Genomic DNA, 253,428 nt, shown 5'->3' with positions numbered 1-253,428 from the left:
TCTAACTCCTGAGCTCAGGTGATCCTCCCACCTCAGCTTCCCAAAGTGCTGGGACTGACTGAATGCAGTCGCTTATGCTTGTAATCTCAGCACTTTGGGAGGCCAAGGCAGAAGGATCGCTTGAGCCCAGGAGTTCAAGACCAGACTGGGCAATATAACACAATAGTAAACTTCAACAGTAAAGAGCATCTGTAAAATTGAATATAGATCTTCTGAAATTATCCAACCAGAGGACAAAAATAAAATAATAAAAAAGAGAAAAGAAGACCGGGCGTGGTGGCTCACGCCTGTAATCCCAGCACTTTGGTAGGCCAAGGCAGGCAGATCACAAGGTCAGGAGTTCAAGACCAGCTGGCCAACGTAGTGAAACCCCATCTCTATTAAAAATACAAAAAGTAGCTGGGTGTGGTGGCACACACCTGTAGTCCCAGCTACTTGGGAGGCTGAGGCAGGAGAATCACTTGAACCCAGGAGGCAGAGGTTGCAGTGAGCCAAGACTATACCAATACACTCCAGCCTGGGCAGCAGAGAGAGACTCCATCTCAAAAAAGAGACAGAGAGAGAGAGAGAGAGAGAGAGAAAAGAAAGCCAATGAGACACGATTAGGCAAACCACTGTCAGGTTATGGGAGTTTGACAAAGAAAGTAGAGAAAGGAAAAGAAAGCTTATTTAAAGAAAGAATGGCTAAAAACTGCCTAAATCATGGGAAAGATTTAGACAACCAAATACATGAAGCCTAAAGATTCCTAAAGAGGTTCAAACCAAATAGATACTCACAAAGTCACAATATAATCAAATAGTCAAAAGTCAAAGATTTTTTAAAATGTTGAAGAGGCAAGAGAAAAGTGGCATGACACAGACAAGAGAATCTTCATTAGACTATCAGCAGATTTCTCAGAAGAAACTTTGCAGGTCAAGAGAGAATCAAATAATACATTCAAAGTGCTGAAAGAAGAAAACTGCCAGCAACTAATACTATGTCTGACAAAGCTATCCTTCAGAAAGAAAGAAGAAATAACATGTTTCCTCGACAAACAAAGCTGAGGGAATTCAGGACCACTAGGTCTACCTTAAAAAAATGCTTAAGGGAGTTTTTCAAGTAAAAATCAAAGAATGAAGTTGTACGCAGTGGTTCATGCCTGTAATCCCATTTTGGGAGGCCGAGGTAGGTGGATCACCTGAGGTCAGGAGGTCAAGACCAGCCTGGCCAACATGGCAAAACCCCATCACTACTAAAAATACAAAAAATTAGCCAGGTGTGGTGGTGGCCGCTGAGATTGTGCCACTGCACTCCAGCCTGGGTGACAGGAGCCAAACTGCATCTCAAAAAAAAAAAAAAAAAAAAAAACTTGAGGCCTGGCCTCCTACTCTCCTCCCACCCCCCTTCTCTGGGCCCAAGCCACCTTGGCTGAGGAGGGGGCTGAGGAGGTGTGAGCCCCTGCCAGGAACCCCCTGCCCAGACCATGCACTCAGCCCACAGGCCCCTGATGCTTGCATCCAGCAAGGCCTCCCGTGGCCTTGGCTCATTTGTGTAGAGGAACGTGGAACCTCGCTCTGTGGCTGTGTTCCCCTGGTACTCTGTCCCCTTCCTGACCCCTCCCTGCAGTCATATGAGGCCCACCACCTGCCAGCCACTCAGTGACCTCCAACCAGACAAAAGAATCTGCCAAGTTGGCAGCTGTTGCTCATGAGCATCCACCAGGTGGGACAGAGAGTGCTGACCCTGGGCGGCCCCCTAGAGCCACCTGCCCTGAAAGCCCAGGGCTTGGACCGCCATACACTTTGTGGGTGGTGGAACCTGGAAAGGGCCCACCTCCCACCACAGACGAGGAGCCCTGGGCCCCTCAGGGGAGCCCCTGCTAGACAGTGAGACAGAGACTGACCATGATGATGCTTTCTTCTCTGTCATGTCTTCTGACACCCAGTTGCCTCTACCACCCAGAGGTGTCAGGCCCAGTCCCTCAGTGCCCTGCCCAAGGAACAGGACTCATCTGAGAAGGATGGATGCAGCCCCAACAAATGGGACAAGGACCACATCCAGTGGCCCATGAGTGGCAGTCATGATCTTCAGCAAGTGGCACCAGGCCCTGGTGGGGCCCACCAGTGTCACCCCAACCAGGACAACTGGACCATCAGCCAGATCCTGGGTGAGTGGTGGAACACCCTGGGGCCCAATGAGATGCAGAAGTACCATGACCTGACCTCCCAGGTGAAGGTGGCCCACTTGCAACAAGGACCGAACGAAGTCCAGCTCGGAGGCCAAGCCCACAAGCCAGGGGCTAGCAGGAGGGTACAAGGGCTTGCAGGAGTGGAGCATGTCAGAGACGGGCATTGCCACTGCCCCTGGGGTGTCCTCTGGCAGTTGTATCCCAGACATTCCTGAGCTGGGATACCAAGGAGCAGCTTCTATGGGGCAGAACGGCTGCACACAGGGAACCTGGCTCAGCTAGGCCTCAAGCCTTCTCCCACAGTGGGGTACGCAGCCTGGACGGCGGGGAAGTGACCATCAGGCACTACAGGAACTGATGCAGGTGGTGTCTGGCGCTGCATCGGACTCTGGCCCAAAGCCTTCTACCCAGTATGGAGCTCCAGGCCCCTTGGCAGCCCCTGGTGAGGGAGGTGCCTTGGTGGCCAGTGGGCAGCCCCGCTGCTGCCCACCTGAGCTTCTCATTCCCAGCATGTGGCCAGTGAGGACACAGCAAGTGACAAGGAGCACATGGTCATCCGTGAGGAGGAAGGGGTGATGATGTCATTGCTGACGATGGCTTCAGCACCACTGACATTGATCTCAAGTACAAGGAGCAGGTGACTGACAGTGAGAGTGCATACAGCTCTGGGGAGGACCCAGAGAGCAACAAGGGCTTTGGTGGAAAGGTGTTTGCACCTGTCATCTGTTCCTCCTTTATCCCCTGCCACCCCTTGCTGGACCCTGAGCCCCCAGGTCCCCCGATCCACCTGCATCCTTGGCAAAGGCTATGGTCCCACCCTGTCCTCCTCCTCCATGTACTCGGATGCTTCCTCCTCAACTCGGCAGCCACCTCCTTCTCACTGGGCCCAGGAACGTTCAAGGCCCAGGAGTATGGTCAGGGCAGCAGAATGGGCCCCCTACGGCCCTCACCCCTTGGGTAGAGAAACCGTACAGGTAGAGAAACCAAGGACTGGCTCAGGGAGCCGGAGTCTGAGAAGGTGCGGTCCTCCTCACTGCAGGCGCTGGACCAGTGCGGGCCCTGGTCATGCAGCTCTTCCAGGACCACAGCTTCTTCCCATCCCCTAGGCCACAGCCACCCTCCAGGCCTGCTATGCATACATCTTTCCCTCCAAGGTTTGTGTGCAGAACATCCTGCCCACGCGGCCCCAGCAGCTTCAGGCTACACCTGCCCCAGCACCAGCCTCTGGGACCCAGGCAGTGGCTCCTAGCGGCCCCGCACCCACCACCAGCATCCGTTTCACCTGCAGTTGAAGATCCGTGAGGTGCCCAGAAGATCATGCAGTGGCCACTCCCACGGAGAAGCCCCCAGGGCTGAGGCTACCCCCCCGGACCTCCCCCGACTGGCACCATAGCTGCCTCTACCCAGACTCCCAGCCCCACGGGGGTCCTGACCCCACCTCACCCAGCTTGGATTCTGGCTCCGCCCAGGCCGCCCCACCACTGCTTCTGCCCCAGACAGCCTGGACAGCCTGGCTGAAAGGGGACTCCCCCACAGGTAGGTGGGGGACCCCGGAGAAGATCCCAGGACTCATAGTACCCTCTGAGGACACAGACAGTATGTGGGGGTAGCATAGGATGGTTATCTCCTCCCGGGTAAAGCCATTTCATCCTTTCCAGTTTAGGACGGAATGAAGCCTGCTCCTCTTTTATATATCCCCTACCCCTGCAGCTCCCTCCTGGTGCCGGAGGCAGCTGGGGGCCGCAGGGGCAGTCTCCCTTCTCTGAGCCCCTGTACATAACCTAGAGTGTGTGACCTTCAGAGCTTTTCACTTAATGCAACATAGCTCCTGCCAGGGCTGCAAGCTGGAGTGTGGTGCAGGCCTTAGGCCACAGAAAGTACCTGTGGAATAGGGGTAGTTCATGCACCCCTTTTTTCCCCAGAGGGGCTGGACTCAGGTTAGTTTGGGGGTGGGGGCTCCTGCACTTTGCCACAGGCACCAGGAGGGTTTTCTCCCCACCCCTTCCTGCCCTTCCAACTTGGGTTGTACTTTCTAAGAAGGTGATTCCCCCTGCTCTTGCCCCTTCCCCAGAACATGTTGATCATGTGCAGTATTTATTACTGTGCCAAGAAGCCACGATGACCAAGATTAAAGCTGTTTAACACCAAATAATAATAATAATAAAATAAAAACTTGACTTCACATTGGTTTGGCCTGATCTGTTGGGGCCTGGTGCGGAAACTCACCCCGAAACAATTACCACCCACAGTTTTTATATAATGGTGGCCACAATTTCAAAATTCCATACTTTTGTAATTGATACACAAAATACAAAGAAAAAATTAGAGGCCAGGACCAGAGGCTCATGCCTGTAATCCCAGCACTTTGGGAGGCCGGGGCGGTGGATCACCTGAGGTCAGAAGTTGAAGACTAGCGTGGCCAACATGGTGAAATCCCGTCTCTACTAAAAATACAAAAAGTAGCCGGGAATGATGTCGGGTGCCTGTAATCCCAGCTCTTCAGGAGGCTGAGGCAGGAGAATACTTTGAACTGGGGAGGTGGAGGTTGCAGGGAGCTGAGACTTCACCACTGCACTCCAGCCTGGGCAATAGAACAAGACTCGATCTCAAAAAATAAAAAAAAATTAGCCGGGCGTGGCAGCGCATGCCTGTAATCTCAGCTCTTTGGGAGGCTGAAGCAGGAGAATTGCTTGAACCAGGGAAGTGGAGGCTGCAGTGAGCCGAGATTGCACCATTGCACGCCAGTCTGGGCAAAAGAGCAAAACTCCATCTCAAAAAAAAAAAAAAAAATCAAAGCCTACCACTACAAAAACACCAACAAATCACAAAGGAAGACAGAAAGAGAGAAACAAAGGAACCACAAAACAGTCAGAAAACAATTAATAAAATGATAATAGTAAGTCCTTACCTATAAAAATTACTTTAAAAGTAAATAGATTAAACCCACTAATCACAAGACACAAAGTAGCAGAATGAATAAAAAAACAATTCTCAATAATATGTGGCTTACAAGAGACTCACTTTTGCCTTAAAGACACACTTAGACTAAAAGTGAACGAATAGAAAAAGATGGCTGGGCGTGGTGGCTCCTGCCTGTAATCCCAGCACTTTGGGAGGCCAAGGCAAACGGATCACTTGAGGTCAGGAGTTCAAGACCAGTCTGGCCAACACAGTGAAACCTCATCTCTACTAAAAATACAAAAAAAAAAAAAAAAATTAGCCATGCATGGTGGTGGGCACATTTAATCCCAGCTACTCAGGAGGCTGAGGCAGGAGAATCTCTTGAGTCAGGAGTTCAAGACCAGTCTGGCCAACACAGTGAAACCTCATCTCTACTAAAAATACAAAAAAAAAAAAAAAATTAGCCATGCATGGTGGTGGGCACGTTTAATCCTAGCTATTCAGGAGGCTGAGGCAGGAGAATCTCTTGAATCCAGGAGGTGGAGGTTGCAATGAGCCGAGATCGCGCCACTGTACTCCAGCCTAGGTGATAGAGCGAGACTCTGTCTCAAAAAAAAAAAAAAAAGAAAAAGATATTCCACCCAAATTATAGGCAAAAGAGGACAGGGCAGGTATACTCATTGCAGACAATTAGACTTTTGGTCAAATTTTGTCATAAGAGACAAGATCACTATATAACAATAGATCAATTTATAAAGAGGTGTAACAATCGTCAAATACATGACAACATTGGAGCACCTAATATATAAAGCAAATATTAACAGAAATTAAGGAAGAAACTTACAGAAATATAAGAACAGTAGGGGACTACTGTATCCCACTTTCAGCACCAGATAATCCATCCAAACAGAAAGTAAGTAGGGAAACAGTAGATGTGAGTAACTATAGACCCAATAGACTGAAGAGGCATAGATAGATTATTTTGCCAAACAGTAGAAGAATACATTCTTCTCAAGGGCACAGGAACATTCTCCAACATAGATCATATATTGGGCCGCAAAATGACTCTTAACAAATTTTAAAAGTTTGAAATCATATTATGTATCTTTTTATCACAATAGTATAATATTAGAAATCAATAACAGAAAGATTTTATATTGAAGCACTATTCATAATAGCCAAAATTTGGAAGCAACCTAACTGTCCACCAACAGATGACTGGATGAAAACAAATGTCACACATACACAGTGGACTACCATTCAGCCATAAAAAAGAATGAGATCCTGTCACTTGCAACAACATGGATGGAACTGGAGGACCTTACATTAAGAGAAATCAGCCAGGGACAGAAAGATAAACTTCACATGTTCTCACTTACTTGTGGGAGCTAAAAATTAAAATAATTGAACTCATTCGGGTGCAGTAGCTCACGCCTGTAATCCCAGCATTTCAGGAGGCTGAGGCAGATGGATTACCTGAGGTCAGGAGTTCGATACCAGCCTGGCCAACATTGTAAAACTCCATCTCTACTAAAAATACAAAAATTAGCTGCGTGTGGTGGCGCATGCCTGTGATCCCAACCACTTGGGAAGTTGAGGCAGGAGAATCACTTGAACCCAGGAGGCAGATGCTGCAGTGAGCTGAGATCCCACAGCCGCACACCAGCCTGGGTGACAGAGCAAGACTTCATCTCAAAAAAAAAAATTAAACTCATGGAGATAGAGAATGAAATGATGATTACCAGAGGCTGGGAATGGTGGTAGGGGTGGGGAGAAGTGAGGACATTTATTGGTATAAAAATATAGTTAGAAAGAATAAATAAGACCCAGTACTTGATAGTACAACAGGGTGACCATATGCAATAATAATTAATTGTACCTTTTAAAATAACTGAGTATCATTGGATTTCTTGTAACACAAAGGACAAATGCTTGAAGTGATAGGTATCCCATTTACCCTGATATGATTATTACACATTGTATGCGTGTATCAAAATATCTAATGTACCCCATAAATATGTATACCTACTATGTACCCACATAAATTAAAAATTAAAAAATATACATATCTTGACACAAATGAAGATAAAAAGCAACATATCAACAGTTACAGGATACAGCAAAAGCAGTTTTAAGAGTGAAGTTTATTGCAATAAATGCCTATATTAAGAAAAAAGAAATAGATCAAAGAATGTAATTTCACACCTCAAGAGAAAAAGAAAAACAAACCAAATGCAAAGTCAGTAAAAGCAAGAAAACAGTAAAGATCACAGCAGAAATAAATAAGATATAGACTAGAGAAACAATAGAAAAAAATCAATGAACTAAGTCTGTTTTTTTAAAAGATAAATAAATGAACAACCCTTAGAAAAACTAAGAAAAAAAGAGAGAAAACTCAAACAAATAAAATCAGAAATGAAAGGTGACACATTACCACTGATACCAAAGAAACACAAATGATCATGAGACTACTATGAAAAATTATAAGCCAATAAAATTTGATAACCTAAAAAAGAAATTGGATAACCTTGGTTATAGGAATAAATTCCTATAACCACACAATCTACCAAGATTGGATCATGAAGAAACTGAAAATCTGAAAAGACTACTAATAGGTAAGGAGATTTAATCAGTAACAAAAGATGCTACCAAAGAAAAGGCAGTACTAGATGACTTTACTGGGGAAGGCTACAGAACATTTAAAATGGAAATAATAGGCCAGGTGCAGTGGCTCATGCCTGTAATCCCAGCAGTTTAGGAGGCTGAGGCAGGCAGATCACTTGAGCTCAGGAGTTCGAGACCAGCCTGGGCAACATAGTGAGACCCCATCTCTACTAAAAGTACAAAAAAATAGCCAGGCATGGTGCTACATACCTGCAGTCCTAGCTATTGGAGAAGCTGAGGTGGGAGGATCACTTGAGCCTGGGAGGTGGAAGTTGCAATGAGCTGAGGTCGCGCCACTTCACTCCAGCCTTGGTGACACAGCAAGATCTTGTCTTAAATAGATAAATAAAATGGAAATAATACAAAAAAGTCTTCCCAAAAGAATGGAAGAGGAGAGTATGCTTCTTTTTTTTTTTTGAGACAGAGTCTCGCTCTGTCTCCAAGGCTGAAGTGCAGTGCAGTGGTGTGATCTCGGCTCACTACAACCTCCACCTCCTAGGTTCAAGCAATTCTCCTGCCTCAGCCTCCTGAGTAGCTAGGATTACAGGCGCACACCACCACGCCTGGCTAATTTTTGTATTTTCAGTAGAGACAGGGTTTCACCACGTTGTCCAGGCTGGTCTTGAACTCCTGACCTGAGGTGATCTGCCTGCCTCGGCCTCCCAAAGTGCTGGGATTACAGGCATGAGCCACCTCGCCTGGCCAGGAGAATACACTTCTAAATGCATTTGAAGAAGACATTATTACTCTGATACTAGAGTCAGAAGAGGACACTATGAGGAAAAAAAAAAAATTACAGGCCAATATTTGTGATGAGCCAACTAGCAAATCCTCAACAAAATACTAGCAAACTGAATTAGATCACACATTAAATACCAGATGGCCAACTGGAATTTATTCTTAGAATGCAAGGATGATTCAAATACACAAATCAAAAAATGTGACCACATGCAGAAAAACAAAATTAGATCTTATCTCAAACCATATGCAAATCTCAACTCAAAATGGATGAAAGACTTAACTGTTGTAAGGTCTAAAGCTGTACAACTACTTTAAATAATTAGGGATAAGTTCCTTAACTTGGGTCTGAATAATGATTTTTGGGATACAAACTCCAAAGCATAGACAACATAGGCAAAAATGGACAAATAAAATTATTTCAAACTAAAAAGCTCCTGCACAGCCAAAAAAACAATCGACAGAGTAAAGACTCAAACTATGAAATGTGAGAAAATATTTGCAAACTGTACATCTGATAAGGGGTTATCAGATATACAATAACCCCCAAATATACAATAGCCCCAAATATACAATAACTCAAACAATTCAATAGTATGAAAACAACCTCATTCCAAAAATGGGCAATGAACTTGAATTTTTTTTTTTTTTTTTTTTTTTTTTTTTTTGAGATGGAGTCTCACTCTGTTGCCCAGGCTAGAGTGCAGTGACGTGATCTGGGCTCACTGTAACCTCCATCTCCTGGATCCAAGTGATTCTCCTGCCTCAGCCTCCTGATTAGCTGGGACTACAGGCGTATGCCACCACATCTGGCTAATTTTTGTATTTTTAATAGAGACAGGGTTTCACCATGTTGGTTAGGCTGGTCTTGAACTCCTGACCTCAAATGATCCGCCCACTTCCACCTCCCAAAGCGCTGGGACTACAGGCATAAGCCACTGCGCTTGGCTGAACCTGAACATTTTTTAAAGGAAGACATAAAAGGCAAATAGGGATACGAAAAAATACTCAATCTCATTAATCATCAGAGAAATGCCAATTTAAACCACAATTAGATGGCACTTCATATCTGTTAGATAAACAGAAAGATAAGTGTTTATAAGAATGATTTTATAGAAAGAAAGATGTTTACAAGAATTTTATAAAACGCTGATAAAAAGGTAAATCAGTACAACTATTATGAAAAATATGGGTATTCATTAAACAATTGAAAATAGAATAATCTTATGGTTCAGCAACCCCACTAATAGTTACATACTCAAAGGAAAGAAAATCAGTATGTCAAAGAGATATCTACACTTTCATGTTTATTGCAGCATTAATTGACAATAATCAAGATATATAATCAACCCTAAGAGAACACATAGTTGAGATATGGAAAATAAATTAATCTCCAGAAAGAAAGTAAAAAGAAGCAGACGTACAGGAATGAGGTTCATAACTAGGGGCAGTGAAGTCGGAGAGAAAGAGAAAATTTAAATGGTTGCTTTTGGTTTCTGGTCACTTCCTAGTTTCAGTTTAAGTCTTCATGAGATCCAGCTATGTCTCTTGTCCTTGGATACCATGACATACCCTTGTACACATCCAAACTTTTTCCTTTATGCCTAAGCTAATGGTTTTTTTGCTTTGTTTTGTTTTGTTTTGTTTTGTTTTGTTTGAGACAGAGTCTCACTCTATCGCCCAGGCTGGAGTGCAGCAGCGTGATCTCAGCTCACTGCAACCTCCGCCTACTGGGTTCAAGTGATTCTCCTGCCTCAGCCTCCCGAGTAGCTGGAATTACAGGCATGCACCACCATGCCTGGCTAATTTTTATATTTTTAGTTGAGACGGGGTTTCACTGCATTGGCCAGGCTGGTCTCGAACTGCTGACCTTACAGGATGCACCCACCTTCATCTCCCAAAGTGCTGGGATTATAGGTGTGAGCCACCACACCCGGCGGAATTTTTATTACTTACAATTCAACTGTCTTTGAGTGAGACATCTGGCCTCTAGTACCTAATTACCATTTTGCTCTTATGAAAAAGGAAGTTCTTGTTCCAATTTACCTAATTAAACTAAATGTTCTTAAACTAAAGCCACCTACACTTGAGAGAAAGAAATTATGGTTTCAAAAATATGCCTTTACCAAAAACGTATTTGTGGCAAATAATTAAAACTATATTAATAGCCTTTTTTCCATTTTATTAGAAATGGCATGGAATAACATAAATAAATAATTTACATAATTTACCAACTTAAAATTTCCTCATTAATCAAGGCCAGCACTAGTCAACGTTTGCTTATTTATAAAAGTGAAGACAATTTTCTAGTGTATTAATAGCATTAGACAGTATAAGACTCTTCTTAGAGTAAATAGCTTGGGTTTGTCACAAATTAAACTTTATGCATGAAAATTTAAATTATAAACAAAATAAATAATTTTTATAAAATTATCTTAAGGGTTATTTAAATAGAAAATTATCTAAATTTTCTAGAAAAAAAAACTACAGACTATAATTTCGTAAAGGCCATATTCAAATCTACATGGTAAAAAGCTACTTTTTGAAAAATAGCAAGTATCCTCCAAAAACATCAACTAAACTCCTGAGATTAAAACCTCCAAATTAATAGGGCACCTAAAAATTAATGCAAATTATATCAAACTGTCAGTACTGACCTCTTTTTCAGCTTCTTTAAATGTTGCTTCTTTCTCCTTGACTCGCTGCATAAATCTCTGTTTCAACTCTTCTTCTTCCCTCTGACATTGATCATAGAACTCTTGTCTTTTGGCTTCAAAGATTTCTTGAAAACTAAAGAGAAATATTTTCTTAGTCTTATAAAATGAGGTAGGAGAATCACTTGAACCCAAGAGGCGGAGGTTGCAGTGAATCAAAATCGTGCCACTGCACTCCAGCCAGGGAGACAGAGTAAGACTCCATCATTAAAAAAATAAAAATAAAAAATAAAAAATGCTAGTATAAACATGTAAAAAATATATATTGTATGTTACATCCTATATAAGGAAATTTACCAACATTCTCTCACGTTTAGCAGCACAAAATGGAAATTTCCATATCATAAGATGTAAAAACCAAGGCACAATACTTAAGATCAGAGTATATAGAGAGTATATGTAAAGAATACTAGAATTTTCCACTTATATAAGTAAATTCTTATCCCCACCACTTTCCAGCATATCATACTTCTTCACATCTTTTGACAACAAAATTCAGGGAAACCTCTAATGTATGAGACGATTTTCAAAAATCCTCTAAAACAAAACAAAAAGTCTTTCAAAATATCATTATCATTCATTTAAGATAGTTAAATTTTGGGTGTCTACAAAGACCAATGAATGATATAACTGGATTATATACATCACAGTGCCATACTTTTGCAGCACAAGTCCTATTCTTCCTTTTTTTTTTTTTTTTTTTTTTTTGAGACAGAGTCTTGCTTTATCGCCCAGGCTGGAGTGCAGTGGCACGCTCTCAGCTCACTGCAACCTCCGCTGCCCAGGTTCAAGCGATTCTCCTGCCTCAGGCTCCCAAGTAGCTGGGATTATGGGTACCCACCAACACACCTGGCTAATTTTTTTTGTATTTTTAGTAGGGACGGGGATTTACCATGTTGGCCAGGCTGATCTTAAACTCCTGACGTCAGGTAATCCGCCTGTCTCGGTTTCCCAAAGTGCGGGAATTACAGGCGGGAGCCACCACACCCGGCTCTGTTCTTCTTCAAGTTAGAGCAATACACCTGCTCTCAAACTTTTCTCATTTAACTTCCAGGACACTGCACTACTGCTTTTCAGCTGGTTCCTCCATCAAACTCTTCTTGATATCTTTTGTCAAAATTTGCTAATATTTTTCCATTTTTTTCTATTCTTTTTTTTTTTTTTTTTTTTTTAGATGGAGTCTTGCTCAGTTGGCCAGGCTGGAGTGCAGTGAGGTGATCTCGACTCACTGCAACCTCTGCCTCCAGGGTTCAAGCAATTCTCCTGCCTCAGCTTCCCAAGTAGCTGGGATACAGGCGTGCGCCACTACGCCCGGATACGTTTTGTATTTTTCGTAGAGATGCGGTTTCACCATGTTGGCCAGGCTGCTCTCAAATTCCTGCTCAGATGATCCACCCACCTCAGCCTCCCAAAGTGCTGGGATTACAGGCGTGAGCCACCATGCCTGGCCTATCCTTTCTTTCATATAATATAGATACATTTCATATAAATACAAAAAAATACAACAAAATACTGGGTTTTTTCTTCAATACACATTTCAGCATATACACATACTGAATACACATATTTCAACATAAAAATGAGATCTCACATTATATTGTTCCTACTAACTATATCTTCATCAAAAGATGATAAAAACACCTAACATTCAGGATGTTTTCTTTAGGATGGTTCAAGATGGGAGAAGTATAATTATTCTTATACCCAAATTATTGTACCTTGTGTTTGTAGGGGACTCCTACATTATTCATCTGGTTGTGCTAGCAATATTTTTACTCACCTAACTGGCTGGTTGTCTGGGCCCACATCTGTAAAGCCCATTTTCTGCAGTGTTTGGTACCTATAACACTCATAGTGCTGAGTGTGGGTTTTTTCTTTTAGATTTTCCATATTGGTACAAAGAAGCATATCTCGGAGCTTCACGAAGTCACAGTGATTTTCATTTTCCACTAGTAAAAAAAAAAAAAAAATGAATCAACAACATTCAGCATCAATCCCTGACAATCAGTAAATGTTCATGAATGAATACATGAATATAAAACACATTTAAAATAACATACAACTGAACAATTTGATTAATAGCTATAATTCTTATAACCATGTAAGTGTAGTTGTACTATACATACCAGTCATAGGCAGAGGTTATTTATAGGTTAGCAAATTTGCTTTAAATTTATTACCTGAAGAATAAGCAGGAAATAGTGAAATAATATTTTATATGCATATATGCTATAGGTTTTTATTAACAATTATGTTAGTCATAAACTACCTCTGGGTATTTTGGAGTGCTAACAGAATATGTAATATAACATCACTAGTGTAAATAATTTTATCAGAGTAAATTCTGCTAGCAAAAAGGCCTTACAATTGTAAATACTTTTGTTATAAAATTACATTTGTATATCATATTTAGGAGACACTGTTAGTCAATATTCAAAACCAATCAACAAATTCACATAGCTGTTCTAATGATACATACAGACTGACAATGAAGACATGGAAAGATATTCCATGCAATTAGAAACTAAAAGAGGGAGCACAGAGAGCAATACTCCTATCACAGAAAACAGACTTGAAGTCAAAAACTGTAAAATGATATAAAGAAGGTCATCATATCATGAGGAAGAGGTCAGTTCATTTAAAAAATAACAATTGTAAATATATATGCACCCAATATCACAGCTTTTAAATATATAAGGCAAATATTAGTAGACCTGAGGGGGAGATAGACTGTATTACAATAATAGTAAGGGACTTACATACCCTACTTTCAGCAATGGACAGATTATCCAGACAGAATATCAGTAAGAAAATGTCAGATTTAAACTACAGTTTAGACCAAATAGGCCTAATGGACCTATGTGGAATATTTCATCCAACAGCAAAGTAATACACATTTTTCTCAAACAAACACAAGACATTCTTCAGGATAAATTATATGTTAGGCCACAAAGTAAGTCTTAATATATTTTGAAAAATTGAAATAAAAATGTGAGTGCAGATGTCTTTTGACAGATCAATTTCATTCTACTAGGGTACATACCCAGAAGTGGTACTGCTGGATCATATGGTAATACTATTTTTAGATTTTGAGGAACCCTCATATTGTTTCCCAAAATGGCTGTACCAACTTAAATTCCCACCAATGATGTTTAAGAATTCCCTTTTCTCAGCTGGGCACGGTGGCTCACGCCTGTAATGCCAGCACTTTGGGAGGCCGAGGTGGGCAGATCACAAGGTCAGGAGATCAAGACCATCCTGGCTAACATGGTGAAACCCCATCTCTACTAAAAATGCAAAAAGTTAGCTGGGCGAGGTGGCAGGCGCCTGTAGTCCCAGCTACTCGGGAGGCTGAGGCAGGAGAATGGCGTGATCCCGGGAGGCAGAGCTCTCAGTGAGCCGAGATCAGGCCACTGCACTCTGGCCTGGGCTACAGAGCGAGACTCCATCTCAAAAAAAAAAAAAAAAAAAAAAAAAGAATTCCCTTTTCTCTTGGGAACATATATACACTGTTGGTGGGAATATAAATTAGTTCAGCCATTGTGAAAAGTAGTTTGATAATTTCTTTTTTTCTTTTTTATTTTTATTTTTGAGACAGAGTTTTGCTCCTCACCCAGGCTGGAGTGCAGCAGTGCGATCTCGGCTCACTGCAACCTCCACCTCCTGGGTTCAAGTGATTCTCTGGCCTCAGCCTCTCTAGTAGCTGGGATTACAGACATCCACCACCACGCCGAGCTAATTTTTGTATTTTTAGTAGAGACGGAGTTTCACCATGTTGACCAGGATGGTTTCAAACTCCTGACCTCAGGTGATCCACCCTCCTCAGCCTCCCAAAGTGCTGGGATTACAGGCATGAGCCACCGCGCCCGGCCTGACAATTTCTTAAAGAAGTTAAAACAGAACTACCATTTGACCTAGCGATCCCAGTACAGGTTTATACCCAAAGGAATATATATTGTTCTATCATAAAGACCCAGGCACGTGTATGTTCATCGCAGCACTATTCACAATAACAAAGACACAGAATCAATCTAAATGCCCATCAGTGGTAGACTGGATAGAAAACAATGTACATATACACTATAGAATACTGCACAGCCTTAAAAAAAAAGAACAAGATTGGGTCCTTTGCAGAAACATGAATGGAGCTGAAGCCATTATCCTAAGTGATGTAAGGCAGGAACAGAAAACCAAATACCACACACAATCTCATTTGTAAGTAGGAGATAAATATTGAGAACACATGGACACAAAGAGGGAACAACAGACGCTGGGGCCTCCTTGAGGGTGGAGGATGGGAGGAGAGCAAGGACAGAAAAGCTACTATGGTTACTTTTTCTTTTTCTTTTTTCTTTCTTTTTTTTTTTTGTTAGTATATGTGCTGCTGAAAAAAACGAGTACTTTTTTTTTTGAGATGGAGTCTTGCTCTGCTGCTGAGGCTGGAGTGCAATGGCGCAGTCTCGGCTCACTGCAGCCTCCGCCTCCTGGGTTCAAGTGATTTCCTGCTTCAGCCTCTCAACTAGCTGGGATTACAGGAGCGTGCCACCAAAGCCGGCACATTTTTGTTATTTTTTAGTAGAGATAGGGTTTCGCCATGTTGGTCGGGCTAGTCTTGAACTCCTGACCTCAGGTGATCCACTCGCCTCAGCCTGCCAAAGTGCTGGAATTACAGACTCGAGCCACTGTGTCCGGCCAGTACTATGCTTACTATCTGTGTGATGAAATAATCTGTACACCAAACCCCCATGACATGCAATTTACCTACATGACAAATTTGCACACATACCCCTGAACCTAGAATAAAAATTTTTTCAAAAAAGAATTCTCTCTTCTCCATATGCTTGCCAGCACTGGTGATGGTTTGTCTTTTTGATGATAGTCATTCTAACAGGCATGAGGTGATACTTTATCACGTGTTTAATTCGCGTTTTCCTGATGATTAGAGATGCTATTTTTTTTTTTTTTCAAGTTTCTTTTGGCCATTTGTATTTCTTCTTTTGAGAAGAGCCTGTTCAGATCCTTTGCCCATTTTCCCTTGTGTTATTTATTTTCTTGCTATTGATCTGTTAGAGTAATAGCAACAATATTATATATTTGGGACATTAGCCGCTTATCAGATGTATAAGTTGAATGTATTTTTTCCAATCTCCAGGTTGTATCTTCCTGCTATTGTTTCTTTTGGTTTTGTTGCTGGTGTTTTTGAAGTTTTTTGTTTTTTGAGGCGGAGTCTTACTCTGTCACCCAGGCTGGAGTTCAATGGCGTGATCTTGGCTCACTGCAACCTCCGCCTCCCGGGTTCAAGCGATTCTCTTGCCTCAGCCTCCCTCCTGAGTAGCTGGGATTACTGGCACCCACCACCATGCCCAGCTAATTTTTGTATTTTTAGTAGAGACGGGGTTTCACCATGTTGGTCAGGCTGGTCTGAAACTCTTGACCTCAGGTGATTCACCCGTCTCAGCCTCCCAAAGTGCTGGGATTACAGGTGTGAGTCACTGCACCTGAGCAGCTTTTGTTGTAAATCCACTCTCCTGTGGCAGAAGTGCACAGGCCAGGGATCATGAAGACCCTCGAGTCAAACCTGGGTATCAGGCTTCGAGTTGGTTTTACTATGGACACATTCAATCAGCCCAAAGCTGTGGTAACAGTGATAGCACAGCTTGACCTTTCCCTTCTGCCTTTTTCTTGTACAGACTGAGTTCTCTTCTTGGATGGAGGACACCTTTTGACTCTTGCAGTTTGAAGATTCTTATGTTTATTTTCTTCTTCTTCCTCTTCCACTATCATTACATCTATCATTGTATCACCTTTCATGTTTTAGCAGATTTCAGGGGCGTTTGAATAGCTTCCGTGGTTAGTTTGTTTATTTCAGTGATATCCAGGTCAGCTGTTGCTGCCTCTTCCAAGCCCTGTTTGTTTCCTCCAAGGGAGAAGTAGTCGAGCCATTCATCTTTGCGCAGTGCCTTGGGGAACCGCAGGATCTGGATGTTGTAGAGTTTATCCACCTCCTTGAAGAGGTTCTGCCTGTCTGACTCAATTGGCTTGATTCGTATTTCCACTTCACGGTCGAAGTCTTTAAGAAAGGAGGCGAGCTTCCACCTCCTTAAGGAATTGTTCTTGGTCACACAACTGCTGCCCTCCTAGGAGCCATGGTGCTTGGTGGAGGCTGCAGGGAGTGACGGAGATGGGGCAGGAAGGCAAACTCTCCTCCAATTTTAAATCAAGTTTTACAGTTCTTTGTTTTTTTCCTTTTCTTTTTTTTTGAGACGGAGTCTTGCTCTGTTGCCCAGGCTGGAGTGCAGTGGTGTGATCTCGGCTCACTGCAACCTCCGCCTCCCAGCTTCAAGTGATTCTCCTGCCTCAGTGTCCCAGGTAGCTGGGATTACAGGCACGCACCACCACGCCTGGCTAATTTTTCTATTTTTTTAGTAGAGAAGGGGTTTCGCCATGTTGTCTAGGCTGGTCTTGAACTCCTGACTTCAGGTGATCTGCCCACCTCAGCCTCCTAATGTGCTGGGATTACAGGTGTGAGCCACTGCACCCAGCATTTTTTTTTTTTTTTTTTTTTTGAGACGGAGTCTCTCTCTGTCGCCCAGGCTGGAGTGCAGTGGTGTGATCTCGGCTGACTGCAACATCCGCCTACCAGGTTCAAGTGATTCTGCTGCCTCACCCTCCTGAGTAGCTGGGATTACAGGCGCCCACCACCACACATGGCTAAGTTTTTGTATTTTTAGTAGAGATGGAGTTTTGCCACATGGGCCAGGCTGGTCTCAAGCTCCTGGCCTCAAGGGATCCACCCGCCTCAGCCTCCCAAAGTGCTGGGATTACAGGCATGAGCCACCACGCCTGGCCAAGTTTTACAGTTCTTAGTGTGCAGATATTTTACTTCCTTGGTTAGATTTATTCCTAAGCATTTTATATTTCAGCCTTATTCACAATAGCCAAGATATGGCAGCAATCTAATCTAAATGCCCACCAACAAGGTATACGATAAAATACTAAAGATTTTTAAAATATTTTTAAAAACTCACGATTTTAAAAAGAATGAAATCCTGTCATGTGTAAAACATGAATGAAACTGTAGGACATTATGCTAAGAGAAATAAACCAGGCACAGAAGGACAAATATTGTGTAGTCTCACTTATATGTGGTAACTAAAAATATCAATCTCACAGAAATAGAGAGTAGACAGGTGGTGAGTGGAGGAAAGTTGGGAGGCTGAGGGATGGGGAAATGAAAAATATTGATCAAACGGTACAAAGTTGTAGTTAGACTGGAGGAATAAGCTTCAGTGATCTATGGCACTGCATAGGCAGGCTGGTGGCCGTGGCTCCTGGTGACAGCGGCCCCGCATTTGTGGACGAGGAGAGGAACATCACCAGGCGCCCAGCGACTTCCCTGGCCCCACCTGAGGGACCGGGAGACTCATCAGAGGTGTATTTGCAGTAAAGACTGCCCTTTCTTGTATTACTTTGGCTCATGTTTGGTGCTTGGCTCTAATTGAGTTACATTAAATTCGTCAGAAACAGTTACTGCCAGGTGAATTTTAAATTCTCGGAAACAGTTGGTGCAGAGGCAGGCCTGGGTTTCCCATGCCGACATCCTAGGTCGGGCCTCTCTGGCAGGGGCGAGCTCAACCAGCCCGGCCTGGCACCGACGGTATTCCCGGCTTTCCACTGGTGCAGCTCGAGGTTTCCTTCTTGGGTGGTGCCATGGCAAATGCTCCGTCCGTTCCATTGTCAGCAGCCTGGAGTGATGCATAGCGGGCGTGGCCGCCTAACAGGCGCGGTAGAACCTTCAGCTCGGGCGTCGTGGCAGAGTTCCTCAATTCTCAGATTCCAAGTGAAACCGGGGCCGGTCAGGCGGGCTGTGGTCAATTCCGACTCTGGTGGATTTAAACAATAGGAACCTCTCACAATCAAAATCCCTAAGACACCCCCTTAGAATTGTCTCACTCCGCTTGGTATTTATTGTCTTTAAAATGGCGGCTAATTTTTCCTTTCCACTGCTTAGCGCTAGCCTAGTATAAATTAACCAATCTCAATGGCGCATGACCTATAACATTCTAATAGATCTTTCTAGTTTCGCCCGAGCTTGGAAAGTAGTCAGGGTTATCTGCATCCGGGCTGGGACTTGCGCTCGCCCAGACCTGTAAGCCCAGTGTTCAATGGCCCAGATTAACTGTTGGTCAAAGGCCAGCCCTCGGCTCACCACAAGCAGAGGAAAGATTCTACTTCCATCTCAGAAGATGGGGCGTGAGGGCACCTGCAAACCCCCTCCTATATACTCCTGTGCCTCCTCAGCCACTCCTCTTACCTCTCCCATTTCCGCCCACACCAGCCAGACCCAGCAGTAAGCAGCCACTAAGGTGGCCCTCTGCACCAGTCAGCCCTGCCCCAACCCCTCCTGGGTCATTGCTCGGCTTCCCACGACTAGTCCCAGTCTGTTTCCGGCCTCCTGTTGGTTTTGTTGGCCCCCCTCCAAAGTGGGTAGGTGAAGTCATGTGCTGCTTGACGGGCCTTTCAAGATTGACTGACTCGGCGGTTCTCTTCTTACCTGTTCCAAAGGGTTTAATTTTCATGTCAGGGCAGGTCTGTGCGGCATGACTTGGGGTGTTTTGTCCTCCTTAACCAGGAAAGGCGTGCCCGCGGCCGCCCAGGCAACATGCGGATCAATGGCACAACTGGCGCCCGCTGTCCCGTTAGGAGAGGATGGCTCATCCGTCCATGAGAACCGGGTGGGACTGCAACCCACAGCAGCCTAGCAGCCATGGGAGAGACATTTGGTTCAATGTCTCTTAGCCCGTGTCTGGGCGGCCTCAGCCAGGTAATTCGTTTTGATAAACTAAAGGGGAGGCCTCCCAGCACTCCCAGATGAGAATCAGGCACTTCCCTACATCCAGCACAGAGGCACTAAGCTGGTTCTCAGCTAGATCCCACCTCTCCCAGCTGGGAGCAGCTGTCGCCTCTATCTTTATCTCCCAGTCAGCTCAGATGAAAAAGCTGAAAAGGTTGAAGATGGGCCTCAGAGGCCCCAGGACTTAAATGGGAGTGAGAAGCACTTTGGGTTTGCTCCAGAGCATTTGGGGCGCGGGGCTGAGACAAAGGGAGAAGGGGCTGTGGCTGGTACTTAAGCTCTAGTGGCTGCCTCAGCGGTGCCCCTCTGCAGGGAAGACCACAGACAGGGTACCGGGGCTCCTGCTGTCATCAGGCCAGGACTGGGCAAACCAGTGTCCCACGGCCAGCGGCCGCTCAAAAGTCTCATCCATACCTTAAGTGGCTGGCTGGCTGGGCATTAGGCAGCACAGTGATGTCAAATCCTCGCCCTACTGGCCTGCGGCAGGGAAGGGCCGACTGAGTGGTTGCTGGCGGGGCGGGCGTTAGCTCAGCGTGGTGCCTCCTCAAGGCGGAAACCAGCTGTCCCCGCTGGGGCTGGCGGCCCGGCGTTGCGCCCAGGACCCCTGTACTCATGGGGCCTGGGGCAACTCTACTAGTGTGGGTGGCCAGCTGCTTTTCTTATCAATACACGAGGCTGCACTGTTGCAACGTAAACCTATGGAGGTTCTGGCCAGCCATCCACTATCACAGTAATTAGGGTAGGCAGTAAAGCCGTGCTCCTTCAGACAATGCCTAAGTTACTGCCCTGGACTATGCATGCTTTTAACCCTCCACCCTCCCCCTCCTTCCTTCCATCCATTTCCTTCCATTCTTCATTCCCTTCCATCCCTTTCCTTCCCTTATCCACTGTGTTCCTTTCCTGTAATTCCTTCCTTCATTTCCCCCTTCCTTCATTCTTCATGGTTCCTCTAATTCCCCTAGACCCTCCCTACTAATCTCTTGTGATTCTAGTCTGAACAACCAGATACACTCTCAAAATTAAGCCTGGGGCTTTCAAGGGTGTCTCCAACCCAGTTTGCTCCTCCTGCCCTACATCAAGTGTGGTTTCGTGCAAGGTGGGATGAGACAGATGGGAGGAGGCTGTAGCAGAAAGGAAATTAGAAGCTGGGACCTCTAGGGCCTCTAAGATGGTTCCTGTTGGTCAGGTGGGAGAAATGGGAGGTGGGGAGTTAGTGAGGGAGCAGCGCTAAGTGAGCGGAGGTGCAGAGATGGGAGGGACGGGGATGGAGAGGGAACAGAGAGACAGGTGGAGAGACAAAGACAGGAGGTGGAGAGGGCAGGAGCAGGGGTGGGAGGGCAGAGATGAAAGAGAGACAGAGTGAGAACTGGGGTTTCCTTTTTATACTCTAAGCTACATCTTGGCAGTGTAATTGCACATAAGCTTATGGGACCAGACGGCTGTTTGGGCTACTTTTGGTGTAACCAAACTCTATCTAAAACTCTTAACCATACCTCCATCACACGAGTCCCTTTGCGTTCGTTATCTTTAGTGCCTAAGCAACCCTATATAGCAAAGGAGAATTTATTGAACTGGCACAGCTCAAGCTCCAGCAATAACATCCAAAAGCTGTTTTCTTCCCATAATTATCAGGGGTTTCTAAGCTTCAACAATTTAATGCCATGGCTTCAGACCACCAGTATAGCTACTGCCTTGCCATTTTGTAAGATGCTTCCATTCCTAATTTCGCCTAATCCCTCTACCTTATGTTATATCTTACTCCCATTCTGTCAAGGTACTTCCAGGCCAAGGTCAAAGTCACGGAGTCTCAACCAACTTCAAATGCTCCTGCATCCCTCTTGCACCGGCCTCAGCAAAGACCCTAACTTCCTGCCCTTAACTGGCAAGGCTTAGCCAGACAGGCCACAGCCTGTTCTTGCCAAATCAATAAGAGGTTGGACTATTTGGGTGAAAGGAGAAAAAAGAACAAAGATGGAGGAGGGTTTGACAGAAGGGCATAATCCAGCATGTTGCTCCGGGTTCTTCCTCCTGCCAACTTTCCAGCGCGCGGGAGATGCAGATCAACCGAGCAGCGCTCCGGGTGATGCATCGATAGAGATCAAACTTACCCGGCCGCTGGAATGCCCTATGCGCCATGTCACGCGCTGCCTCCCCTTCCGGTACCGTGCATAAAAAGTCTAGCGAACTTCTTCGGCCATTTATTGGACCGGAGAACATCTACCCGAGGCGCCGAAGCGACTTCCCTGGCCCCTACACGCAGGGCCAGAGACCTGCGTCCGAGGTGTATGCATGTTACGGCAAAAGTGCCGCGCCTTCTTAAAAGCCAGCCAGCCGTAGCCATGGCTGCCTTGGCTTTCAAAATTGCTAAAATGGGGAGTGGGGTGGAGCAAGGTAGCTGAATAGAACCCCTCATCAATCATCCCCCTACATAAACACCAAATTGAACAATTATCCATGCAAGAAAGCACCTTCATAAGAATGAAAAATCAGGTGAGCAATCACAGCATCTGCTTTTAACATTATATCAAGAAAAGAGGCACTGAAGATTGCAGTAAAGAGAGTCTTGCATAGCCTATACCATCTGACATTCATCCCCCAGCAGCACCATACTGAACAGAGAGAGAATCTGTGTGCTTTGGGGAGGGAGAGTGAAGTGATTATGGGACTTTGCATTGGAACTCAGTGACTGCCCTGTCACAGTGGAACACAACACAGGGCAGAATTCTGCTAGTGCCCACAAAGGGAGCTCTTTTTTTTTTTTTTTTTTTTTTAGATGAAGTCTTGCTCTTTCAACCAGGCTGGAGTGCAGTGGCATGATCTCGGCTCACTGCACCCTCCACTTCCCAGATTCAAGTGATTCTCCTGACTCAGTCTCCCGAGTAGCTGGGACTACAGCTGCACACCACCATGCCCAGCTAATTTTTGTATTTTTAGTTGAGACAGGGTTTCACCATATTGGTCAGGCTGGTCTTGAACTTCTGACCTCAGGTGATCCATTCACCTCGGCCTCCCAAAGTGCTGGGACTACAGGTGTGAGCCACCACTCCCGGCCAAAGGGAGCATGTAACCTAGCTCCCACTAAAGAGGAATCTCCCATGCCAGAGACAGATAGGAACTTCAGTTCCAGCTGCCTCCACCACTAGTTAATTAAAGTGCCCTGGGGTCCTGAATAAATTTGAAAGGCAGTCAGACCACAAGGTCTGCAGTCCTTAGGCAAATCCAGGTACTGAGCTTGCTCAGAGCCAGTAGAATGGGAATGCGCGTGACCCAGCGAGACACCAGTTTTGGTGGCCAAGAAGTGCTTGTATCACACCTCCCCCAACTCCAGGCAGTGCAGCTCAAAGAGAGACTCCTTCCACTTGTGGGAAAGAGAAGGAAGATTAGAAGAGAAGTGTGTCTTACAACTGGAGTAGCAGCTCAGCCACAGGAAAACACACCACTAAACTGATTCCTGAAGCCCCCAATTCCAGGTCCTACTTCCTGGACATTTCTAGACCCACTCTGGGACAGAAGGGAACTTGCTGCACTGAAGAGACGGACCCAGCCCGGCAGGACTCACCATCTGCTGACTAAAGAGCCCTTGGGCCTTAAACATCAGTAGTAGCAAGGCAGTAGTTGCCATGGGCCTTGGACAGGACCCAGTAATTTGCTGGCTTCATATGTGACCCAGCACAGTCCCAGCTGTGGTGGCCACAGAAGTGACTATGTCACCCTTCCCTCAACTCCAAGCAATCTAGCATAGAGAGACTCCTTCAGTTTGGGAGAAAGTGAGAAAAGAGTTTGAGAGATTCTGCCTAATAATCCAGGGAATTCTCCCGGATATTATCCAAGACCACTGTGGCAGTATGAGTCTGCTAGAGTCACAGTGTTACTGGGCTTAGGGTACTCCCTAGTAAATTCCCTTTGAATACTTACAAAACCTTCTCAAGAAGAATAGAGCACAATTGAGCCCAGACTGCAAAGATTACAATAAATACCTAACTCTTCAATGCCCAGACATAGATGAACATTGACAAGCATCAAGACCATCCTAGAAAACATGACCTCACCAAATGAACCAAATAAGGCACTAATGACCAATCCCAATCACATATCTCAGGACAGAGATATGTAACCTTTCAGAGAACTCAAAATAGCTGTTTTAAAAGAGCTCAATGAAATTCAAGACAACACAGAGAAGAAATTCAGAATTCTATTAGCATTATTATATGCCAAGAGTGAACAATCTGAAAAAGAAATAAAAACTAATCCAATTTATGATAGCTATAAAATACCTAGAAATAAACATAACCAAAGAAATGAAAAATCTCTACAATGAAAACTATAAAATAATGATGCAAGAAATTGAAAAGGACACAAAACAATGGAAACATAGTTCATGTTCATGGATTGGAAGAATCAATAATAATGTTAAAATGTTCATACTACCCAAAAAAGTCTACAGATTCAATGCAATCCCTATCAAAACACCAATGACATTCTTCATAGAAAAAGAAAAAACAATTCTAAGATGTATATGAAACAAAAAAAATACTTAAAGCAATTCTGGGCAAAAATAACAACACTGGAGGAATCACATTACCCGACTTCAAAATATACTACAAAGCTATAATAAGTGAAACTGCATGGAATCTGTGTAAAAACAGACACATAAACCAATGGAACAGAACACAGAACCTAGAAATAAATCCACACAGCCACAGAGAACTCATTTTCAACCAAGGTGCCAAGCACATACACTGAGGAAAGGATAAGCGCTTCAATAAATGGTGTTAGGAAAACTGGATATCCATTTGCAGAAGAAAGAAACTAGACTTTTATCTCTCACCACATATAAAAAATCAAATCAAAATGGATTAAAGACTTAAACCTAAGACCTCAAACTATGAAATTACTGCAAAAAACATTGGGGAAACTCTTTAAGACATTTAGTGAGTAATACCTCACAAGCACAGGCAATCAAAGCAAAAATAGAAAAATGGGATCACCTCAAGTTAAAAAGCTTCTGCAAAACAAAGGAAACCATCAACAAAGTGAAGAGACCACCTACACAATGAGAAAATATTTGCAAACTATTTATCTAACAAGAGATTAATAACCAGAATATACTTAAGAAGCTCAAACAACTCAATAGGAAAAAAATCTAATAATTTAATTTAAAATGGGCAAAAGATCTGAATATACATTTCTCCAAAGAAGACATACATATATCTTTTGTCTTATTGATAATAACTGTTTTAACATGTGTGAAGTAACTGCTCATTGTGGGGTTTTTTTAAATGCCAAATTAGCAAATGAAAAGGTTTTCAGCATCAATGATTACCAGAGAAAGGCAAATAAAAACTACAATGAGATATCATCTCACTCCAGTTAAAAAAGCTTTTATTCAAAAGACAGGCAGTAACAAATGCTGGTGAGGATGTGGAGAAAAAGGAATCCTTGTACACTGTTGGTAGGAAAGTCAATCAATACAGTATCTGTGGAAAACAGTATGGAGTTTCCTCAAAAAACTAAAAATAGAACTATCATATGATCCAGCAATCCCACTAGTAGGTGTATACCCAGAAGAAAGGAAAGTAGTATATCAAAGAGATAGCTCCACTCCAATGTTTCTTACAGCACTAGTCACAATGGCCAAGATTTGGAAGCAACCTAAGTATCTATCATGAGATGAATGAATAAAGTAAATGTGGTACATATACATGATGGAGTACTATTCAGTCATAAAAAATAATGAGATCCTGTCATTTGCAACAACATGGATGGAACCGAGGACATTGTGTTAAATGAAATAAGCAAGACACAGGAAGGCAAACTTCACATGTTTTCACTCATTTGTGAAGCTAAAAATTAAAACAATTGAACCCCTGAGGGTAAAGAGTGGAATATTGATTACCAGGAAAGGATTGGGGAGGGAGAGAAGTGGGGATGGTTGATGAGTACAAATATATAAATAGAATGAATAAGATCTAGTATTTGACAGCATGAAAGGGTGACTACAGTCAACAATAATTTACTGTACATTTTAGAATAACTAAAAGAGTATAACTGGATTGTTCGTGACACAAAGAAAGGATAAATGCTTGAGTTGATGGGTACTCTATTTACCCTGATGTGATTACTGCACATTGAATGCCAGTATCAAATATCTCATGCACCCTATAAATACATACACCTACTAGGTCTCCATAAAAATTAAAAATTAAAAAACACAGGCCTGGTACAGTGGCTCATGCCTGTAATCCTAGCATTTTGGGAGGCTGCAGCGGGCAGATCACCTGAGGTCAGGAGCAAGAGACTAGCCTGACCAACAAGTCAAAACCCTGTCTCTACTAAAAATAAAAAGAAAAATTACCCAGGCATGGTGGTGTGTGCCTGTAATCCCAGCTACTTGGGAGGCTGAGGAAGGAGAATTGCTTGAATCCAGGAGGCAGAGGTTGTAGTGAGCTGAGATCACACTATTGCACTCCAGCCTGGGCAACAAGAGCTAAACTCCATCTCAAAAAAAAAAAAAAAATTAAAAACACAATAAGCTTTTACTTCCCCCATGCTAAAATGGCTATTATCAATAAGACAAACAAGTGCTGGTGAGGACATGGAAAAAAGAGAACCCTTGTATACTGTTCGTGGCAATGTAAATTAGGATAGCCATTATGAAAAACAGTATGGAGTTTCTTCAAAAAATTAAAAATAAAACAACTACCATATGACCCAGCCATCTCACTACTGGATATATTACCTCCCAAAAATGAAGTTGGTATGTCAGAGAGATACCATTACCATTATGCACAAGAGCCAAGATATGGAAGCAATCTAAGTGTCCATGAATAGATGAATGAAGAAAATAAGTGTGGCATACATTTGCAATGGAATACTATTCAGCCTTAAAAATCAGGAAATCCTATCATTTGCAGCAACATGGATGGAACTGGAGGACTTTACACTAAGTGAGTATGCCAAGCACAGAAAGACAAATAGTAAATGATCTCACTATTAGTAAAAGTTAAACTTGTAGAAACAGAGAGTAGAATGGTGCTTACTTGAGTTAGGTAGAGGGTATGGTAGGAGAGATGTTGGTCAAAGGATACAAAATTTTAGTTAGATAAGAAAAAGTTAAAGAGATCTATTGTACAACATAGTGACTATGTTAATAACAATATTTTATATTCTTGAAAATTACTAAGATAGATGTTAAGTTTTCATCGCAAAAATAATTGAGATAACACATGTTAATTATATCAATTTAGCCATTCCACAATGTATATGTATTTCAAAACATCACGTTGTACATAAGTACATACAATTTTATTTGTCAATTAAGATTAATTAATTAATGAAAAATAATTTGTATGGGTCTCCTGTGTTTATCAAGTCCAGAAGATTGACCACAATATATGTTTTATTGTGATTAATACTGTGACCAAATTTTACACATCAACATATAGTATAGATATATACTTCATAACATATACTAGTATGTAATACAACATAATATAATAAATATTAAAACATTAAGTTTTAAGTATGTTTAACAAATTTTAAAATTTCTAATATGTCAATTTTAAAAAAACATCATTTGGGGCTGGGCATGCCTGTAATCCCGGCACTTTGGGAGGCCAAGGCAGGTGGATCACCTGAGATCAGGAGTTCGAGATCAGCCTGGCTAATATGGTGAAACCCCGTCTCTGCTAAAAATACAAAATTCAGCTGGGTGTGGTGGTGGCGCATGTAATTCTAGCTACTTGGAAGGCAGAGGCAGGAGACTAGCTGGAACCCAGGAGGCGGAGGTTGCAGTGAGCCAAGATCATGCCACCGCACTCCAGCATGGGCAACAAGAGTGAAACTCTGTCTTAAAAAACAAACAAACAAACAAACAAACAAACAAAAAACATCATTTGGAAACCAGCACAAGTAGAAATCTTCCATTCCCCAATAATTAGTACCACAAGTATATGAACAAGACAATAAATTACTGCTTACTACACTATTCTAACTTAGTATGATGCTAAATAACAATATAAATGTCAAAGGTATAATCTTTAGCAAAAGGTAAATTGTACTTTCTTGTTTTAAAAGGCTTATCACTCTTTTTTCTAGTGACCAGTTTAAAATGGTTTCTACATTAGGTAGTAGTGAGTTTATGTAACATGTCTACACACCAGTATTTTTGCTTCCATTTTGTTTAAAGTGCTTTCCAGCATTCTCAATGTCATGACTGATACAGAGACAGATAATATGTACATTGCACATTGGGAGCACTGGGATAAACAAAGAGGTTCTTCCCAGACTCTGTAGATTTTGGCTTAAAGCAGCGTTCAGCAAACTTCTATGAGAATGAATCACGGTCAAAGTAAGCATTAGTTTAAATAAAACAGAGTTTGTGTTCCTCATTAGTAACCGCTAACTTACAGATTACAAGAGTTACCAACATTAACTCAAGTTAAAATGTTATTTTGAGACTACGAGTGATACACATATATTTAACTTAATCATTCCAAAGCCTGCCCTCTTTTATATTTACCTTGCAAAACTCCCCAAGGGTAGTGACGGCCTCTGACCATCCTTTTTCCAACTTTCACTTCATCCATACTCCCCACCACAGCAAAGGGTAACAGTGCCTAGAGAACAAGAATGACATGAATTGAATTCTCTGGCACCAATAGAGTTTTACTCTATTACTCTCACTCCTGTTATAAAAATGACAGGTCGGGCGTAGTGGCTCACGCCTGTAATCCCAGCACTTTGGGAGGCCAAGACCTGATCACGAGGTCAGAAGATCAAGACCATCCTGGCTAACACAGTGAAACCCCGTCTCTACTAAAAATACAAAAAATTAGCCAGGTGTGGTGGTGGGTGCTATAGTCCCAGCTACTCGGGAGGCTGAGGCAGGAGAATGGTGTGAACCCGGGAGGTGGAGCTTGCAGTGAGCTGAGGTCACACCACTGCACTCCAGCCTGGGCAACAGAGCAAGACTTCATCTCAAAAAAAAAAAAAAAAAATACAGAGATGAAGATATTGTAATACATTTAATTAGACAGGGATCTACCTTGCATCTCATTTTAAGACTTGGCATCTCATTTTAAGACGGTTACTAATGAGGACAGTATGCACAAATCGGTTTCTGTCAGCATCAGTCTCAGGCTGTGCACACAATTGGAAACTGTCTACTGAGCAGAGCCTAAAGCAAAGTATCCTGCTATGGGAAACACAGAGAAAAAAGATTTTTAGTAGACATCATTTTTCTCACATTTTGGGAGGCCAAGGTGGGCAGATCACCTGAGGTCAGGAGTTTGAGACCAGCCTTGCCAACATGGTGAAACCCTGTCTCTACTAAAAATACAGAAATTAGCTGGGCGTGGTGGCAGGCACATGTAATCCCAGCTACTTGGGAGGCTGAGGCAGGAGAATTGCTTGAATCCAGAGGCGGAAGTTGCAGTGAATTGAGACTGTGCCATTGCACTTCGGCCTGAGCAACAAGAGTGAGACTCCATCTTAAAAAAAAAAAAGAAAGTTATCATCTTTCAAATGTAAGCTAATATTTCAGGTATTTACTAGCATAAAATATTTACACAAATAGAGTTTAGTCATCTTTACTACTGCCCTCCAAAACCGGAGACAATACAGCATTCCACATCCAACCCCCATCTACCTGTTTTTGAGGCTAAGTCCTTGGCAAGTTCATTTGAGAGTTGGAGGCTCCCTTTTACCACTCAAGACCTACTTGTGAAATAGGGGCCCTGCCTTGGATGCAGCAAACAGAGAAGATGCGGGCCCTGACCATCCTTGCCTAGTTCATGAGGCAGTGGTTCATTGTGTGGGGAAGTAATCCAAAGAACCTCAGACTGCTGCTCCTCCTCAGTGAGCTCTCAGTTACCAGTGGGTGCCTGAAACTTCAGGGGAGGGGGTAATATGCCATTGTTTCCACCCACAATTCCAGAACCTGCCTCAGAGATTTTGCCTTGGAGGAGAAACAGGCCATGAAACAGAGAAAACCCATCCAAAAATTTATATGCAATCCCAAGGGACCTGAATAGCCAAAAAAATATTGAAAAGAAAGACCAAAGTTAGAGGTCTCACACTTCTAGAATTCAGAACGTATTATAAAACTATAGTAATCAAAATAGTTTGGAAGTAGCATAAAGACAGACATGTAGACCAATGGAATCAAATACAGAGTACAGAGTTAATACTTCCTAACCTATTCTTCTGTTGATGGACATTTGGGTTGCTTCCATCTCTCAGCTACTGTGGATAATAATGCAATTTATATGGCTTTACAAATATCTAAGTAAGACTCTGCTTTCAAAACTTTGAGATATATACCCAGAAAGAGGATTGTTAGATCATATGGTAATTTTATTTTCAATTTTGGACAAACCACCTCTATTAGTCTGTTCTCATGCTACTGATAAAGATATACCTGAGACTGGGAAGAAAAAGAGGTTTAATTGGACTTACAGTTCCACATGGCTGGAGAGGCCTTAGAAGCATGGTGGGAGGTGAAAGGCATTTCTTACATGGCAGCAGCAAGAGAAAATTAGGAAGAAGCAAAAGCAGAAACCCTTGATAAACGCATCAGATCTTGTGAGACTTATTCACTATCACAAGAATAGCATGAGAAAGACCAGCCCCCATAATTCAATTACCTTCCCCTCGGTCCCTCCCAAATCTTGTGGGAATTCTGGGAGATATAATTCAAGCTGAGATTTGGGTGGAGACACAGCCAAACCATATCACCACCATACTGTTTTTCATAGGGGTTCTAGATGAGAAAAATGACAAAACTCTATTGAAAAAATCAGGGACTAGCTAAATAAATGGAGAGACATTCCAGGTACATGGGTAGAAAGACTGAATATTGTCAAGATGTCAATTTTCCATAACTTAACTTATGGATTCACCACAATCCCAATCAAAATTTCACCAAATTATTTTGTGAATAATAACAAACTAACTCCAAAATTTATATGAAAAAGCAAAAAAAAAAAAACCCCAAAAAACAAAAAAAAACCTAGAATAGCCAACACAATATTGAGGAAGAACAAAGTTGGAAGACATACTATTCAACCTCAGGATTTACTACAAAGCCATAGCAATCAAAACAGCATGGCATGGGCAAAATAATAGATAAACAGATCAATAGAACAGAGTAGAGAGCCCAGAAATATGCCTACACAAATATAGTTAACTGATATTTGATAAAGAAGCAATGGGAATTCAATGTGGACAAGCTAATTCTTTTCAACAAATGGTGCCGGAACTGAATACTCACATGCAAAAATGAGAATCTATAAACAGACCTTAAGCATAAAATGATAAAATTCCTAGAAGATAACGTAGAGTCCTAATTAGGGAAGGGCAGTCAGGCTGGTGGGAGCAGGGGAAACCAAAAAAAAAAAAAAAAAAAAAAAAGAAGAAGAAGCAGATAAGCTACAAGTCTGCCTTTCTTCATAATCCAGAACACACAGCCTTCCTGCACAAATAACTCACAATCTTCCTGTGCCTAGCTACCAGCAGACCCTCGGCTGATACAAAATATTGCAAGTTAGCTCACTGCCACTGATAGCGGCAGGAGGCAGACAAATGCCTAGGCAGATAGGGGCAAGTCCCCAGGGAAACCCCACCTCCAAGCCAAGGACAGTTTAAAGCCTGAAAGCCAGGCTACAAGTCAAATCCACAGACTGGACTAAGAAGCTGTCATCCTGCTTGGTGCTCTTTCCTCTGACTGATCCCTACCCTTCACCTGGTTTACATACACCTACACTTCCTAATTGTTGTTGTTTTGTTTTTGTTTTTGTTTTTTTGAGACTGAGTCTTGCTCAGTTGCCCAGGCTGGAGTGCAGTGGCCCGATCTCGCTCACTGCAAGCTCTGCCTTCCGGGTTCACACCATTCTCCTGCCTCAGCCTCCCAAGTAGCTGGGACTACAGGCACCAGCCGCCATGCCCGGCTAATTTTTTGCATTTTTAGTAGACACGGGGTTTCACCGTGTTAGCCAGGATGGTCTTGATCTCCTGACCTCGTGATCCACCCACCTCGGCCTCCCAAAGTGCTGGGATTACAGGTGTGAGCCACCGCGTCCCGCCAATTGTTTTTTTTTTTTTACATTGTTGTGCCTGCCTTTGAGTCATGCCTTTGTTTTAACCTTTCCGCATATTCACAAACCAATCAGCAAGCACTCCCCTATTCTGAGCCCATATAAGCCCTGGGCTTAGCCACACGAGGAGAGAAACCACCCCCAGCTCCCCTCTCCACTGAGAGCTGTTCCATCACTCAATAAAATTTTTCTCTGCCTTCCTCATCCTTCAATTGTTAGGGTATCCTCATTCTTCTTGGATGTGGGAAAAGAGCTCGTGAACCCCCGATCTCAGGTAGAAGCTATAACACAGGCAGGCTGGGGCATGCTGCTCCAGCCGTAGGCCCAGCCACTGTGCAAGTCAGACTGGGCCAAGTGTATTGGAAGCCGCCTGTGTGGCAGGTAGCGTGCCCAAGCAAGGCCTAGGTGGGGGTGTCACTGGCTGGAGGTCTCTGGCTGGCAAGATGACTGAGAAGAATCCTGCTTCACAACCTTGGCATTATCAGCACTAAACAAAGCCCTCATCAGCCTCTACAGTCTAAGAACTAGCCTATAAAATCTCGAGCAATCCTTTGTTTGTAGTCAGCTTCTTTCTTGCAAGCTGCCTTTTGCCCCCCTAGCAATGTATTTTCCTACTTTCTTTAATAAATCTACCTTCCCTACCTACAACAAGGTAAATTCTTTTTTTTTTTTTTTTTTTTTGAGAGTTTCACTCTGTCACCCAGGCTGGAGTGCAGGGGTGCAATCCTGGCTCACTGCAACTTCTGCCTGAACAAGGTAAATTCTTTTATGCCTGTGCCACCAGTCCAAATAGTCATCACTCCCTTACAACAGATAACATAAAAGGAAATGCAAGTGACTTTGGGTTTAGCAATGACTTCATCGATATAACACTGAAAACATCATCAATGAATGGAAAGAATCAATGAGTTGAACTTCATTAAAACTAAAACTTTTGCTAGCAAGAGATACTGCTACAGATAACAAGATAAGCCACTGACTGAGAGAAAATCTTTGCAAAACACACACTTGATAAAGGACTGATGTTCAAAATATGCAAAGAACTCTTAAAACCCAACCACAAGAAAATGAACAACTCAACCAAAAATGAGCACAAGATCCAAATAGCCACGTCAACAAAAAAGATATTCAGTTAAGAAATTAGCATGTAAAAAAGAAGATCAACATCATACATCCTCAAGGAATTGCAAATTAGAAGAAAAACACATGATACTACACAATTACTAAATTTCCACCCACTGAATCTAAAATAAAAGTTAGAAATTTTTTTTAGGCCGAGCACAGTGGCTCACATCTGTAATCCCAACACTTTGGAAGGCTGAGGTGGTTGGATCACCTGAGGTCAGGAGTTCAAGACCAGCCTGGCCAACATGGTGAAATCCCATCTCTACTAAAAATACAAAAAAAATTAGCCAGGCATGGTGGTGTGCACCTGTAATCCCAGATACCTGGGAGGCTGAGGCAGGAGAATTGCTTGAACCCGGCAGGTGGAAGTTGCAGTGAGCCAAGATCACGCCACTGCACTACAGCCTGGGTAACAAGAATGAGACTCCATTTCAAAAAAAAAAATTAAATTTCCAAAATCCAAAAACTGACAACACCAAATCCTGGGAAAGATACAGAGCAGCAGGAACTATCACTCATTGCCTGTGGGAATGCAAAATGGCATAGCCACATTGTAAGATTGTTGGGCAGTTTCTTTCAAAATTAAATGTACTTTTACCATATGATCCAGAAGTGCACTCATCAGTATTTATCCAAATAAGTTGAAAACTTGCATCTGTACAAAAGCCCGCACACAAATGTTTATAGCAACTTTGTTCATAATTGCTAAACTTGAAAGCATCCAAGATGTCCTTCAATCGGTGAGTGGATAAACAATCTGTGGCGTACCTAAACATGAAATATTATTCAATGATAACAAGAAATCAGCTATCAAGCCACAAAAAAAGACACAGAGAAAACTCAAATACATATTTCTAAGTGGATGAAGCCAATCTGAAAGTTCTACACGAACTATGATTCCAATTATATGATATTCCCAAAATAAAAAATTATGGAGAGTAAAAAGATCAATAGTTGCCAAGGATAAAGGGAAGAGGAGGAGACAGAAATGAATAGGTCAAGTACAGGTGATATTTAGGGCAGTGAAACTATGGTGAATGTTACTGTAGTATGGGATAGAGGTCACTAGACATTTGTTCAAACCCATACAATGTTCAACACAAACAGTGAAGACTTGTCAGATATTAACTTTAGCTTACAACTTACCAGTATTGCCTCAGCAAGTGTAACAAATGTACCACACTTAAGGCAGGATGTTAATAACAGAAGAAAATCAAGGAAGGGCCTTAAGATCTCTGTTCTTTCCACTCAATTTTTCTACAAATGTAAAACTACTCAAAAAACAAATAAAAGTATTTTACATTTAAAAAGAAGGACGGGGCCAGTCGTGTGGCTCACACCTGTAATCCCAGCACTTTAGGAGGCCAAGGCGGGTGGATCATTTGAGGTCAGGAGTTTAAGACCAGCTTGGCCAATGTGGTGAGACCCCATCTCTACTAAAAATACAAAAATTAGCCAGGGATGGTGGTGGGTGCCTGTAATTCCAGCTATTCAGGAAGGTGAGGCAGGAGAATTGCCTGAACCCTGGAGGCAGAGGTTGCAGTGAGCCGAGATCATGCCACTGCACTCCAGCCTGGGCGAGAAAGTAAGACTCCATCTCACAAAAAAAAAAAAAAAAAAAAAAAGAAGGATGGAAGTTGGGATGAAATAAAATTATAAGGAGATTCCAATAAAGGCTAAATTGTAGTCCAACTAGTTTGCAAGACAGAAACAAACAATAAGAAAGCTGGGAGGAGGCATCCTGGGGTTGCAACAAATGTCAAACACTGACTTCAGAAATCATTCCTTAAAAGGAGACAATTTGATAGAATTCATTTAGAGAACAATATCTTTAACAGGGCAGTGCTGCAAACAATTGAACAATCAGCTGGCAATTAGTGGAGCTTATCAGCTGGGTATGATCATGTGAAAAGAGAGAGGGCAACCAAAACCACTTCATTCAGTGCGGCTATGGGCCTGCCTAAAACTGCACCTTAACGAGGAGCAACATCAGAGGCTTAACATTGTAGGAGGAGAAACAGACTTTACTCAAACAATTCTGCCAGTTACTGAACAAATACATAACAATAACAAGCTTTAGGGGAGGAGATAGAACTCCTATCCCAAGTTGTTACAATGCATTATCTAAAATACCCCATTTGTAACAAAACGTTACACAGAATGTATAAAATAAAATATACCCCTAAAAAAGAAAGAAAGAAAGAGGTCAACAGAAACTGGCTGTGAGACTGCTCAGATGTTGGATTTACTAAAAAAATATTTTATTTCCAATAGTCATTATAATTTAGGTCCACAGATCTAAGAGAAACCAAGATTAAAGAATTAAAGGAGAGTGACACCTGCAAGATAAGAGACTAGGAGATCCCAGTTCTTATCCCCTGAGAAAATGCTAACTTGGCAAGCATCTATGGACAAAAGTGCCATTGCGGGAGCTTTGGGATCCAGATAGGAGATTATGATATTCTAGTACATCTGAAGACCAAGGAAAGCCCCTTTAAGAAGGCAGGCTCACACCTTAGTAGCAAATACAGTAAGTGCAGACTCAGCAGACCTATAAGCATCCACATTTCTCTGTGGACTTGGCTCCAACCCCACATGCCCAAAGCACTGAAGCTCCTTGTCCAAATCCTTCCATGAGCTTCACCCACATACAGACTGACTGCAGAACCCACAGAAGACCAGGACCCAATGCATCCCACATGACCATGCTCCCTAAGGTAGTTACGCCAGTTGGGAGCCTAACATGAGAGTGTCTTTACCTAATAAAACCAGTGTGTAAAGACAAGAAGACAAGACTGCTCCTTTAAATAAGCAAAGATCAATGCAAGACTATGAAGATTACAAAGAATCAAACATGACCCCACAAAAAAAAGAGAAAAAAATATCTCTAATATAGAGCCATTAACTGGCCCTAAAATAATGAAGATCCATGTGCTACTTGAAAAAAAATCAAAATAATTGTGCTTGCTTGCTTTGACAGACAGAGTCTCGCTCTGTCGCCCAGGCTGAAGTACAGTGGTGTGATCTCAGCTCACTGCAACCTTCACTTCCCAGGTTCAAGTGATTCTCCTGCCTCAGCCTTCAAGTAGCTGGGATTACAGGCGTGCACCACCACACCCAGCTAGTTTTTGTATTTTTAGTAAAGACAGGGCTTCACCATGTTGGCCAGGCTAGCCTCAAACTCCTGACCTCAGGTGATCCACCCACTTCGGCCTCCCAAAGTGCTGGGATTACAAGCGTGAGCCACCGCACCCAGCAAAAATTCAAAATAATTGTCTAAAAAAAAAGCTAAATAAGCTTCAAGCAAACACAGATAAACGACAAAATGAAATCAGGAAAACAATACATGAACAAAATTAGAAGTTCAAAAAAGAAATGAAAAACACACAAATATTCTGACTGTAAAATAATTACACTGAGAATTTTAGTGGACAGCTTCAACACAAGACTCAATCAAGCAGAAGAAAGAATGAGTGAACTCTAAAACAAATTATTTGAAATTGTCATTAGATGAACAAAAACAAAAAGAATGGAAAAAGTGAAGAGAGCCTACGGAACATACAGCAAATCATCAAGCAAACCAATGTATGCATTATAGAAATCACAGAAGAAAAGAGAGAAAGAAACAGAAATAGTATTTAGAGAAACAATGTCTGAAAACTTTTCACATCTAGGTAGAGAAATTAACATCTACATTCATGAAGCCCAAATATTCAAAACCCAAATAGGTAAACACCAAGACAAATTATAATTAAATTGTCAAATGTCAAAGACAGAATTTGGGGATTTGGAGGGTTTTTTTTTAACGATTCTCTCTCCTTTAAGTATTCACATCCCTCTGTGAATGAGTAATAAATACGTATTTGAGAAATAAAATTGTATATATTTCAGGTGTACAGCTTGTTTTAATATGTATATACATTGTGAAAAAATTGCCACAATTGAGTTATTTATCATATTTATTACCTCAAATAATTATTATTTTCTTCACTTTTTTGGGGGATGAGAACATGTAGATCTACTCTTTTACCAAATTTCAAGTATACAATGTTGTATTGTTAACTATATTCACACTGCCGTACATTAGATTTTCAGAACTTATTCATTTTGAAAACTGAATCTTTGTATACCCTGACCTATATCACAAAGAGAATTTTGAAAGCAGCAAGAGAAAAACATCTTGTCCCATATAAGGGAAGCTGTATAAGACTATCAATGGATTTCTCAACAGAAGTCTTGCGGGTCAAGAAACAGTGGGACGACTCAATGTACTAGAAGAGAAAGACCAAAAGGAATACTTTACCCCCAGAAAGCTGTCCTTTAAGAATAAAGGATGGGCTGGGCACGGTGGATCACGCCTGTAATCCCAGCACTCTGGGAGGCTGAGAAAGGCAGATCACCTGAGGTCAGGAGTTCAAGACCAGCCTGGCCAACATGGCAAAACCCCATCTCTACTAAAAATACAAAAATTAGCCAATGTGATGGAGGGTGCCTGTAATCCCAGCTACTCAGGAGGCTGAGGCAGGAGAATTGCTCGAACCCAGGAGGTAGAGGTTGCAGTGAACCGAGGCCATGCCATTGCACTCCAACCCGGACGACAGGAGCAAAACGCTGTCTCAAAAAAAGAAAAAAAAAAAAAAAGAATAAAGAAGAGTGCTCCCATCTGATCATTTCAGCTGTGGCCTGGCACTCTTCTGAGAGGCCAGCCCCCAGGTACTTGCAATCAGCCCTGACACTACTGTCGCTTTAGCATTCTGCAGTTGCCTGAGCATTCTTCCTGCCCCTGCCTAAGTTTTCTGCCAGTTGTGTGGGGGCCAGCCTGCCCCTCTCTATCACAGCCAGCATCTGAACCCTGGGTACCTGAGGACACATATGCCAGCCTGTTTCTGATCCAGTCCCTCCAGTACTTATGCATACCATCCAGAACACCATTTGGGATCTGAGAATCAAGAAAATGGCTAGCCCAGTGCACCATTGGCAGCTGATCACTCCCTCTGGAGACTAAGGCTGTGCTAACCCAGCCGGCCGACACTACAACAGCTGAAACCCACCCTCCTGTGCTGAAAGGTGAAGCTGCTTCCCCTATGTACACAAAGTAGCAGCGTTCCTGCATGAGAGAACAGGCAAGCCACAGGGCTGTCTGTATTGGGCTGAGGGAAGAGGTCCTACCCTGAGGTTGCTCCTGTGAAGAGTCACCAGACAGGCATTTTCAATGGCTCTTGGCTGCATTATGACCTGGAGGTAGATGACAGTGTCTGTCTGAACTAACAGTCATGAGCTCTGGGACAGGGGTAGGATAGGGAAACAGATCATGTTCCTACCTACATCGGAGGCAGAGCTGGTACAGCTCCTCCCTCCCTACAGAGACCTGTGAGCATTTCAACAGGAGCTACCCCAGCCACCCCTGTAAAGGCTACTGTTCACGTTCATCTTGAGATGTTGGTGGGTAAGCTTTGTGGTCCAGCTCTGCCCAGCTTTGTCTTCCCCTCTGGGCTGAACAGGCAACTCAGAGTCTAGGCATTACATAGACCAGCCTATCACCTGAAACAACAGAGACGAAATCACAGTAAACAAAGATCAAACACACACCATCTGCTTCTGCCATAGCTGGCTCTTACTCATAAGTGCCACTTACTGGCATGGAGGTTAAATGGCACAAAACAATAAAAAGTTTACTGACAGAAGGGCACAGGGCTGAAAAAACAAAGCCAGGCCAGGCGCGGTAGCTCACGCCTGTAATCCCAGCACTTTGGGACGCCGAGGCGGGTGGATCACGAGGTCAGGAGATCGAGACCATTCTGGCTAACACGGTGAAACCCCATCTCTACTAAAAAAAAATACAAAAAATTAGCCGGGCGTGGTGGTGGGTGCCTGTAGTCCCAGCTACTTGGGAGGCTGAGGCAGGAGAATGGCGTGAACCCAGGGGGGGGGGCTGCAGGAAACCCAGAAGGGACCACCTCCCCCCCGGCTGAGCAAAAAAGGGAAAACTCTGTCTAAAAAAAAAAAAAAAGAAAAAGAAACAAAGCCAAAGCCCCCTACCCAATAGACACTATAGTTATACCCACAAGGGGGAAAAGCCCCATCTAAATTAAAGTAAATTCAAAAATAAGAAGTGACAGTTTTCCCAGATGAGAAGAAACCATCATAAGAACTTTGGCATCATGAAGAAAAAAAAAAGGTAGAATGTTTTGACACTACCAAAGGACGCACTAGCTCTCTAGCAATGGATCCTAACCAACCAAAATGAAAATTCTGAAATGAAAGATAATGAATTCAAAATATGAATTATAAAGAAACTCAATGAGATCCAAGAGAAAGTGGAAAATCAACACAAAGATACCAGAACAATGCAGAATGTGAATGAAGTACAGATATCTTTAAATAAAAACAATGGAATTTCTGGAAATGAAAAACACACTGAAGGGTTGGGTTACAGATGAAGGCTTTAACAATAGGCTAGACTAAGCAGACAGAGAATAGGATCCCAGTGCCTTCTGGTGTGTAAACGTTCTTCTGAGAAGTCTGCTGTTAGTCTAATGTGATTTCCTTTATAGGTAATTTGAAAATTCTCTCCTGCTTCTTTCAGAGTATTTTCCTTCAAGTTGACTTTGGATAGTCTGGTAAAGTTCATCTTGCAAAATATTTCCAGGTATTCTTTGAGCTTGTTGCATCTGGATATGTACCCCTCTAGCAAGGCCAAGAGAATTTTCCTGATTATTCCCTCAAATATGTTTCCAATCTTTTTACCTTTTCCTCTTCTCTCTCAGGAATGCCTACAACTCATAAGTTGGGTTGCTTTACATAATTTCCTATTTCTTGAACTCTTATTTAAATTTTCTTTTTTTTTGTCTGTGTTAGTTCAAAAAACCTGTCTTGTTTTTTGAAAAGAGAAGAAAATTAATATAGTGCTAGGCCAGGCACGGTGGCTGATGCCTGTAATCCTAGCACTTTCAGAGGCCAAGACAGTTGGACTGCCTGAGCTCAGGAGTTCGAGACCAGCCTGGGCAAGATGGTGAAACCCTGTCTCTACTAAAATACAAAAAAACCCCGTCTCTACTAAAATACATGCTGTGCATGGTGGCAGGTGCCTGTAATCTCAGCTACTCAGGAGGCCGAGGCCTGAGAATTGCTTGAACCTGGGAGGCAGAGGTTGCAGTGAGCCAGGATCATGACACTGCACCCCAGCCTGGACAACAAAGCAAAACTCTGTCAAAAAAAAAAAAAAGAAAAGAAAAAGAAAGAAAGAAAAGAAAAGAAGGAAAAAGAAAAGAAAAGAAAGAGAAAATTGATATGGTGCTAGCTAGATTAACCAAGAAAAAAGAAGATTCAAGTAAGCACAAGAATAATCAAAAGTGATAAAAGTGACATTACAACTGATACCACAGAAAACAAAAGATCATCAGAGACTAATAGGAACATCTCTATGTATACAAACTAGAAAACCTAGATAAAATGGTTAAATTCGTCCCTCCCTGCTCAGATGTGGCTCAAGCTGGAGGCGCAGAGAGCCAAAGATGCTGCAGACCTTCAACCTGGAGCAGCTTGGAGGCAGTGAATAATAGCTCTTCAAGTCTGCAATAAAAAATGGCCTCTTCCAGAGAACTGTTTGAACCCGGGAGGAGGAGGTTACAGTGAGCCGAGATAACGCCACTGCGCTCCAGTTTGGCCGACAGAACAGGACTCCATCTCAAAAAAAAAAAAAAAAAAAAAAGAAAAAAAAAAGGCCTCTTCATAGCTTAAATTACAAAAGTAAACTAAAAGACGTACACGTTTTTGGCCAGGCGTGGTGGCTCACGTCTGTAATCCCAGCACTTTGGGAGGCCGAGGCAGGTGGATCACAAGGACAGGAGATCGTGACCATCCTGGCTAACACGGTGAAACCCTGTCTCTACTGAAAATACAAAAAATTAGCTGGGCCCATGGTGGCGGCGCCTGTAGTCCCAGCTACTGGGGAGGCTGAGGCAGGAGAATAGCATGAACCTGGGAGGCGGAGCTTGCAGTGAGCCGAGATCGTGCCACTGCACTCCAGCCTGGGCTACAGAGTGAGACTCCGTCTCAGAAGAAGAAAAATAAAAAAAGACTTACATGTTTTTTAATTACCCTACTCATTCCTTACATGTAGGCTCAATCTTTTCAGTATTTGCTTTACTGGTTCAGCAAAAGCCAGGAAAAACAACTTTGTGGTAATCAGAATGTTACCCAGCTGTATATTGTTTTTTGTTTTTTTGTGTGTGTTTGTGTGTGTGTGTGTGTGTTTTGTTTTGTTTTTGAGACGGTGTCTTGCTCTGTCACCCAGGCTGGAGTGCAGTGGCACGATCCCGGCTCACTGCAAGCTCCCTCTCCGGGGTTCACACTATTCTTCTGCCTCAGCCTCAGGAATCGCTGGGACTGGAGGCGCCCGCTACCATGCCTGGCTAATTTTTTGTATTTTTAGTAGAGACGGGGTTTCACCATGTTGGCCAGGATGGTTTCGACCTCCTGACCTTGTGATCCACCTGCCTCGGCCTCCCAAAGTGCTGGGATTACAGGTGTCAGCAACCATGCCTGGCCCCAACTGTATATTGTTTACCTTATTGTAAATACTGGTGAACTGTGGTCAATAATAGTTTTACATTCCTTTAAAAAAAAAAAAAGAAAGAAAGAAAGAAAAGAAAATGGGTAAATTCCTGGAAACATACAACCTCCTAAGACTAAACCAGGAAAAAATAGATCTCCTAAATATACCAGTAACAAGTAATGAAACTGACTCAGTAATAAAATAATTTCAAACAAAGAAAAACAAGAACAGATAGGTTTACAGCCAAATTTTGCCAGAAGTACAACAAAGAGCTTGTACCAATCTTACTGAAACTATTCCAAAAATTTATGGAATTTTTGGATTGGAAGAATCAATATCATTACAAAGACCACACTAACTAAAGCAATCTACAGATTCAACACAATTCCTATCAAATTACCAATATCATTTTTTCACAGAATTAGAAAAAACGATCCTAAATATCATATGGAACCAAAAAAGCATCCAAATAGCCAAAGTACTTGTAAGCAAAAAGAACTAAGCCTGAGGCATCATGTGTTTGATTTCAAATTATACTATGATGCTATACTCAATAAAACGCATAGCATTGGTACAAAAACAGACAGATAGATTAATGGAATGGAATAGAGGGTCCATTGCTAGGAATGATACAGCTAAAAAAGGGAGAAAAATAATTGTGAAAGAAAAGAGAATAAAGAACCAGTAATAAAACCACATGCCTACAACAAAGTGATCTTCAACAAAGTTGGCAAAAATAAACAATGAGGAAAGGGCATTCTATTCAATAAATGATGCTGGGAAAATTGACTACCCATTGGCAAAAGAATGAAACTGAATTCCCACCTCTCATCACATACAAACTTTAACTCAAGATGCATTAATGACTTAAATGAAAAACCAGAAGAAGCTATAAAAATTCTAGAAGAAAATTTAGGAAAATCTCTTCTAGATATTGGCCTAGGCAAATAATTCATAACTTAGACCTGAAAAGCAAATGCAGCAAAACAAAATATACACAAATGGGACTTAAACAGCACAGCAAAAGAAATAATCAACAGAGTAAACAGACAACCTACACAATAGGAACAAAATATTTGCAAACTTTGCATCTGACAAAGGACTAATATACAGAATCTACAAAGAACACAAACAACTCAACAACAGCAAAGAATAAACAACCCCATTAAAAAGACCGCAAAGGATATGAACAGACATTTCTCAAAAGAAGACATACAAGTGGCCACCAAACATATGAAAAATTGCTCAACATCACCAGTCATCAGAGAAATGCAAATTAAAACCACAATAAAGGCCAGGGGCAGTGGCTTACACCTGTAATCCCAGCACTTTGGGAGGCCAAGGTGGGTGGATCACCTGAGGTAAGGAGTTTGAGACCAGCTTGACCAATATGGTTAAACCCCATCTCTACTAAAAATGCAAAAATTAGCTGGGCATGGTGGCAGGCACCTGCAATCCCAGCTACTCAGGAAGCTGAGGCAGGAGAATCTCTTGAACCCAGGAGGCAGAGGTTGCAGTGAGCCAAGATCACGCCACTGAACTCCAACCTGAGTGACAGAGCGAGACTCCATCTCAAAAAAACACAATCACACACACACACAATAAGATTATCATCTTACGGCCGGGCGTGCTGGGTCACACCTGTAATCCTAGCACTTTGGGAGGCTGAGGTGGGTGGATCACCTGAGGTCGGGAGTTTGAGACCAGACTGACCTACATGGAGAAACCCCATCTCTACTAAAAATACAAAATTAGCTGGGCTTGGTGGCGCATACCTGTAATCCCAGCTACTTGGGAAGCTGAGGCAGGAGAATTGCTTGAATCTAGGAGGCGGAGGTTGCGGTGAGCCGAGATCCCGCCATTGCACTCCAGCCTGGGCAACAAGAGCAAAACTCCGTCTCAAAAAAAAAAAAAAGATATCGTCTTACATAGAATGGCTCTTACTACAAACACAACAGATGTTGGTGTGGATGCAGGGAATAATGAATACTTATACACTGTTGGTGGGACCGTAACAACCTCTATGAAAAACAATATAGAGATTTCTCAAAGCACTAAAAATAGTGCTACCATTCAACTCAGTGATTATACTACTGGGCATCTACCTGAAAGAAAAGAAATAATTATATTAAAAAGTCACTTTCACTCAATGTGTATTATATTCCTACTCATAATAGTAAAGTCATGGAATTAACCTAAATGTCCATTAACAGGGGACTGGATTTTTTTTAATGTGGTATATATACACCCTGGAATACTATGAAGCCAAAAAAAATGAAATCTTGCTCTGTGCAGTAACATGGATGGAGCTGGGGGCTGTTATTCTAAGTGAAATCACTCAGAAATAGAAAATCAAATACCACATGTTCTCATAAGCAGGAGCTAAACAATAAGTACACAAGGACATAAAGATGGAAACAACAGACAGTGGGACTCCAAAAGGTAGAGATTGGGAAGAGGCTGATGGTCAAAAATTATCTACTGGTAGTGAGATGTGATCACGCCACTGCACACTAGCCGGGGCAACAGAGCAAGACCATGTTTCAAAAACAAAATGATCTGTTGGGTACAATGTTTACTATTTCAGGATAGGTACACTAGAAGCCAAACCTCACCATTATGCAATATATCTATTCGACAAATATGCACTTATACCCTCTGAATCTAAAATAAAACAATGAAGGAAGTTTATAGTAGTAAACACCTATATCTTTTTTAAAAAAAGATCTCGCCTTTGTGGTGGCTCACACCTGTAATCCCAGCACTTTGGGAGGCCGAGGCAGGCAGATTGCCCAAGGTCAGGATTTTGAGACCAGCCTGGCTAACATGGTGAAACCCCATCTCTACTAAAAATACAAAAAATTAGCCGGGTGTGGTGGCACACGCCTGTAGTCCCAGCTAGTCGGGAGGCTGAGGGAGGAGAATCACTTGAACCTGGTAGGTGGAGGTTGCAGTGAACTGAGATTGCGCCACTGCACTCCAGCCTGAGCGACAGAGGGAGACTCTGTCTCAAAAAAAAAAAAAAAAAAGATTTCAAATAAACAACCTAACTTTACACCCCTCCAAAAAAAAAAAAAATTAGCAGAAGGAAAGAAATAACAAAGATTAGAGCATAAATAAATGAAATAGAGAATAAAAAAAATTTTAAACTTCTCACACTGGATTCTGGATAAACACTCATTTATAGCCTCTTTGTCAGATATTGTTACTGAAACTTACATTAATTGAGGAGTTCGCTTGAGCAGCAGTTTCTTCATCTGCTGGGAGCTGATATATCTGGATGCCATTGCTAATCAATTCACTCATTATCTTACTCTTAAACGTCTGTAAATCATTTTTAGAAATTGTGTCTGCTTTGGCAATCAGTGGTATAATGTTCACCTATTAAAAAAGAAGACGAACAAAATCTCAGCATCAAGGAGCCATTGTTCATCCTATAGTTTTTATAGTAAAGCTTCACAATCCCTGGCAATAAATTGCCTAACTAGATAATCACTGGCTGTCATGCCCTTCTTAAAAATTATTTTCCAAAATTATCAATACTTTTGAAGATTCATCTTTTATCCAAATTCAGGTTGAAAAGTCTCAACCTTGTTTCTCTTCTAAAAATCCCTTACACCTCTACACATATGGAGTTAGTAAAATGTAAATAGTAGGACAATGTAAATTATTTAATTTATTTTCAATTTTATTTCTTATTAAGCTGAGTGATAAAAGACAAATTGAAAGAACTTTCATCAAAATTGTGGAAGGGATTTGTCTTTCTACTTTTTACATCACTTTTTCCATCAATCAATCTTAATTAATGTCCCGTTTTCACACACTCTTGCCCCACCTAGATGTGTTTGCAGATAGATTTGCTTTTGTTTTTCAAAGACCACCTAAAAAGAATATAGATATTTTTGGTTACCATATTCTTTTTTTTTTTTTTTTTTTTTTTGAGATGGAGTCTTGCTCTGTCACCCAGGCTGGAGTGCAATGGTACAATCTAGGCTCACTGCAACCTCCGCCTCCTGGGTTCAATCAAGTCTCCTGCCTCAGCCTCCTGAGTAGTTAGGATTACAGGCGCCCACCATCGCGCCTGACCGATTTTTGTATTTTTAGTAGAGACAGGGTTTCACCATGTTGGCCAGGCTGGTCTCGAACTCCTGACCTCAGGTGATACACTCACCTAAGCCTCCCAAAGTACTGGGATTACAGGTGTGAGCCACCACACCTGGCCTGGTTACCATATTCTAAAGGCCGTGTGTGTGTGTGTGTGTGTGTGTGTGTGTGTATAAGAACACCTTGCAAACAAATATGTTTTTTCTTTTGTAAAAAGATGTTATTTCCACATTGGAAGTTAAATATTTGCATATTTGAGGTTGAATTTTTACCCACAAAGTTTTTTCCTAGTGCTTCAATATGATCATTCCTGTCTTTTGCATTTGCACTTAAATAACTAAACTTTTAGCCGGGCGCGGTGGCTCAAGCCTGTAATCCTAGCACTTTGGGAGGCCGAGACGGGCGGATCACGAGGTCAGGAGATCGAGACCATCCTGGCTAACACGGTGAAACCCCGTCTCTACTAAAAAATATAAAAAAACTAGCCGGGCGAGGTGGCGGGCGCCTGTAGTCCCAGCTACTCGGGAGGCTGAGGCAGGAGAATGGCGTAAACCCGGGAGGCGGAGCTTGCAGTGAGCCGAGATCCGGCCACTGCACTCCAGCCTGGGCCACAGAGCGAGACTCCGTCTCAAAAAAAAAAAAAAATAAAAAAAAAAAAAAATAACTAAACTTTTTACGAAATAACAATATACAAAATTATAAAATGTTTTATCACTTTTAAAATATCTTATTAAATTATAGCTCCATAAAATCAGTATCTGTAATATAGTAGAAATACATAAATATAAATTTTAGGCAGACTGCTTTTGTTTTAGATTGCTCAGAGCACATTTTTTTTAAAAATCCATGGACAGGCTGGGCGTCGTGGCTCACGCCTGTAATCCCAGCACTTTGGGAGGCCAAGGCTAGCAGATCACCTGGGGCCGGGAGTTCAAGACCAAACTGACCAACATGGAGAAACTCCATCTCTACTAAAAATACAAAATTAGCTGGGCATGGTGGCTCATGTCTGTAATCCCAGCTACTCGGGAGGCTGAGGCAGGAGAATCACTTGAACCCAGTAGGCAGAGGTTGCAGTGAGCCAAGATCGCACCATTGCACTCTAGCCTGGGCAACAAGAGCGAAACTCCGTCTCAACAACAACAATAACAAAAGTGTGTATTCCTGACTATTGAATGTACTACTAATTAAAAACTTGAAGCAGCTCTTAATTTAACTAGAAATCTAACTTATTTCAACTACTTAATGACATCTGAGATTAAGTACAAAGTCTCTTTTCAGTTTGAACAATACATAGTAAAAGTTGAGACTCCTCAGATAAAAGGAACCCAACTTAGAACTTTTTCTTTCTTCAACTAAATAAAGTTGAAGACAGCATGTTTTGTTAGGGCTGAGTGCAGAAAAGAATCTGATAATATAACAATTTCTGTTACATGTATATTGGCCTTCTATTTTTAAAAAAGAGGATATACTTTTAACTTTTTTTTTTTTTTTTTTTGCGAGAGAGAAAGGTGCCCTGTCTGCAATGCGGTGGCATGATCACGGCTCACTGTAGCCTCAACCTCCCGGGCTGAAGCAATCCTCCCACCTCAGCCTCCTGAGTAGCTAGAACTACAGGCACATGCTGCCATGCCTGGCTATTTTTTTGTATTTTTTGTAGAGACAGGGTCTCACTATGTTGTTCAAGCTGGTCTTGAACTTCCAGGCTCAGGCAATTCTGCCTCTTCAGCCTCCCAAAGTGCTGAGATTACAGGGGTGAGCCACCATGTCTGGCCCTTCTAAATTTTTTATGAAAAATAATTTTAGATTTATGGAACAGTTGCATGAGTATTACAGAGAAAGAAATTGAGGCATCATAATTTTCCCAAAGCCACACAGTGAGCAAGTAATAGGGTCAGGTTCGTGAAAGCAGGTAGCTTGAACCCACTGTCCATGCTTTTTTTTTTTTTTTTAATTTTGAGATGGAGTTTCACTCTTGTTGCCCAGGTTGGAGTGCAATGGCGCCATCCTGGCTCACTGCAGCCTCTGCCTGCAGGTTCAAGCAGTTATCCTGCCTCAGCCTCCCAAGTAGCTGGGACTACAGGCATGTGTCACCACGCCCAGCTAATTTTGTATTTTTTAGTAGAGACGGGGTTTCACCATGTTGGTCAGGCTGTTCTCAAACTCCTGACCTCAGGTGATCTGTCCGCCTCGGCCTCCCAAAGTGTTGGAATTACAGGCGTGAGGCATGGCTCCTGGTCCACCCCATGCTTTTAATCACAGGAAGCGCTAGACATTTTTTCCAAGGTCACAGACACCTAGCAAGTGACAAAGCAAATATTCAAAAGCTGCTTCCACTGACGAGTCCTGTGAACTTTATATATACAAAAATTAAAATTCCTTCTGTACAAATAAATCTACAACATTGCACACTCTGGGTTTCATAAACATTCAATGGACTGATTTTCTGTATAATAAAACTAAACTACAAAAAACTGCTGAATAATTAGAAAAATTAATTAAATGAACAGAGTCTCATATCGATTTTGAGATTTTGCTGAAGCCATGGGGCTTAAGCAGCCTATTGAAAGAAAGTCCTCGTGTGTCCCAGGTGTTTGCTGGAAAGAATTATGCTTTTCTTAGCTGTTTCTATATAACAAGCAGTAGCTGCCTGCAGGCTCTTGTATTGTGAATCCTCTGATACAATCTGTAACCAGGATCACAAAAGCTTTCTGTTTCACACCGTCGGTGGTACTAGTCAAACATCAGTGGGATTATTTTATAGTATCATATAGTGCATTTTATTTTAAAAATACAGGCATCCCCCATTTTCCACAGTTTCTCTTTCTTCTTTCTTTCCCTTTCCTTCTTCTTTTTTCCTTCCTTCCTTTTCTTCCTTCCCTCCCTCCCTGTCTCCCTTCCTTCCTTCCTCTTCCTTCCTTCCTTCTTTTCTCTCTCTCCTTCTCTCTCTCTCTCTCTCTCTTTTCTTTCAACAGGGACTTGCTCTATTGCCCAGGCTGGAATTGCAGTGACATGATCTTGGCTCACAGCAGCCTCGAACTCCTGGGCTCAAGTGATCCCACAGGTGCAAACCACCATGCCTGGCTAATTTTTGTATTTTTTTGTAGAGACGGGGTCTCACTACATTGCTCAGGCTGGTCTTGAACTCCTGAGCTCAAGTGATCCTCCTGCCTTTGCCTCCCAAAGTGCTGAGATTACAGGCATGAGCCACAGAGCCCAGCCCAGTTGCACTTTCCACAATTTCCCATAATCAACAGCAGTCCAAAAATATTAAATGAAAGATTCTAGAAATACACAATGTACACGTTTTAAATTGCATGCCATTCTAAATACTGTGATGGAAAGTTATGTTGACCCACTCCATCTCACCCTGGATATGAATTATCTCACTGTTCACCTCATTTTATCTCAACGTGTGGGCATTGTATTATCTCACATCGTCATAAGAAGAATGAGCACAGTATAATAAGATATTCTGAGGCCAGGCACGGTGGCTCACACTTGTAATCCCAGCACTCTGGGAGGCCGAGGCAGGTGGATCACCTGAGGTCAGGAGTTTGAGACCAGCCTGGCCAACATGGTGAAACCTCATCTCTACTAAAAGTACAAAAAATTAGCCGGGCGTGGTAGCGGCGCCTGTAATCCCAGCTACTCAGGAGGCTGAGGCAGGAGAATCACTTGAACCCAAGAGGCAAAGGTTGCAGTGAGCTGAGATCGCGCCACTGCACTCCAGTCTGGGCAACAAGAGCAAAACTCTGTCTCTGGGGAAAAAAAAAAAAAGGATATTTTGAGAGACACAGACAACATTCACATAACTTTTAGTACAGTGTATTGTTATAATTGTTCTACTTTATTATTAGTAACTATTGTTAACTCCAGTCTGCATCTAAGAAACTAACAATAGTAACTAATAATAAAAGAGAACTGCATCTCATTTATAAATAAAACTTTACCATAGGTATGTATGCATAGAAAAAAGCATAGTATATATTGGGCTCTGTACCATGCATGCTTTCAGGCATCTACTGGGGATCTTGGAACTTACCCCCAAGGGTGCTACTCTATAGGCAAATGGCCATGATCTGGGAGGTAAGTCAAGGTTGAAATCTGTCGAATGTGAATTGTCTCCCCCAGCAACCAAAAAATTTATATGTTGAAGCCCTAACCCCCAGTACCTCAGAATGTGACCTTAACTGAGATAAAGCCTTCAAAGAGGTGATTAAAAAGTGAGAATGGGTTGGGCATGATGGCTTACTCCTGTAATCCCAGCACTTTGGGAGGTCGAGGTGGGCAGATCACCTGAGATTAGGAGTTCGAGACCATCCTGGCCAACATGGTGAAACCTCGTCTCTACTAAAAATACAAAAATTAGCTGGGTGTGGTGGTACACGCCTGTAATCCCAGCTACTCAGGAGGCTGAGGCAGGAGAATCACTTGAACCTGGGAGATGGAGGTTGCAGCGAGCCAAGATCACGCCATTGCACTCCAGCCTGGGCAAAAAAAAAAAAAAAAAGTGAGACTGTTACAGTGGGCCCAATCCAAACTGACTGGCACCCTTGTAAGAAGATAAAATATGAGGCCAGGCACAGTGGCTCATGCCTGTAATCCCAACACTTTGGGAGGCCGAGGTGGGCAGATCACCTGAGGTCAGGAGTTCAAGACCAGCCTGGCCAACATGGTGAAACCCATCTCTGCTAAAAATACAAAAAATTGACCAGGTGCGGTGGCTCACACCTGTAATCCCACCACTTTGGGAGGCCTAGGCGGGCGGATTTACGAGGTCAGGAGATTGAGACCATCCTGGCTAACGCAGTGAAACCCTGTCTCCACTAAAAATACAAAAAACTAGCCAGGTGTGGTGGCAGGCGCCTGTAGTCCCAGCTACTTGGGAGGCTGAGGCAGGACAATGGCGTGAACCCAGGAGGCAGAGCTTGCAGTGAGCCGAAATGGCACCACTGCACTCCAGCCTGGGTGACAGAGTGAGATTCTGTCTTAAAAAAAAAAAAAATTAACTGGATGTGGTGGCAGGCACCTGTAATTCAACTACTCAGGAGGCTAAGATAGGAGAACTGCTTGAACCCAGGAGGCAGAGGTTATAGTGAGCTGAGATCACGCCACTATACTCCAGCCTGGGCAATAAAAGCTAAACTCCGTCCAAAAAAAAAAAAAGATAAAATGTGTACACCCAGGAGACACCAGGAGAAACACCATGTGAGAACACAGAGATAAGGTGGTCATCTGCCAGACAAGGACAGAGATTTCAGAAGAAAGCACATCTTCTGACACGTTGATCTTGGACTTCTATCCTCCAAGACTGTGGGAAAATACATTTTCATTGTTTAAACCACCCAGTCTATGGCATTTTACTATCCCAGCCCTAACACTCTAATGCAAATGCTTTAAATATTAACAGAAAAAAATAATTATGATATATATATATTATAAAATAACAGGTACAGTCATGGCATTTCAGTAAATGAGGGGCCACATATATGATGGTGATCCCATAATATTATAATACTATACCTTTGCTTTTTGTTGTTGCTGTTGTTATTTATTATTTATTCATTTATTTATACATGTATTTATTTATTTATTTATTTATTTATTTATTTATTTATTTACTGAGTCTTGCTCTGTCACCCAGGCTGGAGTGCAGTGGCTTAATCTCAGCTCACTGCAATCTCTGCCTCCCTGGTTCAAGCGATTCTGCTGCCTCAGCCTCCTGAGTAGCTGGGATTACAGGCCCCTGCTACAACACCCAACTAATTTTTTGTATTTAGTAGAGACAGGGTTTCGTCATGTTGGCCAGGCTGGTCTTGAACTCCGGACCTCAGGTGATCCGCCCACCTCAGCCTCCCAAAGTGCTGGGATTACAGGCGTGAGCCTCTGTGCCCAGCTATTTATAGATCTATTTATTTAATTTCTGGATTCAGGGGATATATATGCAGGTTTGTTACTTAGATATATTGAATATTAGTGAGGTTTTGACCTCTAGTGTGCCCATCACCCAAATAGTGAGCACTGTACCCAATAGGTAATTTTTCAAATCTCAACCTCCTCCCACCCTTCCCCCTTATAAAGGGCCCAGTGTCTATTATTTGTCTAATACTGTACTTTTTTTATGTTTAGATACACAAACAAGACCAGGCATGGTGGTTCGCACTTTGGGTGGCTGAGGCGGGCAGATCACTTGAGGTCAGGAGTTCAAGACCAGCCTGGCCAACATGGCAAGACTCCGTCTCTATTAAAGATACAAAAATTAGGCTGGGCGCAGTGGCTCACGCCTGTAATCCCAGCATTTTGAGAGGCTGAGGTGGGTGGATCACCTGAGGTCGGGAGTTTGAGACCAGCTTGACCAACATGGAGAACCCCATCTCTACTAAAAATGCAAAATTAGCCGGGCATGGTGGCGCATGCCTGTAATTTCAGCTACTTGGGAGGCTGAGGCAGGAGAATCACTTGAACCCAGGAGGTGGAGGTTGCAGTGAGCCCAGATCACACCATTGCACTCCAGCCTGGGTGACAAGAATGAAACTCCATCAAAAAAAAAAATTAGCCGGGTGTGGCGGCACAGGCCTATCAGGCCTGTAGTCCCAGCTACTTGGGAGGCTGAGGCCGGAGAATCACTTGAACTCAGGAGGCGGAGGTTACAGTGAGCCAAGATCATGCCACTGCACTCCAACCTTGGAGAGAGTAAGACTTCGTCTCAAAATAAAATGAAATAAAATAGATACACAGATACTTATCATTGTGTTATAATTCTACAGTATTCCGTACAGTATCATGCTGTCCAGGTTTATAGCCTAGGAGCAGTAAGCCATACCATCAAAGACTATCGTCTAGGTGTGTAGTAGGCTAGATCATCTAGGCATGTGTAGGTACACTCTATGATGTTTGCATAATGATGAAATCACCTAAAGATAGGTAACTACACTTGCATGCACATGCCTTCAAGATGTGTTATTATCTCGAAATTAATATTACATCGTGAAAGGTTGGGACCAAGAACAATGGCTCACATCTGTAATCCCAACACTCTGGGAGGGTGAGGTGGGTAGATCACTTAAGCCAGAAGTTCAAGTTCAGCCTGAGCAACATAGTGAAACCCCATCTCTACAAAAAATACAAAAATTAGCCGATCTTGGTAGCACATTCCTGTAGTCCCAGTTACTCGGATGGCTAAGGTGGGAAGATTGCTTGAGTCCAGGAGGTTGAGGCTGCAGTGAGCTATGATGACACCACTGCACTCTAGCCTGAGTGACAAAGCAAGACCCTGTCTCAAATACAAAAAAAAAAAAAAAGAAAGAAAGAAAAAGAAAAGAAAGCTTGGTGGATTTGCCAAACATACCTTACTGTCAAGGTTCTTCATTGTTAATAGATCAAGAGACTTCAGGGAATGTCCTGTAGGTGAAATGAAGTAAAGACACACGTGGATGCGAGAATCATGGTACTCAAACAAGGAACGTTTAATCTTCAGTTCTTCTTGAAGATAGGCCTCAAATTGGGCATCTATGTAGTCAACTATTGGTTGGTAGCTAAAAAAATAATTTATACATTTAGCATAACAGACTTATAAAATCTAAAGCCTGCTTTTTGACGACTTAATGAACAGTTAACATGTATGTAAGCAGTTTGCTATAGTGATAAAAAAAAAGTTCATAACATGTCCATACAAAGATATTAATTCCAAACCAATAATTAGGTTCATGCTTTACTCTATGATTATGTAAAATGTAAACATAGAGGAAAGCTGGGGGCATCCGACAGGGGACTAGTATCCAGAATATAAAAAGAATGCAAGCAACTAAACAGCAACAACAAGAAGAACAAATAATCCCGTTAAAAAAGTGGGCAAAGGACATGAATAGACATTTTTCAGAACACCAAAATACAAAGTAAAACCACAATGAGATATCATCTTACCTCAGTCAGAATGGCTATTGTTAAAAAGATAAAAAATGGCTGGGCACGGTGGCCCACGCCTATCATCCCAGCACTTTGGGAGGCCGAGGCAGGTGGATCATGAGGTTAGGAGTTCAAGACCATCCCGGCTAACATGGTGAAACCTCATCTCTGCTAAAAATACAAAAATTATCCAGGCCTGGTGGCGGGTGCCTGTAGTCCCAAATACTTGGGAGGCTGAGGCAGGAGAATAGTGAGGACCCAGGAGACTGAGCTTGCAGTGAGCCGAGATTGCGTCACTGCACTCTAGCCTGGGCTACAGAGCAAGACTCTGTCTCAAAGAAAAAAGATAAAAAATAACAGGCCAAGTAGAATGGCTCATGTCTGTAATCCCAGCACTTTGGAAGGCCAAGGTAGGAGGATCACTTGAGGCCAGGAGTTTGACACCAGCCTGGGCAACATAGCAAGACCCCATCTATACAAACAATTTTTGAAATTAACCAGGCATGGTGGCATGTGCTTGTAGTCCCAGTTACTCAAGAGGCTGAGGTGGAAGGACCACTTGAGCCTGGGAGGTCGAAGCTGCAGTGAGCTAAGCTTGTGCCACTGCACTCCAGCCTGGGTGATGGAATGAAAAACTGTCTCAAAAAATAATAATAATAATAAATAAATAATATAATTTGGCAAGGATACAGAGAAATGGGAACCCTTAGACACTGTTGGTGGGAATATAAATTAGTACAACCTCTACAGAAAATTTGTACAAATAAAGTCAAATAAAGAAATAAGGAAATAAGCTAAAACTAATAGAAGCTGTATTTAAAATTTTTTGCTATAACTGGTTCAATAAAAATCTTGTAAGAAAATCAATTATATACAAAAGTATTAATCTTGTAAGAAAAGAACATTACTTAGGAAAATAATAAAATCTGGACGAAAGGGTATTACTTACACAAATTAGTCTATGGCAAAGGAAGTTGAATTCTTTGAAATAAGAAAACCTTTTTTAATTTAAATAAGAAAACACTAACCTGGCTTCTTTGTCTATTTGATCACCATATCCCACTGTCTCCACAACAGTCAATTTCAACTGAACATTGCTTTCCTGAAGCTCATATGTCTGAATTTGAAGTCCAACATTTGAGTAAAAATGTGAGGATTTGTTATCTTTCAAGTTAGTATTAAACAATGTGTCAATCAGTGTTGATTTTCCAATTCCAGTTTCCCCTGTAATAGACATAGATTCATTGTCATAGGGGCATAAAGGGGCTGAGAAGAAGCAACACTTTGAATTCCTACAGTGGTTTTTTAAAATCTTAGAAAGTTGAACTCATAGAAGTAGAGAGTAGAATACCGGTTACCAGAGGCTGGGGGAGCAGGGAGAAAGGAAAGGTGGACTTGTTGGTCAAAGGGTACAAAGTTTCTTTTTTTTTTTTTTAACTTTTATTTTAGGTTTGGGGGTATACGTGCAGGTTTGCTATATAGGTAAGCTCATGTCATGAGGGTTTGTTGTACAGATTATTTCATCACCCTGGTACTAAGCTTGGTACCTCATCGTTATTTTATCTGATCCTCTCCCTCCTCCAAACCTCCACCCTTAAGTAGACACTAGTGTCTATTATTCCCCTTTTTGTGTCCATGTGGTCTCATCATTTCACTCCCACTTATAAGTGAGAACATGGCACATATTCTCAGCCATAAAAAAGAAAGAGATCATGTCCTTTGCAGGAGCATGGATGGAGCTGGAGGCCATCATCCTTAGCACACCAACAGAGCTCATTGCAGCACTATTTGCAGTAGCAAAGACATGGAATCAACCCAAATGCCCATCAATGATAGACTGGATAAAGAAAATATAGTACATATACACCGTGGAATACTACACAGCCATGAAAAAGAATGAGATCATGTCCTTTGCAGGAACATGGATGGAGCTAGAGGCCATCATCTTTAGCAAACTAACAGTTTCAAACAGACAGGAGAAAGAAGTTTTGAGATCTATTGCATAGCAGAGTGACTATAGTCAATGTATTGTATATTTCAAAATAATCAAGGGAGTTAATTTCAAATGTCTCATCACAAAAAAATGATAGGTAAACCGGGTAATAGATATGTTAATTCACTTGATTGAATCATTCCACATTGTAAACATTTATCAAAACCTCACATTGTATCCATACATGTAAATAACTATGATTTTTCAATTAAGAATAACATTAATTTTAAAAATAAATAAAGGGTTTTAAATACTTCAAAGACTGGGATGGCCTTGAAAGTATACATGCTAGCCCTGGTTCTCTCACTCATTAACATAATGGAGAAAGAAAGTATACACTAAGCTACATCAGACTTTTAAAAGCACAAGAATGTTCCAATTTTTAACAATCATTACAGGTCCAGTGTGGTGTTTATGCCTGTAATCCCAGCACTTTGGGAAGCTGAGGTAGGGGATTGCTTGAGCCCAGGCAGCTGAGGCTACAGTGAGCCACAATCACACCACTGCACTCCAGCCTGGGCAACAGAGTGAGAACCTGTCTCAAAAAATAAAAGGATTACATAATATGGCTAAGATGAGAATCACTGTAAACATGAAGATATATTTGAATTAATAGCATCAATGTTACACTGCTTAAGATAAGTTGAAGTGAACACTGGGAAAAATGAAGCAATAGTTCAAATGAGGTGTCTGACACTTACCCACACAGAGAATATTAAAAGTGAATCCTTGTCGGATAGATCTGTTCACCAACTGATTGGGCAAACATTCAAAACCAAAATGTCCAATCGTAGTTAAACAACGAATATTATTTTCTTTTTGCTTAAATAAAACAAAAATTTAGAGTTTTGTGTTAGAATAGAAAATGAAGTCATTTGAAAGGAAAATTATTATAGTACATCAAAGAAGTTAGAATTATCATTTGATTATCATACCTCAGATGCAATATATAATATACATATTAAGTAAATTTGTGAAAATAGAAGTCTGTGTTCAAACACATAGATTTGGCTATTATTTTTATAAATAAAGTGAATCTATCTCTCAGCACACTCAAAGCGGCTCTGTTTCTAAATTTTAAAAGAAATGGGGGACAGCTACAGTGGCTCATGCCTGTAATTCCAGCACTTTGGGGGGCCAAGCCAGGCGGATCACGAGGTCAGGAGTTCAAGACCAGCCTGGCCAACATTGTGAAACCCCATCTCTACTAAAAATACAAAATTAGCCAGGCATGGTGGTAAATGCTTGTAATCCCAGCTACTCGGGAGGCTAAGGCAGGAGAATCACTTGAACCCGAGAGGCGGAGGTTGCAGTGAGGCAAGAGCGCACCACTGCACTCCAGCCTGGGCAAAAGAGTGAAACTCTGTCTCAATAAACAAACAAATAAATAAATATATAAATAAAATAGGGAATTAAGGACATACTACAAGAAACTCTAATATATTACTCTAACATAATAAATTCTTTCTTCCATAAGAAAAAAGAAAAAAACTTTAACATCCTTTCATTCTGCTGCAGCATGTTAATATAGTGAGAAAATCCCACACATGTTAATCCAGATGCTTCTCAACTTATGATGAGGCTATGTCCCAAGAAACCCCTCCTAAATTGAACATATTGTAAGTCAAAACACCATTTAATACACGTAACAAAGCTGAACATTCTAGCTCAGCCTTGTCTGCCTTAAAAACGCTCAGAACACTTACATTAGCCTACAATTGGGCAAAATCAATTAACGCAAAGCTTATGTTATAATAAAGTATTGAATATCTCATGTAATTTATTAAATAAAGTGAAAAACGGCACTATCATAGAGTCAACAATTTAAGTTGAATGATTGTAAGCTGGAGATCCTCTACATACGTGAGGAAACCAAAATCAATTTGAAATTTTTAAAAAATCAAATGATGTATACTTCAAATTTGTTATATACCCTCTGAGGACTCATGTTATATCAAAGAAATCTACTACTAATAACCCCATTCCAGAAAATTTGAAATCCATCAGTATTATACACAAAGTTACCAACTGATCATTTTTAAAAGGTTAAAAGATAATTCATTTTTTATTTCTAAGCACTTTTATTTTTAAAATGGGAATTATACAACCCCCTCCACACCTAAAAACACATTAAATACCACTTTGCAATGACAGCTCAGCATACTTCACAGTTCTTAACACTATTTTATGAGGAATACAAAATGCCTTTTTATCTAAATTAACAAGCTTTAAAATGTTTTAGTATATGTGAGAATAAAGGAATTATAAATCCGTAGGAAAGATGTTAAGGTAGAAGCATCAACAATTAGCTCAGTAGATGTTGTCTACGTTTATTTTGTACCTTTATAAAACAAGAACATGCTAACTGGCCTGGGAGGCAGAGGTTGCAGTAAGCTGAGATCTCGACTCACTGCAACCTCCATTACCCAGTCTCAAGCAATTCTCCAGCCTCCCGAAAAGCTGGGATTATAAGCATGCGCCACCATGACCAGCCAATCTTTGTATTTTTTGTAGAGAAGGGGTTTCACCATGTTGGCCAGGCTGGTCTTGAACTCCTGACCTTAGGTGATCCACCTGCCTGGGCCTTCCAAATTGCTGGGATTACAGGTGTGATCCACTGCACCTGGCTAATTTTTGTATTTTTGGTAGAGACGGGGTCACACCATGTTGCTCAGGTTGGTCTTGAACTCCTGAGCTCAAACAATCCTCCTGCCTTAGCCTCCAAAGGGCTGGGATTACAGGTGTGAGCCACTGTGCCCAATCTACTAACAGAGATTTTAAAACAGCTATTATAAACGTGCAGAGACATAAAGGAAAGTGTGCATACACAATGAGTAAAAAGACAAAAATCCCAGGAGAAAAACAAAAATTATAAAATTAAGATAAAAGCAGAAAGCATGGCCAGGCGCATTGGCTCACGCCTGAAATCCCAGCATTTTGAGAGGCCAAGGCAAGTGGATCACTTGAGGTTAGGAGTTCGAGACCAGCCTGGCCAACAGAGTGAAACCCTGTCTCTACTAAATATACAAAAATGAGCTGGGCATGGTGGTGGGAGCCTGTAATCCCAACTATTCGGGAGGCTGAGGCAGGCGAATCCCTTGAGCCAGAGAGGCAGAGGTTGCAGTGAACTGAAATTAGACCACTGCACTCCAGCCTGGGCGACAGAGGGAGATTACATCTCAAAAATAAATAAATAAAAGCAGAAAGCAAAGAAACAGGAAATAAGTCTTAGAGAAAATTAAATAAGCAAAAATTTGCTGTTTTGAATTAATAAGATTGATAAACACCTAGCTGGACTAATAAAAACACCCAAAACAGCCGGGCACAGTAGCTCATGCCTGATAATCCGAGCACTTTGGGAGGCCAAGGCAGGGAGATCACCTGAGGTCAGGAGTTCGAGACCAGCCTGACCAACATAGAAAAACCCCCCCTCTACTAAAAATACAAAAATTAGCTGGGCATGGTGGCATGCGCCAGTAATACCAGCTATTCGGGAGGCTGAGGTAGGAGAATCGCTTGAACCCAGGAGGCAGAGGTTGCGGTGAGCCAAGATCACACCACTGTACTCCAGTCTGGGCAACAGAGCAAGACTCCATCTCAAAAAAACAAAAATCAAACAAAAAAACACCCAAAACACAAATTGCTCACAGCAGAAATGAAAGAACATTACTACAGACCACACAGATAACAAAATTATAATAGACTACTATAAACACATTTATGAACACATTTTGCCAATAAATTTGAAATAACTCTTTTGCCAACAAACTTGAAAATAAATAAATTTCATTGGAAAAGAACAAATTATAAAAATGACACAATGGGAAATAGGAAATCTGGAGTCATATATCTATTGAAGAAATTATAGTCAAAAACCTTTCCACAAAGAAATCTTCAGGCCCTGGCCGGGCACGGTGGCTCAAGCCTGTAATTCCAGCACTTTGGGAGGCCAAGGCGGGCGGCTCACGAGGTCAGGAGATCGAGACCATCCTGGCTAACATGGCGAAATCCCGTCTCTACTGAAAATACAAAAAAATTAGCCAAGCGTGGTGGTGGGCGCCTGTAGACCCAGCTACTCGGGAGGCTGAGGCAGGAGAATGGCGTGAACCCGGGAGGTGGAGCTTGCAGTGAGCCGAGATCGCACCACTGCACTCCAGCCTGGGTGACAGAGCAAGACTCCGTCTCAAAAAAAAAAAAAAAAAAAAAGAAACTAGGCCCTGCTAGTTTCACTATTGAATTCTATCAACAAGCAGTTAAAGAAAAATTCACACAAACTCTCTACAAAACAGAAGAGGGGCAAATTTTTTCCAATGTATTTTATGAAACCAGATATAATGGCAATATAAACACCTGACAAGCCAGGCGCAGTGGCTCACGCCTGTATCCTAGCACTTTGTGAGGTTGAGGCATGTGGATCACCTGAGGTCAGGAGTTCGAGACCAGCCTGACAAACATGGTGAAACCTCATCTCTACTAAATATAAAAAATTAGCCAGGCATGGTGGCACGTGCCTGTAATCCCGACTACTTTGGAGGCTAAGGCAGGAGAATCCCTTGAACCCAGGAGGCAGAGGTTGCAGTGAGCCGTGATTACACCATGCACTCCAGCCTGGGCGACAGAGTGAGACTCCATCTCAGAAAAACAAACAAACAAAGAAAAAACACCTGGCAAAGATATCACAAAAAGAGAAAATTATACATTAATTTCTGTCATGTGCATAACTGCAAAAATTCTTTTATACTACCATAACTAAATTTAATTTTAATTGTACAACTAGTGAGTGTGCAAATAGATTTTTCTTAACAACTGAAATATTGAAATGAAAGATAATATTCCATTTGACCATTCCCCACATCCTATCTCCTTCCTCTTTTCCCTGTTTTTATGATTTTTATGATTCTAAACATTAAAAAATACTTTTATATACACAAATATAGAGGTATTAAATTTTAAAAACACATACATGGCCGGGTACAGTGGCTCACACCTGTAATCCCAGCAATTTGGGAGGCCGAGGTAGGCAGATCACCAGAGGTCAGGAGTTCAAGACCAGCCTGGCCAGTGTGGTGAAACCTGGTCTCTACTAAAAATACAAAAAAAAAATTAGCCAGGCATGGTGGCAGAGGCCTGTAACCCCAGGTACTTGGGAGGCTAAGACAGGAGAATTGCTTGAATCTGGGAAGCAGAGGTTGCAGTGAGCCGAGATCGCGCCATTGCACGTCAGCCTGGGCTACAAAAGTGAAAGTCTGCAACTTTCTTTTTTCTACTAAAATTCTATATATGTTACTTAGCTAGCTTTATTGAGGAATAATTTATATATAATAAAAGTCACCAACTTTATGTGCACCATTTGATGAATTTTAACGAATGTGTATAGTAATGTAATCACCATCATGATCACCATATAGAACATTTCTGACATCCCTAAAGCTTTCCCTCTTATCCCTATTCAGTCAATTCATAACCCTCATCCCTCAATCCTGGCAACCTCTCATCTGTTTTCAGTTGCTATAATTTTACTTCTAGAATTTCATTTAGAAGAAATCATACTGCACGGAGTTTTTTTTTGTTTAATCTTAAAAAACATTACCAAATCAATTCACTTGTATATAAAAAAGATTATATATTAAAACAATTGACATTTATTCTAGAAACGCAAGGTTAGTTCAGCACTCAAAAATCCATAAATGATAAACTATAAAATATTGATACAAGAAACTGAAGAGGATACAAAAAAATGAAAAGATATTCCATGTTTATGGACTGAAAGAATCAATATCGTTAAAATGTTTGTACCACTGAAAGCGATCTACATATTTAACTCAATGCCTATCAAAATACCAATGACATTCTCCACAGAAATAGAAAAAAATAGGCCGGGAGCAGGGGCTCATGTCTGTAATCCCAGCCTTTGGGAGGCCAAGGCAGGCAGATCACAAGGTTAGGAGATCGAGATCATCCTGGCTAACATGGTGAAACCCCGTCTCTACCAAAAATACAAAAAAATTAGCTGGGCATGGTGGCAGGTGCCTTTAGTCCCAGCTACTTGGGAGGCTGAGGCAGGAGAATGGAGAATGGCGTGAACCTGGGAGACAGAGCCTGCAGTGAGCCGAGATCGTGCCACTGCACTCCAGACTTGGCAACAGAGCGAGACTCTGTCTCAAAAAAAAAAAAAAGAAAGAAATAGAAAAAGTTATCCTAAAATTTACATGTACCCACAAAGGACACAGAATATTCAAAGCAATGCTGAGTATTCTGGGTACACTGAAGGAATCACATTACTTGACTTCAAATTATAATACAGAACTACAGTAACCAAAACAGCATGGTACTGTCATGAAAACAGACATATAGACAAATGGAACAGAATACAGAACCCAGAAATAAATTCAAATATGTACAGTGAACTCACTTTTGACAAAGGTGCCAAGAGCATACAGTGGGGAAAGAAGAATCTCTTCAATAAATGGTTCTGGGAAAATTGGATATCCATATGTAAAATAATGAAAACAGAATCCTATCTCTCATCATATATAAAAATCAAATAAAAATGGATTAAAGAGCCGGGCGCGGTGGCTCAAGCCTGTAATCCCAGCACTTTGGGAGGCCGAGACGGGCGGATCACGAGGTCAGGAGATCGAGACCATTCTGGCTGACACGGTGAAACCCCGTCTCTACTAAAAAATACAAAAAAAAACTAGCCAGGCGAGATGGCGGGCGCCTGTAGTCCCAGCTAAATCGGGAGGCTGAGGCAGGAGAATGGCGTGAACCCGGGAGGCGGAGCTTGCAGTGAGCCAAGATCACGCCACTGCACTCCAGCCTGGGCGGCAGAGCGAGACTCTGTCTCAAAAAAAAAAAAAAAAAAAAAAAAAAAAATGGATTAAAGATATAAATCTAAGTCGTGAAACTATGAACCTACTAAAAGAAAACATTGGGGAAACTCTCCAGGATATTGACCTGGACAAATACTTCTTGGATAATGCCCTACAAGCACAGGAAACCAAAGCAAAAATGGACAAACGGGATCATATCAAATTAAAAAGCTTCTGCACAGCAAAGAAAGTGATTAACAAAGTGAGGAGACAACCCACCGAATGGGAGAAAATATTTGCAAACTATCCACCTGATAGGGGATTAATAACCAGAATATGTAAGAAGCTCAAATAGCTCAATAGGAAAAAATCTAATAATCCAATTTAAAAACTGGCAAGTGATTGGAACAGACATGTCTCAAAAGAAGACATACAAATGGCAAACAGGTATATAAAAAGGTGCTCAACATCATTGACCATCAGAGAAATTCCAATCAAACCTAAAATGATATATCATCTCACCTGAGTTAAAGTGTTTTTTACCCAAAAGACAGGCAATAACAAATGCTGGCAAGAATGTAGAAAAAAGAGAATCCTCTTACACTGTTGATGGGAATGTGAATTAGTATGGAGAACAGTATGGAGGTACCTCAAAAAACTAAACATAGAACTACCGTATGATCCAGCAATCCCACTGCTAGGTATATACCCAAAAGAAAGAAACTAGTACACCGAGGAGATATCTACACTCCCATATTTGTTGCAGCACTATTCACAATAGCGAAGATTCGGAAGCAAGCTAAATGTCCATCAACAGATAAATAGACAAAGAAAATGTGGTACATATACACAATGGAATACTATTCAGCCATCAAAAAGAATGAGATCTTGTCATTTCCAACAATATGGATGGAACCTAACAATATGTTAAGTGAAATAAGCAAGTCACGGAAAGACAAACTTCGCATGTTCTCACTTATTTGTGGGAGCTAAAAATTAAAACAATTGAACTCATGGAGATAGAGAGTGGAAGGATGGTTATCAGAGGCTAAGAAGGGTAGTGAGGGTGGTGAGGGGATGGTTAATGGGTACAAGGATATAGTTAGATAGAATGAATAAGGTCCAGTATTTGATAGCACAACAGGGTGACTATAGTCAACGATAAATTGTACATTTTAGAAGAATGAAGAGTACAATTGAAATGTTTCTAACACAAAGAAATGAAAAATACTTAAGGTAGTGGATACCCCATTTATCCTGATATGATTATTACACATTATGTGCCTATAATAAAATATCTCATGTGCCCCATAAATATATAGACCTGCTATGTACCCATAAAAATTAAAAATTAAGGGCTGAGCATGGTGGCTCATGCCTGTAATCCCAGAACTTCGGGAGGCTGAGGCTGGAAGATTGCTTGAGCTCAGGAATTCGAGACCAGTCTGGGGAACACAGTGAAACCCTGTCTCTACTGAAAATAAAAATTTAAAAAATAGCTGGGTGTGGTAGTACATGCTCGTTGTCCCAGCTACTCCAGAGGCTGAGGCAGGAGGATCACTTAAGCCCAGGAGTTAGAGCTTGTGGTGAGCTATGAGTGTGCCACTGCACGGCAGCCTGGGTAACAGAGTAAAACCCTGTCTCAAAAAAAATTAAAAATTAAAAAAATCAATAAACATATTTCACCATATTAATAGTATAAAGTAAAATCATCATATGACTGACTCAATAAATGAAAAATATTATATTTGATGAATTGAATACCCATTTGTGATTTTTAAAGTCTATTAGTAAAATAGGAATTAAAGAGAACTTCCTCAATCTGATAAAAACTATATTAGAAAAAACTTTAAATCTAACATCATACTTCATAGTAAACATCTGAGTGCTTTCCTCACAAGACTGAAAATAAAGCAGAGATGTCAGCTCTTGTCATTTTTATATATTTTACTGGAGGTTCTTACCAGTCAATAAGGCAAACAAAAAGCATAAATATTCAAAAGAGTTTGTTATTTTATATTGAAAAAAGGTAGAAAATATACAAGAATCTACAGAGCATCTACCAGAATTACTAAGAGAATATATCGAAATTAAAAGCTATAAAGTCAATATACAAAAATCAGTTATATTCATTTCTAGTTTCTGCTCAGAGATGTAGAGAGCAGAAAAAAGACATCACTACTAACACTACAGGAATAAAATAATGGACTAAGGCAAGATCACAACTTTTTTTTTTAACTCATCCTAGTACTGATGTTTCAGGTCAAAAAATGGTTCCAGAATTGAAGGAGAGACAGAAAGCCACAGGAAAAGACAAGATGGGAACATTAACTTTTCTAGGCAAGAAAGACACAGACATGAGAAGAGTTCTAAAGCAAGGACCTAATTGCTAGACCATGCCTTGGCAGACAAGTAAAAACTTTGAGCCATAAACAGGAATCATCTGTAGCTGCTTTTATCTTTCTTTCTTTTGTTCTTTTTCTTTTTTTTTTTTTTTTTTGAGACAGAGTCTCACTCTGTTGCCCAAGCTATAGTGCAGTGGCGCAATCTCGGCTCACTGAAACATCCACCTCCCAGGTTCAAGCGATTCTCCTGACTCAGCCTCCTGAGTAACTGGGATTACAGTCCCGCCACCACGCCTGGCTAATTTTTGTATTTTTAGTAGAGATGGGTTTCACTACGTTGGCCAGGTTGGTCTTGAACTCCTCACCTCGTGATCCTCCGCCTCGGCCTCCCAAAGTGCTGGGATTACAGGTGTGAGCCACTGCACCCAGCCCTGTAGCTGTTTTTTGTTTGTTTGTTTTCTGGTTTGGTTTTTATTTGTCCTTATTTGGAAATCTGTCATTCTAAGTAGAGAATAAAGAGTATATTAATTATATTTTTTAATTTATTAAGGTTTGATTTAATGTATGTATTTAATTTTTATTTGTAATTTCAACTTTTAGATTCAGAGAGTACATGTGCAGGTTTGTTATGCAGGGATATTGAATGTGCTGAGGTTTGAGGGTGTGAATGATCCCATCACCCAGGTACTGAGCATAGTACTCAACAGGTAGATTTTCTGCCCCTACCACCCCCTCAACCCTCTAGTAGTCCTCAGTGTCCATTGTTGCCATCTATGGCATGAGTCTCATACTCGTATGTTTATGAGTACCCAATGTTTACTCCCACTTGTAAATGAGAACATGTGGTATTTGGTTTTCTGTTTCGGTATTAATTTACTTAGGATAATGGCCTCCAGTAGCACCCATGTTGCTGCAAAGGACACATTTCATTTTTTATGGCTGCATAGTATTCCATGGTGTATATGTACCACATTTTTTTTTTTTTTTTGAGACGGAATCTCGCTCTGTCACCCAGGCTGGAGCGCAGTGGTGCGAACTCAGCTCACTGCAATCTCTACCTCCCAAGTTCAAGCAATTCTCCTGCCTCAACCTCCTGAGTAGCTGGGATCACAGTTGCCCACCACCACGCCCAGCTAAGTTTTTGTATTTTTAGTAGAGACAGGGTTTCACCATGTTGGTCAGCCTGCTCTCAAACTCCCGACCTCAGACTATCCATCAGTCTTGGCCTCCCAAAGTGCTGAGATTACAGGTGTGAGCCACCATGCCCAGCCATGTACCACATTTTTAATCCAATCTGCCATTGGTGGATACCTAGGTAGATTCAATGTCTCAGCTAATTGTGAATAGAGCTGAGATGAAAACAAGTACAGGCCAGGTGCGGTGGCTCACACCCCTAATCCTAACACTTTAGGAGGCTGAGGCAGGCAGATCACTTGAGGTCAGGAGTTTGAGACCAGCTTGGCCAACATGGTGAAACCCTGTCTCTAGTAAAAATACAAACATTAGCTGGGCGCAGTGGTGCATGTCTGTCATCTCAGCTACTCAAGAGGCTGGGGTACGAGAATTGGTTGAACCAGGGAGGCGAAGTTTGCAGTAAGCCAAGATTGCGCCACTGCACTCCCGCCTGGGCGACAGAGCGAGACTCTGTCTCAAATTTTTAAAAAAGAAAACAGGACGGGTGTGGTGGCTCACACCTGTTAATCCCAGCACTTTGAGAGACTGAGGCAGGCGGATCACCTGAGGTTGGGAGTTTGAGACCAGCCTGACCAACATAGTGAAACCCTGTCTCTAATAAAAATAAAAATTAGCCAGGTGCAGTGGCACATGCCTGTAATCCCAGCTACTTGGGAGGCTGAGGCAGGAGAATCACTTGAACCCAGGAGGCAGAAGCTGCAGTGAGCTAAGATTGAGCCATTGCACTCCAGCCTGGGCAACAAGAGCAAAAACTCTATCTCAAAAAAGAGAAAAGAGAAGAGAAGAGAAGAGAAGAAGTGTGCATGTGTCTTTTTTGTAGAACAAAAAATAATCTGTAGCTCCTCAAAAACTTTTTCTCCTTGAACCCAACTAGACATTCAGTAAAAGATTGATGGAACTCTGAAAAAAAACAAAATCTCTCTCAAGTTACAGAACTGGGACATGCAACAGCAGCAATGCTGGCAAGAAGCTCCAATCAGAACTTTCTCCTCTACAGAATAAAAAAGCCTTCATCTATGGGTGAAGAGCCAAGAAGCACTCTCTTAGGGTGCGGTGAAAGCACATTGCTTCTGAAAGTAGGGAACACAAAAAAAGCTTGGAGCCCTAGAAGATGTACAGAAATTCACAATGGATTCAGAACCATGTCAGAAGAAGAGAAAGAGAAGGTCATACCCCTGGGGCCCAGAGGCAGAGTGCTTGCCTAAGACTGGCAATCAAATAAAAAAGTATTCTCACGTACCTTCATCACCAGGCTAACTGCTATCAAGATACATATTCTCTGCAAGAGATATTGCAAGAGACATACTCATTCTGAGGCATAGCACCAAAGGAAAACTTAAGGTTGAGGGTGAAATCATCATCAGAAAAACATCCTCTGGCAAACCAACCCCTACCCTCAACACAAGGTATCACCAGAGACATTCAAAGCCCATAGGGTAGACCAGGCGCGGTGGCTCATGCCTGTAATCCCAGCACTTTGGGAGGCCGAGGCGGGCAGATCACCTGAGGTTGAGAGTTTGAGACCAGGCTGATCAACATGGAGAAACCCCGTCTCTACTAAAAATACAAAATTAGCCGAGCATGGTGGTGCATGCCTATAATCCCAGCTACTCAGGAGGCTGAGGCAGGAGAATCGCTTGAACTCAGGAGGCAGAGGTTGAGCCAAGATCGTGCCACTGCACTCTAGCCTGGGCAATAAGAGTGAAACTCCATCCAAAAAAAAAAAGCCCATAGGATAGTAAGAATCACACTATAGCAACAAATCTCAAGCCCAGCTTTACTCAGAGAAACACAAACCTCTGTACTAAAGGCCTAGTAAAAGAAAAGGCATGTCAGCTGCAGACATAAAATCTACTTATCTCAGTTTCTATGGTTCTACATAAGATGTCCAGTTTTCAGCCCCCAGAATTAGCCAGGGGTGGTGGTGGGCTCCTATAATCCTAGCTACTTGGGAGGCTGAGGCAAGAGAATCGCTTGAACCCAGGAGGCGGATGTTGCAGTGAGCAGAGATTGTGCCATTGCACTCTAGCCGGGGCAACAAGAGCGAAACTCCGTCTCAAAAAAAAAAAAAAAATTACTGTCGAGACCAATGTCAAGGACATTTTCCCCTATGTTCTCTCCTCAGAGTTTTATGATTTCAGGTCCTACTTTTAGGTCTTTTATCTATTTTGAGTTGGTTTTTTGGTATAGTGTAAGATAATGGTCCAAATATCATTCTTTTGCCTGTAGAAATTCTGTTTTCCTGGAACCATTTAGTGAAGAGATGATTTTTTCCTCAGTATGTCGTCTTGGTGCCCTTTTCAAAAATTAGCTAACCATGAATGTTTGGATTTATTTCTCGGAGCTCTATTGTGTTTCACTGGTCTATGTTTCTGTTTCTATGATGGTGCCATACTATATTGATTACTATAGCTTTGTAATATAATTTTAAATCAGGATGTGTGATGCTCTGTGTTCATTGCAGCATTATTTACAATAGCTAAGATATGGAAACTTAAGTTCTATTATGATCCTAGTCACTCTTTTTTCAACCACTCCCTTCACTTCTTGTATCCCTCTCTCCCTTCCTCCCTCTCCTTCTCTCATTCTTCGTTTCCAATATAAATGGAACTACCATATGATCCAGCAATCCTACTACTTGGTATATACCCAAAGGAAAAAATATCAGTATATAGAAGAGATCTCTGCATCCCTTTGTTTATTGAACCAGTATTCACCACAGCAAAAATATGGAATCAGCCTAAGTGTCCATCAACAGATATATGGATTTAAAAAGTTGTATATATACACATTTAAATACTATCTGGGGCCGGGTGTGGTGGCTCACACCTGTAGTCTCAGCACTTTGGGAGGCTGAGGCAGGTGGATCACCTGAGGTCAGGAGTTTGAAACCAACCTGGCCAACAGGGTGAAACCCCGTCTCTACTAAAACTACAAAATTATCCAGGCATGGGGTTGCATGCCTGTAATCCCAGCTACTTGGGAGGTCGAGGCAGGAGAATCGATTTAACCTGGGAGGCGGAGGTTGCAGTGAGCTGAGATCATGCCATTGCACTCCAGCCTGGGCAACAAGAGTGAAACTCCATCTCAAAAAAAAACAAAACAAAACAAAATAGAATTTGGCCACATAAAAAAAGGAAATCCTGTCATTTGCATTAACATGGATGGAACTAGAGGTCGTTATGTTAAGTGAAGTAAGTCAGACACAGAAAGACAAATATGTCACTCATATGCGTCAGCTTAAAAGGTTGATCTCATAGAAGTAGGGTAGAATGATAGCTACCAGAGGCTGGGAAGGGTGTGTGAGTAGTGGGGGGATGAACAGAGGTTGGCTGGTGGGTTCAAACATTCAGTTAGGCAGAAAAAATAAGTTCTAATGTTCTATAGCAGAGTAGGGAGACTACAGTTTATAACAATGTATTATATAAACAGCTAAAAGAAGGGACTTGAAATGTTCCCAAAACATAGAAATAATAAATATTCGATGTAATAGATACATGAAGTACCCTGATTTGATGATTATATATTCTATGCATATAACAAAATATTGCCTATACCCCATCAATATGTATTAATATTACATATCATTTAAATGTTTAAAAAAACGGAGCCTTGGAGAGGTGATTAGGTCATACGGCTCCACCCACATGAATAGGACTACTGCATTTATAACAGAAGTTTGAGCGACACTGTTTGCTTCTCCTGCCATGTGAGGACACAGCTAGAAGCCATTTTTGAAGCAGAGAGTAAGCCCTCACCTAACACCAAACCTGCTGGTCCTTTGATCTTGGACTTCCCATCCTCTAAGAACTGTGAGCAATGCATTTCTATTGTTTATAAATTACCAAGTCTAATGTATTTTGTTATAGCTGCCCAAACAGATACTTGCTAAAGGATTTGTTGCTAGTTTTTCTATATCAGATTAATGTTTGACTAATTGGCTTTTGGGATCTCTTCTAATTCTAAAATTTTATGTTTTAGTGTCACGTGAACAAAGGAGTATTAACCATGATTTGATATACAACACAGCCCAAAGATAAAATGGAATGAGCATAGGCCAATGGTTCAGTCTCTGAGAAACTCCTCTCAGAGGATGATTATTTATGAAAAGCAATGACAGGCCGGGTGCAGTGGCCTGTAACCTGTAATCCCAATACTTTGGGAGACTGAGGTGGGTAGATCACCTGAGGTCAGGAGTTCGAGACCAGGCTGGCCAACATGGTGAAACCCTGTCTCTACTAAAAAAATACAAAAGTTAGCCGGGCATGAAGGTGGGTGCCTGTAATCCCAGCTACTTGGGAGGCTGAAGCGGGAGAATCGCTTAAATCCAGAAGGCAGAGGTTGCAGTGAGCTGAGATTGCGCCACTGCACTCCAGCCTAAGCAACAGAGCCAGACTCCATCTAAAAAAAAAAAAACTTGCTCTAACCTCACACTCAGTAAAGCAATCAGCAGGCAGTCATCCAACCATTTGCTAAAATAACTTCATTAAAAAATTATTTATTGTCAGTACATACATTCTGCAAATATATCCATCAAAACAGCACTGTTCTTCTCACTTATTGGGAGATTCAGAAGTTTTACTTTGAATTTCTTTGGTGTTAAATAGAAATAGTCTTTTGCACTGCTAATAAGGTCATCGGACTCAAAAAACATGTATTAATTATCTAAATCACCATTGATATTTAACTCCAATTAGTATAAAAGCTAATTCATGCCCAAACATAACAAACAAGACTTTATCATCTATGCCTACATCAGTTTACCAAGTCAATATTTTTAAGCTATATAATCTTACTGAAGTACAAAATGCAGAGTTATATTTGAAAGATATACTTAACTGTATCTCCATCGGCAGATATTTGTGTGGGCATATGCATTGTTCTTTCTGCCATGCTACACTAAAAGAGCTGGAAATTAAAAAAAAAAAAATTTAATTACTTACAAAAATTACTTACTTAATTTTTAATTACTTAAAAATTTAATCTTATGACATAATTTAGATCAATTAGGGGGCATAATATAGGTATTTTCGCAAGCTTTAGTTTTTAGTTCACACTATTAATCTGTTTTAAACTGTGACTGTCTTGCTAGATGGGCTTGTATATAATGAATAGTATGTAATATTCAACTTATAATGTAGAGTAATACATTTGACCATAAGCACATAAAAAGCACCTTAAAGTTAAATTCCCTTTGGAAATCAAGAGGATAAGAGCACTCTTCTTCTTTAAATGACTCTATGGTCATAAGAAAGGAAAGTAGAAAATTTTGCTTTAAAAAATAGTTAAAAAAAAAAAAAAAAAAAGCAAGACATTCATAAGCACTTAACTTTCCAGAGTAGCATAGCAGAGGAGGCTTGAGCATTTGAATTTACCCATTGAAGGAGAATTGTGAAAGCAGACCTTAAAAACTCTAAACAAGTCCTTTAGACACTGAACTAAAATACTGATAATTCTCATTTATGAAGCATCTATTATGCACCCAGCATTGTGCTAAGGGTTTATGTGCTTTATTTACCTCTGTTAGTCCTCATAGTAGATCTGAGATACATGTATTTTCATTGCCATATGCCAGGTGAAAAAATTCAGACTCAGAAAGATTAAGTAACTTACTTTCCCCGGGATTCAGCTGTGCAGCAGACACAGGTTCGAACTGATTCCAAGCTGGTGTCCTTTCTACTGTCCCCAGTTGTGGACCAAATAAACATTCACTGTATTTGTAACAGTTGGGAACAGGGAGGAGAAGTACAAGAGAGCGTGCTGTGCTCATCTCCAAGCAGAACTGCCTGAGAAGGCCATACTACCCTACTTTCGAACACAGCACAAAGATACTAAGAATATGAGGCATGTTTCAAAAGGAAATAGTATATATTTGTAAAGCAAGTATTTGAAATATTTGAGAAGCAAACAGAATCAAAGAATGGTTCTGTGCCATAATCTCTTCACTGGCTCTATCCTGAGGATTATTGCACTTTAGTATACAAATGTGTATCATTTTCCCTAAAATTAAACAATGTTTTCTGATATGGATAGAGTTCTGTTTTGTGGTATAGTTTAGTCCAGTATGTATGAAGGTTTTTTTTATTTATTTATCAGAAACTTAATGGTGGACATTGTAGTAATTTCCAGCCTTTTTTTTTTTTTTTTTTTTTTTTTTTTTTTTTTTTTTTTTTTTTTTTCTCTGTCGACAGGCTGGAGTGCAGTGGTGCAATCTCGGCTCACTGCAAGCTCTGCCTCCCGGATTCACACCATTCTCCTGCCTCAGCCTCCCTAGTAGCTGTGACTACAGGTGCCTACCACCACACCTGGCTAATTTTTTGTATTTTTCATAGAGACGAGGTTTCACCGTGCTAGCCAGTATAGTCTTGATCTCCTGACCTCGTGATCCACCCACCTCAGCCTCCCAAAGTGCTAGGATTACAGGCATGAGCCACCATGCCTGGCCAGTAATTTCTAGGTTTTAATGGAAATCAGCAACAAACATTGTTGATTTAAGTCAACAATGTTTGGCCAGACACAGTGGCTAACACCTATAATCCCAGCACTTTGGGAGGCCAAGGCAGGAGGATCACTTGAGGCCAAGAGTTTGAGACCAGACTGGCCAACATGTCAAAATCCTGTCTCTACTAAAAATACGAAACTTAGCCGGGCATAGTGGTGCAGGCCTGTAATCCCAGCTACTCAGGAGGCTGAGGCACAAGAATTGCTTGAACCCAGAAGGTGGAGGTTGCAGTGAATCAAGATCCCGCCACTGCATTCCAGCCTGGGTGATAGAACAAGACTCTGACTCAAAAAATAAATAAATAAATAAATAATGTTTATTTAAATCAACAATAAATATTGTTTTTGAAATACTGTGGTAATTTGAAGTAAATTACTACAAATTCAATTAATTTGAAGTAAATTACTACTACATTATACAACGTATCTCTGTATAATGACTGAATTTTTGGCAAATCTGCCAAAAACTATTTGAGAACTAGAGACGCAACTTATCTTGTATTTAAAAGCCTAATTAAGTGTCTTAAACAAATAGGGGTTTATTTCTTTCACATAAGTCTGGAGCAGAAGTTCTCAAAGTATGATCACTGGGCACTGAGGATTCCTGAGACTCTTTGGGGGGACCCATGGGTTCAATTTTTTTCTAATAATACGAGGGTTTTTTGTTTTTGTTTTGGATAGAGCCTCACTCTGTCACCAAGGCTGGAATCCAGTGGCACAGTCGCAACTCACTGCAGCCTCAACCTCCCAAGCTCAAGCGATCCTCCCCACCTCAGCCTCCCAAATAGCTGGGATTACAGGCATCTGCCATCACACCCTGCTAATTTTTGCATTTTTTTTGTAGAGATGGGGTTTTGCCATGTTGCCCAGGCTGATCTCATACTCCTGAACTCAAGTAATTCTTCTGCCTGGCCTCCCAAAGTGCTGGGATTACAGGTGTGAGTAGTATGGCCACTGCACTTAGCCCATACTAGGGTTTAATTTGCCTTTCCACTGTGTTGATATTTACACTGATGGTTCAAAAGCAATGGTGGTTAAAACTACTGCTACCTTCGGCTGGGCACAGTGGCTTACACCTGTAATCCCAACACTTTGGGAGGCCAAGGTGGGTGTATCACCTGAGGTCAGGAGTTCAAGACCAGCCTGGCCAACACGGTGAAACCCCGTCTCTACTAAAAATACAAAAAATGACTGGGTGTGGTGGTGGGCACCTGTAATCTCAGCTATTTGGGAGGCTGAGGCAGGAGAATTGCTTGAGCCCAGGGGGCAGATGTTGCAGTGAGCAGAGATCACGCCACTGCACTCCAGCCTGGGCAACAAGAGCGAAACACCGTCTCAAAACAAAACAAAAAAACCTGCTACCTTCATCAAAAAAAAGGCTCCAAATTGTATTATTAGTTATTGCACTATTCACCTCACATATTCAGAACAACAAAAACCAATGAATACCCATAAAGCATTTATAATGTTTAGAAGTATGATGGTTGTCTTGAGGAAAACAAGTTCTGTGACTGAGTTTTGAGAAATAGGAACTCCTTTTTTCATGGAATATTATTAATTTCAAGTGCAATTGACAAACACTGATGATTTAAGCTTGGGGATTTCTAAGACAGATTCTTGAAAATGAATGAAGCATGGTTTGTAACAGTAAGTAAAATAACTAAGCCAGGCGAGGTGGATTGTGCAATCCCAGCACTTTGGGAGTCTGAAGCAGGAGAACTGCTTGAGCCCAGGAGTCTGAAACTAGCCTGGTCAGCATAGCGAGACCCAGTCTCTACAGAAGAAAAATTTAAAAATTAGTCAGGCATGGTGGTGTGTGCCTGTAGTCCCAGCTACTCGGGAGGCTGAGACAGAAAGATTGCTGGAGCGCCAGAGTTTGAGGCTGCAGTGAGCTATGATTATGCCATTGCACTCCAGCCAGGGCAACAGAGTGAGATCCTGTCTAAAGAAACAAACAAACAAAAAATAATGAATGAAAAGAAAAGATTAGAAAACTAACTGAAAATGTACTTTCTAAATGATAAAATTTACATTTTTGTAAATTTTGTAATAATGAGCTTTACAGCTAAAATTAGAGCTTTTGGAGAAATTCTATCAACCATCATGATCTTGACAGCTTCTCAACATTTAAAAACTTTTCTAAAAACATTGGTGGCGATATTAACAATGCAAACATTTGATTTTTTTTTTTTTTTTTTTTTTGACAGTCTCACTCTGTTGCCCAGACTGGAGTGTAGTGGCACAATCTCGGCTCACTGCAACCTCCGCCTCCCGGGTTCAAGAGATTCTCCTGTCTCAGCCTCCCAAGTAGCTGGAATTACAGGCATGTGCCACCACACCTGGCTAATTTTTGTATTTTTAGTAGAAACAAGGTTTTACCATGTTAACCAGGCTGGTCTTGAACTCCTGACCTCAGGTAATCTGCCCACCTCGGCCTCCCAAAGTGCTGGGATTACAGGTGTGAACCACCACGCCCGGCCAACAGTGCACAATTATTAAGTATATTCACCAACCTGTGCAATAGATCTCAAAAAATCCAAATCTTCCCAAACTAAATCTTTATATCCATAAAACAATAACCACACTTTCTCCCCTATTTCTGGGACTCACAATTGTACTTTCTGTGTCTATGAACTTGACTACTTTAGGTACTTCATACAAATGGGATTCTGTAACATTTGTCCCTTTGTGACTGAATTATTTCACTTAGCATAATGTCTTCAAGGTTCACCTCTGTTGTAACGTGTCAGAATTTCCTTCCTTTTTAGGGCTAAATGATGTTCCATTGTACATACATACCATATATTGCTTATCCATTCATTTATCAGTGGACATTTGGGTTGCTTCCACCTGTTGGCTATTGTGAATAATGCTTCTATGAATATAAATTGTGCAAATATATTTTCTGGACCCTGCTTTCTATTCTTTGGGGCATACACCCTGAGGTGGAATTGTTGAATCGTATGGTAATTCTATGTTTAATGTTGTTGTTGTTGTTGTTTGAGACTAAGCCTCACTCTGTCACCCAGGCTGGAGCGCAATGGTGTGATCTCAGCTCACTGCAACCTCTGCCTCCCAGGTTCAAGCGATTCTCCTGCCTCAGCCTCCAGAGTAGCTGGGATTACAGGCGCACACCACCATGCCTGGCTACATTTTGTATTTTTAGTAGAGATAGGGTTTTGCCATGTTGGTCAGGCTGTTCTCAAACTCCTGATCTCAGGTGATCCACCTGTGTCAGCCTCCCAAAGTGCTCGGATTACAGGCGTGAGCCACTGCGCCCAGCATCTATGTTTAATTTTTAAAGAAAACACAAACACAGCAGTCACACCATGTTACTACATTCCCACCGGTCATGCACAAGGTGCCAACTTCTCCATGCCTTTACCAGCACATGTTACTGTGGTTTTGGATAGCAGTCATCCTAATGGGTATGTGAACCAAAAATATCTGAGACAGGTCTCAATCAATTTAGAAAGTTTAGGCCGGGCACGGTGGCTCATTCCTGTAATCCCAGCACTTTGGGAGGCTGAGGTGGGTGGATTGCCTGAGGTCAGGATTCGAGACCAGCCTAGCTAACATGGTGAAACCCCATCTCTACTAAAAATACAAAAATTAGCTGGGCATGGTGGCAGGTGCCTGTAATCCCAGCTACTCAGAAGGCTGAGGCAGAAGAATTGCTGGAACCCAGGAGGTGGAGGTTGCTGTGAGCCAAGATCACGCCCACTACACTCCAGTCTGGGTGACAGAGCAAGGCTCCATCTCCAAAAAAAAAGAAAGTTTATTTTGCCAAAGTTAAGGACACTCCTGTGATACAGCATCAGGAGGTCCTGATGACATGTGCCCAAAGTGGTCAGGGGTACAGTTTGCTTTTATACACTAGGGAGACATAATATACATCAATCAATATGTGTAAGATTTACATTGGTTTGGCTGAGCGCGGTGGCTCATGCCTGTAATCTCAGCACTTTGGGAAGCCGAGGCGGGTGGATCATGAGGTCAGGAGAACGAGACCATCCTGGCTAACACCGTGAAACCCTGTCTCTACTAAAAATACAATAACAAAAATTAGCTGGGCATGGTGGCGGGTGCCTGTGGTCCCAGCTACTCAGGAGGTTGAGGCAGGAGAATGGCGTGAACCTGGGAGATGGAGCTTGCAGTGAGCTGAGATGGTGCCACTGCACTCCAGCCTGAGCGACAGAGCAAGACTCTGTCTCAAAAGAAAAAAAAGAAAAAAAAAGATTTACGTTGGTTTGATCTGGAAGGGTGAGACAACTTGAAGTGGTGGGGGGAGGGGAGGTTCAAGGTCTTAAGTAGATTTTTAAATGTTCTGATTGGCATTTGGTTGAAAGAGTTGTTATTAATAGAAAGGAATGTCTAGGTTACAATAAAGGGTTCTGGAGACCAAGGTTTTACTGTGCAGATGAAGCCTCGAAAGTAGCAGGCTTCAGAGAGAACAGATTGTAAATGTTTCTTATCAGATTTAAAGTCTGTGTTGATGTTAATGCTGGTCAGTTTTTCCTAAATTCCAAAAGGGAAGAGGGTGTAATGAGGCATGTCTGACCTGAACTAGTTTCTCAGGTTAACCTTGGAATGTCCTTGGCTAAGAGGAGGGGTCTGTTCAGATGGTTGAGGAGACTTAGAATTCTTTTTTTGGTTTACAGGTGTGAAGTCCTATATCACTGTGGTTTTCTTGTTTGTTTGTTTGTTTGTTTTGAGACAGGGTCTCACTCTGTCACCCAGGCTGGAGTGCAGTAGCATGATCTCTACCTCCCAGATTCAAGTGATTGTCCCACCTCAGCCTCCCAGATAGCTGGAACTACAGGCATGAGCCACCACACCCAGCTAATTTTTGTATTTTTATTTTTTATTATTTTATTTATTTTATTTTTTTGTTTTTTTGGATGGAGTCTCACTCTGTCACCCAGGCTGGAGTGCAGTGGTGCAATCTTGGCTCATTGCAACCTCTGCCTCCCAGGTTCAAATGATTCTCCTGCCTCAGGCTCCTAAGTAGCTGGGACTCCAGACATGCACCACCACGCCCAACTAATTGTTGTGTTTTCTTAGTAGAGATGGGGTTTCACCATGTTGGCCAGGGTGGTCTTGAACTCTTGACTTCAGGTGATCCACCCGCCTTGGCCTCCTAAAGTGCTGGGATTACAGGTGTGAGCCACCATGCCCAGCCAATTTTTGTATTTTTAGTAGAGACGGGGTTTCACCATGTTGGCCAGGCTGGTCTTGAGCTCCTGACCTCAGGTGATCGCCCTGAGTGCTAGGATTCCAGGTGTGAGCCACTGCACCTGGCCCCTATAAAAGTTTTGAAAAAAGGAGAAAAGTTTCAGGACCTGGTGCTGGTGAAAAATTCTTAGACTTGATAACAAAGACAAAACATAAAAGAAAAAACTGGTAAATTAAATATCATCAAAATTTAAAAATTAAAATTAAAAAATTAAAAATGCACTGTGAAAATTCTGTGTAAGTGATAAAAAGGCTGCAGACTGGGGGAAAATATTTTCACACCACACATTTAACACTGAATTTGAATCTAGAATATATAAAGACTTTTTTAAAACTCAAAAACAGTCTGAAGTATAGGATACTGTGTGGGCTACAGTGCTGGGGACCTGGCCACACCAATGAGTCCAGCTGGTGTTACATCACTGCAGCCGTCCAGGAGGACATGAGGGGAATGTCAGTGGGGTTCCAGGAATGTGGAGATGCTGGAGCTTTTGGGCCCCAGGGCAGGATGCAGTCCGGCAGGTGCTTGCTCTGAAAATGGTGTCCTTGGAGGTCGGACACAGTGGCCCACGCCTCTAATCCCAGCACTTTGGGATGCCAAGGCGGGTGGATCACTTGAGGTCAGGAGTTCAAGACCAGCCTGTCCAACATGGTGAAACTCTGTTTCTACTGAAAAAAAAAAAAAAAAATTACAAAATTAGCCAGGCATGGTGGCAGAAGCCTGTAATCCCAGCTACTCAAGAGGCTCAGGCAGGAAAATCACTTAAACCAAGTAGGTGGAGATTGCAGTGAGCCGAGATTCTACCACTGCACTTCAGCCTGGGTGACAGAGTGAGACTCTGTCTCAAAAAAAACAAACAAAACACTGTTCAGTAGTTTTGGGTTTTTTGGGGGAGCATTGAGGGGTTTGAGACAAGTCTTACTGGGATTATAGGCACAGGCCACCATGCCCAGCTAATTTTTATATTTTTAGTAGTGACAGGGGGATCTCATCATGTTGGCCAGGCTGGTTTCAAACTCCGGAGCTAAGGAATCCTCCCACCTTGGCCTCCCATAATGCTGAAATTACAGGCATGAGCCACCGCACGTGGCCTCTGTTTAGTACTTTTAGTTAACATGCAGTTACTATATAACCCAGAAATTACATTCCTAGCTATCTATTTAACGTAAACGAAAGCATATGTCTACAAAAACACTTACATAAGAATGTTAATAGCACCTTTATCAAAATAACCTAAAACTATAAACAACATGTCCAACAAGAGGGCAATAAACAATCTGCGGTGTATTTATTCAAAGAAGACTAGATAGCAATGGAGGAGTTTGTTTATATATGAAACAGAGTGGATGAATCTCAAAGTCAAGATACTGAGTAGAAAAAGCCAGACACAAAATTATCTGTACTATTTGATTTCATTCATGTGAAACTTCAGAAAAGGCAAAGCTATTCCAGGGCAAGAGGAATTTGAACAGTGTTTGCCATTAAGATGAGAAGGCTGACTTGAAAGGGGCCTGAAGAAACTTTCTGGATTTAAATGTTGGTAAAAGCTCATTAAAATCCCTGCATTTTCCTGTGTACATTATATGTTGATTTTAAAAATAATGTTACACAAAGATAAAGCATAAGTTGCCTGACACATTACTTCTCAGAAACCCAACAGGGCTTTTTGTAATCTGTTTCTTTTTCTTTTTTTGAGATGGAGTTTCACGCTTTTTGCCCAGACTGGAGTGCAGTGGCATGATCTCGGCTCACTGCAACCTCCACCTCCTGGGTTCAAGCAATTCTCCTGCCTTAACCTCTCAGGTAGCTGGGATTACAGGCATGTGCCACTATGCCCGGCTAATTCTGTATTTTTAGTAGAGATGGGGTTTCACCATGTTGGCCAGGCTGGTCTTGAACTCCTGACCTCAGGTGATCTGCCCACCTCGGCCTCCCAAAGTGCTGGATTACAGGTGTGAGCCACTGCGCCCAGCCTAAGTCTGTTTCTTTTCTTCCCTTTTCTTCCTTTTTTGAGACAGGGTCTCGCTCTGTCACCCAGGCTACAGTGCAATGGCATGAGCATGGCTCACACTGCAGCCTCAACCTCCCAGGCTCAAGCAATCCTCCCAACTTAGCCTCCCAAGTAGCTGGGACTACAGGTGCACACCACCATGCCTGGCTAATTTTTGTATTTTCTATAGAGATGAGGGTCTCACTACATTGCCCAGGCTGGTCTCAAACTCCTGGTCTCAAGCAGTCCTCCCACCTCAGCCTCCCAAAATGCTGGGATGACAGGTTTGAACCACTGCACCTGGCCGGTTTGCCTTTTGAGGAATGGCCACACTGTTTTTCAGAGCAGCCACAACCCCCACCAGCAATGTATGTGTTCCAGTTTCACCACCTTGCCAAAACTTACATTCTGTTTTTGGTTTTTCAGTAGCCATCCTAGTAAGTATAAAGTGGTAACTTTGCATCTTATTTCCCATTTGTATATTTTCTTTGGAAAAATGTCTATTCAAGTCCTTCATCCATTTTAGTTATTTCTCCTTTTTGCTGTTGAGTTGTAGGAGTTATTTATGTATTTTGGATATCATACCTTTATCACATATACAATTTGAAAATATTTTCACCCATTCTGTAAGTTGTCTTTTCACTTTCTTGATATTCTTGATATTGTCCTTCGATATGCCACTGCCACACAGTTTTGATTACTGTAGCTTTGTAGAAAGCTTTGAAACTGGGGAGTGCTGCCAATGCCCCGGTGGAGAAGCTGAGGTCAACATCAGATTTGAAATATTTAAAGTGGATACAAAACTATTTCAGCAATGCAGACAATTAAGTGTGTTGTTGTGGGCGATGGTGCTGTTAGTAAAACATGTCTCCTGATATCCTACACAACAAATAAATTTCCATCAGAATATGTACCAACTGTTTTTGACAATTATGCAGTCAGTTATGATTGGTGGAGAACCATATACTCTTGGGCTTTTTGATACTGCAGAGCAAGAGCATTATGACAGATTACTACTACTGAGTTATCCACAGACAGATGTATTTCTAGTCTGTTTTTCAGTGGTCTCTCCACCTTCATTTGAAAATGTGAAAGAAAAGTGGGTTCCTGAGATAACTCACCACTGTCCAAAACCTCCTTTCTTGCTTGCTGGGACCCAAACTAATCTCAGAGATGACCCCTCTATTATTGAGAAACTTTCCAAGAACAAACAGAAGCCTGTCACTCCAGAGACTGCTGAAAAGCTGGTCCATGACCTGAAGGCTGTAAGGTATGTGGAGTGTTCCGCACTCACACAGAAAGGCCTAAAGAATGTATTTGACGAAGCAATATTGGCTGCCATGGAGCCTCCAGAATTGAAGAAGAGCCGCAGGTGTGTGCTGCTATGAACATCTCTCCAGAGCCCTTTCTGCACAACTAGTGTCGGCATCATACTAAAAGCAGTGTTTAAATCAAACTAAAGATTAAAAATTAAAATTCATTTTTGGAATAATGACAAATGCCCTGCACCTACCCACATGCACTCATGTGAGACAAGGCCCGTAGGCATGGCCCTTCCCCCTCCCAGGACTAGTTAATTTTGAGTTATTGTGTATTGTCAGAAAAGTGATTAGTACTAGTTTTTGTTTTGTTTCAAAAAATTTTTCTGTTGTTGTTTAAAAGCAAGGCATGGGCCAAGCGCAGTGGCTTACGCCTGTAATCCCAGCACTTTGGGAGGCTGAAGTGGGCAGATCATGAGGTCAGGAGGTTGAGACCATCCTGGCTAACACGGTGAAACCTTGTCTCTAGTAAAAATATAAAAAATTAGCTGGGCATGGTGGCACGTGCCTCTAGTCCCAGCTAATTGGGAGGCTGAGGTAGGAGACTCACTTGAACCCGGGAGGGGGAGGTTGCAGTGAGCTGAGGTTGCACCATTGCACTCCAGCCTGGGTGACAGGGCAAGACTCTATTTCACACACACACAAAAAAAGCAAGGCATGCTTGTGGATGACTTTGTAATAAACTAACTGTAGTTGTTGAAGCTGCTCCCTGGTTCCACTCTGGAGAGTAATCTGGGACATCTTAGTGTTGTTTTTTTTCTTCTCTTCTTTGGGGGCAGTGTGTGTGGGGTTTGTTTTTCAGTACTGTTTTTTTAATTCATTAACCAGTGGATAGCTCTTAAAGGGAGGAGGACAGAATGATTCCACATTCCACTTCCTAGATCTAGTTGAGAAACAATGCTCCTCATCCGGTGCTCTTAGGAAGGAGTATAGGAAATGCCTCATTTAGTAACATGCTCCTTTTTGAAAGTTGCCTTTTCTCTCTACCCTCGAGTAGATTCAGTATTTGATGAAACTCATGAAAGTGGGTGGAGCCTGTCTTGCCCCTTCTCTTTTCTAGGATGCACTGTAGGTGACTGTGACTTTCAAGGACATTTGTTTGCCATTTGCTGATTTTTGGGGGAAGTTAATTTCTAACCTCTTTCACTGGTAAATGAAGAAAAGTACTGCACCTTTGAAATACACCAAATGAATCAAATTAATTGAGTTTGTAATGAAAAATTTTTTTCCCTGTCAGTCATTGTCTTATATGCTTGGCATAGATTTGCAACTCAGTAGTATGAGTTGAATGCAGCTGAAGAACTGGTATGTAGAGGAAATAGGAGGGGTGGGTGGTGCTATAAGACAGACATCTGTGGAATGATTCACATCCTCTCAAGTTAGGAGGATGGAGGCCTGCTTCATTAAGAAGCTGGAGGTAGGGTGGGGATGTGGAGAACACTTAACAACATGGGGACCAGTCAGGGGAATCCCCTTATTTCTGTTTTGCATATGAGGAACCCTAAAGCAGCCAGATAAGGCTCTCTAGTTTAATAAAAATCATGGAGACTTTTTTTTTTTTTTTGACATGGAGTCTCACACTATCACACAGGCTGGAGTGCGGTGGCCAAGATCTCGGTTCACTGCAAGCTCCACCTCCTGGGTTCACGCTATTCGCCTGTCTCAGCCTTCCGAGTAGCTGGGACTACAGGTGCCCGCCACCACACCCGGCTAATTTTTTGTATTTTTAGTAGAGAAGCGGTTTCACTGTGTTAACCAGGATGGTCTCGATCTCCTGACCTCGTGATCTGCCCACCTTGGCCTCCCAAAATGCTGGGATTACAGGTGTGAGCCACCAAGCCCGGCCTTTTTTTTTTTTTTTCTTTTTTTTGAGACGGAGTTTCGCTCTTGTTGCCCAGGCTGGAGTGCAATGGCTCTCAGCTCACCGCAACCTCTGCCTCCTGGGTTCAAGCAATTCTCCTGCCTTATCCTCCCGAGTAGCTGGGATTACAGGCATGCGCTACCACGCCCGGTTAATTTTATATTTTTAGTAGAGACGGGGTTTCTCCATGTTGGTCAGGATGGTCTCAAACTCCTAACCTCGGGTGATCCACCCGCATCGGCCTCCCAAAGTGCTGGGATTACAGGCGTGAGCCACCACGCCCAGACGGAAAGAGTCTTATGAAGACTCTCCATAAGTGTTAATAGGGATTTTATTAGTTTATTTTGGTTGCAGTTTCTAATTTTTAAAAACATTGAAGTAATCTTTTCTACCTTCCCAATCCTAATTCTTACAGATTCATTATTGTTGAACTAATGCTTTCTCATGTCTCAATTCTTTGTATATACATTGTTTTCAGATGTATTAAACAAAAACCCTTTAAAAAAGAAAAAAAAAAAGCAAGCTTTGGAATTGGGAAGTGTGATTCCTCTGACTTTGTAATTCTTTACAAGCTTTTAGCTATTTGGAGCCCTTTATAATTATTCCATATGGATGTAAGCATTGTCTTACTTATTTCTGCATAAAAGGCTGTTGGGATATTGACTGGAATTATGTTGAATCTACAGATCACTTTGAGTAATCTTGACATGTTAACAATACTGAGTCTTCCTACCCATGATATGATGTCTTTCTGTTTAGCCCTTCTTTAATTTATTTTAGCCACATTGTGTTCTTTTTAGTGTATAAGCCATTCACCTCAAATTTATCCTATGTATTTTATTTTATTTTATTTTTTATTTTTATTTTTTGAGATGGAGTCTCACTCTGTCTCCCAGGCTGGAGTAAAGTGGCACGATCTTAGCTCACTGCAACCTCTGCCCTCCAGGTTCAGGCGATTCTCCTGCCTCACCCTCTCAAGTAGCTGGGACCACAAGCGCGCGCCACCATCCCCGGCTAATTTTTGTATTTTTAGTGGAGATGGGGTTTCACTATGTTGGCCAGGCTGGTCTTGAACTCCTGACCTCAGGTGATCTGCCTGCTTTGTCCTCGCAAAGTGCTGGGATTACAGGGGTAAGCCACTGCTCCCGGCCTGTATTTTACTTTTTAGATGCTATTGCAAATGGAATTACTTTCTTAACTTTTTTGTTTATTTATTTCAATTGTATGGAAACATAATGGGTTTTTGTGCATATGTTAATCTTGCATCCTGCAACTTTGCTGAATTCATTTATTAGCTCTAGTAGCCTTTTCATGGATTCTTTTGGATTTGCTATATATTTGGGATATGTATTCTCATCTGCAAATAAATATATTTTGACTACTTCCTCTCCAATTTTGATACTTTTCATTTTTTTAATTGTCTAATTGTTCTTGTTGAAACTTCTAGTAGAATATTGAATAGCAGTAGTAAAACAGGGCATTAAAAACCTTCCAACAAAGTTAAGTCCACGAAAAAATGGCTTCACTGGTGAATTCTACCAAACATTTCAAAAAGAATTAACAGCAATCCTTCTCACACTCTTCCAAAAGGGAAAGAGGAAAAAACAATTCCTAACTCATTCTGTGAGGCCAGTATTATCCAAATATTAAAGCCAAATAAAAACATCATAACAGGCTGGGCATGGTGGCTCACACCTGTAATCCCAGCACTTTGAGAGGCTGAGGTGGGAGGATTGCTTGAGCCCAGGAGTTTGACCAGTCTGGGCAACACAGTGAGACTGCATCTCTACAAAAAATAAAAAATTAGCTCAGTGTGGTGATATATGCCTGTAGACCCAGCTACTCAGGAGGCTGAGATGGGAGAATAGCTTGAGCACAGGAGGTTGAAGCTTCAGTTAGCCATGATCGTGCCACTGCGCTCCAGCCTGGGTGACAGAGCAAGACCCTGTCCTCTGCTACCAAAAAAATAGTGTTTTGTTTTTAATTGTTTTAATGTTTTAATTGCATATGTTTGCAAATTTTTCAGTTTTCTTATGCTTATTGATATCTGGCATCACTCCATTGTGATCATAAAAGATACTTTGTATAATTCAATATTTTAAAAATGTATTATGTGTTTTATGACCCAACATATGGTCTATTTTGAAGAATGTCACCCTTTCCCCCAAATGTTTATTTTTGTTTCTTTTTTTGTTTGTTTTTGAGAGACTAAGTCTCACTCTGTCGCCCAGGCTGAAGTGCAGTGGTGCAGTTTCAGCTCACTGCAACCTCTGCCTCCTGGGTTCAAGTGATTCTCCTGCCTCAGCCTCCCAAGTAGCTTGGATTACAGGCGCATGCTGCCACACTAATTTTTGTGTATGTTTTAGTAGAGACAGGGTTTCTCCATGTTGGCCAGGCTGGTCTCGAACTCCTGACCTCGTGATCCACTCGCCTCGGCCTCCAAAAGTGCTGGGATTATAGACGTGAGCCACTGCGTCCAACCTTTTATGTTTTTCAGACAGTCTCACTCTGTTGCCCAGGCTGGAGTGCAGTGGCTCGATCTCGGCTCACTGCAACCTCCCCCTCCCAGGTTCAAGCAATTCTCCTGCCTCAGCCTCTTGAGTAACTGGGACTCCAGGTGCACATCACCACGCCTGGCTATTTTTTGTATTTTTGTAGAGATAAGGGTTTCACTATATGTTGACCAGGCTGGTCTTGAACTCATGACCTCAGGTGATCCGCTCACCTCAGCCTCCCAAAGGGTTGGGATTACAGGTGTGAGCCACTGACCCCAGCTTCAATACCTATTTGGCAGTGGCCAGGCCAGAACCTGTCACTACCAAGCCCAAGAATGCTCACTGACTCTTCCCTGTGCACAGAAGCAAACCCTGGCTCTTGGATATGGTGCTCTGGGCCTGACACCTTAGCTGTCTTGTGATGCCCCTGCTCCCTGTCACTCACCCTCCCAGAATCACCTGCTATGCTCTTTGGTCATTTGCAAGCTCCTATATGATAAGTTTACCTCTCCCTCTATCTCCCAAACAGAACACTCACCTTTGCTTGTTGAAATCCCAGCCAAATAGAGCACAGGCATAGATTGGAGGTCCTTCTTTCCAGGAAAACTTTCCTAACTCCTGTTAATTCATATTTAGTCTTCTTTCTTTTTTTTTTTCTTTTTTTGGAGACAGGGTCTTACTCTGACACCTGGGCTGGAGTGCAATGACGCGATCTCGGCTCACTACACTCTCCGCCTCCCAGGTTCAAGTGATTCTCCCGCCTCAGCCTCCCAAGTAGCTGGGATTACAGGCACGTGCTGCCAGGCCCTACTTTTGTATTTTTAGTAGAGTTGGGGTTTCGCCACATTGGCCAGGCTGGTCTCAACTCCTGACCTCAGGTGATACACCCACCTCGCCCTTCGAAAGTGCTGGGATTACAGGTGTGAGCCACCACACCTGGCCCAGTCTTTCTTCTTCCTGCTGCAATGAAACTTGATTTATGCTGATGCACCACCCTCAAGGCTCACAGAGCTGCACCTGGGTGTGTGTATGCTGCACGATGTGGAAAGGCAGGGGCCCACGAGAGAATGGTCACCCTTTACACACCACATACACATTGACACATAAATGCAAACAGCACACCACTGATGATGCACATTCCCCCAATGCACCACACAACCATACACCCCACACACACATACTCACATGCTTAGTTCACATGCTCCTCTCCACACAGACCATGCACACCATCAGTCACACATCCACCCTGCCACACACACAAACATATGCATGTGCGCATGCACACACTCACCACAGAGGACACTTACCATACAGCTACTCACACCACCCCACGTGCACATGCAAACAGACAAATCACACATCACTGTGGGCATGGGTTGCCTCAATACACTACACAATCACACTCGCCATCCCCCAAATACAGACAGACAGACACACACACGGAGAGCACATGTTTGTCACACACAGACCACTAGTGACACACACAAACACACCCACCCTGCTGAGAGCGGAGGCCCCAACACACTCACACACACACGTACAGAGTGGGCTCTGGGTACTTCCTCAGCCTTGGCCTTCCAAACCCACAAAGGTTGTCTTTGCATCCTATGTCCTCCAACCCAGGTTCTGTCCTGGGCATGGCTCCTCAGGCCACTTTAGCCCGTCTCACCTCCAAACCCCAAATTCTGGCCTAAGCCATGTCCCACTAAGCTCAGGCAACTGGATTGGACTGCACTCACAAAGTCAGTCTAGGAGCTAAATTTCCAGATGGCAGTCTGTTTTGCTGAGTAAGATATTCATGGTTGCCAAAACTAAAACTTTTCCTCACAATAGGTAGTGATGCCCTCCTTCTCTGCCCTCCTTCTCCACCCTCCTCCTTAGCAATGAGCAGCAGCTCATCAAAAGCCACCGGGCATGGTGGCTTATACCTGTAATCCCAGCACTTTAAGAGCCCAAGGCAGGAGGATCACTTAAGGCTAGGAGTTTGAGACCAGCCTGGGCAACATAGCAAGACTCCATCTCTACAAAAAATTTAAAAATTAACCAGGCATGGTGCATGCCTCTAGCTACTCAGGAGGCTGAAGAGGGAAGATTGTTTGAGCCAAGGAAGTCAAGGCGGTAGTGAGCTATGATGACACCACTGCACTTCAGCCTGGGCAACAGAGAGAGATCCTGTCTCAAAAAAAAATAAAAAACAAAAAACAGTCATTTTTTTTCTGGGAGACTGAGCAGTTTCCGGTCACACACCACATGAGTCCTAAGATGAAGTACGAGGGGAGCCAAGAATCTCCTTCCAACATGTCCCACAATGAATCTCCCCCTCCATGTCATTTATCCTGGTGGATTCTTTGGCAAGGAATAAGAACAATGAACTTCAAGTTACTTGAGTGAGCAAAATCCCATGGAAGTTGAAATATAATTCACTTTATCTTTCATTAAAAAGTATCATGTCAGTGTGTGTGTGTGTGTGTGTGTGTGTGTGTGTGTGACTTTTTTGAAGCTGAAGTTTTCTCTCGTTGCCCAGGCTAGAGTGCAGTAGCGCAGTCTCAGCTCACTGTAATATCTGCCTCCCAGGTTCAAGCAACTCTTGTGCCTCAGCCTCCCGAGTAGCTGGGATTACAGGCACCTGCCACCACACCAAGGTAATTTTTGTATTTTTAGTAGAGATGAGGTGTCACCATGTTGGCCAGGCTGGTCTTGAACTCCTGACCTCAGGTGATCTGCCCACCTTGGCCTCCCAAAGTGCTAGGATTACAGGCATGAGCCACCATGCCCAGGTGTATCATGTCAATTTTGCAGGTGGCCTGAAGAAAATTGATTCAGAAAAGGGGCGCAAGGACAGATATAAACAGGCACTTGACATACTCTAGACTAGCTCTGTCCAGTAGAAACATAAGGTGAACCACGCACGTAATTTAAAATTTTCTGATAGCTGCATAAAAAAGTGAGAAGCAGCAGGTGGAATTTATTTTGAAAAGTGTGGGGTAAAGCAACTCCATCTTGGAAACCAATCCACCATATTGGTTTCTGATTATCCCCTGTTCCAGAAAGACCTCTAAGATTTCCAGTTTATCTGTTATTCCTTGTGTAAGAGCAGGTGCTTTCTGTAAGTCCTGCTGTTGGGTCAAACAACCCTGATGCTATCACACTTTAATTGTCCAGCCCAACCCTTCTGAATCACCCTTTCCCTATGGTATACAAAGCCCTGGGTCTTTGTATACCATACAAAGAGGGTGATGATGCTGGGATCCACCATCTTGTCTCACCACTGCCCAAAACACAGACATGGCTTCTGTTCATAAGTCCCTATTAAATGTTTCTTTTTAAGAAATTGGATTTGTCTGCTTTCCTTCCTGCCTTCCTTTCTTCCTTCCTTCCCCTTCCCTCCCTTTTTTCTTGTTCTCTCTCTTTTTCCTGACAGGGTCTCACTCTATCTCCCAGGCTGAGTGCAAGCGCAGTGCACTGCAGCCTCAACCTCCCAAGTTCAAGTAGCTGAGACTACAGGCATGCCCCACCAAGCCTGGCTAATTTTTAAAATTTTTTGTAGAGATGGGATCTTGCTATATTTCCCAGGCTCGTCTCAAACTCCTGGGCTCAAGCGATTCACCCTCCTCGGCCTCCCAAAGTGCTGTCATTATGAGCATGAATCACCATTCCCAGCCAAAATGACTGTTTTGAAAATAGTTTCATGGTTGGGCCCAGGGACACAGTTTAATTATAAGGGTCTTCCAGGTGATTCTATTAATACTTTGACTTCTCCAGTTTGAAGTGAGCCTCAGAGGGTTACTTTGTTTAACCATCCTTTGGAGGTTCTAACCCTTCATGGAAGACCTTTTGGAATATCATCACAGATGGAGACGGGAAACTTCTGGACATTCTTGACTGCTGAGTGTGAACGTGAAAAGAATAGAAATCTTAGAAATTCTCAAATGTTTCTAAAATCATTTTTTGCAAAGATCACATTTAGGAGACCCTTTCTTTCACCAAGGACAGCTGAGTCCCTGGCTGGTCCTTTTCAAAAAGGAACTCTCTTGAAATGTGTTCCTCAAAATGTTCTAGCTGCCACTTTATTTAATGTCCTTCTGTTCTTCCACACTGTGATTTCCTGTGCTCCTGTCTTAACTAACTCAATATGTTACTGCAGCAGCGCAGTCTCGGCTCACTGCAACCTCCGCCTCCCGGGTTCAAGCGATTCTCCTGCCTCAACCTCCAGAGTAGCTGGGACTACAAGCACCCGCCACCACGCCCAGCTAATTTTTGTATTTTTAGTAGAGACGGGGTTTCACCATGTTGACCAGGCTGGTCTCGAACTCCTGACCTCAGGTGATCCGCCCACCTCGGCCTCCCAAAGTGCTGGGATTAGGGGTATGAGCCACCACGCCTGGCAGCAACTCAATCTTTTAAGATTCTCACCATCGCAGCTTCTGTATGCCAGTTAATGATGCCAAATTGTAACTATTTACTAATGAGTTATTCATTCTTGTTTGGGGTTTTTGTTTTTAAAATATTTGGGACACTATATCCTGGACCTTTGTAAGTGCACTTTAAAAAATTCATTTCTGGCCGGGCGCGGTGGCTCACGCCTGTAATCCCAGCACTTTGGGATGCCCAGGTGGGTGGATCACGAGGTCAGGAGTTGGAGACCGAGATGGTGAAACCCCGTCTCTACTAAAAATACAAAAATCAGCCAGGCGCAGTGGCAGGCGCCTGTAATCCCAGTTCCTCCAGAGGCTTAGACAGGAGAATCGCTTGAACCTGGGAGGCGAAGGTTGCAGTGAGCCGAAATCGCACTACTGCACTCTAGCCTGGGCCACAGAGCAAGACTCCGTCTCAAAAATGAAAAAAATTCATTACTTTCACAATCACTCACCAAGACTGATTATACTATTTCCAGTTCTGCAGAGGACATCAATAACAAGGCACAGCCCATGCCTCGAACTTTAAAGGAAGGAAAGAGACTCTAGGTTCAGATTGCAAAGCGAGTTTTAACTCAATTTTACCGCTCCCTACCGCCATCCTGTGGGCACATTTATAATCTTCATAGGTGCTCCATTTATTTTGGCTCCTACCCTGGCATGAGATGTCTGAATCAAAAGGCTAATATCCAGAATCTACAAGGAACTCAAACAAATTAGCAAGAATAACACAAACAATCCCATCAAAAATGAGCTAACGACATGAATAGTCTGTTCGCAAAAGAAGATACGCAAATGGCCAATAAACGTGTGAAAAAATGCTCAATATCACTAATGATCAGGGAAATGCAAATCAAAACCACAATGTGATACCACCTAACTCCTGCAACAATGGTCATAATTAAAAAAAAAAGAAAATAGATGTTGGCATGGATGCAGTGGGCAGGGAACACTTCTACACTGCTGGTGGGAATGTAAACTAGTACAGCTGCTATGGAAAACAGTGCCCAGATTGCTTAAAGAACTAAAAGCAGAACTACCATTTGATCCAGCAATCCCACTACTGGATATCTACCCAGAGGAAATATTTGGGCTGTTTCCATAGTTTTGCAATTGCGAATTGTGCTGCTATAAACATGTGTGTGCAAGTATCTTTTTTGTGTAATGTTTATAGCAGCACGATTCGCAATTGCAAAACTATGGAAACAGTCCAAATATCCATCAATCAATGAGTGGATAAAGAAATTGTGGTGGCTGGGCATGGTGGCTCATACCTGTAATCCCAGTACTTTGGGAGGCTGAGGCGGGCAGATCATCTGAGGTCAGGAATTCGAAACCAGCCTGGCCAACATGGCAAAAACCCATCTCTACTAAAAATACAAAAATTAGCTGGGTGTGGTGGTGTGTGCCTGTACTCCCAGCTACTTGAGAGGCTGAGGCAGGAGAATGTCTTGAACCCAGAAGGCAGAGGTTGCAGACAGCAGAGATTGCACCACTGCACTCCAGCCTGTGTGACAGAGCAAGACTCCTTTTCAAAAAAAAAAAAAAAAGGAATTGTGGTATGTATATACCATGGAATACTATTCAGCCATACAAAGGAAAGAAATAATGGCGTTCAGAGCAACCTGGATGGAATTGGAGACTATTACTCTAAGTGAAGTAACTCAGGAATGGAAAAACCAAACATTGTATATTCTCACTCATAAATGGGAGCTAAGCTATGAGGATGCAAAGGCATAAGAACAATACAGTGGACTTTCGGACTCAAGGGAAAGGGTAGAAGGGGTTGAGGGATAAAAGACTACAAATTGGGTACAGTGTATACTGCTCGGGTGATGGGTGCACCAAAATCTCACTAAAGAACTTACTCATGTAACCAAACACCACCTGTTCCCCAAAATCCTATGGAAATAAAAAATAAAATAAAATAAAATAAAAACTCAATTTACCAAGGCAAAAAAAGGCTGAGTCTACACCTCGTTATTTTTTAAAATCAGGAGTCACCCTGGTGCTTTTAAAAAAAAGACCAAGGCTAGCTCAGTGAGATGCAGCAGAAGTAAGAGAGATTAAGAGCACAGGAAGGACTTGACCGGCTATGGCTAGAGAGGGAGGGGCTCACATGGAAAACAGTCCCAGGAATGTGGGCGGCCTCTAGAGAAATATGGTTTGGATCTGTGTCCCTGCAAAAATCTCATGTCGAATTGTAACCAAAAGTGTTGGAGATGGGTTTGGTGGGAGGTGATTGGCTCATAGAAGTGGTTTCTAATGATTTAGCACCATGTATCTAGTACCATCTTGTGATAGAGTTCTCCTGAGACCGCTTGTTTAAAAGTGTGTCCCAGCAAAAGCTGTGGGGGCCTCACCTGTCCCCCAACCATGCTTAGCAAAAAAAATAAAATAAAAAATAAAAAAATAAGCATCTTACATGCTCCTGCCATGTAAGATGTGCTTGCTTCCCCTTCACCTTCTACCATGATTGTAAGTTTCCTGAGGCCTCCCCAGCCTTGCTTCCTCTATGGCCTGTGCAATTAAGAACCATGAGCCTCTTTTCTTCATAAATTGCCTAGTCTCGGGTAGTTCTTTTTTTTTTATTTTTAATAGAGATGGTGTTTCACCATGTTGGTCAGGCTGGTCTCGAACTCTTGACCTCAAGTGATCCATCTGCCTCGGCCTCCCAAAGTTCTAGGATTACAGGGATGAGTCACCACGCCCAGCCTAAGGTAGTTGTTTATAGTAGTATGAGAACAAACTAATACAAGGAGCAAAGATCAGTTATTGGTGGCAGGCAGCAAGGAAAGACTTTAGTCCTACTATGGCAAGGAACTCAATTCTGTCAACAATCCGAATAAGACTGGAAGTAGTTTCATGCCCAGGGCCTCCAGCATGGAACACTGCCCTGCTGACATTTAATTTGGTCCTTGCAAGACTCGAAACAAAAGACTCAACTGAATTACACCATACCTGAAGTTTTGACTTACGGAACTACTAGAGTGTTAATTGTAACCTGCAAGGAATCTGCCAAACCATCCACTCACTTTAGATCCCACCCACAAGCTGAATGCAGGCCAGAGAGTATCACGATAATTGTGTGAGGGAGCAACAATCAGAAAAATTAGAAAACTTGAAGTGGAATACAGTCGTCCTTCTGTATCCACGGAGGATTGTTTCCAGGACGTCCTTGGATACCAAAATCCTGATATAAAATGGCATCATATTTGCATATAACCTATGCACATCCTCTTATACACCTTAAATCTTCTCTAGATTATAATACCTAACACAATGTAAAAGCCATATAATATATAGCATGTATCCAGTTGGTATACTGCATTGTTTAGGGAATAATCAAAAGAAAAAAAAAGTCTGTAAATGTTCAGTATACATACAACCATCCATTTTCTTCCCAAATATTTTTGCTCTGTGGTTGGTTGAATCCACAGATGCAGAACTCACAAGTACACAGGGCAGACTGGATTTCTTTTTTTTTTTTTTTTTTTTTTTTTTTTTTTTTTTGAGGCGAGGTCTGCGGCTCTCTGTCGCCAGGCTGGGTGGTGGCGGATCTCAGCTCACTGCAAGCTCCATGCCTCCAGATTCCATGCATTCTCCTGCCTCAGCCTCCTGAGTAGCTGGGACTACAAGCCACCATCGCCCAGCTAGTTTTTCTATTTTTTAGTAGAGGCGGGGTTTCACCATGTTATGGGATGGTCTCGATCTCCTGACCTTGTGATCCACCATCTCGGCCTCCCAAAGTGCTGGGATTACAGGCTTGAGCCACCGCGCCCGGCTGGCAGACTGGATTTCTTACACCTGAATTTCCTACAAAGATTAAAACTGAAAACAAGGATCCAACTAAAGTACATTTGTTTGGCTCTTAATGAGTCAACATATGCCACTAATACTGTTCAATTTTTGTTCGTTTATTTAGGAGTCAGTTCAAATTTCAAAGTAACTGAAGAATTTGCTTTTATAAATAGTTCGTGTATAATAGAACAACTTCAGGGAGGAATATTTTTATTTTTTAATTATTTATTTTTTGAGGCAAAGTCTCACTTTGTCACCCAGACTAGAGTCCTGCCTCAGTCCCCCAGGTAGCTGGGTCTACAGGCTCACACCACCATGCCTGGCTAATTTTTGTATTTTTTTGTAGAGATGGGGTTTTGCCATGTTGGCCAGGCTGGTCTTGAACTCCTGAGCTCAAGCAATTTGCCCACCTTAGCCTCCCAAAGTGCTAGGATTACAGGTGTGGGCCACCACACCTGGTCAGGCAAGAATATTTTTAAAGAAGTTAAGAAAACCCTAATGTATTATTAGGTTGGTACAAAAGTAATTGTGGTTTTTGCCATTACTTTTAATGCCAAAAACTACAATTGCTTTTACATCAACCTTATATAACCTTATCTTAGTCAGTTTGCAGAAAACAGACCAAGTAATTTATACAGTAAAGAAGTTCATTTTGGCTCATGGTTGTGGAAACTGGGAAGTCCAAGAGCATGGTGACAGCTTCTGGTGAGGGCTTTTATACTGTATCATAACTTGGCAAAAATGTGAAGGGAAAGTGAGCATGCATGCAGAAGAGACTGCAAGAATAAGCTAAGCTCACTTTTATAACAACCTGCTCTCATAAGAACTACTTCACTCCTAAGAAAACTAACTCCCTCCATAACACCATTAATCCATTAATGAGTGCTTAACCCAGGACCCAATCACCTGTTAAAGGCCCTACCTCCCAACAGTGCAGCATTGGGAATTAAATTTCCAACACGTGAACTTTGGGGGGAACACATTCAAACCACAGCACAACTCAAGTGGAATTTGCTAAGCAGGTACTTTGTGGAAAATATTTGGGTCTGCCATAGGCTATTGAACCAGTAATGCCAACAGAGAGCTTCATTTGCTCTCATTAACTTAGCCATTGTCAGTTTCATGAATTATTGTCAGAAATAGAAGCTAAATATCCTGACTTTCGTACAACACAGCAGTTTGATGCCTTGACAGTGGTAAAGATTTATCAAGATGTTTGTTTTTAGCTCAGGGCTGAGATTAAATTTTTTTCTAAATGAAAAGAACCACCCCCAACCACTTGTAAAACACCAAACGGCTTCAGAAATTAGCTTTTGCTGCAGACTTGATAATATTACTTAATGAATTCAAACTAAAATTACAAGGCTAAAGTAACCTATAACTTATACTATCATAAAGTCATTTCAATGACCACATTGAATCACAAGTAATATCAAGCTGCTTTATATACTTTCAGTGCTGTCTAAAGTTAAAACAGGAAGCAAGATCACCATCCCTACTCAAAATTAGCAGTGGCTGTATTTTCCATGCTCAATCTATACTTCTGGTAGCATTTTTGGACCTCTATGCAAATGCAAAGCACATTTCTATATTTCGATATCCCTGTAACTGTGCAGTTGAGGAGTTCCCACCTAACCTTCAATTGGAAGTGATTAATCTGCCATATAATGACATGCTAAAGTGCAAATTTCAAGTGAAGAATATAACAGAACTCTATAAATGTCTTCCAAGCAATGAATATACTCAAGTTAAATCATATGTTCGTGGATGATCAGTATTTGGCAGTATGTATCTATCTTAAAAACATTTTCAAAGATGAAATATGTAAAATCTCATTATAACTGGTATAAACAGATGTACACAATTTTGATGCTGATGAACACTAACTCTGGGGCCTAGCACAGTGCTCACGACTGTAATCCCAGCACCTTGGGGGGCCTGAGGAGTAAGAATCCCTTGAGCCCAGGAGTTCTAGACCAGCCTGGACAACATAGTGAGATCCCCATCTCTACAAAAATGTTTTAAAAACTAGCGGGGCACAGTGGCTCAGGGTTGCTGTAGTCCTCGCTACCGGGGAGGCTGAGGCGGGAGGATGCTTGAGCCCAGGAGTTCAAGGCTGCAGTGAGCCTTGATGGCACTACTGCCCTCCAGCCTGGGCGACAGAACAGGGCCCTGTCTGAGAAACAAAACAAAACAAAACAAAACTCACTAACTCTGAATTCCAACTAAGCAAAATGTTACGCCTAAAAAAAGAAAAATTCCATTCTTTGCATCAGTAGCATTACTATATAATGATATAATGAGATCATTATCTTTTTTTTTTTGAGATGGAGTCTTATTCTGTTGCCCAGGCTGGAGTGCAATGATGTAAGCTCCGCTGACTGCAACCTCCCCCTCCCAGGTTCAAGCGATTCTTCTGCCTCAGCCTCCCGAATAGCTGGGATTACAGGCGCCCGTCACCACGCCCAGCTAATATTTGTATGTGTATTAGAGACGGGGATTTCACCATATTGGCCAGGCTGGTCTCGAACCTCAAGTTATCCACCAAACTCAGCCTCCTAAAGTGCTGGGATTACACGCGTGAACCACCGCGCCCGGCCAATATCATCATCATTATATTTTGAGTTTTATCAATATGAAATTGATGGGAAGGAGGAGTGGTTCCACGATTGAGAGCAAGGCTTGTGTCGTCACCATGGAGACGGACGGTCCAACGCTTCTGATTGGCAGGGACCAAGGGACCGGTCCTCGGCCCGTCCCCCTCGACCCTCTCGGACCGGAAAGTCCTGGCAAGGCTCGAGGGCGCAGGGTCCGCACAGCCCGGATGAAAAGCAGACCCGGGGAAGCTAGTGGGAGTCAGGACCCCGGGCGATGAGGGCGGTGATGAGGGAAGGAGGCTCCGGGCGCCGCCGGCGCATGCGTATTGGGGATCTGAGGCCAGTGCCTTGCGCCGCCATTGCAGGGAGGCTGTCGTCAGAGCTGTCCTGGCGCGCCGGCTGCTGGACCGGCCCCAGGAGCCCAGTCACCGGGCGTCATTGGCTCAGGCGGTGGGGCCCTCGGCACCTTCTCCTGCCCGGGTCCACCCTGGCGGCGGCGGCGGCGGCGTCAGAGGGCGGAGCCTCCCGGAGCGCCCTTTGTCTGCGGAGGTGAGTGCGCGCCGGGAGGAGGCGGAGGCGGGAGGTGGGAGGCGGCCGCCGGGGGAGGGGCGGCCGCTGTCCCCGCTGTCCCCGTTTCTGTCACCCGCCCCGTGTCCCTTTCGGATTTTTGGTCTTTTATAGGACGGTCTTACCCGTTCCAATATTACAAACACATTGTCCTCTACTATCTGCGAATGACTCTGAGGCTGAAAAAAAATTTGCAATTTATTTTTGGGCAAGCGTCCATAGGTGTCATTTTGGGGGAAAGTTTTTCCTCATCTCAGGATTATGCAAACGTTCGCCTTTATTTTCTTTTAATACGTTTAAAGAATTGAAAAAATATTTTCTTTTTCTCCTTTTTATCTGTATTTCATTGAGTATGATATTTGTGGTAAGGGGTTAGTTAGGGATTTACCTTTTTCTCTCATTGCCTTGCCGTTATCCGTTGAGTCACTTTTCCACGGAATTGCGTGACACTTTTATTACATTTTGCAGGCGTGTGTATACTCAGATGTGTTTCTGTTTATGTTTTTGTTTTGAGACAGGATCTCACTTTATCACCCAGGCTGCAGTGCAGTGACACGATCATGGCACACTGCAGCCTCAAATGCCTGGACTCAAAAGCTCCACCTGCCTCGGCCTCCCCAGTAGCTGGGACCACAGGTGTGCACCACCACGCGCGACTCTTTGTTGTTGTAGTTAGCGACCAGGTCTCACCATGTTTCCCAGGCTGGTCTCGAACTCCTGAGCGCAAGTGATCCTCCCAGCTTGGCCTCTCAAAGTGCTGGGATTCCAGGCGTGAGCCACAGCGTTCGGTCAGATGTTTCTAGATTCTTTCACTGCCCTGACAGTTTCTGCAGTGAATATATATCCATATATACATACATACATACATTTTTTCATTTAAAATGTTTAGGCCGGTTGCGGTGACTCACGCCTGTAATTGCAGCACTTTGGGAGGCAGAGGCAGGAGGATCACTTGAGCTCATGAGTTCGAGACCAGCCTGGGAAATATGTCAAGACCCTGTTGCTACAAAAGGAACTAGAAACATTAACCGGACTTGGTGGTGTGTGCCTGTAGTCCCCAGTTACTCAGGAGGCTGAGGTGGGAAGATGTCTTTGGCCCAGGAGATGAAGGTTGCAGTGAGCCAGCCACTGCACTCCAGCCTGGGCGATAGAACCAGACCTTGTCTCAAAAAATAAATGTTTTAAGCAAATCCCGCTTAATTATGTCCTTTCATGTAATGATTTTTTTTTTTAGACGGAGTTTTGCTCCTGTTGCCCAGGCTGGAGTGCAATGGTGTGATCTCCGCTCACCCCAACCTCTGCCTCCTGCGTTCAAATGATTCTCCTGTCTCAGCTTCCCGATTAGCTGGAATTACAGGCACATGCCACCACACTTAGCTAATTTTTGTATTTTTAGTAGAGACGGACTTTTATCATATTGGTCAGGCTGGTCTCAAACTCCTGACCTCAGGTGATCCGCCCACCTCAGCCTCCAAAGTGCTGGGATTACAGGCTTGAGCCACCATGCCCGGCCTGATCTATTTCTTTTAACTTAAATTGTGAGGCATTTGAAGGATACAGAAAAGTAAAATAATAATAATAATAATTTTTTAAAAGGCAGGTTGTAGCACTTAGTAGGTTGTAGCAATTAGTAGGTTCTAAATAGATAGCTATTCAGTGATGAATGTTGGTTGAAAGTCACTCTGTTGCTGAAAACTTGCGCACGGTTCCCTGCTGCCATCAGGAAAATGTTCCAGTTCCTCAGTGATGCCCTCAAAGCCCTTTATGATCTTGATATTGCATCTGGCTTTGCCTTACACCCTTGCACTTTTTTTCACCCCAAAAAAGCAGTTTAATTTGAGTGCAGATTTGTATGTGAATTTCATTAGAAAAGAGGACTATATAAATCTATATGAGTTACAGTTCTTGTAATATGTTGGTGTCATTTTCATCTGATTGGAAATGTCAACTGTGAAGAGCATGCTTTTAATTTTTACCTTAGAGTATGCATCTTTGGTGACTGTCGTAGCCTGCTCAGTCTGCTATACAATACTGCAGACTGAGTGCCAACACAGAAATGTCGTATCTCACAGTTCTAAAGGTGGTAAGTTCAGAATCAAAGTGCGTGCCCTGTTGGTTTCCAGTGAACCTCTCTTCTTGGCTTGCAGAAGGAGCTGGCTTTTCTGTATGTCCTCTTCTGCTGGCCTTTGCACGGTATGCGTGCACTCTTGGTGTCTCTTCGTCTTCTTATGAGGACACTATTGCTATTGGATTAAGACCCCACCTTTATGACCTTATTTAACTTTAATTACAGGCCCAGCGCAGTGGCTCACGCCTGTAATCCCAGCACTTTGGGAGACCAAGGCAGGTGGATCACCTGAGGTCAGGAGTTTGAGACCAACCTGGCCAACATGGTGAAACCCCATCTCTACTAAAAATACAAAAATTAGCCGGGTGTGCAGCACTTTGGGAGGCCAAGGCAGGCGGATCATAAGGTCAGGAAAAGCAGACCAGACAGAGAAAGTCGCCATACCCCGTCTCTACAAAAAAAAAAAAAAAAAAAATTAGCCGGGTGTGGTGGTGGGTGCCTGTAATCCCAGCAACTTGGGAAGCTGAGGCAGGAGAATTGCTTGAACTCCCGAGGTGGAGGTTGCAGTTAGCTGAGATCATGCCATTGCACTCCAGTCTGGGCAAGAGAACGAGACTGTCTCCAAAAAAAAAATACAACCTTTAAGGCCCTATTTCCAAATAAAGTCACATTGGGGGTTAGGACTTCAACATATTAATTTGGGGGAATATGTTATATGGAATTAATTATATGGAATATAATTTAGTCCATAACAGTTATAATATCAAAATGAGTTGAAAATTCTAATCTTCTGTAAGATTAAAACTGCCTCAAATCATTATTACAAGAAAAAAATGTATCCCTTAAGGGAATTCTGTATAAAGATCTAAGAAGAATTGTCCTGGTATCACAGATACACAGGAGAATCAAATATTAAGGAGAGGCTGGATGTGGTGGCTTATGCCTGTAATCCCAGCTACTTGGGAGGCTGAGGCAGGAAAATCGCTTGAACCTGGGAGGTGGAGGTTGCAGCGAGCAGAGATCGCACCATTGCACTCCAGCCTGGGCAGCAAGAGCGATACTCTGTCTCAAAAACAAAACAAAACAAAAAGAGGTGTTGAAGGGCCCTCACATTTTACTCCATATATTCCCAAGTTTTTTCCCTTGTGAGTTTATATAAAAAATGTGTGGAACTTGAGTTTAAAAAATAATGTGTTTAACTTATATGAGGAATAAAAGAAGAAAACCCTCACGCACACTTAGAACCTCTACAGAGAAGAAAAACAAATTTTACAACACAGACCTTTTACAAATTAACTCCTTTTAGAAAGCAGCAAAAATAAAAGACAAATGGTGGAATGGAGACTATATGTGTATGTGTGTTTGACAAGGGAGTCGTTGGTTACTGTCTGTGTTCTTGGGTCCCCAGTACCACCCTCTGGTTCAGTGATTTGCTAGAACTCCTAGAATTCAGCAAATACTGTGTTGCATTTATGGTAGAGTGTTAGAGTGAAAGGATGCAGATTAAAAGTCAGCAACATGCTGAGCGTGGTGGCTTACGCCTATAATCCCAGCACTTTGGGAGGCCGAAGTGGGTGGATCAGCTGAGGTCAGGAGATCAAGACTAGCGTGGTCAACATTGTGAAACCCCATCTCTACTAAAAATACAAAAATTAGCTGGCCGTGGTGGCAAGTGCCTGTAATCCCAGCTACTTGGGAGGCTGAGGCACGAGAATCGCTTGAACCTGGGAAGTGGAGCTTGCAGTGAGCTGAGATTCTGCTACTGCATTCCAGCCTGGGCAACAGAGTGAGACTCCATCTCAAAAAAGAAAACAGCAACAGAAAAAAGCACATAGAACAAGCTCCAAGGTCCAGGAGAGACCAAGTGCAGGCTTCCCATTGTCCTCTCTCTCTCTGGAATTTAACTGATAACCTTTAAATCTCCCAGGAACAGGCCGGGCGCAGTGACTCATGCCTGTAATCCTGGCACTTTGGGAAGCTGAGGCAGGTGGATCGCCTGAGGTCGGGAGTTCGAGACCAGCCTGACCAACATGGAGAAACCCTTTCTCTACTGAAAATGCAAAATTAGCCGAGCGTGGTGGTGCATGCCTGTAATCCCAGCTACTCGGGAGGCCGAGGCAGGAGAATCACTTGAACCCAGGAGGCATGGGTTGCGGTGAGCTGAGTTCACACCATTGCACTCCAGCCTGGGCAACAAGAGCAAAACTGTGTCTCAAAAAAAAAAAAAAAGGAAAAAAAAGAAAAAATATCCCAGGAACGATGTGTGAGAGATTTGTGTTCATGCCATACAGAACCAGGGAAGCTCACTCTAGCTTGGTGTTCAGGGTTTTAATTGGGGGCTGGTGTAGGGGTGATCCCTTTTCTCCCTATCATAAGGGTCATGACAGAAAACCCTATAACAAAACACAGGTTAACAAGAGAAAAGCATAACAAGTTTATTTGATAATAGTTTTATAACTTCCCCTTTGCCCTCCGAAGGTTTGCTGAAAAGCACTGACATACACACACACACACACACACACACACACACACACACACACACACACACACACACAAAAGCAGAATAGGCTGGGCGCGGTGGCTCACGCCTGTAATCCCAGCACTTTGGGAGGCTGAGGTGAGCGGATCACCTGAGGTTGGGAGTTTGAGACCAGCCTGATCAACGTAGAGAAACCCCATCTCTCCTGAAGATACAAAATTATCCGGGTGTGGTGGCGGGAGCCTATAATCCCAGCTACTCAGAGGCTGAGGCAGTAGAATTACTTGAACCTGGAAGGTGAGGTTGCAGTGAGCCAAGATCACGCCATTGCACGCCATTCCGGGCAACAAGAGTGACACTGTTTTAAAAAAAAAAAAAAAAGAGTAATAGGAGACAAGTCATACAAGTTTATTTGATTGTAGAGTTTTTTTGTTTGTTTGTTTGTTTTTTGAGATGCAGTCTTGCTCTGTCACCCAGGCTGGAGTGCAGTGCCGCGATCTCGGCTCACTACAAGCTCCGCCTCCTGGGTTCACGCCATTCTCCTGCCTCAGCCTTCCTAGTAGCTTAGGCTACAGGTGCCTGCCACCACGCCTGGCTAATTTTTTGTAGTTTTAGTAGAGGCGGGATTTCACTGTGTTAGCCAGGATGGTCTTGATTTCCTGACCTCGTGATCTGCCCGCCTCGGCCTCCCAAAGTGCTGGGATTACAGGTGTGAGCCACTGTGCCCGGACTCTTTGATCATAGTTTTATGTGACATGAGAGCCTTCAGACTGAAGACCCAAAGGTACGGGGAAACATAAACATACAGTTTATGTTTAGGTGTGGACATCTGTGTAGAAATATGATTGGACAAAAAGGGTATGATCTCATGCTATAGGTTGAATGGGGAAATGCAGCCAGGCCTGGCTGTTCAGATTCTCCTTGTTCTCTTTGGGAAGTATTCCTTCCTACCCAGTGTGCGGTAGGACCACTATGGAATGAGGGTCTTATGACCTACAATGAAACAAGGTAGGTCAGATAATTTATTTATAGCCAGTTATGATACAGAAGGCAGGGAATTAGGGTAATATTTTTAGGTTTTATGACTGGCTTTGGAGAAAAAGCGTTCCTGTTTTTTTGTTGTTGTTGTTTTGTTTTGTTTTTTGTTTGTTTGTTTTGAGACTGAGTTTTGCTAGTTGCCAAGGCTGGAGTGCAGTGTCATGATCTTGGCTCACTGCAACCTCCGCCTCCCATGTTCAAGCCATTTTCGTGCCTCAGCCTCCCGAGTAGCTGGATTACAGGCACCTGCCACCACACCTGGCTAATTTTTGTATTTTTAGTAGAGACAGGGTTTCACCATGTTGGCCAGGCTGGTCTCAAACTCCTGACCTCAAATGATCTGCCCACCTTGGCCTCCCAAATTGCTGGGATTACAGGCATGAGCCACCACGCTTGGCCAAGGGTTGTTGTTTCTATGACCTGCCTTGGGGAAGGGGTATTCTAGTTTCTAAGCCTAGTCTTGGGGGAGAATGAGGTGTGAGAGAAAGGAAGGCAGGAGAAGGCCAGAGAGAAATTTGTGCTTTTGAGGCCTTTAATTTGCAGTATCATTTTCTGAGCCCCAATGCTAGTCATATAGGCTTGGCTGACGACCCTTGTGGCTGATCTTCATTCTCCAGCCCTTTCAGAGGAGGAGCTACCACACGGCCTGCAGTTCTCAACATAACAGGGTCCCTTTGTTAGCATTAACATCTGGACATGTCCCATGGCCTCAGGCAAACAAAGACACCCTTAACTGGTAGGATATTCCAGGGCTTTAGAGGTTGTCTCACAAGGAGGCAGGCCAGGGTACCTTTCCTTGAAGTGTTCAGGGTTTGGACCATCCAGTTCTGCTGAGTTAATCCCCTAACTTCATGCTATCTTCTGTCTAAAGACCTCTTGTAAATCAGTAAGAAAAAGACAATAGTGGAAAAATGGACAGATGACACGAAAGGGTAATATATTTAAAAAATAAAGCTAAAAATATAAAAATTTCTGTCTCAGTGTAAATATGTTTATGAATTTCAAAAGAACAAAGCCTGACATGGTTAATGGTCTCATATATCAGTGATGAGTATATAAATTGATATAAGCTTCCTGGACAGTGCTTTGCCTTTTCTTTGACCCTGCAATAACACTTTTCCTAAGGAACTAATCAGGCAAAATCATTCAAAAACTGTATGTCTAACAGTGTTTGCTATTGTCTATAAAAGCAGGCAAGGAAGCAAGAAAACAACCTAAAGGTCTATTAATAATGAAATAAATGTTGGTTATTCCATGCAAAGGAATATATTATGAATCTGTTAAGAAAATGAATGTTTTGACTTTTGTTTTCTGTCATGAAGTGAGATCCACAATATTGTCAATTAAAATGTAGATTTCTAAAAAGAAAATTATACATTTAATAATATATGCATGTGTATCCTTGTATGTGTATACATGGAAAAAGCCTGAAAGGATAAATCCCAAAAATAAGGTAACTGGTTATCTCTAGGTGATATTATAGGTGATTTTCATTTTTTTTTATATTTACTAAAATTTGTGTTTTAATATTTGCCAAAAAGTAAAATGAGGGTATTTCCATGATAGAGAGGGGTGTAGGAAAGATCACTCTGGCTGCAGTATGAAGAAAAGGTTAGACTAAAGTCAAGGAGGCAAGTTAGATGGGAATGGCAGTAATCAAAGTGAGAGATGATGGTGGCTGAACCAACGTACTAGACATGAAGATTAAGACCAGAAACATTCACGAGATACTGAAGGGAATATGTATACCAGAATGTGACATTGATTAGATAGAGAGCCTAAGGAAGAACGAGGGAGCTCAGGATGCCATTCAGGTTTCAGGCTTGGTGTTGCTATTCACTGAGATGGGGAATATGATAGAAGAGTTAGAATTAAGATATATCTCTCTATCTACTGCTTATTATATGGTGTTATATTCTTTTTTTTTTTTCTTTGAGACAGTTTCGCTCTTATTGCCTGGGCTGGAGTGCAATGGCATGGCCTCGGCTCACTGTAACCTCCACCTACTGGGTTCAAGCGATTCTCCTGCCTCAGCCTTCTGAGTAGCTGGGATTACAGGCATGCGCCACCATGCCTGGCTAATTTCGTATTTTTAGTAGAGACGGGTTTCTCCATGTTGGTGAGGCTGGTCTCGAACTCCCGACCTCAGGTGATCCCCCTGCTTTGGTCTCCCAAAGTGCTGGGATTACAGGCATGAGCCATTGCACCTGGCCTGTGCTGTTATATTCTAAATATTTACACATTTTCACTTTTCCTTAATCCTCACAACAAACCCACGGGTAGATACTATTATTCCTAGTTTTATAGATGAGGAAATGGAAGGCTGGAGAGGTTGAGTAATTTACCCAACCAGACTCATACAGCTAAAGTCATGGAGCTGGGAATCAAACCCAATTGGTTTGGTGTGGAGTCACCATTCTGACCTGCCTTACTGCATGGCAAATTAATGGCAAGAGACTTGAGAGAGAATGAGTTTTGGATATGTTAGGCTTGAGAAATATGAGGGACATCTACCTGGGGTTGTCCAGGAGGGTGGTTACATTTGTATGTTTTTCTGTAGCTCAGAAAGGATGAGCAGTGAAGCCAACGCAATGAGAGAAACCACCTGAGAATAAATACAATAAAAAATAGAGGAGACTATTAAACACTAATAAATTGGACCTAACTACATCACAAAGGAAGGATGTAACCACACTGAAAGAGGTGAGGAAGAAAAGAACTAGCCTTAAATAACTTTAGGAAACAGTATCTTAACTGGGTACTGTAAGGCTAAAGATGAAAAGAATTCCACATAAATGCTGTAATCAAGTCAGTAATTGTGTTTCTCACAAGGGTATGAGTTAGCAACTCTATTATAAAACTATGTTATATGTATATCACAATTGAACAAATAAGTAGATAATGAGAGCCACCAATTTTTTACTGTTGAAGAAGGAAGTTACCAGTAAGGAAAAAGGGATAATACCTTGTGGTATTAGATTGGAATCGGATATCAGTATGAACTCATGGTATTTAATATATATATGTGTGTGTATATATATATACACACACACACATAAACATGCACATAATCGATGTGTGTATATACATGGTTAGTATGTGCGTGTGTGTATATATATATATTATATATTTCCTAGCTATGTCTGCTAAGAGGGCCTAGAAGCAATGATACCCCAGTAGCAATAAGCACACCTAGCACCCAAATCTTTGTTTCTAAGTCCTCGTCTCCAGTAAAAGGAACCAGGGCACTTTGGAGAAACGGTTGATTCCAGGGCTGGGCAGGAAAAGTGCAAGAGCCTGAAACATCTTACATTGCCAGGAAATGAGAAAGTGCTTAAGAAAGGAGAAAGCCTGGTTGAAATAACACAGGAGTCTCGTAATGGCCAAAGCTGGAACAATTTGTGCAATAAAATAAATAATAAAAGTATTTGACTTTTAATTAATAGAATATAATAAATATTCATGAGTCTCTATAGATACAAACAAAGAATCTAATAAGCGAATGAATAGGGGATAAGCAGCAGCTCTTCCTTATGGAAAAATTCCAATACTAAATTAGTAAGAGGGAAATAGAAGAACACCATTAGGTAAACACCACATTAATAATTGTTGCAGATGAGATGAGATACACTGATGATGTAATTAATGGGTTTGAGAAGCAAGATATGTACATAATCTTTTTTCTTTTTTTTTTTTTTTTGAGACAGGGTCTCACTCTTTCACCGAGGGTGGAATGCAGTGGCGTGATCATGGCTTGCTGGAGTGCAGTGGCATGATCACAGCTCATTGTAGCCTCCACCTTCCAGGCTCAAGCAACCCTCTCACCTCAGCCTCCCAAATAGCTGGGACTACAGACACTCACCACCAAACCCAGCTATTTTTTTCTTTTTTTTTTCATGGTGAAGGTCTCACTATGTTGCCTAGGCTGGTCTCAAACTCCTAGGCTCAAGCCATCCTCCCACTTCCACCTCCCAAAGTGTTAGGATTACAGGCATGAGCCGTCCGTCCTGTAGGTAGCCTTAAAGTATCTTCCCCCAGGATGTTTATTAGCAACAAAAGGAAAGATAGTAACTTTTACCATAGAGAAACCTAGTAGATACCACCTTGACCAAGTGATAATGGTAAATATTACCGTTAATGAGACATATTGCCATTAATGAGCCATATTACCATTAATGAGACATACTGACATTGTGAACATATTGACATTGTAAACATCGTAGACATATTGACATCGTACAGAGTAGATCTTCATGTCCAGTTCCTACCACAGAGCTCCTAAAACCCTCATCATTTTCTGAGTGATAGGGATGATAGAAGCATCTTTTGCTATTCATAACCAATGAGATGACTGGTGACTCCAAGTTCCTACGTAGCTTCAGGATGGAGGCTAGTGGCTAAAGGAACCTACCTTGTAATTAGAGGGTTGAACTTTAAGTCCCAACCCCAAACCCCACCCCACCTCTGAGGAGAAGAGGGGGGTTGAAAAATAGAGTTAATCACCAATGGACAATCAACTCAAAATGGATTAAGGACTTAAACAGAAGACCTGAAGCTATAAAACTACCAGAGAGGAAAATGCTTCATGACATTTATCTAGACAAAGATTTCTTGCGGGTATGACCACAAATGCAAAAGTAAACAAATAGGGTTGCGTCAACCTAAAAAGCTTTACACAGCAAAGGAAACAATCAATAAATGAAGAGAAAAACCAAAGATTGGGAGAAAATGTTTGCAAATGATACATCTGATATGGGACTGTATTAGTCTGTTCTCACACTGCTAATAAAGAACTACCTGAGACTGAGTAATTTATGAAGAAAAGAGGTTTAATTGACTCACGATTCCACAGGCTGTACAGTAAGCATGACTGGGAGGCCTCAGGAAACTTACAAGCATGGCAGAAGGCCAAGGGGAAGCAAGGACCTTCTTCATGTAGCAGGAGGAGAGAGTGCAAAGTGCCACATGCTTTTAAACCATCAGATCTCGTGAGAATTCACTCATCACGAGAACAGCAAGAGGGAAATCTACCCTGTGATCCAGTCGCCTTCCAATTCAACATGAGATTTGGTTGGGGGACACAAATCCAAACTATATCAGGGACTAATATCCAAAATATATAAGGAACTCAACAACGAGAAAACAAGTAACCCAATTTTAAGACGGACAAATGTCCTGAATAGATATTCTCATTCACAGAAAATTAAATTCAAATTTTCCCATTTATTTCTAAAAAACGACAACATACAAATGGCCATCTGAGATATGAAAAAATGCTTATCACTGATCATGATGGAAATGCAGATTAAAACCACAATCAGAGAGCCCTCGCCCCTTTTAGAATGGCTTATTATCAAAAAGACAAAAGATAACAAGTATTGATGAGAGTGTGGAGAAAAGGGAACACTTATGCACTGTTTGTGGGAATATAAATTAATACAGCCATCACAGCAAACTACAGGAGTTCCTCAAAAAACAAAAAATCGGAGGCTGAGATGGAGAATTGCTTGAACCAGGAGGTGGAGGTTGCAGTGAGCCGAGATGGCGCCACTGCACTCCAGCCTGGGCGACAGAGCGAGACTCCATCTCAAATAAAAATAAAAATAATCAAACTACCATATGATCCAGCAGTTCCACTTCTGGGTATTCTTTTTTTTTTTTTTTTTTTGAGACAGAGTATCATTCCATCAGCCAGCCTGGAGTGCAGTGGCACGATTTCAGCTCACTGCAACCTGTGCCTCCCAGGTTCAAGTGATTCTTGTGCCTCAGCCTCTCAAGCAGCTGGAATTGCAGACATGCACCACACCACACCCAGCCAATTTTTGTATTTATATTAGGGACAGAGCTTCACCATGTTGGCCAGGCTGGTCTTGAACTCCTGATCTCAGATGATCCACCCACCTCAGCCTCCCAAAGTGCTGAGATTACAGGTGTGAGCTACCACACCAGGACCTAAGTATATATTCAAAGGAATTGAAATGGGTATGCCAAAGAAATATCTGTACTCCTGTGTTTATTGCAACATTATTCACTGTAGTCAAGATATGGAAGCAACCTAGATGTCCACTGGATGAATGGATTTTAAAAATGTGGTCACTGGCCGGGCGCGGTGGCTCAAGCCTGTAATCCCAGCACTTTGGGAGGCCGAGACAGGCGGATCACGAGGTCAGGAGATCATGACCATCCTGGCTAACCTGGTGAAACCCCTTGTCTACTAAAAAATACAAAAAACTAGCCGGGCGAGATGACGGGCGCCTGTAGTCCCAGCTACTTGGGAGGCTGAGGCAGGAGAATGGCGTGAACCTGGGAGGTGGAGCTTGCAGTGAGCTGAGATCTGGCCACTGCACTCCAGCCTGGGCAACAGAGCGAGACTCCCTCCCAAAAAAAAAAAAAGTGTGGTCACCAGGCGCTGTGACTTACCCCTATAATCCAAGCACTTTGGGAGGCTGAGGTGGGTGGATCACAAGGTCAGGAGTTTGAGATCAGCCTGACCAACATGGTGAAACCCCATCCCTACTAAAAATACAAAAATTAACTGGGCATGGCAGCACGTGTCAGTAATCCCTGCTACTCAGGAGGCTGAGGCAGGAGAATTGCTTGAACCCGGGAGGTGGAGGTTGCAGTGAGCCGAGATCGAACCACTGCACTCCAGCCTGGGCAACAGAGCGAGACTCTGTCTCAAAAAAAAAAAAAAATGTGGTATATATACACAATGGAATATTATTCAGCCTTCAAAAAGAGGGAAATTATATTATTCGTGACAACATAGATGAACCTAGGGGACATTGTATTAAGTGAAATAAGCCGAGCACAGAAAAACAGAAACTGCATGATCTTACTTAAAACGTGGACTCTAAGAATGTTGAACTTGTATAGAGTGGAATGGTTGTTACTAGAATCTGGGGCTGTGTGGTAGGGGGCTAGAGAGATGTTGACCAAAGGGTACAAAGTTTCAGTGAGACAGAAGGATAAGCTTTAGTGATCTATTCCACAGAATGATGACTAAAATAATAAAATAACAATGCATTGTTTTCTTTTCTCTTTTCTTTTGTTTTCTTTTCTTTTCTTTCTTTTCTTTTCTTTTCTCTTCGAGATGGGGTTTCAACATGTTGCCTAGGCTGGTCTCAAACTCCTGATCTCAAGTGATCTGCCCACCTCGGCCTCCCAAAGTGCTGGGATTACAGGCCTGAGCCACTGCATCTGGCTGATAATGCGTTGTATATTTCAAAATTACTAAAAGAGTAGATTTTAAATGTTTTCACCACAAATAATTGAAAAGTATGTGAGGTGACAGATATGATAATTGGCTATTCCACAATGTGTATTAGTCTGTTTTCACGCTGCTGATAAAGACATACCCAAGACTGGGCAATTTACAAAAGAAAGAGGTTTAATGGATTTACAGTTCCAGGTGACTGGGCAGGACTCACAATCATGGTGGAAGGCAAGGAGGAGCAAGTCACATCTTACATGGATGGCAGCAGGCAGAGAGAGAGAGAGAGAGAGAGAGCGTGCTTATGCAGAGAAACTCTAGCTTGTAAAGCCATAAGATCTCATGAGACTTACTCACTATCATGAGAACAGTATGGAAAAGACCTGCCCCCATGATTCAGTTACCTCCCACTGGGTCCCTCCCCCAACATGTGGGAATTCAAGATGAGATTTGGGTGGGGACACAGCCAAACCACATCAACAATGTAAATATGTATTAATGCAGCACATTGTACTCTATAAATATATACAATTACTATTTGTCAATTAGAAATTTTAAAAAATTTTAAAGTCACCAATGTCACCATTGATTTTAAAGTCACCAAGTCACCAATTTTAATCAATCTTGACTATATAATGCAACCTCCATAGAAACACTAAAAAAAGGAGTCTGGAGAACTTCCAGATTGGTGAACACATACAGGTCTGGAGGTTGCCATGCCCAGAGAGGGCATGGAAGCTCTGCACCCACCAACCCTCCACCCCTTGCCCAATTTACCTCTTACATTTGGCTGCTCCTGAGTTAAGTGAACACAAGGGATTTAACCTTCATTAAACAGATCACATATTATGATTTCACTGCAGCCATGGTGCAGCTATTAACTCTACAGAGCAAACCTTTGTATCACTTACTAACATATGACATGTAGTTTGCTGCATCAACTGACATGACAATTACGAATGTCAATATGACTGAGCACAGTGGCTCACGCCTATAATCCCAGCACTTTGGGAGGCCAAGGCAGGCAGATCACCTGAGGTCAGGAGTTCGAGACCAGCCTGGTCAACATGGCAAAACCTCGTCTCTACTAAAAATACAAAAATTAGCCAGGCTTGGTGACGCGTGCCTGTAATCCTAGCTGCTCAGGAGGCTGAGGCAGGAAAATCACTCGAACCTGGGAGGCAGAGGTTGCAGTGAGCTGAGGTTGCACCACTGCATTCCAGCCTGGGTGACAGAGTGAGACTCCATCTCAAAAAAATAAGAATAAAATAAGAATGTCAATATATAAAAAGGAATAGAAAATTGATAGAATTTTACTCTTTTGCTAAAATACATTATATTGTATCTTTGAGATTATTCTAGTACAAAGTGTAATAAAACTAGGTGTTTATTAAACCATTTAAATCATTGGTAAGTATACAAGGGCACTGAAGCATTTAATAGACAAAGTAATGTTAATCTATTGGTTACTTGCTCCTGCATTGTCATGCTGTTATAATTTACTTCATCACCTTGCTATTTGATACATAGTGTGAATTTCTCTTGTCACCCCAACTATAGACAAATTTTCATCTTACTACACAATCAAAATGGCATTGATGGGAATGAACTCCAGAGCCTGGGCCTGAACAGGGAGGTGGTCTCTCAGGCTTGATGCTCAGGCATATAACCTATATCTCTCCATTTTTGCCCTATCTGTTAAATATATGTAACATCATACAATGCTTTTCAATCTTTTTAAAAAGTGTGAAGCTCATGAAAGACAGCCTAAGAAACTATTACAGATTGGAGGAAACTAAGGAAAAATAAAACTGAATGCAGTGTGTATTCTAAATCAGAGAAAGAACATTAGTGGAGAAAGAACATTAGTGAAATGTGAATAATTTCAGTTAATAATGTTGTACCAGTAGCCGGGTGTGGTGGTGGGTGCCTGTAATCCCAGCTACTTGGAAGGCTGAGGCAGGAGAATCTCTTGAACCAGGGAGATGGAGATTACAGTGAGCCAAGACTGTGCTGTTGCATTCTAGCTTGGACAACAAGAGCAAAACTCTGTCTCAAAAAAAAATAAAGTTCCAGTGTTAATTTCCTGGTTTTGCACATTATACTGTGGTTTTGTAAACTGTTAACATTAGGACAAGCAGAGTGAGTGGTATACAGGAACTCCACTATTTTGCAACTTTCCTGTAAGTCTAAAATGGGTTTAAAATTTAAAGTTTTTAAAAAATTAAAAAAAGAAAAGCAAACACCAGAATCCTTTCATTTACAAATGTAGCAAATATTTATTAAGTGCCTTTTATGTGCCAGGCACTGGACACTGAAAATATTAATAGAATAGTTAACCAGATAGACCAGGTTCCTACCATCATGGAGATTAACATAACACAATGGTGAGGTATAAAGATGGGTTATCAGACAAATAATTACAGTGATAAAAAAAAAAAAAAATGCTACCCATAGCCAGGTGCGGTGGCTCACACCTGTAATCCTAGCACTTTGGGAGGCCAAGGTGGGAGAATCACTTGAGGTCAGGAGTTCAAGACCAGACTGACCAATATGGTGAAACCCCGTCTCTGCTAAAAATACAAAAATTAGCCAGGTGTGGCACACACCTGTAATCCCAGCTACTTGGGAGGCTGAGGCAGGAGAATCATTTGAACCTAGAGGCAGAGGTTGCAGTGAGCTGAGATTGCGCCCCTGCACACCAGCCTGGGCAACAGAGCCGGACTGTGTCTAAAAAAAAAGAGAGAGGAAAAAAAATGCTACCTAGAAAAGGATGTAAATGAGCAACCTCACCTGGTCTATGATGTCAAAATCTTCCCTGAGACCTGAAAAAGGAGTAGATGTTGTCATGGGGGTGGAGGGCGGGCGCATGGCATGTTTCAGCACCTACAAGTGGGTCAGTGTGAATGAAGCCTCGAGCAAACAGGAGAGTGACCGCAGAGAGCAGGAAGCAGTCAGTCATAGGATTCTTTCTGGCTTTCTACTCCAACCTAAGAGTGGCAGGATGCCCTGAATAATTTTAAGTGTGGCACTGATACGATCAGGTTTTTGTCTTTTTAAGATCCCTGTAAGTCAACTATAGAGAAACAAGAGTAGATCTTGGGAAAACCTAAGAAGCAGCAACACGGAAAAGGCAGGCAAAGGAAAAGAGATTAGATCACAGCTCCCTGAGAGAGACGGTAAAAGTAAAGCAAGAGTCACCAGTCACCAGTATCAGATACTGTCTTGGAAGCAGTAATGAGGTCAGGCCAGGCCTGGTGGCTCACACCTGTAATCCCAGCACCAGGCCGAGGTGGGTGGATCACTTGAGCTAAGGAGTTTGAGACCAGCCTGGGCAACATGATGAAACCTCACCTGTACTAAAATTAGCCAGATGTGGTAGCGTATACCTATAGTCCCAGCTACTTGGGAGGCTGAAGTGGGAGGATGGCTTGGGTCCAGGAGGCAGAGGTTGAGGCAGAGGTTGCAGCGAGGTAAGATCACACCACTGCACCCTAGGCAGGACGACAGAACCAGACTCAAAGAGAGAAAGAGAGAAAGAGAGAGAGAGGGAGGGAGAGAGGGAGGGAGGGAAGAAAGAGAGAGAGAGAGAAAGAAAGAAGTAATGAGGTCCATTGCATGAACAACATAAAGGTTTTTGGTGGTCATAACCAGAGCAGTTTCAGCAGAGTACTAAGGGCAGAACAAAAGCCAGATTATAGAGAACTAAGAAATGGGCGATGAGGAAGTAGAGAAAGTATTGACAATTTTTTGAAGAGTTGTGACCTTGAAAAAAAGAGAGGATGGTAGTTGCAAAAGGGGTGTGTGGCCAGTGAGAGTTTTTAATGTTGGACACATTAAATTATTATTATTTTGAGACAGGGTCTCACTCTGTCACCCAGGCTGGAGTGCAGTGGCTTGATCTCTGCTCACTGCAATCTCCACCCACTCAGCTCAAGCATTTCTTGTGCCTCAGGCTCCTGAGTAGCTGGGATTACAGGCATGCACCACCATACCTGGCTAATTTTTATACTTTTAGTAGGGACGGGGTTTCACCATGTTGATCAGGCTGATCTTGAACTCCTGACCTCAATGATCCACCCATCTCATCCTCCCAAAGTGCTGGATTACAGGTGTGAGGCACTGCGCTGAGCCTAATTTCTTTCCTTTTAAGCCACTCTTGTCTTCACTTCCTTCCCTATCCAGTCTAGATCCCACTGTCTAGTGCTTTCTAAGGTAAGAAAGATTTCAGAAGGGGCGTGACCTCCAAAGTGGGTGACTGAAGTAGAAAGATGGTGAAAAACATTGAGGTTGAGGAAGTCAAGGAAATGAAAGGCTCCAGTAGTTGTTCTGAACTCTGGCTTGGATCAAAATCACTTGTGGGGCATTTAAAAAATATGTAGATGGCAGATTTCACCTCTGCAGATTCTGACTTAAGAGCTCTTGGGTGGAACCTGGACGTTTATGTATTTACATCTGTGTATTTTAAAATCACTACAAGTGTGTCTAACGCACAGCTCAGACAGAACCACTGCACAGGCAGTGAGCTTCACTGGTATTCCTTAGGCATGGATTTTGGTATCCATGGGGGTTCTGGAACCAATGTAACAGATATAAAATACTAATTTAGCACACTTTGGGAAAACTACAATTAGGTAATCTCTGGAGCCCTCTTCAGTTTGTACTGAAAAGAAAAATGGATCAGTCTGAGCTGTTCTGCACCCTGGGTGCAGAACATCGCCCCACTGCACCCATGCAGGGCGCACTTGTTTAGAGTCATTTTGTTCCAGACTCACCCATTATCTTCACATTCCTGGAATTTATGATACAAAAACAATGTATAGCCAAACAATACCTTATGTGATTTTGATATAGATTTTTGGTAAACAACTCAGGAACTGCTCGTTATTTTCCTTTAAAAATCCACTTAGGGCCAGGCGCTGTGGCTCATGCCTGTAATCCCAGCACTTTGGGAGTCTGGGACAGGCGGATCACCAGGTCAGGAGTTCGAGACCATCCTGGCCAACATGATGAAACCCCGTCTCTACTAAAAATACAAAAATTAGCCAGGCGTGGTGGTGCATACCTGTAGTCCCTGATATTCAGGAGGCTGAGGCAGAAAAATCACTTGAACCTGGGAGGCAGAGGTTGCAGTGAGCCGAGATTGCACCACTGCATTCCAGCCTGGGCGACAGAGCGAGACTCCGTCTCAAAAAAAAAAAAAAATCATCCACTTATAACTGCTGTTAATCAGAGTGTATTTTCATGGCAACTTGAATCTGTGCTCCCAAGTTGAAATCCTCAAGCTTGGCCCAAATAAGCTTTCCACTTAGATTAACTTTGCCTCAACCTCTTCCTTTTAGGTCAACATACCTGGTGTAAGGAGGCAGGATTGAGAGTGACTCTCACCCACCACTGGTGTTTCTCTTTGAAAATGGCGCTTGGCACCAGCATGAACTCCCCATCCTCAGCAGTCCCACCAGGTATTTTTGGTAAGTTCTCCTGAATTCAGACCTCCAACTATTTGGGTGAAGTTGTAGACATTATTTGGGCTGTTTTTCAAATCTTCCCTTTTCCTTAAGAGTGAGGGCTTCGGTCTCTGTCTTTGGACAGGAGATTCAGGTCAAGATATCTGCAGAGAACTGCTTTTTTTTTTTTTTTTTCTGCTTCTGTCACAGCAGAAAGTTCGGGTCAAAGTTTTTCTGCCTCTGCCTCGGGACAGGAGGTTAGGGTAAGGGATTGGCAGTGTGGCACCTATGGTCTCATTTTATAGAGCATGCTTTTAAGATTGCAGCTGTGTTTTATTTTTGGGGATTGGGGCTTGGTTTTACATTTGTGACCATCACCAGCTGGGTTTGTGTATGACACTTATGGGGCGTCCTCTTGTAAATATCTAGGAAAGTGGACCCACCTAACACGGGGTGGTCATAAGCAGCAGTAGCCAACACGGGATCCTTTGAAATGTAAAGTAATTCATTTGCATGCACAATTAGGGGGGAAAAGCTGGTTTTAGAACCAGACAACCTGAAGAGGAGACCTATTTTAGGTTTGTCCCGGCTGAAATCTGGTAAGAGATTTGGAAAGACTTTTTATATTAGAGCTCTGTGGTCAGAAATCAGCTTAATTAAAAGCCTATATTTAGGTTATCACGTTTTCTGGAGCAAGGAAGTCTTCTCCACTTTTCTTCTCTTTTAGATCCTGTTTCTGGGAATTTTTTTAGCCAGCCCTTTTTAAATGTGTTCTTTCCCTGTTTGCTTCCTATGTTGGCATTTTTGCTGAGAAAAGTGTAAAACTTCATTGGCCTTTTTGAAAGCTTTTGTAGCAAGGAGCACTGTGGATGCATTGCATAGCCTGGTATTGTGGTGTTTCCTTCTTTTTGGGGACTGGGGATTAAATATAGAAGTGAGATTTTTGATTTTTAAATATCTAGGTGTACTGCCTTCCAATTGTGCCTGCCTTTCATGTATTTAAATATTAGGCCCTGGAAACTGCAGATACTTTCTTTGTCCTGTGTTCATTAAAGGGCTTCATCCTGAAGTCAGTTCATTCATGTTTCTGCAGAAGATATGATTTCATTATTTTTTGTGGCTGTATGGTATTCCACGTGCAGGTTTGTTACATAGACATGTTGCGTAGCAACGAGGTCTGGGTTTCTGATGTACGCATCATTCCAGTAGTGAACATTGCACCTGGTAGGTAATCTTTCAACGCTAACCCCTGTCCCATCCTCCCTCCTTTTGGAGTCCCCAGTGTCTGCTGTTCCCCTCTGTATGTCCACATGCACCCGTTGTTTAGCTCCTACTTACAAGTGAGAATGTGCAGTCTTTGATTTTGTGTTTCTGCGTTATTTCACCTAGGATAACAGCCTCCAGCTCCATCCATGTTGCTGCAAAAGGCATGATTTCACTCTTTTTTATGACTGCATAGTATTCCATGTTGTATGTATATTACATTTTCTTCATTGAATCATCCATTGATGGACACTGAGGTTGATTCCATGACTTTGCTGTTGTGAATGGTGCTGTCATAAACATACAAGTACAAGTGTCTTTTTTTATATAATAATTTATTTATATTTGGATAGGTACCCAATAGAGGGATTGCTGGGTTGAATGGTAATTCTATTTTTAGTTCTTTGAGAAATCTCTGTGCTGTTTTTCATTGAGGTTATACTAATTTACATTCCCACCAGCAGCGTGTACATGTTCCCACTTCTCTCCATCCTCACCAACATCCTTTTTTTTTTTTTTGAAACGGAGTCTCGCTATGTCACCAAGGCTGGAGTACAGTGTTGCAGTCTCAGCTCACTGCAACCTCCATCTCCCAGGTTCAAGCAATTCTCCTGTCTCAGCTTCCTGAATAGCTGGGATTACAGGCATGCGCCGCCGTGCCTGGCTAATTTTTGTATTTTTTGTAGAGACGGGGTTTCACCATGTTGGTCAGGCTGGTCTCGAACTCCTGACCTCATGATCCACCTGCCTTGGCCTCCCAAAGTGCTAGGATTACAGGCGTGAGCCACCATGCCCGGCCAACATCTGTTCTTTTTTGGCTTTTTAATCATAGCCATTCTGACTGGTGTGAGATGGTATCTCCTTGTGGTTTGAATTTGCATTTCGCTCTTGATGAGTGATGTTAAGCATTGTTTCATATGTTTGTTGGCTGCTTGTATGTCCCACTTTTTGATGCGTTTTTTTTTTTTTTTCTTGTTGAGTTTCTTGTAGATTCTGGATATTAGTCCTTTGTCAGATGCATGGTTTGCAAATGTTTTCTCCTGTTGTTTATTGTGTTGAAAATTTATTTTGCAATGCAGAAGCTTCTTAATTTAAGTCCCAGTTATTTATCTTTGCTTTTGTTGCGTTTGCTTTTGAGGTCTTAGTCATAAATTCTTTGCCTGGGCCAATGTCCAGAAGAGTTTTTCCTAGGTTTTCTTCCAGGTTTCTTATAGTTTCAGGTCTTATGCTTAGGTCTTAATGTAATACATCTTGAGTTAATTTTTGTAGACGGTAAAAGATAGGGGTCCTGGCTGGCGCGATGGCTCATGCCTGTAATCCCAGCATTTTGGGAGGCTGAGGCGGGTAGATCATGAGGTCAGGAGATCGAGACTATCCTGGCCAACATGGTGAAACCCTGTCTCCACTAAAAAATACAAAAAAACTAGCTGGGCATGGTGGCATGTGCCTGTAATCCCAGTTACTTGGGAGGCTGAGGCAGGAGAAATCATTTGAACCAGGGAGTCGGAGGTTGCAGTGAGCCGAGATCACGCCACTGCACTCCAGCCTGGTCAACAGAGCAAGACCCCGTCTTAAAAAAAAAAAAAAAAGATAAGGGTCCAGTATCATTCTTCTACATGTGGATATCCAAGTTTTCCCTCACCATTTATTGAATAGGATGTCCTTTCCCCATGTATATTTTTGTTAACTTTGTCAAAGACCAGTTGATTGTAGGTACGTGGCTTTACTTATGGATTATCTATTCTTTTCTGTTGATCTGTGTGTCTGTTTTTGTACCAGTACCGTGCTACTTTGTTTACTGTAGCCTTGTAGTATAATTTGAAGTCACATAATGTGATGCCTCTAGCTTTGTTCTTTTTGCTTAGGATTGCTTTGATTATTCAGGTTCTTTTTTGGTTCCCTATGAATTTTAGGATTGTTTTTTCTAATTCTGTGAAAAATGACATTGGTAATTTGATAGGAATTGTGTTGAATCTGTAGATTGCTTTGAACAGTGTGGCCATTTTAATGATATTGATTCTTCAAATCCATGAGCATAGAATGTTTTTTCATTTGTGTCATCTACCATTTCTTTCATCAGTGTTTGGTAATTCTCCTCATAGAGATCTTTCACAACTTTGGTTAAATGTATTCCTAGGTAATTTTGTGTGGCTATTGTAAATGGGATTGCCTTCTTGGTTTGGTTCTCAGCTTGAACGTTATAAGTATATTGAAATATTACTGATTTTTTTACATTAATTTTTTTCTTATTTTTCGAATATATATATGTATGTGTGTATATATGTGTATGTATTTTTTTAAACAGAGACAGGGTGTCATCATGTTGCCCAAGCTGGTCTTGAACTCCCAGGCTCAAGCTATCCTCCCACCTCAGCCTCCCAAAATGCTGGGATTATAGGCATGAGCCACTGTACACTAATTTGTATCTTGAAACTTCTACTGAAGTCATTTATCAAATCTTTAGGGTTTTCTAGGTATAAGATCATGTCATCAGCAAACAGAGATCATTTAACTTACTCTTTTCCAGTGTGAATGTCCTTTCTTTCTTTCTCTTGCCTGATAGCTGTGGCCAGGACTTCCATTACTATGTTGAATAGGAGTGGTGAGAATTTGCATCCTTGTCTTGTTCCAGTTCTTTGGGGAATGCTTTCAACTTTTCCCCATTCAATATGATGTTGGCTGTGGGTTTGTCATATATGGCTTTTATTATTTTGAGGTATGTTCCTTTGATGCCTGGTTTGTTGAGGGTTTTTTAGTTTTGTTTTTGTTTTTTAAGACAGGGTCTTACTCTGTCGCCCAGGCTTCCGTACAGTGGCATGATCTTGGCTCACTGCAACCTCTGCCTCCCAGGCTCAAGCGATCCTCCCACCTCAGCCTCCCAAGTAGCTGGGACTACAGGTGCAAGCCACCACACCCAGCTAATTTTTGTTTTTTTTTGTAGAGACAGGGCCTCATCATGTTGCCCTAGCTGGTCTCAAACTTCTGGCCTCACGTGATCTGCCTGCCTCGGCTTTCCAAAGTACTGGGATTAGAGGCATGAACTGCCATGCCTGGCTCCACTGTGCCCCAGGTTCTACCCGTGGGTTCTCTGACAGGTTCCAGCACTCTTCCCTCGGCCTTCCCCTTCAGCCACAGTCATTCTCACCTGTAACTTTTGTTCTTTCTACAGACAACTGGCTCTGCCATCTCTAGTCGCCCATCTTGGGGGAAAACCCGTCTGCTTCTCCTGACTGTGGGGCTTCTTCCAAGCTTATGCTTGGGGAATGAAGAACCTATTTCTTAAAGTGCTTTTAAATCACTCCTGAAAGGTCTGCCTCTTAATGAAGGGGTTTTGAAATGTTAGATTCCTGCCATGCTTGGGCCATGAATGACTGCCTCATCTCACAGGACCATTTCACTGGAACTGCAGTTTTCTGTTTTAAACAATTGCTCCTCAGAATGGCCTCTTTCTTTATTTCCATCACTCAACATTTTAAAATAGATTTCTCAGGTCAACCTTTGTGAACAGAAAAAGAATGATTCCTTCATGATTATTAGCAAATAATAATACAATCTTACTCTGTTGTTGAAACACGTGATTTTCCATCTTTCTAAAGAAAACAATCACTGTTTCTTAAGGCAGGAAGCATGTGTTCTCTGTTCTGGAAAAGGTTAGGAAAAAGGACTGAGGCTGAATTTGTTGTCATTGACACATGTACACATCTCTGCCTTTTGTAATGTGTGAATCTGAGAAATTCTAAAAGTGCTTTTTGATTGAAGAATGCCACACCTAACTGTGCTCTGTCTGTGTGAAGAATAGTTTGTATGTCTCTTTACAGACTCTGTAAGCCCCTAGGTGGCTGAGACTGCTGGATTTCTTCTGCTGACCCTGGTGCATCTCATTACAGGTCTTCAACCCAAAATTCTATCTTATAAGATCCCTGCCAGGATGCAGATTTGAATACCATAGTGAAGTCTGTACATGAGGAAGTGGTGCCTTTAGGGAGGGGAAAAAACAGTAATAACAACCTTCAAGAGCCCCTACATCTCAACTCGGCATAAACAAGGCAAGATTCTGAGAGTGGCCACCCCTGGAAGCAGAAATCATTCTTGTGGCTATCCATTGGCTCCTGAGGCTCTCATCAGAGATGGGGCACCTTTAGTACCAGGGAGTGGCTGTTCCCCATAAGGTACTGGAAATCAACTTTCAAGAGCAGCCCCAGCTGCTGAAGCTACTGGTCCTGGTGCGTCTCCTGACTGTCATGTAGAAGATAGCAGAGCTTTGGCAACTTTACAACATAAGAACTGCAGAGAGGTGTAATCCCAGTGGAAGACTGAATCCGGAGACTCAAAAAGGAAGGTAAACATGCGGAAAAATGAGAAGAGTGACGTCTCCTTTGTATATTGGAAGGATCACCTTAGGGGAGAGGAGAGGCAGATCTCTGGAGTGTTCGCTTTGGGGTGAATTCATTCCTTGTGGGGGTAAAAAGTAAGAATGGGCCCTCACCCATGACCTCTCCATCGCCTCATCCTACTAGTTCTCATATACACTTAGAGTCACTTGGAGACTTTACAATTTAAAATGCTGTTGCTCAGACCCACCCTAGATCAATTAAATCCAAATCTCTGAGTGTAGGGCTTCTTTTCAAGTTGCCACCAGTATTTAGCCAGGGTTGAAAGCCCCTGAGCTCCCCTATGCCACAACAAGAGGAGTTGCACCCCAGAAGAGAGACAGTTCTGCATTGAATTCCCCAATGTCATAGAGAAGTAGAGACGTCACAGCCTTTAGGCTTATGTCTTAGAGGGCTTCTCAGTACTGTCTGCCATACCTACACAAAGCAGAATCTCCCAGATTAAATTTAGCCTTCGTGTCGTGTATTAACAAGATGCTTCTCTTTTTCTTGGTTATGCTTCTCAGAATGCTGTTTTTTCTCAGGAGGGGAACATGGAGGAGAAAGAAATGAATGATGGCTCACAGATGGTGAGATCCCAGGTAAGTTCGGTTTTCCTCTCCTCTGAAACGCCGTTGCAGTTCTCAGAATGTGGGCACTGTTACTTTTTCACTTCTCAGAAGTGCTGCGTCCCAAAAATCCAGAGCCCAGGAGATTCATGTGACAAATGATACACTCTCCACAGCACGTTTTCCATTCACCTGTGTAGCTCTTTCTAGCTCTTCCCTCCTTCCAGCATTTTCACCAGACTCAATTTCATGGATTCGTGCCTGTGCTGGACATTGTGAAGAAAACAAAAGAAAACAATGGACTGTCTTTTAATCATCCTTAAATAGCTCACTAAAATTTAAACAATGCTTGCATTCTCCCTGTAATCACAGTGACTGATGCCCAGGCCCCTAGGACTGCTTGGAGCTAATGGGATTAATAAGTATGCCTGAGGGTAACATCAATCACAAATTAATGTTTCTCAAGCCTCTGTTGTATCTCTTCCAAAACCTGTTTAAGTCTATTATGATTCCTCTTTTTTTTTTTTTTTTTTTTGAGACGAAGTCTCACTCTGTTGCCCAGGCTAGAGTGCAGTGGCGCGATCTCAGCTCACTGCAACCTCTGCCTCCTGGGTTTAAATAATTCTCCTGCCTCAGCCTCCCAAGTAGCTGGGACTACAGGCGCCCGCCACTATGCCTGGCTAATTTTTTGTATTTTTAGTAGAGATGGGCTTTCACTGAGTTAGCCAGGATGGTCTCGATCTCCTGACATCGTTATCCACCCACCTTGGCCTCCCAAAGAGCTGGGGTTACAGACGTGAGCCACCACGCCAGGCCTAAGTCTGTTATGATTCTATAATCTGATTGGGTATTATGTAAACTGATGAGTATGAGTGCAACAAGAATTGTTTCTATGAAAATTAGTCTAATGCTTTGGAAGGAGTTGATAAATGCTGTCACTTTTGAAAAATTGCTTTCAAATTAGGTGTTAGCAATACTACATCACTGAAGAAAAATCATAAAACTCTCAGGATTCCTCCACAAATATCATTTCCCATGTGTCAGTTGCTTATTCCAACTTCATGAAACAGAAACTGTTTCTTTATAGGTATGAGTACCCAGTCTTTAAAATCACTCATAGAAAAGGCTTAGCTGACTGTGTGCAGTGGCTCATGCCTATAATCCCAGCACTTTGGGAGCCCGAGGCAGGCAGATCACAAGGTCAGGAGTTCCAGGAGCAGCCTAATATGGTGAAACCCCATCTCTACTAAAAATACAAAAATTAGCCAGGCATGGTGGTGAGTGCCTGTCGTCCCAGCTACTCGGGAGGCTGAGGCAGGAGAACCGCTTGAACCCGGGAGGCAGAGGTTGCATTGAGCTGAGATCATGCCACTGCACTCCAGCCTGGGCAACAGAGCAAGACTCCATCTCAAAAAAAAAAAATAGGCTTAGTTTTATTTCCAAAGATGAGAAAATGAATGCACATTTATATGTTTTAAATTAAAATAAAATGTTTAAGATCTATTTTATGGATCGCTAATTTAGCCATCTTTTTAAATTAACACATCAGATACCAGTCTCAATTGCTTCAGATAGGATTTCTATCATTCCAATAATATGTGATATCATTATTCTTATGTAGCCAATAAACTCATTGAAGGGGATTTTTTTGGTTTGTTTTTTGTTTTTTGTAGAGACAAGCTTTCACTATGTTGCCCAAGCTGCTCTTAAAGTCCTGGGCTCAAGCCATCCTCCCACCTCTCCCTGCTGAAGTGCTGGGATTGCAGGTGTGAGCCGCCACACGCAGCATGGGGGGGCTTGTTAAAACCCACATCATACAACTAATACTCAAAAATGCATAATGTTGGATGCTGCTGTGAATGCAAAAGAAAACAAATACAACAGGTGCTGGGAAAAGGGAGAAGTCTGATTGGGACTGTAGGGATGAGGGAAGACTTCATGAAAAAGGCAGAGTTTGAATTTGTGCCAATACCAGCAGGTAGGGTTTGGAGATTAGAGAAAACGGGGTACTATTGCAGACAGGAAATAAAACTTGAGCGAGAGCAGGGACAATAAGGAGACTGCCAGCTAGAGCTGAGCTTTTATTTGGTGTATATTAGTGCTTTGGGGTCTTTGGGTTTCAAGGGATAGATTCATTTGGTTTATTCTTTTTTTTTTTTTTTTTTTTTTTTTTTTTGAGACAGAGACTTACTGTGTCACCCAGGCTGGAGTGCAATGGCACAATCTTGGCTCACTGCAACCTCCACCTCCCAGGTTCAAGTGATTCTCCTGCCTCAGCCTCCCAAGTAGCTGGGATTACAGGCACACGCCACCACGCCCAGCTAATTTTTGTATTTTAGTAGAGACTGGTCCACCCACCTCAGCCTCCCAAAGTATTGGGATTACAGGCATGAGCCACCGCACCTGGCCCAATTGGTTTATTCTTAATTAACTGTAAGACTCCCCAAAGACAGGAATAGAAAGACATTTAGAACTAAGGTGGCATGTCTGCTTTTCCACATTCTAGCCCAAGGAGTTAGTTTTAATTTTCTGGAACCATTTATTATGTTTAGAAGGAAGATGATTCATTCACTCAATAAATATTTTTTGAGCAGCTAGTATGTAACAGAAATTTTTTTTCTTTTCCTTTTTTCTTCTTATGGTCTACTGGTCATTTCATATGTGACAAAAATTACGCTTTTTAGCAGCTAGACATCACTGAGAAAAATAGACCTGACCCCAAACCCACGGAGCTTATTGAAAGACATTTAGCAACTATACTAATAAATTGCAAAAGAGATGTTTTTTAAACAAAATGAAAACAAGGTGCTATGAATACACATTAGGGAATCAGGGAAAAACTGTGGGGAAGTGATATTTAAGATGAGAAAGAAAAGATACGTAGAACCTACAAAAAGTAAGTGGAAAAGAGCATTTTGGACATATGCTAAAAATCACCTGCAAAAAACATGGGTATATTTGAGAAATTAAAAGAAGGCCACTGTGGTTGGCGTGGAAGGAGGGAGAGAATGACTTGAAGTGAGCTTGGAGAAGTGAGCAGGGCTTAAATACACAAAGCCTGTGGCCATGAAAACAGGTCTGACTTTTACTCTGAGTGCAGTGGAAAGCCTTTGGGGGAATTTAAGCAGAAAGATAACATAATAAGTAATCCATTTCTACATTAAAAATCATCCTGGTGCTATATATCTTAACTGAATTTGTGAGAGGCAGAAGTTGAAAGGGGAAAAACCAGTTAAGCTACTGTAGCATTTTCAATGATAGAAAACAGTGTAGTCATTGGAGGAAAGGAGGGAGATTTGAGTGCTTTCCTTTAGAAACAGCAGAGGTTAGCTAAGGGGTAAAAACAAAGGAAGAAAAAAGATGACTTCTAAGAATGGAACCCAGGAAATGGCACCATTGGTAACGGTAAATCAGATCATGTCATTCCTCTGCTCAAAGCACATGGCTCCCATTTCACTCAGAGTAAAACCCAAAGTCCTTATGATGGCCTAAACAGTCCTGTAGAATCTGGCCCTGTTACCTGTCGAATTTCATCATTTACTTTTCTTCCCCTTACTTCATTCTGGCCATCCTGGCCTCATTCTTCTTCCTTAAACGTGGCCGTGGGGCCTTTGCACTGTTAACCTGTCAAGCTTCTTTCTCAGATGTCATCTCTGCAGTGCCATCTTTCCTGACCACCCTATTTAAATGTGTAACTGCCCCACACCCACATTCTCGAACCATTACCCTACTTTACTTTTATCTTCCGACATACTATATAATTTACCCAGTTATGCTGTTTGTTGTCTACTTTCTTTTCTAGAATATAAGTTTCGTAAAGGCAGGGAGTTTTTGTCTCTTTTGTTCACTGGTGCATCCCAAGCACCATGCCTGGCATATATATAGGAAGCACTGAATAACCATTCATTAAACACATGGGGAATTTAGCATATGATAAAGGTAACATCTCAAACCGGTGATAAAAAGCTGCTTTGTTCAATAATTGATGTTGGGATTTCTGGGGAAACATCTGGAAAAAGATAAAGTTGGATCTCTACCTCATACTTTACATCAGAACAGTCTTCAAATGGATCAAAGATTTAAATATGAAAAATGAAACCACAAAAAGTTATGCAAGAAAAAAATGGGAGAATTCCTTTATAACTTTCACCAGAAAAACTTTCTAATTACAACTGAGAATCCAGAAGCCATAATTAAAAACACCAAAAGCGTCCGGGTTCAATGGCTCATGTCTGTAATCCCAGCACTTTGGGAGGCCGAGGCGGACGGATCACAAGGTCAGGAGATCAAGACCATCCTGGCTAACACAGTGAAACCCCTTCTCTACTAAAAATACAAAAAATTAGCCAGGCGTGGTGGCAGGTGCCTGTAGTCCCAGCTACTCGGGAGGCTGAGGCAGGAGAATGGCGTGAACCCGGGAGGCGGAGTTTGCAGTGAGCCGAGATCACACACTGCATTCCAGCCTGGGTGACAGAGTGAGACTCCGTCTTACAAAAAAAAAAAAAGCATCTGCATGGAAAAACATTTAAAAACTATAAGCAAAGTAAAAATACATGTCAAATTGAAAAAAATATTTTGCCACTCAAATTACAGTAGTCTAATCTTTCTAATATATAAAATACTTCTCTAAATCAGCAAGAGATTAGGAGTCCAACAGAAAAAGATACAAAAGGCCAGGGACAGTGGCTCATGCCTGTAATCCCAGCACTTTGGGAGGCTGAGGTGGGCTGATCACTTGAGGTCAGGAGTTTGAGACAAGTCTGACCAACATGGTGAAACTTCATAAAAATTAGCTGGGGACTAATGGTGGTGTGTGCGCCTGTAGTCTCAGCTACACAGTAGGCTGAGGTCAGAGGATACTTGAGCCCAGGAGGTGAAGGTTGCAGTGAGCCGTGTTTGTACCGCTGCACTCCAGGCTGGGTGACAGTGAGACCCTGTCTCAAAAAAAAAAAAGAAAAAATTTTGTAAAAAGACAGTTTACAGCAAATAAAATTCAAATGGATCTTAAACACTGGAAAAGTGTTCATCTGTACTGAAAACAAGAGGAAATTTGTATTAAAACTAGAGAAAGCTGGATATTTTATCATCAGGCTTGATATTTGCCATGAGTTTCATATTTTCCGCAAGTGTAACATATTCTGTTAGCAAAGCTGTGGGGAAACAGACACCTTACACTGCTGGTGTGAATGTGACCGATTGCATTTTCAGAAAAATGGCCAAAATACCTCCCATCCCAAATGCTTTCTTTGCAAGTGACTTTGACACTCATCCCATTATAGATATGGAGGTCTGTGTGCCCTCCACTGGATCTCAGCAAGGCTGTGACTGGAAGATGCAAAGCTTTGTGACTTTCAAGGCAGATCATAAATGGCAGTAAGACTTCTACCTCATTCTGTTGGGATGTTTACTCTAAACCCGGCCATCTTGTCAGGAGGAAACCTGGACAGCCCATGGAAAAGCCCATATGGAGAGAAACCAAGGCCTACAGCCCTAGCTGAGCTCCCAGCTGAAAGCCAGCACCAATTTGCCAGCCTTGTGAGTAAGCCATCTTGAAAGTGAATCCTCCAATCCCAGTCAAACCTTCCCACCTTGTCCTGCCGAAATTGCAGATTTATGAGTAAAGTAAATGATACTTGCTATTTTAATCCCCCAAGTTTTGGGATGGTTTGGTATGCAGCAAGATAATTGTTAGGGATTTTAGTACCTGAAAGTGGAGTGCTGCAAAAACAAAAACCTAAACCATAGGGCACTAGCTCTGGAACTGAGCACTGGGCAGAAGGTAGAAAACAAGTGAGGGCCTTTGTCAAAACTCAAAGGATAGTAAGGAGAATGTTATTAGAAGCTGGAGGATAGAAGACCCTCGAAGAAGAACTGTTGGATAACATTGTTACCTTCAGGAACAAGAGGCCAGGCATGGTGGCTCACGCCTGTCATCCCAGCACTTTGAGAGGCTAAGGCAGGTGGATCACTTGAGGTCAGGAGTTTGAGACTAGCCTGGCCGACACGGTGAAACCCCGTCTTTACTAAAAATACAAAAATTAGCTGGGCATGGTGGCTTGCACCTGTAATCCCAGCTACTCGGGAGGCTGAGACAGGAGAATCACCTGAACCCGGGAGGCAGAGGTTGCAGAGAACCAAGATTGTACCACTGCACTCTAGCCTGGATGACAGAGAGAAACTCTGCCTCAAAAAAAAGGAAAATAGAGAATATAGTTAATGAACTCAGTGATCTACTAAGGAGATTCTCAAGTAGAAGATTGAAAGTGCCAACTGGCAGTTTCTGGCTGCCTAAAGTAAAATGTGAGGGAAAAAGATAAACTCAATGAAGAACTAGTAAATATAAGTGAACAATGAACTTCTGAGTTTGAAAAGAAAACTTTCTCATTCACATCTGTCCAAGCAGCAAATAATAACCAAATTCAGAAAGGGATTCATACCAAAGATCTAATCCAGGGTGGACTCTAATACCCTGTGTCACAACTTCAGAAGGATCCAGAGCAGTGCCTCAGAAGACCTATCCTCTCTTAAACACAAGGTTTCTAAGAATGGTTAAGGTGACGTGCCACTGCAGTCTCACAGGGAACCCAAAGGAGAGAATGGCTGATCTCAAAGAGATTTATGGGTGTGGTATTTGTATTGTAGTATAGCTGGATTATAAATTGGTAAACACTCCAGTTTGGTTTTTCTTTTGTTTTGTTTTGTTTTTTTGAGATGGAATCTTGCTCTGTTGCCCAGGCTAGAGTGCAGTGGCTCGATCTTGGCTCACTACAACCTCCACCTCCCGAGTTCAAGCAATTCTCCTGCCCTAGCCTCCCAAGTAGGAAGGACTATAGGTGTGTGCCACCATGCCTGGCCAATTTTTTAAAAAAATTTTTACACTTTTATTGAAGTAAAGGAACATACAAAAATACACATACTATAAGTGTTAAAAACTCAATTATCACCAAGTGAATTCATCTGTGCAATCTTAATCCAGATCAAGAAACAGAACATTACCAGTATCCCAGAAGATCCTTCTGTGTGTTCCCTCCTCAAGTGTATTATTATTATTTTTTAATTATAGTTAATTATACTTTAAGTTCTGGGATATGTGTACAGAATGTGCAAGTTTGTTACACGGGTACACATACTATGAACAGCACTCATATAAAACAGCAACCTTAACTGATAAATGTTGTGTGTTCTGACTGCTCCACCATCCGGCTGTTCCTCCATCGCCCTCTCCCCCAGCTTCCCTATTCCCTGAGACACAGCAATATTGAAATTAGGCCAAGTAATAACCCTACAATGGCCTCTGAGCATTCAAGTGAAAGGAAGAGAATCGCATTCTTCACTAAAAGGAACCAGGGATTTTTTGCCAGTTATGGATGAGCAAAGAAAGTGGTTTCTTGAGGTGGAATCTACTCCTGGTGAAGATGCTTTGAACATTGTTGGAATGACAGTCAAAAGCTGAAAATGATTAAGATTAATGAGAAGAGCATGTCAAATGTATTTGAAATAGGCCAAAAGCTTGGCCTCTTGGGCCAAATAGCCAAGTCATGTGTACAAAGGAAAAGCTATTGAAGAAAATTAAAATTGCTACTCCAGTGAACACGCGAATGATAAGAAAGCAAAACAGCTGTGTTGCAGATATGGAGAAAGTTTTAATGGATTGGATAGAAGATCAAACCAGCCACAACATTCCCTTAAGCCAAAGCCTAATCCAGAACAAGGCCCTACCTCTCTTCAATTCTCTGAAGGCTGAAAGGTGAGGAAGCTGCAGAAGAAAAGTTGGAAGCTATAAGAGGTTTAAGGAAAGAAGCTGTCTCAGTAACATAAAAGTGCTAAGTGAAGCAGCAAGTGCTGATATAGTAGCTGCGGCAAGTTATCCAGAAGACCTAGCTAGGATCACTGATGAAGGTGGCTATACTAAACAACAGAGTTTCAGTGCAGATGAAATAGCCCTATTTTGGAAGAAGATGACATCTAGGACTTTATTTATTTATTTATTCATTCCTTTTGTTTATTAGTAGAGACGGGGTTTCACTGTGTTGGCTAGGCTGGTCTCAAACTCCTGACCTCAAGTGATCCTCCTGCCTGTGCCTCCCATAGTGCTGGGATTACAGGCATGAGCCACCGTGCCCAGCCCAATCTAGGATTTTAATAGCTAGAAGGAGAAGTCAATGCATGGCTTCAAAAGACAGACTGACTCTTTTTTTAAGGGATAATGCACCTGGTGACTTTAAGATGGAGCCAATGTTCATACTATTCTAAAAATCCTAGGTTCCTTAAGAATTATGCTAAGTCTGCTTTGCCTGTGTGCTAGAAATGGATCAGCAAAGCCTGCATGACAGCAAATCTGTTTACTGCATGGTTTACTGAATATTTTAAACCCACTGTTAAGAACCACTGCTCAGGGAAAAAAAAAAAAAAAAAAATCCCTTTAAAAATTACTGCTCATTGACAATGCACCTGGTTACCCAGGAGCTCTACTGGAGATGTACAAGAAGACTAATGCTGTTTTCATGCCCACTAACACACCAGCCATTCTGCAACCCACAGATCAAGGAGTAATTTTGACTTTCAAGTCTTTTTGTTTGTTTGTTTTTGAGACGGAGTCTTGCTCTGTCGCCCAGGCTGGAGGGCAGTGGCGTGATCTCAGCTCACTGCAAGCCCCACCTCCCTGGTTTATGCCATTCTTCTGCCTCAGCCTCCCAAGTAGCTGGGATTACAGGCACCTGCCTCCACGCCCAGCTAACTTTTTGTATTTTTTTTTTTTTTTTTTTTTAGTAGAGATGGGGTTTCACCATGTTCTCCAGGATGGTCTCGATCTCCTGACCTCGTGATCCGCCCGCCTCGGCCACCCAAAGTGCTGGGATTACAGGCGTGAGCCACTGTGCCCGGCCCTAATTTTTTTAAAAGGAAAGTTTGACTTGAATGACTCAGAGTCCTGAAGACTATCAGCACAACGGCTTAGATATCCTGGTGTGACACTTTCACCCTCTCCCCGAGGGTCCCTGTAAGAACCGTTTTTGCCTGAGCAGGGATGTGCTTGATGTTTCAGGAATCACTGACGTTTCAGGACGTGGCCGTGGACTTCACCAAAGAGGAGTGGGACCAGCTGTACCCTGCCCAAAAGAACCTCTATCGAGACGTGATGCTGGAGAACTACAGGAATCTGGTTGCACTGGGTGAGGATGGTATCCCTGTGAAACTGGAAGCCATTCACGTGGGTTTATTTCCTGAACTAGTGGAAGCCTCCAAAGCTTTTATGAATATAGTTTGGGCTGGGACAGAAGAACACTAAGCAGTTTTGGAGTCAGAGACCTTTGTTTTCTGCTCTTTGTCCTCTGATGGAACGTCTTGATTGAGTTTGAGATGGGTAGCTTTATTTTGCTGCCTCTGAAGTCTCCCCTCCAGAGGCTCTAAAGACTGAAAAAGTTGGGAATGTGTCTGAGAGAGAATTTTGTTCCCAGTACAAACTCCTAAGATGTATGTTACTCCCATGAATAGGGTATCAGCTTTATAAGCCAGAGGTAATCGCGCAGTTGGAGCTAGAGGAAGAGTGGGTGATAGAAAGAGACAGCCTGCTGGACACTCATCCAGGTAAGTGCACGCTCTTGGGCACTGCTGCTTAATAAGGGAAAACAGCCACTTCTGAACCACTCAGTGGAGTGCTCCAAAAATATCCCCTGGGATTTAAGGAATACTAAGCCTTTTGAAAAGAATCAGTTCATATTTGATATTTTTCTGAAGTTGAAATGGCTGCTTTATTTTTTCTCATTGAACAGATAATATATACTTATTGTTTTAAAAATGCACACAAAACAGAGGTTATTTTGAAGGTATCCATTTAAACACCCATAAATACCTTGATATTGCAGATATCCACACAGCACTTTCTTCATATTTTTTTTGATATTGCAGATATCCACACAGCACTTTCTTCATATTTTTTATTTACACATCCCCTCTCAGTATTCTTTAAATCTTTCTTTTCCATGAGAGGTGATCCGAGAAGAAATTTTTTAAAAAGCTTTCTTTTCCATGTCAAAAATCTTCTGCCATTTTAATCTATTTTTCATCTTTTCTTTTTCCTTTTATCATCAAACTCTTGACACTTGTCTACAACCCACAGCCTAATTTCTAATTCTCTTGCTCTCCTTTGTGATACTACCCCGATTCCTACCTCTGCTACTAACATTGGTTTCTTGGAGATTACCACTAATTTCCTTCCAGTCAAATCGAGTGGCTACAAAGCCAGTTAGAATTGTGTTGACTTTCCCTTCTTGAAATGTTCTTCCACCCTGGCTTGTGATGCACACGATTCGTGTCTCCAGCCTCTCTCCGTATCTCCCCCTGCCCCTTTTCTGCATTTTCTTCCTCCTTATTCTCCTAAAGATATGTATCCCTATGGACTGGCTGTTCCCCTCTGCAGTAAAGTGCTTTTAAGTAGCCCTTTTGTATCATTTTTCCATTTCTCCATTTCTAGTCCCAGTATTTCGTCCACATTCTCCTGTCAGAATTGAGATTATGGCTGGGCGCGGTGGCTCATGCCTGTAATCCTAGCACTTTGGGAGGCCTAGGCAGATGGATCACCTGAGGTCAGGAGTTCGAGACCAGCCTGGCCAACATGATGAAACCCACTCTCTACTAAAAATTCAAAAAATTAGCCGGGCGTGGTGGCCTCGCCTGTAGGCCCAGCTACTCGGGAGGCTGAGGCAAGAGAATTGCTTAAACCTGGAAGTGGAGGTTGCAGTGAGCCAAGATCATGCCACTGCACTCCAGCCTGGGTAGCAGAGCAGGTCTCTATCTCAAAAATAAAAAACAATTTAGATTATATTTTTGTTTATTAGTGTCATGCTGTCATTTTACTTAAATATTTCCTTTTTTTGTTTTTTTTTTCCTGAGATGGAGTCTCGCTCTGTCGCCCGGGGTGGAGTGCAGTGGCGTGATATTGGCTCATTGCAAGCTCCACTTTCTGGGTTCACGCCATTCTCCTGCCTCAGCCTCCTGAGTAGCTGGGACTACAGGCGCCGGCCACCACACCCAGCTAATTTTTTGTATTTTTAGTAGAGACGGGGTTTTGCCGTGTTAGCCAGGATGATCTCGATCTCCTGACCTCGTGATCCGCCCGCCTCGGCCTCCCAAAGTACTGGGATTACAGGCTTGAGCCACCGTGCCCAGCCTACTTAAATATTTCAAAACCTGGATCTGTTGGCTTTATAATGTCTTCTTTAAATCATTCCCTTAAATACGGAATTTCTTGACCCAAAAAAAAAAAAAAAAATCCCAACCACCTTAGTTTCTTATTGCTGGCATACCACCTACAATGTTCTGCTTGACTGTTTTAACAAGGAGTGGACTGCTGACTGTACACCAGATGCTGAGTTAGGTAGTTTCTACTCTGGTCCATGACACCAGGTGAACCTACCCCATCTCTGTGAGTTCCCACTCTGGCTCTTTGCTCTGGTATCTGGCTTCATCATTTGGACTTGGTTTTCTGTCATTCAAACTCTTTGGCTTTTTCAAGTTGACTTTGACTTGGCTGTCCTTCTTGCTTTTAATGCTCTAAGTGATCTTAGGTAGAAAACCTTGTTCCTGGCTGGGCACAGTGGCTCACGCCTGTAATCCCAACACTTTGGGAGGCCGAGGCGGGCAGATCACGAGGTCAAGAGATTGAGACCATCCTGGCCAACATGGTGAAACCTTGTCTCTACTAAAAATACAAAAATTAGCTGGGCGTGGTGTCGTGTGCCTGTAGTCCCAGCTACTTAGGAGGCCAAGGCAAGATAATCGCTTGAACCCAGGAGGCAGAGGTTGCAGTGAGCCGAGATCGCACCACTGCCCTCCAGCCTGGCAACAGAGTGAGACTCTATCTCACAAAAAAAAAAAAAGAAAAAGAAAAGAAAACCTTGTTCCTGTTTCAGCCTCCCTGAGATCTCTCAGCCCTACTGAACCAGAATTTTCACCTAACCAGTGCTCACATTCCAAGAATAGAACTGGTAATTAAGACATTTTGTCAAGAAGCCCGGGCACCTTCCCTGACAATGCTGGGACATATTTCTACAGCCTTCCACATCCCCAAACCTGCGGAGTAGGAAACTAAAGGAACAAATTAGAGAACTCCCTTTTCAGGTAAATTTCCAGGGCGGGGCTATTCCTTCCCCCAGGCACATATGCTGTCATCGGTAGGACCCACACTATCTCCTATTGTGTCCCTCTCCACAGACCCCCAACTCGAAAAAATAATTGCTAACTTAGGAAAACTTCCAGATTTTGGCCAGGCGCAGTGGCTCATGGCTATAATCCCAGCACTTTGGGAGGCTGAGACGGACCATCACTTGAGATCAGGAGTTCAAGACAAGCCTGGCCAATATGGTGAAACCCCATCTCTACTAAAAATACAAAAATTAGGCACATGTGGTGGCATGTGCCTGGAATCCCAGCTACTCAGGAGGTGGAGGTAGGAAAATCGTTTGAATCAGGGAGGCAGAGGTTGCAGTGAGCCAAGATTGCGCCACTGCACTCCTGTCTGGACAACAGAGTGAGACTCTGTCTCCAAACAAATAAGCAGAAAACTTCCAAATTTCATTGTGCACCTATATGTGCATGCCCAAGGCTCTTGGTTCACAGATAAGCTTGAGCAAGTGTTTTTTTTTTCACATCTCTTATCAGGGACAGGCAGCCTAACCTCTTCTCTAAAGAGACTGCTTGCATTTCTTCAGTATCCTGTGAAACAAAGTCAGTGATTCCCCTGAGAGGATGTAGTAAAACATTTGTTTGTCAGGGGGCTAAGAGAATGACAGAGCTTATGCAGCCTAATTCTGCACGCCCACTAGGGTACTGCATGCCTCAATGTTACTGACATTTGCTGGTCCTTATTTATCTAAAATATTTTCTTAAGCTGAGACCTGGAAAATACCCAGTAGATTTAGCAGCAAGAAGATTGGGAATTGTATTATTGAGAGAAGTGATGGGGGATGATTAGAAGAACAGTCAGTTTGTACATTGTTGCATCAACAACAGGGGGAGGTTTAAAAAGAAAAAATTAGAGCTAGCAAGTGTGTAGTATTCTTATAAACAGCTAGAGTGAGAGCTGGGCACAGTGGCTCATGGCTCACACCTATAATCCCAGCACTTTGGGAAGCCAAAGCACATGGATCACAAGGTCGGGAGTTTGAGACCAGCCTGAGGTTCACCAACATGGTGAAACCCCATCTCTACTAAAAATATAAAACTTAGCCAGGCGTGGTGGTAGGTGCCTGTAATCACAGCTACTTGGGAGGCGGAGGCTGGAGAATCTCTTGAACCTGGGAGGCAGAGGTTGCAGTGAGCCAAGATTGCACCACTGCACTCCAGCCTGGGTGACAGAGTTAGACTCTGTCTCAAACAAACAAACAAAAAAGAAGCAGCAGCTAGCTAGAGTGAGGAGTGGGAAGGGGAAATAATAAAGAGGATATTAGCAGCCAGAATAAAAGGTAGTGTCAAAACAGGATTGTTCTAGGCTAGGCTCAGTGGCTCATGCCTAGCACTTTGGGAGACTGTGGAAGGATCCCTTGAGCCCAGGAGTTCAAGACCAGGCTGGACAACATAATGAGACCTCTGTCTCTACAAAAAATTTAAAAGTTAGCGGGATGTGGAGGTATGAGCCTCTAGTCTCCACTACTTGGGAGGCTGAGGTGGGAGGATCATGAGCCTAGGAAGTCGAGGCTGCAGTAAGTTATGATGGCACCACTGCACTCTAGCCTGGGCAATAGAGCGAGACTTTGTCTAGAAAAAACAAAAGAATTGTTCTAAGCAGGAACAATTTTACTTGTTTATAATGCTGACGGGAAGGAACCAGTAGAGAGGACAAGTTAAAAATAGATACAGCTGGGTGCGATGGCTCACGCCTGTAATCCCAGCACTTTGGGAGGCCAAGATGGACAGATCACTTGAGGTCAGGAGTTCAAGACCAGCCTGGCCAACATAGTGAAACCCCATCTCTACTACAGGTACAAAAATTAGCTGCATGTGGTGGCGTGCACCTGTAATCCCAGCTACTTGGGAAGCTGAGGCACTCGAATCACTTGAACCTGGGAGACAGATGTTGCAGTGACCCAAGATTGCACCACTGTACTCCAGCCTGGGTGACAGAGCAAGACTCCGTCTCAAAAAAAAAAAAAAAAAAGCTACAAGAGATGGAGCAAGGTTCTAGAAGAGATGGGAGTGGGATTAGAGGGAAGGACATTAGGGTGACTATATATATCAGTAAATTTGTCAATGGAAGATTTGGGGGAGTTCACACATGATGACTTCTGTTTTCTTGGCAAATTAGGAAGCAGTGTCCTTTGTTGAGTGTAGGGGAATTGGGAGGGCAGGTAGAGGACTCATGGTGCATTTGCTGAAGCTTACAAGGGTCAATGGAAGCTAACCAAAGACAAGCAGAGGCAGCACTGAGCAGCGATGAAGGCCCCAGTGAGACTCTGCCCCATACAGCTGTGGTTTCTAATTTGCATGAGTATGCTCTTTCTCCTGTTTTATTTAGCACTCGAAAGGGTTTATAGGACAGGGGCTGAGGGTGTTAGATTTTGGGGACTATTGGAGGAAAACTGTGTGAAACTGTATGAGAGTTAATTCAAGTGATTTGACAAGTCTAAGAAGTGACAGGAAGTAGAATGAGGCCTGAAGAAGACTTAAAACTAGAAGACCAAGAGAGTCAAAGAAATGGAGATGTAGAAGAGGTCAGAAAGAGGCAGAATGTGAGTAAGGCAGGAGAGTGTTACAATGAGTTGGAGATTTCTTACATGGAACAGGCAAGGTCCACAATATGAATGTATTGCCATATAAGTAGACTGTTGAAGGTGGAACAAAGGTGAAGGCCCAAACAACTACCAGTTAGATTACAAGATGGAAGAGAAGCACCCATGCAACAGCAACTGAAAAAACACCTAGGAATAAACTTCAACACGAGATAGGCAATACCTTCATAGAAGAAACTTAAATACTTCTGACAGACACAAAAATAAACTTGAATAAATAGGCATGCCAAGATGGCAATGTCCCTACTATACATGTAATACAATTCCATAAAAAGTGCCCGCAGGCTGGGTGCTAGGGTTCACACCTGTAATCCCAGCACTTTGGGAGACCGAGGCAGGTGGATTGCTTGAGTCCAAGAGTTTGAGACCAGCCTGGGCAACAGGTTGAGAGCCCATTTCTACCAAAAAAAAAAAAAAAAATTAGCCAAGTGTGGTAACGCACGCTGATAGTCCCAGCTACTCAAAAGGCTGAGGCAGGAGGATCAACTGAGCCCTGGAGGTCAAGGCTGCAGTGAGCTATGATTGCACCACTGCACTCCAGCCTGGGCAACAGTGTGAGTCTGTCTCAAAAATAAAAAATGTGCCTACAAGAGTTTGAGAGGAAAGCTAGGTAAGCTTATCTAAAGTTCATGTGGAAAATCCAAAGCACAAAAATTATCAAGAAAATTCTGAAGTGGAAAATCAATAAGGGAGATTATTCCTACTAGATATTTAAAATATACAGTAAAATTTCATTAATGAAGTCAGACCAACTGAACAGAATAGACAAGTCAGAAGTAAACCCAAATACTTGTGGGCATTTAATAAAAAGACATTATTTTAAATAATGGCATCATTTCAAATTAGGAGGTGAAAAGTGGGCTTTGTAGTAAAGTGTTGAGACAACTGGTGCTTTTGAAATGTGCACCTCTTCATATATGGTAGGTAGCCATCTAGAGAGAGACAAAATTGGATCTATAGCTTACCCCTTGAGCCAAGATAAGCTCCAAAGGAAACAGATTTTACACATAAAACATGAAACTATAAGAGATCTGTTAGAGGCTGGGTGCAGTGGTGCACACCTGTAGTCCCAGCTATTCAGGAGGCTAAGGCATGAGAACCGCTTTAGCCTGGAAGATGGAGGTCGCAGTGAACTGAGACTGCGCCACTGCACTCCAACCCGAGTGAGAGAGCAAGACTCTCAAAAAAAAAAAAAGAGAGAGAGAGACCTGGAAGAAAACATGGGAGAAATCTTTTATAACCTTGAAATGGGGGAGTTTTTTCTGACTATGATTTAAAATCCAGAAGCCATTAAAGAGGAGATTCATATGTATTCAATACACACAAATCCAAAAATTCTGCATGGTATAAAAATTCTGCATGAGGTAAAACAATAAACTAAGTAAAAAGATAAACAACAATGGAGGAAAATATTTTCAACTTATGTCAAAAGAGCTCATCATCCATTAATGTTATAAAATGCTCCTCTAAATTAATAAGAGGCCAACAGCCCAATAAAAATAATATGAACAGTTATTTTTCTTTTTTTGAGACAGAGTCTCACTTTGTTGCCCAAGCTGGAGTGCAGTGACACGATCTCCGCTCACTGCAACCTCTGCCTCCTGGGTTATGAACAGTTCTTAAAGGAATCCAAATACATTTAACATATGAAAAAATGTTCAGTCTCAGTCATAATAAGAGAAATGCAAATTAAAGCTACACAAATTATCTTGTCTACCAGATTAGCAAGAGTCGAAAAGTTTGGCAATATACACCGCTGGGTCCATGAGGAGGAAAGCACTCTCGTACATTGCTGGGATCAGATGAACTGGAAGTCAGCATAAAGATGTCCTAGACCAGTCATGGGACTTCCTTTCCACATACCTTGTTTGGCTTTGTAGGCTCTTTGGATGAAAAATAATGTAGTCTAGAGTAACATGTTTTTGTAAATAAAGTTTTATGGGAACACAGCCACACTCATTCTTTTACATAAGAGGCGGGAGGATTGCTTGAGCTCAGGAGTTCAGGACCATCTTGGGCAACATGATAAAACCCGTAGCCACAAAAAGTACAAAAATTAGCTGAGCATGGTGGTGCACACCTGTAGTCCCAGCTACCCAGGAGGCTGAGTGTTGAGCCAAGAGGATCACTTGAGCCTGGGAGGCGGAGGTTGCAGTAAGCCGAGATTGCACCACTGCACTCCAGCCTAGGTGACAGAGACTGCCTCAAAAACAAAACAACCAAAAAAACTTTGTCTATGGATGCTTTCACCCTGCAACAGCAGAACTGAGTACAACAGAGACCATCTGGCTCAAAAAACTTAAAATATTTACTATCTGACCCTTTACAGAAAAAAACTTGTCAACCTTGCCAAAGCAATAGTTGTAAATTATTGTTGACCACCACTCATTAAAAAATGCATTTTTTGGCCGGGCGCAGTGGTGCATGCTTGTAATCCCAGCACTTTGGGAGATGAGGCAGGTGGATCACCTGAGGTCAGGAGTTTGAAGCTAGCCTGACCAACATGATGAAACCCTGTCTCTACTAAAAATACAAAAATTAGCTGGGCGTGGTGGCGGGCACCTGTAATCCCAGCTACTTGGGAGGCTAAGGCAGGGAATCGCTTGAACCTGAGAGGCGGAGGTTGCAGTGAGCCAAGATGGCACCATTGCACTCCAGCCTGGGCAACAAGAGCAAAACTCTGTCTCAAAAAAAAAAAAATTGAAACAGAAGTGTTACCCAACAATATTTATCCTTATCACTGTATCTGATGAACGCTAACATTTTCTGTCCTTTTTTAGCATATTCTTTTTGTTTCTAATTTGAATTTACTAAAGTCATAGACCACTATAAATTGTGATACATTTTTAAATTAATAAAAGAGAACCAAAAATATGATGATGCTTTACATGTAAAAAGGATTAATATTTTTTCAAAAAAATTGTTTTCCCCCTTCCCTTTCTCCCTAATTCTCTCCTTCCTTCCCCTCTCTCCTTCTCTCCCTCCTTCTTTCCCTCTCTCCTTCTTTCCCTTCTTACTTCCTTGTTTCCTTCCTTCCTGTTTCCTAAACAATTTAGTTCAAAAGGCATGGATGGGCCTGAGCAGGGAAAACATCTGCTCAGCAAGGCATGCCCTGGTGCAGAGGCCCTGCAAGATGTTCTTCAGATTGCCCAGTGGCATCACAGCATGCTCATACTGATCACAGGCCTGTCTAGAAGGTATCCATTCTTAGATACAAAGGAGGTCATAGGTGTCCCAGACATCTGATTTTACTAAAGGCTCATACCCCTAAAGTGGATCCAGGGAATATAGAGTCAGTGGGGACAGATAATGGGCAAAAATAGTAGAGACATTGAGACTACAGTAATCTGTGCCAATCCCCAGTTTTTTGTTATTTTTTTATAAAGAGCCCTCAGGCAAGATTAATGGAAGCCCGATGAACACCTGCCATAAGCCAGAGGGCCTTAGTCTGTAGCTATGCCCGAGGTCTTACAATCACTTAACTTGGGATTTGGACACAAGTTAGATTTCATGTCATTCTCACTGTGGGCAAGGGAAGTTCCTCTGCTTCCACGTCTGAAAACAGTTTCTTCCCAAAGAGCACTTTGTCTATAATCTTAGACAACAGGCAGGTAGGTAGCATGAGATCTGATAGCAGACTTAGGTGAAAGTACAAAGAAGGGCTTGGAGGTTTCAGTGAATGATTGGGCCTCTAGCCAGGTGAGGCCAAACCAGGAAGGAAGTAGACAGTGGATAATGAGTGACCAGTATTTCTGCATGCTCCCTTATGCATGGCTTGGTGGGGGCTTTATCCTCCTCAATGCCCACCTTCCTTTTGAAAGCAGTTATAATCATATCTGCTAACACAGGGGACCTAGATTAGCTGAGGAACTGGGGCAAATAGAATAGTTTGTTCCTCAAAGCTGCCTAAAAGCCCAAGGCAGTCTTTGCCTCAATCTGCAATTTGGTGCTGGGATGTAGATGGGCCACCCTTTGATTGAAGATGTGAGTATGCCTTGGGACCGTCCTCAGTGAGTGATCAGCATCTCTACAGTGCATGCACAGGCTCTCCTGGTATCAGTAGATAGCAAGTGTGTCAGGCAGCTGCAGGAGTTTTTCCATTTCCCTCACGGAGGCAAGATGTGGAAGGAAGGAAATCAGCAAAAGTGGCCATGATCATGGTGATACAGCTGCCATGTTTCCAGAGATAAACTAAAGTTCTGGAAGCTAGAGCTTAGGCAATGAATGCCTTGAACTCCAGGCTGCTGGGCAGTAAGAGCCTAGAGGACCATACCTCCCTGTGGGTTCAGGAGCCAGGTCCACAGGCTACAGATTCAGTGCTAAGAGACCATCAGAGGCAGTCTGTAGAGCTCCAGCCATCATTTCAAACACTCGGGAGTCAAAGCCCATGTGCAAACAAGCCTTTTGGCTGAAAAGAAAGTGTTCCAGTTGATAGGTTGGTTGAAATAATACATTGGTTTAAAATTAATCTTCTCAATCAGGTATAACTGTAATCACATATACTTTTAATTTTTCCACATGTAATTTAATCTTAGACCATAGTCATTTGTATATATTTTGTACATCTATTAATCTGTTTTCCATAACTTTTTGACTTGGACTTTTTTTTTTTCTTTTAAAAATTTGTGGCCAGGCACAGTGGCTCACACCTGTAATCCCAGCACTTTGGGAGGCCAAGGCAGAAGGATCACTTGAGCTCAGGAGTTTGAGACCAGCCTGGGCAACATAGGGAGACTTCGTCTCTACCAAAAAAACAAACAAACAAACAAAAGGCTGGGTATTATGGCACGTGCCTGTGGTCCCACCTACTCTGGAGGCTGAGGCAAAAGGATTACTTGAGCCCAGGAAGTCAAAGCTGATGTGAGCTATGATCACACCACTGCACTCCAGCCTGGGTGACAAAGCAAGACCCTGTCTCAAAAAAAAAAAAAACACAAATCTAATATATGTTTGGCCAACTAACTACTCTTGCTGTGCTATTTGTAATAACAAGAAACTACAACCTAAATGTGAATCGGTTAAAAATACTTCAGTACTGACGGGGCGCGGTGGCTCACGCCTATAATCCCAGCACTTTGGGAGGTCGAGGCGGGCAAATCACAAGGTCAGGAGTTCAAGACCAGCCTGATTAACATGGTGAAACCCCATCCCTACTAAAAATACAAAAAATTAGCTGGGTGTGGTGGCAAGCGCCTGTAATACCAGCTACTCGGGAGACAGAGGTCATAATGAGCTGAGATTGCACCACTGCACTCCAGCCTGGGTGAAAGAGTAAGACCCTGTCTCAAAAAAAAAAAAAAAACATTTCACACATAAGATCCTAAGTTCTACTTTTACTCCTATAATTTTTGTTTGTTTGTTTGTGACGGAGTTTCACTCTTTTTGCCCAGGCTGGAGTGCAATGGCATGATCTTGGCTCACTGCAGCCTCCGCCTCCTAAGTGCAAGTGATTCTCCTGCCTCAGCCTTCTGAGTAGCTGGGATTCTTGGCTAATTTTTTGTATTTTTAGTAGAGACAGGGTTTCACCATGTTGGCCAGGCTGGTCTCGAACTCCTGACCTCAGGTGATCCGCCCGCCTCAGCCCCCCAAAGTGCTTGGGATTACAGGCATGAGCCACTGCGCCCAGCCTCTTACTATAATTTTATGCTTGAATTTACTTATTTGACTTTACTGTATTAAATGAGTAGGAATAGTTTGTTGGCCATGCATAATCTAATTTTTGTTTTGTTTTGTTTTTGTCATTGTTGTTCGTGAGACAGGGTCTCACTTTGTCGCCCAGGCTGAAGTGCAGTGGCACAATCTCAGCTCACGGCAACTTCTGCCTCCCGGGCCCAAGCAATTCTCCCACCTCAGCCTCCCCAGTAGCTGGTGCTATAGGTGTGCACCACCACACCCGGATAATTTTTGCATCTTTTTGTAGAGACAGGGTTTTGCCATGTTGCCCAGGCTGGTCTTGAGCTCCTGGGCTCAAGCATTTGCCCACCTTGGCCTCCCAGAGTGCTGGGTTTACAGGAAAGAGCCACTGTACTGAGCCTAATTTTTTGTTAAGGATAATTTAAAAGGGTTGGGGCTACCAGATTTTGTGTGGGTGAACATGATGAAATCAATGACTTAGGAAGAATAATTTAGTTTTATTATGCTGAATAATGAAATAGGAGGAAAGACTGTTGGCAAAGAGACTAGGATATCCTTAAAACAGAGGCTCTTAAACTTTTTTTGAATCTTGAGCCCCTTTGAAAATCTAATGAAAGTTGTGGTTCTCGCTCTAGAAAAATATATGTAGGTACTTGCCCACAAAACTTTGTGTTCAATTTTAGCAGGTCTACAGATCCCCAGTACCACCAAAACATTCACAAAAGAAATAAACCAGCCCATAAATATATGGGGAAATGTTCAAGCTAACATAATGAAATAAATAAAAATTAAAGCATGGATGAGGTACCATTTTTCACCCATCAAATTGGCAAAATCAAAATGTTATCACATCCTATGTTGGGAATCGTGTGGGTGAAATGAGTTACATTTCACACTGTTAGGTGCATTTGGTAGAGCCTTATGTGTGTTTGGTCACCCAGGCTTAGGTGCAGTGGCACAATCATGACTCGCTGCAGCTCCAGCCTCCCTGGGCTCAGGTGGTCCTCTCACCTCAGCCTCCCTAGTAGCTAGGATGGCAAGCGCATGCCACCACACCTGGCTATGTTTTTTGTATTTTTTGTAGACACGATTTCGCTGTGTTGTCCAAGTTGGTCTTGAACTCCTGGCCTCAAGCAATCTGCCTGCTTTGGCCTTCCAAAATGCTAGGATTACAGGCGTGAGCCACTGTGCCCAGTCATGGTAGAGCCTTTTAAGAGAACAATTTGACAGAATTTATCAAAATGTATACTGTGCAAACCCTATGATCTGGCATTGCTTTTTTTTTTTCTGAGATGGAGTCTTGCTCTGTTGCCCAGACTGGAGTGCAGTGGCACGATCTTGGCTCACTGCAACCTCCGCCTCCCAGGTTCAAGTGATTCTCCTGCCTCAGCCTCCCAAGTAGCTGGGATTACAGATATACACCACCACACCTGGCTAATTTTTTGTTTGTTTATTTTTTGAGATGGAGTCTCGCTCTGTCGCCCAGGCTGGAGTGCAGTGGCGCAATCTCGGCTCACTGCAAGCTCCGCCTCCCAGGTTCATGCCATTCTCCTGCCTTAGCCTCCTGAGTAGCTATGACTACAGATACCAGCCCCTATGCCCGGCTAATTTTTTTTTTTTTTTTTTTTTTGCATTTTTAGTATAGATAGGATTTCACCGTGTTAGCCAGGATGGTCTCAATCTCCTGACCTCGTGATCCGCCTGTCTCAGCCTCCCAAAGTGCTGGGATTACAGGCGTGAGCCACCACGCCCAGCCTAATTTTTGTATTATTTTAGTAGAGGTGGGGTTTCACCATGTTGGCAAGGCTGGTCTTGAACTCCTGACCTCGCGATCCACCTGCCTCAGCCTCCCAAAGTGCTGGGATTACAGGCATGAGCCACTGCACCTGGCCTGGCATTGCATATTGTCTGTCATATTGAAATACTAACTTAGGTCCATAAGATGTTTGTGTAAGGATGTTCATTGCATTATTGTATGAAATAGCAAAGAAAATTGGAAACCTAAAACTTAACAGCAGGAGAAAAGAGTTTTTAAAAGTAGGATATGCCCTTTAAAAAGAATGAAGTAGATCTATATATATATACACACACACATAACACACACACTTATTTAGAAAGAATATTGTTGAGTAACAAAGTTACATAGGCAATACATACATTATCCTGTTTTGGTTTAAAAATAAATTAAAACTATGTATGTATAAATACATACACATAGTTACTCATATATATGTGTGTGTTAGAAGGGACTCTTCCTCCCTGAGAGTTGACAGAAGATACCTGCGTACCAAAGTAGGTGTTGGAACCCTCACCCACATCTCCATGAGCATAGTAAATGACCTCATGAACCTCATCCCTCGGCCAGCCAGAGCAAGGCTATAAGAAAGATCTGAGAGAGGCCAGGCATGGTCGCTCACACTTGTAATCCCAGCACTTTGGGAGGACGAGGCAGGCAGATCATTTAAGGTCAGGAGTTCAAGACCAACTTGGCCAACATGGTGAAACCCTGTATCTACTAAAAATTTAAAAATTAGCCAGGCATGATGGTGTGCACCTGTAGTCCCAGCTACTCGGGAGGCTGAGGTGGGAGAATCACTTGAACCCGGGAGGCAGAGGTTGCAGTGAGCTGAGATCACACCACTGCACTCCAGCCTGGGCAACAGAGTGAGGCTCTGTCTTAAAAAAGAAAAAAGAGAGAGAGAGATCTGAGAGGGACTTCTGTGAGGAGACTGGGTAAAGAGCAGAAAACCATGTTGTGAGTTCCTAACCCCCTTTTGAGGGAAGAGGTAGAAGGATGCATATTAAGGGTTGAGCCAAGATGGAATGGTTAGAAGTTTCCCCACCCAGTTTCCCTTGACAGTTCCTGCAGAATTAGTGATGATACTGCCATCAAGTGTCCCAATTAAGACAACAATTATCTGGTTACCCAGGTTCAAGGGGACCACTCTGGCAGCTGTAATGTCTGTTCTCTATGGTTGGAAGGTGAAGACTGGTGTGGGCCTCATGTCTAAGAAAGCTGAAGCTGACCCGCTCAGAAAGTCCAAGACCAGGAAGAGATGACTTAAATGGCCTTTGTGGGTTAGCCAGGAGAAGCTGCTGAATTGGGATGAGTCTGTACTGCACAGCTTTGTTGGGGCAAGGTATCATCAGTGTTTCCTGTGGGTCAGCCAGCGTGGTCTTGGATCTTGTCAAGTAGGGTGCATGCCCAAAGTAGAGATCTATCTATCTAGGTTATGGAAATGACAAGGGGTGAGGGGAAGGTGTCTAGCAAGAGCCTCCCAGAAGTGGTAAAACTTCTCCAAAATGAAGCCATTTTAACCATCTGCCAAGCTGAGAATGTGAAGCCACTCAGCCATACAAAAACAAGCCATTCTCTTAATCTCTTCTCCCTCCACACAGTCCCTAATCCTTAACTCTTGTTAGAAACTAAACTACAGTGAGTGGGCTGAGTGCGGTGGCTCATGCTTGTAATCCCAGCACTTGGGGAGGCCAAGGCGGGCAGATTATCTGAGCTTGGGAATTCGAGACCAGCCTGACCAACATGGCAAAACCCTGTCTCTACTAAAAATACGAAAGATTAACCAGGTGTGGTGGTGCATGCCTGTGGTCCCAGCTACTTGGGAGGCTGAGGCACGAGAATCGTTTGAACCCAGAAGGCAGAGGTTGCAGGGAGCCTAGAGCACACCACTGCACTCCAGCCTGGCCACAGAGCAAGACTGTCTCCAAAGAAAATTAAAATTAAAATTAAAAAAACTACAGTGAGAGAGTGAGGGCAGGGGTGAGCAGGGAAGTAGTAAAGTGGGGAAAGAAGCAAGAGAGTAAAGGCAAAGAGACTCATGGGGAGATGGTAGAGTGGGGGAGCAACTCAAGTAGGGAGAAAGATAGAACATGACCCTTTCTATAACCCATCCAGGGGAAGGGAAAGGAATTACTTTTGGGGTTTTGACTATTACCCAGGACTGATCATTTTAATTATTGTGTAGATACTGTGTTTGTGACAATGTAACAGTAGAAACATCTGTTACCTAAGAATTAAGGGGAGGCTGGCAGCAGTGGCTCACACCTGTAATCCCAGCACTTTGGGAAGCCCAGGCAGGAGGACTGCTTAAGGCCTAGAGTTCCAGACCAGCCTGGGAAACATAGTGAGACCCCGTCTCTAAAAATAAATAAATAAATAAATAAATCAAAATATTAGTCAGGCATGGTGGCACACACGTGTAGTCCTAGCTACTTGGGAAGCTGAGGTGGGAGTATTGCTTGAGCCCAGGACGTGGCTGCAGGGAGCTATGATCATGCCACTACACTCCAGCCTAGGTGACAGAGTGAGATACTTTCTCAAAAAATAAGAATTAAGAGGCTGGGTGCAGTGGCTCATGCCTATAATCCCAGCACTTTGGGAGGCTGAGGCAGTCAGATCACCTGAGGTCAAGAGTTCGATATCGGCCTGGCCAACATGGTGAAACCCTGTGTCTACTAAAAATACAAAAATTAGCTGGGCGTGGTGGCGCACGCCTGTAATCCCAGCTCCTCCGGAGGTTGAGGCAGGAGAATTGCTTGAACCCGGGAGGTGGAAGTTGCGGTGATCCAAGATCTCGCCCCTGCACTCCAGCCTGGGTGATAGAGTGAGACTCCATCTCAAAAAAAAAAAAAAAAAGGAGGGGAAAGCCATGGGACCTGTTCAAGTCTTCATCTAGAAGCAGAAGAAGAATACCTCCACTAAGTAAAGTTTAAAGAAGTTGTGGAAGACTAAAATGAAATTTAAAAATGATAATCCATAGGTCATGCTTGTCCAAAATATGGTTTTCATATATACCTGTGTGAACATAGGGAAAATCTGACAAGACAGGCTCCGAACTATTAACAAGGATTTCCTTTAATGGATGGGATTCTTTCTTTACACTTTACACATTCTCACATTATTTGAATATGTGTCTATCAGCAAGTATTAGTTTTATCATTTTAAACAAAAGATAAACATAGGAAGAAATACTGTTTAAATGAACAAGTAGCTGGCATTACAATCAAGTCATCTGCATATGAGATTTATAAAGGCCTGGCCTCAGATCAGCCTTCTGTAATTAATCATTCCTCTGTCTCCCACCACTGATCAGAGACTTCTCCCTGATACACCTTATTCTTGTGTCCATCTGCTTTCAAGCGCGGATACTCCTGGATGATCCCTTCTATGATTACTGCACATGTTTAAAAATTCCCTCTGCTCCTTGCTTCTTGTGACTTCTCATAGTCTTTCCCTTTGTGACGTGGCCACATTGGAAAACTTTCAATGCCATGTATGCCTTGTACACATTACTGTCAGTTTTATTTGGTAATTTGCTGTGCAATAATTTCTTCTTCCAATCATAGATAACATGAGAATATCGGAAAGTATTTGTATATTCTGAATTTCTTTTAGATGGAGAAAACAGACCCGAAATCAAAAAGTCAACCACAAGCCAGAATATTTCTAATGAAAATCAAACCCATGAGATGATAATGGAGAGACTCTCTGGAGACTGCTTCTGGTACTCCATCCTAGGAGGACTCTGGGATTTTGATTACCATCCAGAGTTTAACCAAGAAAACCACAAGAGATATTTAGGACAAGTAACTTTGACCCACAGAAAGATCACACAGGAGAGAAGCCTTGAGTGTAATAAATTTGCAGAAAACTGTAATCTGAACTCAAACCTTATGCATCAGAGAATTCCTTCTATTAAAATACCCCTGAATTCTGACACACAGGGAAACAGCATCAAACATAATTCAGACTTGGTTTACTATCAGAGAAATTATGTAAGAGAGACTCCCTATGAATACAGTGAGTGTGGAAAAATCTTCAATCAACATATTCTTCTTACTGATCATATTCATACCACAGAGAAACCCAGTGAGTGTGGGAAGGCCGTCAGCCACAACTCATCTTTTACCCAGCCTCAGATGGTGCTTACAGGAGAGAAACCCTATAAGTGTGATGAATGTGGAAAAAGATTCAGCCAGAGGATACATCTCATTCAACATCAGAGAATTCACACAGGAGAAAAGCCTTTTATATGCAATGGATGTGGGAAAGCCTTCCGTCAGCATTCATCCTTTACTCAGCATCTGAGGATTCATACTGGAGAAAAGCCCTATAAATGTAATCAATGTGGTAAAGCTTTTAGCCGCATCACATCCCTTACTGAACATCATAGACTTCATACTGGAGAGAAACCTTACGAATGTGGTTTCTGTGGCAAAGCCTTCAGTCAGAGGACACATCTGAATCAACATGAAAGAACTCATACAGGAGAGAAACCCTATAAATGTAATGAATGCGGGAAAGCCTTTAGCCAGAGCGCGCACCTTAATCAACACAGGAAAATCCATACTAGGGAGAAATTATGTGAATATAAATGTGAGCAAACAGTTTGCCACAGTCCTTCACTTAGCAGCACATAACTTGTGGTGGGGGAAATAGATAAATATATAAATGTAGGAGATTTTTTGGTCAGACCTTTTTATCCCATTCAATATCAAATTATTCATAGTGGAGAGAAAGCTTATACATAAACTTTCTTTCTTTCTTTCTTTCTTTTTTTTTTTTTTTTGAGACAGAATCTCACTCTGTCACCCAGGCTGAAGTGCAGTGGTGAGATCTCGGCTCACTGCAGCCTCCACCTCCTGGGTTCAAGCAATTCTCCTGCCTCAGCGTCCTGAGTAGCTGGGACTACAGGTATGCACCACCACACCTAGCTAATTTTTTGTATTTTTAGTGGAGACGGGGTTTCACCGTGTTGGCCAGGCCGGTCTCGAACTCCTAACCTCAGGTGATCTACCCACCTCAGCCTCCCAAAGTGCTGGAATTACAGGCATGAGCCACTGCACCCGGTCATAAACTTTCAATGCATAGAAACCAAATTAATTTAAACCTTAAACTAGCAGCATATTACATTCCCAGGAAGGGTTATAAAAAGGAAAAATAATTTATTTTACAAATGAGATTATATTTGGAGTCATGTTCCAAATCTGATATAAAACTTTTTTAAAAATCAGAATTCCTTATCCAGGCATGGTGGTGCACAACTGCAATCCCAGCTACTCTGGAGACTGAGGCATGAGAATGACTTGAACATGGGAGGTGAAGGTTGCAGTGAGCTGAGATCATGCCACTGCACTCCAGCCTGGGCAACAGAGCAAGACTCTGTCTCAAAAAAAAAAAAAAGAAAGAAAGAAAGAAAGAAATCCTATAGGCAACAACTTGTAATTACTCACCTGTAAGTTTTATGGTATAAATCTTTTTTTTTTTTTTTTTGAGACAGAATCTTGCTCTGTCACCCAGGCTGGAGTGCAGTGGCCCAATCTTGGCTCACTGGAATCTCCGCCTCCCGGCTTCCAGCGATTCTCCTTCTTCAGCCTTACAGGTGCATGCCACCATGCCCGGCTGACATTTTTTTTCTAATTTTTAGTAGAGACAGGGTTTCATCATATTGACTAGGCTGGTCTCGAACTCCTGACCTTGTGATCCACCTGCCTCGGCCTCCCAAAGTGCTGGGATTACAGGCGTGAGCCACCGCACCTGGCAGTTTATGGTATAAAACTTTTAAATCTGAAATTTTGATTAATTAAAGACAGTGCTGGCTGGGGGCGGTGGTTCACGCTTATAATCCCAGCACTTTGGGAGGCCGAGGTGGGGCGATCACCTAAGGTCAGGAGTTTGAGACCAGCCTGGCCAACATGGTAAAAACCCCATCTTTACTAAAAATACAAAAATTAGCTGGGTGTGGTGGTGCACACTTGGACCACCTCCCAGCAGCTTGCGAGGCTGGCAGGAGAATTGCTTGAACCTGGTAGGCGGAGGTTGCAGTGAGCCAAGATCATGCCAGTGTACTCCAGCCTGGGCGACAGAGTGAGACTCTGTCTCAAAAAAAAAAAAAAAAAAGTAAAATTTAAAAATAAAGGCAATGCTGTAGTGCAACCAGTCACATTAACTTGAAATAAACATAAAAGAGCGGTATTTCACAAACATCAGTTATTTGTATGCTCTCTTTACAGTTTTTACCATATCTACTATTTACCTAATATTCTTTATAAAGGGATGCAAAATTTTTAGCCTTCTCTTAGGAAATACTATTTAGCATATAAAACTAATAAGTTATATGCTAGTTTTATATGCTAATTAAATTTATTCTGCTCTTCATCAAAATAGATACATAACCTTGAAATTAAAAATATTCATTGATGTACCACCCAAAATCTTGTGTGCCATTGTTTGAGAAACAGTGTGATAGTTTGTGGCAATATCCTGTGATGATTCTTTTTGCAATCTTGACATTATTTTCATCAAATGAATCCTAGGAACACTTTGAGAAGAGCCTTGAGGGAGACTTGAGGGTGCTATTGATGAACTTTGAAATACTGATTCAGAGAAGTCTGCTTTTCTATTTTGTTTTAGCTTTAAATTTCTCTGTGGCAAGTCTAGATTTTTTCAGTTAAAATTATTTCTGCTCTATTTGTAGGATAAAAGTTTTGGGTTTTTGTAAAATAATGACCAGAGGCTAAGAATCCCATGCCACCCTGTTTCACTGTGGAAGATGCAGAAGTGAGGAACTGTATCTGTGGGTGAGCCCTGGTGCCATGTTGAGGGTGGGAATCAGGGGAGAGCTGCAGTGGCTTATATAAACACCTAAAGAAGTAGTCTAATTGGCTTAATCATTTATTTTATTTATTGAAATATATATCTGGGCCAGGCACAGTGGCTCACGTCTGTAATCCCAGCACTTTGGGAGGCCAAGGCAGGTGGATCACTTGAGGATAGGTGTTCAAGACCAGCCTGGCCAACATGGTAAAACCGAGTCTCTACTAACAATACAAAAATTAGCTGGGCATGATGGTGTGCACCTGTAACCCCAGCTACTTGGGAGGCTGAGGCAGGAGAATTGCTTGAACCTGGGAGGCGGAGGTTGCAGTGAGCCGAGATCGTGCCACTGCATTCCAGCCTGGGCAATAGAGCGAGACTCCATCTCAAAAAAAAAAAAGAAAGAAAAAGAAAAAAAAGAAATACGTATCTGTAACACTTTTTTCCAAAAATAATTCCTATTAGTTTGTTTGCATTGCTATAAAGGAATACCTGAAACTGGGTAGTTTATAAAGAAAAGAAGCTTTGTTTGGCTTATAGTTCTGCAGGCTGTCCAGGAAGTATGGTGCTGGTGTCTGCTTCTGTTGACGGCCTCAGAACGCTTCCAATTATGGCGGAAGGTCAGTGGGAGCTAGCATATTACATGACAAGAGAGGGGTCAAGAGAGATGGGGGAGGTTGCAAGCTCTTAAACACTCAGCTCTCACATGAACTACCAGAGTGAGAACTCATTCAATAACACAGGGAGGACACCAAGCCATTCATGGGGGATCCACCCCCATGTCCCAAACACCTCCCACCAGGCCCCACCTCCAACATTAGGGATCACATTTCAACCTGAGATTGGAAGGGACAAATATCCAAAGTATAATATATCAGAATTTAAGGTGATTTTGTTCAGTCTCCCAAGTATCTGGGATTACAGGTGCGCGTCACCACGTCCGGCTAATTTTTGTATTTATAGTAGAGACAGGGTTTCACTGTATTGGTCAGGCTGGTCTCGAACATTTAATCTCAGGTGATCCATCCGCCTCAGCCTCCCAAAGAGTTGAGATTACAGGCGTGAGCCACTGCGCCCAGCCCCACATTTGATGTTTTAAAGCATTCAAAATGTAAACGGTCATAAACCATGAATGACTGCAAGTATAGGGACACTTTAGTTTCTTGGTTTTCAGGTTTCCTCTGTCTTCTCAGGCATGGTTGAAAAAACCATAAGGTTAAGGCAGGAGTGCAGTCTGCTTGCTTTCTCACCTTTCTTCTAACTTGAGCCTGGCTCAAGACTTCCCTGATTTCTTCTCCCCAAGAAAGGACTAGATTTTATAGGCCCTGAATCAAAGCTGAAATGATTTAAAGACTTTAAAAAACGAAAACACTAAAACCCCCAAAAAACCTCATTTCATTGTAGAAATTAAACTTTTCAAAAGCATTTTTGTCCCATGCAACAGTAGGTATGAAATAGTTAACGAAACTTTGAGTTGTTGTAGTCAGGGAGGCTTTCTAATAGTATTTTGTCCAAACATCTGTGCAGTGGCAATGCATTTTCAGGGCAACTCAATTCTGGAAGCATCCTCGCCCCAAAAAAGCCACATTTAACATTCATTTGCCATTATGAGGCAGGATATAAGGCACTCAGATTTCAGGAAGGGAGAGAGTGAGCAAAGGTGAAGTCTCAGCAGAGGTATGTATTTTTTTTTTTTTTTGAGACTGAGTCTCGCACTGTCGCCTGAGCTGGAATGCAATGGCACTATCTTGGTTCGCTGCAATCTCCGCCTCCTGGGTTCAAGCCATTCCCCTGCCTCAACCTCCTGAGTAGCTGGGATTACAGGCGCCTGCCACTACACCCGGCTAATTTTTTGTGTTTTTAGTAATGACGGGGTTTCGCTGTGTTGGCCAGGCTGGTCTCAAACTCCTGACCTCATGATCTGCCTGCCCTCGGCCTCCCAAAGTGCTGGGATTACAGGCGTGAGCCACCGTGCCCAGCCATGTATGTTCTTTTTAAAAGTAATCATGCGTGTCATCCCAGCACTTTTGTGTGAGGCTGAGGCGGGCAGATCACGAGGTCAGGAGATCAAGACCATCCTGGCTAATTCGGTGAAACCCTGTCTCTACTAAAAATACAAAAATTACCGGGCACGGCTCAAGCCTGTAATCCCAGCACTTTGGGGAGGCCGAGATGGGCGATCACGAGGTCAGGAGATCGAGACCATCCTGGCTAACATGGTGAAACCTCGCCTCTACTAAAAAAAATACAAAACTAGCTGGGCAAAGTATGGCTTCTGTAGTCCCAGCTACACCGGAGGCTGGAGGCAGGAGAATGCGGACCCGAGTATGGAGCTTGCAGTGAGCTGAGATCCCGCCACTGCACTGGCTTATTGGAGCAAGACTCCGCCTCAAAACAAAAAAACAACAAAAAAAATTAGCCGGGCGTGGTGGCGGCTTGCAGTCCCAGCTACTCGGAGCTGGAGGCAGGAGAATGGCGAACTCCGGTGAGGCGGAGCTACAGTGAGCCTAAATCGCCAGCCACTGCACTCCAGCCTGGGCGACAGAGCAAGACTCCGTCTCAAAAATAAAAATAAAAAATAAAGTAATGGTTAAGGCCGGGTGTGGTGGCTCATGCCTGTAATCCCAGCACTTTGGAAGGCCGAGGCGGGCGGATCACGAGGTCAGGAGATGGAGACCATCCTGGCTAACATGGTGAAACCCCCTTTCTACTAAAAACACAAAAAATTAGCCAGGCGTGGTGACGGGCACCTGTAGTCCCAGCTACTTGGGAGGCTGAGGCAGGAGAATGGCCTGAACCTGGGAGGCGGAGCTTGCAGTGAACCGAGATTACCCCACTGCACTCCAGCCTGGGCAACAGAGTGAGTCTCAGAAAAAAAAAAAAAGGTTAATTACTCTTGGTAAAATCTTTGATCAAAGCTTAATTTTGTGGCTGGGCGCAGTGACTCATGCCTGTAATCCCAGCACTTTGGGAGGCCGAGGTGGGCAGATCATGAGGTGAGGAGTTCGAGACCAGCCTTGCCAGTATGGTGAAACTGTCTCTACTAAAAATACAAAAATTAGCCAGACGTGGTGGCACGCACCTGTAGTCCCAGCTACTGGTGAGGCTGAGGCAGAAGAATCACTTGAACCCAGAAGGCGGAGGTTGCAGTGAGCCAAGATCATGCCACTGCACTCCAGCTTGGGTGACAGAGTGAGACTCCGTCTCAAAAAAAAAAAAAGGTTTACTTTTGCAACCAGGAAAAAAAAAAAAATTTGCAAAGAGTTCTAAAGGCTCCAGTACAAGGCAGTGTATCTGTATCACAGCACAGGTGAAAAACAAGAACAAGATGGAATTCTCGGAAGAGGATGAGCAGAACTTGGACATCCCAGAAAAAAAGGTGTCTGGACTGAACCCGACCACAGTTGGCCAAGGACTTTCACCAATTCTTCATACATAGGAATTGTTCATTAGAATCCTATTATATATTCCTTAGGGTCATAAATGATTCTGTTTATGTTAATTATACAGTAAACTTGGTGCGGATTCATTCTCATGTTGTCCTTTGTTCTCTTCAAAATGTTCCAAGTTAAGGAGTGAAGCCTAAATATGAATACTGGTACTCCCAGTATACGGGAACCAGAGGTGTACACATTCCAGTACTTGTTTGTTATGACTTGTTTCTATCTAGGAGAGTAATATATTACCATTTCACATGTATTAGTTTCTTTGGTCCATCCAACCAAGTGTTGTTGTCCTTTTTCTATGAGAAGAAATACTTAAGCTACACATAGTAGTAAATGACTTATTATTCGGGGTTTCTCTGACTGAAATGTCACTATAACATCAGTCATTTTACTCCTAATCCAGTAGATACAAACAGTGCCTGGAACAGTCTTTTATAACACTCTGAAAACATTTGGTAAATATATGAACTTTAATAAAAGGAAAGATTGCTGCTCAACACCAAAATCTGTGTGACTATTTCTCATAACCTCAGAGTATTAGTAAAGAATTGTCCTGTTGATTGGTTCTTTTATGTCCAAAGAGCTTGTTAGCATGGAGAAAAATACTGATATGATTTGGCTTTGTGTCCCCACCCAAATCTCATCTCAAATTGTAATCCCCATGTGTCAAGGGAGAAACCTAATGGGAGGTGATTGAATCATGGGGGCATTTTCCCCCATGCTGTTCTTGTGATAGTGAGTGAGTTCTCATAAGATCTGATGGTTTTATAAGGGACTCTTCCCACTCGCTCACTCACACTCTGTCTTGCCTGCTGCCATGTAAGACATGCCTGCTTCCCCTTTTGCCATGATTGTAAGTTTCCCGAGGCCTCCCCAGCCATGTGTAACTGTGAGTCAATTAAACCTCTTTCCTTTATAAATTACCCAATCTTGGGTATTTCTTTATAGCAGTGTGAAAACAGATTAATACACATACTCATTAGAATTTGTATTTTGATTAATGTTTGATGTATTTTTTTTTAGACAAGAGTCTCACTCTGTCGCCCAGGCTGGAGTGCAGTGGCGCAATCTCAGCTCACTGCAGGCTCTACCTGCCCTCCCGGGTTCACGGTATTCTCGTGCCTCAGCCTCCCAAGTAGCTGTGACTACAGGCGCCCACCACCACGTCCGGCTAATTTTTTGTATTTTTAGTAGAGACGGGGGTGTTAGCCAGGATGGTCTCGATCTCCTGACCTCGTGATCCACCTGTCTTAGCGTCCCAAAGTGCTGGGATTACAGGCATGAGCCACCGCACCTGGCCTTTTTTGTTCTTTTTTTTTTTTTTAGAGACAGAGTCTCATGCCCAGGCTGGTCTTGAACTCCTAGGCTCAAGTGATCCTCCTGCCTCAGCCTCCCAAAGTGCTGGGATTACACGCATGAGGTATGACACCTAACCCCATGTATTTATTTAAGAAACCAATTGACATTCTTTAAACAGTCAGCATTCCTCTACTTATTTGGACATTTGCAACTAATAAATAAAAAATTAAGAATTTATAAAATTAGATATGCCCACTCTTTTAAACATTAACTTCAGATTTAAACAGATCTTAATGTTTCATTATATCCAAACCTAAACTGTCAGATTCTATTAAATGCTTTAAACACTTTAAGAAACAGAAAAGATATAACCAGAATGTCACAATCATCATACCAAAACCAGTTATAAAAATGTTAACTGTGAAGATTTCATTTTTTTTTCTTATCTTTATTTGAACACTTTACGAGGGTTCCAATTTTCCACATATTTCTAGGTTTATGTTATTTTTTTTTTTTTTACAGAGTCTTGCTCTGTCGCCCAAGCTGGAGTGCAATGGTGTGATCTCGGCTCACTGCAATCTCCACCTCCTGGGTGCAAGCAATTCTCCTGCCTCAGCCTCCCAAGGAGCTGGGATTACAGGTGCCCACCACCACGCCCAGCTAATTTTGTGTATTTTTAGTAGAGATGGGGTCTCACCACGTTGGCCAGGCTGGTCTCGAACTCCTGACCTCAGGTGATCCACCTGCCTCGGCCTCCCAAAGTGCTGGGATTATAGGCATGAGCCACTGCATCCGAGCTTTTTGTCTGTTTGTTTGTTTTTGAGACAGAGTCTTGCTCTGTTGCCCAGGCTGGAGTGCAGTGGCGTGATCAAAATTTTTCATTCAAAGACATCATCCACAGAAAATAAAATAAACAGCCGGGCACAGTGGCTCCTGCCTGTAATCCCAGCACTTCGGGAGTCCGAAGTGGGGTGGACTGCTTGAGGCCAGGAGTTCGAGACCAGCCTGGCCAACATGGGAAAATCCCATTTCTACTAAAAATGCAAAAATTAGCTGGGCATGGTGACCCACACCTATAATCCCAGCTACTCAAAAAAAAATAATAATAATATAAAATAAAATTTTTAAAAAGATTTCCAGAATGAAATAATTACAGAATACAATAGAGAAGAGAGGAGAGACAATAAATTAAAGGACGGAAAGGAGAAAGGAGGCAGGAAAGGAAGGTAAGATAGAAATTTATCTGCACTGGCTAGGCAGGGTGGCTCACACCTGTAATCCCAGCACTTTGGAAGGCCAAGACAGGCAGATCACTTGAAATCAAGAGTTCAGACCATCCTGGAGAACACAGCGAGACCCTATCTACAAAAAATGCAAATACTGGCCAGACATGGTGGCGCGCCTGTGGTCCCAGATACTCGGGAGGCTGAGGTAGAAGGATCGCTTGAGTCCAGGAGGTCAAGTTGCAGTAAGCCACGATCACATGGCCATTGCACTCCAGCCTGAGCAACCGGGCAAGACACTATCTTAACAACAACAACGGAAAAAAAAAAAAAAAATGAGGCCAGGCGTGGTGGCTCAGCCTGTAATCCCAGCACTTTGCGGGGCGAGTCGGGCGGATCACCTGAGCTCAGGAGTTCGAGACCAGCCTGGCCAACATGGCGGAACCCCGTCCCTACTAAAAATACAAAAATTAGCTGCACGTGGTGGCGCGTGCCTGTAATCTGTAATCCCAGCTACTTGGGAGGCTGAGGCATGCGAATCGCTTGAACCTGGGAGGCGCAGGTTGCAGTGAGCAGAGATGGCCCCACTGCACACCCGCCTGGGCGACAGAGTGAGACTCCGTCTCAAAAATAAAAAAAAGAAAGAGAAAAAGAAAAGAAAACAAAAGAAAAAAAACAAAAGAATGAAAAAGAAAAGTCCGAAACCTCCTGCTCCACTGTCCGCTGGATGGGCGCGTTAGAAAAGGAGAGGTCAGCCACCCCCGCACAGCTACCGCCCCGGGTCCTTTTAAGGGAGAGTTCCGGAGGGGCGGGTCCTGCCTTTAACTCCGTCCGCGGCTAAGGAGACGCACGGCCTATGAGAGGGGCGGTGTGGGGCGGAGCCAATGCGTACGGCGTGACGCCATCCCGCTGCGACCGGCGCTAGCTGGGGCAGGTGGCTGCATAGTAGTGGCTGAGGTGAGCTGGGGCTCAGGGCTGTTGCTGCTGGGGGAGGAGTTGCTGGGGACCCGAGGCCCCCTCGCGTGAGAGCCCTGAGAGGGAATGGCGTCGTCTGACCTCCGGGTTGTCCCGGGCGAAGGGACGAGTCACCCCAACCTTTCCGAAGCCCAGTGGAATGGACTCATTATGAACTGATCCCAAAAGCAGCCCAAGTCATCCGTCGCTGGGGCGGGGAGAGGGACACCGCGGCGGCTCTTCCGAGTGCTACCCGGGCAGTGAGCCTGTCGGGAGAGGAGGCCCAGCGGGGTGGAGAGAGATAAGGGACCAGTAACGGCCAGCGTTTATCCGTGGTATTGAGCGTTCTGTGGGTCAAATTCTGAAAGTACTCCTGCGAAATAGGCCCGCCCATTTTGCAAAAGGGGAACGTGAGGCTTCGCGAGGTTACCGCTTTGTAAGCGCTATAAAGACGAGAGGTTGGGTAGTGGGGAACGTGTAAGCATCTCTAAAATGGTGATTCAAGCCGGGCGCGGTGGCTCACGCCTCTTAATCCCAGCACTTTGGGAGGCTGAGGCGGGCGGATCACCTGAGGTCAGGAGTTCGAGACCAGTCTGGCCAACATGGCGAGACCCGGTCTTTACTAAAAATACAAAAATTAGCAGGGCGTGGTGGCGCAGGCCTGTAGTCCCGGCTACTCGGGAGGCTGAGGGAGGAGAATCCCTTGAACCCGGAAGGCGGAGGTTGCAGTGAGCCGAGATCGGGCTACTTCACTCCATCCTGGGCGAAAGAACTAAACTCTATCTCAATAAAAATAAATAATAAAATGGAGATTCAAGAACGCTAAGAAAAAAGCTGTTTCTGGGTGGAGGGGGGAACAAAAAAAAAGAAAAAAACTGTTTCTGGACTAACTTGGACAGGTCTTGTGACAAAATTCATTTGGCATCATAACCACCAGAATATGAGACTTTGGAATTTGCTTTTCAGGTGATCAAAGCCACAGTAATGTCTGTAGTTCGTTCATCCGTCCATGCCAAATGGATTGTGGGGAAGGTAATTGGGACAAAAATGCAGAAGACTGCTAAAGTGAGAGTGACCAGGCTTGTTCTGGATCCCTATTTATTAAAGGTGAGAAACATTCTTGTTTCCGGGTGGCTTTGGTAAATCACCAACATATCCTTGGTCCTGAGCAAAAAAGCATTTCTCTCTCACTAAAGATGTCTTGTCTCTCATCTGCTTTGAGCTAGGCATTCTGCTGGTCTGTGGGTATAACATGGTTCACACATTCCAAGAAAATAGAGTTAATGTCAGTCCACTCTAACTGTTGTAGTCATTCTGTATGCAAAGTACTGGCCGGATGAGGTGACTCACGCCTGTAATCCCAGCACTTTGGGAGGCTGAGGCAGGTGGATCACCTGAGATCACGAGTTCGAGACCAGCCTGGCCAACATGGTGAAACCCCATCTCTACTAAAAATACAAAAATTAGCTGGGCATGGTGGAGCACACCTGTAATCCCAGCTACTCTGGAGGCTTAGGCAGGAGAATCGCTTGAACCCAGGAGGCCGAGGTTGCAGTGAGCCATGATTGTACCATTGCACTCCATCCTGGACAAGAGCGAAACTCCGCCTTAAAAAAAAAAAAAAAACAGTACTGTGGGAGCAGAGAACAGAGCATCTCATTCTCCTATGAGTGCTGTAGGAAAGCAACCTTGATTAAGGGACATTTTAGCTGAATCTCAAAAAGGATTTTATCCAGCTGGGCAGTGGCTCACACTTGTAATCCCAGCACTTTGGGAGGCTAAGGCAGGCAGATCACCTGAGGTGAGGAGTTCGAGACCAGCCTGGCAGCCTGTCCAACATGGCAAAACCCTGTCTCTACTAAAAATATAAAAAATAGCCTGACGTGGTGCCAGGTGCCTGTAATCCCAGCTATTCAGGAGGCCAAGGCAGGAGAATCACTTGAACTTGGGAGGCAGAGGTTGCAGTGTGCTGAGATCACGCTATTGCACTCCAGCCTGGGTGACAAGAGTGAAACTCCATCTCAAAAAAAAAAAAAAAGATTTCATCCAAAGGACTCGGTGGGGGGAAGTCATTTCAGCTATGATGAGTGGTTTGTGGAAGTTCATTTAGCCATGATAGGGCATGACATTCTACGGGAACATAGTGGTTTGGCAACATTGAGCCTAGAGCTTGGCATTTAGTAGGCATTCTTAAATGAATGACAAGGACAGTTGGGCTAGAATATGAAGGGTCTTTTGTGTTTTAGATTTCATCCTTATTTTTTTCCTGAGACGGGGTCTTGCTCTGTCACCCAGGCTGGAGTTCAGTGGTGCCATCTCAGCTCACTGCAACTTCCTGGTTCAACCAATTCTTATGCATCAGCTTCCTGAGTAGCTAGATTTCATCCTTTAAGCCAGCAGTCCTCAACCTTTTTGGCACCAGGGACCAGTTTCATGGAAGACAGTTTTTCCACAGAGGCAGGGTGGGGGGAGGATGAAACTGTTCCACCTCAGATCATCAGGAGTTAGTTAGATTCTCATAAGGAGCGCACAACCTAGACCCCTCCCATGCACAGTTCACAATAGGGTTTGTGCTCCTATGGGAATGTAATGCCGCTGCTGATCTGACAGGAGGCGGCGCGCAGGTGGTAATACTCACGGTGGCTCAACGCCGCTCACCTCCTGCTGTGCGGCCCTGTTCCTCACAGGCCACTGAATGGTATCAGTCTGCTGTCCTGGGGGTTGGGGATCCCTGCTTGAACCCAAAGAAAGACGCTTGGAAACACGGGTAGGGATGAAGACTGGAGGAAAGGGAATGGGCAGAGAGGCTGCTGCAAAAGTCTAGGATGGAAATAAGGACCTGAACTAAAGTTGATGTAGTGGGGATGGAGTGGAAAAAATATTTCAGGAAGAAAGGACAGAGTCATTGATTTGTTTGCTGTGCCAGGGGGCGAATAGGTGCTGAGGATGGTTTCACATCCAAAGTTCGGCACACAGGTGGGTAGAAATGCTGTTCATTATCAAGGATTAGAAACACAGGAGTAAGCTGAAGAATGACTGCATGATCCTTGACCTTTGAGAGACCTTAGTTTGAATACTGACTCTTGTTTACCAGCTATACACATTGCTTAACCTCCCTGAACTTGTTTTCCTCGTATGTAAAATGGGAATACCTGCTGCAGCAGGGTTGTTATAAAGAATAGGTGATTCTAGGCCGGGCGCAGTGGCTCACGCCTGTAATCCCAGCACTTCGGGAGGCTGAGGCAGGTGGATCACCTGAGGTCAGGAGTTAGGGACCAGCCTTGCCAACATGGTGAAACCCCATCTCTACTAAAAAATAAAAATAAAAAAATTAGCTGGGCATGGTGGCAGGCACCTGTAATTCTAGCTACGTGGGAGGCTGAGGCAGGAGAATCTCATGAACCTGGGAGGCAGAGGTTGCAGTGAGCCGAGATCATGCCATTGCACTCCAGTCTGGGCAACAGGAGCAAAACTCTGTCAATGAATCAGTCAATCAGTATAATAGGTGATTCTAGTTACCATTTGTAGTTTATTTGCAGTACTTTGAGCTAAGCATAGAGCTAAGTGCTTGATGTATATTATAACGTTGAATTGTCTTGATAACTTTAGAGGTGCAGGTATTAGAGCCTCATTTTATCGTGGAAAACGCTGAGCTTGGAGTGGTTAAGTGACTCACAGCTAGTGGTGAGGGTAGCATGCTTATAGGCTAGAGGGAAGGCTCCAGTGGGAAGGAAGAATATAAACAATATAGGAAGAGATGGTAACTGATAGAGCAAGGGTACTGAAGGGAATGACCTGGAGTGCTTAGTGAGAAGATCAACTCTGGAAATGTCATCCTGTTTTCCAAAAATTAAGCAGCTAATTTTGTGGGATTTGTTTTTGACACAGGATAACTGTCACCCAGGCTGGAGTACAGTGGCATGATTCTAGCTCACTGCATCCTCAAACTCCTGGGCTCAAGCAGTCCTCCTGTCAGCCTCCTAGGAGGCCGGTGCTAGAGGCATGTCACCATGCCTGGCAGTTTTGTTTTTTTTTTAAGTAGAGAACGGGTGTCACTGTATCACTCAGGCTCTAATTTTTGTACTAGAAGACTCCTTAAGTATCTTATCTTTCCTAAGTCCTGGCTTGTTTTCCATGCATTACTTTTTCATATTACATATTGCATTACCAGGTCACAGATGGGAACTACTGATTTGTTTCTCTCCCTCTCTCAACAGTATTTTAATAAGCGGAAAACCTACTTTGCTCACGATGCCCTTCAGCAGTGCACAGTTGGGGATATTGTGCTTCTCAGAGCTTTACCTGTTCCACGAGCAAAGCATGTGAAACATGAACTGGCCGAGATCGTTTTCAAAGTTGGAAGAGTCATAGATCCAGTGACAGGAAAGCCCTGTGCAGGAACTACCTACCTGGAGAGTCCGTTGAGTTCGGAAACCACCCAGCTAAGCAAAAATCTGGAAGAACTCAATATCTCTTCAGCACAGTGAAGGGGGAGTGGAAGAAGGAGCTAAAGGGGAAAATTGACATGTTTATGTTATGGAAAAAGAAATTTTTCTAAGTTTCATCACAAACTGTGTCCAATTTCTCTGTGGTGTTCGTGAAATAGCTAAAAGCAAATGAAGTAAAGGGCATATTATGGTTTTTCATAAAAGTTTATGGTTATATGTCAAATTTTCATTTCAGTGAACATACTTCCACGTTACACTAAGTGTGCCTAGCAGTCTATTGCATTTTGTGAGCTCACTGTTTCAGAAGGTTTTGTTTTTGTTTTTTGAGACAGGGTCTCGCTTTGTTGCCCGGTCTGGAGTACAGTGGTATAATCTTGGCTCACTGCAGCCTCGACCTCCCTGGCTCCAGCATCTTTCTACCCCAGCCTTCTGAGTAGCTGGGAACACAGGAGCATGCCATTACACCTGGCTGATTTTTTGTAAATTTTGTAGAGACAAGGTCTCCCTGTGTTGCCCAGGCTGGTCTCGGAGCCCTGGGAGCGATCTGCCCATCTTGGCCTACAAAAGTGCTGGGATTACAGGCCTGAGCCAGTGTGCCCAGCCGGTTTCCTTATTTTCATTCAAAGGAATTTTGAATTTATCTTAGAACCTTTATTTTGAAGGAAGGAAGGAAGAAAGTTTGTTTGTTTGAGATGGAGTTTCGCTGTTGTTGCCCAGGCTGGAGTGCAATGGCATGATCTTGGCCCACCACAATCTCCGCCTCCCAGGTTCAAGTAATTCTGGGATTACAGGCACGTGCTGGGATTACAGGCATATGCCACCATGCCTGACTAATTTTGTATTTTTGGTAGAGACGGGGTTTCTCCATGTTGGTCAGGCGGGTCTTGAATTCCCAACCTCAGGTGATCCACCTGCCTTGGGCCTCAAAGTGCTGGGACTACAGGCATGAGCCACTGTACCCGGCCAGAAGAAAGCCTCTTAATATAAACAGATAAGACCACATTAAGTGAGTATGGTTGATCCTATGTAGGCAAAATAAATATTTTTCTGATTTCACCAGTTCCAAAGAGAAATAACATGCTTATGGTCAGAATTCTTTCAATCAGGCTGTGTTAGTAAGAATGTTGATGTGTGGAAAATAAAATTTTATAATTCTGTGTCACTTTTCTTATATCCTAGACTAGATTAAATAGGTATAAATTCCTAAAATCTGACACATTAAGTTGTAGGACTTCTCCCACATGCATTTGAGATGAAGAGTGAGTTTTGTTGCTATTAATACACCACAATAACTTACATTTTGACTTAAGGAAGCATTGAGCAGTGTATTTCTTTTTTTCTTTTTCTTTTTCTTTTTTTGAGGTGGAGTCTCTGTTGCCCAGGCTGGAGTGCAGTGGCACAATCTTGGCTCACTGCAAACTCCGCCTCCTGGGTTCAAGCAATTCTGCCTCAGCCTTCTCAAGTAGCTGGGACTACAGGAGTGCACCGCCATGCCCAGCTAATTTTTTTTGTATTTTTAGTAGAAACGAGGTTTCACCATGTTGGCCAGGCTGGTCTCGAACTCTTGACCTCGGGTGATCTGCCCAACTCAGCCTCCCAAAGTGCTGGGATTACAGGCATGAGCCGCTGCGACCGGCCAAAAGGGGAATATTTAAATCTTAGCTGATACATGTTTGTTTTGAGATGGAGTCTTCGCTCTGTTGCCCAGGCTAGAGCACAATGGCATGATCTCAGCTCACTGCAACCTCTGCCTCCCAGGTTCAAGCGCTACTCCTGCCTTTGCCTCCTGGGTTCAAGCGCTTCTCCTGCCTCAGCCTCCCAAGTAGCTGGGATTACAGCCACCTGCCACCATGCCCAGCTCATTTTGTATTTTTAGTAGAGATGGGGTTTCAGCATGTTGGACAGGCTGGTCTTAAACTCCTGACCTCAAGTGATCCGTCTGCCTCAACCTGCCAAAGTGCTGGGATTACAGGCGTGATAAACTGACCTCAGGTGATCATCCGCCTCAGCCTGCCAAAGTGCTGGGATTACAGGCGTGAGCCACCGTGCCCAGTCTTGATACATGTATTGTGTCAGCACAGGGTTTCCAGGATGATCACAGGCCTTGCCCACCTCAGGGATCAATCTAGCTGGGGAAGTATGCACAGGTGCCTCCATGGCAAACAGGATATGGGTGAGGGTGAATTGAAGGTCACTTCCCAGGAGAGATGAGTTGGTGCTAGAAGTAAGCATTGAAGCAAGAGTCTGCAGGACAGAGATGATGGGGTGGAAAGGACATTTGAGGCAGAGGAAAGGGAATGTAAAATCCACAAAGTGAATGAAAGTATAACCAGGGCTTCTGGAAGCAGATAATTGCTACGACATTTTCAGCAGTGGTGGAACTCAGAAATAGGTGAAAGTAACTGTAAGTAATAGTGGTTGAATGTTTTAAAGAGTGATAAAATTGCATTTGCATTTTAATAAAAGTGCATGATTGTAGAGAACGGACTGGAAGGGGACATGTTAGAGATGGGGAGACTGCAGTTCAAAGACTGGTCCTAAGACCCAAACTGAGTTGTGCAGGGAAGGACTGAATAACAGCAGTGAGGGATTGAATAACAGGTTCCAAGGTAGAACTGGTGCCAGGGTAGGTGAGTGAAAAAGGGAAGCATCTTAGACTGTCCAGATCTCCAGCAGGTGGGGCTGTGGGACTGCTTAGCCTGGAAGGGTACAGGAAAGTATCGGGTATCTCCCACAAAAAAAAAATGAGTTCGGCTGGGTGCTGCGGCTCATGCCTGTAGTCCCAGCACTTGGGGAGGCCAAGGCGAGCAGGTCATAAGGTCAGGAGTTCAAGACCAGCCTGATCAACATGGTGAAATCCCATCTCGACTAAAAATACAAAAATTAGCTAGGCATGGTGGTGGGCGCCTGTAATCCCAGCTACTCTGGAGGCTGAGGCAGGAGAATCACTTGAACCTGGGAGGTGGAGGTTGCAGTGAGCATTGCACTCCAGCCTGGGCAAAAAAAAAAAAAAAAAGGCCAGGTGTGGTGGCTCACGCCTGTAATCTCAGCACTTTGGGAGGCCGAGGTGGGCGGATCATGAGGTCAGGAGATCGAGACCATCCTGGCTAACACGGTGAAACCCCATCTCTATTAAAAATACAAAAAAAAAAAAAAAATTAACCTGGTGTGGTGGCGGGCACCTGTAGTCCCAGCTACTCAGGAGGCTGAGGCAGAAGAATGGCATGAACCTGGGAGGCAGAGCTTGAAGTGAGCTGAGATCGCACCACTGCACTCCAACCTGGGTGACAGAGCAAGACTCCGTCTCAAAAAAAAAAAAGAGAATGAGTTCATGTCCTTTGCAGGGACATGGATAAAGCTGGCCATCATTCTCAGCAACATTTTCAGCAAATTAACACAGGAACAGAAAACCAAACACCACATGTTCTCACTTATAAGTGGGAGTTGAACAATGAGAACACATGGACACAGGGAGGAGAACTTCATACACGTGGACACAGGGAGGGGAACATCATATGTAACATAAGATTTGCAAGAAATCAAAAAGCATTTAAATATCCACACGGAAGTGAGGCAAGACTGATATTGTAGAAAAGTCAAATCAGTCGGGTGCGGTGGCTCACGCCTGTAATCCCAGCACTTTGGGAGGTCGAGGTGGGCAGATCATGAGGTCAGGAGTTTGAGAGCAGCCTGGCCAAAATGGTGAAACCCCATCTCTACTAAAAATATAAAAATTAGCCGGGTATGGGGGCACACGCCTGTAATCACAGCTACTCAGGAGACTGAGGCAGGAGAATAGCTTGAACCTGGGAGGCAGAGATTGCAGTGAGCCAAGATCACCCCACTGCACTCCAGCCTGGGCAACAGAGCGAGACTCTGTCTCAAAAGAAAAAAAAAAGAAAAAAAAGAAAGGCAAATCAGTGATAGTAAGAATACACTTGAGAAGTTCTCTAAGAATGTAGAGGAAAAGGATAAAGGAATGGAAGTAATGAAACTGATAGTTCTGTGAGACTCAATTTTATTTTTATTTTTATTTATTTTTATTTTTTTTTTGAGACGAGGTCTCGCTCTGTCGCCCAGGCAGGAGTGCAGTGGTGGATCTCAGCTCACTGCAAGCTCTGCTTCCCGGGTTCACGCCATTTTCCTGCCTCAGCCTCCCGTGTAGCTGGGACTACAGGCGCCCGCCACCTCGCCCAGCTAGTTTTTTGGGGTTTTTTTGTATTTTTTAGTAGAGACGGGGTTTCACATTGTTAGCCAGGATGGTCTCGATTTCCTGACCTCATGATCCACTCGTCTCGGCCTCCCAAAGTGCTGGGATTACAGGCTTGAGCCACTGCGCCCGGCCGAGACTCAATTTTAAAACTCCAATATAAATAAAATAAAATTTTCAGATTAGAGTAGAACAAAAACAACAAACTAATGAAAAAAAAATAGAAAACATTTTTTCTTTAGAAAAATCATGTTCTATAAAAAGAGATCCTCACGAAGATGTATCCTGGCAAAATATGTATTGAAATGCTGGAAAACTTTAAAACATTCCAGGATCTGAGAAAAGTACTTAGAACTGAAGGAAAATCAGACTGACCCTGTCTTTTCCTCTGTGATAGAAAGTTCAAAAAAACACCAGAATACCATCTACACAGTTGAGGGTAAGGGTTAGAAACCCAAGGAATAACCAGAGATTTTGAAAAAACGCTTGTGTAGTCTGACATCTGTGAAAATAACATACTTGGCTGTTTTTGCTTTGAGAGTACATATCACTAATAAGCAGCTTAAGAAAAAGATCACCTTAGTTCAACCATTGTGGAAGACAGTGTGGCGATTCCTCAAGAATCTAGAACAAGAAATACCATTTGACCCAGCAATCCCATTACTGGGTATATACCGAAAGGATTATAAATCATTCTACTATAAAGACATACGCACACATATGTTTATTGCAGCGCTACTTACAATAGCAAAGACTTGGAACCAACCCAAATGCCCATCAGTGATAGGATAAAGAAAATGTGGCACATATACACTATGGAATACTATGCAGCCATAAAAAAGAATGAGTTCATGTACTTTGCAGGGACGTGGATGAAGCTGGAAGCCATCATTCTCAGCAAACTAACACAGGAACAGAAAACCAACACCACATGTTCTCACTCATAAGTGGGAGTTGAACAACGAGAATACATGGACACAGGGAAAGGAACATCACATACCAGGGCCTGTCGGGGGGCTGGGGGCAAGGGGAGGGAGAGCATTAGGACAAATACCTAATGCGTGCGGGGCTTAAAACCTAGATGACAGGTTGATAGGTGCAGCAAACCACCATGGCACATGTATATCTATGTAACAAACCTGCATATTCTGCACATGTATCCCAGAACTTTAAATGTAGAAAAAATTAAAAATAAAGCATCAGGGATCTCCAAGTTGTGCTCCTAGCATATGGTGACACATGCGTCACCAGCTCTGGGATGGAGTCCAAGCCATCTCTAAAATATTTCAGAAGTTTAAATATTTAAACATTTATAAATAATCATCATTTATAAATATGTTAAAATATAAATGATGTTTAAGTACCAATGCAGAATTAAAGTATAAATATAAAATAAAAAGCATGTGAAAATATAAATAGTACCTAAGTACCATCAAAGGATGAAAATATAAATGATAATGGCCAGGCGTGGTGGCTCATGCCTGTCATTCCAGCACTTTGGGAGGCCAAGGAAGGTGGATCATAAGGTCAGGAGTCGGAGACCAGCCTAACCAACATGGTGAAACCCTGTTTCTACTAAAAATACAAAAGTTAGCCGGGCATGGTGGTACACGCATGTAATCCCAGCTACTCAGGAGACTGAGGCAGGAAAATCGCTTGAACCTGAGAGGCAGAGGTTGCAGTCAGCCGAGATCGCACCACTGCACTCTAGCCTGGGTGACAGAGCGAGACTCCATCTCAAAAAAATAAAAATAAAAATAAAATATAAATGATGTATAAGCACCATTGAAGTATTAAAATAGTACCATTGAAGCATTAAAATATAAGTGATACCTAAGTGTCATTGAAGTATTAAAATAGAAATGATACTTAAGTACCATTGAAGTGTTAACATATAAAGGATACTTGTTATATTTTAACATATACTTTTTCCTGAGAGTCTTTGTATAAAACTTATGCTCCAGGAAGACTTGCTATGTTTATTCTATGGCTTCAAATATCTGAAGCCACACAGCTGTGAAATTGGAGTACCCTCCTTTTCCCCAGTGAAAAGTCCTGAATGAAATGGAACTCCACAGCAAAATGATAGTGGAGAAAAGCAATGCAGGCTAAGCAGCCTAATACTAAACACAAAAGCAAGGTCAGCAAAGAAGTGTCTAGCTACACTATATTTCAGAATAAATTTAAAAGCAGGTGTCTCACGAAACAGAGCTGAGAAAATGGGGGCATGTGTGACAGTCACAGGAGCTCATCCACCCTTAAAGAGGCCTGGCCTCATGCTCTGTAGGGCTGGGCCAAGTCCTTGATACCCTGAAGAGAGCTTACTTCTCCCTCTCCTTGGAGTGTGAGAAACACACTCACCCATCCAAACCCAAAGAATGGACTTAGAGGCATGAAAAACAGTGAAAGTGAGACTATTTTTTTTTTTTTTTTTTTTGAGACGGAGTTTCGTTCTTGTTGCCCAGGCTGGAATGCAATGGCACGATCTCAGCTTACTGCAACCTCTGCCTCCCGGGTTCAAGCAATTGTCCTGCCTCAGCCTCCCAAGTAGCTGGGACTACAGGCATGCGCTATCACGCCTGGCTAATTTTGTATTTTTAGTAGAGATGGGGTTTCTCCCTGTTGGTCAGGCTTGTCTTGAACTTCCGACCTCAGGTGATCTACCCGCCTCGGCCTCCCAAAGTGCTGGGATTACAGGCGTGAGCCACCGCGCCTGGCCAAGACTTTTTTTTTTTTTTTTTGAGACTTAGTCTTGATCTGTCACCGAGGCTGGATGGAGTGCAACGGTGTGATCTCAGCTCACTGCAACCTCCGCCTCCCAGGTACAAGTGATTCTCCTGCCTCAGCCTCCCGAGTAGCTAGGATTAGAGGCATGCGCCACCATGCCCGGCTGATTTTTGTATTTTTAGTAGAGATGGGGTTTCACCATGTTGGCCAGGATGGTCTTGAACTTCTGACCTCAGGTGATGAACCCGCCTCTGCCCGCCAAAATGCTGGGATTATGGGCAAGAGCCGCCGCACCTGGACAAAAGTGAGACTTTTTATTAATGGTCTTGCAAGATTAGATGTGTGATGGGCAGGCACACCCAGTGCAGTTTCAACAAGCAATTTATCCCCTAGAGCACAGGTCCCTCCCCCGGTTCCTCACAGGCTGAGTAATATAGGGTTGCAGTCTTCCTGGACATCACCTAAGTTTCATTATCCCCTTATTAGGTTATATCTTGTCCCCTTCCCTACTTGAAGTTTCCATTTCCCAGTGGCAAAGCTTTCTTTCCTTTTATGGATTAGCCACCCCCCGCCACTTTTCTCCCTCCCCTCTGACTTCTGTGAGTTTTATTACTCTTCCCAGATGTCTGTACCGTGCGGCTTGTCACATCCGAAAGGGAGCTGCCCAGACTTGCCCGCCTGTTTTTTGAAAATGGACCACTTAAAAAGTACTTCTTACAGGGTTCTCCACCGTTCTACTAAGCATACACTAGTTGAGGCCAGGAGGTCCTCAGCCACACAGCCTCTGGCCTCCTATCCTTGTGTTCCTTGGCCTCCATCCCACTGGCCTCCAAGGGACAGGTGCCTCTCCCTGCTCTGGGATAAAGCCCTCCTACATCCACAGGGTCCACCTCTGTCCTCCCTGGTGGCTCCTGACCATATTGACATGTTCAAATTCTACCCCAGTCAGAAAACTGCACCCCTTGAACCCTGATGCTCCCTTGGCCCCCAAGATTACCAGCTTCAGGGAACCTCCCAGTTCCTACCCACCTTATGACCTCCAAACAACCCAGTCCTGAGGGCACTTTCCTCTCTGCCTCTGCAGCCCCACACGGGCCTGGAAATGGCTCCCTTTGGTGGCCAGAGCCCCTATTCCTCCCGGGTTCTCCCCCACCCCCAGGGTCCAGCTCCCTTCCTCCTGCCCTCGCCTTGGTTGCAGTATTCATGGTTATATTTGTGGCTTTTTTCTTTTCCTTTTTCTTTTTTGAGATGGAGTCTCACTCTGTGGCCCAGGATAGAGTGCAGTGGCGCGATCTCGGCTCACTGCACCCTCCACCTCCCAGGTTCAAGCGATTCTCCCACTTCAGCCTCCCGAGTAGCTGGGATTACAGGCACCCGACATCATGCCTAATTTTTGTATTTTTGTAGAAATGGGATTTCACCATGTTGGCCAGGCTGGTCTCAAACTCCTGACCTCAGGTGATCCGCCTGCCTCCCCCACCCAAGCACCCAAGGTGCTGGGATTACAGACATGAACCACCGGGCCCGGCTACATTTGTAGCTTTTTTAAAATTTTTTATTTTTTGTCTTCCTGGAGGATACATTTTTCCCTCTACAGTGTCAGCCACCCAGATCCACACGTTTGCTTAAGTTATTTCCTCAGCCAGGGATGCCCTCCCTTCTTTCCCTGGGGCTGATATGTCCTGCCAGCTCCTTGGGGAACTTTTTCCCCATCTATCCTCTAATTCACAGCCACCCCCGGTTACATGCTCTCTTTCCGTGCCTCTTTCACGTCTCATGAACCTGTCCATCTTGATGCTTACAATACACTCGGTCCAATCATCATTGTCATTCTGTCACCACTAGACCCGGATGGCCTTGAGGGTAGGTACCAAGGACTCCCATGGCCAGTGCCCACCGGTGCTGAAATGAATGGGAATGATGCCGTCCCAAGACCTAAAGAGAACCCTCCCAGTCCTTTCTCCTTAATTTTTTTTTGTGTGTATGTGTGTGGTTAAAATTTCTTCCTCACTTTCTTTTAAGGAAGGAGACCACTACTACTCCTGCTGCCCTCCTCCCCCCACCTTGCCTAGTTCACACCACAGGAGGAAAGAGAGAAAGAAATAAAAGTAAGATAAATAGCTAGACAACCTTGGCACCACCACCCAGCCCTAGGAGTTAAAAAAAGTAATACTAACAACATCAACCCCTGACCTAAACTACTTGTGTTATCTGTAAATTCCAGACACTGTATGAAAAAGCCATTGTAAAACTTTTTGTTCTGTTAGCTGATTTATGTAGGCCCCAGTCACGTTTTCCACGCTTGCTCTATTTGTCACGACCCTTTCACATAGACCCCTTAAAGTTGTAAGCCTTTAAAAAGGCCAAGTATTTCTTTTTTGGGGCGCTCCGCTCTTAAGACGTGAGTCTGCGGAGGCTCCCGGACGAATAAAAAACCTCTTCCTTCTCTAATCCGGTGTCTGAGGAGCTTTGTCTGTGGCTCCTCCTGCTACACTTTCTTTTCCTTTTTCTTTCTCCTCCCTTCCCTTCCTTCCTTTCCTTCCTTCCCTGTCCTCTTTCTCTTTTTTTTTTTTTTTTTTTTTTTTTGTGACAGGATGTCGCTGTGTTGCTCAGGCGGGAGCGTTGTGGGGCTTTTTGAAATGACAACATATTCATATACTACAAAATTTAAAAGATATTGGCGGGGTGGTGTGGGGGGAACTCCACTGCCGCTGCCCCGCCCCAGGACCTGGATTCCCCTAGGCACAGTGTTACTCTTTCCTTGTGGAGTTTTCCCTGATCACTGAAGCTATGCCCTTGTCCCTTCTGCACCCGCGCTTCTGGGCACCGAACTCCTCTCGCTGGAAGTGATCGGCTTGCACTGACTGCGCTTGGGCTTCGCGCTTTCACGCAGTGGCCGGACCTCGGCGCCGGGACAACCAGCCGACCCCCGCGGCCGGGCGCCCTGCTCCCCCTGGCGGCCGCGCCCCGCACTGCAGTGGCCGCGTCGGGGCCCGGCCGGGGGAGGGGTCGCGCGGCGGCGGCGTCAGCTGCGGCGCCCGGGTGGTGGGAGCCGAGGCGCCGAGCAAGATGGCGGCGCGAGTGCTACGCGCTCGCGGAGCGGCCTGGGCCGGTGGCCTCCTACGGCGGGCGGCCCCCTGCAGCCTCCTGCCCAGGCTCCGGTGAGCAGCGCCGCCCTTTCCGGGAGCTGTCGGGGAGGGGCCGCCGGGAGGCGGAGGGCGCGGGGTTTCCCGGCGCGGGTCTCCGCCCCGGCCCTGTCCCCACCGCGGGTGGCCGCCCGGTCTCGGGGCGGTGGGGCCAGACCTAGGTCCGGGTCGGGGCGCCCTCGGGCTCAAGGTCACGGCGGGGACTGGCCGCGCTGCGGCTCCGCCCTCGCCCGAGAAGGCGCCCGAGGCTTGGCGCGGAGGCCACATCCTCCCCGCGGCGCTGGCCTGGCCTGCAGGGCCCTGACCGGCGCAACCCGGGGCCGGGGACAGGGACAGCGCGCGCCTGAGGCCGCAGGCCCCAGACGCCGCCTGCTGGGTCCCCGCCGGAGGCTGCTCCAAGCCTGGGTGGCCGCCTCTGCTGAGGACGTTGGTGACCCTGGCCTCTGAGGTGCTGTGAGTAGGATATAAAAGCTTAAAGCATGGTCCCGGGCCAGCCCTACGCGGAGGGAGGGGGAAGTCAATGCTTGGAGGAGGTCAAAGCACTCACGTCTTTGACTTGAAATTTAAAGCCGGCCGTGGATCTAAAAGTACTTAGAATTACCAGCACTAAGTGTTCAGGCGTGGGGCTCTTGTGTAAACTTTTTTTTTTTTCTCTAACTTCAGTGGATTGGACGTTTGGTTGTCCAAATTTCACCTTGACGTTTGCGTGTGCTATTTTCCATATTGAAACAGCAAAGCCTATCCTAACTTACCCAGAGTTACTTTCTCATATTCATTGCTTTAGGTAGTTTAAATTACCAAAGGAACTGTGTGTTAAACTCGCCATGGGCCAGGGAGCTTTCAATAACATGGTTTATTATTATTTTTTGAGACGGAGTTTTGCTCTTGTTGCCCAGGCTGGAGTGCAATGGCACGGTCTTGTCTCTCTGCAACCTCCGCCGGGTTCAAGTGATTCTCCTGCCTCGGCCTCCCAAGTAGCTGGGATTACAGGCATGCACCACCACAGCCGGCTAATTTTTGTATATTTAGTAGAGACGGAGTTTCACCATGTTGGTCAGGCTAGTCTCGAACTTACGAGCTCAGGTGATCCACCTGTCACAGCCTCCCAAAGTGCTGGGATTACAGTCGTGAGTCACCATGCCCAGCCTGATCTTTTTAAAAAGATGAGTCTGACTTGGGAGAGGGGGCAGAAATAAGGGTCGTGGCCAGCTGAATGGGCGCTGGCACTGAGAGTTGAGAGTTTGCTGAGAGTTGTTTGTTCTGCCAAATATGAGTGTCAGGCACTGTTGACTGTTGAGAGACGTCAGTGAATAAGGCATGCAAGACCATCCGGGAGCTTACCAGTAATTCAGGAGCGCTGGGGAAGAAGAATTCAGAGCAGTTTAGGACCTGGTAAAGTTTGTGAAGGCTGTGTGCTATTCAAGTGGAAAAGCAAACAGACAGTTGGCTATATGACTCCTCAAAGGAGGTGTCTGGGCTACAGGTAACATTTGGGAGTTGTCAGTATATAGGAATGCTAAATGTTAATAGACACATGGATTTCATTATACTGTTTCATATTTGGTTTACATTTTTCACAATAAAGGCTGGGCGCGGTGACTCACACTTGTAATCTCAGCACTTTGGGAGGTTGAGGCAGGAGGATTGCTTGAGCCCAGGAGTTTGAGACCAGCCTGGGCAACATAGTGGAACTCTGTCCCTAATAATAAATAAGTACATAAATAAAAATTTGTGTAATGAAACTTTTTAAACCATAGGAAGCCAGGTGCAGTGGCTCAGGCTGTAATCCCAGCAGTTTGAGAGGCCGAACTGGACTGATCGCTTGAGCTCAGGAGTTCGACACCATCCCTGGCAACATGACAAAACACATCTCTACAAAAAATACAAAAATTAGCCTGGCATGGTGGCATGCGCCTGTAGTCCCAGCTACTTGGGAGGCTGAGGTGGGAGTATAGCTTGAACTTAGGAGGTGGAGGTTGCAGTGAGCTGATCATGCCACTGCATTCCAGCCTAGGTGACAGAGCCAGACCATCTCCAAAATAAAACAAAAAACCATCAGAATGTGTGAGATTGCTTGAGGCGTGAGTGTGGCGAGTGAAGGACTGCAAAGCAAGCCCTGGGACGTGCAACATATACAGGTTGAATGTAGGAGGGGGAACTGGCTAGGTCATTGTTACATTACAGTGGCCAGGAGGTGGGAGGGAGTGCCATCTGCTGCCAAAGGGTTAGGTAAAATGATGGAAGAAAACAGAATTTGCCAACAGGGGTGTTGTGGGTGACCTTGCTGGATCAGTTTCAGCAAGCAAGAGGGGCATCCTCCTGGGAGCCTCATCCCTGCCTGTACATTAGCCAGCATATTTCACTTAGCGCTGCTTAGCAGCAAACTTGGAATCCCCAGCCGCTTCCTGGACGTTGAATGTCTCACAGGTGCTCAAAACACTGCTGTACCCAGGATTTAACTCCTCTTCCTTCCACGAAGCCTGCTTCTCTTGGATACTTTTTCTTCAGTCATGAAACATTTTCCACGTGGTGGCCCAGGCCGGAAACCAGACTGTCTTCCCCAAGCCCATCCGTCTTTTTTCCCGCCATCTATCATTTACCAAATCTGTCAGTTCTGCCTCTAGTATGTCTTGAATCCACCCTCTCCATCGCCACTGCCCTAGCTCAACCCTCAGCAATACTCGTCTGGATTCCTATGAAGAATGTGGGCTCGGACCTGTTAGTGAAGGGGATGACTAAAGGATTTTTTTTTTCCTTAGATGTAGAGTCTTGCCCTTTGCCAAGGCTGGAGTTTAATGGCATGATCATGGCTCACTGCTGCCTTGACCTTGCGGGCTTAAGGGTTCTTCCCACCTCAGCCTCCCAAGTAGCAGGGACTACAGGCCCACACCACCATGCCCAGCTGCTATTTATTTATTTATTTATTTGAGACAGTGTCAGTCTGTTGCCCAGGCTGGAGTGCAGTGGTGCGATCTCAGCTCACTTCAGCCTCCACCTCCTAGGTTCAAGCAATTCTCCTGCCTCAGCCACCTGAGTAGCTGGGACTTACAGGTGTGCACCACCATGCCTAGATAATTTTTGCATTTTTAGTAGAGATGGGGTTTCTCCGTGTTGTCCAGGCTGGTCTCAAACTCCTGACCCCAAGTGATCCTCTCACCTCGGCCTCCCAAAGTACTGGCATTAGAGGGATGAATCACCACACCTGGCTGCTAAGTTTTTTGTAGGAGGGAGGTCTTGCTCTGTTCTCCAGGCTAGTCTCGAACTCCTGGCCTCAAGCAGTCCTCCCACACTCCGCCTCCCAAAGTGCTGGGATTATAGGTGTGAGCCATTGTGCCCAGCCACACGTCTAAAGAATTCTATCATTGTCTTCATTTTCTTAATAGGAAGAACTCTATAACACAAACCTTGACTGGATCCTAATCCCTCCCTGTTTGCCCCCATTCCCCTACCCAAAAGAACAATGAAAGACAATTTGGGGAGAACTGGGGACATTTTAATAGGGAGTGGATATTAGATATGATGGAATAATTGTTTTTCTCAGATGCGATGATAGCATTGTAATTCTGTCATTGTGTTTTGGAGATGCATGCTGAAGGATTTACGGGAGAAGTATCATTATGTCCAAACTCTACTTTTTTGTTTTCTTTTTTTTTTTTTTCCTGAGACGCAGTCTCACTCTGTCATCCAGGCTGGGGATCTCGGCTCACTGCAACCTCTGCCCTCGGGTTCAAGTGATTCTCCTGTCTCAGCCTCCTGAGTAGCTGGGACTACAGGTGTGCGCCACCACAACCAGCTAATTTTTTTGTATTTTTAATAGAGATGGGGTTTCACCGTGTTGGCCAGGATGGTCTTGATCTCCTGACCTCGTGATCTGCCCGCCTTGGCCTCCCAAAGTGCTGGGATTACAGGCGTGAGCCACTGCGACCGGCCTAAAACTCTACTTTCAGATGGTTCCGTAGAAATTAAAACCAAATATAGGGCTGGGTGCGGTGGTTCACACCTGTAATCGCAGCACTGTGGGAGGCCAAGACTGACGGATCACGTGAGGCCAGAAGCTCAAGACCAGCGTGGACAACATGGTGAAACCCTGTCTCTTCTACAACTACAAAATTTAGCTGGGCGTGGTGGTGCAGGGCTGTAGTCTCAGCTCTACAGGTGGCTGAAGCAAGAGAATTGCTTGAACCCACGAGGTGGAGGCTGAAGTGAGCCAAGATCACGCCACTGCACTCCAGTTGATGCGAGAGAACAATGCCCTGTCTGAAAAAAAAAAAAAAGAAATTAAAAAGCAAATATATATAGAGAGAGAGAGAGAAAAAAAAACTTTTAATGGTAAAATGTTCATTTTTTAAATCTAGATGCAGGGCAGAAAAGTCTTCATTGTCGTGGTTAAACTCTGGGTTTGAAGTTTCTGGAAATGAAAGGTGTGGGAACAAGTCTCTGGAGCAGCAGCGTGGAAGACAGGGGTACTAGGGCTGGAGGGAGTGTGGTGGTGGGGAGGGGAGTCAGGGAGCTGCTGCTTTAAGGCAGGTCTCTTCTTGGCATGGGTCTGTCAACCTCCTCTCTCCCCCAGGCCTGTGCTTCTGAATGCTGGTGCTATTTGCACACTTGTGGCTTTGGTGGTCACTGGTTCTGCTTAGAATCTCCTTTCTTCCATGAGTGTCCACCTGACCATCTGTTCCTCTTCTTTCCATTCTTCCACTCAACACATACTTCGTTAGTACTGGTCACCAAGCTGCCATTACCCCTGCCACAACAGCTACCTACTACCTTGTGTCACCATTGAAGAGCTTGTCTCTGTTTCGGTTGTGATCATGTTTGTCTGTCTGCCCTCACCAGCAAACTGAGCTCCCGTGAAGTCAGGGCCAGGTTCATCTGTACATCCTCAGTAGCTGACAGGTGTAGTTCACAGTCTTAAATAACGATGATCGTATGAATGAAGCGCAGCGTGCTCCTGCTGCCTCATCCTGTGGTCTCAGCATTAAGTCCTTTCCCTTCTTCAGTTTCCTCTTCCCTGCCTGATCGGCATCCACGAGCTGCTTTTGAATATGCTCCTTTCTCTTCATCCCCAGTGCCATCTTAACCCCACACCATCCAGTGAGTGTTTATTGGGTGCCTTCTGTATACCTGGGTGCTGCTGGGCATGGCAACCAGGGCGCCCTGGAAGCATGTTCCTGGCCTTCGTTGCTGCAGCCATATACCACGCCCCTGTCAGGCTACTTTTGACACTTAGTTTTTTTTTTTTTTTTTTTTTTTTTGAGACAGAATCTCGCACTGTCGCCCAGGCTGGAGTGCAGTGGTGTGATCTTGGCTCACTGCAACCTCCACCTCCCGGGTTCAAGTGATTCTCGTGCCTCAGCCTCCCGAGTAGCTGGGACTATAGGATGTCCACCACGACACCGGCCAATTTTTTTGTGTTTTTTTTAGTAGAGACAGGGTTTGGCCATTTTGCCCAGGCTGGTCTTGAATTCCTGACCTCAGATGATCTGCCTGCCTCAGCCTCTCAAAGTGCTGGGATTACAGGCATGAGGCACTGCGCTCATCCAAAACTTAGATTTTTTTGAAAACTTGACAGCATCTCACCCTGCATGGGTAAAGTTGCCCTTGTGTTGCCCTCCAGTTGTATCTCGCTGTCTTCCCACATGCCCTTCTGCCTTGCTAAACAACTTGCCATTCCAGACATGCCATTCAGTGTCATGACTCCATGTCCCTGTACATGTTGTTCCCATTGACTGGAATTAGCACCTGACTTGTCCACCTGTCTTGCTTGCCCTCTAAAACAGAGCCAGAATGCCCCTACTGGAGTCCCTCGTGCGCCTCCCAAGCCAAGCTGATGGTGGGTTCACTTGAGCTCCTGCATTGTATGTTTAAGTTTACAGCATCTGTGGCCACTCTGACTGTTTACCGATAGGTTTTTCCTGTGAGATTGAACAGGCTTGGCGTCTGAATTGTCTTTGTATCCGTAGAGCCCGACATAGAATGCTGACTCGATTTCAAGTCTAGTGTTTTGCATCGTGCACCCTTCCGTATCCTCTGGAAAGTGCCCCCTAACATCTTGGCAATGGTCACTGTCAGTTAAGAACCCAGCCCCAAGCCAGATCTTATCATTTGGGCAGCTGCTGGCATAGCTGCAACTCGAAAGACTAGATGGGCTGGGCGTATTAGGCAGCTTTGGTCACCTGACACTCAAAGATTTCAGTTTGACGGTTGGGGTAGTTCTGGGCTGGCTTGTTTTTCATTTGTCAAGACGATTGCTGCCCAAGTTCACAAGCAGATGCCACTCAGAGGTTCTCGTGTGTGTGCTGTGTTGATTTAGTCTCACCCCTTGCTCTGCATTTTTCTATTACAAAGCATTTTCACATCCCTTACCTCATTGTACCTGCCCAAAGGGGAATCTCCCTTTTGGTATTATTATTTGTTTATTTTAGAGGCAGGGTCTTGCTCTGTTGCCCAGGCTGGAGTACAGTGCACGATCATAGCTCACTGCAGCACTGAACTCATGGGCTCAAGCGATCCTCCTGCCTCAGGCTCCCGAGTAGCTAGGACTACAGGCATGAGCCACCATGCCCAGCTACTCTTTTTCTTTTTCTTTGTAGAGATAGGGTCTTATGGGTCAAGGCCGTGGCTCAAGCCTGTAATCCCAGCACTTTGGGAGGCCGAGATGGTGGATCACGAGGTCAGGAGATCGAGACCATCCTGGCTAACATGGTGAAACCCCGCCTCTACTAAAAATACAAAAACTAGTCAAGGTGGTGTATGGTTTCTGTAGTCCTAAGCTACCGAGGCTGAGGCGGGAGAATGGCATTCGGGAGAGTGGAGCTTGCAGTGAGCCGAGATCGCGCCACTGCACTCCAGCCTGGGCGACAGAGCTGACCTCACTCCTCAAAAAAAAAAAAAAAAAAAAAAAAAAAAAAAAGATAGGGTCTCATATGCCCCAGGTTGGACTTTTGGTGTTACTGAAATACAAAATAAATGCTCAACTGGGGAGATTTCTATTTCAAAGGCATCCTTTATTATTGAAAATATTGTCTGTCTATAAATATACATAATTATGTTTGCTTCTGTATTTCTGGAAGGATATAATTAAAACTATTGGTCATTGCTTTAGTATTTCTTATTTTAAATGAAACTCCCTAGTCAGTATTTTTAGAAACTTTTTATTATATCCCTTTCTTAATTGTTCATAATTATTATTCTTAGCTTTTACAATTTAACAAAAAAAATTGTAGATACAATTTCTGTTTAATGAACTTAAAATCTAAAATAAACACAGGAATTGATCGGGCACAGTGAGTGGCTCACTTCGTAATTCCAGCACTTTGGGAGGGTGAGGCAGGCAGATCACCTGAGGTCAGGGGTTCAAGACCAGCCTGGCCAACATAGTGAAAACCTACCTCTACTAAAAATACAAAAATTAGCTGGGTGTGCTGGTGGGCGCTGGTAGTCCCAACTGCTTAGGAAGCTGAGGCATGAGAATTGCTTGAACCCAGAGGTTGCAGGAGCTGAGATTGTGTTGACAGACTGTGCCTGGGCAACGGAGCAAGACTCTGTCTCAAAAAAAAAAAACAATAATAGAAATTATACATAGTCCCATAAACAAATCTTAAAACTTTCTACTTAGTGTATCACTGATTTTATATGGTTGCCTTTAAAGTACGGGTGTAAGTCTTTTTCTCTTTGAGACAGAGTTTCGCCTATTGCCAGGCTGGAGTGCAGTGGCATGATCTTGGCTCACCACAACCTCTGCCTCCCAGGTTCAAGCGATTCTCCTGCCTCAGCCTCCTGAGTAGCTGGCATTACAGGCATGCGCCACCACACCTGGCTAATTTTATATTTTTAGGTAAGACGGGTTTCTCCATGTTGGTCAGGCTGGTCTCAAACTCCTGACCTCAGGTGATCCGCCACCTCAGCCCCTCCCAAAGTGCTGGGATTACAGGCGCGGGAGCCACTGTGCCCAGCCCATGATATTGTTAAACAGATAACCCTAAATGTAGTATATGTAAAACACTTCAAACTGACGAAATGTACTTTCATTTTTATTGAAATGTGGCTGGGGCCAGGCGCGGTGGCTCAAGCCTGTAATCCCAGCACTTTGGGAGGCCGAGATCGGCGGATCAATGATCAGGAGATCGAGACCATCCTGGCTAACACGGTGAAACCCCCGGCTCTCTATTAAGAAATACAAAACTGGCCGGGCTGTGGCTCGCCTTTTCCGTAATCCCAGCATCTTGGGAGGCCGAGACGGCTGGATCACGAGGTCAGGAGATCGAGACCATCCTGGCTAACACGGGTGAAACCCCCGCCTCTACTAAAAAATACAAAACTAGCCGGGTGAGGTATGGCACCTGTAGTCCCAGCTACTCGGGAGGCTGAGGCAGGAGAACATGGAACTCCGGGGCGGAGCTTGTAGTGAGCCGAGATGGTGGGGCCACGCACTCCAGCCTGGGCGACAGGAGCCAGACCCGCCTCAAAAAAAAAAAAAAAAGATATACAAAAACTAGCCGGCTGCAGGTGGCTGGGCTGCAGTCCCAGCTACTCGAGGCTGAGGCCGAGAACATGGAACCCGAGGCAGAGCTTGCAGTGAGCTGAGATCTGGCCACTGCACTCCAGCCTGGGTGACAGAGCAAGACTCCGTCTCAAAAAAAAAAAAAAAAAAAGAAATGTGGCTGGGTGTGGTGGTTCACGCCTGTAATCCCAGGACTTTGGGAGGCTGAGGCAGGCAGATCACTTGAGCTCAGAAGTTCAAGACGAACCTGGGCAGCATGGTGAAACCTTGTCTCTACAAAAAAACACAAAAATTAGTTGGATGTGGTGCTGGGCACCTGTAGTCCCAGCTACTTGGGAGGGGTTGAGACAGGAGCATAGCTTGAACCCAGGAGGTGGAGGCTACAGTGAGCCAAGATCACGCCACTGCACTCCAGCCTGGGTGACAAAGTGAGGCCCTGTCTCAAGAAAAAAAAAATACAGAAGAGAAAAGCACAATATAGACATTATATGGAGAAAGCTGTGTGTCTTTCCCCTCTATCCCTTTAAACCCTCTCTCATTGTCTTAGGGAAACCACTATTAATGCTTTCTTAATTTTTAGGAATTTTATTGTATAGTAAATGCAAAATGGAAGCATCTTCAACTTACATCTGCAAATGCCACTTAATACTATATGTTTTTATCTTATGCACTTTCAAGGAAAATTGCATTTACTGGTATTGTTATTTTTCTTGTTTAAAGTGAGTTTGCTTCTTTTTAATCTTTGAAGGATGTGAAAAAGTGCTTTTATGTTTCTTTATCATTATTTATAGAGTATGCTTTATTAATTTCTTTTTCTTTTTCTTTTTTTTTTTTTTTTTGAGATTGAGTCTTGCTGTATTGCCTAGGCTGGAGTAGGGTGGCGTGATCTTGGCTCACTGCAATCTCCTCCACCTCCTGGGTTCAAGCGATTCTCCTGCCTCAGCCTCCTGAGGTGCTGGGATCACAGGCGTGTGCCACCACACCCACCTTTTTTTTTTTTTTTTTTTTTTTGGATTGTCAGTAGAGACATGGTTTCACCATGTTGGCCAGGCTAGTCTTGAACTCCTGACCTCAGATGATCCGCCTGCCTTGGCCTCCCAGAGAGCTGGGATTTACAGGCGTGAGCCACCACTCCTGGCCAATATATTTGTATTTTTTATGTTTGTAAGTTCACGTCATTCAAAAATCTTTATATCCGGTTTCTACCTATTTGAGATCATATCCTATGAATTGGTTTTTAAATTTAAAAAAATCATATTGGGGAGAAAATTGTTCTGTAATGTTTGTTCAAGAAAGCAGCAAACTAGACTGAGCGCAGCGGCTCACGCCTGCAGTCTCAGCACTCTGGGAGGCTGAGGCTGGCGGATCACTTAAGGCCAGGAGTTCAAGACCAACCTGGCCAACATGACGAAACCCCGTCTCTACTAAAAATACAAAGATTAGCCGGATATGGTGTCGTGCACCTGTAGTCCCAGATGCTCAGGAGGCCGAGGTGGGAGAATCGCTGGAACCTGGGAGGCAGAGGTTGCAGTGAGCCGAGATTGCACCACTGCACTCCAGCAAGTGCAGTGAGACCCGGCCTCTAAAATAAACAAAGCAGCAAACTGATTTTTTAAGCAAAAAAAAAAAAAAAGGCTACCAGTATCGTGTGAAATTTAGAGCCCTACTTCTAAAATACTGTTGCTGCATAAGAATAGGAGTTTGTATTGTTGTATTATGAAATCCATATGTTCATTTCATGAAGTACTGGGGAATTTGCTCTGATGAGAGTTTCTCTTGTCCCTTGTTTAAATTCCTGGTCCCCCCTTTTAATACTTGGAGTTGCTCTCTGTTTTCCTCTTAATATTTACCTGGTGGTATCTGGGTCCTTAAGCAAGTCTGCCAAGCAGATTAGAAATACTGTTGTAGGAAATCATCTAGTGTTTCTAAAGAGATCCCCAAGAAGAGGTTCGCACTAGCCCATCAGCATCTGGACCTTTATGTCCAGAAGCACTAAGATTCTGGGCATTTATGCTAGCCATTTGGAATCCCAGCACATTACTGATCTCGGAAAAGGCAAAAAAGATCTATGTGTAGGTCAGTTAGAGAGCAAAAGTAGCTGGGCACGGTGGCTCACGCTTGAAATCTCAGCACTTCATGAGGTCAAGGCGGGAGGATCACTTGAGGCCAGGAGTTCAAGGCCAGCCTGGGCAACATGGCAAAACTCATTCTCTGCAGAAAGTACAAAAATTAACCAGTTAAGGTGGTGTGCATATGTGGTCCCAGCTAATCTGGAGGCTGAGGTGGGGGAATCATTAGAGCTCTGGGGGTCAAGGCTGCAGTGAGCCGTGATCACACCAGTATACTCCAGCCTGGGCAACAGAGTGAGACCCTGTCTCAAAAATAAAAAGAGAACAAAAGTGTAAAGGGTATGCTGTGATAGAACTGGCCAGAGGTAAGATAACCAGTTATAAAAGGGATTGTGCAGAAAGAAGGGGCAGGAATTCAGAAGGCTACCTTCTGTATGATTCCATACATACGATGTTCTAGAAAAGGCAAAACTGAGGGACAAGGAACACAGCAGTGGTTGCTAGAGGTGGGGAGAGAGGTTGATTATAAAAGGAGGAACTTCAAGGGGTGAAGAAACTGTTGTGGTGGCGGTTACATGACTTTAGGCGTTTGTCAAAACTCATAGTACTGTCTGCCAAAAAAGTACGTTTTATTGTACATAGATGTGAACAAAAACCAAGAAGATGAAGGAAACGCAGTTTGTCATTTGATAATGGTTACATAAAGTTCAGAAGAGGGCTGAGCGCAATGGCTCACACCTGTAATCCCACCACTTTGGGAGACCAAGGCAGGCAAATCACTTGAGGTCAGGAATTCAAAACCAGCCTGGCCAACATGGTGAAACCTCATCTCTACTAAAAATACAAAATATTAGCTGGGTGTCGTGGTGTGCGCCTGTTGTCTCAACTACTAGAGAGGCTGAGGCAGGAGAATTGCTTGAACCCAGGAGGCGGAGGTTGCAGTGAGCCGGGATTGCACCACTGCACTCCAGCCTGGGCAACACAGTGAGGCTCTGTCTCAAAAAAAAAAAAAAGTTCAGAAGAGGATGAGTCTCATCCTGGTTCTGTTCTTTAAAATCTTATTTTCAGTGGTTATGGGGAATTACCTTATCTGTAGAGGGATACTAAAACATGCACTTTTAGATATTTTGGCTATTGTTCAAATATAAAAATAGGCCAGGCGCAGTGGCTCACACCTGTAATCCCAGCACTTTGGGAGGCCAAGGTGGGCAGATCACTTGAGGTCAGGGGTTCAAGACCAGCGTGGCCAACATGGTGAAACCCTGTCTCTACTAAAAATACAAAAATTAACCTTGCATAGTGGCACACCGTGTAGTCCCAGCTACTCAGGAGGCTGAGGCAGGAGAGTCACTTGAACCTGGGAGGTGGAGGTTGCAGTCAGCCGAAATGGTGCCACTGCACTCCAGCCTGCGCGACAGACTGAGACTCTCTCAAAAAAGTGTGTGTGTGTAGAAATTGTTCAGATAGTTCAGAAGGTTATACAATGAAAAGAAAAAACCTTTCCTCCCACCCAGGCCCAGTCATGTTCCCCAGATGTCATCACTCTTTAACATTTTCCTCTGTATACGTATATATAGTGCTGTTCTGTGCTGGCTTTTTTACAGAATTTATCTCGGAGATGTCAGCACATCAGTGCATGTAAATCTACCTCATTCTTTTTATTGAGTGCATATTTTCTGACGTGGAGTATTTCCTAATTTATGTGAGCAATCTGCATTAATGGCTGTTCGAATGGCCTGTGCCAGGAGAAAACTGGAAACAAGACAGCAATGAATATTTGTGTGCATTCAACTTTGTGCACCTGTCTAAATATAGCTGGCCATAGGACATCACCGCAAGTGTCATTATTGGGCTGAAGTCATACACGGTTTCCATTTTGATATGGATGATGCCATACCGCCCTCGAGGGAGGTCAACAAATTTGTATTCCTATTAGCTGGCATATGGGAGTTCAACATGCACATAGAGATTTGTGACTTACACCTATAATCCCAGCACTTTGAGAGGCTGAAGTGGGAGCATTGCTTGAGGCCAGGAGTTTCAGACCAACTTGGGCAACATAGCAAGACTCCATCTCTACAAAAAATTTTTAAAAATTAACCGTGCAAGATGATGTATGCCTCTAGTCCCAGCTTCTTAGGGGACGAGGTGGGACAATCACCTGAGCCCAGGAATTTGAGGCTACTGTGAGCTCTCGCACCACCACACTCCAGCCTGGGTGACAGGGCAAGACCCAGTCTCAAAAAAACAAAGAAAAAAATTCATGAGTAAAGTATAGTTTGTGACTTGAGTCAAATTTATCCTCACTTTCTGAAAGCATTCATAATAGAAATTTAATTATAAGATGAAAATTAGCAAATTATGTGTTAATAAAGTTGGTATTCTGAGGTTTGTGGGGGCAACTTAAAAAATCTTGATTTTTAAAGTTAATTTTTACAAATCTTGATTTTTAATTTACTTGAGGAGTAAAATTTTTTAAAGAAATTATTTCATTTTCCCTGTATTTTTTTATATTTTTATTGTGGTAAAACATGCAAAAATATACCTAAAATTTGCCATTTAAACTATCTTAAATGCATAATTCAGTGGCATTATATTCACAGTGTTGTACAGTCATCACCACTATCTGTTTCCAAATCAAGCAATATTTTTTAAATTATGGCAAAATGTGCATAACATAAAACTAACGATTTTAACCATTTTTAAGCATACAGTTCAGTGGCATTAAGTATATTCACATTTTGGGGAAACATCACTACCATTCATCTTGAGAATTTCTTCATCTTCCCAAACTGAAACTCCTTACCCCAACCTCCCCTTTCCTCACCTCCTGGCAACCTCCATTCTGCTTTCTGTCTCTGTGGTTTTATCTACTTTAGGTATCCATGTATATTTTTTCTTTTTTTTTCTTTTTTTTTGAGACGGAGTCTCGCTCTGTCACCCAGGCTGGAGTGCAGTGGCCAGATCTCAGCTCACTGCAAGCTCCGCCTCCCGGGTTCACGCCATTCTCCTGCCTCAGCCTCCCGAGTAGGTGGGACTACAGGCGCCTGCCACCTCGCCCGGCTAAGTTTTTGTATTTTTAGTAGAGACGGGGTTTCACTGTGTTAGCCAGGATGGTCTCGATCTCCTGACCTCGTGATCCGCCCATCTCGGCCTCCCAAAGTGCTGGGATTACAGGCTTGAGCCACCGCGCCCGGCCCCATGTATATTTTTTCTATGTCAAAAATTGCTTTGAAAAACACATAGCACAGATTGCAAAGATAAATGTGGGCTCTCTTACAAGAATGCCACAAATTTTACATTTTTCTTTGCTTCTGCTTCTCGGAGTGCATGCTGTTGTCATGGAAAGCAGACATTCTGTGGTAGCCCAGGTTCTGGAACAGTGCCTAGAATAGCTGCTCACACGTGTGTTTGCCAGGTGAACTGATGGATATATGAAAACAGTATACTGTGTGACAACACTTTTGTTATTCCATAGGACGTGGACATCTTCCAGCAACAGATCTCGAGAAGACAGCTGGCTAAAATCCTTATTTGTCCGGAAAGTTGATCCAAGAAAAGATGCCCACTCCAATCTCCTAGCCAAAAAGGAAACAAGCAATCTATACAAATTACAGTGTGAGTGACAGGTTTGCTATCTTCATAGTTGACTTTTTTTTCCGTTTGTTCCTAAGTTTATCGTTGAATTTTCTTTTGTTTCAGTTCACAATGTTAAACCGGAATGCCTAGAAGCATACAACAAAATTTGGTGTGTATACCAAACTCTCCTTTCCTTGGGGAAAATAATGACTTTATTTGTGAGTTAATTCCACTAACACTTGATAGCATAGAGAGAGAGCTTTTCATCCCTCTCTTTTGAAGTTGAACATTCAGAGGCTCTTAAACTGAGCTTCGTGTGGGATTGCCAAAGGCATTTTGATTTTAAGCACTCACACAGCTAAATCATCACATAGGCTATCAGACTTTAGAATGTTACCAGACTCTTATGTTTGGAGGAACTTTGCCAGGCTGTCTAGTCCATCTGCTTATCCAATGCTGGAGTCCTTTCCACAGACCTTCCTCACTGCCTGTCCTGAAGTAAGTTCCATCTCTGGACAGCTCTAAGTGTTAGGAGTAAGAATTCACATCTCTGAGTCCTTCATTGATTCCCCTTAGTAAAACTGCCCTGTGAGAGTACTGTGTGTATTTGAACATAGCTGCCATTTCTTCCCAACTCCTCTGTTCTCCAGGATCCAAGTCCCTTCTGCTGATTCTCCTATGATTTGAGATCTAAACCTGCTTACAGAATTTGCAAACTTAAGACGAAAGGGAGAACTAAGCTTACTGGCTTTTAAGTTAACAGAAATAGTATTTTAATAATCCATTGTGAGCAAATGTGAAGAAAAAGGTTTTTTTTTTAACCTTTAATATCTACTACTTTCATAAGAAAGCAAACAATTTTGTCCCTATAATCAGCATACTTTTTAGAAGAAAAACTTTTTGTTGTTTATTGTTTTGTTTTTGAAGATAGCTTATGAAATGTAATAATAGTATTGAATTTCTTACTCATTCCAGCACCTCTTTATTAAAAAATGCCCTTAAAGCAGATCTTTATTTTTAAGTCTTTTCTCATAAAATGGAATTTTTCCCTATGCTGATGTTTTCCTGGATTTTACCTTTTCTGTCCTGTTTTATCACTTCATCTCCTGTCTTGGATTTCTGGCTGTCTTCATATTTCTATTTGATGTCGTGCTCTCACTTCACACTCAGCATGTGGAATCACCTTGCTCTTCCAACTTCCCTGTCTGTGCCACTCACCTTGTTTTACTCAGCCTGTTCCTTAGTTGTCTGTCACCTAGAGCCGTGCATTCTTCATCGGACATGTATTTTGGTTCTCTTGTTTCCTTCTCCATCTCCCTCTCCAAGCCTCTCGAGCCCCATTCCCAAATGCCTTTTTTTCTGACTACCTTTCTGGGCTCCAAGCTATACCTGTATCTCTTCCCTGCCCTGCAATACATTACCCCAAAGTTTGTCAGATTGATCTGCTTGAGTTCTGCTTTCTTTTTTCATCACATTTTTTCTTTTCTCTGAAACTTTCAGCAGCTCCCTGTTTCCAGAACATAAAGACTTAACTCCTGCCTGGTTTTTAGGGGTCCCAATAATGGGATTCTGCCCAACCCATCCAGTTCTGGGTACAAGTACTGCCTGCCTTACAATCTCCATTCAGGTAAGGCCAGGACTCCCAAGAGCAGGTTTGGGGTCCCCAGCAAAGAGGAGTGGCTTCAAATCCATGTGTAACTTTGTGTTGGTGAAAAACCTAGGCCCCGTTGCCAGACCCCTCTCTGGACCCCACCTGAGTCATGTGTACTGGGCTTCCTTCCTGGACACTGCCTCCAATGCAGGGTTGTCTCTTCCTGCTCATGTCATGCGACCAAAGGGAAATGTTGGACATACATTGCCTTAGCAGAATCCCTCTTTCCCTGTCTTCGATTTTCATGGATCCCATGTTATTTCTTTTTTTTTTTTTCTTTGAGACAGAGTCTCGCTCTGTCGCCCAGGCTGGAGTGCAGTGGCACGATCTCAGCTCATTGCAAGCTCTGCCTCCCAGGTTCACACCATTCTCCTGCCTCAGCCTCCCGAGTAGCTGGGACTACAGGCGCCCGCCACCACGCCCGGCTAATTTCTTTTTGTATTTTTAATAGAGACGGGGTTTCACCGTGTTAGCCAGGATGGTCTTGATCTCCTGACCTCGTGATCCGCCCGCCTCAGCCTCCCAAAGTGCTGGGATTACAGGCGTGAGCCACCGCGCCCGGCCGATCCCATGTTATTTCTGAACATTCATGAGTCACTCATTAGATACATTTAATATCAGATCCTAATTTAAAAAGTAAAATGCTACTCTTCCAAAAGTACACATGATGTAGTCACTATACTGGGTCATAAAGATGTATGGGTTTTCAGTTAGTTAGACGTAGACCATTTGGAACTTTTCTCTGTTAACCATTTATATATCCCTGGTCCTACGGAGGTCCAGTGGTGCAATTGGTTAGCACGTGGTACTTATATACTCTCGGTCCTGTAGCCCCAGTGTCTGGTGGTGATCACTAGCTAAATATCAGTGTCAGCATATAATGTGAACAGGTTCCATTTCTTGCCCTTGATCCCCTTTTGCATCCATTGTTGAATTTGTATGATACTTTTTCATCGTAATTTTTCTATTCAGAAAGTGTGCAGGTTTTAGCTTTTCTCTTGGTATAAAACAGTTAACACTCTTCCCTTTGCCTTTCCCTGTACATTAGAGTCTATACCATAAGAAAGCTTCTATGGAACCAAGCTCCACTCTGACACCCCTGTTAAATTCATACACTGCCGTGACCTGTCACGGCTTTGCCCCTGTCCCTGCGCAATGAGTGGAAATGAGTTTGTGTGTTCGGTGCGAGACTACATGACACCCCACCCATCCCCTTGGCCCACTGAATTGAGTAGAACGTAATTTACGCTTCGCGTTGTATCTTTAATTTTTATTCTTCTGCCATGTTGATGCCCTTGGGGACTGTTGGAGGTCAGGGTCGCTTCCAGACTGTTGTGTTCCAGCTCTGTCTTCTTGCTCCTTCCTGAAGGCCAGCTTGTTTTCTGCTCTTGTTACCTCTGCCTGCTGATGCTGCTTGTGTTGTCTGCCTCTGTCTTGAACATTACTTTCTTCCCTTTCCATCTTTCTTATTTCTTCCGTGTTCTTTTCTACTATTGCCCTCTCATTCTTCCTGTCTTTGGAACCCACAGAATGTTTTTTGGTGATGTTGTTTTTTTTTCCCCCTCAAATGGAAAATAGTAGTCACGTAACTCCCAAAATCCTGGGACCTTTGGTTTTTCTTTATCATCTTTATACTGGTTCAGCAACTCCTCTAGATAGTTGGGGTATCAGAAACCTAAGCTTCTGATCAGCAGGGTGTTGGAGTACAACAGAATTCAGCCAAAAGGTTAATTCCACATGCCGTTTTATCATGAGGATGTGCTAAGGTCAGTTGTTAGAACACAGAGTAGGTGGTCTTTTTCCTGTTACTGATCAGGTGCTGTCCACCTGGTCAAATTTTGCTGGTTGTTTAATTAGTGTTGCTGTTTCTTCTCTTTAAGTCAAGAGGTGTTGCCAAAGATTCACGAAGATAAACACTACCCTTGTACTTTGGTGGGGACTTGGAACACGTGGTATGGCGAGCAGGACCAAGCTGGTAGGAAGCGAAGTCTTTGGAATAAACACTTCTTCCTTAAGCCTTATGTAACACTTAAGTAATTTTCTAATTTAATGCTTGTTCTTATCATTAAAGCTTTGCAAGTCTCAGTCTAATTTTATGATTAAAGTAGTTTCTTCAACAATTCATTGCAAAAACAGTTTTAAAATTGTTTTTAATGTTTGAATCTATTATTGAATCATTATGATGTAACTCATAGGCCAAAACATGGGGTATTACAGTTTTTTTGTTTTTTTTGTTTTTTGAGATGGAGTCTCGCTCTGTTGCCCAGGCTGGAGTGCAGTGATATGTATCTAGGCTCATTGCAACCTCTGCCTCCCGGGTTTAAGCGATTCTCCTGCCTTAGCCTCCCAAGTAGCTGGAATTACAGGTGCCCACTACCACACCCAGCTAATTTTTGTATATTTAGTAGAGACGGGGTTTCACCTTGTTGGCCAGGCTGGTCTGGAACTTCTGACCTCAAGTGATCTGCCTGCCTCAGCCTCCCAAAGTGCTGGGATTACAGGTGTGAGCCACTGCATCCAGCCTACAGTTCTGTGCTGTGTTAACATTATACCTATCTAGAATATTTTCAAGTAGTATCATGAAATTCTAAATGTATACTATCTTTTAAAATGCATTTCAGTCCACCTCTGGAGGTATGAAGGAGGCTATCCAGCCCTCACAGAAGTCATGAATAAACTCAGAGGAAATAAGGTAATGATTTTGAAAAATGTTTACAGACTAATGATATATAGATGTTAGTATGGAATTAAATGACTTTTCTGTCTTCAGTTTTTGTTAATGAACTTCTTTTTTTGTAACAGAAATTGTATTGTTTGGACTCCTGAAGTTGTATTTAAATATAAACAGTTGTAATACTATTAAAATAACAATTCTGGCTGGGCGCGCTGGCGCACGTCTGTAATCCCAGCACTTTGGGAGGCCAAGGCAGGCAGATCACAAGGTCAGGAGATGGAGACCATCCTGGCTAACACAGTGAAACTCCGTCTCTACTAAAAAAATACAAAAAAATTAGCCGGGCGTGATGGTGGGTACCTGTGGTCCCAGCTACTCAGGAGGCTGAGGCAGGAGAATGGCGTGAACCCGGGAGGCGGAGCTTGCAGTCAGCCGAGATTGTGCCACTGCACTCCAGCCTGGGCAACAGAGTGAGACTCCGTCTCAAAAAAAAAAAAAAAAAAAAAAAATCTTATTGTTCTTATTATAAAAGTCAATTATACTTTGAAACTGATAAGGTGGTACTTTGAAACTGGTGACTGGGCTGGGTGCGGTAGCTCACGCCTATAATCCCAGCCCTTTGGGAGGCCAACGCAGGCATATCAGTTGAGGCCAGGAGTTTGAGACCAGCCTGTACAACATGGCAAACCCTTATCTCTACTGAAAATACAAAAATTAGCCGAGCGTGGTGGTGCACGCCTGTAATCCCAGCTACTCGGGAGGCTGAGGCACGAGAATTGCTTGAACCCAGGAGGCAGAGGTTGCAGTGAGCCGAGATCACACCACTGCACTACAGCCTAGGCAACAGAGTGAGAATCTGCCTCAAAAAAAAAACCAAAAGAACAAAAAAACAAAAAAACTGGTGACTGGTGTATCAGTCAGCATGGCACATACAATTAGCCCTCGATGACCTAAAACTGTCTACTTCAGGAACTGTCTGTCACACACATAGAGTTTATCTTGGGCTGACTTTGCTTTCCACCCACCCTTCACTAGCAGGTGCTTGTCGGTAGGGAGAAATTTAAAAGCCACACATCATTAAGAAAGAAAATCTTTTGTATAGAGTCCCAGACAAATATAAATAGCTTTTGAATTATCTGCTCTTTTGTAGTCTGCATGCCACTTCTATTGATGTGCCATCAAACACTATTAGAAGAATCTAAAAGTATAGCAAGTTAAATTTGTTTGCATTGCCACCTAAATAATTAGGATGACCAAGTAATTTGTCATCTAAACCTGGACACTTTTGAGAATGAAAAGGAATGCTGTTAATGATTATGCAAGCTCAACAGATATAAACTGGGACTGTCTCAGGCCATCTGGGACCTGTTGGTTACCCTATTACAGTATTCTGTAGGAACATAAATGTTACTGAAATGGACTTATGTAAGTATCAGAAGATTTCATGAGCATATTTTTTTCACTCAAAGGAATTTTTGGAATTTCGTAAGGCAAGAAGTGACATGCTTCTCTCCAGGAAGAATCAGCTCCTGTTGGAGTTCAGTTTCTGGAATGAGCCTGTCCCACGATCAGGCCCTAATATATATGAACTCAGGTCTTACCAACTCCGAGTAAGTACACAAATAGAAGTTTTTCCTTTTGCTCCTCTGTGAAGAAGCACAAGCACTTTGTAAGGCTGACAACAGAACTTGTGTGTATATTCTGTGATGTGTGTTTAGCATTCTATATATATATATTTTTTTAAGACCAGGTCTCACACTGTCACCAAGGCTAAGCTCTTTTGCTTTTTATGGCCTTACACATAATGCTTATTATTTGAGATTTTTTTGAGACGGAGTTCACGAATGCCAGGCTGGAGTGTAGTGGCTGATCTGCTTCACTGTGGCTTCGGCCTCCCCTCGGTTTACGCCATTCTCCTGCCTCAGCCTCCCGAGTAGCTGGGACTACAGGCGCCCGCCACCTCGCCCGGCTAGTTTTTTGTTTTTTTTAGTAGAGACGGGGTTTCACCGTGTTAGCCAGGATGGTCTCGATCTCCTGACCTCGTGATCCACCCGTCTCGGCCTCCCAAAGTGCTGGGATTACAGGCTTGAGCCACCGCGCCCGGCCCCTATTTGAGATTTTTCTAAATAACATTTCTGTTTTTAAGAAGAAGGACTGGCCGGGTGCGGTGGCTCACACCTGTAATCCCAGCACTTTGGGAGGCCGAGGTGGGCGGATCATGAGGTCAGGAGATCGAGACTATCCTGGCTAACACGGTGAAACCCGTCTCTACTAAAAATACAAAAAATTAGCCGGGCGTGGTGGCGAGCGCCTGTAGTCCCAGCTACTCGGGAGGCTGAGGCAGGAGAATGGCGTGAACCCGGGAGGCGGAGCTTGCAGTGAACCGAGATTGCGCCATTACACTCCAGCCTGGGCAACGAGCAAGACTCTGTCTCAAAAAAAAAAAAAAAAAAAGAAGAAGGACCTAAAGTGCAGGATAAGGTACAATATGTAACATCTATTGTGGTTAAATGAGAGCAGCTAATAAACACTGTGACTGTTGAACAAATTATACAACATGATAAGAGTAAAAGGCAATAATATTTTATAACACTTTCTAGAAATTTTCCTACTGAGAACTAGAAAGAAAGCCCCATGTGGCAGCATTATTAAAGTGGCTAACGCCTGTAATCCCAGCACTTTGGGAGGCCAAGGTTGGAGGATCGCTTGAGCCAGGAAGTTTGAGACCAGCCTGAACAACATAGTGAGACCCTGTCTCTATTAAATTAAAAAATAAAGTTTTGGCTGGGTGCGGTGGCTCATGCCTGTAATCCCAGCACTTTGGGAAGTCAAGGCAGGTGGGTGACCTGAAGTCAGGAATTTGAGACCAGCCTGGCCGACATGGTGAAACCCCATCTCTTACTAAAAATACAAAAAATTAGCCAGGCCTGGTGGCGGGTGCCTGTAATCTCAGCTACTCGGGAGGCTAAGGCAGGAGAATTACTTGAACCCAGGAGGCAGAGGTTGCAGGAGCTGAGATTGAGCCACTGCACTCTAGTGTGGGCAACAGAGCAAGATTCTGTCTCAAAAAAAAAAAAGGGTTTTTGAGGTTAGTTTTGTCACTTAATGTTTTTTCTACTGCTGTTTGCTATTTCTGTATTTTTTTTTCACAGAAGAACTAACAAACCAAATCTAAATCTGTTTTCAGCCAGGAACCATGATTGAATGGGGCAATTACTGGTGAGTATATTACTGAATGGTGACTTTTTAAGTCTTGTGAATAGATTAGTTTAGGCCATAGTGTTAATTCTAGGGAAAAAAATCTGAGGATGATACCATGATTTGACACTACACTAATGTTTTATTGGATGTTTTTATTATGAGATTTTTCAAACATACAAAACAAGAGAGAATAATGGGGCTCCCATTCCACATCCATTGCTTAGCTTCAGTAGTTAACACATGGCCCATCTCGTTTAGGCCTAACTCCTTCAACCCAGATTGTTTGGAATTAAATCCCAGACAGCATTCTGTTTCATTCATAAATATTTCAGTACTGTATATATTTCTGAAAGGTTACACCTTTTTTTAAAAGCAAAACCAGTATTGCATAAAGTTAGTTTACATACTTCTTGGATATCATCTTTTCTGAAACATTACTTCTGTCACATATACACATCACATCAGTAATAGTTTCTTTTTTTTCCTTGCTAGTTTGAGTAGAAAAATAGCAATTTTTCCACAAGTTGATCTGTAGATTCAACAGAATCCCTATCAAAGTCCCAGCAGGCTTTAGAAATGCAAAAGACTAGCCAGGTGCAGTGTGGCTCATGCCTGTAATCCCAGCACTTTGGGAAGCCAAGGCAGGAGAATCACTTGAGTCCACAAGTTCAAGACAATCCTGGGCAACATAGCAAGACCCCACTGCCTCTACCAAAATAAATAAATTAATTAAACTAGCCAGGTGTGATGCCACATGCCTGAGGTCCCAGCTATTTGGGAGGCTGAGTGGGAGAATTGCTTAAGCCCAGAAGATGGAGTTTGCAGTGAGCCAAGATTGCACCACTGCACTCCAACCCGGACAATAGAGTGAGACCCTGTCTCAAAAAAAAAAAAAAAAAAAAAAATAGTCCGGGCATGTTGGCTCACACCTGTAATCTCAGCACATTGGGAGGCTGAGGTGGGCAGATCACCTGAAGTTAGGAGTTCGAGACCAGCCTCGCCAACATTGCGAAACCCCATCTCTACTAAAAATACAAAAATTAGCTGAGCATGGTGGTGCACTCCTATAATCCCAGCTACTTGGGAGGCTAAGGCAGGAGAATTGCTTGAACCCAGGAGGCAGGGTTGCAGTGAGCTGAGATCGCACTACTGTGCTCCAGCCTAGGTGACAGAGTGAGACTCTTTTTCAAAAAAATAAAACTAAAAAGGCTGGGCATGATGGCTCATGCCTGTAATTCCAGCACTTTGGGGAGGCTGAGGGAGGAGGATTGCTTCAGTCCAGATGTTTGAGACTTTGAGACCAGCCTGGGCAACATGACGAAACCCTGACTACAAAAAAGTACAAAAAGTAACCAGGCATGATGGCACACACTTGTAATCCCAGCTCCTCAGGAGGCTGAGGTGGGAGAATCACCTGAGCCTGAAAGGTCAAGGCTGCAGTGAGCCATGATTGTGCTAGTACTTTCCAGCCAGGAGAGAATAAGACTCTGTCTCAAAAAAATAAAAAATTAGGGCAGGGATGGTGGCTTACACCTGTAAATCCCAGCAGTTTGGGAGGCCAAGGTGGAAAGATCACTTGAGGTCAGGAGGTTGAGACCAGCCTAACCAACTTGGTGAAACCCTGTCTCTACAGCCAGATATGGTGATGTGCACCTGTAGTTCCAGCTACTCAGGAGGCTGAGGCAGGAGAATTACTTGAACCTGGGAGACACAGGTTGTAGTGAGCCGAGATCACCCCATTGCACTATAGCCTGGGTGAGAGCAAGACTGTCTCAAAACAGAACAAAACAAAAAATGCCTTACTCTCAGTGATACAAAAAAAATTTTTTTTAATTAAAAGAACAGGCCGGGCATGGTGGCTCACACCTGTAATCCCAGCACTTTGGGAGGCCAAGGCAGGCAGATCACAAGGTCAGGAGATCAAGACCATCCTGACTAACACAGTGAAACCCCATCTCTACTAAAAAATAAGCTGGGCGTGGTGGTGGGTGCCTGTAATCCCAGTTACTTGGGAGGCTGAGGCGGGAAAATGGTGTGAACCCGGGAGGCAGAGCTTGCAGTGAGCCGAGATCGTGCCACTGTACTCCAGCCTGGGCGACAGACCAAGACTCCATCTCAAAAAAAAAAAAAAAAAAAAAAAAAGACAAGTCATATACTGGAATAAAATATTTGCAAATCATATATCTGATAAGCAAATTAAATTCAGAATATATAAAGAATTCTTACAACTCAATAAGAATACAGATAACCCAATTAAAAATGGGTAAAGAACTTGAAAAGACAGTGGCTGGGTGTGGTGGCTCACACCTGTAATCCTAGCACTTTGGGAGGCCAAGGCAGGAGGATCTCTTGATCCTGGGAGTTGGTGACCAGCCTGGGCAACATGGCAAAACCCTGTCTCTACAAAAAAAAAAAAAGAAAAAAAAAAAAACTTGCCGGGTGTGGTGGTGGCACATGCCTGTATTCTCAGCTATTCAGGAGGCTGAGGTTGGAGGATTGCTTGAGCCTGGGGAGGTGGAGACTGCCGTGAGCCATGATCATGCCACTGCACTCCCAATGAGACCCTGTCTCACAAAAATAAATACATAAATAAATTGAAAATGGAACCAGGCATGGTGGCTCACGCCTGTAATCCCAGCACCTTGGGAGGCCGAGGTGGGTGGATCACAAGGTCAGGAGATTGAGTCTAGACCATCCTGGCTAACATGGTGAAACCCCGTCTCTACTAAAAATACAAAAAAAAAATTAGTTGGGCGTGGTGGTGTGCGCCTGTAGTCCCAGCTACTCGGGAGGCTGAGGTAGGAGAATGGTGTGAACCCGGGAGGCGGAGCTTGCATTGAGCAGAGATCACGCTATTGCACTCCAGCCTGGGCGACAGAGCGAGACTCTGTCTCAAAGAAAATAAATAAAATAATAAAAATAAATAAATTGAAAATGGAATTCAGTGTGATTCAGCAGTCCCACTTCTGGGTATATATCTAAATGAATTCAAAGCAGATCTCAAAAAGATTTGCATACCCATGTTTTTATCATAGCTTTATTTGCAGTAGCCAAGAGGTGGAAGCAACCAACATATCTATCAATAGATGATAAAGAAATTGTGGGCTGGATGCGGTGGCTCACACCTGTAATCCCAGCACTTGGGGAGGCCGAGGTGGGCTGATCACCCGAGCTCAGGAGTTTGAGACCAGCCTGGCCAACATGGTAAAACCCCATCTCTACTAAAAATTTAAAAATTAGCCGGGTCTGGTGGCACGTGCCTGTATTCCCAGCTACTCGAGAGGCTGAGGCAGGAGAATCGCTTGAACCCGGGGGGCGGAGGTTGCAGCAAGCTAACATCATGCCACTGTACTCCAGCCTGGGTGACAGAGAAACCCTGTCTCAAAAAAAAAAAAAAAAAAAAAAAAAAAGTGTGGCCTATACATAGAATATTACACATCCTTAAAAAAGAAGGAAGTCTTAGATCGGGCGCAGTGGCTCACGCCTGTAATCCCAGCACTTTGGGAAGCCAAGCAGGCAGATCACGAGGTCAAGAGATCGAGACCATCCTGGCCAATGTGGTGAAACCCCGTCTCTATTAAAAATACAAAAATTAGCTGGGCCTGGTAGCGTGTGCCTGTAGTCCTTGGCACTTGGCAGGCTGAGACAGGAGAATCACTTGAACCCGGGAGGCGGAGGTTGCAGTGAGCCGAGATCGTGCCACTGCACTCCAACCTGGTGACTCCATCCCCGCCCCACCCCCACCTAACAAAAAAAGAAGGAAGTCCTGTCATGTGCTGCAATATGGTGAACCTTGAGGAGGATGTAATGCTAAGTGAAATAAGAGGACAAGTAGTGTATCATTCTCCTTATGCGAAGTATCCAGTGTTGCCAAAATCATAGAAACAGAAAGTAGAAACGTGGTTGCCAGGAGCTAGGCAGAGAGGGAATACGGAATTGGTGTTTAGTGAGTATAGAGTTTCAGTTTTACAAAATGAAAATGTTTTGGAGATGTGTGGTGTAATAGTATAAATATACTGGACACTACATAAAAATGGGTAAGATGGTAAATTCAATGTTATGTGTTTTTTACCACGATAAAAAAATGTTTAAAAAATGTTTAGGCCAGGTGGCTCACAGCTACTTTGGGAGGCTGAGGTGGGCAGATCACCTGAGATCAGAAGTTTGAGACTGGCCTGGGCAACATGGTGAAACCCTGTCTCCACAAAAAATACAAAAATTAACCAGGTGTCGTGGTACATGCGTGTAATCTCAGCTGCTCGAGAGGCTGAGGCACGAGAATCACGAACCTGGAAGGCAGAGGTTGCAGTGAGCTGAGATTGTGCCACTGCACTTCAGCCTGGGCTACAGACCCTGTATCCAAAAAAAAAAAAAATTCATAAAATAAACTTTAAAAATGTTTAACAGGCAAAGGATTTGAATGGGTATTTCACCAAAGAAAATACATGAATGCCCATAAGCTTATGAAAAGGGACTCAACCTCCTTAGTCGTTATGGAAATGCAAAGTGAAACTACAATGAGATACCAGTTCCTGCCCACTGGGACAGCTATAACTTAAAAGAGAGCGATAATAACATCTGTTAGTGAGGTGAGGAAAAAGTGGACCCTTCCGATATTGCCGATGGGAATGTGAATTGGTGCAGTCACTTTGGAAACAGTCTAGTAGTCCCTCAAAATGGTAAACATGAAATTACATGTGGGCCAGACGCAGTGGCTCACGCCTGTAATTCCAGCACTTCACAAGGCTGAGGGGGCGGATCACCTGAGGTCAGGAATTCGAGACCAGCCTGACCAACGTGACAAGACCCCATCTGTGCTAAAAAATACCAAAAACGTAGCCGGGCGTGGTGATGGGCACCTGTAATCCCAGCTACTCAGGAGGCTGAGGCAGGAGAATCACTTGAACCCAGGAGGTGGAGGTTGTAGTGAGCCAAGATCGTGCCTCTGCACTCCAGCCCGAGTGACAGAGCAAGACTCCATCTCAAAAAAAGAAAAAAAAATTACATATGACCCAACAATTTCATTCCTGGGTGTCTACCCAAAAGATATCATCCACATAAACACTTATACATATGTGTATAAGTGAATTTTTCCTTCTGGGATCATCAAAGGCTAAATAATGCAAGTTAGAAAGCAAACATCCATGTAAACACATAAGTGACCGTAGCAGCATGTTTTATAATATCCTGCAAGTAGAAACAGCTTTGCCCATCAACAGAGGGTGGGATTAGCCAGAGGGCTAGTTCACTAGCCCTGATCAGCTCTCCAGGTCCTCCCAGCAGCTACCTTAAATTCAAATACGAGACACACAAGCATGCTGATTACAACTATAACAAAATAACCACCTTTCACCCTTATGATTTAATACTGTTTTTGGAAATCCTGACTATTATGAGAAAAGACAGATATACAAAGCCTCAATAGTCCGGGTGCTGTGGCTCACACCTCTACTCCCAACACTTTGGGCGGCTGAGGTGGGAGGATCCCCTGAGCCCAGGAGTTCAAGACCAACCTTGGCAACATGGTGAAACCTCATCTCTACAAAAAATACTAAATTAGCCAGGTGTGGTGGTGCTCCTGCCTGTAGTCCCAGCTACTCTGGAGGCTGAGCAGGAAGATCACTTGAGCCCTCGCTATGGAGGCTGCAGCGCACCATGATCATGCCACTCCGCTCCAGCCTGGGCAACAGAGCAAGACCCTGTCTCAAAAAAGCCTCAATAGTTAAGAGGGATGCAAGAATAAATTATTGGCCATTGGCTAGCTGGTTAGTGCCTGGGACAGGAAATGGAAAGAAAAATGCTAGTGACATTTAGGGTTCTGTGATGGTGAGATTGTTGACGTTTTCTTTTTACCACTTTCCATACTTTCTTCATTATGGGATTTCTTTGGAAGCTAAAAATATTGCCTGGGCATGGTGGCTCACGCCTGTAATCCCAGCACTTTGGAAGGCTGAGGCAGACAGATCACTTGAGGTCAGGAGTTCGAGACCAGCCTGGACAACATGGTAAAGTCCTGTCTACTAAAAAAAAAAAAAATTAGCTGGGTATGGTGGCGGGCACCTGTAGTCCCAGCTACTCAGGAGACGAAGGCTGCAGTGAGCCAAAATGGCACTGCTGCACTCCAGCCTGGGCGACAGAGTGAGACTCCATCTCAAAATATATATATATATAATTTTGAAACATTGGGATAGTTTCCTAAAATAATCTGAAGCATACATCTATATCTAATTAAAATATTTTGAGCATTTTTTTCTTTGAAACTCAACGTATTTCTGTACCTTAAGTTTTGCTGTTTTTCTTTCTTTCTTTCTTTTCTTTTGAGACGGAGTCTTTCTCTGTCACCCAGGCTGGAGTGCGGTGGCGCGAACTCGGCTCACTGCAAGCTCCGCCTCCCTGGTTCACGCCATTCACCTGCCTCAGCCTCCTAAGCTCCGCCTCCCGGGTTCTCGCCATTCTCCTGCCTCGGCCTCCTGAGTAGCTGGGACTACGGGCGCCCGCCATCACGCCCAGCTAATTTTTTTTTTTTTTAATTTTCTAGTAGAGACGGGATTTCGCCGTGTTAGCCAGGATGGTCTTGATCTCCTGACTTCGTGATCTACCCGCCTCGGCCTCCCAAAGTGCTGGGATTACAGGTGTGAGCCACCGCGCTCGGCCTGCTTTTCTTTTTGGGGGGGAGGTGTTTGTGTATATTTCTTTTAAGTGATTACGTGAACTCTTCCTTTCTTTGGCAACTTGCTATTTCTGTTTCCTAAACTGGCATTTCATAACTTTTTTTTTAACTTCAACTTATATCTTCTTTCTTTTCTTTTTTCTTTTTCTTTCTTTTCTTTTCTTTTTTTTTTTTTTTTTTTTGAGACACAGAGTCTTGCTCTGTTGCCCAGGCTGGGAGGGTGCATGCAGCCCTCAGCTTACTCCAATCTCTGCCTCCTGGTTCAAGTGATTCGACTGCCTCAACCTCCCAAGTAGTTGGGATTACAAGCGTGCACTGCAACTCCCGGCTATTTTTTTGTTTTTAGTAGAGACAGGGTTTCGCCATGTTGGCCAGGCTGATCTGGAACTCCTGACTTCAAGTGATCTGCCTGCCTCAGCCTCCCAAAGTGCTAGGATTACAGGCGTGAGCCGCCGCGCTCGGCCCCGTTTTTCTCTTTTTTTGGTTATGAAATTTCCTGATGTGCATGAAATAATTTCTAAGATCCCTTCTAGCTCCAACAGATAGTTCTATGATCTTTATTTCTAATGAATCTTTCCTCCTCAGAGGCTAAAAAATGCAAGTTAGAATTTCTTTTCATTTGAAAACTAAGAAATACATATTTGGTTGTATGCTGCTATTATATACAATTTTTGCTCTTTTGTTTTTGGACTATTGCTGTTAATCATGTAGCTATTCACAGAATAGGATCACTCACTAGTTCAATTTTTGCACATTACTAATCAAGACTCGCTCGCTGTGGAATCCACAGGGACATACTGGGGTTATTCAGTTATTTAAAAATTTAGTTGGCTGGGCGCGGTGGCTCACATCTGTAATCCCAGCACATTGGAAGGCCAAAATGGGCAGATCACCTGAGGTCAGAAGTTCAAGACCACCCTGACCAACATGGAGAAACCCTGTCTCTACCAAAAATACAAAAATTAGCCGGGTGTGGTGGCACATGCCTGTAATCCCAGCTACTTGGGAGGCTGAGGCAGGAGAATTGCTTGAACCTGGGAGGCGGAGGTTGCAGTGAGCCAAGATCACACCATTGTAATCCACCCTGGGCAACAAGAGTGAAACTCCGTCTCAAAAAAAAAAAAAAAAAAAAATTATGTATAAAGCCAGTTTAGCATTCAATTTATATTTTGGCACATAGGTAACTAAGATGGTGACCACCTCGTCTGTACAGGCTTCTGATTGTTACCAGGCTCAGGCAAGTATGTTTTCTTTGCCTACCATAACTAAATTACAAAAATTCAGAATGAAATGAATAATCTGGAATATTTACCACTATCAGTAAAAGCCAGGTTTTTTTTCTTCCGAATAGAGTTAGAGTGCACATTGAAGTGATTTGCTTAATTTCAATAATCAGATTTGTAATTTCTGTGAAGATATTGATCACTTTATTCTCAATGTAAAGATTAAAGATGTCATCTTATTTGTGGATAATCCATGGGGGCAATAGCAAGAAGTCCCTTTTTCACCATAAAGAAACCCAAGCACTTGGGTAAGGTCCCCATTGTGGCATTGAGACCATGGTGGATTAGAGCAGAGGTGTAGAGTGAGTTTAAGGAGACTGGATTGCTTGAGCCCAGGAGTTCGAAACCAGCCCAAGCAACATAGCAAGGCCCCGTCTCTAAAAAAAAAAAAAAAAAATTGGCTGTGCTTAGTGGCGCAAGCCTGTAGTTCCAGCTACTCAGGAGGCTGGGGCAGGAGGATCCCTCAAGCCCAAGAATTCCAGGCTGCAGTCAGCTAAGATCATGCCACTGTACTCCAACCTGGGTGATAGAGTCTCTGTCTTAAAAAAGGAAACTGGCTTCATCACTCATAGGAAATCACTCTTTCTTGGATTTTTTCCCCCTTTTGAGTTATCATTCAGTATATATGAGGTTTGCCTCCAGGAAGAGAATGCTCAGCCAAGCCAACTCAAGCATCTTGTGCCTTGAGAGTGACATCTTTCACTGTCACTATTGGTAGGTTGCTATCCTTGTTTGTATGCTGCCAGCTCTTTTGAATGAATTAGAATGAATCTGTCTTCCCAAGTCTTGTCAACTGTGGGAACCTGATGTGACTGAGACTTCAGGCTAGAGCCTGGGCGGTGTGGTATGGATTTACTGAGTAACACATGGTGTGTCATCTCTTGATAGACCTTAACTGTGCATCTTCTGCTGACCTCCCTACATCATTTGAAGCCCCTTCCTTTTCACCTTTGATTCTAGAAGACTGCTTTTGAAAAAATAGGCACATTTTAAAACACTTTTAGGAATTCAGATGCATCACTAAATATTTTTTTAAAGTGTCTGGTGCAAGTATGAAAGGTGTTTAAATTAAAGGACTCTGAGCCGGGTGCAGTGGCTCACACCTGTAATCCCAGCACTTAGGTAAGCTGGAGCGGACAGATCACTTGAGGTCAGGAGTTCAAGACCAGCCTGGCCAATGTGGTGAAATCCCATCTCCACTGAAAATACAAAAATTAGCTGGGCGTGGTGGTGCACACCTGTAATCCCAGCTCACAGGAAGCAGATGCAGGAGAATAGCTTGAACCTGGGAGGCAGAGGTTGCAATAAGCCGAGATCCCACCACTGCACTCCTGGATGGCAGAGGAAGGGCTGTAGGCTGGCCTGGTGGCTCATGCCTGTAATCCCAGCAGTTTGGGAGGCCAAGGTGGGGCAGATCGAGACCAGCCTGGCCAACATGGTGAAACCTCATGCCTACCAAAAACACAAAAAATTAGCCAGATGTCATGGAGGGCACCTGTAATCCCACCTACTCGGGAGGTTAAGCAGGAGAATCACTTGAACCCAGAAGGTGGAGGTTGCAGTGAGCCAAGATTGCATCACTGCACTCCAACCTGGGCAACAGAGCGAGACTCCATCTAAAAAAAAAAAAAAAAAAAAAAAAGCCGGGCATGATTGCACATGCCCGTACCCCCAAGTACTCAGGAGGCTGAGGCACGAGAATAGCTTGAACCTAGGAGATGGAGATTGCAGTGAGCTGAGATCGCACCACTGCACTCCAGCCTGGGAGACAGAGGAAGACTCTGTTTCAAAAAAAATTAAAGAGCTGATACCTTTGCAGTGGGAAATTCTTAAAAAGGAAAGTTTTAAGCCAAATGCCAATTTTTAACTGATCACAATGTGATGTCCATAGAGGCAAATGTATATTAGTACTATCTTCCATATTTAGTACATAATGAATGCCTTTGGTACTCATTTTCTGAATGGTTTGCTCTGGTAAGAAAGAAAAAAAAGCAAGAGGCAGCTTTGCCCGCACTAGCGATGGCAGCGAGGTTGTGCCACCAAAAAGCTTCATTCCCATGGTTCCTCCCTCTGGCATCCAAGAAGTTGCAGAGTCCCTTGTGTAGTTCAGAGAGCAGGGGTGTTTCTCAGGATCTCAGAGTCATCAGCTGCTTTGAAGGTGTGCTTCTTTCACCTGTGTTTTAATGCCCTGCCCCAGGGCGGTCCCTGTCTCCCTTGGGTACAGTGCCCTGTGGCACCTTGGGTGCTCTAGTTCCAGGTTTGCCTCGCTTCTCTCAGGGTGTTCTGGAGAAACAATGCTTTTTAAGTTGGCGGGTCCCATCCTCTGCCAGTTCTAGATTTTATTCAAGAATCACCAGTGCAACTATATATACATTCTTAGATTGCTGTTTTTATTTTTAATAATTATCATTAAATACTGTACATTTTCTCACAAAAATTAGTATAGCTACAGAAAAGTATGCTTACATTTCATATACATTAAAATGACTTTTAGACCAGGTGTGGTGGCTCATGCCTATAATCCCAGCACTTTGGGGGCTGAGGCGGGCGGATTACTTGAGTTTGAGACAAGCCTGGTCAACATAGGGAAATCTTGTCTCTACTGAAATTACAAAAATTAGCTGAGCATGGTGGTGGGTGCCTGTAATTCCAGCTACTCAGGAGGTTGAGGCAGGAGGATGACTTGAACCCGACAGGTAGCGGTTGCAGTAAGCTAAGATCCCACCACTGCACTCCAACCTGGGTGATAGAGCGAGACTCTGTCTCAAAAATAGGCCAGGTGCAGTGGCTCACGCCTGTAATCCCAGCACTTTGGGAGGCTGAGGTGGGCAGATAACCTGAGGTCAGGAGTTCGAGACCAGCCTGGCCAACATGATGAAGCCCCATCTCTACTAAAAACACAAAAATTCGCCGGGTGTGGTGGTGAGCGCCTGTAATCCCAGCTACTCGGGAGGCTGAGGCAAGAGAATCGCTTGAACCCAGGAGGTGGAGGTTGCAGTGAGCTGAGATTGTGTCACTGCACTGCAGCTTGGGTGACAGAATGAGACTCCGTCTCAAATAATAATAAAGTAAATAAAATAACTTTTGATTTGCGTTAGCTTGATACCAATTTGATAAACAATTAAGTCTTCATTTTAAACAGCCTGCCCTGAGTATGGCAAAGATTTAGTCTACTGATTCTCGTTAGTGTATCTAATTCAGCGTCTTAAACAAACATCACCTCACTCTTACAGGGCTCGTGCGATCCGCTTCAGACAGGATGGTAATGAAGCCGTCGGAGGATTCTTCTCTCAGATTGGGCAGCTGTACATGGTGCACCATCTTTGGGGTATCTGTTTTTTCCTTTTTGAGTTACTGGGATTTAAGAGTTCATTACTAAGTTGTACTGGGCAGTAGAGCACATCTTGAGTCAGTAACCTTAATCACTACAGCAAATCCAGACGTCACAGAGGGACAGCCTGTACGGGGCTGTCTGGAACTAGCGAGGTCAACAGTACAAGTCCATAGATTGATGGCATTAGTGAGCTGAAAGTGAGTGGGGATGATGGGGAAAGGAATAAGGGGTGAAGCAAGCAGCCATGGAAGAAGGAGGCCAGGGAAGTCAGAGTGCCTTCCACAGAGTGGTCCCAGCCTTTCTTTGTAGACTGACTTCTTAATTCCTTGGCAGAGGCAGGCCTGCATTTTACCCAGAGCGGCAGCTTCCTGCACATACTCACTGTCTGCCTTTGTAGACGTGGTTCCACTGTCTCAGGACATGGACCCCCTCACCTTTTCCATCCCCACGCACTTTTGTTTGGCACCATCTTTGGTATCTTTCCCGTCCTGCCCCAGATGTCACCCCTCCCCAGTAGTGAACATCATCACTCCTCCTGAGCCCCCAGAGCCCTGTGTGGTGCTGGTTATTACTGTTGCACTGTGTATGGTGTGCAACCCTCTCAGGCATCCCTGTCTATGAATAAGCACAGGTGCTAGAAGGGCCAGATTGGATGGAGGAAGTTTCCATCCCTTTGGCTCTTGGGCCGAGGTCAAGCCAGGTGCATGCTCCATTCACATCAGCACCTGTAGCTGCTCGCAGAGGGCCTCCCAGATGCAGGATCCTGGAATTGCAAACAGGCAGGCACCAGAGTGTGAATGGCGGAGCTCTCACAGAGGCTGTGGGGAACATAGGACAGACCTCCTGTCTCTGCCCTGTGGGGAGGACTCAAGGTTTCACAGAGCAACAGCAAGATGAAGAGGATTGCTTGAGGCCAGGAGTTTGAGGCAACAGTGAGCTATGACTGTGCCACTGCACTCCAGCCTGGGCAATACAGCAAGACCCTGTCTCAAAAAAAAGGTAATTAAGAAGATATTGGCTGGGCACAGTGGCTCATGCCTATAATCCCAGCACTTTGGGAGGCTGAAACAGGTGGATCACCTGAGGTCAGGAGTTAAGAGACCAGCCTGGCCAACATGGCGAAACCTCATCTCTACTAAAAATACAGAAAATTAGGCATGGTGTGGTGCATGCCTGTAATCCCAGGTACACAGGAGGCTGAGGCAGAAGAATCGGTTGAACTCAAGAGGCGGAGGTTGCAGTGAGCTAAGATCACGCCACTGCACTCCAGCTTGGGAAACAGCGAGACTCTGTCTCAAAAAAAATAAAAGGAAAGTAAAAAAGAAAGAAGGCATCTGGATGAGATACCTGTGAATTGTACCACGACACAGGTGATCCCCCTCCACCTGAAGCGCCTTTCTTCCCATTCCTACATCAGTGATGTCCTTTTCAGCTTCAACACCCACCTGGTCAACTTGCACCTTTCCCACAGCTCTCCCATTGCCTGCCCTGCTCCCCTGTACACTGTGTCCTTGCATGGGCCACAGCACTCTCCACGGCTGATCTTGCCTGTCTCATATCCTGGGGCTTCACCACATGGAACACACCCGCTACCCAGATCAGTGTAGTGCGAGATAAATGTTGAGTAAAATTGATCTGACATTGCTTATCTGTGGTCTCACAGTTTCTGGTCATGAATTTAACATGTTATTGGAGAAGTTCACTTGGTTTGTAAAGGTATATCGTAGATTCACTAGATTTTAAAGCTTAAGAGGGAATTGTGGCCGGATGTGGTGGCTCACGCCTCAAATCCCAGCAGTTTTGGAGGCTGAGTCGGGAGGATCGCTAGAGTCCAGGTGTTTGAGACCAGCCTGGGCAACATAGTGAGACCCCATCTCAAACAAGCAAATAATTTTTTTAACTTAAGAATGGGCCAGGTGTGGTGGCTCACCCCTGTAATTCTAGCACTTTGGGAGATTGAGGCGGTTTGATGATTTGAGCCCAGGAGTTTGACGTCTGCCTGGTCACAAAAAAATACAAAAAGTAGCCAATGTGGTAGCACTTTCCTGTAGTCCCAGCTATTCAGTGGGCTGAGGTAGGAGGATCACTTGAGCATAGGAGGTCAAGGCCGTGGTGAACCATCATCATGCTACTGCGCTCCAGCCTGGCTGACAGAATGACCCTGTCTCAAAAAAAAAAAAAAAAAAAGACTGAAAGTTTGCTTTTCTCACATGGCCTAATATAATTTTGCTCAGTGTTTCCCCAGCCCAGTATATTACACACCTGAAGTAGTCCCTGAGAAAACTAGATGCCCAGGTGAAGCAAGACCTTAACATATGTATGGGTGGAATGCAGGGTATATGTTTTAAGTCTGTCTTCTCTGTGTGGTTATTTTTAAGCTTACAGGGATCTTCAGACCAGGGAAGACATACGGAATGCAGCATGGCACAAGCATGGCTGGGAGGAATTGGTATATTACACAGGTAATCTCTTAATAGCCATGAAATAACGCTTTTTGTCTTACTGTTTCAATCATGTTCTTTCACCCTGACACTAATAGGTGGCTTTTATAATAGTGTGTTACTAGGATAATGAGTCATCAGGTTGGGAGGGGAAGGGAGATAGTCAATTTTTCTCTAATACTTACATGACGTTTTTCAATAAAGCAGAATATCCATTCTTTCAAATATGTTTATCATCTGTTACAGTTTTCAGACCCTTGGATGTTGTAAATTGTACATCATTACCTTTCTTTGTAGATTTCTATATTGTCTGAAAACTTATTACACAAATAAAATTTTTTCTAAGCTTTCCTTTTCCATCAAAATTGTTAGTATCCCAAATCAGAACTTAATATATCAATTAAAGAGTGATTTTGAAATTAGATAAATTAAACTTCCTGTATGTACAGTATGTAAACATGGGTACATAATACATGCATGTGCACATACATAAGTATATTATGAAACCCTGTTTGCTTGATTTTTATAAGAAAACAGTTGGCTGAATATAACCCAGTGCATTGGTAGAGGTAATCAGTACCAGCCATGTTGCATGGCAAGTATATTTCTGGCCAGGCGCAGTGGCTCACGCCTGTATTCCTAGCACTTTGGGAGGCCGAGGCGGGCAGATCACCTGAGGTCGGGAGTTCGAGACCAGCCTGACCAACATGATGAAACCTGTCTCAATTTGAGAGGCTGAGGCAGGAGAATCGCTTGAACCTGGGAAGTGGAGATTGTGCCACTGCACTCCAGCCTGGATGACAAAGCAAGACTCCGTCTCAAAAAAAAAAAAAAAAAAAGTATATCTCAGCCCGTATACTACCAAGAAAATAAAAGAGTAATTTGTCCTAGAAAGTAGATGTTACCTTGTCTTTTAGTTCAAGAGATTATATAACATATAATTGCATGTTATAATTATATAATTTGATTTGATTTTGCTGCTTACTCAAAGAACGTTTGAGAAATCACCATTTTTCTCACAATAAGACAATACAGACTTTCCCCACCTCCTACAAATAAAACAAATCTCCAGGTAGCATCTGTTGTAATTTTTTCTTCCTTTTTTTTTTTTTTTTTTTTTTGAGACGGAGTCTTGTTCTGTCACCAGGCTGGAGTGCAGTGATGCGATCTCGGCTCGGCTCACTGCAACCTCTGCCTCCTGGGTTCAAGCGATTTCTCCTGCCTCAGCCTCCTGAATAGCTGGGATTACAGGCAGGCGCCACCACACCCAGCTAAGTTTTGTATTTTTAGTAGAGACGGGGTTTCACCCTGTTGGCCAGGATGGTCTGGATTTCCTGACCTTGTGGTCCACCTGCCTTGGCCTCCCAAAGTGCTGGGATTACAGGTGTGAGCCATCGCACCCAGCTGATGTGTTGTAATTTTAATAGCATCTTGTAGGATGCCAGCTGATACAGGGCCCACTTCTATATTTCTGCCCTTGAGGTTAATCCTGTATATTATGACATTCTCTTGTTTTCAAGCAGCACAATCTGTCTGTTAGTGTCATTTACCATAATGTGTTTAGAAAAGAACAAGTGCAGTAACCCTGATCCTATTTTCAGTTCCACTTATTCAGGAAATGGAATCCAGAATCATGATCCCACTGAAGACCTCGCCCCTCCAGTAAAGCTGTAGAGTTTCTATGTGCCTACATACATTTCTGTGACAAGTATTTGTCATAAATTAATTTTAATTGTATATCACGTGAAAAAGAAACACTGAGGTTTAAGCTGCTGTATATAGCTTGTGAGAAACCTCTTTTCTTTAAAATTTACGTAATCACAAGAAAGGAAAGAATTACAGTTGGACTGATTGTGACAGTGCCCTGTTGTCCTCTTTGAAACACCCCCGTGTTGTCCAGTGTACCTTATAATACTTAGCCACTTCTCCCCACCCTCCAGGAGGGGTCCACATTGAATTCTGAATCATCTTGAAAATAAGATTCCAACCACAAAAACAATTAGCCATTTCTTTACTAAAAAACAAAAAACAAACCTGTTTTATAATTACAGATTTTTAGACAAATTTCTTGTATCAGGAAGAAATACAAATTTTGTCATGTTTCTCAAGCAGTTTTTCTGAGTAGTTTCTGAGGGAGGAACAAATTACGAGTGTGCCCAATAACTGAAAATGTTTTAACTCACTCTCATTTGTAAGCAGTCCACATAGTAGACAATGGGTTTTCCAAGCTGGGCAAGGTACATTTAATCAGTAAATCAGTTTCCTATCATGTATCGTGATGTGTCAGTGTGAGACACAAAAACAATGGCTTGAAACTTGTGTATCATATGTGATTTTGAAATGAACACCTTGAATAGCACTAATTTTTATTTGTGATATTTTTCTATAACAAAACAAGTAGCACTAGGAAAAGAGGTTTTATTTTGTAAACGATCATTTGTGACCTCAGACACTCTCTGGCTAATATTTTAATAAGCTCACAGCAGATTATTCTGAGATCATGGATGAGGGGTGGTGCATGTTGAGATTTAAATTGGCATAAAGCTGCATCCTTTTTGTCTAGCTGTTTGATTTCATTGTTTAATATGGTGTGCCAATTTCGTGACTGTTACCATGTGAAAGTCCTGTTGAAATGAACAATCATGTCTGCCCCACAATCAAGGATGCCTGTGTGAAGTGTGAGTCAATCTCATACCCAATGTCAGACTTTTACATGTCAATGATTTTCTCCAAGAACATAGAAAAGTCAATAAAATCCTCTTAATTTTCACATATCATGTTTGGATTTTTGTTTTTTTTAATTTGTTCTGAGAATGACAGACGTGCTGTGAATGACTCTGTCACTCTTGCAAAATAGCTTGTCACAAAGGATTAAAGGAAGTGAGGAAGTCAGCTGGCTTCTGGGGAAAATCCTTCCAAAGGAACAAAGTATGAGGCCCTGGGCAAGGTCATGTCTGGTATGTGCCGAGGGCAGCAGAAGCCAGTGGCGGAAGCAGACATGAGGGAGAGCGTGGTGGGACATGAGCTCAGAGCTCACAGGGCTGGATCCCTTGAGTGTTGGAGGCCATTAGAAAGACCCTAGTGGCTAGGCCCAATGGCTCACACTGGTAATTCCAACACTTTGGGAGGCCGAGGCCCAAGGATCCCTTGAGCGCAGGAGTTTGAGACCAGCCTGGGCAACATGAATGAAACCTCATCTCTACAAAAAATTGAAAAATTAGCTGGGCATGGTAGCATGTGCCTGTAGGCCCAGCTACTCAGGAGGCTGAGGCAGGAGGATTGCTTGAGCCCAGGAGGTTGAGGCTGTAATGAGCTGTGATCACACCACTGCACTGCAGCCTGGGCAAGAGAGCTAAACCCTGAATCAAAAAAATAATAAGGCTGGGTGCAGTGACTCACGCCTGTAATCCCAGCACTTTGGGAGGCCAAAGCAGGCAGATGACTTGAGGCCAGGAGTTTGAGACCAGCCTAGCCAACGTGGAAAACCCCGTCTCTACTAAAAACACAAAAATTAGCCGGATGTGGTGGCACATGCCTATAATCACAGCTACTTGGGAGGCTGAGGTAGGAGAATTGCTGAACCTGGGAGGCAGAGATTGCAGTGAGCCAAGAACGTGCCACTGCACTCCAGCCTGGGCGACAGAGTGAGACTCCATCTGCAAACAAAAAATAATAAAAAGACCTTGGCTTTTATTATAAGGGAGATGGGAGATGAGATCCGCTGGAGGCTTTCAAGCAGAGGAAAGGCATGATCTGACTTCTATTTTCCTTTTTTTTTTTTTTTTTTTGAGATAGAGTCTTGCTCTGTCACCCAGGCTGGAGTGCAGTGGCACAATCTCGGCTCACTGCAACCTCTGCCTCCTGGGTTCAAGCGATTCTCCTGCCTCAGCCTCCTAGTAGCTGGGACTACAGGCACGTGCCACCACACCTGGCTAATTTTTTGGTGTTTTTAGTAGAGACAAGGTTTTACCCTGTTCGCCAGGATGGTCTCGATCTCCTGACCTCATGATCCTCCCGCCTTGGCCTCCCAAAGTGCTGAAATTACAGGCGTGAGCCACCGTGCCCAGCCCTATATTTTCAATAGTAACTTCGATAAGGAGTAGCAGTAAAAGTAAGCAGAATGGGCCAGGCATGGTGGCCTGTAATCCCAGCACTTTGGGAGGCCAAGGCAAGGCAGATCACCTGAGGTCAGTTCAAGACCAGTCTGACCAACATGCAGAAACCCCATCTCCACTAAAAATACAAAATTAGCCAGGCGTGGTGGTGCATGCCTGTAATCCCAGCTACTTGGGAGGCTGAGGCAAAATAATCACCTGAACCCGGGAGGCAGAGTTTGCAGTGAGCCAAGATCGCACCATTGCACTCCAGCCTGGGCAACAAGAGTGAAACTCCGTCTCAAAAAACAGTAAGTAGGCAGAATGGCCAGATTCTAAATATATTTTGATTGTAGAGCCAACGTGAATTCCTGAACAGGTGATTGTGGAGTGTGAGTGAAAGAAAAAAGTGATTTTAGTTTTTGGCCCGAGCACTTGGAAGGCTGGGGAAGGTGGAACAGATTTGGGGGAATGAAGATCAGATATTCTATTCTACTCATGCTGAGTTGGAGATATCTCTGCACAGATCCAGGGGGAGATGTCAAGTAGGTCTTGGTTATGAGTCTGGAATTTCAGAGAGCCTTCTGGCCTGGAGATGCACATTTGCAAATTGTCCACATAAGTTGAAGTGAGGCAGCCAGATGTGGTGGCTCACGCCTGTAATTCCAGCACTTTGGGAAGCCGAGGCGGGAGGATCACCTGAGGTCAGGAGTTCGAAATGAGCCTGGCCAACATGGTGAAACCCCATCTCTACTAAAAATACAGAAATTAGCTGGGCATGGGGGTGGGCACCTGTAATCCCAGCTACTTGGGAGGCTGAGGCAGGAGAATCGCTTGAACCCAGGAGGTGGAGGTTGCAGTGAGCTGAGATCGCACCACTGCACTCCAGCCTGAGTGACAGAGCGAGACCCTGTCTCAAAAAAAAAAAAAAAAGACAAGCTCACCAAGCGAGTGACTATAGTCAGATGAGAGGATCAAGGTGAGGAGGAACCTGCAAAAGAGACTAAGAAACCACCAGGGAACTCGGCAGACACTCAAGCAAGCGGAGTGTCATGAGTGTCAGGAAGTCGAGACCAGCCAGGCCAACAAAGCAAAACCCTGTCTCTACTAAAAATTCAAAAATGAGCCGGGTGTGGTGGTACACACCTGTAATCCCAGCCACTTGGGAGGCTGAGGCAGGATAATCACTTGAACCGGGGAGGCAGAGGTTGCAGATATTGCGCCACTGCACTCCAGCCTGGGGGACAGAGTGCGATTCCATCTCAAAGAAAAAGAGGAGGAAGATTTTTAACTCAGTGTCTCAGAGGCAGTAGCTTCCCTCTGGGACAGCCCATACTGCAAGATAATCAGTTACTTTCCTGCCCTTTTAGTGTTCTATGAGTAACATTCTTAGAATGGCTTGTATTTCTAGGTGACTAAAACTAAGATAGATAGATAGATAGATAGATAGATAGATAGATAGATAGATAGATAGATAGATAGATAGATAGATAGATAGATTAGATAGATAGATAGATTAGATAGATAGATTAGATAGATAGATAGATAGATAGATAGATAGATAGATAGATAGATAGACTCTTTCTTTGGATATTTACCTGACAAGCTTCCACTGATATCAAGTAGTGGTTTTGTTTTGTTTTAGAGACAGTCTTGCTTTGTCACTCAGGCTGGAGTGCAATGGCTTGACAGCTCACTGCAGCTTCGACCTCCTAGGCTCAGGTGACCCTCCCACCTCAGCCTCTTGAGTAGCTGAGACTACAGTGCATGCACCAGGCCTGGCTAAGTTTTAATTTTCTGTAGACACAGGGTTTCCTTACGTTGCCCAAGCTGGTCTCAAACTCCTGGGCTCAAGCAGGCCTCCTGCCTGGGCCTCCCAAAGTGTTGAGATTACAGGCATTAGCCACTGCACTTGGCCACCCATTGCTTTAATTTAGGGCCTTTAAGATGGACAGCACCCCTCCAATGATTAGGAGAGGCCCAAGATGGAAATAAAGAGTTTATCACTTGGCCAGGCACGGTGGCTGATGCCTGTCCCAGCATTTTGGGAGGCCGAGGCAGGAGAATCACTTGAGTACAGGAGTTGGAGACCAGCCTGGGCAATTTCTATAGACCCTGTGTCTACAACAAATTTAAAAATTAGCCAGGTACGATGGTCTGTGTCTGTGGTCCCAGCTACCTGACAGGCTGAGGCAAGAGGATCACTTGAGCCTGGGACGTCAAGGCTGCAGTGGGCTGTGTTCGTGTCACTGTACTCCAGCCTGGGTGACGAAGCCAGAGCCTGTCAAAAAACAAACAATAAAACAAAAAACCAGTTTATCGCTTAAAGTTCCTAGGGATACACAGTACTCCTGGAGGTCATACACAGGAGGTCAGAAAGAGACTTGGGGGCCAGTGCCTTTAGTGGGGTCCTGGGCGTCACCCAAACAGGTTTCCCCGTGGAGATTTTAATTGGTGGGTTTAAAGCAAGCAGGTGGCCGGGTGAGATGGCTCATGCCAGCAATCCCAGCACTTTGGGAGGCTGAGGCAGATGAATCACCTGAGGTCAGGAGTTTGAAACCAGCCTGGCCAGCATGGTGAAACCCTGTCTCCACTAAAAATACAAAAATTAGCTGGGCGTGGTGGTGGGCACCTGTAGTCCCAGCTACTTGGGAGGCTGAGGTAGGAGGATCACTTGAGCCTGGGAGATCAAGGCTGCAGTACGCTGAGATTGCACCACTGCACCCCAGCCTGGGCAACATAGACAGACCCTGTCTCAAAAAATAAAGCAAGCAGTCACAAGTTCCAGGAGGTCTTGCAGTGACTGAATGGTGGTCACTGCAGCATATCTGCCTAGTCTGTGTGGGGTGTGAGGGTCAGTGGGGCCACCTGAACAGACTGCATGGAACTGTCCCATGGGAAGGTGGCCACCAGGGGGCAGTTGTGTAAGGCAGACTTCTGGATCCACCACACTGAGGAACTGGGGGGTCAGGGAGTAGAACTGGAAACAGTGTCAAGAGTGACCGAGTTGGCTGGGTGCTGTGGCTCACGCCTGTAATCTCAGCACTTTGGGAGGCTGAGGCAGGCAGATCACCTGAGGTCATGAGTTCGAGGCCAGCCTGGCCAATATAGTGAAACCCCGTCTCTACTAAAAATACAAAAATTAGCCGGGCATGCACGCCTGTGACTCCAGCTACTCAGGAGGCTGAGGCAGAAGAATTGCTTGAACCCGGGAGGCAGAGCTTGCAGTGAGCCGAGATCACACCACTGCACTCCAGCCTGGGCGACAGAGCAAGACTTCATCTCAAATAATAATAATAATAATAATTCACTAAAATTTTTTTTTTTTTTTTTTTTTTTTTTTTGAGACAGGGTCTCACTCTGTCACCCAAGAGTACAGTGGCAGGATCTCGGCTCACTGCAAGCTCCACCTCCCGGGCTCAAGCAATTCTCCTGCCTCAACCTCCCGAGTAGCTGGGATTACAGGCGTGCGCCACCAAGCACAGCTAATTTTTGCATTTTTTAGTAGAGTCTGGGTTTCATCATGTTGGCCAGGCTGGTCTTGAACTCCAGGCCTCATGTGATCTGCCTGCCTTGGCCTCCCAAAGAGCTGGGATTATAGACATGAGCCCACCATGCCTGGCCTACAAATGTCTTTTTCTTTTTCTTTTCGAGGTGAAGTCTCACTCTGTTGCCCAGGCTGGAGTGCAGTGGCATGATCTCGGCTCACTGCAACCTCCTCCTCTCAGGTTCAAGCAATTTTTCTGCCTCAGCCTCCCGAGTAGCTGGGACTACAGGAATGCGCCACCATGTCTGGTTAATTTTTGTATTTTTAGTAGAAATGGGGTTTCACTATATTGGCCAGGCTGGTCTCGAACTCCTGACTTCGTGATCCGCCCACCTCGGCCTCCCAAAGTGCAGGGGTTATAGGCATGAGCCAACGTGCCCTGCTCTATAAATGTATTCCTTATTAAATTTATACTTTCAGTTTCTTTCTGGGACATCATAGATGTTCAATAATAAGATGAATCAACAAAAAGAAAGGGAAGAAGTAAAGGAGAGAGGGAGAGAGAAGGAAGGAGAAGAAAAAGTATAGAGACTCTCAGTTTTGGGGTTTTGTTTTTGTTTTTGTTTGGAGACAGGGTCTCACTCTGACACCCAGGCTGGAGTGTAGTGGTGTAATTACAGCAGCCTCATCCTCCTGGGCTCAAGCCATCCTCCTGCCTCAGCCTCCTGAGTAGCTCAGACAGCAGGCATGAGCCACAACATCTAATTTTTGTATTTTTTGTAGAGATGAGTCTTGCTACATTGTAAGGCTGATCTTGAGTTCCTGAGCCCAACCTAATGAGACCCCCCATCTCTACAAAAAAATTAAAAAATAGATGAAAACCACTTGAAGTTTTTGCAATACAGGCTGTCCATCTCAGGGAGTAAAATTTCTCCATTGTATTCATATGTCAGCACTTGTGACCACAGTGTTAAGTATTCACTTGGGGTGGATAATCCTGGCCTGCTAAATTGTTAACTCTCTAATAATACTTACAAGATAAAGAATGGTGTGGAAATCATTGCCTCAGGTTCCAGCTCTGAATGTGATCTCACAGCTGTCATTAACTCTGGTGAGGGTATTTCCCAGCTGTTAAAGAGGACAGCAGGGCCAGGTGCGGTGGCTCACATCTGTAATCCCAGCACTTTGGGAGGCTGAGGCGGGTGGATCACTTGAGGCCAGGAGTTTGAGACCAGCCTGGGCAACATAGTGAAACCCAGTCTCTGTAAAAAATACAAAACTTAGCCAGGCATGGTGGCTGGTGCCTGTAATCCCAGCTATTTGGGAGGCTGAGGCAAGAGAATCACTTGAACCTGGGAGGCGGAGGTTGCAGTGAGCCCAGATCATACCACTGCACTCCAGCCCGAGTGACAGAGCGAGACTCCGTCTCAAAAAAAATAAATAAAATAAAGAGGACAGCAGTTTCTATACTGCTGACCTTAGGACTGTGAGAATCACATGAGGAGACATGAAAACACCTTGCAAAACGTGAAAATAAGCACTGTGACTCATGGTTAGGTTTTCTGAAGCTGCTCATAAAGGTTCTGAGGCTCGTAGGGTCAAAAGCCATCAGGTTTGTGTTACTGCTTCCTGAGGCCAATCTCTGGAATCTGCAGCTCTCTCCTGGCCTTGCCCTTGGGAGCAGCAGCCCCAGTGGGCCTCCCTAGGTGCCATGGAGACACACTTGTCTCCAGTAGAAGAGAGAGAAATGGAAGAATCATTAAACCAGCAGTTAGGTCTGGGCGCAGTGGCTCACACTTACAATCCCAACACTTTTGGAGGCTGAGAACAGAGGATCGTTTGAGGCCAGGGGTTCAAGACCAGCCTGGACAACATAGCAAGACCCCCATCTCCACAAAAAATTTAAATATTAGCCAGGTGTGGTGGTGTGCACCTGTGGTCCCAGTTACTCAGGAGGTCAAAGAAGAAGGTCCGCGTGAGATCAGGAGTTCCAGGCTGCAGTGAGCTATGATCTTACCACTGCACTCCTGCCTGGGCGACAGAGCAAGACCCTGTCTCAACAAAAAAATAAAAATAAAAAATAAGCAGCAGTTAAACCAGGAGAGAATGGCGTGGGCGGGGGCATAAAGTCATTTTTTTTTTTAAGTATATAAAAGCTTTAAAAGCCTTTTATTGTTTCACCTTAATACCCTGACAAATTTCTGCTCTTGGCTTCATGATCCCAATTCTTAGCTCTTTCTGTTTACACAGGCGGTGTTCATAATCGGAATGAACAATGGCATCACACGGACAATCAGCCATGCCTGAGTCCATCCTAGTGTAGGCATGGGCGTGACTCATGGGAGAGCTGTTCCGTAGCTGTTTCCAGTGAGTCCAGAATTCAAAAAGTATGAAAGGGGTTAGTGCAGTTCTTGCATAATTTCAAACTCACTCCTCCAACACAACAAAGCAGGGATTGTCTGAGACAGCAGCTTTTGGGTGGTTTGCTGAGAGCTGGGCAGCCTGTGGGACCAGCCCCTCCTATGATGGGTTCCATGCAGCCATCAGTATTTATCAGGGGATCAGATCCCTCTGACCCAAATTCATGTCCACCTTATGTTCAGCCCACAGCCCTGTGGATGTGCTCTGAAACCACCTTTGCATGCTTGTGAAAGATGGACCAGAAAAGAAAAATGAGAACCCAGGAGGCGGAGGTTTCAGTGAGCCGAGATTGTGCCACTGCACTTCAGCCTGGATGACAGAGCAAGACTCTGTCTCAAAAACAAACAAACAAACAAACAAAAAACAGACACACACATACAAATGAAACCACGTCTGCAAAAACTCTAACAAAGTGAGATGTAAATTTAACCACCCCCCATCTTGCCTTTAGCCTTCAAACTGCCCTTAATCATATAGCTGGGCTTGGACCAAGCTAACCTGGGAGACGTTTAGTTTATAGTTTAAATGACAATAGCTTGGTGGGGTGCGGCGTCTCACACTTGTAATCCCAGCACTTTGGGAGGCCGAGGCGGGAGGATCACGAGGTCAGGAGTTTGAGACCAGCTTGACCAACACGGTGAAACCCCGTCTCTACTGAAAACACAGAAAAAAATTAGCCGGGCATGGTGGCACATACCTGTAATCCCAGCTACTCAGGAGGCTGAGGCAGGAGAATCACTTGAACCCAGAAGGCGGAGGTTGCGATGAGGCAAGATTGCGCCACTGCACTCCAGCCTGGGTGGCAGAGTGAGACTCGTCTCAAAAAAAAAAAAAGATAGTAGCCCTTCCCCAAAACTCAACCGCCTTCATAAAGCTAGTGAGAGACCACCAGGCTAGGTGGATGCGAGAAGCCTAAATTCTGCCAAGGTGTACACATAAACATCGTTTCCAGTTATTATTCCAGAGGGCAGGCACAAGATTTGCAACTGCCCCTTACTCCTGCAGGTTACATCATGACTATAGAACCTAAGATTGGCCTTTTGAGATGTCTTTTCAGGTTTTCGCATTTCTTTTTTTTTTGAGACAGAGTTTCACTCTGTCGCCCAGGCTGGAGTGCCGTGGTGTGATCTCTCCACTCACTACAGCCTCTGCCTCCTGGATTCAAGTGATTCCCCTGCCTCAGCCACCCAAGTACCTGGGATTACAGGTGTCTTCCACCACGCCCTGCTAATTTTTGTATTTTTAGTAGAGACGGGGTTTCACCGTGTTGGTCAGGCTGGTCTTCAACTCCTGATCTCAAGTGATCTGCCTGCCTCGGCCTCCCAAAGTGCTGGAATGACAGGCGTGAGCCACCATGCTTGGCCCAGGTTTTTGCATTTCTGACCATCAATGGCTCCACCTGGACCCGATGACCTCCTGCCCCCACCCCCGCCACCCCACCACCTCACCCCACCCTACCCCACGGCCCCAGCCAGAAGCAAATCCCCTGGCCTGCCGAAGCATCCTTGAAAAAGTCTAACCTCTGAATTTTTGGGGAGATTGATGTAAGAATAAAGCTCCGCCCTCCTGTTTGGCTGGTTCTGCATGAATTAATCTCTGTCTCTATTGCAATTCCCCAGTCTTGAGAAATGGGCTGTATCTGGGCCGCGGGCAAGAAGAACCCATGGGGCAGTAGCAGCTGTGACAGTCAGACGGTGAAAACCAGTGGGGGCTCGGTCCTCCCACCCGCCCACCAGTGGCCTGTCCCTGCCATGCGCACCGGGCGGTGCAGAGGCTGACGCCATTTGCAGCACTTTTCAAGGTCCTGGCATGCCTGGTCCTGCCCAGGGCTTGGCACTGCTGAAAAGTGCAAACACCGCAAAACAGTTTCTAGGAGAGCGGCCAGGAGGCATTCACAGTTGGGAAGAACGGCCTCATTGTTTGGAATCTCATTTAAATGTTGCCAAACCTATTTCATGTCTCTCCTTCAGAAACTGATTTGGAAGGAAATTTGATTCATCTGATTTGCTTATGTGGCTGAATAATTATTTATTTGGCCAAATTTGGTTGAATGATAAATTTTTCCACTAATTCTCAATATTAAAACCTTATGGCTTTTTCTACTGAATTATCCAACAGTATCCACTTCCTAACCCCGTGGCTTTCCCCTCCCCCCATTTTTCCTCCAGGGAGGGTATAGACTCTCACACATTCAAAGCATGTTCTGAAATTTCCCTTGCTTGGCTCTGCTCAAAACAAACGTAAACCTGGCTTTCAAGTATTTCCAAGTCATCTATAAAAAAGAAATAGTTTATATAGGCTGATAGAAGTTATTAATATTTAATTCATATAGGGGAAAATGCTGACCTTTGTGATTGGTAAAACTTGTTTTTATTTCTTTTACTTTATGTGATTTTTGAATATCCTTTTTTTTTTTAAAGAGACGGGGTCTCACTGTCACCCAGGCTGGAGTGCAATGGCGCAGTCACAGCTCACTGCAGCCTCGAACTCCTGAGTTCAAGGAATCCTCCCATCTCAGCCCACCAAGTAGCTGGGACTACAGGTGCGTGTCACCACACCCAGCTAATGTTTTTATTTTTTGTAGAGACAGGGTCTTGCTGTGTTGCCCAGGCTGGTCTTGAACTCCTGTCCTCAAGTGATCCTCTTACCTTGTCCTCCCAGAGTGCTGAGATTACAGGCGTGAGCCCAAATATCTTTTTTTTTTTTTTTTGGACAGAGTCTCGCTCTGTCACCCAGGCTGGAGTGCAGTGGCGCGGTCTCAGCTCACTGCAAGCTCCGCCTCCCAGGTTCACGCCATTCTCCTGCCTCAGCCTCCCGAGTAGCTGGGACTACAGGCACCCGCCACCGTGCCCGGCTTATTTTTTGTATTTATTTTTAGTAGAGACGGGGTTTCACTGTGTTATTCAGGATGGTCTCCATCTCCTGACCTCATGATCTGCCCACCTCGGCCTCCCAAAGTGCTGGGATTACAGGCGTGAGCCACCGCGCCTAGCCCAAATATCCATTTTTAATCAGTACTTTTGTTTAAGACTCTATTGTTATATTGGAGGGAAAAAAAAAAAACCCTTTGTAACATTTCATATATGACAAATCCCAAGAAGTAAAAAAAGGACTTTCGAGGCCCCAGGGCTTCAGGAAGTGGGAGTGGGCTCATGGGGTGAGGACACTGTGCCTAGCACTAAGCAGAGTCTTAAGCCTGTTTCTTGCCTGGGGCTGTTTATGCTTCAACACAGTACCTGAAATATTGGGTATTCCAATATCCAAGAGGCAGAACTGCAAATTCCACAAATCCATTCTGACACATGGATAAACTTTTATTGATATACCAAAGAGAAACCAATATTCACCGAAAGCTGCCGAATCCATCTTTCTAAGAGTAAAGGTGTTTCTTTGACTCTCCACCCTTAAAACACTTTGTATGAAATATAGCTAGGAATATACAGAAAGAATTCAGATGACAAAACTCTACAGGAAATCAATAGTCATCATATAATACTGGAACTACAGTTTAAAAAAAAAAAAAAAGCGATCTTCTAGGAGTCCTAACTGTAGTTTAAAGTACTGATCATCTGTGCCAACTCTCTATAGCAAGTGGTAATAGGCAATTGTAAGCAAACAGTATCAACCTGTATCACTTGTAAAAATCCATCCGAAGGTGTTCGGAGCTGTGTGACAGTGGATGTTATTCCTCCAGCTCTCCCACCAGCTCCACAAAATCAGTGATATACCATTTGGCGTTATCCTTGACTTGTTGCCTGATCACATTTCCTCCAAATCCAATGAAAGCATCCTAAGAAGGAAGAAAAGAGAGAGAAATTATTCTTATTTTTATTTATTTATTTATTTATTGCAGTCTTGCTCTGTCGCCCAGGCTGGAGTGCAGTGGCACAATCTCGGCTCACCGCAACCTCTGCCTCCTGGGTTCAGGTGATTCTCATGCCTCAGCCTCCTGAGTAGCTGAGACTCCAGGTGTGCACCAACTTGCTGGGCTACTTTTTAAATTTTTTTGTAGGGTCGTTCTCTGTTGCCAGACTGCTCTCAAACTCCTCCTGCTTCAGCTTCCGAAGTGCTGGGATTACAGTTATGTTCCACTGCACCCATCCAATTTTGTCGTTCTTTTTTTGTTTTTTGAGACAGGGTCTTACCCTGTCACCCAGGCTGGAGTGCAGTGGCACAGTCATGGCTCACTGCACCCTTGAACTTCTGAGCTCAATTGATCCTCCTGCTTCAGCTTCCTGAGTAGCTGGGATGACAGGTGCACATCACAATCCCTGAGTAATTTTTTAGAGACGGAGTTTTGCCATGTCGCTCAGCTGGTTTTGAACCTCTGTGCTTAAGCAATCCTCCCAAAGTGCTGGGATCACAGGCGTGAGCCACCACTTCTGGCTGATTTTGTCGTTTCTTGAAAACGAGATTGGGAGCTCCCTGAGAAATCTCTTCATTTTACTTTTATGTATTCCTCATTAAACTAGTAGCCCAATGTTCATTACTTAGACAACTCCAACATTGGTTATAAATTATCTAAGCTAACAATAAAAATACTCGAAGGTGGTTGGGTGTGGTGGCTCACGCCTGTAATCCCAGCACTTTGGGAGGCTGAGATGGGTGGATCACCTGAGGTCAGGAGTTCGACACCAGCCTGGCCAACATGGTGAAACCCTGTCTCTACTAAAAATACAAAAAAATTAGCTGGGCGTGGTGGTGGGCGTCTGTAATCACAGCTACTTGGGAGGCTGAGGCAGGAGAATTGCTTGAACCCAGGAAGCGGAGGTTGCAGTGAGCCAAGATCACGCCATTTCACTCCAGCCTGGGTGAGAGAGCGAGACTCTGTCAAAAAAAAAAAAAAAAAAGGATTCAAAGGCTATGTGTGGTGTGGCTCATGCCTGTAATCCCAGCACTTTGGGAGGCCAAGGTGGGCAGATCACCTGAGGTTGGGAGTTTGAGACCAGCCTGGCTGGAACTTTTTATTTTTATTTTTTTTGAGATGGAGTCTTGCTCTGTCATGCCCAGGCTGGAATACAGTGGCGCGATCTCGGCTGACTGCAATCTCCTGCCTCCCGGCTTCAAGAGATTCTCCTGCCTCAGCCTCACGAGTGCTGGGATTACAGGCGCCCACCAACATGCCTGGCTAATTTTTGTATTTTTAGTAGAGATAGGGTTTTGCCATGCTGGCCAGGCTGGTCTCAAACTCTTGACCTTAGGTGATCCGCCCATCTCTGCCTCCCAAAGTGCTGGGATTACAGGCATGAGTCACCTTCGTGCCTGGCCAAAAAGGTTCCTTTGAACCCTTTTTCATTCATCATTCACAAAGAGTATGAATTTTTTTTTTTTTAGACAATCCCTATTTTTAGATCTCAGGAAACTAGGAGTAAAAACTTCAGCACTATATATGTATTTTTTTAAGATGGAGTCTCACTCTGTCATCCAGGCTGGAGCACAGTCACGCAATCTTGGCTCACTGCAACCTCCACCTCCTGGGTTGAAGTGATTCTCATGCTTCAGCCTCCTGAGTAACTGCAATGATAGGCACCATCACCACTCCCAGCTAATTTTTTTGTATTTTTTGTAGAGATGGGGTTTCACCATGTTGCCCAGGCCGGTCTCAAACTCCTGGCCTCAGGTGATCTGCCTGCCTCAGCCTTCCAGAGTGCTGGGATTACAGGCGTGAGCCACCATGCCTGGCCACACTATATTTTGGTGTGTGTAGTTTTTTCTTTCTTTTTTGGAGAGAGTCTCATTTGCTCAGCTTCCAGGCTGGGAGTGCAGTGGCTGCATCTCAGCTCACTGCAAGCTCCACCTCCCAGGTTCACGCCTTATTCTCTGGCCTCATTCTCCTGAGTAGCTGGGACTACAGGCTTCACCACCTCGCCTGCTAGTTTTTGCATTTTTTAGTAGAGACAGGCTCACCAGGTTGGGGCCAGGATGGTCTCTAATCTCCTGACCTCAGATCCACCCGGCTCTCGGCTCCTCCCAAAGTGCTGGGATTACAGGCTTGAGCCACCGCGCCCAGCCGGTGTAGTTTTTCTTACATTAGAATGACATGACAAAGGCAAAGCCCTACGTGAAATGGACCCATTTGATATTTACGACACTTGCTAAATATAGTATTTGATTTTTTATATATATATGGGGGGGGAGAGAGAGAGAGAGAGTGCACATGCGCGCATTGATTTTAAAATGCTTAGAAATAAAATCCCTGGCTGGGCATGTTGGCTCACACCTATAATCCCAGCACTCTGGCAGGCCAAGGCAGGAAGATCGCTTAAGCCAGGATTCAAGATTAGCCTGGGCAACATAGTGTAAGACCTCATCTCTACAAAACATAAACAAAATTAAATAGGTGTGGTGGCATGCGCCTGCAGTCCCAGCTACTCAGGAGGCTGAGATGGGAAGATTGCTTCAGTCTGGGAGGTTGAGGCTGCAATGAGCTAAGATTGCGCCACTGTACTCTGGCCTGGGTGACAGAGCAAGACCCCAAAAAATAAACAAAACCTCTGCTAGTCTCAGAAAATGAAGTTAGTTCAGAGGAATAAAATGCCGTGGTGGCGTGGGATGCAGTGGCGCACACCTGTAATCCCAGCTACCCAGGAGGCTGAGGTGGGAGGATCCTTTGAGCCCAGTAGTTCAGGGCTGTGATAAGCTATGATTGCACCATTACACTTCAGCATGGGCAACATAGCAAGACCCTGTGTCCAAAAAATAATAAATAAGTAAATAAAAAGAAAATGCTCTGATATGTTACAGGTAAATCATATAATCTCTGCAAGCCTCAGTTCCCCTATCAGTAAGAAGAACACAATATTTGGCCAGGCATGGTGGTTCACACCTGTGATACCAGCACTTTGGGAGGCCAAGGCAGGGGAGATTGCTTGAGCTCAGGAGTTCGAGATCAGCCTGGGCAATATGGTGAAACTCTGCCTCTGCCAAAAACACAAAATCTTAGCTGGGTGTGGCAGAATGCGTCTATGGTACCAGCTACTTGGGGGGCTAAGGTGGGAGAATCCGTTGAACCCAGAGGGCGGAGATTGCAGTGAGCTGAGAGTACACCACTGCACTCCAGCCTGGGTGACAGAGTGAGACTCTGTCTAAGAAAAACAAAACAGAACAAAACATAATATTTGACTTCACAGGGCTGCTATGAGGATTAAATGAGGTAATGTATGAGGAACTAGTATATAAAGTATCAAATGATGTTAAAATCTCGGTTATGAGTTGTTGATGATATTATTTGGGGAAATGAAACCAACCTATTGAGCACACACCTAGGCTAAAAGATGGTGCCCATACTACAGGGATAAGGCATTGTTAAAAGTTTTAAAAGGTTTTTAGTTCCTTATTCATAACTTTTCTTGGGTTTGCATAAAGTTGACAAAACAAGATTGAATTTTTTATTATTTCATTTTTATCTTGTAATCAGAGTTGTTTTTGTTTAACTCCTGTTTTAAATCTTACATAGTTCTAAATCAGCTGTTTTTATTTTATTTTATTTATTTATTTTGTAGAGATGAGGTCTCACTATGTTGCCCAGGCTGGTCTCAAACTCCTGTGCTCAAGTGATCTGCCTGCCTTGATAGGATAAATCAGCTGTGAAAACAAAAGTACGGCCGAGCGTGGTGGCTCATGCCTGTAATCCCAGCACTTTGGGAGGCCAAGGCAGGCAGATCACCTGAGGTCAGGAGCTCAAGACCAGCCTGGCTAATGTGACGAAACCCCGTCTCTACTAAAAATACAAAACTTAGCCAGCATGGTGGCGTGTGCCTGTAATCCCAGCTACTTGGGAGGCTGAGATACCAGAATGGTTTGAACTGGGAGGCAGATATTGCAGTGAGCTGAGATCATGCCACTGCACTCCAACCTGGGCAACAAGGACGAAACTCCGTCTCAAAAAAAAATAAAGAAATAATAAATAAATATATTAAAAAAACAAAAGTACGGCCGGGCGCGGTGGCTCAAGCCTGTAATCCCAGCACTTTGGGAGGCCGAGACGGGCGGATCATGAGGTCAGGAGAGCGAGACCATCCTGGCTAACACGGTGAAACCCCGTCTCTACTAAAAATACAAGAAAACTAGCCGGGCGAGGTGGCGGGCCCCTGTAGTCCCACCTACTCTGGAGGCTGAGGCAGGAGAATGGCGTGAACCCAGGGGGGCGGAGCTTGCAGTGAGCCGAGATCGCGCTACTGCACTCCAGCCTGGGGCACAGAGTAAGACTCCGTCTCAAAAAAAAAAAAACACAAAAGTACAACCTGCAAAAATATTAGCATCCTTAATACATACAGCAGGAGGACAGGCTTCCATGTCTGTGGCACCATCTCCAATCATGATTATTTTCTTAAAATGAAATTTTTCCTTTAAAAGTTTAATCACTTTTCCTTTTCCACCAGATTCAGCTGTTGGCTGTGTCTCATCAAAACCTGCATATTCACCTTAAAAGAGCAATAAAAACAAGGTTAAAGACCCACAGAAGTATCTTACCAGTGACAGCTTTCTGCATAGATGATATCTTCACTTAAATGTCACTGAGAAGGCTAAAAATGGCCCTGGGTAAAGTCGCACAGCCTGGAGCTCCACACCTGTTCCTGGGAATAAACAAGCTTTACTTTTTCTCCTTTTATGATTATGATTATGATTATAGAAATGGGGTCTTGGCATGTTGCCCAGGTTGGTCTGGAACTCCTAGGCTCATGTGATTCTCCTGCCTCGGCCTCCCAAAGTGCTGGGATTACAGGTGTGAGCCACCACACCCAGCCAACCTTTGCTTTTAAATTACAAATATCAATTGTAGAGATGACCTCTATTAGGTCATAAATACCTAGGGGTGAATTTGTTGTATCCTTCAAGCTTCCAGTAATTCTCAAACTTTGTTGAGGTAGCAGAACACCATACAATAGTAATATATCAAATTAATTAATAATTTATTTATTTTTGAGACAGAGTCTCACTCTGTTGCCCAGGCTGGAGTGCAATGGCATGATCTCCGCTTACTGCAATATCCGCCTCCCAGGTTCAAACCATTCTCGTGTCTCAGCCTCCCAAGTAGCTGGGATTACAGGCGCATGCCACCATGCTGGCTAAGTTTTGTGTTTTTAGTAGAGATGGGGTTTTGCCATGTTGGCCAGGCTGGTCTCGAACTCCTGACCACAGATGATCAGCCTGCCTCGGCCTCCCAAAGTTCTGGGATTACAGGCATGAACCTCCGCACCCAGTCTTAATATATTAAATTTAAAATGTTAATATATTATGTCACCCAAGAGGAAATTCCAGCTTATTTTTGATCAATTATTTCTGTTGTTACAGTAATTACCACACTCATTCTTGACTTCTTTTTTCAATGATCTCTATCTCTAGACCACTCAAGAATGTTCTATTAACATGCGGTGGCTCATGCCTGTAATCCCAATACTTTGGGAGGCCGAGGCAGGTGGATCATCTGAGGCCAGGAGTTTGAGACCAGCCTGACAAACATGGTGAAACCCCGACTCTACTAAAAAAAATACAAAAATTAGCCAGGCGTGGTGGTGGGCACCTGTAATCCCAGCTACTCAGGAGGCCGAGGCAGGAGAATCGCTTGAACCCAGGTGGCAGAGGTCGCAGTGAGCCGAGATCGAGCCACTGTACTCCAGCTGGAGCAACAGAGTGAGACTCTGTCTCAAAAAAAAAAAAAAAATCACTATCAGTCACCCCTTGACATAACTGGAGATCTGAGATAATATAACAACTGTGGCAACGCTATGGACCAGAGAGGGGACAGGAGGCTTCCCCAAGGGCTGTAGTTCAGTAATCCGTTAACAAAAGTCTCCCTTTTAAAGTCTCTGTCTTGTTGTCTTTTTTTTTTTTCTTGCTTTTAAGACAGAGTCTCACTCTGTCACCCAGGCTGGAGTGAAGTGGCATGATCTCAGCTCACGCAGCTTCATGTGATTCTCCTGCCTCAGCTTCCTAAGTAGCTGGGACTACAGACATGTGCCACCACGCCCAGCTAATTTTTGTATTTTTTTTTTTAGCAGACTTGGGGTTTCACTGTGTTGGCCAGGCTGATCTTGAACTCCTGACCTCAAGTGATCCTCCCGCCTCAGGCTCCCAAAGTGCTGGGATTACAGGCGTGAGCCACCATGCCCAGCCAAGTCTCCTTCTTGAGTCTAAATTGCTTCAAATGCATAGAAGCTCCCATAAAGTTGAAATATAACATACAGCAAAGTCAGTCATAGGGGCTATGTAGGAATTAATGTTTCATGAAATGCAGACATTTATGTACAGACAGGTGATGTTATAGATAATAAAGCTAGGACAGGTGATGACCTAAGTCTATTTTGCTGAGCAAAGGGTACCAAAGGGCAAAAGACATCAATTAAGAGGACCATTCATCTCAATATTTAACTCTGATGTGACGGTTTAAGTTTCATTCCAACAGACATTACCCAGAATACTGAATAATAGAACTGCTAAGAAAGGGAATATGTTACCATTAACGTCTTACCGTTAAAGTAGAATTTCAGCCTATTGGCAAATACATTGGTTCCTGGGATATTGAGCTTTGAAGCAACATGCTCTACAATACTCCTAAAGCCACCAGATATTAGGAAAACCTGAACATTTCGCTCCTGTAGGCGACTTACCAGCTCCCTGCAAAAATAATATACAAAATACCAAACACTGAGTAATACAAAAAGAAAAAAAAAAAAAGGAAACATGAAGAGGGAACTAAGATATATTTTCTTCTCCTGAATGCATTTGCCCGAGGTATATTTGACAAGGTATATTGCCTGGGGAGTTAATGTTTTATATATGTTTTTCTTTTTCTTTTTTTTTTCTTTTTGAGATGGAGTCTCGCTCTGTTGCCCAGGCTGCAGTGCAATGGTGTGATCTCGGCTTACAGCATCCTCTGCCTCCAGGGTTCCAGCAATTATCCTCCCTCAGCCTCAAGGGTAACTGGGATTACAGGCACCCGCCACCACACCCAGCTACTTTATTTTATTTTATTTTATTTTATTTTATTTTTTTGAGACGGAGTCTTGCTCTGTCGCCCAGGCTGGAGTGCTGTGGCCGGATCTCAGCTCACTGCAAGCTCCGCCTCCCGGGTTCCCGCCATTCTCCTGCCTCAGCCTCCCGAGTAGCTGGGACTACAGGCGCCGGCCACCTCGCCCGGCTAGTTTTTTGTATTTTTTAGTAGAGACGGGGTTTCACCGTGTTAGCCAGGATGGTCTCAATCTCCTGACCTCGTGATCCGCCCGTCTCGGCCTCCCAAAGTGCTGGGATTACAGGCTTGAGCCACCGCGCCCGGCCTATTTTATTTTATTTTTTGAGATGGAGTCTCGCTCTGTCACCAGGCTGGAGTACAGTGGCGCGATCTCGGCTCACTGCAACCTCCGCCTACCAGATTCAAGCGATTCTCTTGCGTCAGCCTCCCAAGTAGCTGGGACAACAGACGCAGCCACCATGTCCAGCTATTTTTTGTATTTTAAATAGACACAGGGTTTCACCATGTTGGCCAGGATGGTCTCCATCTCTTGACCTTGTGGTCCGCCCGCCTCGGCCTCCCCAAGTGCTGAAGTGCGAGTCACCACGCGTGACCAACTTTTTTTGCATTTTTAGTAGAGATGGGGATTCACCATGTTGGCCAGGCTGGTCTTGAACTCCTGACCTCAGGTGATCTGCCCGCCTCAGCCTCCCAAAATGCTGGGATTACATGCATGCGCCACCACGCCCGGCCTTATATATGTTTTTCTAAATGCACTTAGAAATCAATGGGTAGAGTTTGGCTACTTCAGGAAACCATTCCAGAACTCTACTCTGTCCATGGACCCAGAAAAACACAAGATGAGGACAAACAAGGAAAACTTAGGTTTTCTGTGGAGAAAGAGGAAAGGCAGAAACAGACAGGACCACACAACCAGCCAGACAAGACCGTGTGTAAGTACCAAAAGAACCACACAGGCTACGCCTTTAAATCCAGCAATTTGGGAGGCCGAGGTAGAAAATCACTTGAGGCCAGGAGCTTGAGAACAGCCTGGGCAACATAGCAAGACCCCATCTCTACAAAAAATATTTTAAAGGCTGGGTATAGTGGTTCAAACCTATAATTCCAACATTTTGGGAGGCTGAGGTGGGAAAATTGATCATTTGAGCCCACAAGTTCAAGACCAGCCTGGTCAACATAGTGAGACCTTGTGTCTACAGAAAATTTAAAAAAAATAATTAGGCATGGTGGTCTACATCTGTAGTCCCAGCTACTTAGGAAGCTGAAGCAGGAGGATCCCTTGAGCCCAGAAGGTTGATGCTACAGTGAGCTGTATTCATGCCACTGCACTCCAGCCTGGGTGACAAAGCAAGACCCTGTGTCTCAAAAAAAAAATTTTTTTTTAATTAGCTGGGCATGGTGGCATGCACCTATAGTCCCCACTACTAAGGAGGCTAAGGTGGAAGGGCCACTTGACCCCAGGAGTTCAACGCTGCAGTGAGCCATGACTGTACTCCAACATGGGCAACAGAATGAGACGCTGACTCTAAAAAAAATAATAATAGGCCAGGTGCAGTGGCTCACAGCTATAATCCCAGCACTTTGGGAGGCCCAGGCAGGCGGATCACTTGAGGTCAAGAGTTCAAGACCAGCATGGCCAACATGGCGAAACCCATCTCTACTAAAAATACAAAAATTACCCAGGTGTGGTGGCGGGGACCTATAATCCCAGCTACTCAGGAGGCTGAGGCAGGAGAATTGCATGAACCTGGGAGGCAGAAGTTGCAGTGAGCTGAGATTGCACCACTGCACTCCAGCCTGAGTGACAGAGTGAGACTTCATCTTGAAAAAATAAATACAAATTTAAAAAATAATAATAAAATTAAAAAATAAAAATGAAAATAAATAAATCACCCAGAGGTCACTCTAAAGCAATAGTTAGATGCTCTCAGGAGAATGTGCCCCCCAACACTGGTGCTGAAATACACCTGGAGCAGGGGCTCCTCTTACCTTATGCCGGGGGTCAGGTGTGGGGGGTGCTCTGCTATGAGTCTCTGCACCTGCTCCCTGGAGGGCTGGATGAGGGCTAAGCGCTCTGTGAGAGCAGATTTGAAAGGCACTGCCCCGCCCATGGCTCGCCGTGTCCTAGGAGGGAGACCCAACAGTCAGGCCAGCCAGGTTCGATGTCTTCGAGGTTAATATGCCTTACTGCCCCAGGCCTGCACAACATCCACCAACAGGAAGATGCTACTAAGAGTCCCACTGTACAACAGACAGGCTTTGCTGCTATGAGAGCAAGGCCTTGGAATAAATTTTCGAAGGACTGCTTGAATATAACATTAACAGGCCGGGCGCAGTGGCTCACGCCTGTAATCCCAGCACTTGGGGAGGCTGAGGCGGGCGGATCACCTGAGGTTGGAAGTTCAAGACTAGCCAGACCAACATGGAGAGACACCGTGTCTACTAAAAATACAAAAGTAGCCGGGCATGGTGGCACACGCCTTTAATCCCAGCTACTCAGGAGGCAGAGGCAGGAGAATTGCTTGAACCCGGAGGTGGAGGTTGCGGTGAGCCGAGATCACGCCACTGCACTCCAGCCGGGGCAACAAGAGTGAAACTGTCTCAGAAAAAAAAGAAAAGAAAAAGAAAATAACATTAAAAGGCCAGTGTGCAGTGACTCATGCCTATAATTCCAAACACTTTGGGAAGCTGAGGTGGGCAGATCATCTGAAGCCAGGAGCTTGAGACCAGCCTGGCCAACATGGCAAAACCCCATCTCTACTAAAAAAATGCAAAAATTCGACGGGCCTGGGGGTGCGCGTCTGTAATCCCAGCTACTTGGGAGGCTGAGGCAGGAAAATTGCTGGAACCCGGGAGGCAAAGGTTGCAATGAGCCGAGATTGTGTCACTGTACTCCAGCCTGGGCGACAAAATGAGACTCCGTCTCGGGAAAAAAAAAAAATGACATAGTGCATGACTGGGGGACTGGGACTGCAGAGGGAGATGCCCAGCTGCAGGGCGGGAGGGGAGGAGGGAGGGAGGGAGGGACTCTGCTCCAGGATCCACTAAGAGACTCTGAACCTTTACAGGGAACCACTAAGGCCACACTTTAAACCATGACACAAAGCCACTGGACACCTGGGTCCTGCTCCCCAGGCCACCTTCTTTGGTTAGTGATGGTCATCATTCCCCTGATCAAGCTAAGAACATGTCTTATCCATGTTTGTTTGCTATAAATATTTATATAAACGAATGAATATGTCAAATTAAACTCTAAGGGATGAAAGAAAAAGCCTAGTGCTCATGTTCCATAGCCAGGGTCTAGCACTTCATCGAAAACAGTCACTCTTTAGAAAGTCTTTATCATTTCATAAAGTGGATAAATGCTATCCCTACATTTCTGACACCGCGTCCTCAACGCCACAGATTTTGGCTAGCTCATCGATTCCTTCTTCTCTAATGACCGTGCTGTCAACATCAAAACATACAGCATCTGCTGAGTAGAACAGCTTCCTTAGCTCTGAGTGGGAGACCATTGTTGGAAGAATTTTCCTTCTACAAGAAAAAAAGATAAGTGTATTTAAAGACATCAAATACAATTCTGAAAAGATCCCACCTTGCCTACTAAGCCAATCTAATTTGTGTCGAAGTCAGTGCAGGCCACATAAGAGTGTACTCACGGATTCATTTGTTTTTCCTTTTTGTTTACTTCCCACACTACACCAATTTCTTCTCTCTTCTTTTTTTTTTTTTTTGGTGGAGTCTTCGCCGTGCTCCCAGGCTGGAGTGCAGTGGCGTGATCTCGGCTCACTGCAAGCTCCGCCTCCCGGGTTCACGCCATTCTCCCGCCTCAGCCTCCCAAGTAGCTGAGACTATAGGCGCCCGCCACCACGCCCGGCTAGTTTTTTTTTTTTTTGTATTTTTAGTAGAGACGGGGTTTCACCATGTTAGCCAGGATAGTCTCGATCTCCTGACCTCGTGATCCACCCGCCTCGGCCTCCCAAAGTGCTGGGATTACAGGCTTGAGCCACCGCGCCCGGCCTATATATTTTTTTTTACCTAATTGTAGCAAGGAAGCAAGCATTAAAGCACAGGTGTGCATAAGGCTCTATGGGCATATAGGAAAAATGTTTTGCCTTATCGATGAAATAGGGCTTCAGACTGGACACAGTGGCTCATCCCTGTAATCCCAGCACTTTGGGAGGCTAAGGCAGGAGGAGGATTGCTTGAGGCCAGGAGTTCGAGACCAGTGTGGGCAACACAGAGAGATCAAGTCTCTACTAAAAATAATAATACAAAAAATTAGCTGGGTGTGGTGGTACACGCCTGTAATCCCAGCTACTTGGGACACTGAGGCAGGAGAATCACTTGAACCCAGGAGGTGGAGCTGCAGTGAGCTGAGATCGTGTCACTGCACTCCAGTATGGGCAACAGAGCAAGACCCTGACTCTAACTAAAAGGAAAAAAAAGACGGCTTCAAGGAGGCACAGGTATTTGAGCTGAATCTGACAGGTAAGTGGCCCTCTGAGTGGGTTGTCAAAGGGCAGGGCATCGATTTGGCAAGTGCTGTGAGGTGAGGAAGGGAGGTAGAGACAAGGAGAGAGGTTTGTGATGGCAGAGGGAGGAGCATGAGCAAACATAAGGAGGAGGAAGCAGATGACCTGCTGGAAGCTATCCGTGGCTTGGCCCAGGGGCCTGGCAGTGCATCAGGAGTTCAGACTAAGCGGGTCCTAGGGCCAGGCTAAGGAGTTTAGACTTTAACTTCCAGATACTGGGAAAGGCTTTAAGCCTCAGAAGAAAGGTCAGAGCTAAATATAACGGCTTAACATACACAACATGGCCAATGTAGAGGTGCTGGTTGAAGACGTGATCTGATTAAAGTCCAGGGAGAGGCTGGGTGTAGTGGCTCATGCCTGTAATCCCAGCACTCTGGGAGGCTGAGGCGGGAGGATCACATGAGGCCAGGAGTTCAAGACCAGCCTGGCCAACATGGCAAAACCCCAGCTGTACTAAAAAAAAATAAAAATTAGCCGGGCAGGATGGCGTGCACCTGTAGTCTCAGCTACTCAGGAGGCTGAGGCAGGAGAATCTCTTAAACCTGGGAGGTGGAGATTGCAGTGAGCCAAGATCACACCACTGCACCAGGATGGGGCCACAGAGTGAGACCCTGTCTCAAGAAAATAAAAAATCATAAAAATAAAGTCCAGGGAGAATAGAAAGAGGGAGAAGAGAAGAGCGCTAAGGACAGAGCCTGCAGGACCACCACCTTGACATCCTGACTTGAGTCTGGGAAGGAGAAGGGGAAAATGGTGAAGGTACAGGAAGAAACTCTGGGAGGCACACTGCTACAGAAGCTGCAGAGGACAGGGAGTCAAAACGAATTTTTATTTATTTACTTATTTTTTGAGACAAGTTCTCACTCTGTCACCCAGGCTGGAGTGCAGTGGTACAATCATGGCTCACTGCAGCCTCCAACTCCAGGGCTCAAGCGATCTTCCTGCCTCAGCCTCCCAAGTAGCTGGGACTACAGGTGCACGCCACTATGCTTGGCTAATTTTTAAATTTTTTTTTTGAAGAGATGGGGGTCTTGCTATGTTGCCCAGACTGGTCTTCAACTCCTGGACTCAAGCAATCCTCCCACCTAGGTCTCCCAAAGTGCTGGCATTACAGGCATGAGCCCCCATGCCTGGCCTTTATTTTTTATAAAATCTTTGGACTAGACTTAGGGCAAAAGGGATCCTCAAGATTGCCTAGACCAGCCTCCTATCAGAGACTAATATGTCAAATACAAGGCTACACAGATGATGTAAATAATCTATATTTAGAAAAGACTGTGGTTAAAAACAGACTCAAAGCAGCTGACCAACCCACTGCTCAACTGATTTCCAACCAATGCAGTTGGCAGAATAATGCCATTTAAAGTTGACCTGGGAAAAAAAATCTTTAAAGTCAGGGGTCAGCAAACTATGGCTTGTAGGCCAAATCTACCCTGCCACCTGGTTTTGTATGGCTCACAAGTAAGAACGATTTTTACATTTTATTTTACTTTACTTTTTTTGAGACAGGATCTCATTCTGTCACCCAGACTGGAGTGCAGTGGTGCCATCATAGCTCGCGGCAGCCTCAAACTCCTGGGCTCAAGTGATCCTTCCATCTTGGCCTCTAGAGTAGCTGGGACTACAGGTGTGAGCCACCATGCCCAGCTGATTTTTACATTTTAAACGGTTGAAAAAAAAATCAAAAGAAGAAGAATATTTTTTGACACGTAAAAACTAATGAAATTCAAATTTCAGGCTGGCTACAGTGGCTCACGCCTGTAATCCTAGCACTGTGGGAGGCTGAGGTGGGAGGATTACTTGAAGCCAGGAGTTCAACACCTATCTGGGCAACATACCAAGACTCCATCTCTACAAAAGTATTTTTATAATTAGCCAGGTGTAGTGGCACGCGCCTATAGACCTAGCTACTCAGGAGGGTGAGGCAGAAGGATTGCTTGAGCACAGGAGTTTGAGGCTGCAGTGAGCTACGACCATGAAATTCCACTCCAGCCTGGGTGACAGAGTGAGATGAGAGCCTGTCTCAAAAGTAATAATAATAAGTAAAAATGAAATTCAAATTTCAGTGTCTATTAATAAATCCTTTTTTTCTTTTTTCTGAGAAGGAGTTTCGCTCTGTCACCCAGGCTGCAGTGCAGTGGCACAATCTTGACTCACTGCAACCTCTGCCTCCCAGGTTTAAGTGATTCTCCTGCCTCAGCCTCCCAAGTAGCTGGGATTATAGGCACATGCCACCACGCCCAGCTAATTTTTGTATTTTTAGTAGAGATGGGGTTTCACCATGTTGGCCAGTCTGGTCTCGAACTCCTGACCTCAAATGATCCTCCTGCCTCAGCCTCCCAAAGAGCTGGGATTATAGGCATGAGCCACTGTACCCTACCAGAGCCACTGCACCCAGCCATTAACATAATGTCTTTATTACACACTTTATGTCCTCATGATCTGGCTCCCATGCCTATGTATTTTACCAACCTCATTCCCCACAAATATACATACACACACACACATTTTTACACACACACATTATTCACATGCACACGCACACACATACACAAACACACACTTTTTTAAATTTTGAGTTAGGGCCTTACTCTGTCACCAAGGCTGGAGTGCAGTGGTGCAATCTCAGCTCACTGCAACCTCTGCCTCCCTGGCTCAAGCGATTCTCCCACTTCAGCCTCCTGAGCATTTGGGACTACAGGCAGGCACGATGTCTGGCTAATTTTTTGTATTTTTAGTAGAGATGGTGTTTTGCCATGTTGCCCAGAGTGGTCTCAAACTTTTGGGCTAAAATGATCCATGCGACTCGGCCTCCCAAAGTGCTGGGACTACAGGCGTGAGCAATCGCGCCTGGTCAAACACACAATTTATGGCTCAAGGAATACTAAGGACTTTTTTTGGTTTTTTTTGAGACGGAGTCTTGCTCTGTCACGCAGGCTGGAGTATAGTGCAGTGGCACAATCTCGGCTCACTGCAACCTCCCCCTCCCAGGTTGAAGCAATTATCCTCCCTCAGCATCCTGAGTAGTTGAGACTACAGGTGCATGCCACCATATCCAGCTAATTTTTGTATTTTGAGTAGAGACAGGGTTTCACCATGTTGCCCAGGCTGGTCTTGAACTCCTGACCTCAGGCGATCCGCCTGTCTTGGCCTCCCAAAGTGCTGGGATTATAGGCATGAGCCACTGCACCCAGCCTATGTCATGTGTTTTTATTCCTCTACACCCTTTCAAATGTTGCTTCTCTGCCTGGAATCACCATATCCCCCATGTCATGAAGCAAGTCCTACTTCTTCATGGTGTAGATCAAGTGGCCTCCCCTATACCACATTATTTCCACCCCATCAACCCAGAAAATCAGTCAATCACTCCAGTTGAATTATCTTCTATCACTGCACCCAGCACTCAATAGGTGTTAGTTAAATATTTCATGAATTAAATATTTTATGAATTAAATAGAGTGGAACCTAAGCAGTTATTAAGAACTGAACAAGGGGTTGGCTGCAGTGGCTCACACTTGTAATCCCAGCACTTTGGGAGGCCGAGGCAGGAGGATCACTTGAGGTCAGGAGTTCGAGACCAGCCTGGCCAACATGGTGAAACCCCATCTCTACTAAAAATACAAAAATTAGCCAGGCATGGTGGCAGGCACCTGTAATCCAAGCTACTTGGGAAGCAGAGGCGGGAGAATCACTTGAATACAGGAGAATCTCTTGAACCTGGGAGGTAGAGAGGTGGAGACTGCATTGAGCCGAGATCGCACCACTGCACCACTGCACTGCACTGCAGCCTGGGCGACAGACCGAGACTCCATTTCAAAAAAAAACTCAACAAGGGCCAGCATGGTGGCTGACACCTGTAATCCCAGGACTTTGGGAGGCCAAGACAGGTGGATTGCTTAAGGCTAGGAGTTTGAGACCAGCCTGGCCAATATGGTGAAACCCTGTCTCTATTAAAAAAAAAAAAAAAAAAAAGATAAAAAATAAAAAGAAACCAGTCATTTGGCTTTGGTCCAGCAGGAATCAAGCTAATTCATACTACATGACCAGGCAGGGTCGCTGTAAAGACCTTGAAGTCAGCAGATCTATCGGCAGAGAAGCAGCACTTACTGTAGCATAATTCCACTAAGAATGGAGAATGAACCATAGGTGAGTGAAGAGGTAGCCAGAAACAGACAAATGGTTTAAGAGGAGCTAAAATAAATGGGATAAGCTAAAGGACTTTTTAAGAAGGTACATGAGAAGGCCGGGTGCTGTGGCTCATGCCTATAATCCCAGCACTTTGGGAGGCTGAGCTGGGTGGATCACCTCAGGTCGAGAGTTTGAGACCAGCCTGACCAACAGGGAGAAACCCCGTCTCTACTAAAAATACAAAATTAGCTGGATGTGGTGCCACATGCCTGTCATCCCAGCTACTCAGGAGGCTGAGGCAAGAGAATCACTTGAACCTGGGAGGTAAAGGTTGCGGTGAGCCGAGCTTGCACTATTGCACTCCAGCCTGGGCAACAAGAGTGAAACTCTGTCTCCAAAAAAAAAAAAAGAAGATGCATGAGGCAAATGAGGCAACACACCATAACTAAGAATGGGCAATGCTCCTGAGAACGACTGACGGGCACCAGAACCTCAAAGCCAGTCCCCAGGAACCCTGACACAAGACCCAAAGAGGAATGCATAATGCATGGGCGCCATCCTCAAGAGGCTTCCAGTCTTGTCGAAATGATCAGACAAATAATTACTGGTCATGTCTGAAAAACCAGTGACTTTGGCCAGGAGCGGTGGCTCACACCTGTAATCCCAGCACTTTGGGAGGCCAAGGCGGGTGAATCACGAGGTCAGAAGTTTGAGACCAGCCTGGCCAACATGGTGAAACTCCATCTCTACTAAAAGTACAAAAATTAGTCGGGCGCCTCTAATTCCAGCCACTTAGGAGGCCAAGCCAGGAGAATCGCTTGAACCCGGGAAGCGGAGGTTGCAGTGAGCTGAGATCCCACCACTGCACTCTAGCCTGGGCAACAAGAGCAAGACTCCATCTGGAAAAAAAAAAAAAAAAAGGCAAACCAGGTACTTGAACCTCTTTCCAACCAATGACACTTTAATGAGATTGGCTGGGCACAGTGGCTCACACTTGTAATAATCCCAGCAGGATCATTTGAACCCAGGAGTTTGAGATCAGTTCTTGAGAACATAGCAAGATTCCTTCTCTTTTAAAAAAAAAAAAGAAAAAGAAAAATTGGTGGGGCATGGTGGTGCACGCCTGTGGTCCCAGATACTCAAGAGCCTGAGGCGGGAGGATGGCTTGAGCCCAGGAGTTCAAGGGTGCAGTGAGCCGGGATCAGGCCACAGCACTCCAGCTTGGGTGACAGAGTGAGACATCGTCTCAGAAAAAAAGCAAGACCATCAGCCTTGAGTTTGAAAGGAAATGTACATTTCCTCCACTAAAAGTTAGAACTGATTTACACATCCCCAGCTGACCACTAGGCCTGATATACAGCTCAGAATTGTTGACACCTGCCTTCTGGGTTGTAATGTGGTCCCAAGGAGAAAACAGAATATTTTTGGCTTTTTTTCAAGACAAGGTCTCACTCTGTCGCCCACACTGGAGTGCCAATGGTATAATCATAGCTCACTGTGGCCTCAACCTCCTAGGCTGAAGTGATCCTCCCCCCTCAGCCTCCTGAGTAGCAGAGACTACAGGCACACACCACCACACCCAGCTAAGTTATTATTATTAATATTTTTGTAGAGATGAGGTCTCACTATGTTACCCAGGCTGGTCTTGAATTCCTGGCCTCAAACGATCCTCCCATCCTGGCTCCCAAAGTGCTAGGATTATAAGCATGAGCCACAGTGCTGGCCAAAATAGAACATTAGAGACACACTTTACATTGAATTTACTTGGAAGGCTGATTCTTTTTCCACACCCTCCCTAAGACAGCGAGCTGGATTTTAGGACCTTAACTCTGCCCCTGAAATGGTCAGGCCAGGGGAGATGGCCTTTACCTTTTGGATTACAAGAGTATCAACTCCCTCCCTGCTTGATTGAGCAGCAGAGCAAACTTGGCCACAGCTCCTTTTAGCTCTTCCCATCCTGCTCTGGAAAATGCTGTACCTCCCTGTACACTTCTGATTTCCTCCTTTTTTATTTTTATTTTTACTTTTTTTGAGATGGGGTCTCACTCTGTTGCCCAGGCTGGAGTGCAGTGATGTGATCTCGGCTCACTGCAACCTCCGCCTCTTGGGTTCAAACGATTCTCCTGCCTCCCGAGTAGCTGGGATTACAGGCGCCTGCCACCACGCCTGGCTAATTCTTTTGTATTTTTTAGTAGAGACAGGGTTTCACCATGTTGGTCAGGCCAGTCTCAAATTCCTGACCTCAAGTGATCCACCTGCCTCAGCCTCCCAAAGTGTAGGAATGACAGGTGTGAGCCACCACGCCTGGCCAATTTCCTCCTCTTTTCATTGTCTCTACCAGGAGTGACTCGCAATCCATGTATATTTAAAATTCTCGTGGCTATAGAGGAAAAAAATCTGCTGAGTAAGGTCAGTTGCTTCAAAGTAAATTGTGTACATCAGAATTCCACACACAGAAAAATCATTGCCGGAGAATGGACTCTGGATTCTTCATATTTGGCTCTAACAGGGAGGGAGAGGGCAGGGCCAGGGGTAGAAGACATGCCGGTGGGAAGGTCTATTCTCAGATTCTCAGACACAGCGGCTCCCAGGCCTCATCCGGACCACTGTCTTCTGCAGCTCAGAACAGAACTTCTGCCTGGCTGGCCCCAGCTACTTCATCTGGGGCAAGCAAAGGACCAACGGATTTAAAAACAAAACAAAACAAAAAAGGCACTGCTGACAAGGCCTTCTTGCCCCTAGTTCCAAAGTACAAAAGCAAGTTTTCCTGCAGGACCAGGCCTCGGAGGCCTGATTTTGGATAAGAGGAAAAAAGCTCCTCGCCCAAACAAACGCTTTCCAACTTCTCAATCTCTGTATCTTTCAACAGGCTTCTAAGATCACCTTACTTCCTTCACCTTGTTAGGACTGACCTCTTACCTTCACCTGTGTAAGGAAAAATTAAAAGCCTGTACAGAGGTTGTGAAGGTCACACACAATTGCGAGAACCAAGCTTATTTGCTTTGGTAATAGGGATAAATTTGTTCAGGTTCCCGGGCATTGAAAGAATACACAGTATAGCCGGGCATGGTGGCACGTGCGTGTAATTCCAGCTACTGGGGAGGCTAAGGCAGGAGAATTGCTTGAACCTGGGAGGCAGAGGTTGCAGTGAGCCGAGATTGTGCCACACTGCACTCCAGCCTGGGCGACAGAGCGAGACTCCGTCTCAAAAAAAAAAAAAAGAGTACACAGTAGATTTTGAAAAGCTTCTGAATCAGAGGAGAGTCAAACAGGGAACTCCCTATAACAAGGGCTGGGATCCTCAGCACATGCACTTACACTATATTTTATTTTATCTTTTGTTTAGAGATGGAGTCTTGCTCTGTCACCCAAGCTGGAGTGCAGTGGTGTGATTTCGGCTCACTGCACTCTCTGCCTCCCGGGTTCAAGTGATTCTCATGCCTCAGCCTCCCGAATAGCTGGGATCAGAAGTGTGTGCCACCACACCCAGGTAATTTTTGTATTTTTGGTACAGACCGGGTTTCACCATGTTGGGCAGGCTAGTCTCGAACTCCTGACCTCAGGTGATCTGCTCACCTCGGCCTCCTAAAGTGCGAGGATTACAGGTGTGAGCCACCATGCCCGGCCTTATGCTATATTTTATGATTAAAAAAAAAAAAAAAAGCCAGCGCAGCCATAAAAAAGAATGACATCATGTCCTTTGCTGCAACATAGATATATCTGGAGGCCATTATCCTAAGTGAAATTAGCTCAGGAACAGAAAACCAAATACCACATGTTCTCACTTAAAAGTGGGAGCTAAACTGGGTACATGTGGATACAAAGACGGGAAAAACACAGTAATGGCCACGTGCAGTGGCTCACACCTGTAATCCCAGCACTTTGGGAGGCCGAGGCGGGCAACTCACTTGAGATCAGGAGTTCGAGACCAGCATGGCCAACATGGTGAAACCCTGTCCCTACTAAACATACAAAAATTAGCCAGGCATGGTGGTGGGCACCTGTAATCCCAGCTACTCAGGAGGCTGAGGCAGGAGAATCACTTGACCCCAGGAGGTGGAGGTTGCAGTGAGCTAAGATCACACCATTGTGTTCCAGTCTGGGCGACAGAGCGAGACTGTGTAAAAACAAAAAACAAACAAAAAAAAGGATACTGAGGACTACAAGAAGGCAGCGGAAGGAGGGCAAAGACTGAGAAACTACCTACTGGGTACCGTGCTCAAACCCTGGGTGAGGGGATCAATCATACCCCAAACCTCAGCATCATGTGATATACCCATGTAACAAACCTGCACATGTACTCCTTGAAGCTAAAATAAAAGCTGAAATGATATGTAATGTAACCAGCTATTCTGGGAAGCTGAGATCTTCTGCATGCCACATAGTTGACATCAATTTTTAAAATTCAGGTGATGAGTAAATGCCGGCCGGGCGCGGTGGCTCACGCCTGTAATCCCAGCACTTTGGGAGGCCGAGGCAGATGGATGACCTGAGGTCGGGAGTTCAAGACCAGCCTGGCCGACATGGCGAAACCCTGTCTCTACTAAACATATAAAAATTAATCAGGTGTGGTGGCCCGCACCTGTAATCCCAGCTACTCAGGAGGCTGAGACAGGAGAATCACTTGAACCCAGGAGGTGGAGGTTGCAGTAAGCCAAGATCGCACCACTGCACTCCAGCCCAGGTGACAGAGCAAGACTCTGTCTCAAAAAAGAGTGAACTGCTAGCAGATAGACAAACGTTTAACAGTTCAATGCATAAAAACATTCCAATGACAGCAAAAAAAAAAAACAAGAAAAGGCAAATCAGACTCACGTGTCTCCAGTGCTAGATTTCTAGTAGACCACACTCTTCTCTTCCTGTTCCTTCCCTAGATAAAAATGCAGCACAAAGTTCTGACTACAGATTTCTTCAAGAAAGACCTGTGGATTCTGCAAGAGCAAGAGCCTAGAAAGAGAGAATGAGGAAATGAACATCGTAGTCCACACACAAAACAGGAAAGAGGGAGGCTGTCTGGCTTCACTCTCTCTCCTGGTACGACTGGCACAAAAACGGGTCAGAGGCAAAATTTCCTAAGACTGCTTCCTCTGCGAAATGCTTTACTCCTACCCCCTTCAATCACTGTAGAGTCAACATACTCTTTTCTATAGCTTCAATTCTGCAAGGTTCAGGTCTGACAGGAAATCACATATACCTGATTAGCAGGGTACAAAGGCAAGGGAGAGGGAAAGAGAATCTCTTGGGAGAACTAAATGCATAGACAAAGAAGCAGACTTGGGCGGGTGCAGTGGTTGATGCCTGTAATCCCAATACTTTGGGAGGCCAAGGCAGACGGGCCACTTGAGGTCAGGAGTTCGAGACCAGCCTGGCCAACATGGTAAAACCCCATCTCTACTAAAAATACAATAATTAGCCTGCTGATAACAGTGTGTGCCTGTAATCCCAGCTATTTGAAAGGCTGAGGCAGGAGAATCGCTTGAACCCAGCGGGCAGAGGCTGCAGTGAGCCAAGATCATACCATTTCACTCCAGCCTGGGCAAGAGAGAGACTCTGTCTCAAAAAAAAAAAAAAATTAGCCAGGTATGGTGGCACATGCCTGTGGTCCCAGCTACTCGGGAGGCTGAGGCAGAAGAACTACTTGATAAACCCCGGAAGCAGAGTCTGCAGTGAGCCAAGATCGTGCCTCTGCACTCCAGCCTGGGTGATAGAGCGAGACTCCATCTCAAAATAAATAAATAAATAAATAAACAAACAAACAATAAATATAATGAGGGAACAGAGACAACAGCCTTCCAAGATGAATCAGAGAAAGGATCTGCTGCCCAATTACAAGGGAGCAAAGACAACAGGTGTGTGTGTGTGTGTCTCTCAGATAGGGTCTTGCTCTGTCGCCCAGGCTGGAATGCAGCCATGCAATCATAGCTTACTGCATCCTAGAACTCCTGGGCTTAAGCAATTATCCTGCCTCAGCCTCCCGAGTAGCAGGGACTACAGATGCACACCATTATGCCCTGCTAATTTTTCATTTTTTGTAGAAACAGGGTCTCGCTATGTTGCCCAGGCTGACCTTGAACCCATGGCCTCAAGGGATCCTCCCACATCGGCCTCCCAAAGTGTTGAGATGACAGCTGTGAGCCACCACACTGGGCCTGCAGTTTCTTATAAACATATACTTACCATAAGACCCAGCAAGGCCGGGCACGGTGACTCATGCCTGTAATCCCAGCACATTGGGAGGCCGAGGTGGGCGGATCACCTGATGTCAAAAGTTTGAAACCAGCCTGACCAACATGGTGAAACCCTGTCTCTATTAAAAATACAAAATTAGCTGGGCCACCATGCTGGTAATCCCAGCTACCAGGGAGACTGAGGCAGGAGAATTGGTGAACCCTGAAGGCGGAGGTTGCAGTGAGCTGAGATCGCGCCACTGCACTCCAGCCTGGGCAACAAGAGCAAAATTCTGTCTCAAAATAAATAAACAAATAAATAATTATACTGATGGAAAGGAGCCAGACACAAGAGCACATACTGTATGGTTTCAGTTATATGAAACACTAGAGGCCGGGCACGGTGTCTCATGCCTGTAATCCCAGCACTTTGGGAGGCCAAGGTGGGTGGATCACGAGGTCAGGAGTTTGAGACCAGCCTGGCCAATATGGTAAAACCCCGTCTCTACTAAAAATACAAAAAAATTATCCAGGCGTGGTGGCGGGCGCCTGTAGTCCCAGCTACTCGGGAGGTTGAGGCAGGAGGATCTCTTGAACCCAGGAGGCAGAGGTTGCAGTGAGCTGAGATTGCACCATTGCACTCCAGCCTGGGTGACAGAGCGAGACTTGGTCTCAAAAAAAAAAAAGAAAAAAAAAAAGAAGAAACACTAGAAAATACAAATGCTATAATGACAAAGATCAGATCAGTAGGGTTAGGAGTTGGGACAAGGGGCTGACTGGAAAGAGGTCCTAGGAAACTTATGGGTGATGGAAATGTTATTGTGGTGATAATTACAAGCATGAATAAATTTATCAAAATTCATCAAAATGTGCACTTAAAGAGTGCATTTTATTGCATTTAATTATATATCAATAAAACACTGGTTTTAAAAAAGTCTCTCAGGGGAGGCTGCTCTAGGCAACCTTGAGGATCCCTTTAACCCTAATTCTAGTCCAAGGATTTTCTAAAAAATAAAAAAGGCCGGGCGTGGTGGCTCACGCCTGTAATCCCAGCACCATTTGGGAGGCCAAGATGGGCGGATCACAAGGTCAGGAGATCGGGACCATCCTGACTAACATGGTGAAACCCCGTCTCTACTAAAAATACAAAAAAAAATTAGCCAGGCCTGGTACCAGGCACCTGTAGTCCCAGCTACTAGGGAGGCTGAGGCAGGAGAATGGCGTGAACCCAGGAGGCAGAGCTTGTGGTGAGTCAAGATCTCACCACTGCACTCTAGCCTGGGCGACAGAGCAAGACTCCATCTCAAAAAAGAAAAAAGAAAAAAAAAAAAGGTTGGGCATGGGGACTCACACCTATAATCCCAGCACTTTGGGAGGCTGAGGAGGGAGGATCGCTTGAGCCCAGGAGTTCCAGATCAGCCTGGGCAACATAGTGAAATGCCATCTCTACAAAAAATAAAATAAATGAGCCAGGCATGGTGGTGCATACTTGTAGTCCCAGCTACTTGGGAGGCTGAGGCAGGAGGATCACTTGAGCTCAGGAGTTTGAGATTCCAGTGAGCTATGATTGCACCGCTACACTCTAGCCTGGGTGACTAAGTGAGACTCTGTCTCTTAAAAAAAAAAAAAAAGAAAGAAAAGAAGGAAGGAAAGGAAGGCATATATTAAATCATTTGAAAATTTTAAAAGTCCTGACTACTTTGTTTCACCAACATGATAGTGACAGGGCTATGGTCATGATATTGAAAACCTACTTGGCACTGTAATACAGAAATCTTGGATTTTATTATTTTCCTCCCTGATCCTCATTCCAATATCAGTCATCAAATATTTAAAAAGTAATAATATGCAAATCATACATAAAGAAAATATAGTGGCCAGGTACAGTGGTCATGCTTGTAATCCCAGCTCTTTGGGAGGTGGAGGCAGGTGGATCGCTTGAGGCCAGGAGTTTGAGACCAGCCTGGCTAACATGGTGAAACCCTGTCTCTACTAAAAATACAAAAATTAAAAAATTAGTTGGGCATAGTGGCCCACACCCATCTAGTCGGGAGGCTGAGGCAGGAGAATCCTTTGAACCCTGTAGGCGGAGGTTGGAGTGAGCCGAGATCGCGCCACTGCACTCCAGCCTGGGCAACAGAATGAGACTCTGTCAAAAAAAAAAAAAAATTAAAAAAGAAAATAAAATATAGTAAATATATTTAATGAATGAAAACATGATTTAATTCCCAACTTGACGTTGTATCGTTATAACAATGTATCTGGTAAGTACTTATTTTAAAATTCTAATTCTAATGGGAAAGAAGACAAACTCGGACACTTCAACTCTGAGTTTGGGGATTGCCCCAGTCTTGCACTGAGGGTGCTCCTGTGTGCAAGGGATTGCATCACTTATTCATGCTGTTTGGCAACATGCGGCTGCTGTAAGATTAGACAAGTGAAGTTACCCAAAACATAAATCAACGAAAAGCAAGCCTGAAGATTCTAGGAGATGATCTGCCTATGCGATTAAGAAGAAATGTAGACTCAGAGAGGAAGCCTGGAAGAGGAAAAGGAAAGTCGGCAAAATCAGAAAGTTGGGTGCAGGGAAAGCACAAGCCAGGACTCACGCTGTGTCCTGGGCCTCCGGGGCTCCTTTAGGCTGCAGGGGGCCAGCGCCGGCTCCAATGCTCAGGCGAGCAGTTCCCAGGGAGGTGAACTGTGCAGACTCAGGGCCTCCACTGAACGCTCTCTTGAAATCTGCTGATAAGCAGGGTGGCTTCTGATGAGTTCTGGAAGTGCTTCTGTAAACTAGAGACACCAGATCTCTGTTCTGCAAAGCCGGGCTGGGAGGACGCTTTGGCCCCGCCCCAGGGGAGGGGCTCCCGGAACCAGCCCTCTCCTCCTGCGGGGGCTCAGCGCCTGTATTCCGAGAAGTGCACTGTGCGGAGTGAGCTTTTGCTTTTTCCGCAAAGCCGCGCCCCGTGGCACCTCCGCTTTAAGCTCCTGGACCTTCAGAAGCTGCTCCGCGCTGCCGCCACCACCACTTAGGATCTAAGGGTAGGTGAGGGAAGCAAGGGACCGCTGCACTGATTTTGCAATTAATAAAACCCCGTCGGGGGGCCTCTTTTGAAATCCACGTTTGGCATTATGCGCTTGCAGCACTGTAGGTCCCAAAAGAACTTCAAAGACTACTTATATTCTTTTTTTTTTTTTTTTTTTTTTTTGAGATGGAGTCTCTCTCGGTCGCCTGGGCTGGAGTGCAGTGGCACGATCTCGGCTTAGTGCAAGCTCCGCCTCCTGGGTTCACAGCATTCTCCTGCCTCAGCCTCCCAAGTAGCTGGGACTACAGGCGCCCGCCACCACACCCAGCTAATTGTTTGTATTTTTAGTAGAGACGGGGTTTCACCGTATTAGCCAAGATGACCTCGTGATCCGCCCACCTCGGCCTCCCAAAGTGTTGGGATTACAGGCGTGAGCCACCACACTCGGCCAAGACTACTTATATTCTCAATTAAAATGCAACCATGAGTAACAAAATGAGTCTTTGCACCTTGTTTTTATTTTATTTTTAATTTTTATTTATGTTTTTAAATAGAGATGGGGGGGCTCCCGTTCCTGGGCTCAAGCGATCCTCCCTCCTCGGCCTCCCAAAATTTTGGGATTACAGGTGTGAGCTACCGCGCCCGGCCTATTTCTTTTTAAAATTTTTCTGGCCAGGCTTGGTGGCTCAAGCCTGTAATCCCAGCACTTTTGAAGGCTGAGGCAAGCGGATCACCTGAGGTCAGGCGTTCCAGACCAGCCTGGCCAGCATGGCAAAACTCCGTCTCGAGCAAAAATACAAAATTAGCGGGGCATGGTGATGCATGCCTGTAGTCCCGGCTACTTGAGAGGCTGAGGCAGGAGAATTGCTTGAACCCCGGGGAAGGAGGTTGCAGTGAGCCACGATCGTGCCACTGCACTACAGCCTGAGCAACAGAGTAAGACTGGTTTAAAAATATATATATGAATTCCATGTGTCACTTGCCCAGCTCCTTGCATGTAACTACAACAAATAACGGGTGTTTCCCCCAAACATTTACCACTAGAGTTAGCTGGCTAGAGCTGGGCATCGAGGTCCACTCTAAAACACAACCTGAAACCTCAAAGGCTGACAGTCTGCACTCCAGGCTCACTCTACGTTGCTTACCCACACAGAGGATACAATCCCTGGGGTGGGACACTTGGTCACAGCATCTCTGCCCTTAGCTATAGGACCCTCCTCACCAAAACACAATTTTTTTCTTTTCCCGAGGCTGAGTCTCACTGTTTCCCAGGCTGGAGTGCAGTGGTGTGATCTCAGCTCACTGCAACCTCCGCCTCCTGGGTTCAAGTGAGTCTCCTGCCTCAACCTCCCCAGTAGCTGGGATTACAAGCGCACGCCACCATGCCCAGCTAGTTTTTGTGTTTTTAGTAGAGACTGGGTTTCACCATGTTGGCCAGGCTGGTCTCAAACTCCTGACCTCAAATGATCTGCCCACCTCAGCCTCCCAAAGTGCTGGGATTACAGGCATGAGCCACCACACCCAGCCTGCTGTAGTTTTTTAAAAAGCACAATAGGCTGGGCACATTGGCTCACGCCTGTAATCCCAGCACTTTGGGAGGCCGAGGCGGGTGGATCACCTGAGGTCAGGAGTTCAAGACCAGCCTGGCCAACAATTTGAAACCCTGTCTCTACTAAAAATATAAAAATTAGCCTGCCATGGTGGCGCCTGCCTGTAATCCCAGCTACTTGGGAGGCTGAGGCAGGTGAATCGCTTGAACCTGGGAGGCGGAGATTGCAGTGAGGTAAGATCACGCCACTGCACTCCAGCCTGGGCAACAGAATGAGAATCCATCTCAAAAAAACACACAAAAAGCAAAAGCATAATAAAAGAAACAAAATGTTAAACACCAGATGTTTGTATCTAAGTATAAGTGGTAACTGAGAATTTATTTTGAGGGGAAAAGAAACTCAAGTAAGTAAATGTGGAAGGCTAGAAGAGTTAACTTATGCTATTTGTATTTCATAAATGTTTAACATTAAATATTCCTTAAAATATTAAATATTCTTAAAAATTTCAGATAAAATATTTATATTTACTAAAATCTGGCTGGGTGTGGTGGTGCATGCTTACAGTCCCAGCTACTTGGGAGGCTGAGGCAGGAGGATCATTTGAGCTCAGGATTTCAAGGTTACAGTGTGCTGTGATCATGCCACTGTTCTCCACCCTGGGTAACAGAGCAAGCCCTTGTCTCTGAAAAATTAGTTAATTAATTAAAATCTGTCACCTCTTCATGGTCCTGGAATCAACCTCACACTCACACCTGTATTAATACTTGTGGGCATGAGATGGCTGTATTGTAGACATTGTTTTGCTAGAGCACATCACATTAAAAATATATATAGTTGCCTAGAAGACACTAATGAGTGGTCACATATAACAACCAGGAGGTAATCTTGCCAGAGAAAGCAAAACTGTGAAACAGATTAAAATATGCTTCATCAGGCTGGGCAGAGTGGCTCACGCCTGTAACCTCAGCACTCTGGGAGGCCGAGGCGGGAGGATCACCTGAGGTCACGAGTTCGAGACCAGCCTGGCCAACATGATGAAACCCCATCTCTACTAAAAATACAAAAAGTAGCTAGGCCTGGTGGTGGGCACCTGTAATCTCAGCTACTGGGGAGGCTGAGGCAGAAGAATCACTTGAACCCAGGAGGCAGAGGTTGCAGTGAACCGAGATTACACCACTGCACTCTAGCCTGGGTGACAAAGCCAGACTCTGTCTAAAAACACAAAAAGCAAAAAAAAAAAAAAAAAGCTTCAATGCTGTTCTTACTGGAATAATAGCACAAGTGAACCAAACACAATACAGCATAATGAAGGCATAATTACTGGAATAATAGCACGTGAGAACCAAATACAATACAGCATAATGAAGGTAAAATAAAAATATTAGCAAATTATTTTGCAAAGTTTTAATCACAATTGGTTAGTCAAAAGTAATACAGGTCATACTACTGTTCCTAAAGGTTTTCTTTCTTCTTTTTTTTTTTGTTTTGAGACAGGTTCTCACTGTCACCCAGGCTGGAGTGCAGTGGCATGATCATAGCTCACTGAAGCTTCGAACTCCTGGGCTCAAACAATCCTCCTGCCTCAGCCTTCTGAGCAGGTGGGACCACAGGTGTGTGCCACCACACGAGGCTGTTTTTTTTTATGTTTAGTAGAGCCTGGGTCTCATTAGTCTCCAACTCCTGGGCTCAAGTCCAAGCGTGATCCACTTTACCCGGCTCTGAAAGATTTTCTATAGATCACATTTTTGTAAGCTAACATTTTTTTTTTTTTTTTTTTCCTGAGATGGAGTCTCTCTCTGTCACCCAGGCTGGAGTGCAGCAGCGTGATCTCAGCTCACTGCAACCTCTGCCTCCCGGGTTCAAGCAATTCACCTGCCTCAGCCTCCCAAGTAGGTGGGATTACAAGCATGCACCACCATGCCCGGCTAATTTTTGTATTTTTAGTACAGATGGGGTTTCACCATGTTGGACAGGCTGGTCTTGAACCCCTGGCCTCAGGTGATTCACTCGCCTTGGCCTCCCAAAGTGCTGGGATTATAGGAGTCAGCCACCGTGCCCAGCCACAAATTTTCTAATGGCTAATTATGTTAGAATCATGTACTCTTTTTAAAAGTCATTCAGTGCTAATAGCCTTCTAAAGTATAGTAAATTGAAACAAGCCCTCCGGAAACAATATGGTGTTATTCAGTAACATTGAACACAAGCGGCGGAGCGCAGTGGCTTACTCCTGTAATCCCAGCACTTTGGGAAGCTGAGGTGGGCGGATCACGAAGTCAGGAGATCAAGACCATCCTGGCTAACACGGTAAAATCCCGTCTCTACTAAAAATACAAAAAAAAAAATTAGCCGGGCGTGGTGGCAGGTGCCTGTAGTCCCAGCTACTCGGGAGGCTGAAGCAGGAGAATGGCATGAACCCAAGAGGCGGAGCTGCAGTGAGCCAAGATTGCACCCCTGCATTCCAGCCTGGGCGACAGAGCGAGACTCCATCTAAAAAACAAACAAACAGAAAACATTGAACACAAGCAATTTCTACGACCCAGCAATTCCACCTGAGGAAGACACTCAGGAGAAACTTGCATGATTAAGCTGGCTGGGTGTGGTGCCTCATGCTTCTAATCCTAGCACTTTGGGAGGCCTAGATGGGAGGATCCCTTGAGCCCAGGAGTTCAAGACCACCCTGGGCAACATATTGAGAACTAATCTGTACAAAAAATAAACAAAATTAGCTGGACGTGGTGGCACACATCTCGAATCCCAAGTACTTGGGTAGCTGAGGTGGGAGGATGACTTAAGCCTAGGAGGTTGAGGCTGCGCTAAGATCACGCCACTGCACTCCAGCCTGGGTGACAGAGTGAGACTCCACCCCCCAAAAAAAAGAAAAAAAAAAAAAAAGAGGCTGGGTGCAGTGGCTCATGCCTGTAATCACAGTACTTTGAGAAGCTGAGGCGGGCAGATCACCTGAGGTCAGGAATTTGAGACCAGCCTGACCAACATGGAGAAACCCTGTCTCCTCTAAAAATACAAAATTAGCTGGGTGTAGTGGCGCATACCTGTAATCTTAGCTACTCAGGAGGCTGAGGCAAGAGAATCGCTTGAACCCGGGAGGCGGAGGTTGTGGTGACCCGGGATTATGCCATTGCACACCTGCCTGGGCAACAAGAACAAAACTCCATCTCAAAAAAAAAAACAAAAAAAAACCTGACACTTGTATGACTGGAGGAGCCACATATATTTAAGAATTTTCACAGCAGTACTATGAACATTCTTAGTTACTGTGATACTCCAATAGCCACCGGAAACTTTAAAAAGAGACTATCATTTAATGTCATAAATGATAACTTACAACATAAAATTCAGGACAGTAGTTACTTCTGAAAGTAAGAAAGGAAATGAGACTGAGAAAAGGTATGTAGAGTTAATAATGATACTATAACAATAATGTTCCTTTAAGTAGGATGGTAGGTACACAGATGCTTTTTATATCTGTGTGTATAAAATATTTGCTAATAAATGTAATATTTCTTATCAATACATTAAATACTAATACACTGCCGGCCAGGCGCAGTGGCTCACGCCTGTCATCCCAGCACTTTGGGAGGCCGAGGCAGAGCAGATCACAATGTCAGGAGATGGACACCATCCTGGCCAACATGGTGAAACCCCATCTCTACCAAAATACAAAAAATTAGCCAGGCGTGGTGGCATGTGCCTGTAATCCCACCTACTCGGGAGGCCGAAGCAGGGGAATCGTGTGAACCCAGGAAGCAGAGGTTGCAGTAAGCCAAGATTGCACCACTGCACTCCAGCCTGGCGACAGGGAAAGACGCCGTCTCAAAAAAAAAAAAAAAAAACCAATACATTAAAATAATATAAATGTCTTGAAAGAGCACAGTGAACACAGTTTGAAATGTGATTTAATATAAACATTGTCATTCAAAATAAGTCATGCCATGGAAATATGCCCATATGTCACATGAATAAAGGAAGTTGCAGAACATATATATCATTTGAGACCCCATTTTTGAACAAAGAAATCTCTATGTGTGTCTACATCCAGGTATGGTATATGGTTATATATCTATATATCTATATAAAAAAGGAAACATTATTCATTTGTTTATATTTTTGAGACAGGGTCTGGCTCTGTCACTGTCCAGGCTGGAGTTCAGTGGTGCAATCTCAACTCACTACAATCTCTGCCTTCTGGGTTCAAGCGCTGGGATTTTGTTGTGAGCTATCTTTATAATGGAAAAAGTGGGAGAAATTTATATTACAAAGTGATATGATTACAGTATAAGAACTGTGGCAGGCCGGGCGCGGTGGCTCAAGCCTGTAATCCCAGCACTTTGGGAGGCCGAGACGGGCGGATCACGAGGTCAGGAGATCGAGACCATCCTGGCTAACACAGTGAAACCCCGTCTCTACCAAAAAATACAAAAAACTAGCTGGGTGTGGTGGCGGGCACCTGTAGTCCCAGCTATCGGGAGGCTGAGGCAGGAGAATGGTGTGAACCCGGGAGGTGGAGCTTGCAGTGAGCTGAGATCCGGCCACTGCACTCCAGCCTGGGCGGCAGAGCGAGACTCCGTCTCAAAAGAACTGTGGCAATATTTGACTGACTCTTCCCCTTCCTCCTCCTAGAAATTATGCAAAGTGATAGGGAGATATGGTGGTAGGGGGGAATGAGGCAGAAATCCCATATTCAACAAAACTAGGAGACACAAAGTCACTGGAGACTCCAAGACCTGCACAAGGGCTACCAAAGTTACATGGGAAGAGGCAGATGCAGATCCCAGAAAACACCAGCAAAAATAGACTCTCTGAAGATGAGCCGTTCGTGCCACAGTGCAAACATGTGTTGTTTGAAACAAGCAGAGCAGAGCAGGGATAAAAAGAACTGAGGGCAAGGCTCAATCAAGCAGAAAGGGAGTTGAAACCCTTGTAACCCAAGGGGTGAAGATGCCCAAGGGGTGTAACCCAAGGTTAAGGTCCGAACACCCAGCTCACCTTCCTAGGGAGGGCGTGGGAAAAGAATCAGCCTTCCAAGTAAATTCAATGTGTGTCTCTAACATTCTGTTTTGGCCAGCATGGAAACTCACACCTGTAATCCAAACACTTTGGGAGGCCAAGGCAAGAGGATTGCTTGAGCCCTGGAATGCAAGACCAGCCTGGTTATCATAGCAAGACTCTCTCTCTCTTTTTTTGGGGGGGGGGACAGAATCTTTCTGTGGCCCAGGCTGGAGTGCAGTGGCACGATCTCAGCTCACTGCAACCTCTGACTCCCGGATTCAAGCGATTCTCCTGCCTCAGCCTCCCGAATAGCTGGGTCCACAGGTGCCTGCCACTATGCCCAGCTAATTTTTGTATTTTTAGTAGAGACGGGGTTTCACCATGTTGGCCAGGATGATCTTGATCTCTTGACCTTGTGATCTGCCTGCCTCGACCTCCCAAAGTGCTGGGATTACAGGTGTGAGCCACCTAGTCTGGCTTGGAGACAATGTCTTTAAAGAGGTGATTATGTTAAAATGAGGTCTTCAGAGTGAGCCCTAATCGAATCTGACCAGTGTCCTTGTAAGAAGAGAAAATTTGGACATGGAGAGACATCAGAAGCATGTGAGTGCGCTGGGCACAGTGGCTTATGCCTGCAATCCCAACACTTTGGGAGGCCGAGGTAGACAAATCACTTGAGGCCAGGAGTTCAAGACTAGCTGGGGCAACATGGCAAAACACTGTCTCTAATAAAAATACAAAAATTAGTCCGGCG

General features: G+C 43.9%; 5 protein-coding genes and 3 pseudogenes across 16 annotated transcripts in view; 5 read left to right on the top strand and 3 right to left on the bottom strand.

The window, feature by feature from the left end:
- The first annotated feature begins 1,345 nt into the window (after positions 1 to 1,345).
- On the top strand, positions 1,346 to 4,536 carry LOC116274538 (annotated as a pseudogene).
- Positions 4,537 to 10,315: 5,779 nt separating this feature from the next.
- Positions 10,316 to 72,317, bottom strand: SEPTIN14 (septin 14). The gene is made up of 9 exons (XM_031665431.1): positions 71,786 to 72,317; positions 71,012 to 71,080; positions 56,523 to 56,643; positions 54,857 to 55,052; positions 53,272 to 53,458; positions 45,036 to 45,197; positions 28,561 to 28,657; positions 12,966 to 13,134; positions 10,316 to 11,261 (listed from the first exon to the last, which is right to left on the bottom strand). Exons 2-9 carry the CDS (start codon positions 71,063 to 71,065, stop codon positions 11,105 to 11,107), a joined length of 1,143 nt encoding a protein of 380 aa, XP_031521291.1. The 5' UTR covers positions 71,066 to 71,080; positions 71,786 to 72,317; the 3' UTR covers positions 10,316 to 11,104.
- LOC108584778 lies at positions 16,601 to 18,785 on the bottom strand (annotated as a pseudogene).
- An 8,288-nt stretch (positions 72,318 to 80,605) lies between the features above and the next one.
- Positions 80,606 to 81,539, top strand: LOC100999405 (annotated as a pseudogene). Its single transcript, XR_004183283.1, has one exon. The product of XR_004183283.1 is annotated as a cell division control protein 42 homolog pseudogene (transcript).
- A 14,870-nt stretch (positions 81,540 to 96,409) lies between these two features.
- ZNF713 (zinc finger protein 713) lies at positions 96,410 to 150,497 on the top strand. 4 transcript variants are annotated; one of them, XM_017956690.3, is made up of 8 exons: positions 96,410 to 96,936; positions 115,095 to 115,223; positions 120,350 to 120,801; positions 121,378 to 121,434; positions 126,681 to 126,936; positions 130,445 to 130,571; positions 130,894 to 130,986; positions 147,232 to 148,435. In XM_017956690.3, exons 5-8 carry the CDS (start codon positions 126,769 to 126,771, stop codon positions 148,254 to 148,256), a joined length of 1,413 nt encoding a protein of 470 aa, XP_017812179.2. In that variant the 5' UTR covers positions 96,410 to 96,936; positions 115,095 to 115,223; positions 120,350 to 120,801; positions 121,378 to 121,434; positions 126,681 to 126,768; the 3' UTR covers positions 148,257 to 148,435. The 4 variants fall into 4 exon arrangements, with proteins under 4 accessions (XP_017812179.2, XP_003896005.2, XP_009201180.2 ...); XM_003895956.5 differs by lacking the exon at positions 126,681 to 126,936 and having other exon boundaries at positions 96,415 to 96,936; positions 121,360 to 121,434; positions 147,232 to 149,147; XM_009202916.4 differs by lacking the exon at positions 126,681 to 126,936 and having other exon boundaries at positions 96,416 to 96,936; positions 147,232 to 150,497.
- Positions 150,498 to 157,252: 6,755 nt separating this feature from the next.
- Positions 157,253 to 162,864, top strand: MRPS17 (mitochondrial ribosomal protein S17). 3 transcript variants are annotated; one of them, XM_003895957.5, is made up of 3 exons: positions 157,253 to 157,357; positions 158,321 to 158,461; positions 161,572 to 162,864. In XM_003895957.5, the coding sequence occupies exons 2-3, from the start codon at positions 158,339 to 158,341 to the stop codon at positions 161,839 to 161,841; spliced, it is 393 nt and encodes a 130-aa protein (XP_003896006.1). In that variant the 5' UTR covers positions 157,253 to 157,357; positions 158,321 to 158,338; the 3' UTR covers positions 161,842 to 162,864. The 3 variants fall into 3 exon arrangements, with proteins under 3 accessions (XP_003896006.1, XP_009201182.1, XP_009201183.1); XM_009202918.3 differs by lacking the exon at positions 157,253 to 157,357 and adding an exon at positions 157,378 to 157,689; XM_009202919.4 differs by lacking the exon at positions 157,253 to 157,357 and adding an exon at positions 157,692 to 157,790.
- An 8,903-nt stretch (positions 162,865 to 171,767) lies between these two features.
- NIPSNAP2 (nipsnap homolog 2) lies at positions 171,768 to 210,064 on the top strand. Of its 3 annotated transcripts, XM_003895955.4 has the most exons (10): positions 171,769 to 171,900; positions 185,936 to 186,075; positions 186,160 to 186,205; positions 189,568 to 189,662; positions 190,309 to 190,379; positions 191,831 to 191,971; positions 193,549 to 193,580; positions 204,749 to 204,843; positions 207,228 to 207,311; positions 208,892 to 210,064. In XM_003895955.4, the coding sequence occupies exons 1-10, from the start codon at positions 171,809 to 171,811 to the stop codon at positions 208,954 to 208,956; spliced, it is 861 nt and encodes a 286-aa protein (XP_003896004.1). In that variant the 5' UTR covers positions 171,769 to 171,808; the 3' UTR covers positions 208,957 to 210,064. The 3 variants fall into 3 exon arrangements, with proteins under 3 accessions (XP_009201178.1, XP_009201179.1, XP_003896004.1); XM_009202914.3 differs by lacking the exon at positions 191,831 to 191,971 and having other exon boundaries at positions 171,768 to 171,900; XM_009202915.3 differs by lacking the exons at positions 186,160 to 186,205; positions 190,309 to 190,379 and having other exon boundaries at positions 171,768 to 171,900.
- A 10,508-nt stretch (positions 210,065 to 220,572) lies between these two features.
- Positions 220,573 to 253,428, bottom strand: part of PSPH (phosphoserine phosphatase) — a 42,876-nt gene continuing 10,020 nt past the window's right edge. The window contains exons 2-8 of one of the 4 annotated variants that reach the window (XM_003895954.5): positions 245,704 to 245,884; positions 241,743 to 241,874; positions 231,640 to 231,798; positions 230,254 to 230,388; positions 227,764 to 227,909; positions 225,567 to 225,715; positions 220,573 to 221,082 (exon numbers count right to left, since the gene is read on the bottom strand). In XM_003895954.5, the coding sequence (XP_003896003.1) occupies positions 220,975 to 221,082; positions 225,567 to 225,715; positions 227,764 to 227,909; positions 230,254 to 230,388; positions 231,640 to 231,779 (678 nt within the window). In that variant the 5' untranslated portion in view covers positions 231,780 to 231,798; positions 241,743 to 241,874; positions 245,704 to 245,884 and the 3' untranslated portion in view covers positions 220,573 to 220,974. The remainder of the gene's footprint in view (positions 221,083 to 225,566; positions 225,716 to 227,763; positions 227,910 to 230,253; positions 230,389 to 231,639; positions 231,799 to 241,742; positions 241,875 to 245,703; positions 245,885 to 253,428) is intronic. The other 3 variants (XM_009202910.4, XM_009202913.4, XM_009202912.4) reach the window with 3 other exon arrangements.

Source organism: Papio anubis, chromosome 4 (genome assembly GCF_008728515.1).
Source record: "Papio anubis isolate 15944 chromosome 4, Panubis1.0, whole genome shotgun sequence".
Classification (NCBI taxonomy): domain Eukaryota; kingdom Metazoa; phylum Chordata; class Mammalia; order Primates; family Cercopithecidae; genus Papio; species Papio anubis.
The sequence above is the reverse complement of the archived record's forward strand: the minus strand, read 5'-3'. Positions and strand labels throughout refer to the sequence as shown.

What these genes read in the sequence shown, in the direction of transcription:
- SEPTIN14 (XM_031665431.1), bottom strand. Translation starts at nt 71,065, where the DNA reads ATGGCAGAAAGAACAATGCATATGCCCACACAAATATCTGCCGATGGA. An exon ending in CAAATAGACAAAGAAGCCAG is followed by an intron (nt 53,459 to 54,856) that starts GTTAGTGTTTTC and finishes TTATTTTTTTAG; the next exon opens with CTACCAACCAATAGTTGACT. An exon ending in AAGCGAACTCCTCAATTAAT is followed by an intron (nt 28,658 to 45,035) that starts GTAAGTTTCAGT and finishes CTTGTTCTCTAG; the next exon opens with GCACTGTTACCCTTTGCTGT.
- ZNF713 (XM_017956690.3), top strand. Translation starts at nt 126,769, where the DNA reads ATGGCAGTAAGACTTCTACCTCATTCTGTTGGGATGTTTACTCTAAAC. An exon ending in AGCACCAATTTGCCAGCCTT is followed by an intron (nt 126,937 to 130,444) that starts GTGAGTAAGCCA and finishes TTGATGTTTCAG; the next exon opens with GAATCACTGACGTTTCAGGA. An exon ending in CAGGAATCTGGTTGCACTGG is followed by an intron (nt 130,572 to 130,893) that starts GTGAGGATGGTA and finishes TCCCATGAATAG; the next exon opens with GGTATCAGCTTTATAAGCCA.
- MRPS17 (XM_003895957.5), top strand. Translation starts at nt 158,339, where the DNA reads ATGTCTGTAGTTCGTTCATCCGTCCATGCCAAATGGATTGTGGGGAAG. An exon ending in TGGATCCCTATTTATTAAAG is followed by an intron (nt 158,462 to 161,571) that starts GTGAGAAACATT and finishes CTCTCTCAACAG; the next exon opens with TATTTTAATAAGCGGAAAAC.
- NIPSNAP2 (XM_003895955.4), top strand. Translation starts at nt 171,809, where the DNA reads ATGGCGGCGCGAGTGCTACGCGCTCGCGGAGCGGCCTGGGCCGGTGGC. An exon ending in TGGCGAGCAGGACCAAGCTG is followed by an intron (nt 189,663 to 190,308) that starts GTAGGAAGCGAA and finishes AATGCATTTCAG; the next exon opens with TCCACCTCTGGAGGTATGAA. An exon ending in GGAATTGGTATATTACACAG is followed by an intron (nt 207,312 to 208,891) that starts GTAATCTCTTAA and finishes TCCTATTTTCAG; the next exon opens with TTCCACTTATTCAGGAAATG.